Here is a 288358-nt window from a genome sequence, read left to right as displayed (position 1 = left end):
AAAGGCATGTCACTTCGCCTGATGAAATAGCTCAGCGCCCACAAGCCAAATTTATGGACAGCAACATGCGAAAGTGCTCACTCCGCACTGGGTCGATATCCACAGCTTGAGAATCTTGACTGGCACATGCTCTCGTTAACGGTGGTACATATCACAATGTAAGGAGGCCAAGGAACAGAAATAACACTTACTTTACTTTCAGCGCAGTTCCAAGGAAATGCTTTTTTATATAGAACATATAGTTGTCTTCCAAAAGCATATCTATGAGTGGAAGCCTTGTGCTTTGTGTATTTTTTTTTTCATTTTCACTCACCAGACAATGACATGTCTACAAAACATGACATGAAGCCTGGCCTGTAAATAGCCAGAGTAAATAACGTGGAAAAAGTGAAAGCCACCTGGGAAATATCTCAATACTTACAATCAGGTTTGTCTAGATCAATTGAAGGTTTATGGACAGGTAAGCCTCTCTGAACCCTCCTGATCATAGACCGATGCTGCTGTAACCTTACAGATTTCCTATAGGATTCTGGGTAGGCCCCTGCCCTTATAAAAACTGATTTAGGAAGGTGGAATTGTGCCGCAAAGACAATGGAAATAAGCTCTTAACACTGTCTCTCAATGTAAAAGCATGGATTGTGCTCCTTGTAGAGCACAGTTACAGTAAATGGCATTCTGGATGAGAGGATTTCTCATTTCAGCATGCAGACACAAGCACCCTCACACACAACCATAAGCACACACACACACACACACAAAGAGAATGTTGTGCTACATTTTTCTTGAAGCTCTTGGTGGCAGGAGAAGCAATAGTAATTCAAAGTAATCAAAAGTGTGCGTTACAGAGCCAACATCCTGGGTGAACAGACTACCAATCAGTGGATTTAATGCATTTTTGATGTATATTTAAGGCTTTGACACTGGGCCACAGATGTACATGTGTTGTGTTTTTATATTGCAAAAGATATGGCTTGTGATAACCTATTACAGCACATCATCAGCTTCAAATTCCTAACCTCAGACAGGAAAAATTCCATCACGCTCTGACTCCAAAGATATAATAATAATGTAATATAGAAACAAATTATGGCTGGAATTGAAAAGTCACAGGCTTATTCTGTCTTAATAAATCCCTGCCAAAAGGCTAAGTGTGGAAGTAGAGATACGCTCACCACACTTTTACTGTATTATCATCTCTGACATCCACAGCAGTTTGCCCTAGATTGGCTGTACTCCTTCCTGTGGCCATGTGTGTTGTCAAACACACAGCTACGAATATGGGTAGCAAGCAGAAAAGCAGGGGAAGCTGGGAGATTTTAAAAAAAAGAGGCTGGTATGCTGATGTCAACAAGCACACGAAGGGACCTAACTTTAATGTTATGCAGGAGAAACTTGATTACCTTGACTTTATTACTGTTCAATGAGTATCACATACACTAGGGATCTTTAGTGTTTTGTTTCCCTCTTTTTTACCAAATGTATTGGTTAAATGTTTTGCATTTTGAGACACAATAAAACCAGCATACGTCCACTCTACACCTCCACCAATCCCCCACCCCAGCACCCCATTCAAACAGCAACATAACTGAACAAGTTCTTGGCCATCCATCAATAAGGCAAAAGATAGAAACTGAGAATGTTCTTAAGGAACATTTATACTTTTTACTCCATTACATCCTCTCTCTGGTCAGTAGATTAGGGCTTTGTTTTGAGCTCAGTGATGAGTGCAGCATCTGGATCATGCTCATTTGTGTAGGTGCAACATAGAAACTTGTATTAACCATTTTTTTATCAAATACATTAATCACAGAGAGAAGATTTCTGCTTTGTACCAGATTTAGCTAACAGCGCATTTCCATCTGCAATCCCTGGGCAGGTAGATAGAAAAAGTGGTTAAGGTGATATAATTCAGGGCTTGTGCTGTTTTTCGATTTCCCTTCACCTGACTACCTACATCAAACTACCCACTATGACTTGCTTTTCTTTTGTTTCAGTTCTCCAATTCAAATTAAAATGCTTATGGATTCCGGTAGGCGCATGTCAAAAGTGTTGCAATGGTAAGTCAGTTTGATTTGCTTGCAGTGACATACAGTGGGCTCCAGAATTATTGGCAGCCTTAATAAAAATTGGGAAAAAAGGCTGCATGTAATAAACAACATGGATAATTATCTATATTTTACGTTCAAACATACAGAAAAACGAGATACTTTTATTTCAAAACATTTACTCTCATTTTCCAATGTTTTTTATTTTAGAATATATATTTTTAAAATTATTGGCACCCCTAAAAGTTATTGTAAATACAAGCAAACAAAGTAAAATTGGCTAAAAAAAAATACTAATTTAGTTAATCTCAGCCTAAAGGAACTCAATTGTGTCATTCCATCACTTCCTGTTTCACTACATTTCAACAAGCATGCAAAATCCCTTTGTCAACCATGGGAAAAGCCAAAGAACTCTCAATTCAGAAGACACAGATGGTAATTGACCTTTACAAGTTGGCAATGTAAAAAAAAAAGTGGTTAAATATATCACTTAGCACTATAAGGACAATAATAAAAAGGCATAAAGCACATGGAATGGTTGCAAAAGAAAGTGCATATTATTCCCACAGACAGTAAGGAAGATGGTGAGGGAGGCCATAAGTAACCCAAGGTTCGCAGTTTAAGAATTGGTTGTGTCTTGGGGTCACCAAGTCCAAAAAAATCTAAACATAAAATGACACCTCCATACCTTCTTTGGAAGGGTGGCAAAAAGACAGCCCTTACTGAGCATCAATTTGCCAAACCTCATTGGAATTATGACTGGAAGAGAGTGCTATGGTCAGACGAGACCAAAATTGAACGTGTTGGCCGTACACATGCATACAAGGAGAAGGACCCCATACCTACTGTCAAATATGGCAGTGGATCATTGATGTTTTGGAGATGTTTTGCTGCCAGTGGTCCAGGGCCAGGTCTTTAGACAATTAGTATTTAATTTCTTGAATGAAAAAGTTATCAAACACTCAAATCACTCATGTGAAAAAGTAATCCTTAATCTTAAAATCTGGTTTCACTACCTGCAAACACCTCATATAATTAGATATTAGTCCTTCACATCGTTGTGTAATTTATCCCACTTTTCATTGCAGAACTGCTTTAATTCAGACAAATTCATGAAATTACAAATCCATTTCTATGTTCCACGTGTTATGTCTAGCTCATAGGCTACTGTGCCTTTAAGATTGGCGTACCAGCAGTAAGTTTTATGGCAATGTTAAAACAGTGTTGAGTTGGTTTTGTTAGAGGAAAGCTCCAACAAAACAGGGAGTCTGGTCTGGTGTTTGTCTGAACATTTGATGAACAAGGGTGGCTGATTTTGTTTTATTGCCCCCGCCTCCTTTTCTACCTGGTCCTGGTGACCCAGCTGACCCTGCTGATAGATGGCTAACATAGTTGAACAACTATTTGTTAGCTTTGGGGAAAGCAGATTTGCCGGACACAAGAAAGTGTGCACTCCTGCGGCACTGCCTCGGTCAGGAGGGGCAACAGATTTTTGCTATACCCACAGTGGTGAAGGACATGTATCCTATGGCTACCATTGACTAATTTCAGCTTGGGACGGAGCCAAAGTATGTAACGCTGCTGTAATTGCAATAAGTTTGATCACTTTGCGCACTGGAGTCACGCTCCCCCTGCACAGTCATCTACTGCTGCTATTCCCATCAATACAGTGCAGAGCCAACAGCCCGCATTCAGCCATTGCAGCTGCCATGTGGGCGGAGCCTCCATACCTTTTTTCCTCATTGACACTGGGGCAAAAGTGTCACTCCTAAATAAGTCCACCTACAACCAGTGCTTCAGTCATATGCCCCTGGAACTGGCAGCCAGCTCCCTGTCAGGCTAGGGCCATTCTAGGAGTAGCCTGCCTTCCTGAGGAGTGTAATCACCAGGAGTATAATACCCCTGATGTCAAGTTCTACATCGTGGAACAGGGAGATAACATTATGGGCTTAGATCTGTTCCATTCCCTGAACTTTTTGCTGACTGACGATGTGGGTCACCATGTCCTGCAGGTTGCCACCTCCTGGCCCGATGGTTACCCAAAGCTGTTTTCAGGGCTTGGCTGCATGTCCATATTTGTGCATCAGCCTACTGTGGACTCATCCATTCACCTAGCTATCCAACCATTATGGCACATTCTCTTAGCTCTCCGAGATGGAGTGAAAGAGGAGCTACATCACCTAGTGAAGATATCATTGAGCCAATCAATGGCTCAGCCTGGATGTCTAACCTGGTGAAACGGGGGGCAGGCTGCCTATCTGCATTGATCGGACTGACATAATCAAGGCCATCACCCTCAACAAGTACCCCATCCCTACAGCCGAAGAGCTTTTCCATGGCTCTACCGTCTCCGGTAAGATGGATTTATGCCATGGCTATCTGCAGGTTCCCCTGGCACCGGCCGCAAATCCTATATGGCATTCCACAGGTCTGCATCTACCTGGATGATGTGGTGGTACATGCGCCCTCTACTGCATTGCACGGTGCTTAGCTGGAGCAGGTTTTCCAGCACTTCCAGCAACACAACGTCACCCTGAATGCTGAGAAGTGCATGTTTGGAGCTGAGGAGGTTAAGTTCCTGGGCTTTAGTAGTAGAAATTTATTTTGGTCCTTATTAACAATTTTACAGAATTTATGCACATTAATAACAATATTGACTAAAAAGGGTGGCACGGATGGTATAGTGGGTAGCACTGCCGCCTCACAGCAAGGAGGTCCTGGGTTCAAATCCCACTCGGCCAGGGCCTCTCTGTGTGGAGTTTGCATGTTCTACTTTGGTTTCCTCCCACCGTCCAATGACATGCAGTTTAGGCTGATTGGAGAGTCTAAATTGCCCATAGGTATGAGTGTGTGAGTGAATGGTGTGTGTGCCCTGTGATGGACTGGCGACCTGTCCAGGGTGTATTCCTGCCTTTCGCCCAATGTATGCTGGGATAGGCTCCAGCCCCCCTGCGACCCTGTTCAGGATAAGTGGGTTAGGATAATGAATGAATGAATGAATTGACTAAAAAGGTGTAGGCTGAGGGTGTTTGGGCCAGAGAGGTAGGAGAGGGTGGCAGGTGGAGGGAAGTGCAAACACTTTGCTGGTGTTGTATGGTTTAGTAAGCAAAATGCTGTATTTTACACCTCATAAAACCCGTAAAATCCTTTAGTTTCCATGTGTCCTTTTGGAGTCTCCAAATGTCCTTTTTGGAGAACTGCCTAGACATACACTCAAAGATAACTTTATTAAGAACATTTTTACTTAATTGCATGAATAAGTTGGTAGTTTGCAAAGAATGGTGCAAAAAAAAACAAAAAAAAAACAGTGAGCAGCAGTTATGCAGACAGAAATGCTTTGTTAATGAGAGAGGTCAGAGCAGAATGTCCAGACTGGTCAAAGCTAACAGGAAGGTGACAGTAACGCAAATAACCACACATTACAACAGTGGTATGCAGAAGAGTATCTCTGAACACACAATGCATCATAACTCTAAGTGGATAGGCTACAGCAGTAGAAATCTAAAAAATGACCCTAATAAATACCTAATAAAATGCTCACTGAGTCTATATTACAAATGGAAAGCAGACTGATGTTAACTTCAGGGCTGATCAATTTAATTTCTTGTCTTTTGAGGCTTTCGGCAATTGCAAACAGTTTTACTTTCTTTTGCTTTTTTCATTTTAGTTTATTGCGTTTATTGTGAAGACCTTTTGTTATTTATTTTGTATTGGTGTTGGCGCTCTCTCTCTCCGTGCGGCAAACAATCTCCGTCCACACAGCGTGCGACACAAATTTTTCACTCAGAACTGTTTTTGTGATTTCCTTCATTTTTACATGGGGAGGTTTATTAATAGGATACTTGTTTTTATTTTACATGTAACATTCACTGGAAATTATTACCATTAAATTCAAAATATTATCCTAAATCTAGTATTATATAGGTGGCACGGATGGTGCAGTGGGTAGCACTGCCGCCTCACAGCAAGGAGGTCCTGGGTTCGAATCCCCGTCGGCCGGGGCCTCTCTGTGCGGAGTTTGCATGTTCTCCCTGTGTCTGCGTGGGTTTCCTCCGGGTACTCCGGTTTCCTCCCACAGTCCAAAGACATGCACGTTAGGCTGATTGGAGAGTCTAAATTGCCCGTAGGTATGAGTGTGTGAGTGAATGGTGTGTGTGCCCTGAGATAGACTGGCGACCTGTCCAGGGTATATTCCTGCCTTTCGCCCAATGTATGCTGGGATAGGCTCCAGCTCCCCTGCGACCCTGTTCAGGATAAGCGGGTTCAGATAATGGATGGATGGATGGATAGTATTATATATAATATATTATATTTTCTATAGCACTGTATGTATTGTACATTCAGTTGGCTGCAGCACCATAACAAACATGCCTATTAGCCCGCATTCAATACAATGTGGTACAAAGTCACCATTTAACAGCCCCCAAACCCACCATGTTACTTTCCATAAGGAATCAACCGTATGTAAGGAATTTCTCATTTACAAAGTATGTTACTCACAGATCAAATATAATGGAATGTCCCATTAATAAGAAAAACTTAATTCACATGTATAATGTGTTCTGTACAGAGACATGCGACTACCTAACATAAAACATAAAGGAAAACTCACAGTAATGTAACTTCACTATCCTTTCCAGAAGAAAATAGTTGAATCCATCAAACTTGGTAAAAAAACTGACATGTTTACTATACATAACTTTGCATTGCTCATGATGAGCATACAACAGCATTAAGCAGGCTAGGCTTAGTCATTAAGACATCAAAAATATGGGCAGTTCCACAGTAATGTCAAACTGGGCATGAAAAAGATAAGCTTACTTACTTCCCAATTTTACTAATGTCCCAAACAGTCAATTGTGACCATTTTTAAACCGGATAAAATGTAGGCTAACATCAGGAAAATGCTTATAAATTGATTTATTAGTCCCATTACCATTGAAATCAATGTGATTTAGCGGTCATCTTGAAAACATTCAAAACCATTTCAGATGGTATTTTCAATGTCAAAACTGGCACTCTGAACTATTTCAGATGAAAACAAATGTGTTATGATAAAATTTGACTGGGAAGTAGATTGTCAAACAATGTGCATTTCAGACATGTCACATCCATAACGCAAAGGTGTCATATTCATAATGCTGGTATCTCTTCATAGAAATCAACATAGAACATATTTTTATGTTCAGCCAAGCCTGCTACATTATATGCATATCAAATGCTCTGCATCAGACTTTAAAATAAGAGTTTTTAGAAGGTGTATAGTCTCCCCAAAATACCTGTTTTTCCCCATCCCCTCAGCAAAGTGGGTGCAATGATAGGATTTAGCTACAGCTAACTAGAATGGCTAAGCTAGCTAATTATGGCAGCTAGCTATATACACTCTTACTCATGAAAATGAATGAGACACATTGGTATTACCGAGCTGCAAAAAGGCAGACCAATGTAACACAATTGTCACCCCCACTGTAATTACCTAATAGTTAGCTAACAGACAGCAAAGACAAGACGGTACCTAAAGTTAACACAACTGGCTAGCTACATGGTTTCGCCCAGAAAACTTTTCACTTACAGGCTGCTACTGAGACATAATCTCCTGTTGTTGTCAAATTCCTTTCGAAATTTGGAGACGTTGGAGAAGTTATCCTGATTTATAAGTCAATGTTGTGTCTCCCCATGTTAAGTCTTTGCAAAATGTTGAATTGTTAATAAAGATAAGATAAGATATACCTTATTGAACCCTGTAGGGTAATTGGCCTATCCTTGTTACCTCGTTACAATGGGCAGCCACAGTGCAGTGCCCACGGACCAACTCCAGTCCACCTAACCTAACGTGTCTTTGTCTCATTCAAATTTGATAAAGTCTACAACCAGGAAAGTATAAAAAGCATGCATGTCTCAAAATGACTGACAGAATAAGGGGCCTTGTGTTGGGATCCGTTGGATTTGAATCCAAAATGGCATTGAGGTTGGTTCTGAAACAGTGGAGATATCAAGGTTCAAGGTTCACTTTTACTTGGGAAAGCTGATCAACACAAACTTATAGTACACTGAGCACTACCACACTCAGTGTAATTAAATCTTTTTAAAATGGCAGCAATGATATCACTTGTAAAGTATAGTTTCCAATAAGACAGAGAATGTGAGATATTACTAAGAAACAATATTGTAGCAGCAATGTGGTAGTTTTAATATGTGGACTTGATGTCCAAAGGTTGCAAGATTCAATCAGCACTGGGAACAGTGGAAATACAACAAATACACAGTATTGTTCATGTACTGCTGAATCCAGTCTTTTTTTAAACATCCAAACACCAAAACAAATAGCGCCTTAAATATCCTGTCTGCATAATTTTTAAGCTATAGCAATCACTATATTTCCATATTATGAAGTCTATAATATTATAATTGAAGTTTACATTCTGATTGGATTCATTAATGTCCAGCCGTGTTTTATAGTAGGTAATACTGAACTAATTAAAGGCTTGTTCAGTGACCCATAGCAGTTAATACTGATCTTTCCTGACATCCAGGCTTTCAGCTTCTGTGTTAAAGATTTCTATCATAATTTCAAATTATTCTTTACACTCTTTAGAAATTCTAATTGGAAACATTCTGCAGCTACTCTACTTAAAATTTTTTGAAGTTGACTTTTTGGTATATGCTAAAATTGATGTAGTGTCAGGTTTTCTGACATTAAATACCTCATTGAACTTGCCTGGAATAGTCTGGAACACTGACCTCTTGGCCTGGCTGAATTCCCTGATGATAGCCTGACTGAAAGGAATATAAACGTCTTCTGCCAGAGTGCTTAGTTAAGGGAGAGAGGACGCATCAATTATTAATAACTATATAATTTAAATTTCATATGCAATGCTGGAATAAAACACCTTGAAATAATTCCTTTTGAAAAGGATTTAAAATGTGCTGCCGAGATACAGTTTGAGGCAACACTAAAGCAATTAGGGTTTTATCTAGAGTCATGCTGCATGTTGCAGCGTAACTACATTGAATCTGACAATCTTCACAATGATTTGAAAAGCCTTACTCCCGAGTGGATCACATCCGCTCTGCTACATCCGCTGCTTTCTCTTCTGCTACAGTTTTCCATCTCGGGATCTGCAGAGACAGAGAAAGAATGAGAGAGGGAGGCTGGGTAGGATCGAACAGTCTGTCTGGGTTATCGTAAGTCCCACGGCAAGAACACTGCCAAATTGAACATAACGCTAGGCCCCAAACAAACAAGCATGTAAATGATAGCATAGGTGGATAGGTGGTGCCTTGATGGTGCTTTGAGTCCCTCACCAGGGTTCCTGCTCCTGCAGGATCCGCGGAACATTACCGTGTGGGCCTGTCGGTTCACAGGAGGTCATGGCCATCAGTCACACCAAGGCCTGAGGGCAGCCATACACTCTTTCCTTTATGGGCAAATAAAGAAGCTGAAGTACTGAACCGTGCCTGATTAGGTGCTCTAATATGCTATTTGTGACTAATTTCGGAGCCACTAAGGCACAGGTGACGCCCCAGTCCAATAAATCAACCCACCCACCCGTACCCCCCCACACCTCCTGGGGCCAGATCATGGCCCAGATGTGAATATTCAGTGGTAGTTTAGGTGACAGGCCAGATATAAAAGTAATGGATGGAAGGGAAAGCAACGCAAGCCAAACTGATCGGTGAACTTGAGCAAGGACTAGTTTGTTCCCTTTGTTTTTATAATTACTGCACGCCTGCAGTGCTAATGTCATTATTTTATTCTCCAGAACACATTTTAATTTTCTCAAGTATTTCTTGGATTTCTTTCACATTTCTATGCACAGTGGTGGGTTAATATTTTGCAGAAAGTAGAAGGGGAACTGGTTAATGGCTGACCACTCCTGGCTGTTCTGGTACAGCTGGACGGTACACCCTTGATGTGGAACATTGGTTTTGCATGTCCTCTCTTCAAACAGGCATATTTCACATTTGGTGCGAAATCTGAGTTTATAAAATAATTCACATTTTAATCAAGGATAAATAGAAATAATACTTTTATTTGGGTTTACTTTTCACTGTTCACAGTTTTTGTTATTAAAGTTAAGTCAAAGGGGTTTATTAATTAAAATGTAGTGTAGTGCATACTTTATATGAATGAAAGAAGGCTGATTTCATTGGCTTGATTTACAGAATTGGAAGCTATTAGCCTTAAAACATGAAAAGTATAATTTTCTCACTATTACATATCGTAAATTGTAAAAGAACCCGAATATAAGAATCGAACAATACTGACACAAATATAACAACTCTTTATCTATTTGCATAAAATCACAATACTTTTTTTTCAGGACACTTCAGAAAAATAAAAGCCTGAGTGTTAAAGCAATGGTGCCTCAGAGAGTGGCAGGCAGTGCGTATTTTTATTCCGGTTTAAATGTGTCAAGAGTTCCCTGTTTCAACTACTTTTCTATTATCCCCCCAAATGCTGTTTTCTTGACCCTCCGTTGAGTTTTGACAGGCGGGGAGCGCAAGGTTGCCTGGTTAATGCGGACAATGCGCGGGCCTGAGTTGGGGGGAGGGGCCCATCTGGGACCGGGGCCCGGGAGTTAACAGCGAGGGCTGGAGGGGAATACTGTCAGCCTGGAGGACACACAGCCCACGCAGAGGTCGCCCGCACAGACACTGCGTGTCACAGGGGATCCGGGGGGTTTCAGCAGAGGCACTGATAACATCGCACCATTTACAGGGAGGTGGGAGAGGAGGTTGGGGCCAGGTCCAGCACTTTTAAAGCTGGAAGAATTAAACCCTGCACGCGTGTGCACACACCTCTGCGAGAGAAAAAAACGCTGGGGTGATTTTGAATCTTAATTGTATGATCAATGCCTCCCTGATAAGTAAATGGCTGCCAGGACATTTTGAGGCTTTCTCTCAGAGAATGCTTAAAAAAATAAATATGGAAAATGCAATGTCAAAAAAATAGTGCTTTTTTTCCTCTTTCTCTGTCTCTGATGAACTCAATTGTTCACAGATCATTCATGGGCAGCCTGGGAAAATAGGAAACTGTAGCTCATAAACAAACTGGTTTCACACAATTAAACACCAGAGGTTAAAGAATAGTCAAAATAATAGTATGCTGGCTCTCGGTCTAGTAAATGAGTGTAAAATGCTCTTCCCCGCAGCCAAATTCGCTGCCCTCTGTGGATCTTTTGAAATCATAGACAGTCCTTTCCCATATGGTAATGAAATGCAAAGTGGTGTGCAAATATCCTATCCTGCCTTTTTCCTTGGAGGAGACCTCAGAAATGTGGGTCATATCACGCACCACAAACAGATCCTGTCAAAACCACATTAAAACCATTAGAAATCAGGAACCCAGAGCCTGGCAATTATTATACCTCTTTTTAAGCTAGGTCTACCAGAGCAGCAAGCTACCAGTGCTCAATGTCAATTTTTCTGGGTAACAAATATATAAAGGTCAAAGTCCCTTCTCTGAGGGAATAAGAAAGACTCAGTGGTGCTAAATGATCTGTATCTCAGAGAAATCCACACCCAGTCCCTTTTGTCCTAAGTCTGTACTGCCACCTACAGGCTTGGGTATGGACCAGCTGATGGAGAGAAAGACACTGCACTGATAAAAGCACAAATGTATTTATATAAATATGATTTATGTATCATTTTAAAGATATTTTTTAGGCTTTATCTTTTTCAGCTTTATTGGACAGTATAGTCTAGAGAGACAGGAAGAATGGGAGCAAGAGAGGGAAAGACAGGCGACAAATTGTCGGACGGTCGGATTCGAACCGTCGACGTCGCGGCTCGCAATGAGCATGCGGTCAGCGCTCTACAGGCTGCGCCACTGAGACACCCTGATTTATGTATTATAATGAAACTTTAGGATCTCAAATACTTTTTTCACTCTTGAAATAGTGCTTGCATGAAAAAGTACTCATTTCTGATTTGCTAACTTTCAATCTACTTCATACAATTAAACACTATACAGTCCATATACTATATAACAGGGATATTCAATTAAAATTCAAAGAGGTCCAGAGAGAGAAATTGTCCTTAAGGAAACCTCCAGAACATCATAATTTCTAACTTGTGTTATAATACAATGCCATATATATTGAGGTAACCTAGTAGTTGTATCAATGTCTGTGTGTAGTCAATAACTGACTGTCAAATCAAATAAAGAAAGCACAATTCAATAATATTTCAACAATATATATTTTCACATTGAACTGAAGGGATTATAAATAATAAGTACTCAAATAATTAATACATTTTCTTTTCTCATTTCAAGTAAAATAAGGGCTGGATTTTAAAAATAAGATACATAAGAGAGCTTTTGAAAAATGTGCATCTTAAAATAAAGTGCTTAATTTTAGAAAAATGAAATAAAAAGTGTTGCTTGACTTTCCAATCTCAACACATCGTAGCCTGTGGCGACATTGGCTCAGTAATCGGGCAGTCGGAGAGTTGCCAGTTCGATCCCTGAGAAAGACATCTAACCCCTAAATGCTTCTGACCAGCATGGCAGGCAATTGCCGTTGGTGTATGAACAGGTGAATGAGAAGCATCAGTGGTACAGCGCTTTGAATAAAGGCACTATATAAATGCCAACAATTGAACAGCTTTAAAACCTAATTTTCTCGTTCTTTCCCCCTTATATCCCACTTCCCCACTTTCTCGTGTTCAGTGAGTCAACTCTACATTGTCCTGCCAGGATTTTAAATCTGGGCTGGAATGGTGTCAGGGCCATTCTCATACACATGTGTAGGTGCTCATTGGTGAGCCTGGAATGATATTTGGTTTTTAATGATGTCATAGTGGAGAAAGCTGTATGTGGAGCCGAACATGGTCAAGATGTACAGGGCTGTCTGTGAGACCATTTGGAGCCAGAAAGTGGTAGGGTCAGTTCCTCCAAAATACTCTTTCAGGACATCAACCTGTTGAAACTGGAGAGGCTTAGCATTTGCCCACTTGAAGTGCTGTGTGACTTCCTTTGAGAACCCCCTGACATCTGTGATGAGGAATGGGTTCTGAATGGACAAAAAAAGGCTGAACCTGCAACACGTTTTTAAAAGTTAACAATCTGCTTGTCAACAAAGTCAACAAGAGAAGATACATCTGAACCTGTTCCTTCACTGGAAGTGAATAGTCTCCCTGCAGGTCTTCCTTGAACACCTCAAGTTTCCTCTGGACGGAGCACGCAGGTGTCATCAAACTGAATTGTCCTTGCCCTATAGCTTTAAATTCAGTTCATTCAGGTGTGAAGTGATTTCAGCCAAAAAAGCCACAATATCTCTTTAAAAATAAAATGGTGTTGCCTTCTGGCTTTTCAACTGTGCCAAGAAAGCTGTGATTTCTCTTCAGATGGACAAAAAGCTATCCAACACCCTGCCTTTGCTGAGCCATCTTACATTATTGTGCAGCACAAGGTCCTCTGCATCAACTTCTCGGAGGATGCAATGCTGATTGGAAGAAGATGCCCTGAGAAAGTTAATCATTCTCATCATTGGGTTCATCACCTTAGTATACTAGTCTGACAGGGTGAAGCACAGGACCGAATTATGCAATGGTAAGAGACTGTCCTCTTGCCACAGCTCCTTTCTCTCTCCCTACCATGACAGGGGCTCCATCTGTGATTATTGAAACCATTTATTTTGTCTTTATTCCCCTCTTTGTTAACATCCCTATTATGGCCAGGTAGATGACCGTGTACTGGTCTGAAGGGGTGTAACACCTAACAGGTCTTCACAGAACTCTTTCTTCTCCTTGTTGCAGAACCTTACATAAACTAACAGCTGAGCATTGTCAGACACATCAATGGACTCATCTACAGCTAACCCTGTGTTCACACTATGAGCGATTCGGTCGACCAGTTGCTGGAAGTTCATTCATTTTCTATGAAGCGGAGCGATGGCCAGCAACATGAGCAACTGGGCAACTGAACAACGAAAGTTGGCCGAAAAAGTTGCCCATGGCTTAACTTTCCACTAGCATTGCCAGTCAACAGCCAATCTGAATCTCAGGTTTCATATCCAACCAATATGATACCATGTCGTGAATAATTGTTCCACCTAGTTTCAGTGCAGAAAAATGGAAAAACAGCTTGTGCACGCAACAGTGAAGCATGGTGGAGGTTCCTTGCAAGTTTGGGGCTTCATTTCTGCAAATAGAGTTGGGGATTTGGTCAGAATGAATGGTCTCCTCTGTTGTGGTATTGCTGTCATGCATGAGCATTGCACTTGGAAAGAGCAACAGAATGGTAACTCCATGTTAGATATTATGTGCCATCAGGAGGGCATGTACTCTGTAAGAGAAAATTGATATTATTCAGTGTACGCAAACACACACATATCTCCTTCTCCCAAATCCAAGGTCCAGAGGTTCTTATCTCCATTTCCCGAGTAAAAACTTGTGCCGTGAAATGTGTGTAACTATCACTTAGCCCCTCTAGTCACAATACCCCTCTACAGAGACCTGAAAATGTTGAATCAGATGGCAATCATCCTTTGGCAAGAAGGAACGAAGTAAACACTTTCCAATCAAGCTTGCCAATGCATTTTGTTTTCAACAGGATGCACACTTGCCAATATTCATTGTCTCCCATATACAGTGGGAACAATAATTATTTGATCCCTTGCTGATTTTGTAGGTTTGCCCACTTACAAAGAATGGAACTGTGCAGAATTTTAATCATAGGTACATTTTAACATTGAGAGACAGAATATCACAAAATAATCCACAATAACAGCATCATATAAATTTAATAAATTTAATATATTTTCACATTAAATAAGTATTTGATCCATAGAACAATAGGACTTATTACTTGGTGGTTGGCAAGCACAGAGGTCTGACGTTTGCTGTAGTTTTTCACCAGGTTTGCACAGATCTTGGGAGGGATTTTGGTCCACTCCTCTTTGCAGATCCTCTCCAAATCCTTAAGGTTCCAAGGCTGTCGCTTGGCAACTCAAAGCTTCAGCTCCCTCCACAGATTTTCGATGGGATTTAGGTCTGGAGACTGGCTAGGCCACTCCAGGACTTTAATATGCTTCTTTTTGAGCCACTCCTCTGTTGCCTTGGCCCTATGTTTTTGGTCATTGTCATGTTGGAAGACCCATCCACGACCCATTTTCAGTAATCTCACTGAGGGAAGGAGGTTGTCGCCCAAAATTTCCTGGTACATGGCTCCATTCATCCTCCCCTCGATACGGTGAAGTCGTCCTGTCCCCTTAGCTGAGAAACACCCCCAAAGCATAATGTTTCCACCTCCATGCTTCACAGTGGGGATGGTGTTCTTGGGGTTGTACTCAGCATTTCTCTTCCTCCAAACACGGCGAGTCAAGTTGATGCCAGATAGCTCTATTTTGGTCTCATCTGACCACATCACCTTCTCCCAAGCCTCCTCTGGATCATCCAGGTGTTCTTTGGCAATCTTCTGACGGGCCTGTACATGTGCCTTCTTCAGCAGAGGAACCTTGCGCGCGCAGCAGGATTTTAATCCTTCACGGTGTAGTGTGTTACTGATGGTCCTCTTCATGACTGTGGTCCCAACTGCCTTCAGGTCATTAACAAGCTCCTCCTGTGTAGTACTGGGCTGATCCCTGACCTTTCTCATGATCATTGATATCCCACGAGGCGAGATCTTGCGTGGAGCCCCAGACCGAGGGAGATTGCCGGTGACTTTGTGTTTCTTCCATTTTCTAATAATTGCTCCAACAGTTGTAAACTTCTCACCAAGCTGCTTGCTTATTTTCTTGTAGCCCATCCCCAGCCTTGTGCAGGTCTACAATTTTGTCCCTGATGTCCTTAGACAGCTCCTTTGTCTTGCCCATGGTGGAAACGTTGGAATCTGATTGATTGTGTGGACAGGTGTCTTTTATACAGCTACATAACGATGTAACGAGTTGACACATGTGTTTTGGGTAATGAGTTGAGATTAGGAGTGCTTCTTAATGGAAAACTAACTTGTCTGTGGGAGCCAAAATTATTGCTGATTGGTAGGGGATCAAATACTTATTTCATGCAAAAATACGATAATAAATTAATAAAATTTATATGATGTTGTTATTATTGTTAAAATGTACCTATGAATAAAATTCTACAAGTTCCATTCTTTGTAAGTGGGCAAACCTACAAAATCAGCAAGGGATCAAATAATTATTGCCCCCACTGTATAGTATGCTACATACTGTATGTTATGCCTTAGTTCTTGTATATGGCAGAAGCTTTCCATCTATGAATGATTATGCACACAATAAAAAAGTTGATTCATTATTTTGTGGTATAACACATTTTGTGAATGTAATTATTCATTTGTGTGTGCTAAACAGAAAACTACCACGGAGGCAATCTAAACCAAGAATTCTGCATATAATTCTGCAGTCGCCATAGGAATTGTCAAAAAAAAGCCTTATGTCTGACCTTGGTCAAAATAGAGAATATTAAAGTACCAATGCCAGTCCAATTAAAGAAATGGGATAGCAAACACAATAATGGCACAGCCCCACTGATTAAAATTAATTAAAATGGCTCTCATCCAATAGAATTTGTTTAAACAATGCCTGTTGTAAAACAATACATTTCTATTGTTGGACTTCCAGTAAGCAGTGAACTTTCAACAGACATTTGTACTGATGTGGTAAGGCTTAAAGCTAGACTTTAATTAAAGCACTCACCCCAAGAAAAAGGTGATATTCTTTGTCATATTTTGACAAGGCCCCAAGCACCAAGTAAAGCAGAAGAGTTACATTATTTGTAGCAGCAGAGAGAAGAATGGCTCAATGTTTGATTGCCCAATAGTATAAAAAATCTCTGAACTGTTTTTTATTGACAGGAACTCAGACCCTTGTGACTGATTTTTATCAGTTTTATGAATTCCTTGTTGGTAGAATGCGGTGTCACTTCATTTCTATCAATGTTTCTTATCAAATTGCAAAGCAATTATATTTTCATCTACTTAAAATGGATTCCAGAAGTGTGGCTAAGGCTAAGGCATCGGACCTTGATGCAGGCATCAGTTCGATGCAGTTGCATATAGAGGACTGGGGTTCGTGCCCCGGTCCTGCCAAGGCCGAGTACGACCTGCACACAAGGGAGTGGCATAATTGGCCTGCTGCTCCGAGGGCAGGGAGGATCGGAGCATACAAAAAAGCACCCTGATCGCCTCAGAATCACGGCCCAGGGCTCGAGGCGATGCGGCTTGAAGAAGGCGTGTCAATCTCTTTCCGGTTGCCGGGGGATGGGGTCAGAGCTGTGTTTCCTCAACTAACATGGGTGATTGAAATAAACAGGGTACAATTGGCAACAAAATTGCGAGAAAATGGGGAAAAAATGGATGCCAGGTCCCATAATTTCTTATGAGGTTTACACTTTAATCACATATTTCAATGTTTAGGGGCATATTATAACCGTATCATTGCATTATTAGTATTTGTTGCAAAAGCTGTTTGCTTCTCACTGTCCCCGATGGGGTATAATTTAAATACTATTTTAATACCTCATATATACTGTATCAGCAGAACATCTCAGCCTACAGACTATATTGAAAATAAGTAACATGAAAACAGATTCCCATATTATGTTCAAAGATAAGCCTTCAATGTTGCATCGTTATTTCAGGGGAAATAACTTTAAAAAAACATTGTATCAATTTTCAGATATGCCAAAGCACACTCAGTGATCACTTTATTAGAATTATTGGTCTTCTGCTACTGTCACCCATCCATTTCAAGGTTTGACGTGCTATGTTTTCGGAGATGCTCTTCTGTATACCTCGTGTTTCTGAGCTACTCAAACCATGTCATCTGCCGCCAATAATCATTCCACGGTCAGTCTCTTACAGTACAGTAGATCACATTTCTTCCCCATTCTGATGTTTGGTCTGAACAAAAACTCTTGACCATATATGCATGCTTTTACACACTTTGCAACTTGCTGCTAGAGGATTGCCTGGTTATATATTTGTATTAACAAGCTGATGTACAGGTCTGTCTAATAAAGTGGTCACATGTTTTTATCGGTCTGATTTAATAAAGTTTTTGTATTCTGCTTGAAGATAGGGCCTCTTTCATCTTAAGATGCCAGCTTAGACACACATTTTTTTTATTTACCATGAAAGTTGTAAAAACAAACAAAGAAATGGAAGTGTCAGTGGATTCTAATGAAACTACAATTTTAGAAATACCAGATAGCTGCTGGATCTTTGTGTTGTAGTGTCTGGACATGATATCCTCTGAATTTATTTATGCTTGTCATTGGCTGTGGTGTTGCTTCCTGTCTTGAAGTGAGGCGCCACATTTGTCTAGCTGATATGACAGGCCAGGGGCTGTCTCTGTTTTATAAACCTTCCAAAGGTCAGCAAACCAGAGGTGCTACAGCTTAAGATGTGTTTTTATATTGGTGTGTAATTGCAATAGCTGTGAGAAGAAAATTATACACCCACAGCATTACACAGGTTTAATGCAAATTCAAACATGTTATATGGGTGGTCTGCCTTACAAACATACACAACTGCCAAGGCTTAGTTTTGCAGGTTTTGTGCAATAAAGGTGGATAAAGGTTCTAGTTTATCCTGGTCCCTTTCACCTCATTGACATATGCAGCAATGTGGTCACTGTATACATGGAAATCAAACTTTCATGTGAACTCTGGACATGAAGAAAAATGTATCTCCTTTCATGAAAAACATCAGTATTGGTTACAGATATGCAAACCTTCCAAATTGCTTATAATCAAAGGAGTAAATAAGTCTACTTGATGAATTACATAATTATCATGTATAAACACAAATGTGAAGCACCGTGAAGATTGTATCATAGCGCAGTCAATTGTACGGGATACACCAAACCAATGTCAGACATGTGCAGGCAATGTCAGAGAAACATATCAGGTATGGAATATGTTGTTCTTTTTGTATATCATGGTGTTTATCTCCCAATATCTGCAGCTGTGCTGTTGGATAATGGCAACCTTTTTTTCTCATTTTCTCCTGGATTAGTTAAGTATTATTTGTTTGCTTGCTGATTCTAAATTCAGTTTAGTTGTCATTATAGTGTTCTGTTGTGTACTTGTTTGTTTGTTAGCTATTACAAGTGGTGTCTATTTAGATTCAGTGAAACTGGGTTAGGTGTTTGTTTCTCTCAGGTAAGCTAGGCTATTAAGTTAGGCTATTGTTTTACTGGCTGGCAGGCCACAGCTTTTGTTGTAGGAGGAGCCAATACTTTGCACCCTGCTCAGGGTATAATTACTGGCACACCTGAACTCACTTCAGTGTGCATTAGTGTTCTGCTGTGGGTTGGTTGCATTTTCTCCTGGATTAGTTAAGTATTATTTGTTTGCTTGCTGATTCTAAATTCAGTTTAGTTGTCATTATAGTGTTCTGTTGTGTACTTGTTTGTTTGTTAGCTATTACAAGTGGTGTCTATTTAGATTCAGTGAAACTGGGTTAGGTGTTTGTTTCTCTCAGGTAAGCTAGGCTATTAAGTTAGGCTATTGTTTTACTGGCTGGCAGGCCACAGCTTTTGTTGTAGGAGGAGCCAATACTTTGCACCCTGCTCAGGGTATAATTACTGGCACACCTGAACTCACTTCAGTGTGCATTAGTGTTCTGCTGTGGGTTGGTTGCATTTTCTCCTGGATTAGTTAAGTATTATTTGTTTGCTTGCTGATTCTAAATTCAGTTTAGTTGTCATTATAGTGTTCTGTTGTGTACTTGTTTGTTTGTTAGCTATTACAAGTGGTGTCTATTTAGATTCAGTGAAACTGGGTTAGGTGTTTGTTTCTCTCAGGTAAGCTAGGCTATTAAGTTAGGCTATTGTTTTACTGGCTGGCAGGCCACAGCTTTTGTTGTAGGAGGAGCCAATACTTTGCACCCTGCTCAGGGTATAATTACTGGCACACCTGAACTCACTTCAGTGTGCATTAGTGTTCTGCTGTGGGTTGGTTGCATTTTCTCCTGGATTAGTTAAGTATTATTTGTTTGCTTGCTGATTCTAAATTCAGTTTAGTTGTCATTATAGTGTTCTGTTGTGTACTTGTTTGTTTGTTAGCTATTACAAGTGGTGTCTATTTAGATTCAGTGAAACTGGGTTAGGTGTTTGTTTCTCTCAGGTAAGCTAGGCTATTAAGTTAGGCTATTGTTTTACTGGCTGGCAGGCCACAGCTTTTGTTGTAGGAGGAGCCAATACTTTGCACCCTGCTCAGGGTATAATTACTGGCACACCTGAACTCACTTCAGTGTGCATTAGTGTTCTGCTGTGGGTTGGTTGCATTTTCTCCTGGATTAGTTAAGTATTATTTGTTTGCTTGCTGATTCTAAATTCAGTTTAGTTGTCATTATAGTGTTCTGTTGTGTACTTGTTTGTTTGTTAGCTATTACAAGTGGTGTCTATTTAGATTCAGTGAAACTGGGTTAGGTGTTTGTTTCTCTCAGGTAAGCTAGGCTATTAAGTTAGGCTATTGTTTTACTGGCTGGCAGGCCACAGCTTTTGTTGTAGGAGGAGCCAATACTTTGCACCCTGCTCAGGGTATAATTACTGGCACACCTGAACTCACTTCAGTGTGCATTAGTGTTCTGCTGTGGGTTGGTTGCATTTTCTCCTGGATTAGTTAAGTATTATTTGTTTGCTTGCTGATTCTAAATTCAGTTTAGTTGTCATTATAGTGTTCTGTTGTGTACTTGTTTGTTTGTTAGCTATTACAAGTGGTGTCTATTTAGATTCAGTGAAACTGGGTTAGGTGTTTGTTTCTCTCAGGTAAGCTAGGCTATTAAGTTAGGCTATTGTTTTACTGGCTGGCAGGCCACAGCTTTTGTTGTAGGAGGAGCCAATACTTTGCACCCTGCTCAGGGTATAATTACTGGCACACCTGAACTCACTTCAGTGTGCATTAGTGTTCTGCTGTGGGTTGGTTGCATTTTCTCCTGGATTAGTTAAGTATTATTTGTTTGCTTGCTGATTCTAAATTCAGTTTAGTTGTCATTATAGTGTTCTGTTGTGTACTTGTTTGTTTGTTAGCTATTACAAGTGGTGTCTATTTAGATTCAGTGAAACTGGGTTAGGTGTTTGTTTCTCTCAGGTAAGCTAGGCTATTAAGTTAGGCTATTGTTTTACTGGCTGGCAGGCCACAGCTTTTGTTGTAGGAGGAGCCAATACTTTGCACCCTGCTCAGGGTATAATTACTGGCACACCTGAACTCACTTCAGTGTGCATTAGTGTTCTGCTGTGGGTTGGTTGCATTTTCTCCTGGATTAGTTAAGTATTATTTGTTTGCTTGCTGATTCTAAATTCAGTTTAGTTGTCATTATAGTGTTCTGTTGTGTACTTGTTTGTTTGTTAGCTATTACAAGTGGTGTCTATTTAGATTCAGTGAAACTGGGTTAGGTGTTTGTTTCTCTCAGGTAAGCTAGGCTATTAAGTTAGGCTATTGTTTTACTGGCTGGCAGGCCACAGCTTTTGTTGTAGGAGGAGCCAATACTTTGCACCCTGCTCAGGGTATAATTACTGGCACACCTGAACTCACTTCAGTGTGCATTAGTGTTCTGCTGTGGGTTGGTTGCATTTTCTCCTGGATTAGTTAAGTATTATTTGTTTGCTTGCTGATTCTAAATTCAGTTTAGTTGTCATTATAGTGTTCTGTTGTGTACTTGTTTGTTTGTTAGCTATTACAAGTGGTGTCTATTTAGATTCAGTGAAACTGGGTTAGGTGTTTGTTTCTCTCAGGTAAGCTAGGCTATTAAGTTAGGCTATTGTTTTACTGGCTGGCAGGCCACAGCTTTTGTTGTAGGAGGAGCCAATACTTTGCACCCTGCTCAGGGTATAATTACTGGCACACCTGAACTCACTTCAGTGTGCATTAGTGTTCTGCTGTGGGTTGGTTGCATTTTCTGTATTCAGCGTCAGTGTTATTTAAGCAGTTGTGTAGCGCACCAGCGGCAGCTGTGTGCGGCAGCCTCGGCTACTTGCCTCGGCGTACGAAGTCGCAGGTGTACAAAGTCGAGGGTGTCTATCTACAGGTGTCCATCGAGGCTGTCCGAGAGCCTGATGTTTGATTTTGTTTTTGCTGCCTGCCCTCATTCCACTGTGTAGTATTCCCCTTGTCCTCCCTAGTTCCCTCCATGTGTTTCCTTCCCATCCCTGTCCTCTCTCCTCTCCCCAGGTCCCAGTCAGGTAGGAGGTTCGCCTCCCGCCAACATGGGCAGAATATCTCTAACCTCATCTTTCCTCCCAGATCCCCTGGTATTGATCTCTGTGTGGCTGGTGGCCTCTGGAACTGCCAGTCCGCCGTCCAGAAAGCAGACTTCATATCTGCCTATGCCTCCCACCTCAACCTTGACTTTCTTGCTTTAACTGAAACGTGGCTCTCACCAGAGAACACGGCCACCCCGGCTGCCCTTTCCTCTGCCTTCTCTTTTTCCCACACACCCAGATCCTCTGGCAGAGGAGGTGGCACAGGTCTCCTAATCTCATCCTCATGGAGATCTAGTGTCTTCTCCTCATCCCTCTCCTTCTCCTCTTTTGAATTTCATGCGGTTTCTGTTACTCTGCCGTGCAAACTGTTTATCATTGTTGTTTATCGCCCCCCGGGTCCTCTGGGGAACTTTTTGGATGAGATGGACATCCTCCTCAGCTCCTCACCTGTCAATGACACCCCCCTGATCCTCCTGGGTGACTTCAACCTCAACTCAGAGTCCACCCAGTCTACCTTTCTCTCCCTCCTCTCTTCTTTCGACCTTACCCTCACTCTTTCCCCTCCCACCCACAAAGCAGGCAACCTTCTTGACCTCATCTTCACAAGGAGCTGCACAACAACCAACCTCTCTGTAACACCACTCCATATATCTGACCACTCCTTCATCTCTTTCTCTCTTCCACTCTCCTCTAACACCCATCCATCTCTCCCACCATCCACTGTCACCTGTCGACGGAACCTACGCCACCTGTCTTCCTCCACCCTCTCATCTACAATCCTCTCCTCCCTACCATCTGTGGAGTCTTTCTCTCGACTGTCTACCGATGATGCGGCTACAACTCTCATGTCCTCCCTCTCATCTTCCTTTGACTCTCTGTGTCCCCTCACCACCAAACTAGCTCGGGCCTCCCCCCCCAGTCCCTGGCTTTCTGATGCTCTACGAGCTGTCCGAACCGAACTGCGGGCGGCGGAGAGAAAATGGAAAAGGTCCTGTCTCCCCAGTGATATGGCTTCCTTCCATGCCCTCTTATCATCTTTCCATTCCTCTGTCTCTCTAGCTAAATCTTCCTTCTTTCACTCGAAAATTAACGCAGCCGCCTCTAATCCCCGCAAACTGTTTTCAACTTTCTCCTCTCTTCTGGCCCCCCCTCCCCCCCCACCCCCCTCATCACTCACACCTGATGACTTTGTCTCCTTCTTTGAAAAGAAGGTCGATGCTATTCGCAATTCCTTCTCCCAACCCTCCACCCCTGCTGACCCTCCTACCCTCCCCAACTCCCTAACCTCCTTTTCTCCCCTCTCTGATGCCGACACGCTGAAACTCCTTACTTCCCACCGCCCAACCACCTGTCCTCTTGACCCCATCCCCTCTCCCCTCCTACAATCTATATCTGAGGACATTCTCCCTTTTCTCTCCTCTCTAATCAACACCTCCCTCTCTTCCGGCACCATGCCCTCTTCCCTGAAGAGGGCCAGAGTCACTCCCCTCCTCAAAAAACCTACTCTCGATCCCTCTGCCCTGAACAACTACCGGCCTGTCTCTCTTCTTCCCTTTCTCGCTAAAACCCTGGAACGGGCGGTCTGCTCCCAACTGTCCACCTATCTTCTCCACAACAATCTCCATGACCCCAACCAGTCTGGCTTCAAGAGTGGCCACTCCACTGAAACCGCCCTGCTCGCGGTCACTGAGGCACTCCACTCTGCTAAAGCAAAATCCCTCTCCTCTGTCCTCATCTTCCTCGACCTGTCGGCCGCCTTCGATACAGTCAACCATGAGATTCTGCTCTCATCGCTGGCTGGGATGGGTGTCACGGGTTCTGCACTCGCTTGGTTTTCCTCCTACCTCTCTGGTCGCTCCTACCAGGTGACTTGGAGGGGCGCACTCTCCGACCCTCAACCCCTACGAACTGGAGTCCCGCAGGGCTCGGTTCTTGGGCCTCTCCTCTTCTCGCTATACACCATGTCTCTTGGTTCTGTTATCTCTTCCCACGGCTTCTCTTATCACTCCTACGCTGATGACACCCAACTCTTCATTTCCTTCCCCCCTGACACCCAAATCACCACACAGATCTCTGCCTGCTTGGCTGATATCTCTGCATGGATGACTTCCCATCACCTGAAGCTCAACCTTGCCAAAACTGAGCTTCTCTACATCCCTGCTAAGTCCTCTCCGTCAATCGACCTCTCACTGACTGTGGAGGACTTTGTAGTTTCCTCCTCCCGTACGGCAAAGAATCTTGGGGTGACTCTTGATAACTGCCTCTCCCTGGCTCCACAAGTATCCTCCACTGCCAGAACCTGCAGGTTCTTTCTGTTTAATATACGCCGCATCCGTCATCTCCTGACGGAGAAAGCCACCCAGCTCCTAGTCCAGGCGCTCGTCATTTCCCGCCTGGATTACTGCAACTCCCTCCTAGCCGGCCTCCCAGCGTGCGCCATCAAGCCCCTCCAGCTGGTCCAGAATGCTGCAGCCCGCTTGATCACCAGTCAGCCCAGGTCGGCTCATGTCACCCCGCTTCTCATTGGCCTCCACTGGCTTCCTATTGCCGCACGCATCCGATTCAAGGCCCTAGTGTTGGCATTTCAGGCTGCTAAGGGGACTGCCCCACATTACATACAATCCCTGATCACTCCCTACTCCCCAGCTAGACCACTCCGGTCTGCCAGCTCTGGTCGCCTTACGATTCCCTCGCTACGGGCACCTGGCGGTCGAGCTGCACGTTCACGCCTGTTTTCCGTTCTGGTTCCTCAGTGGTGGAATGACTTGCCTACCACTGTCAGGACAGCAGAATCCCTCCCCCTATTTCGACGCAGACTCAAAACACACCTGTTCAAACTCTACCTTAGTCCCCCCTCCTGATTTACCCCGCCCCCCCCCCCCCCCCCAAAAAAAAAAAAAAAAAAAAAAAAAAAAAATTGCACTTATGATGACGACTATATGTTTAGAACAGCAGTCCAGGTGTATTTTTCTAGTTCTGGATGTGATGCTTTGACTTGTGGTAGAACCTATGCACTTGTAAGTCGCTTTGGATTAAAAGCGTCTGCCAAATGACTAAAATGTAAATGTAAAATGTAAATGTTTTTTTTTTCTTCAGGTATACAGAAGTGCCAACCTAATAGAGGCTGTGAAAAGTGCTAAACTAAAGACACAAGAACAGCATTTGCAGCTTGTGGCCCCTGAGATGGCAATGATTGAAAACTATAAGACAACCTTCAAGGATTTACACTTTTCTTTGGGAGGCCATGTTCATCCAGCAAGCAGACAGATTAAGACACACTACAGTTTTGAATTTGCTCAACAGGTAACTAATTAATGTCTGATACAATGTCTTCATCTACTCTAATATTTGGATGAAGAAAGAATCAACTGAATTGTGGCTGATTACCCTCTTTCAATTCTATAGATGGTTGTGAATAGGCAGATTAACACAAAGGATTAGAAATACTTGTAGTAATGGGCACTTAACAACAATATTGATGGGCACTCATTACAACATTCTGTCTTTAACGCTATGATAAGGGAGATTTCAACATTTTACTATGGGAACATAAAGATTTATGGTGAAATGTGAAATATGCTGTTTGTGTTTACTTATATTCTCTCCATAGACTTTCCATTTGATCCCCTTCAGCCTGGACCAATGTACCTTTTGACTCCTCGCAAGTGTGAGCTGTTTTGTGTTTGCTGTGAGGGAATACCCCAATAGGTCAACTACCTGGTGGATGAGGGTATAGCAGTCAGCAAAGGAAGTAACGCTATCATAAGCTACCTGCACTACTTATTCAGAGACTATGGCCTTGGAAAGACAGAGGTGGACCTGCACTGTGACAACTGTAGTGGCCAGAATATGAACAGGTACACAATTCACAAGCGCCACCACAGTTTGGGGCTCCACTTTATCATTGCAGGTCATACTAAATTTGTGCCTGACTGGTGTTTTCATTCGGTGAAACAGCGCTTCAGGAGGACCAGAGTCAACATGTTTGAAGAGATTGCTATAGTGGTGAAATACAGCACAGTTGTTGGAGTCAACATCCCTCAGAGGTTGGGACAGAAAATGGGAGTGTAGAGCAAGAACAAGCACTTTTGGTGACTATTCTCTTTGTTATACTATTATTGGAGTAGAATTATAATAATGGAGTTGAACTTGCACATTTTATGCTCACATTTCTTTTATTCTATTGCAGATTTGATGCCAAGGAGCCTGGTGTTGTTGTGACCAAAGAGCACTTCAGTTCAGAAGAGGTTAGATTTCAGCTGCTTAGAGATGTAAGTGCTGTGCCTCACAAATGTGGACTGCCTGCTCAAGGACCACCAGGACTGTACCTACCTCTTTAACAAGATAATGGGGTTTTGTGATGATAATGCAAAATACATTACATGTCCTGTTCCCTGGAAGATTCATGCTTAACTAGGCACTCAGAATATAGTAATATTCTCGTGCCAGTCTCTGGGGAAGCTTCTACCTCATGCACTCTCATGCTTAAACACTGTTGTATTTATACCTTATTCATATTCATACACCTATTTACAGTATTATGAATAAAAGTTAGATTTTTGTAAATGTCACGATTGTCATAGTGTTATTACTTGCTGCATTAACATGGCAGGAGGCCACGCCAGTTTGGTGTTTATATTTTAAAATTATTGCAACACAATGAATGAAATACCCTCCTCCTTCCATGGCTCTTCCTAAATACATGTACTTTTAACCATTTCCTTGCCCTCTAAGGGGGCAAAACACATGCCCCCCTAGAGGGCAATTTCAACAAATGTTGTACTAGTCCCATAAAAGTGTAAATATTTTTTTAAAGATTTACTGTACACACATGGTTGGAGACCATGAAAAAAAAGAGGAGGAGGCTTGTATCATTCAGAAATTTGAGACAGAAAAAATGTGAGGGCATGTACATACATTGTACACAAAATATACATTAAAATACAAAAGAAATATAAAACAAGTTGTGTCTTTATAGATTAGCACAGAATATCTCAATTTCTAAGTCAAGGACCAACCCAAAACTACTGCCCCCTGCACAAACTTGATGTAAACTTGTATACAAAATTTGGTACAGATAAGCTTTCAAATCCAACAAGCTTTCACAAAACTGCACCCAGATGACCTCAAGTGTCCCCGAATCTCTCCAAATACAAAACAACTGCATATCTTTTTGTCCAAACACATGAATGGTCAGAAAAGCTTATTTTACTATTAAAACTTTTTTCATACAAAATGTAAAGAAAATTTACATTTACGTGTGTTTTACTAACTTTACTAGGAGGAAAATAAACATGAAACTATTTACAAAAGTACAATATCAGAATATACACAAAGTAAAAGCAATATGAAAACGGCTGTACCACCAAACTTCAAGCCAGGCAAGTGCTGTAAGGGATCGGGGTCGGAGGACCAAACGGGACCAAGTTGGGTTCTAAAAGTTACCCAAAAGAAGGAAGATAACCACAAATATTTTCTAGGGGCATTCCTAGAGACAAGGGATACATTACATGATTGGCATTTTGGCAGACACTCTTATCCAGAGCAACATACAGTTAGACTAAGCAGGAGACAATCCTCCCCTGCAGGGTTAAGGGCCTTGCTCAAGGGCCCAACGGCTGTGCAGATCTTATTGTAGCTACACCAGGATTAGAACCACCGACCTTGCTTATCCCAGTTATTTACGCTACAGGCTGCCCACATCCAGAGGAAGAAGAAACTATCCAAGGTACTCACCAATAAGAATGCTACCTCAGATAGCGGTAAATTGAGACTTAGTGTTATACGTATGATAACATACATAATCTGATGAAAACGAAAACAATGAGTTTTGAAAGTGGCAAAAAGAAAGACCTCTTTATACTAAAGCAAACATACAAACTTGGAAACCACACACTACAGGAAACAGACACACAGCTGCGCCAAGAATAATTTCCACAAACGGAGAGGGTGAACATTGTCTTCTCCCTTACTCTTGCCCCAAGTTATAAAAAGTCTTTTGAATTACAAGTGGGCCTCAGCAACCATCCACCATTCACTCAGCCTATAGCTCCTTACTTGACAAAGGTAGCGTATATATATATATTTAGTCAACTAAAATGTGCATCATAGCCTACGTCTACCACTCGGCAAGTTTTCCTCTTAAATTTGCCAAACCTCAATAGCGGTGGTTAGCATGGATGTATACACATAAATGGCTAGTCTTGAGGAATTTAATAGTGCGTGGACAGATTTGTTTGCTTTTACTGGCAACGCTGCTGGATTACCAGTATGCTTCATCTGTGGCAAGAAATTAGCAAACAACAAAAATAGTTATATTGAAGAACAAGCACACTGCGTTTGCCGAAAAGTATCTGGCTGGGGATGAGAGGAAGAGCAACTTTAGAACTGCTACGGAAAGCAGAGAAGAGCAAATGTACTTTCATAAAATCTCCAAACTCCACTACTGCTAGTTTGTGGCAGCTCAGGAGATAGTAAGGCAAGAAAAGCCATTCACTAATGGTGAATACATGAAAGAGTCGTTCAATAAAATATCAGAGCATCTTTTCTCAGACTTCAAATACAAAAGATAGATAGAAAATATGCCTCTCAATATGCCATGAAATTGGCAACAAACATCGCCAATCAGCAAATTGAGGACATCAATTGAGCTCCAGCATACTCAATTACCTGCGATGAGTCAAACAAGGTGAACTATATTGAGCAGACAGTGCTGCTATGCAGGTATGTGAACTCTGATGGGCCGCTGTAAGAAATAATTGAGTTAATATTGCTGAAAGGCAAAACAAAACATGGTATTATTGTAATGGAAACGCAAAGTTAAAGTTGTAGTCACATGTGGTAAAACATTTTAATGAATGCTCATGTACACCTATTAGTAATGTTGATAGGCTAATTTAGACTTAATAGGCTGTGTTACCTTCATTATAAGGCTCAAATATGTTTTGCGGCTTCAGACAGATTTTTTTGACCAAAAATGACTCTTTTTGATTGTAAAGCTTGCTGACCCCTGGCCTAGACAGAAGGACAAATCTGACAGGGTCTCAATTCCCAGAGGAATCCTGTCCTCCAACTATCATTTGTCTACCATTTCTGCAGAAAATTAAAGGTGAAGGTGAATGTGTGACAGACTGTCCTCACTCCCCTAAGAGTCACAAGTAACTGAGACTTGTAACTCACACACCTCACATAGTGCACAAATGAGAAATAAAAACAATGTGCTATGGGGATTGGAAAAATATAACAAACAAGCCCCGACTGAAAGAGAAGCGGGACTTAAATAGAAAGACACGCAGCTGACCTTCATCTGTAATCAGACCACACACAGCAAACATCCATCCATCCATCCATTATCTTAACCCTCTGGGGTCGGCATCGTCGCTGGCGACAAGGGCAAGATCAAATCAACTTTCTTTTCTATTTGGATGATTAACTTTGTGAGATTTTACCATACATATGCAATGAACATATTGACAGAAACCTTAGAATCTTGACTTCGTAATGAACCGATTGACACATAATATGAATTGTTTTAAAACGTTTGAAAATAGATGAATAAAACCACTGCGATTTCTTAATCTTTACTCATGAATATGCGAGTTTCGTTCGTGCGAATTCCGGCCCATTTCATTCACATTGAAATGAGGTGATAATTACACTCCGGTTGGGGAGGGGCGATGCCATGTGCGAAAACGCCTACTGTAAAGCATGATAAAATGACATACAGAAGCAGAGGCTATTTACTTCATTTGAGGTAAACATTTTTCATCACGGAACACGTTTCATTACGAAAAATGGCACGAATGACTGGACTTCAGGTTTTGCATGCCTTGTGGGAGAGCGGAGATGAAGAAGATGCGAACAACTCATCTGGTACCGACACTGAAGGGGACACTGACGAAGAGCGATGCCATTTCGAACTGCGAAAGGATCCAGCTGAGGACACTGCTGAGGATGAACTGCATGAGTAAGTGCATTTCTTACTATCATATTGGTAAATACGTGTGCTGTATTGCAACTTCTCTCTGTTCGTCTGAATATTCAGTAACGCGCATTCGTAAATTTCCACTCAAAATAATACCACTGCGTTTTTGTCTTAGACGTAGGGTACTCGGTAAGGAGGCCTCTTTGTTTGTAGGCTTTATGATGTAACTATGTTACGTTTCCAAACAATTTTGTTTTTATTTTATTTTCAGAGATGAAGATGCAGAAGAAACACAAATTAGTAGTATTACACCACCAGCTGAGGAAGAACTGCATGAGTAAGTGCATTTCTTGCGTGTGTATTTCAAATGTGCTGTATTGCAACTTCTCTGTGTTCGTCTGAATATTCAGTAATGCGGGTTTGTAAAATCCAACACTCTAACCATTGTATCTCAAAACAGTACATACGTGATGCTAATTAAATTTTAGCTAATGTGGTTTCAGTATAATTTATAGCTTGTATTATTAGCATTAGTTTTTATTAGTAAAGATAAAGTTTTTTCTTGCGTGTGTATTTCAAATGTGCTGTATTGCAACTTCTCTGTGTTCGTCTGAATATTCAGTAATGCGGGTTTGTAAAATCCACAACACTCTTACCATTGCATCTCAAAACAGTACATATGTGATGCTAATTAAATTTCAGCTAATGTGGTTTCAGCATAATTTATAGCTTGTATTATATCGTTTTTTTATTTATCTTTACAGAGATGCTGATCGGGAAACACAGCCGAGTTCACCCCCAGCGAAAAAGCCACGCAGGCGTCGCAGCGGGCCTCCACCAAGCTCACAAGCTCCACCAGTGCTGTCATGGGAAACGGAGAATGTTGCTGATGTGGCTCCACCGGTGATGCGTTTCCATCCTACGCGGCCACCTGGAGTGCAACTGAGTCCGGCACACACGCACACTCCACTGGACTTGTTCAAATTATTTTTCTCTACAGATGCTGTCAAGACACTCTGCAACAACACGAACAAACATGCTGCCAAGGCAAAAGCAAAAGGGAGCAAGTACAAGTGGACTGACATTGGAGTAGAGGAATTCTACAAGTACATTGGACTATTATTTTACATGGGCATGATAAAGTTGAACCAAATCAGAGATTACTGGCGGAAGGAAAACATTTTTTCGATCACATTCCCGGCAACCATAATGTCAAGGGACAGATACAGGTCTATTTCCTGGAATGTACACATGAGTGATCCAGACAAGGACCAAGAAAATGACAGGAAGCGGGGAACACCACAGCAGGACAAGCTCTTCCGGGTCAAACCTCTCATGGAGACAATTCAGCAAGCCTGCCAAGCTTTCTATCATCCTCGCAGGAACCTTGCAGTGGATGAAAGCATGGTAGCAACTAAAGCAAACACAGGTATGCGACAGTATATGAAAGAAAAGCCAACAAAGTGGGGTTTCAAGTTGTTTGTGCTTTGCGACTCAAGCAATGGATATACTGTGGATTTTGCAGTGTACACAGGAAAGAACCACTTTCAGACAGGACAAGGGCTATCATATAACACTGTAATGTCACTTGTGAATCGTAATTACTTGGGTTCTGGGTATAATGTGTATATGGACAATTTCTATACAAGCCCAAAGCTCTTCAGGGACTTGCACAAACAAAACTTTGGTGCTTGTGGGACATATAGGGACAACAGAAAGGACTGTCCACGCACTGCCTGTAATGCTCTGACTAAGAAGTCAAGAAGAGGAGCTCTGAGGTGGATAAGGGAGGGTCCTCTGGTGTTTGTGAAATGGATGGACACACGAGAGGTATCTGTCTGCTCCACAATCCATGCAGCCTTCACTGGGGACACAATTGAACGGAGGGTGAAGCAAGACGGTTTCTGGATTACCAAGAACTTTCCATGCCCCTCGCCTATCATCGATTATAATGCACACATGGGGGGTGTTGATCTGTCCGATCAACTGATACAGTATTACACAGCACAGCACAAAACCATGAGATGGTATCGGAAATTGTTTTTTCATTTTTTGGACATTGCTGCAACAAATGCATATATTCTGCACAGAGAACTGTCATCACTGGGACAGCAGGATGCAATGACACACAAGGCTTTTGTGGAGGAGCTCGCTGCACAGCTGTGTGGTGTCTCACAGTATGTACCAAAAAACCCTCAACCGGTCAATTGTGATCATGTGCCTGTGCCTACAGCCACACAGACTCTGGATGCCAGCAAGATGGCATCGTATGGTCGCAAGATGTGCATACTTTGCAGGATGGACACTGGGAAAAAACTGAGCACTCCTTGGAAGTGTAAAAGCTGTGATGTCCCCCTGTGCTTGCAGCTGAACAGGAACTGTTTCGAAAAATGGCACGCAAAACCTTGATGTCTTTGTGAATGGCATCTTCTTTGCACTATTTTGCACTTCTGGTTAGATGCCAAACTGTATTTCATTGTGATAGGACTTGGGCAGTGACAATAAAGTTGAATCTAATCTAATCTAATGTAGTTTGTGTGGTGATTTCAATTCAATTTCCTGAATCAGAAAATGTATTTGTTTCTGTCTTCTAAATGGCTCACTGAGTATTGCTTTGTCTTAGAGGTAGGGAGGGGTCAGGCCAGGTGTGAAAAGCCTACTTACCTGGCAGGACCACATACCTCATAAATATTCATTGAACAAAGGCCATTAGCCCTCCCATTGTCAGCTGCTGCTGAAAAATAGTAGTGACAACACTACTTTTTGTAATTTATTTTATATTTCTAATTGGATTTCCAACAATATTTTGTCATCATTTGATACCCAAGACCGAGATGAACACGTTTCAGTGATCCAAAAATTCCGTTACAATTGTTTGGTGTGTGTTTTTACTCAAGTTCTATGCGTGTTCAAAACTACTGTTTACATTTTGTGTGATTCTAGAGCAATTTGCAACCAACATATGACTCTAACCTACTTACTGTTGCCATATTATTGTAGTTGAGTTTGTGCTCAAAACAAAGACATTAAACACATTGGAATCACTGTATATAAAGTTCATTAAAATTACACAAATGTCAGAGCATGGCACAGTCACCAGTTTTCCTCATTTTGCCATTGAGACCCCAGGGGGTTAATCTGCTTATCCTAAACGGGGGGACTGGAGCCTATCCCAGCATACATTGGCGAAAGGCAGGAATACAACCCTGGACAGGTCGCCAGTCCATCGCAGGGCACACACCATTCACTCACACACTCATACCTACGAGCAATTTAGACTCTCCAATCAGCCTAACCTGCATGTCTTTGGACTGTGGGAGGAAACCGGAGTACCCAGAGGAAACCCATGCAAACACACAGAGAACATGTAAAGAGGCACCAGCTGACCGGGATTCAAACCCAGGACCTCCTTGCTGTGAGGCGGCAGTGCTACCCACTGCACTATCCGTGCTGCCAGACAGCAAACATCCATCCATCCATCCATCCATCATCACCCGCTTATCCGGAGTCGGGTCGCGGGGGCAGTAGGCAAAGCCGGGTATTCCAGGCGTCCCTCTCCCCAGCAACGCATTCTAGCTCCTCCTGGGGGATCCCGAGGCGTTCCCTGGCCAGGAGAGATATATAATCTCTCCAGCGGGCTCTGGGTCTCCCTCGGGGTCTCCGCCCAGTTGGACGAGCCCGGAAAACCTCCAAAGGGAGGCGCCCGGGAGGCATCCTGATGAGATGCCCGAACCACCTCAATTGGCTCCTTTCGACGCGAAGGAGCAGCGGCTCTACTCCGAGCTCCCTCCGGATGTCCGAGCTCCTCACCCTATCTCTAAGGCTGAGCCCGGCCACCCTACGGAGGAAGCTCATTTCGGCCGCTTGTATACGCGATCTCGTTCTTTCGGTCACTACCCAAAGCTTGTGACCATAGGTGAGGGTTGGGACGTAGATCGACCAGTAAATCGAGAGCTTCGCCTTCCGGCTCAGCTCCTTCTTCACCACGACGGTCCGGTGCAACGCCCGCATTACTGCTGACGCTGCACCGATCCGCCTGTCGATCTCACGCTCCCTTCTACCCTCACTCGTGAACAAGACCCCGAGATACTTGAACTCCTTCACTTGGGGCAAAGACTCGTTCCCAACCCGGAGGGAGCAATCCACCGTTTTCCGGCAGAGAACCATGGCCTCGGACATGGAGGTGCTGACTCTCATCCCGGCCGCTTCACACTCGGCTGCAAACCGCTCCAGTGCGTGCTGAAGGTCACGGTCCGATGAAGCCAGCAGAACCACATCATCCGCAAAAAGCAGAGATGCGATTCTGAGGTCACCAAACCGGACACTCTCCTCACCTCGGCTGCGCCTTGAGATCCTGTCCATGAATACCACAAACAGGACCGGTGACAAGGGGCAACCTTGGCGGAGTCCAACACCCACCGGAAACGTGCTTGACTTTGTGCCGAGAATGCGGACACAGCTCTCACTTTGGTTATACAGGGACCTGATGGCTCGTAACAACGGCCCCGGTACCCCATACTCCCGCAGTACACCCCACAGGGTTCCCCGGGGGACACAGTCGAAAGCCTTCTCCAAGTCCACAAAGCACATGTGGACTGGATGGGCAAACTCCCATGACCCCGCCAGCAACCCTGCCAAGGTAAAGATCTGGTCCACTGTTCCACGGCCAGGACGGAAGCCACATTGCTCCTCCTGAATCCAAGGTTCGACCGTCGGTCGGAGCCTCCTTTCCAGTACCCTAGAGTAAGCTTTCCCAGGGAGGCTGAGGAGTGTGATACCCCGGTAATTGGAGCACACCCTCCGGTCCCCCTTCTTGAAAATGGGGACCACCACCCCGGTCTGCCACTCTACAGGTACTGTCCCCGATCTCCACGCGACACCGAAGAGGCGTGTCAGCCAAGACAGCCCAACAATGTCCAGAGCCTTCAGCATCTCAGGGCGAATCTCATCTACACCCGGCGACTTGCCACTGAGGAGCTTTTTGACTACCTCAGCAACTTCCGCCAGGGATATAGGTGCAGATTCCCCCGAGTCTTCAGGCTCTGCCTCTTCCACAGAGGACGTGTTGTTCGGGTTCAGGAGCTCCTCGAAGTGCTCTTTCCACCGCCCGACAATATCCCCAGTCCGGGTCAGCAGTTCTCCTCCCCTGCTGAAAACAGCCTGAGACAAGCCCTGCTTTCCCTTTCTGAGTCGTCGGATGGTTTGCCAGAACTTCCTCGAGGCCAACCGAAAGTCCTTCTCCATAGCCTCCCCGAACTCCTCCCATACCCGGGTTTTTGCTTCAGCGACTGCCGAAGCTGCAGCCCTTCTGGCCACCCGGTACCTGTCTGCTGCTTCAGGGGACCCCCGGGCCAGCAAACAATTGGGGTTTAATATAAATTCCATAAAACACGTAGAAAGTTTGCTATTTTGCTATTGCTACTATTTTAGCCTATTAGAAGATTTGGGGCATGGCGTAGCCTACTTAGCCTACGACTAAAAGTACATATTCAAATACCAAGGCTCACAGAAGAAATAACAAACAATTACGATGAGTTCACGTTCAAACATCATGGTATAAAAGTGGCATGGCATGTGGGCACTTCATCTGTTAATGAGTTTAGTTTTTTGCCTTGCCTAATTTCCATGGTTGACGTAAACAGTTTTTCCCAATTGGAAGGTGGTAATTTGGTCATTCCAATATGATATGAAGGCAACATTAGACTCTCTTTACATTATATTTAAATGTATTGCTTTAATAGAAGATTGAAGCATGGCTCACTTCCAGAAAATGGACAGGTGCTTTCCGTCCTCAGCTTCTTGGGGACTGGCACAGGCCAGTGAAAATATATTGCTTCTTGATAATCCCAGACAGCAATGTCTCCCCTATAAGTGTATAACTTTGCCTCCAGTTTTAGATCAAACCATTTCTGTTTTACCTGTTCCACATTTTACACTGTTTTTATTCCAGTCCTATGTGGAGCATACATAGTTTATGTAGTCTATATAAACAAAATTCATTTCCGAAAATATTAATAAATGAGACCCACTTCTGAATGATATATTTAGTTTTTATATTGGAACATGATTTTTTGATGTAGAGAAATAGTATCAATGATTGTTAGAATATACCTTTTATTATCTGAGTCTGTGGCGAGATGAGGGTTGGCAACTGTGAGAGTGGCGAGGGGGAGGCTGGAGTTTTATTGGCCTGTTTTGGGAATAAGACGCTGATAAGCATCTAAACGACTGTTCTCACTAGCGGAGAGTCTTTTTAACAATCTGGCATAGCCATTTTGCTATGTTGCAGTTTATATTATAGAAATATGAAGGCAACAATAATCTGGGACATCAACGACTCAATCACAAGGCGGCAGAATTTATAGGGTTAAAATAAAATAAAAACTTGACTTACTAAAGAAATGCAACTTGTGCCATTTTCAGGAGTGAATGGATAGGCTACCCTATTCAGCAAATTAATTGCATTAATTAAGCTAATTGCATGATAATTACATTACATTTCATTTAGCAGACACTTTTATCCAAGGCGACGTACAAAACGTGCATATGAAGTTCATACAACAAACAACTGAACACGCAAGGTACAACTCATATAGGATTGGTTGTTAGGCCATGAACATATGTCCAGTACACAAGATGGATAGGCCAAGTCTGTAATTACCATACCAAGACAACTACTACTTGAGAAACTACAATACTGAAATACAGGTTAATGTCCTAGGTTAAAGTAAAAAAAACACGGGGTAAAGATAGACAGGTGAAAAACAAGTGACAATTGGTTAGGGGACTCCTGCAGGAGTTAAGGTACATTGTGTCTTCAGACTGCGGCAGAAAATGGGCAGCGAGTGAGCAGTTCTTATGGGGATGGGGAGGTTGTTCCACCACTAGGGAGCCAGGGTGGAGAAGCTCTGCAGTTGGGATGAGCAAGTCGGCCTGTGGCAGCAGAGCGGAGTGGTTGAGCTGGTGTGTAGGGCTGAATTATGTCCGGTAGGTAGGTACGGGGCATCTTGTTGGCTGCAGCATAGGCCAGAGTCAGAACTTTTAATCTCATCCCAGCAGCAACTGGTTGCCAGTGGAGTGACTATAGCAGGGGTGTGACGTGAGAATTTTGGAAGGTTGAAAAGTTGGGGTACAGATCAATAATTGTTTATTTCAACAAACCTAGGCTACTATATATGCTTAAACAAGACCAGTTATAGCCAGCACAAATCATGAACATGCGCAAAATAATGGCGAAAACAACCAACCTGGTTTAAAATGTAATCTAAAACTGATTATTGAGCATTATATCAAGTGTGTGATTCTTTCATAGTTTCTGCTCTTTTTGACTCTGCAACTTGAGCTATTGTGTTGGTGTGCGTACATTTAAAGCTGTACACAAGTCACAACATGATGACAAAAGCAGGAGTAGTTTTTACAGAAACTGCAAGATGAGAGGCTCCCTCTTCGCCTAGCCAAAAAACTTGGCTTAATAAGGGGAACGTTACGTTAATGTGATCACAAGTTTTAAATTGAGTTAATTTTGTCAGAACATCTAGACTATGATGGCAATAGGCGACAATAATGTTTGTCATCTAGTTTCTTTTGCGCTATATGCTAGGTTACACAGTTGTACGTATAAACACTACTGATGATCTCGCATACATTCACAAATGTGGGTACACATTTGCACTTTGTCCGGCACCATCAGGAGTCCAAGTAACATACATATTTGCAAATGTCATTTAACCATTTTTTTTTTACCAAATTAACTTTTACAACGGCAGTACTTATGTCCTAGATGTTAGCATGTATTTGTTTTTGTGGCCATTCACACTTGCTTAGCAGGAAAGAAACATACTAACTAGTATAAATTAACTAACTTTAGACTGCTGGCTGTCGAACTGAGCTAACTACATGCTAACAGAAAGCAGAATGTACAGTCAGGTCCATAAGTATTTGGACAGTGACAAAATGTGGCCTCTGTACACCACCACAATGGATTTGAAATGAAACGATTAAAGTGTAGACTTTCAGCTTTCATGGCCAGGGGTGGCCTGTTCCCTTGTTATTTGATAAAAGGTCTGGAATTGATTCCAAGTGTTGAATTGGCATTTGGTAGCTGCTCATGGGAACTCTCAATATGCGGTCCAAAGAGGTGTTGATGCAAGTAAAGGAGGTCATCATTAGGCTGAAAAAAACCCCAAAAAAAACATCAGACAGCTATAATAAACTTTAGGAGTGGCCAAGTCAATAATTTGGTACATTCTTAAAAAAGAAGGAATGCACTGGCATAATGTGACTCAGTAGTGTGTATGGCCCCCGCGTGCCTGAACGCAATTCCGACAACGTCTGGGCATGCTCCTGATGAGTCGGCAGTGTCCTGGGGGTTCTCCTCCTAGACCTGGATCAGGGCATCAGTGAGCTCCTGGAGAGTCTGTGGCGGTACTTGGCAGCGTCGGATATACGATACATAACGTCCCATAGGTGCTCAATTGGATTTAGGTCAGGGGAACGTGAGGGCCAGTCAATGACATCAATGCCTTCCTCATCCAGGAACTGCCTACACACTCTGGCCACATGAGGCCGGGCATTGTCCTGCACCAGGAGGAACCCAGGGCCCACTGCACAAGCATAAGGTCTGACAATCAGTCTGAGGATTAGATCCTGGTACCTAACAGCAGTCAGGGTACCATTGGCTATGACGTAGAGGTCTGTGCGACCGTCCAAGCATATGCCTCCCCAGACCATCACTGACCCACTGCCAAACCGGTCATGCTGGATGATGTTACAGGCAGCATAACGTTCACCATGGCGTCTCCAGACTCTTTCATGCCTGTCACATGTGCTCAGTGTGAACCTGCTCTCATCTGTGAAGAGAACAGGGCACCAATGGCGGACCAATTCTGGTGGTCTCTTGCGAATGCCAATCGAGCTGCACAGTGCTGGGCTATGAGCACAGGTCCCACTAGAGGAAGTGGGGCCCTCATGCCACCCTCATGGAGTCTGTTTCTGACAGTTTGGTCAGAAACATGCACACCAGTAGCCTGCTGGAGGTCATATTGTAGGGCTCTGGTAGTGCTCCTCCTGTTCCTTCTCGCACAAAGGAGCAGATACCAGTCCTGCTGCTGGGTTGATAACCTTCTACGGCCCTGTCCAGGCCTCTTTGTGTAACGGCTGGTCTCCTGGTATCTCCTCCATGCTCTTGAGACCGTGCTGGGAGACACAGGAAACCTTCTTGCGACCGCACGTATGGATTTGCCATCCAGGAGGAGCTGGACTACCTGTGCAACCTGATTGGGCTACAGGTACCACCTCATGCTACCAGCAGTGACAAGGAAACTAGCAGAACACAAAACTAGAGAAGAATCAGTCAAGAAGGATAAGGAGAGAGCAATTGTCTGTGGCCACCACATGCAAAACCATTACCTTTTTGGGGGTTGTCTTGCTTTTGCATCTCCATTGCACCTGTTGTCACTTTCATTTGTACCAAAGCAGGTGAAATTGATTCACAATCACTTGTGCTTCCTAAATGGACAGATTGATATCCTTGAAGTTTAACTGACTTGGTCTTAAACTGTGATGATTAAGTGTTCCATAAATTTTTTTGAGCAGTGTATAAACCTAGCTGATCGTTCTTAAAAATGAGCTACCAAACCAACCATGTCTATGTGAGTTCATAGGCTAGCTAGGTAGAATGCGTCTTTTACTTTAAAATGATGGGATGATTTCATATTTTTCAGGGCTGCTGGCTACACTAAATCAAACTACAATTAGCTGCTGTATAGTCATTCATGGACAACAAGCCGACAATGCAATATTGCTAAAATGCCTATGCTTATACAAATAACCCACAGCAGTCTGTCCCTTAATTAGCCTATAACAAAAGTGCTATATTTGATCAATTTGGAGCCTGAGTCTGTGCAGTAGGGAAGCTGAGTACGGCTCCTCCATGAAGCATGTGAGAGAGTTCCTGATGTGTCCACAAAGTATTACTGTATTGTTTAAATAACACCATGTTGAAACAGTAGCCACCTTAACAGTATGAAGTAGTTATAGCCAGCAAAGAAAATTTAATTTAGAATTTCATTTTTTGGCCCAAAAATATTATTGACCCCTGCTTATATTTTTATCTTTGGTAAAAGACCATGCTGTAAGCGAATAATCAATTCTGAGGTTGTTATTAATGGGTTTTTACACACTCTGCGCATGCTTCGCTTTGGGTGGTTCTTCGACCCCGCATCATGCGTTGAAACCATTTAATGACCACCTTGTTGTGGATTATTCCTTACATGTTTAAGCCATCCCATAATCTGAGAGTTGTCTGATTTGGAAGATGTATCAATCAGCTAGCTACATTAAAAGGATTTATTAATGAAAAGAAGTCTTTATAGGGATTATCCCACCTCCTGTGAGGTGCCACCTGCTCGCCAGCCATAATTGGCAAGGATGGCATTATTGCTATTGGCTTAAAGAAAGTGAGAGAGGACACAAGAGTGAGATGCTTGACCAGCAAAAGCAGTGAAAATGATGTCACTGTGCTTTTCTGTCCAAAAATGCCCTAATGACATCAAATGAGAATCAAAACTGAATGTTGCCAATCTTTAGCTCCAAGACCTTGACAGAGCTTAGCATTCCAACCTTCAGCTGCAGATGCACTGTATGCCTTCTAGAGAATGCAGCTGTTAGGAATCAGCATCATAGCTGTGTTTATTTTCATTCATAAAGCAAACTGGAGGAACCAAGCCAATTTATTAAAGATAGTTTAGTCTACAGTTCAGATATGAATAATATATACTGCACTACATTAATGCAAAGGATGAATCTACTTTCTTAATTGTCATTTTTTTGTAATCGGTGAAATTGAATTAACAGTGAAATATGCAAATGATGTGAAAACAGCAGATTAATAATTTTCCACTGGAGGACTCTCAAAAACATACTTGAATTTGACATAATCAAGAAGGCATCTTAACATCAGAGTGTCCCAGAACAACCATTTTTGTGCTGCAAGATTATTTTGTGATTATTGAGTGATGAGCTTGTAACCCTCTGGTCTTGAAAGTCATTACATCCTATGTGCCAAAGCTTGAGTATGTTGGCATGCTGAGCCTGTCACTCATTTGGTGGGGTACCATGCTGCAGCATGCCTAACTGTACACAGAGGACAGCCTGCATGAGTTTACAGGCTGTCTGACCACTGTACCAGTTATATACCAGGGCCATTCCGTGTCAACTGAAATTAAGTGCATCGCAGAAATTTCTTAACTTTTTTTGTGAGGTGGTAGGCAATGGTGAGTGATAGAAATCCTGAGAATTTGAGCTTCATATGCATTTTTTGTTTTTGTGCTGGTGCCTTCTCAAATGTAGGGGGCCATCATCAAATGCATGAAATATGAATGAATACCCATAATTCAAGAAGCAAAAAAAACAAATAATTTGATATTTGGTATCTTTGGAATACTTAGCATGTAGAATTAAAATCGTACTCATTACTCAGCCCCCGAATGGCTTCCTTAACTGTCATTGGCACAACTCACAACATTGGTGCTCATGTTGAACAGATGGCAATAACAGACTCCAAAGACAATCAAAAGCCTAGAATCAAGACTAAATACTGATACCTCTCTTATACCTGCAATAAGGAAGCAATTGAATATACCTGAGTAATCAAAAACAGCCGAGAAGCCAACAGTCCAATTACTTTTGGTCCCCTCAAATGTGATCACCGGGTGTGGATGTACAGTTGTGTTCAAATAAATAGCAGTGCGTTAAAAAGTGCAAATATTTTTTAATAGCTTTTAGTTCAATATTTCAAATATAGTGGAAACATTACACATTCAATTCCAAATCAAAGCATTAGCAAATTTTATCAAGTCTGCGTTATTCTTTTATAGGAAGCAAAGAAAAGGAATATTAATCTGTAAAAAAAAATGTCAGTTTCTCTTCAAACTCTCTTCACACAATAGAAACTGAAGCCTTTTTTCAAGATTTAAATTCACTTTAAATTACTGAACTAATATTTAGTTGCATAACCAGGTATTTCAGCCCAGGATGAACAAACTACATTCCACAGTTCCTGTGAGTTTTTGGGTTTGGCTTCAGAAATTGCATTTTTAATGTCACCCCACAAGTTTTCAGTGGGGTTGAGGTCGGGGGATTGAGCTGGCCACTCCATTACCTCAATCCTTTTTGTTTGGAACCAAGATGTTGCTTGCTTATTCGTGTGCTTGCGGTCGTCGTCTTGTTGAAACACCCATTTCAGGGAAATTTCCTCTTCGGCATACGGCAACATAATCTCTTCAAGTATTTTGATGTATTCAAACTGATCCATGATCCCTGGTATACGAACCCAACACCATAGTATGGAAAAACATCCCCATACCAGGATTTTTACACCACCATGCTCCACTGTCAAGTGTGAAGCTTTACTGTGGCTTGAATTCAATACCCAGGGGTCGTCTTACCTACTGTCGATGACCACTAGACCCGAAAAGAACAATTTTACTCTTATCAGTCCACAGAATGTTACGCCATTTCTCTTTGAGCCAATCGCTGTGTTCTTGCAAATTTTAACCAATTCTGCACATGCCATTTTTTCAACAATGGTGCTTTACGGGGGCTTCTTGCTGACAGCTTAGCTTTGATCAAACGTCTTCTGACTGTAACAGCACTTACAGGTAATTGTAGATCATCTTTGATCTTTCTGGAGCTGATGAATTGCTGAATCTTTGCCATTCTGACTCTTCTTCAATCCGTTTTAACAGTAGTTGCTCGTTTTCTTCTGCGTGTTCTGGGTTTTTGTTGCTATTTTAAAGCATTTGAGATAATTTTAGCTGAGCATCCTATAATTTGCTGCACTTCTTTATACGTTTTCCCCTCTTCAATCAACTTTCTAATCAAATGACGTTGTTCCTTCGAACAATGTTTGGAATGGCTCATTTTACTTAGCAATTCAGATGGAAATATCTATGTGTGAAACATTTGTTTCCCTTCTTCCTTAATTAATGACAATTGTTTTTTCACAGAATGAATTAATTCTCTAATTAAATTCCACACTGCTATTGTTTTGAACATGCCCCTTTCAATGAATGAGTCAATAACTCAGAACAAGCAGCGTGCATGTCACAGTTAGGTCTGTTGTTTTTCTATTAGACTACTACATCTACAATTAAAGTATTTGCCATGCAGAAATATCACTACTATTAATAACAGTGGTTCATCAGGTTACTGATGTTGTACTGCTATTTTCTTGAACACAACAGTAAATACCCTCAAATTAATTATGAAGTCTGCACTTAAACATTATATTCTTGTTTCATTTCAAATCAAATGTGCTGAAGTACAGCACTACAGAAAGAAAAATTGAGCTGCAATACAGAAACAGAAATTACCACTGTACCAGTATCCATAGCTCTACCTTCAGAAAGTGCTCAAATCACTGCACACAACCAGCGAGGACACATGTGTGTTCAGTGGGGGGATATGCTATTGGGAGAGTACAATGTAAAAATATCTCAACATGGAAATCTGTATTCTCGATTTTGCAATGGCTAGCCCACAGTATTTTGAGTTTTAGGTGTGCATGGTTTTGTCATAAGAGCTACCCAGAATGCAATTAAACAGCTAACTTAGTTTGTATGTATGTTTCGGGCAAAATATTTTTTCTTGATTTGCCTCTACACCACAGTTTTTGAATTGTAATCAAGCAATCCACATGTCATTAAAGCTTTTATGTCTATTAAAGGGTTTCTTTTAATACATTTTGGCTTGCAAAACTGAGTGTACGGATTAGGATTCAACCGAGAGGCTACGATTTTAAATGTTTTTCACCTCCCTTCACAGCGTTTGGGCAATTGTGTTCTGAAGCCTATTTAGTGAGTCTGGTGAGCCTAGATCTACGTATACTCATGGCACTTGTTTTGTTTATTTGTTTTCAAGTGGCAGATATCCATTTTCAATGTGTATCCAATGACAAAATGGCAGTGTTTGCGCGATAGTGTTCGAGTGTGGCTTGAGGTGTGGCCATGGGTTGCTTGTTGTAGTAACACAGGCATGTATTTATTGTAATAATCATACTATTTGCAGCTCACAAGCTTTTAATTAACGCACAACTTCCAGGCATTCAGAAACGAGTATGCACCCAGGCCACAGCATAACATTATAGTTTTATTTGTGCAGGCATTCAAGGGTTATTGTTGCTTAAATCTAGATTTTGACTCTGCACTTTGTGTCCCTTTCTTCAGAAACAGCCTTTTTTTTTATTGTGCCTCATTCTTTTCCAATTTTAGTGCTTGCTTCACTGGTGTGTCAGTTAGAATTGAGGTTTTGCGTGGCTTCCTCTGTTAGTTGGTTATCGGGACCAGCTTTTAGATATGGCCGGAGGTCCTCTGGAGCTGGTAGTCCGTTGAGCAGGTCTGCGTCTGTGCTTCTGCCTGGCAGGGCAGGGTTGCTACTGGGGCCTGGCAGGGCAGGGTTGGTGCTGGGGCCTGGCAGGGCAGGGTTGGTGCTGGGGCCTGGCAGGGCAGGGTAGGTGCTGGGGCTTATTATTATATTTATTTATCATTATGTGCACTCAGTGACCATTTTATACCAATTTGTTTGAGTTTCTGAGGTGGTTAAACCAAGATTTCTTCCATGGTCAAAGTCATTTGGATCACCATTCTGATGTTTGGTCAACTGAACCTCTTGACCATGTGTGCATGCAATGAGTTGCTGCCACGTGATTGGCTTATTAGATATTTGCATTAATTAGGCGGTGTACCTAATAAGGTTGTCACAGAGTGTCTGCACAATTTGAATGCCAATAAACTTGATCAATAAGCTTATTAAATTATTTAGAAATTGTTAAAAAAAAAAAAAAAACTTGAAAGTTATGAACCAAAATATGAAAAACTACAATGACTCAATTTCAACACTATATGCTTGGCAAAGAAAATTGAAACTAAAGTCTTAAAGCAAAAAGCTAAACATACAATAATGTTTGCTTAAATGCACTTTGATGATGATGTCATGCATGGGGTCCATCGCCTGACACCTACGTTTCTTAGAGCTTGCAGAATTAACATTTCAAAATGTGGGATTTTGGATCAGTTAGCTCAATGACGATTACATCTTATGTAATATGAAACTTCTAACAGCAAAGCTACAGAAATCTAATGTTTTGATCTGTGAGTGCATCTCGTGCATTGGTAGGAGATGTAATTCTCTTGTGTAGCACTTAGGCTAATCCCAGTATATGCAGCATTGCCCCAGGCCCTGAATTCTTTCACCTTTTTTCTTTTTTGTGTTGTATAAAAGTCAAAGACTCCTGCCAACTATAAAAGCCCAAAGGACCCCATCATGCAAAATCCTGGATTCCTGAGAGGACTAAAATGTATGTGCGAGATAGTGGGGCAGTGCAAGAGCGAGGAGATGAATTGGGAATAGCCTTTACCACAAGCAACCACAACACATTTTTTACAAAAATAATGAATGTGAACAGGCTTTGGCCACAGCTGGGTATCCTACCACATCACAACAACCCCCCTTAACACCACCATCAGTGCCCAGTGCCAGATGTACCTGCAAATTATTGACTAATTAGCTAATAAATATGTTAGCTCATGTCTAAAGAACAACTTATTTAATTGCAAGTGCTATTTCCATTTACTTCCAAGGGGGAGCTTCGCTGAGGGGTTTACCTCAAATAGCTCATTATATTAATGCCAGTAATTATGTGTTTTGCTTACTTTTGATGTGCTTCTGTTCTAATAGTAAGAGGACAAATATGTCAGAAGACCTTTACAGTGTTTTTTTTTCATGTTGGAAATCCAGGGCATGCACGCATAGCATTACACAAAGGTTACAAGAGCTTAGGCTCAAATTTTCTCTTCTTTTCCTGTATTATTCATTTGTGTTCCCTCTTGCCCTCATCCCCCAGGCCCATGGATCAGACAAGGGTGGGCCGTTCAGAGATATTGAGCTTTTTTTTTGTTTCAAATCACAGCAAAGTTACTCCTGGTAAGAAGAGCCGCAGTGGCACCATCCCCAAGGAGCACTCTGACAGAGAAAGGATTCCAAGCTAAATAAATGTACTCCTCAATGGCAGAAAAAAACAGCAACCAATTGCATTAGTGTGGACAATTTTAGGTTCACACAGTTAGATAGTAACTTGTGATGTACCGTTCAGAGGACCTAAGTACAGACCAGGGAGTATGAAAAAATGTTGTCTGTATTCAGTCCAAAGTCAAACCAGGTAACCAGAAGAAACAATGCCAAATCAAGTTGCAAAAGAATAATCGAAAAACAAAAGCAGGGGTCAAAAATTCAGGAAAGCAAAAGCTGAGGTACAAAAGGGCTAGGCAAAAACAAAGTCAACGAAAGCAGAAAAAGAAGATCAAAACGAAATAATCAGATGTGCAAACAAATCAAAGGGGCAAGGCAAACTCGAAACTCAGGTGAAGGGGTGTCTTCAGGAATCTCAATTAATAAGGCAATTAATCTCCCTGTGTCCAGTTTGTCTGTCCAGTGGTGTGATATTACAGTGCCGAAACCCGGGAGAGACAAGTCTCTGAAGATGGAAACCTCTCAGCTGCTGCAGATGGCTGGTGCAACTCCCAAGATCAGTTCCAAAATTCAGCTCTCCACAGCCTGCAGGAAAACCAACACCAGGCGATGCAGGCTATAGCAGCGTTGCAGGCTGCAGATCGAGCTCTCCTGAAGGAGCTACTGAAGGAGTGAACATCTGGTCCCAACCAACCCCCCTCCTGGACCACGTCCTGTTACAAAAGATGGGGCCAGAGGACGACCAGGAGGCATTCATTGAAATGTTTGGAAGGACGGCCATGACGTGGAACTGGCCGGTGTGCATTAGCAAAGAGTGGGCATTAGCAAAACAAAATATACTGGCCAGTGTACTGGCAGAGTACGCCACACGCTACCATCTGGGAAAGGGTGGGACTGAAGGTGGTCACTGATGACAGAGGTACAGGGGAGGGGCTGTCTGGTGAACATTTCCCAGTTCAGAAATGTCTGACACGGATTTGGGGGTGGAGGGTCGTGTTTAAATAATCAGTGCTGCGCAATGGGGGGTTCATTCATCCTTTCCATCTCCTTAATTCGCTACAGGATAACACATATGTCTTTGATGCACATTGCTCATTTCACATATTTTTGTAAAATAATAATATGTTTCTATTTCTCTTTTCAACGCCTTTTTGCGGCAGTGGTGTGTTTTCTTCCCAGCCCAAAAAACCACACCCCGCGACTGGAGTGTTACAATGTGATCACATGTTCCATCCATCCGACACAGTAACGTTAAGCGTCTATTCAAAACGGGTAAAAGCTAGCTAATCATTCTCACAGATAAGCTACAGAACCAGCTGTATCCGTGTGAAGTAATAGGCTAGCTATGTCTTTTACTTTCAAATGACAGGATGATTTCATATTTTACAGGACTGATGGCAACACTAAATCAAACTACGATTAGCTGCTGTACAGTCATTCATGGACAACAAGCTGACAATGCAATATTGCGAAAATGTGTATGCTTATACAAATAATCCAGAGCACCCCCGCAAATTCCACTCTGTCCCTTAATTAGCCTTTAACAAAAATGTAATACTTTAGAAATGTGAATGTAGCATAAGATTTCATAATCTTTGTGATACGTCATTATGGGTGCAGCAACCAGAAAGCTGCACCCATAATGAAATCTTAGTGCTGAATTGTATGTATGAAATATGTATATTTTTTCCATTGAGTTCAACAGGAAGATTTGCCATTGTAGCGTGGTTAGCTCAGCTAGTTTGCTAGTAAGCATGCTGTGAAAGTCAAAGGCTTATAGCAGGTTACCTCGACAACACTCCCTGATGACGTAATCTGGCAGCAGCGTGATGGTTTGAGGCTCATTTGCTACCTTGGACCCTTGATGACTTAAAGCCGTTTAGCCAACAAATGTGTTCAGCATACACCCCCACCCCCAAATTCCCATTGAAATGCAAAGAGTTTTAGTATCGCTTGTAGGACAACCTAAAAATAAGATATCCAGACTCTGATGATGTTGATCAGACATCAGGAAGTCATGGCATACAAAGGATATGCAACCAAATACAAAACATGACTCTTTTATTTTACATTGTGTAATTGTGTAATCTGTAATTACTACATGGTGAAACCAAAATGTATAAAAATAATAAAAGCCTTTAAAAAAAAGCTCTGAGTCTACGCTTTGACTACATATGATTTAGATTTTTTTTTATTACAAACAGAGAAAATAACATTTAAATCATAAAAATCAGAAGATGATGTCAGTAACTAATCTAATATTAACTTGGCAATGTGGGAAGCTTAGAAAGAAGGAAAGGGAAAAACATAAAAAAACATGATGACAGGTGTATCATACTAGTGCTGCAGACGATTGTGGTGTCCTTTCAATCAGCAGCTATTTAAGACCTTTTTCACCATTTAGCCACTAAACAATTTTATTTAATCACCCCTACTGAAAACCTGGAGACACTGTGGCACTCCGGGAGTTTGACACTGTGCTACATTAATAACTGACACTCCAGGCCTGGCCAACAGCATCCCTATAATAACCAATTTAACTTGACACATTCACAGGAAATATAAATGTTCAATATATTTTTGTAAATAATGGAAAAAATCAATAATGGTAAAATGGAAAAACATCATGAGCTAGCTTGTTTATAGGTGCTAGGATACTAAAAGCTTTTGTTGTTGTTGTGGCCGATACTATGCAAAATAAATCGAATTTAAACATTATTTTGCGGAAGATTAATTTATTTAGCATGGTAGGCTGAAATATTTGACTCTTTGCTTGCTGTACATGTCAATTGCACATTGACTTCATAATTAAAGGAAAAATATATAGATATTTGTTTAGTATTCTGTTAGAATGTCAAGGTTTTTGTAGCAGTCATCTAAACCTAAACAATTTGAGCATAATTATGAATAATTTGTCTTCAGCCAATTAATCTGAGGAGAATACAAAGCGCAATCTTCACTATGACTCCCCTAACCTCAAGTATTGAAATGTTTTTTTTCCATGGTGTTAGCTGCAACAGGAACTCTAAAATAACACTTGAAAACTTGAGTGCTGAAGTGAGAGAGAGAATAATCATATTGGGATCAGATTTATTCCAAAGAGGGCAGAGTGATTTCTTTTTGCTCTGCCCGTCTGATTGTGAAAGGATACATGCAGTGAGGTCGGGGGTCAAGCCAAGAGGAGACAGCATTGTGTAGAAACTGTCACGCTTCGCCACCTATTTTGACATGCATGGGGCCGTTTGTTGTCTGTCGAACATGCAAATTGTAGCCCTGCTGTCATAAGACAGCAGATAGCTGTGAGGGGAAAATGAGACCACCTGTAACCACTGAATAGAGTGATGGACAAGCATTCAAGGCTTGTCATTTCTAAAACGCCATTCACAGCAGTTCCTGGTCCACATATAACATGTAAAATTCTATTCTTAATATTCACAAGCAGGAAATGTGGGGAATTATGGAAGAGACCACAGCCTGCTGCTTCTAATGGGTTTCTCAGTGCAGACAGCTGTGGGTCACCTCTTGTAACGAGATGTCTAGAAATACACCCGTATGTGTTTCACCAGAGATGTTATTTCACATTTATTTCATATTTGTGTGTGTGTGTGTGTGTGTGTGTGTGTGTGTGTGTGTGTGTGTGTGTGTGCGCGCGCGCGCGCAAAGTATGAGTCTGCATGCATGTGTGTTTATTCTCTGCATTTCATATGCTGTCAGTTTTGTAATGTCAATAATTGATTTCACTGGCTGTGGCAGTGGCAGTGATTTAATTGATACCAAGACTGTCTGTTCCAAACAATAAAGATATAATTATCTGAGCAATCCAATTTTTAATTCTGTATTCTTGAGTATCCATGAAAGGTTAATCAAATTAAATTCTTTGTTTTAGTGTTTTGACCAAGTAAGCATCAAGGCTATAGGGACACTTAAAATGGCAAGCAAATTCATCATTAAAAAGTGTAATGAATGACTGCTCTAGTCTCATCTTGGTATCAATCTCAATGCACAAACACATTTTTTCAGAATTATGGACATATTTGTTTAACCTTAAAGACTAGGAGAGTCTGTTACAGGTGGGCTCATTTAATTAGCAAATGTATCAGTAGCATTTACAATGTGGTATGAATAAACTATGTTACTAACTATGTTATGCAGGTGGTGTAGAACTTTCCAGTAATTTTCCAACCACCTCATGCCCATTAATCCATCTAAGATATTTTATTATTATGGTGAGAACTCAAAGTAAAAATATTCACCTGACTTCACTGCAAGTAAGAAGGCTTACATTCAAAAGTGGAGGGATTAAGAAAAGAACTGCAGATATATCCTAGCATTCTCCTGCTTAATTAACCCATTGACAGATTGGGAGGTTTAAATTGAAATGATAAATGTATTTAAATCTGATTCATATTTTAGTATATGTAAGACATTTGGGAGGTTATCATTCATAGACATGACCAATTACAGTATACGGTACAATGTCTTGTAGACTGTAGCTGGATTCAGAGCAGAGTATCCTAAAGTATGTCACTATTTATAATATTTATAATAGTTACAGCTGTAATTTGAGCTGTAATCAGTTTGATCATGTGTGTATATGTGCATCGACTGCAAAATACTTCATCAATCAATTGACAATAACTGTAGTTACACACATGATCAGATACCCCTCCCTCAGTCTACACAGTGCACCCCCCCACCCCCAGCAGAAGATTCCAGATAATAAGAATATTAATAGCTGTGGATAGAGGGGTGTGAGACTTCTATAGAACTCCATACACACTGAAATCTCCAGCATTAAGTGCCAAGGTCCCTTACATTATGTTGTGAAAACTGTAAGGAGGGGGTGGGGCAAAACAGGGCAATACGTAAAGGAACAATGGGTAAGATTTTTTGTGTTAAAACATTGTGACATGACCATCTCCTAATTAAGCAGGAGAATCCCTTTCTGTCGATGAAAAAGGCTCACTGACATATTGACTCACCCTCTGCCTGTGTTTATAGTCATAGTATTTTTCAAAATATACAGTTGACGTACCAACACTATGCCATTGGTGCACCAATACACAACACTGTACCAAAACATTGTACAGCTGTACAATAATTCAAGCTCATTGGTTGAAATGTGGTTCTAATTACCACAGCCAATGGCGTTTCAACATCAGTGTGTTCACAGAGAAGGGGGAGGGATAAACAGTGTTATGGTTTGAGGGTGTTTGTTGCTGCAATTCCTCTCTTGGCCGTTATAGTCCGAAATGACCTATTGTATCATTAACCCTGTTCATTTAATATTTTAGGGTTATCGGGAAAGGCTGTGTCAGTGAGACAGTTTGTGGTGAAATAACATGAATGTGAAAATATGGTGGAATTTGAAATAATCCAATACAGAAGGAGAGAACTGTGATAAAAAACATACTAGTCAGACCCGTTCTTGCAGCCCTCCCCATCAGTGGGTCGATGACTCCACTAAATGCCTTGCTTTCAGTCTGACTTCTGTGTACATCTGGTTGAGAAAGTCAGCATAAACACTAAAGAAAAACTATGGCATACAAACCACTAGATGCCTACACTCATGCTGTTTGCAGTCATGTCCAGGATATCAAATAGGCAATTTAGAATTTGGTGTGCACAGGACTGGGTGCATCATATTCAGTGACAAGGACACAAGCCTGGGTTGTACAAGACTTGGACTTATTATAAGAAGTTTTAATAGTTGAATGCTTGTCTTGTAAATGTGAGAAGCATTAGCTAGCTATCTAGCGATCATCTCTATCACAGTTTAATCCATTAATCCTAAACTACTGTCCTTAAATGGCGCTTTCCATTATGAATGAGTTATATTGCATAGTGACAGCGTTTGAAGCTCTGATTTAATTTCTGTGCTTACTGTGTTACGTATTAGTTTCATATCTATAGCTATAAGTGTAACTATAGATATTAAAGAGTTTTCATATCTATTTGTACAAATAAAACTTCACGAGTGGTCTCAGCTGTTCGTATTGTGTGTGGAAATGAAATCGCACAGTTGTAAAGTCTGTTTTGTTCTTTTATTATTCCATTCATTCATATTTTATTTTGATTTAGAGTGGAAAAATTGTATGGATCTTACAATAATATGGGTGATGCTTAATTCATGCTTAATTGGAGAAGAATATAAATTAGAGCAGAAAACATTCCAGGAGTGCTCTAAACTGTTAGTACCATGTGCTTTTATTATTATTTATTAGCAATTACTTTTTAATTTAGTATTTTTAATTTCTGAGTAATCAAAAGTAGTTTTCCGTCCTCAGCCGGGCAACTTCTGGGTGTATCTCAAACAAAATAGTGCCAATTCATGAGAACTAATGATATATTTATTAGCTATTTCCACATGGGGAGTACAAATATATTTTATTTTCACGTGGGAATTAAACAGACCATTCGCCATATTGCTTCATCAGATACTCGTGCCGTAGGGCGAAGCATCTGTGTGTAATTCCGAACTGAAAATAAACTTTGTTTGTAATGTCGAAATAAAATATGTAAACATTTAAAACAAACTTTATGCTGCATTTTTGTTGTGCAAAATCTTCTTCATTAAAAATGAGTGCCAAAATAATTAAAATAAATTATCAAAATTAAATGTTAAAATTGTTATATAAAATTACAATTGGTTTCAAATTAAAACAGGTGATACGTCATGTGAAATACTGATTAATCAAACTAATTAAACAAATTCCATAAACATGTGAAGGATGTTTGCTATAAATAAGGAGCAGAACCATTGCAATTCATTGCCAAGGCTGACCTTACTTTATTAGAAGATTTAGTGCATTTGGTGCATCTTCAAAGACCGGCCAATCCATTTTCAGAAAAAGATGACTGGCTCATGAGTTCATTCCCAGAGTCTCTGCAACAGATTAGAGCCTAAACAGATTGGAGCTACAAACCGGTCACATCGAATTCCAGCACAAGTTAAAGCACTTTCCATCCTCAGATTCTTGCCGACTGGTACCTTCCAATGGGAGATTTGCGACCGGTCGGGAATATCCCAGCCCTCCATGAGCCGCATACTGCCTGATGTACTAAATGGCCTCATTAAAATGACGCAGGAGTATATTCAGTTCCCATACAGCACGCAAAAGCAAGTGGAAGTCAAACAGGGGTTCTTCGATCTTGCTGTCCTACCCAACACGATTGGAGCCGTGGACTGCACGCATCAACTTGCGTTCTCTTTCAATTTTCCAGACCGCCAGAGGCCCTATTGGATGACTCATACCAAGAGATCAAGAGATAAGGCAGGCAGAATTGCAGCCCCCACAGTATATGGAGCTGAAGTGTTGACCTTATAGCATCTGGGGGACATACACGCTGATGGCCAGGTTGCCGCAGCACATGACACCCAGTGGGGCCTCTTTGGAGATAGCCCATGATGTGGAAATACTCCTATGGAGTGGTTCTTCACACCTAAGGCTTATACACTGAGATCACACATCCACTATTCAGTGGGAAAGTCTCTGTTTGGGGGCCCTTTCTATCCACTATAGCAGAGGAAGAGCTGGTCAGCTTTCCGGAGGCCAAAAGTTATATTGATTGAGTCCTTTAATGGTATGATAAGCCATTTCATTCTCTGTGTTATATATTACATTACATTACATTATTGGCATTTGGCAGACGCTCTTATCCAGAGAGATGTACAGTTGATTAGACTAAGCAGGAGACAATCCTCCCCTGGAGCAATGCAGGGTTAAGGGCCTTGCTCAAGGGCCCAACGGCTGTGCGGATCTTATTGTGGCTACACCGGGATTCGAACCACCGACCTTGCGTGTCCCAGTCATTTAGCTTAACCGCTACGCTACAGGCCGCCTCATATATAGAAAAGGAGGGTAGTGAGTTGCGATCTCAATAGCCTGATTGACATGGTTAGCTGATAAAACCTACAGAAGGAATGCCGAGTCGGGCCAGGGTGTCACTCCTAAACCATTTGGAAACCACCTCAATCACCTTAGGTTTCCTGGAAAGGCATGGGGTTTGCCGACACACTTAGCAGCGATAATAGCAGGGGGAAAATCATCTTGGGTGAGATCCATCCTCGACAGGGACTCAAATGGGGTAGACAGAAATTAATTACCATAGGTAAATCCCCATGTTGCCACGCATGCAACATATGGTGGTCACATTCACTGGGCACCTTTTAGAAATTGGTTGGGGGATCATGGTCATGTAAGGCTATCGACCTTAATGAGCCAGTTCGAAATGGCAGCTACGTATCTTCAGAAGCTGACCGCACCCTGTCCAGCATGGTCTGGAGGAAGCGCAGCAACACTGGAACTGAGTAGTGAAATGGGTCCTCATTCTGATGAAGCACCATTCAGAGAACTTCTATTGCACAGTCCAATTTGGGGGCGCAGACTAACCAATCATCCAAATCTATGAGGACTTCCACACCTTGTGATTGTAATGAGGGCAGAGCTGTTCCCATGCAACTTGTGGACACCCAGGGAGCTAAGGAGAGCCTGAATGGCAACACCCCGAACCAAGAGGTGAGGCCCTGAGGGGCAAATGTAGGAACAGCCAGTGCGCTCTCATCACTGAGATGTGAAATCTGTGTCCATTATGTTCATGTACATAGATTCCTCTTCTGCAACAGCCTGGAGAAAGCTTGCTGTAGGGAGAATTTCTAAGCAAATTCAGGTGTTAAATTACGACGCCCCTGTAACCAGTATATTGTTTGTGGAGGAACACAATTAAATGTGCAAAAGGCCAAAGGTAAGCCATGTAATGGCTCTGCAGACTGGTTGGTGAGATGACATGACATGCTGGGATTTATCCAAATCACTGTACAATTGATGCTTCACATTCTCCCATTCATACACACACTCACGGCGATTGGCTGCCATGCAAGGGACCAACCAGCTGGAGCATTTGGGGGTTAGGTGTCTTGCTCAGGACACTTCGACACACCCAGGGCCGGATCGAACCGGCAACCCTCCAACTGCCAAGAGTACTGCTCTTACTACCTGAGCCAATGTCGTACCTATTGAGATTGAACTTGCTTTGAAGTATCACTTGATCCTTCAAAAAATCCATGAAAAGCAGCTGTCCCTGTCTGCTAGATAATACTAAGTGAAATAAAATCAACAAAGTGGGACCTTGATGCTTTTGCTGTCCACCTCTCTATCAAGCAACTCAATAGTGAATTAATTGTACACTTAGGTTATTTAACAGTATGTTGCATGGAGTAATATTTAATTAATTAACGTACACAGAAGTCAAAGAACAATTTAATTATACCTTATACATTTAAAACTTTCCATTGCATGTGCATTTAAGCCATATATCCATGTAGACACAAGCTCAGTGTCTTAAGTTGTTAGTTCAAGGCATTAATTTTATGGAATGATCTATTAAAATGAGGGATTAGGCTAACTTCTCTAATGATACGGGTAGAAACCCTCATTATGTAATTTGGTTGAGTCCTATTTATATTAAAATGCTACCTTGATTACCCTCAAGGTCCTTTGCATACATTTAATAAATCTACCACATATTCAAATTAATCAGAATCAAACATTCAAACATATCAAAGGTTTCCAGTCTTTGATGTGTGGTATGCTTTAATTCTAAAACAGATTTCCATGATAAATAAATGCATTATTTATGAATAGCAAGAAAAATGGACATGAAACACTTCAAGCTTCCAACAGAGGAAAACATCCTTTACATTTCCTCAAACCTACAACCATTTCACAATATTTTGGCAAATGTAAAAAAATGTACAAGGCAGGCATGGTGGCACTGAAATAAATTGTTATTTTGGCTCACACTTAAGAAACTGTCTACAGAATTTTAGGGCAGGTATGATGCAGAGATGATGAAATGGGGATGGGGATCATCCCAACTCAGAAAAAAGCATGGGATGGTCTCCTCCAATCAAGGAGTATGTTGTTAACAACCAATAATGGCAATGGCATTTGTGATAGATACTTTCTAACATACAAATAAGTACTGAATGACAAGAGATTCAATCACATGCAGTAAATGGCCATCCATATCTCTGCTATGGGCAGTATGAATCACAGGAAGTGTTTTTGGTAAATGGTTGGCATTTATATAGCGCCTTTATCCAAAGCGCTGTACAATTGATGCTTCTCATTCACCCATTCATACACACACTCACACACCAACAATGCTGCCATGCAAGGCGCCAACCAGCTCGTCAGGAGCATTTGGGGGTTAGGTGTCTTGCTCAGGGACACTTCGACACAGCCCAGGCGGGGGATCGAACCAGCAACCCTCCGACTGCCAGACGACTCTTACTGCCTGAGCCATGTCACCCGTTTTTGATGGCACTGGTTATGTGATGGCCACTACACAAATTATTGGAGTACAATAACACTCTATTACAAGTGACTGTGAAATATTTTAACGAAAATACACCTTGCTGGTTTTTTTTTTGCTTACTTTTAGCAGAAGCATTTGATACGGTTGAGAAACTTCTCTCAGTTGAGAATTTTGGCTTATTGTTACACTGAATTTTTATAATTGAAGCTCAGGGTTTCTGAAGCCAGAATTGCGTATTATTTCGAGTTACTGACTTACCTAGTTAAATCAGGCATGCTCAAGATGGCTTAGACAGAAAGTACGAAGATACAGAAAGGTGTTACCAAATGGCAGAGCAAACAGCTATGCCAAGTCGGCTTACATGTCAAGTCCATGCTAGATAGGAGAAAGCAAACAATTCATACAACAGTAAAGAATGCAGTAAAAACATAATGTCTTAGTTACAATTACACCGTTTTAATTTGAACACTGCAAGTAGTGTACAATGCCTCTCTGGCAAAAAAAGCTGGCAATTTCCCTTTAATTATCCTCTTCACTCTTATCTTTTATATATGTGTAGTGAGGTGCGTGTATTAACGATCACGCAAATATTTATATTCTCCTCCAGTGCGCATAATAATGATCACGCAAATATTTATAATCGCTAGTGCACAAGGCGTACTTGAGTGTCATCTCCTTTCTCTCTCCCGTTGTCTATCTAGTCAAATATTTACCTGTTCGCCAGGAAGTGATTGACATCCATCAGCGCCACCAGATAGAGTTAGGGTGGGTGCGCTGTCTAACAGGTGTGTAGAGCACTGAATATAGGACAGGTACACCTGCCTCTTTCTTGTCTCTTTTTTTGCATCCTCGTGGCTGGACTGTAGGAGATTGTTTGGCGTGAGTGATCCTCTAAAAGATTTAAATCGGTATGCTAAATTAATTCACGTACTTCTATATTTTAAATTATACGCTGTTTTAATCTGAAGACTTTATGTCCCAGTGTGTGTTTATTGTCGGGCCGAAGTTAAGACGCAACTATCGGCAATAATCAAGTTCCGCTGCTGAATCAGGAAAGGGTACGTTTTACAATAGATTCTCTATTGTGTTTTGTAAACGTAGTTTTGTTAGTCTTCTACTAAGGTTTTCTCCAGTGCCTGGGTGTTAGTTCTGCATAATGACTGTATGATTAACTTATTGATGTATATTTGTAATGTTTGGTATTTATTGTCCTTCTTTGTATACGGACAGTACCATTCATGTAATGACGACGTACTTCTAAATTGTTTGCCATTAATTGTTATTTTGATCTGTAGGCCAATTCGCTTGGAGTGCTGTATGGCCACTGTTTCTTTTACCTCCAATAGTAGTTTAGAAATGAGTCGAGCCACCATAGTGGTTGTTTATTGATTTCTCACCTTTTGCTGGCCTTGGTTTACATTTGGTGTATTGTGATTTAAGTGTGTATTTTCTTTATTTGGTTCATTGTCCTTTTAGGTGTATGCCCATATCAGACATCTACTGCTGTGCCCGGGTTTTTGGGCCCTGGAGAACTTAGACCATTCTGGCTGGTAGATTGGGCTACTAATTCCACCCCTATTATTTCAGAGTAGCTTTTGGGTGCGGTGCAGTGACTATTGTTTGCTGTTGAAATTGTGTATTTCTTTGTGAACAGTGTGTAGTAATCACGGATTGTGCTGTGCATCACATGGGTTAAGGCCTATTGTATCCTACGCTGAACTGTTTGGTGTGACTCAACCCCTAAGAGCCTAGCCACATGGTTAAAGTATGTACTGGGACATAGCATCAAGGGGTGCCTATATCTCTGCATTGTTGTATTTTTATTTTGTGTATTTATTAATTTAACTAACTGTTTGGTGGGAAGACTACTTGTAACACCAAGGGCCAGTAGCGTAGTCGATGTGCTGGAGTGTGATGGCCAAACCAGCTACTTTTTTTATGGATAAATGAAAATAAAAGCTTTATCTTTTATATTAAGTGTTGCTTCTTATGCTGTATCTAGCTGGGCACCCTTACCCATTATAATCAGGGGTGGCGTAGTCACGTTTAGCCTAGTGACGTTTTACTCCCCTACCATTTGGTCACATATGGAATCAATCTGGTTGCCCTTCCCTGAACCTTTTCCAGTGCCATGATGTCTTTCTCATAGTGCGGTCCCCAGAACTGCACACAGTACTCCAAGTGTGGTCTAACAAGAGTATTGTATAAGATGAGTAAAACGTCCTTGGATTTATGTTCAATACTCCTGGCTATGTATCCTAGTATCCTATTGCCTTTTTTACTGCTACCGCACATCGGGCCTCATTTATCAAACGTGAGCCGAACGAAATTCGAATCAGAAATTTCCACAAATAATGTGGGATTTATCAACGTTTTTGGATGTCATTTTCTTCATAGGAGCCGAACGCACTTCAAGAGTGGTCTCAGCTGTTCGCATTGTGCGCTAAAATGAAAGCACATGGTTGTAAAGCATGTTTTGTTAAAATATTAATTCATGGAATAATAAAATATTTAGATTTAGTGGCAAAATTATTTTAATATGGATATTATAATTATTCATATCATATAAAAATGCAACAGGATTCAACATTAAAATGGGTGATGTTTCATTCCAGTAATCCTGATTAATTAATGCTTAATAAATTCCATGGGGCATGGTGTAGCTTACTTCGCAAAGAGCACATATTCAAAGACCAAGCCGATTTATTTGGTCATGCACACAAAAGAAACGACAAACAATAACAGTGAGTTAAAGTTCAAACATCATGGTATGGAAGTGGCATGACACGTGGCTGAGTCATTTAATTTGTTTTGGAGTTTTGTTTTTTGCCTTGCGTTTAATGTCAGCAGTTGACGTGAACTGTTTTTCCCAGTAGGATGGTAGTAATTCGGTCATTCTGATATGACGTTAACGCAGCATTAGACTCTATCTACATTACATTTACATGTACAGTACTGTGCAAAAGTTTTAGGCAGGTGTGAAAAATGCTGTAAAATAAGAATGAAATGTTAATAGTTTATTTTGATCAATTAACAAAATGCATGAACAGACGAAATGAGTGAACAGAAGAAAAATCTAAATCAAATCAATATTTGATGTGGCCACCCTTTGCCTTCAAAACAGCATCAATTCTTCTAGGTATACTTGCAGTTTTTGAAGGAACTCGGCTGGTAGGTTGGTCCAAACATCTTGGAGAACTAGCCACAGTTCTTCTGTGGATTTAGGCAGCCTCAAATGCTTCTGTCTCTTCATGTAATCCCAGACAGACTTGATGATGTTGAGATCAGGGCTCTGTGGTGGCCTTACGATCACTTCCAGGGCTCCTTGTTCTTCTTTACGCTGAAGATAGTTCTTAATGACACTGGCTGTATGTTTGGGGTCGTTGTCCTGTAAATTTGGGCCCAATCAGATGCCTCCCTGATGGTATTGCATGATGGATAAGTATCTGCCTGTACTTCTCAGCATTGAGGAGACCATGAATTCTGACCAAATCCTCAACTCGATTTGCAGAAATGGAGCCCCAAACTTGCAATGAACCTCCACCATGCTTCACTGTTGCCTGCAGACACTCTTGTACCGCTCTCCAGCCCTTCAGCAAACAAACTGCCTTCTGCTACAGCCAAATATTTCAACTTTTTTGACTCATCAGTCCAGAAAACCTGCTGCCATTTTTCTGCACCCCCAGTTCCTGTGTTTTCTTGCATAGTTGAGGCGCTTGGCCTTGTTTCCACATCGGAGGTATGGCTTTTTGGCCACAATTCTTCCATGAGGACCACTTCTGACCAGACTTCTGCGCACAGTAGATGGGTGTACCTAGGTCCCACTGGTTTCTGCCAATTCTGAGCTGCACTGCTGGACATCTTCTGATTGCAACGGGAAGTAAGCATGATGTGTCTCATCTGCTGAACTAAGTTTCCTTGGCCGACCACCCGTTTCTTTGTGCTTCTTCAACAGAGCTTGGACAGCACATCTGGAAACCCCTGTCTGCCTTGAAATTTCTGCCTGGGAGAGACCTTGCTGATGCAGTATGACCTTGTGTCTTGTTGCTGTGCTCAGTCTTACCATGGTGTATGACTTCTGACATTAAACTGTTCTCAGCAACCTCACCTTGGAAGCAGTTTGGCTGTTCCTCACCCAGTTTTAATCCTCCTACACGGTTGTTTCTGTTTCAGTTAATGATTGTGTTTCAACCTACATATTAAATTGCTGATCATTAGGTCCTGTTTGGTATAATTGGTTAATCACACACCTGACTATATGCCTATAAAATCCTTGACTTTGTGCAAGTGTACCTAAAAGAATTGATGCTGGTTTGAAGGCAAAGGGTGGTCACACCAACTATTGATTTGATTTAGATTTTTCTTCTGTTCACTCACTTTGCATTTTGTTAATTGATAAAAAATAAACTATTAACATTTCTATTTTTGAAAGCATTCTTTCTTCAGAGCATTTTTTCACACCTGCCTAAAACTTTTGCACAGTACTATATTTCTATAATAGAAGATTCATATTTATATTCAAAGACCGAGCAAATTTCTCAAGTCGATTCTGACTGCCCAGAGACCTCCTTCTCAGTTTGTGCAACACACTGGAGCCACTGCGTGACAGAGTAGGATGTTGGTGAGGGCATGAACGCAGCACCACACAGAGGTCTTGCTCAGCCCATACCCATCTCCAACTATGGGAGATGGGTATGAGGAGGAGGGGGTGACTACGGCGAGTTGGTCTGGAAAGAGCCGGGCCCACAACAGCTAAAAGGTGTCAAATTTGCTGCCGTGGTAGGCAAAACATTTTCAGCAGCACTGCTTCAGACATGGTGTCAAGCAGATTTTGCCAAATTAATTTATGAACATAGACTAAATGGCTCCGTGGACGGCGCCTTCTCTGATTGAGCACTACAAGTTGAATCGCTGCCATAGTTTGGCCTGACTCATCACCATAAGTCCTATATATTAACTCCTACCCATTTAGCCCCTAATTGCTTGCCAGCTGATATAAGTTTGGGAAATATAATTTAAAAGGCAATTAGGCTTCATGTTCAATAAAGTGCAACATGCATCCATCGTAATTTACAATTGTATTCTTTGCATGAAAACGTACGTACTATTTTAGTAACATTATGAGCAAACAATAACTGTATAATTATTATTGTATATATTGCTTAACAGATTGAGAAGTAACTAGGTTCAATGGCTGATTTAAGAGGCTTGCAGGTTGAACAGTGGTGGCCACTAGCGTAGTGAGCTGACAACATCAATGAAGTATAACTAAGAGTGGTCCAGACCGACCTTATGAAAGTACCACATGCAGAAAGCATACTTAACTAAGAAAATTTCGGGAAACACGCTGAAACATTAAGGTTGAGCTTAAGGTTTAACTTACAAAGTTAGAAGGCTTCAGAAAATGCAGCCCAAATGCTTTCACTTTTATAAACATTTCACGTGGCTTGCTCAGCGGCTTTATAAATTGAAACGCAATTGTTGATAGCCTACAAGATAGCGGCATGTAAAAATAATAATGAGGTAACGTCATCTCTGCAGGCCAAATAAAAACTCCACACAAATCGACTTGAAGAACACATTTTCTTCATTTGTAGAAACAATTTTATAAGGAACACTTTTGGCTGAGCTTGCCCGGTTCGTGGTCTCTTGTTAGCAACAGCTTCCCCACCACACTCAGATGGGGGGGGGCACCATTATCATCGCGTATGTGACTTGTACCAGGTTTTTATGATAACAGAAGAAATTAGACTTTACACACACAAAAACCAAAGCTGATTTCAAAGTAATTAATAATTTATTCATCATGAATTCTGACTGTTCAGAATATTGTGAGCTAAATTGGTGTTCGGAACACGGTGAGTCTACATTAGGCTATTAAGTAGCAAAATGTACCTTTTGAAATTATACAGGACCGGTGATGATAGGAACATACAACACTGCAGTAAAATTCTTTTTACAAAAGTTGAAAGTCTTGGCTTTACAATGCACTTTACCACAAATCGCTATGCAAGACATTTAATAAATTAACATACAAACGTTGGCAAGGCTTCACCCGCTTCCGGTTTTAAACCAAGGCCACGTACAAGTACGGATACAAATAATATAGTTGGTTGAACAGATACAGGCAATGTCGTATCAAAATCTGCAAGTGGTTTATGTTATCTGGGTGGATGGCCAATTAAATATACTGGAAAGCAATATATTAACATATTCACTGCACCAGCTTCCAAATATGCAGACTGATATTCAGTACACCAGTGGTAAGTCATCTTTTTTCCTCCAAATATACAGTATGTAGCACATCTGATTCAAGGAAATAGACACAATGCATTGTGATTGTTTAATTACACAAAACCAACCTAGTAAAAATGTTTTTCATTACAGTATGGTTGCTCTGGTCTGAAAGCAATCTAGAAATGGAAAGGAATAAAAACCATCCAAATGATGCAGGGTAAACATAATGCAGTGATTTAGAATTGGACCTGCCCCATATAAATAATGGGGTTGCACCCCTGTGAGTGTTCTCTTAACCTATGAACCACAAGGTTATTTCTGTTGCTGTGCTGCATCCTACCCAACACAAGATGATTTATGAGGGAGAATCCGTCTTCATCATCTCAGCTCTCACCTTTGTCTCCATCAACATTAATTAAAGGAAGGTCATTGTCACCCTTGTGCTCTATTTTACATAATAAATCACCTCTTTTCACAAAGGGAGCTTGTTGATGCAAAAAGAATGAGACAAAGACAGTGGCAAATACCACCACACACCTTTTGATATTTTTATACCAAACAAGTACACTGAAGTACTAGTTCATAGAAAGCCCAGAGAGCCCATCAAACAATGTGCAATTTTAAATTGATGAGGGTCTTTGAATAACCGTATGAAAGTTTATCATACCATAAAAGTGCACACTTTTCTTAGAATTTTGCCTTTATTTTGCAGAGAAGAACTGTATGTAGTCAGAAAGCACTTTATTAGGTATTACTAGACTTCCACTTTTAGGTTTGACGCATTGTGTGTTCAGAGATGGTCTTCTGCATACCACTGTTGTAATGCGTGGTTATTTGCATTACTGTCACCTTCCTGTCAGCTTCGACCAGGCTGATTTAAATATTTTCATTAAGAAGCTGGTGTACCAGTCTACCTAATAAATTGCTCACTGAGTGTATATATTGAACCAAGAATGAGGTGACAATTTACTAAAATTGTAAAGTGCATCAAGCACATCTGTTATTAATAGGTGAGACTGCATCCCACTCACAGTAGTAGACTCATCCCAGATAGCAAGCGACTCAAAACCAGATCTGCGCCAGTTCTAGCTGACTTCAGACCAGAATTGGCGCACATCATTTTTGTGATATGACCAATAAGGTAAATTGTGGTACCATTTTACCAATTTGCAGCCTATTTTTATACATTCAAAATAGCCAATAATAGACATCCAGAAAACATCCTAAAGCTTTATAGGTTTTTTAAGCCATTTATTATCTACAACTGACTATTTCTAAGGAAGCATTGTCGGTTAAATAAACATATGTGCTTTAATAAACGTACATAAACTGTAACTTTTTTAAAGTGCTTTAAAATTTGCCAACAAGTTGCCTTATTGAAACTACAGCAAACTGTTGGTATTCTGCCAGTGTCACATCACCACCATTCAAGTTTCATACTAGTCCACCTGTTGGAGACTTTCCTGATGCACCGTTGGCATACTTCGGTAGAAGTAGTTCTCAATGAATTGGGGCACAAATTGAGCTCTGTGGATGTCCACGAGTAAACGTGGCATTATAATTGAACATTTCAGTTGTACATTTTTGGCACGTTGAGCTCCACAAAACAGTGGTCAATAGAGGTCCATTGTATCACAGTGAACTGAATTGAGAAAACTCACTAAACCTAGAAAACTCATGAAATCCTAACAAGACTAAACTAACTGAATGGACACATTGTACTTTGCATAGAAGCTCAAGTCTGCAACAGAGACAAATTCCACTTCTATTGCAAAGTTTAGCGTGTGGTACACTAAAATAAGTGCTATTAATACCCATCTACGATAAAACATTTGGTGCACATAAACAAAGTTGCAATATTCTCATTTTCATCCATTTGTAGATCAGAAACAAAGAGCTATGACCTCACCTGCCCTCATCAACTTCAGCTGGGGTTGTGTAACATATTTCAGTGCACCTCTTTAAATGTAGTATTCTTTTATGATGCAAGCATCTACAGGGATCTGTGGATCAGCCTTAGACTGGATGACATCCTACCTCTCTGACCGGTCCTCCCAGGTGACCTGGGCTGGAAGAGTGTCAACCCCTCACCCCCTTGTTACAGGAATCCTCAGTCCCCTCCTCTTCTCCATTTACACCAGATCCCTTGGCCCTGTTATCGCTGCTCATGGCATATCATATCATTGTTATGCCAATGACACCAAACTTCACCCTCATCCAACACACAGGTCTCTACCCATATCTCTCTTGAGAGACATCCAGATGTAGGATCCACAACTCCCACAATCCCACAGGACCATTCCGCAACGTCCACCCCGCATGACGTCTAGCTCGGTTCAACGCCCATTGCAACACCCCTTCGGTCAGCTGCAGCGAGTCAAACATGGACCACAGTCCTTTGGTGGCCTTGGAGAGGGGCGCCACCTCCTCCCACGGGGGATGCCGCCGGGCCTCCACCCACTGCAGGACAGTCTGTAGGTCTGGGTCCTTCCTCTGCTCGAACCTCCATTCGGCATCCCCCACGGTCTGCAGCTCCCTGCAGGCGATCTCCTCTACTCTTCCGATGGCCGGACACTCCTCCCCTTCTCCACGCAGCTCCAGCTCTCGCCCTTTTTTATTTTTTATTTGACCTTTATTTATACAGGGAAGTCCCTTGAGAGCAAGCTCTCATTTTCAAGGGTGCCCTGTTTACAAAAAACATATATAAAAGATACAGGTTGCAACAGACAAGATAAGAGCAGACAAAAAACAAGTTATAAAAAACAGATAATAAGTGATAAGACACTAAAAATCTGGTAAAACACGAGCAGTTCTCAGTCATGGTACCCACGAGGAGCACTCTAAAAGAATCTAGAGAAACATTTCCTGGTTTGAAGAGAAAAACAGGATTTATTCCTGTAAAGAAAGCCAATTTTAACCCTCAGCTTCTTTATGAGATGTTCAATATGTGTGCAAAAAGAGAGCTTGGTATCCAGCCAAATACCCAGATATTTAAATGAGTCGACACAATCAATTAGTTCTCCCTGCAGAGAGTGAAGAGAAAGGCTATTGTTAACAATTGCCGATCGAGAGAAAAACATCCATTTAGTTTTGTTTGAGTTTAAGACTAATTTGAGATCAAGCAGAGATCGTTGGAATGTGTCGAAGGCTGACTGCAGGCTTGCAGCTGCCTGAGCTGGGGTGGGACCAAAGCAGTAAATTATTGTATCGTCCACATAATAATGAACATTAGTGTGTACAGAAGGGAAAAGAATATTATTTATATAAAGAGTGAATAAAATTGGACCAGTAATGGACCCTTAACAACAGATAAAGAGCTGGATCTAAGATTGCCAGCAACAACTGACTGCTTTCTCCCAGACAAGTAGTTAGAGAACCAACTAAGAGAAAGGTCATCCAGGCCAATGGAAGCTAACATACTTAACAAAATACCATGATCAACAGTGTCGAAGGCCTTAGAGAGGTCGACAAAGACGGCAGCACAATGTCGGCGATTATCAAGACCATTCACAATATCATTAATGACGAGGGAAGTGGCAGTAACAGTGCCCGGGTCTGAATCCTGATTGGTGTGAGTGTAGGATATTGTATGCGTCTAAAAAAGCCTGCAGCTGTTCAATTGCCAGGGTTTCTAAAACCTTAGCTAGGCAGCACAGTCTAGAGATGGGACGATAATTGTTTAGGTCACTGGTGTCACCCCCTTTGAACAGGGGCACGACCTGTGCGGACTTCCAGACCGTTGGGATTTCACCGGAGATAAAAGTTAGGTTAAAAATGTGAGCAAGCGGGGAGGCGACCAGGTGAGCACTGAGACGCAAAAAATATGGGGCTATGTCATCCTCACCCTTAGACTTTTTAATATTCAGATGGGAGAGTGCCATGAAGACTTCATAGTCACTAACCGGTCTAAAAGAGAATCTATTAGCAAGAGGGGAGGGAATCGAAAGGTTTTCGGACAAAGACGGGTCATGGACGTGTCCCGGCGAGACCGTATTGGCTGATAGCCTATCAAATAGAAGGCCAGAAGCTACAAAATGTTGGTTAAATGCGTCGCACATTTTTGATTTGTCTGAAATGACATTATTCTCATAGCTAATTTGAGGTGGGAGAGTAGAGGTGGATCCAGATTTAAGTGATTTTACAGTTTTCCAAAAACTAGCTGAGTTTCCTTGGGCATTTGCAAATGAAGATAAATAGAAATCAGATTTGGCTTTCCTGACTATACTAGTACTTTTATTCCGCATTTTCCTGAAATGTAACCAGTCTGTCGGATTCCCTTCCCTCCGCTCGTAGTAGCGGCACCCGTCTGGCGCACACAGCCGCCGTGAGAGGGCGTCCGCATTGGAGTAGCGAGCCCCGGGCCGGTGTTCGATGTTAAAGTCATACGACTGGAGCTCCTCCAGCCACCGAGCAACCTGTCCCTCTGGCTCCCGGAAGGTCATCAGCCACTGGAGAGCCGAATGTTCCGTCCTGACAGTGAAGCGGAGGCCGCACAGGTAGTACTTAAAATGCCTGACAGCCAGCACCACCGCCAGGAGTTCTCGGCGGGTGACACAATAGTTCCTCTCATGCTTGTGGAACAGTACACCACAAGTACACCACCACTCTCTCTCCCTCAGGCCGAGACTGTGAGAGAACGCCCCCCCACCCCCGCACTGCTGGCGTCCGTGTCCAGTATGAAGGGCAGGGTGGGGTCGGGCGGGGTGAGCACCGGGGCCTCGCACAGGGCTCACTTCAGACAACGGAATGCCTCCTGGCACTCCTCAGACCATACATAGTCCACGCCCTTTTCCAGCAGTCGGTATAGGGGCGCCGCAAGAGTGGCGAACCCCCATACAAAGCGCCGGTAGTACGACGCTAGCCCGACAAAACTTTTGAGTTGGCCCTGGTCGCAGGGGGTGGGCCAGTCCTTCACAGCCCTCATCTTCTCATCCATGGGGCGGATGCCCTCCACACCCAGCTCGTGCCCTAGGAAGGTCACCCTCCTCCGCATGAGGTAGCACTTCTCGGGGTGCAATGTCAGGCCCGCTGCCCTCACCCTCTCCAGGACCCACCGCAGGGACCCCAGGGCAGCCTCGAAGGAGCGACCATGGACCAGGATGTCGTCCAGGTATACCAGGCACTCCTGGCGGGGGATATCGGCCAGCAACCTGTCCATCAGCCAGGCGAAAGTCGCGGGGGCGTTGCAAAGTCCGAAACTAAGGACCTTAAACTGCCACAGGCCACGGCCAGTAGAGAAAGCTGATTTGGGGCGGGACTCAGGGGAGAGGGGCACCTGATAGTAGCTGCTTTTGAGGTCTAACGTGGTGAACCACGAGGACCCCGAGACTCGTTGATGCGAGGGAGAGGGTATGAGTCCTTTGTGGTCACCTTGTTCAGCCGGCGGTAGTCCACACAAAACCATTGGCCCCCATCCTTCTTGGCAACTATGACCACCGGGGCTGCCCAGGGGCTGTCGGAGGGCTCAATGAAGTCTGACTGCAACAGTTCATCCACAGCCTTGTCACATGCCTGTTGGCGAGCAAGAGGAAGGCGGCGTGGACGGCACTTGATTGGACTTGCGTTTCCAGTGTCTATTGCGTGTTGTGCCAGGTGGGTCCTCCCCACTTCACTCTCACTCACCGCAAAACTGTCCTGGAACTCCACTAGCAGCTGCCTCAGCTGCTCTTGCTGCAGGTTGTCAAGATCTCCATACTCCTCCTTCCACACCCCTCCCCCCAGGGGCAGTTCTCCCCTCCCTTCTCCCCCCCACAACTGCTCGGCAGGGGCTGGGACTAGTGCATGGTCAGCACCGGGGGAGGGGACAGGGGTGACAACAAACTGGGGCTGGGGAATGTTGGGGGGGTGAGACAGCTGTCGTCAGGCACCGGGGGTCCCCGGCGACCAATGGCAACGCCTCCTCCCCCACCTGGGGGGGCCACGCAGGGTCAGTGGAGTAATCGGGGGCTGCGGGGGCAGGATACAGGGTGGACTCATGGGGACCACCTGTTGGACGAGGGACAGGGGCTGCCGGGGGCCGACCCACCCCGGCAGAAAGCATCATGCCCCCCCCCCCACCCAGGGAGGGGGTACAGGGAAGGGGGAGAAACGAGGCCATACGAGGGGGGGCGTGGGGCCAGGGGGGGTCAGGGGAATGCAAGGGGCTGGGGCGTGCAGCTAGGGGGCCCATGGCAACGGTAGGACCCCCCGGAAAGCTAAGCATACCCCTTCCCATGTCAAGCAGGCACCCCATGTCCTGGAGGAAGTCCAACCCCAATATGCAGGGGTCTTGCACGTCTGCCACCCACACCAGGTGGCGAACACTCCTGCCCCCCACGCACAACCACAGCAGCCCCTTCCCCACCATAGGAGCCAGCTTGCCTGTCACTGTGCGGAGCTGTACGGGTGTGGGCTGCAGTTGTGTCCAGCTGGGCAGAATGTCCGGCCTCATCAGCGTCACCGAGGACCTGGTGTCCACCAGGCCTGCAGTGGGCACCCCCTGGACAGAAACAGGCACACGGCAGGAGCCCCCACTGCAATGGCTGCACGCTGCCCGTGGCTACAGCAGTATGTCTGCACTGGCGGTCATCGTCCGGCCCCGTAAATAACTGTAACTGTGGCATGGCACTCTCATCCACAGGGATGTCTTCCGTCTCGCCCCGTGGCTCTAATTTTAGCTTCTGTACAACGCCGTTGTCCATTGTGCTCGCCTACGCTATCTAATTAACACTGAAGCAAAACTAACTAGCTAACGTTATCATCTGACCAAAACCCTGTCTCCTTACCGCAATAGTTTCTTCTGACACCAGTGTAACAGTCCGGTTCAAACGGAGGCAGAGACGTGAGCTTGTGGTTATCTTTAAGAACTTTATTGTGTCGAAAAGCCACACAAATATGCACACTCTGAAGAATTCCCCAGAACAACAACAACTGGACTTACGCCGACCTGGAAACACATCCCCTCACCCACGCACGCGCTCTCTCTCCCCCAGCCCACACGACCTACGTCACTCCCCTTGGCTGGCAGCGCTTATGCTGCAATAACAAGTCCCAAACAGGGATGCTACAATATGTACGTGAGTTGATTCGCCGTCTTTTGCGCATATATAGAGTAAACTACACAAGTAGTCTTCTCACAGCTAACAATAACTAACACACCCACTTTTACTTTCCTTTGTTCAAGGGACACACACACCCTACTCACTTACCCAGTAAGTGAGTAATTTTATGAGACTGATTACTTTTTACTGCTACATAACATTAATTGGCACCCCGGTTTCGTAGCGAGTAAAATCCCTACGTTATTTGGTGGCCCGTGCGAGGACCCTACACAGAGCTGGATGGGCAACCACCATCTAAAGCTCAATCCAGGTAAGTCTAGGTAATCTTCATCCCTGCTCTAACCTCTCCCTTCTCCGATTTTTCCATCTCACTAGGGGATACCACAGTGACCTCATCCCCTAGTGCAAGAAACGTCGGAGTGGTGATGGACAACAGGCTGTCCTTCCGCGAGAACATCGTTACGTTGACCCAGGCATGCAGGTTCTTCCTGTACAACATCCAGAGAATCCTTCACTTCCTCACCACCTACTCCACTCAGCTCCTTGTGGTGCTGTCCTGGTCCTGTCCCCACTTGGAATATTGCAATTCCCTGCTGGCTGGCCTTCCAGCATCCACCATCAGACCCCTAAACTGATCCAGAACACCGCAGCCTGTCTGGTATGCAATGTTCCCAGATATTCACATGTCACCCCCTTGCTCAGCAACCTCCACTGGCTGCCTGTTATGGCTTGCATCAAATTTAAAACTTTGGTGCTCACATACCAGGCAGTTAAGGGATCAGCCCCTGTATATATTCAATCACTTATCAAGACATATACACCAGCAAGACCCCTCCGTTCCGCTACTTCGGGACGCCTGGCACCTCCCCCTCGCCGCACTTGTCGGTCATGACTACCGTCTGCTCTGGCCCCACAGTGGTGGAATGGCCTTCCTGTGGATGTGAGAACAGCAGAGTCTCTGACCACTTTCAAACACAGACTGAAGACTCATCTCTTCAGGCTGCACCTTCCCCCCCTTACCTCACCACCGTGATTAGCTTCGTATATTTATATATAGTTACACATAGATATTGTCGTGTTGTATTGTATTAGATATTGTATTGTTGTACTCAGGGTATTCTAGCTGCCAACTGTGGTATGCTATTTTGTAACTTGATATATTCTTCAAGGGTTCCGATTGTATCTGTTTGGCCATGCTAGGACTCGGAACCGTACTGTCCTCTAGGGTCCTCTTCACACTTGTTCCTGTGTTTAAACTGCACTTCATTGTACTTCACTCTGGATAAGAGTGTCTGCTAAATGCTTTATAATGTAATGTAATGTAAAAGTAGAAATGTGAAATGATAGTGGAATGAACAAAGGAAACATTTGTATTTTACACAAAAACGTAATGTGTTACAGTAAACAGCTTCAAACACACAACATACAGTACCCTTAAAGATGGTCAATACTAATGTTCAGGAAGGAGCTGAAGAATTCTGAAAGTATTCATTCATATGTTAAGGCCTACCAATCTTTTTTCTGGCTGAGTATATATCATTTTTATTCAATACGTATACCTGTGCTTTAGTCAGTCTCACTACTATTTCCAATATTTAAAGAATTCTAACAGGTCATGTAGTCAGATTCTTAAAGGAGGCAATTACATTAAAATTACTCAGTGGGTACATGCATACTTAATTCTGCTCTTTCAGTGACCTGCTCCCTTAGTCCCTTTTCACCGGATAGCATATGTGTTCCCATCGGGCTGACAGAGTAATTGGGCCATTGATATAATTGAACAAGGCCTAAGCCGTCAGGCACTGCAGCAACTCAGCAGCTCAATAGCATATGCTCTGAGCACTCAAGACAGGAGAGTATAGCGCACTGTTACCATGTCAATACATTTCAATTTGACTAATTGTGCAGAATTCATTACTTTTACTTTAAAGATAACAAAACCCCACCAAAGAAAAGATCTCTAAAAACATTATTTAACTTTGCAAAACCCAGCCTTGATTTTGTATTTATTTGTTTATCTGTATTTTAACCGAAATATAAAGGAAATCCCTTTTTTGTGAAGGGCACTTTCTGAATACACTAAGAATTCCATTCCATTAAGAAATAAGAAACATTACTAAACTAATACTTAAAATAAAAACTAAATTTGGGACTGCTTGTAGGATCACACCCTTCATTATTTGTTTTATATTTTGTTTGCTTTATATTATTTCCTACTCATATAAATGTTGCAATATGTCGTGAAAAAAAATCTGTCCATATCATATACAGTCCACACAGACACAAGACAAAAAACTGAATCCAAAGACCAGACCGGACCGGACCAAATGCAGGGGTGAAGGCACAGGGTTACAGGAGGCCACAAACGGGGACAGGAAAATACAGAGACAGACTCAGGATACAGGGTATGACAGACTAGCGTTGAGCAAACAAAACAGACTGGTATATATGCCATAGATAACAAGAAGAAACAAGAATCAGGTGTGTGAACTGGATAACAGATCAATGAACAGGTGAAATTAATGACAAGAGAAAGGAAGGAAGTACATATAAGGAGTTGGAGGCGGAGACAACAAATGGAGCACAGGTGAAACAAATTAATGAGAGTGAATGGAGCAGAAAACAGATATGTGGTCATAGAGGGAAACAAGAGGCGAAAACGCTAGGGACTTAGACAGAAAATCAGGAAACAGAAAACACAGAAGCTGACACTGATGAGACCAAAATTATACTCAACTAAAGTGATGGAAAGGCCAAATTGTGGAGAGAGAAGAGATCTGCTTATGATCCAAAACATAGAAAGCTCTTCTGTGAAGCACGGTGGAGGAAGTGTTATGGCTTGGGCTTGCATGGCTGCTTCTGGAGTGGGTTCACTCATCTTTATTAATGATAACTCATGATGGTAGCAGCAGGATGAATTCTGAAGTCTACAAAAACATTCTGTCTGCCAACTTACGGAGAAAGTCCAAACTAATTGGGAGGAACTTCATCAGCGTGCAGCAAAACAATGACCCAAAACACACTGCCAACACAACAAAGGACTTCATTAGGGAGAAAAACTGGAAGGTTTTAGACTGGCCAAGTCCAGATCTTGTGGTACAGCCTCTATATTGCTGTTCTCTAAGTATTCTTTGAATGTTGCTCAGTACGGCAGCATTTCTTTTCTTTTTTAGGAGTCAACATTTATTGTTTAACCAATCAATCTACAGGACACATCTGGGCAACAAGAAACACCTGTCAGTCACATGTTCCAATACTTTTGCTCACCTGAAGAGTGGGTGGCCTGATACAAAAGCTGGTGATATGTTCTAAGTTGTTTAACAAATCTAGATAAAAAGCTGAAAATAAAATAAAAGCTGAAATTCAGATCTGTCATCTCATGTACATCTTTTGAACTCAAGCTCAATTGTCTTCGGTGTATAGCAAAAACAAAGGAATTGACCTTGCTGTTCTAATACTTTTGGAGGGGACTGTACATCAGTGACAATTAAAGCCATACGTTTTCAGAACAATGTGTATGAAGTAGTTGTTATCTCAGGACATCTGTAATATAAATTACCAATTCGGACAGGATAAGAGATCTCTGTAATTGGTTCGTCGGCCTGGCTGGCATTTTCATCACCATGTAGCTCCCGCAACTCGTGTACATGCTTGACCAGCAAAACAAACAAACATGGCTTCCAGAGTGAAGAAAATTGGCAATTGGAGTAGGGAGACCTTGGGTATTCTTGGGGTGAGCAGGTCCGTACGGACATTCTCTGGTAATGAGGTACATTACTTTGCCTCCCCCTGTAAAACCCATCCGAATAGTGCTTCAGACTACAAGACGACTGTAGCCTACATTATTCTCCGATTCTCAGTCGATGCCACCATGTGATGTTAAACCAAGGTAAAGTGAGTGAGTTTGAGCTATCTATTCTGCGTATTGTAGTAACGTGTTTGTTTTATATTTTTTATTTCATGCTATTATAGCTTTGTTGATGTTTAATAAACAAAGATATTGGGGAAACCATTCAATGATAATTTATTAGGCTTAAAGAGCACAAGGCGAATTAATTTAACCGTGTGAAAAAGTTTTCAGATATGCAAAATAAGCCTTTCTACATCATCTGATGCAGGCTCACATTCAGTAATTGCTCCTATGGCTATTTATTTATGACCCCACTTTCATTTGAGTAGCCTTAAGAAATGAAATTTTTTATTACACTTACGCCTGCTGTCATTCATGTCATTGATGGTATAAGTAGCATCGCATCACATTGCCACTGTTAGGCTACATTCTATCACTGGCAACAATCCCAGCAATCAAGCATGCTATATCAAAACTATGGAATGTCCTAGTCAGTAAAAGACTGTTTACGATTACATACATTTGAATTGGGTGGCATACACGCAATGCAGTATGCACACTTCCGGCAAAAAAATCACTTGCAGGTAGCCAGAACAGACTTTTGGCAATATCTCCCAAAATATGTATCAAAATCTTCTGTCATTCATTAGAGACAAAGATGATAATTCTACGTTTAACCCCATCCATGTATCAGTGTCTTATTTGCAAAGCAAAGCAATAACCAGCAGGCTCCCCCAAGCCACACTAATAATTTACAACCCTGACCTAGTCAAAGACGGATTTTTTAAATTTTATTAGCTCACGGTCAACATATTTCAGGTTTGGTATAAATATGTTTGTTTTGCAAATTATTTGATGCAGACTTATTTATGGAAACAAATATCCCACCTGGTTATGAAGCTACGACAACGTTTTCTGACAAACGTTGAAGTTTATTTTGTAATCCTGTTTTCCTGAGACTATACCTAAAGTCTTGAATGACTTGTTGTTGTGCAAATGTATTGCTCTGTCATTTCAGTACCATACTAATGTAAAACATAGTAAGCTTCTTGTACAGGGTTTTCTACCCTTTCCAACGAAGGTATAATGTGTCATATCAGTGACGGACAGTTTAAGAATATTGCTACATTTGCATAACAGAATGAATATTCAGATATGCATAGGACATCAAGTGAGCATTTGTATTGGGTATAGATAACCCTGTAATTTTACTGGCTAACGGGGCTCTGGTTAACCTAATTTTGAAATAAAGTTCCATTTTAAATGTGATGCAGGTTCATTAGAAAGCATTCGGTGAGTTATCCTTTTTGGACACCATGGGCATGCTTCATAAAAACGCATTCTGATATATGTGAATAAAACGCATGTGAAGGTTACTTTTCTTTCAGTTGTGTTTAAATAAAATCAGGTTGAATAGAAAAGTAAGCTTTTCTGATCATTCATGTGTCTGGAAAAAACATATGCAGATTGTTTTTGGAGAGATTTGGGGACATTTTGGAAAAATTAATGTGGGATTTGAATGCCTGTAGATATCTTTACCAAATTTTGTCCACACATTGAGTTTAGGTTAGTTCAGAAATACAAAGTAGGTCTGGGTTGGTCCTTGATTTAGACTTGACTTGACTTGAGATATTCAGTGGTAAACTATAAAAACATAAGGTGCTTTGTCATTTTTTGTATCTTTATGTAACTTTTGTATACACTGCATATACATGCTCTGGCATAAATTTGTTTGGTCTGAAATTTATAAATGAATTTAAGTCTTCAACCATGTGTGTGCAATATATAGTTTTTGAGATATTGACACTTTTATTGGACTAGTACAAAATTACAAAATAGGCTGAAATTAACTTCTAGAGGGCCAAAGTGGATAGGGTTAAGCTGAAATCTCAAGTCCAACCACCCAAAAAGTCTATCACATTTTGCTCCATGTTCGACATGGCCATGCTCTCCTCAACAGTTCACAAATAATCAGTTGTTTAAGATCCTAAAGATTTTCAGGGCTTAAAGCAAGAAAAAATTATGTGCTGAAATGCATTGTTCAGCTGGTGTGCTTTTTTTGTTGAATTTACATGCTCTAAATAGCCACTAGTCTACTTATAAATATGGACAAACAGACATGCAAGTCATGGTTTCGCAATACCATAACAAAACAATTTGGTTCATAATTAGCAAAATATTTGAAGTTATGATTAGTTACTTTCCACTTTGATAACGATTCAATGACAAGCTCTGCAATGTTATTTTAAACCGCCAAATGCTGCTGTTCGATGTTGGATTTCTTATTTCGTATTTTTCTTTTTAATCGATTTTCTTTTTTTTAATCAAACGTTAGGTAAGGCGGTGCTGTTTTTTGTTGAGGTGGCCCGCCTTAACTATAGACCACTGCGGGAAACACTAGAGGCTAGAGGCTGTGTTATATATTTGCCAAGATCATCATCAGAATAGCTAACTAGGAGATTAAGAATTCTATCCATGTTCAGGCTTGTAGGCTCATCAGAGTTATTTTTTTCAACTTGTCAGATAAACATTGCTACGGTCATGTATAATTTTCCTGTCACACACCGTGCAGAACCAGCTTCACAGAGTTTCTTGCACCAAGTTTCTTGCAGTTGCCCATCCCCACCATTTTCTTCAACCCAAGCCCATCTTTATTCATTTTCCCCTCTCAATTAGGCTTGTGTCTTCCTGAGTTTGAATGAACTTTGCTTCCATGTTTCAGAGGATACTTTAAATTTCATGCATGTCAGGACCACATGGCTCAAGTAGAGCTGACATAAACGGGGAGACCACACTGATCGTAAATTATACCAAATCATTTATTAAATAACTATTTACAAAACATAAGTCAGTAGATGGAAAGTCAAACCAAATGTGTAGTGCATATCAGCAGGTGTCGTGTAAAAAGGTAAGGGAAAATGAGCGGTGCTGCAGCCAGCCTTCCAGCATCAGGCCGAGCAGCAAAGTGAGAGAGAGTGAGCTGACTGGAAGGGCTGGATTAAACCACCCTCCAATCAGCCCACCAATTAGCCCGGCACGGCCCAACTCCCCCTGGAGGCGAGACAAAATACAGCAGGCAAACAGGATATCCCACGTAAGGCCACGCGAAGGAGAGAGCACACCCAGCACGGCAAAGCCGGGCGTGATATCACTCCCCCCCCAAAAGACAGAGGCCCATATTAATGGGACTCTGGACTCATTAGTATAAACAACCACTCCCAATCACCAAAATATAACAAATAAATTCAAACAAAATATTAAACTAAACCCAATCACACTCGAAGACTCATACATACACTCACTCTAGCGTGCACATTCACCCATTTAACCGTGTGGACACAACTGTTACAACCCATCATCAACACTGGCCACTCTCACCCCCACATTCTCAGCACCACGGATGTGTCTAATGGACAGTCGGTAAGGTTGTAAGAAAAGCGCCCAACGTATGAGACGCTGATTTGCGTTTTTGCAATGTCTGGAGGAATGTGAAGGGGTTGTGGTCAGAATAAACCACAACGGGATGGATACCACCCCCCACATACAGCTCAAAATGTTGGAGTGCCCAGATCAAAGCTAGCGCCTCCTTCTCGATCGTTGAATAATTTAGCTGGTGACGATTAAATTTTCGTGAAAAATAACAGGTCGCTCAATGTCCTGTGCATCTTTTTGTATGAGAACTGCGCCAGCCCCCACATGACTTATGTCCACTTGCAGCTGAAAAGGCTGATATAACTTTGGGGCAGCCAAAATAGGCCAGAACTCAATAGAAGTTTCGCATTTTCGAATGCTCGCTGACAAACAGCAGACCACACAAACTTCACTGAACTCTTTAACAGATTGGTAAGAGGGGCAACAACCACCTTGCCTAGATAGACCACGGTGGCCTGGGCAAACTCGCACTTCGCGAGGTTCACTGTGAGCGTCGCTGCCACCAACCTCTCAAACAGCAAATGTATGCAAGCCAAATGTACATCCCATGTGTCTGCATAACAAACTACATCATCTATGTAGACCGCACAACCTTCTAACCCAGCAACGACTCGGTTCACGAGGCGTTGAAATGTCGATGGGGCATTACGCAGGCCAAAGCTCATGCGGGTGAAGGAATACAAACCCGAAGGTGTTATGAATGCAGAAATCTCCTGCGCCCTAGGCATGAGCGGTACCTGGTAATACCCTTTTAATAAATCAAAAGTACTAACATAATGAGCACTGCCAACTTGGCCCACACAATCCTCGATACACGGTAACGGAAAGGAGTCTGCCTTGGTCACCGCATTCACCTTTCTATAATCTGTACAAAACCTAAATGTGTTGTCCGGTTTCTTAACAAGTAAGCCTGGCGATGCCCAGCTGGAATACGATGGCTTTGCTAAACCATTATCAAGAAGATATTGTACACTGGCATCCAAGCTTTTTCGTTGGTCCAGAGGAACACGGTAGAAACCGCTGGCGAATAGGTTTTGCATCCCCCACGTCGATGTCGTGTTCTATAAGAGTGGTACAGTTTGGAGTGTCAGAAAACAAAGATGAAAACTCAGAAATTAAAGACTTTTAACTCAATACATTGACCCTCATCCAAATGTCCCCAAAGGCTGTCCAACTCAGCCAATGTCTCTGTAATTTAGCCGAGCCTGCAGGACCGCATCATCTGGACCACGCACCCCATCCTCAGCTGCCACCTGAGGGTTGGGTACGCCCTCCCCAATAGCCAGCCCCACAGGTCTATGCGCAATCTTATCACCCACCACTTGCAATGGTGAGGAATAATACGCTTTTAGTAGATTAACATGGCAGCATTGTTTTTCTCCTGCGCTCAGGAGTAGACACCACATAATTGCTCTCTGATATTTTGTGCAGAACAGTAAAAGGACCAGTGTATTTAGCCCCAAATGGCGAACCCGGAATGGGCAGCAATGCAACCACTTGGTCACCAGGGCAGAATACTCTAGCCTCTGCCTTACGATCGTACAATGCTTTCATTTTTGTTTGAGCTTCACACAAATTTTCAGTAGCCAATTTCCAGGTGTGGCGAGGTGGTGATAGAAACAAAGAAAATACCATTCATCCGACTACGCCACCTAGGGAATTTCACCCCAGGAAGTATATAGGGGGGGGCTTGGAGTAATACCTTGATGATACACAGGCTACACAAGTTCGATAACTGAAGAAAGACAGAGACGTGATTCCAAAAGAAATGCAAATTTATTTAATTATTAATAACTAAAAGGGTCTGTGGAAAGAATGGGAAATAAACCAAACCTAGGTGAAAGGAAGTAACAAAGGTTTATTACAAATTGAATCAATATATAAAATACAATATTTTCTTAAACTTCCCCTTCCTAAGGCTCTAAGGGGAAAGTGGACTGAGGCCAGCAATGGGGAGGCAGGCTAAATAAAAATACCAGACAACTGGCTAGATAAAACACATACACATTGAATATAAAATCTATCTAGGCAAAACAGCAGCTGATGGAGACCTACCATCAAAAAGGCACATTAGTACATAAATTACTTCAGGTACTGCTCAAACTGCACCGAAGGGCAGGCCGGGACTTAAATCACCAATCGGTTAGCAGCAGACCAGGTAAACAGGACACTATCAAATAAATTAAAACTCAGTCATTGAGTATGTAAAAAGAATCTTAAAAAAAACCCAAAAGCATGCCTGCATCACCTACCCCAGTCACAGAGAGGAGCCAATATTAGCAACCGGAGAACAGCCAGAGAAAAGCAGAAGCAGCCTTGCTGCCACAGCTGCCTTAAATGCCCTAACGAGCTACTTAGAGGGCGGGACCAGGAAGGCTGTGTGGGTGTGTCAAGACTACTACATAGATCTGGAAACCAGTGTTCCTACCACACAGGCTAAGAACAATCTTCGGCAAAAACCATACATATAGTCGGCCAAATTTCCAGGTGGCTCCGCACCACCATCCAAATCACTGCTCAACACTGACAAAAATGTGTGCACTTTGTGCAAATCGTTGGGGCTAAACCCATGCTGTCCTGTATGACCGCACGTGCCGCCAGTAACAGCCACAGTGAGCCATCCTCCCAATCTTGTTTTATTCAACACAATAAGGCGCAACAACGCCTTCAAAGTGCCATGGAAACGTTCCAGAACCCCCTGGCTCTGAGCATGATAGGCGCTGCTCAGATTGTGCTTTATTCGCAGTTGTTTTAATGCCGCTGCAAATGTCTTGGAAGTAAAGTTTGAACCTCGATCACTTTGAATTATTTTGGGTAGGCCGAAAATGGATATAAACTGAGATAGACTTAACAACTAATCTCATCGTTATCGTCCTTAAAGCATAGGCCGCAGGGTAACGCGTGGCTTGGCACATCACCATGAAAAGATAGACATTTCCAGACTTAGACGGTGGCAAAGGAACCACACAATCGATGACCAGGTGTTCAAACGGCGTGCCCACTGACTGAATGGGTTGTAGCGGCGCAGGTTTAATCAAAGCATTTTGTTTACCTGCCGTCTGACAAGCATGACACACTTTAACAAACCTCGCTACATCCCTTTTTATACGTGGCCAATAGAAATGCTGTAACACATCATTGTAGGTTTTCCTCACCCCAAAATGTCCAGACGCGTCTCTGTGCGCAGTTTAACACTAGCTCCCGGTACTCTACAGGCACCACCACCTGCAACACCTGATCTGCCACATCAGTGTCTACATGAGGTGACCACCTGCGCACCAACAAACCATTTTGGATCAAATAACCATGATTGACTTTATCATTGCCAGAAGTCAATGCAAAATACTTCTCAAGACTACCGTCATTCTTTTGAGCATCAATGATCTCATAAATCGGGGGCCGACACTTTAGCTGCGCTAGTCTTAGCTACATCAGATGGTTTCTGTCTGCGCACGAGCCATCACTCGCGTCACAGCGCAGGCAATGAACACCTTCTGGGAAATGTACAAGACACTAGTCCGGTTCAGCCGACGCTGTAGCTACTGTCTTAACCACAGGAGGCGGAGATGACCTCTCAGGCCACACACAATCCCCTCCCAAATTATTTCCGATAATCAAGTCAATATTGTCTACAGGCAGAGTCGGACGTACAGCAAGAGTGACTTCGCCATTCAGGAACCCAGACTGCAACTGGACTCTGTGTAACGGCACTGAAAGCGGTTGAAGCCCAATTCCCCGAATCAGAACAAAACTCCCCGTGTCAGATAAAGCGGACAAAGGCAAAGCCGATTGACATACGAAACTCTGATGCTCCTGTATCACTCAGTATTTTAACTGGTACCCTACGAGCATCTCCGACCATGGACACGAACCCCTCCGTTATAAAAGGAGCATACTTAGACATGGTTGTAGCCTTAGGTTCATCATCCGATCTTTTCATCACATTTCCGCGTTCATGCGATACCTTAGAATGCTCAAAATCAGTCTTTGAACCATTTAACTGAACCACATTAGACTTCAAATGCGAGGCATGAATCGAAGACGCACAGCCAACATCCTTGACTTCGCTAGTAACAGCTACAGGGCTATTCTTCTTACGAGCACTCAAGGTTGGACATTCCCTTTCCCAATGGCCCACTTCAAAACAATAATTGCATTTATTGTTAGCATCACTTTAGTTGTCAGTTTTGTTACGAGGCACCGGATCGGACCTCCCAGGAGGACCCGTATTTCCACATACAGAGCGGTATTCTCTGCGATTGTCATACCGTGGAGAAAAGTCTCTTACGCCAATATGATTTTTATGCGTCAACACATAACCATCAGCGAGGACAGCAGCCTCGGCAGCTGTCTTCACATTATGTTCGTCCAGATACATAGTAATGCGTTCAGGCAATATGTTTTTAAACTGTTCCAGAATCATTCATTCGCACAAGTCATCAAACACCTCAACACCCTCCGCAGTGAGCCAGCGTTGGAAATAATTAGTGAGCTCTCTGGCCACCTCAGGGTGGGTTTGCTTTTCCGACTTCTTCCAATTGCGAAAACGTTGTCGATAAGCTTCGGGAACCAGTTCATAACATTTCAACACAGCCTCTTTAACTTTTTCATAACTCTTTCTATCCGCAAAAGACAATTCCACAAACGCCTTTTGTGCGCGGCCAATTAGTACAGTCTGTAAAAGCAGAGTCTTATCCTCATTACTCCAATTTTGATCGGCAGCAACATTTTCAAATAAAGAGAAAAAAACTTCTGGATCACGTTCCTTAAACTTTGGAAGAAACTTAATCATAACGCCTAAACCTGATCGCTGAGCGGAATCGCCACTGGCTCTACCCTCAGCTACCAGCTTAAGCCTGGTGCGTTCAAGCTCTCGAGCCTGTTCTTGCTCACACTCCACTTGTCTAAGTCGTTCCATTTCAAGCATTCAATCTTTTTCTCTATTGTCCTTTGTTCCAACTCCCATTTCTTTTGTTCCCCCTCTTTTTCCATCTCTAATAACTTTTGCCCCATTTCCATTGGTCTAATTGCATTTGCAAAAGTTGTTTCTGTTGATCAAAAGTTAATTCATTCATTTTTGGCGATGGTTCAATTGGAACAGGAAGGTCTCGCAATGGCGTTGGTGGTGTAGGCTCTACAGGAGTAGCCCCAGGCAACACCTGCTTTTCCTTCAAATGATCACGAATGAAGTCTACTAACTGGTCTTTCTTAGCACCTTTTAGAAGCGTCAATTTAATCAGATAATGAATAACATAATGCAGTATTTATTTCCTCGCTTCACTCTTTTGTTTACACACACAAAAAAAATCCCCATTCTCAACCCTGCCTGCCTACACCCCCAGATTATGGCCATGTGATAGCAATGAGCTAAGTGAAGAACATTTTAGGAATATTCTCATTGCTTTAGAGTATTATTCCAAAAGTACAGTACTGTGCAAAAGTCTTAGGCAACATTCTGAACAGATAATAAAATAATTAAATAAACGGACTATACATTTTAGTCATTTGGCAGAATAGTTAAAAACTGAATCAAATCAATATTTTTTTGTGACCACCCTTCGGCGTTAAAACTGCATCACGTCTCTGAGACGCTGTCCTGCAGTTCTATAAGGCAATCAGCAGGGAGGTTGTTCCAAGCATGTTGGAGAACTTGCCACAGTTCTTCTGCAGACTTTGGTTGGCTCCTTACTTCTGATCTCAGACAGCCTTGATCAAGGTTTTTAAGTAAAAAGTAGTCATTTGCTTCCAGTAATATGTTACTTTTTTAATGAAATACAAAAATGTCTCGGTGAAATTAAATATTTTGGAAAATGAATATTTGGAAATCTCAAATGTGTTCTTTTATACTAACACACACAAAAAAATAAACATATATATAATAAAGTCTAGGGTACCTAAGACTTCTGCATAGTACTGTATATGTATGAATGTTTAGTAAATAACTTGGCTGTTTTTCATGGAAAGTGTTACACATTTGGCTATTATGAGAAATGAAAAGATTTTGAAAAGTTTTTTTCAGAAAACTGTGCTGATTGTATTTTAAATAACAATTGAGAAGAATTCATATCTGAAGTAGTGCAGGTAGGAAAAACAAGGTGAAGGAGATATGGAATAATAAGAAAGGTAAGAAAGAAATCTGGGGTTTTATTGTGCGACTTTGTGAAGTTGTACCAGATTAAGTTAATGCTTGCAAGTGAGAGGCAGTGGTCATTGTAGTTATTCCTGTGGGAGTAAAAAGTGGTAAACAGGTCAGTACTGTATATCTATGGCACAAATGCAATCTGCGAATGGCATACCTGCTATATATGTAAATGAGAACCACAATGCCTGTAGTGGTCTACACACATCACTTCCTTATATACTGTGAGCTCCAGAATTATTGGCACCCTTGATAAAAATTTTGAAAAATAAGCTAAAGAAATGTTATGTTCAAGCATAAAGGAAAACTGTATACTTTTATTTCAATACATTTATCCTCGTGTTTCAATATTTTTTATTGAGTCACCTCATTTTATTCTGAAAACCATGGCGAAATTAAAGTATTTGTGCAAACACCCGAAGATGACCGGCATGAGTCTTAAACTTTGTGATGAGGTTAGAGAACAGACCTTTCAGTTCCGACCACAGGTTTTTGATGGGATTTAAGTCTATAGACATTCCAGAACACTTAACCATTTCTGTGTGGATTTTTAGGTATGTTTGGAGTCACTGGCCCGGCAGGATAATCAACCTATAACTAAGTCACAGCTTCCCAGCTTCTTAGTCTCTGAGAGGATCAGATTTTCTGCCAAAATTTCCTGGTACGTTGCTGAATTCATTATGCCATTGATCTTAACCCCTGCCAGCAAATTATTTCCAAAACATCAATTCCACATTCCATATTTAACAGTAGGTATGAGGCCCTTTTCCTTAATAAATTTGCTTTAGAACCATTATAAAACATTAAGCTCCATTGTTATCAGGAAACAGGGTTCAGTCAAAGTTCATTCTCAACCATGAACAGGTGTCTAGTTCATGTGTCATGGAACTGGTAGGTTGGAGGTTGGGGAAACATAATGCAAGGAATTGAATTATATAATTATATACAGTAATTGGCCACAGTATAAAAGTTCCAAAACAGATCTTATTCGCCATACCTTCAGCAATGTTCAGAAAATGCTTTGGTTTTCTTGAATATGCACATGGACACTTCCTAGAAGGACAGAAATTAAGTTCACCAAGCCAGTAATTTGGAGTACAAAAGCTATCATCATTTTCCTTCTAGTGCAATTGAATTCTTTCTGATGATTGGAAAAATCAGATTTGTGGTAATTACAAGATCAAATATACAAAGCATAAAAATGAAGCCTTTACAGTACAAGCAAAATATTCCATATTTCCACATTTTATACAAAATGTATTCATAGATTTCACATTTTTGGTTTTAAAAAATGTTTTACTTCAAAAAAAACTTTTTTTCAGAGCATATCTTCGTATCCCTGTGCTTTGTTATATAGGGAACAAACACACCACCCGACATTGGAAAAAAACGACACTTTCAATGTAAACAAGTAGTTAAGGTTCATGGTTCTGCACGTTCATGTCCAATCAGACCCAACCCGTGGTGTCAAAATGGTGTCATTGGTTTGCAAAAGCATCATTGCCTTCAAATGTTTTGTTTCCTCTTCTGTATTTGGTCGAGCATGGAAAAAGTCAGTTTACAGTGATGTGCTGTCAGATTAATCCAAGAAAGTTTAGGATTGATTGAATAACATTTTTGTTTTTCTTTATGTAGGCTAGTTTTGACAGTTTTGACAGAATTGTATTTAGAAGGGTCATTCTAGGTTAATAAGAAATATTAGCAAATCATTGATCACAGAATTTAGAATAGGTATGCGTCATCAAAAGTTAAATATAATCTAACTGCATCAATAACTTTTCTGCTTTTGATATGTTTTTATTTATTTATTTATTTAATTTGGGGGTGGGGGGGGGGGGGGCGCTATACTTGTTTAAGTTCAGTGATTTAAGTTTTGAATGTCATGGTGCCTCTTATTTGGAGGACTGGCTTTCCATTATGTTTGATGTCAGTCGAACCATATGCTCTTTTCTCCACTAGGGCTGTCTGCCTTTGTCTGCCTCACAGCCATTTGGCCCAGTGCCAGATACAAGCCCATGGCATTGTGGGAAACTGAGAATTATGGGTGTGGTAGTCAATTGCAGATTAGCTGCATAAGTAAATCTGTCAACAAAAAAGCATCAAAACAATAAATAAATGTAGCAGACCTCTTCCACTCTGGATTTTGGAAATTAATATGAATGTCTAATTGTAAGATTTAGAGTGAGGAAATATGATCTTATGGACAGGCCACATACAGGATATACAATCCTTTGTCTCTTATAGAAGGCTTCCTTCCCAAGAAAGAAAATTACATTTAAGTATAAATTGCCCACTCAATATGTCTCCACCCCTCCTTCACACAGTGCAGTATTTAACATTTCAGTGTCACCTTATTTCAATCACTGAGATTGGATTAGATTATTATTCGATTTTGCTGTCCACCTTTGTGGAAATTTTGTTTTTGGCCTAACCACCAGCATAATCAACGGATGATCATATTCACTGTAGATCTATCCATTTTTGCCCTAAATTATAAATTAATTGTGATATAAACTAAAAACATGCCAGAAGATGACCTCCTCAAAAAGAATGCTGTATGACCCTATTATGGTTCGCCATGCAAAATGAATAGGGAAACACTGCCCTCATCTGGACAAATCAATTCATTACAGTTCCTCAGACGCAACTCCTCCAGGACAAATTGGGTAATTAAGACCCAGCCAGGAAGACACACTGAATTCTTTCATTTCCCCAATTTACAATGATAACTGTGAAATTCACCCAGCTCACAAAAGAAATAAATAATTTCAGTAATAGCCTTAATGGGTTTAAGTGTCTTTGGACTGCAGCCAAGTGAGACTAAGACATGGCTGTGTGGGCAGGGTGAATAAAGGCAGCCTACTGTGTAGCTTCACTGTTGGGGGAGCGGGGGGTGGGGGGGGGGGCACATTTAACGGAACTCCTCTACAAAGATAATGCTGCTGATAGTGACTTTTTTGTTTTACGCAGTGGACATTTGCATGCTTTTCTTTTTCTTCTGTGGGGGGGGTGGGGGGGGGGGCGTCTGGGGAGAGGAGCAATTACCATACAGTGGTATTAACAATGGGATACAGAGCTGGCAGATACAATTATAAACTATTTATGCACGGTCTGGGCGCTCGTTATTTAAAAGCTTCCCTTATATTAATGTTGTCTAACATGTTACAGTGCATTTAACGGAACTGCCGGCTTTATACCCTCGCTTTCCCCGTGAGTCAGGTGTGAAGACAGTCTGTCCAATCAGTAGCACTAATTGCTCAGTTAATTTCCTGGAAAAAAGAATACCTGTGTTAGTTTTGATGACTACTTGTAGAGTATAGGCTGCATAACAAAAACATAATGATAACAATGTGATTTCTATTTTACCTTCTTCCTCCTGAGTACCTGAAGGAATCAGAGTAGAGACTTTCCAAATGTATACACACATTACAGGCACAAGCAAACACGTCCACGCATATGCACACACACACACACACACACACACACACACACGATGTTCACACATTATCCACACACAAACACACACACACATGCTCACACGGACATACATACATTCACATATACTCATGCCACACAAAAACACATGCATGCACATGCTCTCACATAAACACAAACACCTGCTAAACTGCTTATGGAAATATATGCTCAAATAAATTAATATACAGTCGGCTCCAGAATTATAGGCACCCGTGATAAAAGTGCGCAAAATATAATGTCAACAAAAAAATATTACTGTTATTTTCTTACATTTTGGGGAAATAAAACATGTATTTCCACAAAAAACACCATTATTGGCACCACTGGTTCAATATATTGTGCAAATACCCCTGTCAGAAAATGACTTTTACAATAATTTGGGGCAAGGTTAGAGAACACATTTTGAAGAGTTTTTTTCCATTCAGAGCTTTTCAGAATCATTTATATCCTTGGGGTTGCACTTACGGGCACCCTTTTCAGTTCAGACCACAGGTTTTTGATGGGATTTAAGTCTGGAGACTGAGATGGCCATTGCAGAACATGGATGTTATTTTCACTTAACCATTTCTGTGTAGATGTATGTTAGGTAGATTGTCCTGCCGGACAATGACTCCAATCTTGACTTCATAGCAGGCAACCAGATTTTCTGCCAAAATGGTACCTTGCTGAATTCATCTGGCAGCAAAATATCTCCAAATCATCAATGACCCACCTCCATATTTGACAGTAGTTATGAGGTCCTTCTCTGGTATGCATTCCTCTTTTGCTACCAAGAATTTTGATGGTGTGTATGGCCAAAATTTTCAATTCTGGTCTCATCTGACCATAACACTCTCTTCCAGTCATAATTCTAATGAGGTTTGGCAAACTCCCGATGTTTAGTTTTGTTTATTGTAAGGGCTGTCTTTATGCCACCCTTCCAAACAGTTTTCTGGTAAGGATCTTTTTTATCATGGGGTCAACCTGTAGTTGCCCACTGTATACCTACTAAAAGCAAATTATAATCATATCCATTAAATTCTATTTACAAAAAAAATATTTTAAAGGTATATTTTACATTAAATATTTGTCTGTCAGGTATGTTACATTCCATTAATGTCAATTGGTGGAACTCTTCATCAACGATACTTGTTTAAATTTGCTAATTTAGATAAACACAGTTTTTAAATTGCGTATTATATTCTGCAACAATAACATATGAATAATTAAGAAAGCTTTGGGACTTTGATTATTATCATTTAAATGAAGAAATGTATTTCCAAAATACTCTCACTGGTAAACTGTTTAATAAGGAGTATGAGCTTTACAAAAAACATTTTTACATTTGGTTACACCCATGTTTTAAGTACACATTTACACATTTTTTAAACCCTTAGCACAGTTGTCTATGCCAACATGTCTCTAAATCAATGCCTTCTACCATAACACTGGTTAAGGTGTCACCCAACAAGATACAGTTCTTAACTCATAACAGAATCACCTAAAAAAGTAACAACAGGTGGCATTACAAGGCACATCATTTTGTCTTTGAAGCATCCTTTTTTACATAAATCCATGACGATTCCAATCCAAAATAAGAATGGCACTTTGTTACTGTAATGTAATAAATCATATTTTAAAGGAATTAATCAATAATGCAGCAATATTCCTCAATATGTTTTATTTTTGCAATATTTTTGCATATGCATTAGTTCTGTAATTCCAAAATGCCAACACAAAATGGAAACACAAAATTAAATAAATTCCAATACCATATTAGGAAAAAATGCACATACTGTACATATATAATGTGTACTCATTGATAAATATGTGCATCAATGCTAGTCAGCGCAGTCCTCTGGGCCACAAGTTCTCATCTACTTCACACGTGTAGGGACAATAGGACTACAAGTTGCTGCATTCCACGACAATACAACTACAATGCACATGAAGTAGGACAATCACCTGGCTACAAATTCCTATTTTACTGTAATCCAATACTGTGCTAACTGGGTTAGGCATAGCTGACAATACGAGTATAAAACAGTGAAACATTCACTAATCTTTCTCTTCAAACCCTCTTCCTCGAAAACATCTTCCACAAACTCTCTCTCAGGAATTTCTCTGGACCTGCAACTTGGTTGCCCCACCCCCGTCTCCCGTTTGAGTGCAGCACTGGGAAGGCCGCAAGACCGGCCTATTCCTTGTAACCAGCCACGAAGAACCACAGACCAGACAGGCCAGTGGTCCAAGAAGTCTGAGAAGAGCCACGCACACAAGCGACAGATCCTGAACAGGAACCTCTGCAAGTCCTATGAGGCATGCGACCTGTGACAAGGACAACGCTGCGTGTTTGGAACTGGAGAAAGGGCAAGTGCTTCATTTTCCACACCACAACTTCTCAGATTTCGCTCTGGAAACCAAAACGTACCCGGCAGGGAAATCAAACAAAAGGACTCAAGGAAGGCTGTAACTCAAGGAAGGCATATACAGTAGCTAGCTTAAACTCGCAACCATAACTCCTATGACTGGATGTACATAACTGTTTTAAAGCTCAATGTGTTCAATGGTTGCTGTACACTGTTTTAAAAATTGTTTTGGTTGGCTCCAAGCCATCCGCCACGCTGCGTTAGATTTAATTTACATCACGCATAGACAGGATCTTGCATGCGCTCTATTTTAATTACTAACTGGTAATAACACAGCATTACTGATCTCGGCACACACTGATAACCGTAAGGTTATTATTGATCTGTTTGGAACACTTTATGTGCCATCGTTTCCTCACTAGCTCCAGCAAGTTTCAAACCTCCCTCTATCGTAGCTTCTTTGTTCTCACTGAAGACGTGTCCATGGTGCGCAGTAACGCCAGCATAACAGCATAAGCAAGAGAAAATACAACCTCCCCACATGCCTGCATGGACGCATGTCCAATGCTAACACACACACATATATGCACACGCACTCACACAGTTTGTTGTACTGTAGTGAATTGTGCTTTGCCCTCTTTGGTACTTTGTGTATAATAAACTTTGTTTTATTTTCCAAGGTTGTTTGTATTACTATTACTCCTGGATAGAATTAAGTCAGCCTCACAAAATTCCAAATACCAAATCATTTATATTCGGTATCAAGATGAAGTAATGCAAAATTATAATTATTTTTTTTAATTGAAATAGCTCATTTATAGTTAGTATAAAATATTTTATATTTATAGAAGGATGGTATAACCATGTATCCTACATTATTTGGCCCCACATGTGTGGAACATGAGGATTATTAAGACGGATACGTTTTAATTACCAATCCTCACAATTCAATATGTAGGATAGAGGCATATCCCATACACCTTATATCCTCTCTTGCCATGCACCTGGGAAAAAACCTCTTTGAATGCCTGATCCATCCTTGGCAATCTTCTGCAAATATGTCCTGGCATGCAGCATTCATTGCATTCAGGAGGGACATCTGATCATGTTCATGGTTTGCTTGAATATTCTCACAATAGATGCCACTGTTGAGCGTGGCACATTTGGGTGCACCCTCAGTCCAGCCTCCCTCATTGAAATATCATGATTTATGACATGGCCAATCACTGTAGCCCTAATCTCATCTGAGACTACTGTCGGTCGGAGACTACGGTCTTCCTCTCTGCTGTATTCCATCACCCATACACCCACCTCCCTCTCTTGACCGCTCGACCGCTCGTTTGGATGAAAAATCATCTTCTTCTTCTTTGGTTTTTATTGGCGGGTTATGTTTCTCCAATAATACCACCACCCACTGGATTGTGTACACATAATTAAAATATATATATACAGTACTGTGCAGAAGTCTTAGGCACCCTAGACTTTATTATATAAATGTTTATTTTTTAGTATAAAAGAACACATTTGCAATTCAGATTTCGAAATATTCATTTTCCAAAAGATGTAATTTTACAGAGACATTTTTGTATTTAATTTTAAAAAGTAACATATTACTGTAAGAAATTGACAACTTTTTACATAAAAACTTAATCAAGGCTGTCTGAGATCAGAAGCAAGGAGCCAACCAAAGTCTGCAGAAGAACTGTGGCAAGTTCTCCAACATGCTTGGAACAACCTCCCTGCTGATTGTCTTATAGAACCGCAGGACAGCGTTGGCTATCTCAGAGAAGTGATGCAGTTTTAACGCTGAAGGGTGGTCACAAAAAATATTTATTTGATTCAGTTTTTAACTATTCTGTCAAATGACTAAAATGTAATGTAAAATGTATTGTACGTTTATTTAGGACCTTTCATTGAATTATTTTTGAAAGAATCGTATCTGTACAGAATGTTATACAGGTGCCTAATTCTTTTGCACAGTACTGTATATGTAATAATAAAATTTAAAAAATTTAAATTAAAAATCCTCCAATAACTTTTGGCAAAATCCCTTGTATATCGTCCCCCTTCACATCAGTTATACCCAAAAGTCTTCTTCAAATGTTTGATTGAGATACCTTCACCCATGCCCTGTGGAGATTTGTTTGTGATGTCACTGACAGATTTTTGGGACTCCTACCTCCACTTCATACTCCATGTCTCAAAATCATGCCTTTCTTGCCCGCAACCCATCCCCTCCTCTATTCATAAAAAAAGATCTTGCCTTTTGTATATATGGTAATGATGGTCAAGACAAAACACCTGGGTAGGTCCTGAGATAAAATTGGGAACAGCTCAGTTGTGGTGGTCTAATTATGGGTTTGAGTGAGAAAAATGCATTAGTTTTGAAAGATGTTGCCATTGAATGCATTTTGTGTCAACGCAATGAAATATTGGCCAGTGGACAGTTTAGTCCACATAGACTGCTGTTGTGCTAATCATGTTAAGAGTTTTTAAAAAGCGTACTCAGTATTGGGAAATGGATCTATGCCATACAGAATTACATAACTAATTGTGAACGGATAAGGAGAAAAGGCAAAGCTCATGCCACACCATTTGAAAAATAAATATGAATGTGATATTCCCTCTGGCATTTTTAAGGGTAGTATTGAATTCATAAACACTTAAGGGTAGCTCTCGGCTAATTCTCTGAAGGTTATCTTTAGTAGTCTCAAGAGAGGTTCTCCGTGCAAATGTGAATCCTATTCCGGGTCTATCCGTCGGGATTGCATAATCACTCATAAAAACCTAATGACGTTGCTCAGAAACCCATAAAAGGCTTGATAGGCCTCTTGATACTGGCTTGATGCTGGTTATCCTTGGGGTTATTTTGAATGAAATGCTACTGTAACATCTATTCAACATATGGTTTGAAGAATATTGAACCTGCTGACTGTTGAGGGTGAAACCTAAACAAGATCACACAGCTTGCTGCCATGTTGTGTGTTAACGACCAAGCTACGTGCCATTTTTGTGAGAATACTGAACATTAGCAGTGAAAATTAAACTGAAGGAATTCCCCCAAGGTTTGTCATTAAGATGTAAATCACTCTTTCGTCTATAGTCTACAATAAATAATACTAAAAATTGTATAAAGATACCATGCCTTTTTGAGTAGAACTAGACACTCAGAACAGTGGACTAATACAATATATAATTACTTCAAATAAAACAATTAAATAAAATATTATATGAATGCATATTAGCAAAGTTAAACTATTTTATATTAGTATTGTCAGTACAGTAAATATAATCCATATGCATCTACTGTGTCTCATAGAACGGTCAACACAAACTTTATTTCAGACACATGAACTCTACATTTGTATTATTGGTGTGGTAGTATTTTGAAACGCTGTATGTTACATCTTGAATAATTAAAATACTTTGGAGAATTTAACATTAATCGCACACATCTTTATAAATTATAGCATGGGATTTCAAATTCATGATAGTTCCTGCTATTTCTCATGCTTGAGAGGAATTTATTACTTCACAATGAATTATTAAGATGTGCCAGATAATGGAGTGTGTGTCCCTATTGCACAGATAGTCTGGGTTGACAAAATAGCTGGTACATCTGTGCATTGTGTGGGTACAAGGCTTGCAGCAAAACTATGGAGACTATTGAAAATAAATTGTATAAGCACAGAAAAAACTTTAAAAAGGTAAAATAATTTTTTTTTTTTACTTCAATCATTGTGCATCCTAATGAAAGAAACATGGTTTAATACTAGTTTATACTAGGAAATATCCAGTTATAACAGCATTAATAACTGTATTAGCATATGAAGATGTACACGAAAGCAATGCATTGTCCAAATGTCCAAAAAGTCTTGCCTGGTTATTAGTTCTCAGGAATACCAAAGTGTGATATCACCAAGAAGGCACAGAAAGCCCATTTATAATCAGATTATAGCATTTTAAAGTAGTGACATTTCAAGTGGTTTAAATAAATGTATGTGACCTTTGTATTTCAATCTGTTACAGGTAAGCCACGTTTTTCTGTCCATAATATTTTTTTAAGTGAATCACAATAGGTATCTATCTGCTGTCAACACACTTTATGTTATAAAGGAACTTACTGTAGTTTTTTTTCTTTCAGACAGGCATGGATTTGTCAGTGACAACTGTTCACAGAACACTTCAAACAAAACAGGCTGTACTGCAAGATACACACCACTGCAAAAAAACAGGATGCCACGTTACAGTACCAATACAAGTAAAGGTATCCTAGATTTTTATTTAATATAAATTTTGTCTTAGATGGGTTTTTTTGTTGTTGTTAGTGTGTCAGGACAAAAGTGCAAATTTGAGATTTCCAAACAAAAATGTAGTGTTACAGAAAATGTGTTGTATTTAAGTAATGCATTACATTTCCAGATAAAAAAAAACTTGATTAAGGCTGTCTGGGATTACCGGGAGAGCCAGAAGCAAGTGAGATGGCCAAAGTCTGCAGAAGAAGTGTGGCAAAATTTGGGCACTGCTGGTTTAAATGTCTGTTACAATGAATCTGTATTCGAAAAGCAAACCTGTAAAACAGTAAATGGTACATGAGACCTTTCTGCTCATTTTAAAGCACGATTGCTTTTATTTTAATTTTTTACAGTTCATAAATTATAAAAAAGGAAAAGGGCCCTGTACAAAAGTTTGAACCCTTTTGGGTTATTCTTTGTTACTTTTAAAAAAGATAATTACTAAGGCCCAGACCACGGTGGGCTTATTAGGGCTTTAATGAGTCAGGTGAGTATAATTCTAGGAGTGAACTTTTTATTCTGAAGTAACTCCATGCCTTCTAAAGTATCAAACTACAGTGGCCGTTCTGTCTGGTAGTTGTTAACACCTTAACCGTTTTCTAAGGATTTCAGAATGAAGATGGTTAATTTCTACCAAGAAGGAGAAGGGTACAAAAACTCTCTCAATGTTTCAAACTACCTATTTCCACTGTCAAACATATTATTGGAAGATGGAAGATAAATGGAACAGTTGCAAAAGAGCTGCAGAAAAGAATAGCAAACACAGTTCTACCTGTTCGCAGGACAACAATACAACATACTTTAAATAAAGACCTACATGGCAGAGTTGCCAGAAAGAACAACCTCAACACAAAATTAAGCATCTGAAGTATGCAAAAGAAAACACTGAGAAGCCTGAAGCCTTTTGGAACAATGTGCTTTGGACTGACAAAACCAAAATTGAGTTTTGCCCACGACCAAAGAATGTTGAGAAAAAAGGGTGAAGCCTTTGTAGAGAAGAACACCTTGCCAACTATGAAGCATGGAGGTGGATCCATTATGCTTTGTGGTCGTGTGGCAGGAAATATTGTGTGAGTGGAAGGAAGAATGGATTCCACCGAATATCAAGACATTGAGGCTAATATTCAAAGGTCAGTCCAGACATTGAAGCTAAGGAGAGGCTGGGTATTCCGGTAAGACAATGATCCAAAGCATACCTCAAAATCAACCATCGAGTACCATCTCCAGGAAAGATGGATGAAGGTTTTGGAATGGCCACCACAGTCCCGAGAGTTTAATATTATCGAAAATCTATGGACAGATCTCAAACATGCCATACATGCAAGGAGGCCGGAGAATATTTCTGAGCTAGAGGTGTTGGGGGGAAATCCAAAAAGAGAGAATTGAATTGAAGTTTTATTTGGCGCTTCTGCCCTGAGATTTTTAGTTTTTTCCACAGTAATTACTTGTTTGAAATTAAATAAAAGATGAGAGCACCCACACTCACTATCTTGGACAGAAAATATAAAATGAACTGATACAGATAATTGGTGATACAACCACCACCAGGTGGCATACAGTATGTTAGCGCACAGCAGTCTGACTTACTTTTTTTTTAACAGGGTCAATGCTGAAATTTGTGAGCAAAGGAGACTCAGCAGGCAGCATCAGCAGACAGAGGCAGCACCCAGAACTTCATCAGGGCCATCAACCAGTAGCTCTACAGGTACAGAGGCAGCAGGGCTGTCAATCAGTGAGGCTGAGGGGGCATCAAGTACTATCACTACTACAAGTATTTCTCCATGAAAATCATTTGCAAGAACTGTATCCAAATCTCTGGATTGTCCTCCATATTGAAATAACTCTCCCAGTTACTGTTACCTCTGCTGAGTGAAGCTTCTCAAAACTGAAGCTCATGAGGACATACCTCCGCTCATTAATGGCACAAGAATGCTTAAGTGGCCTGGCTATCATAAGCATCAACTCAGAATTGGTTCAGCAGCTGTCATATGATGACCTCATTGATGACTTTGCATCCAGAAAATGCAGACGTGAGCATGTGTAAAAGGCACGGGCATAGAACAGTGAATGTCCCATACTGACTGATTCCATTGTTGAGAGACACAAGGGTCTGGCTAGTAGGCTTGTTTTTTTGTTTTTTTTCAGGTAGAAGTGACTTTTATTTTAGTTATACTAGTTTTATACAGTACTGTGCAAAGGTTTTAGGCAGGTGTGAAAAAATTCAGTAAAGTAAGAATTATTTCAAAAATGGAAATGTTAATAGTTTATTTTAATCAATTAACAAAATGCAAAGTGAGTGAACAGAAGAAAAATCTAAATCAAATCAATATTACACCTGCCTAAAACATTTGCGCAGCACTGTATATATATATATATATATATATATATATATATATAGTATAACTCTGAACACACAATGCATCACATACACGTCTAAAAAATAAGTCATAAATACCAAATAAAGTACTCAGTGAGTGTAGAATAGTGGCATATCCCCTAAAGTAGCGTGTATAACTGGAGCAAAGCTATAGACTGAGCCCGCAGAAGCTCTGGAGATAGGACTTGGGGTGACCCGGGGAGCAGAGTGCAAGAGGGTGCTGGGAAAAAAGTCTGGGGTGGAGCTGGAACTGGTGCAGTGCAGGAAACTGGGTCTGAGACTATCCTGGAAACTGGACCGGCGCTGCGGACTGGACCTGAGGTTGTGCTGGAAGCTGTGCCTAAAGCAGCACTGGGGACCTGGTCTGAGGTGAAGCAAAGGACTGGACCTGGGACAGAACAGGAAGCTGTACCAGGTGCAGTTCAGGCTGCTGGGTATGGAACGAAGCAAGAGGCTGGACCTGGGATAGAAGTGGAAGCTGGACACGGAACTCGGGCGGTCCTGAATACCGGGCTTGGCGCCTCACTGGACATGGTCTGAAGTGGCACTGGGAACCGGGCCTGGGGCAGTGCTGGAAATTGGCCAGTTTGTTCTGTCAGGGTGAGGGACAGAGGAATCATGCACACACTAAAGGAACAGGAGAATAAGGCAGGCTTTATTGACAACAGGCAAAACAACAAAAAATCCAAAAAGTCCAAAAAACGGGTTGTCAGGCCAAAGCAGAGCAAAAGTACAAAATACAGAATCCAAGAATACAGAATCCAAGGAACCAGGCAGGGATCGACATAAAGAAGTCTAAAAACAAAACAGAACAGAATACTCACAGGTACCAGGACAGAAAAAAGAGGCTAGAACAGATGATGAACTATCAAAGCTAAACATGCAGGCTTAAATACATTACAAACAAGCACACAAAGAGAAACAGGTGAAAGTGGAGTGCAAGCACAAAGAAAGGAAGAAACAAGTAGATATATAAAAACAAATTTCTCCAACATCTCCCTGAGAACATCATGAACGGCATCACAAAAATAATCATAGTGGCCACTATGAGTATTGAAGGTGGTCTTCCACTTGTTTTCCTGACTGTGCACCAAATTGTATGCATTACGAAGATCAAGCTTAGTAAAAACCAACGCATCCAAGAGACGTTCAAAAGCAGAGTTCATGAGGGGTAGAGGGTAATGATTCTCTCCTACATGACTTCCGTGTTCACGGCTTGGCCCTGGAGGTGACTACAGACTGTGGCCCTCAATTCTAAAGTCGCTTTTGGAAGGTGTTCTGTACGTTTCTCAGCGTCAAGGCCCAGCTTTCATTTGGACCAATGGACAGACAGAGAGGATGAACCAGTAGCTTGAAAAGACTGTTTCACCATCCTCCCGGGTCAACTCACTCCCCTGGGTGGAATACGCATATAACTCACAGCCAGTCTCCTCCACCTGTCTGCCACCTTTCACCTGTTGCCTGGGTTATGATCCGAGGAGGAGAGGGACACCGCGCCCAAAGAGCCTGGAAAAGGGCCCATGCCACTCCGCTATGCCACTTTTTACGGAGCGTCGCCCTGCTATTATCTGTTATCAGTCTTGTCTCAGCGTTTTCACCTTTTGTTACCCTCTGTGCTTTTTGTAGCCTGTCTGTCTCCCCATTCATTCACCTGTGTTCCACTTCCTGATTGCTGTACTCACCTGATTCTTGTTTCCTCTCATTATCTCCATTTATATACCTGTCTGTTATGTTTAGTCTTTGTCAGATTGTCATGTGCTTTAGCCTTACTTTCCAGCGGGGTTTCCCGTCTGATTTGTATCGACCCATTTTGTTTTAGACTTTGTTTGACTTACGGGTTTGTGTTTTTGGGTTATGGTTCTGCTTTTCTGACTGTTTGGACTGCCTTATTGTTATCAACCTTCTGCCTGGGACCACGGCTACGTTTCGGATTTCCTTAGTTGTATCTGTCTGCTTCATTACTGAACCAGGACTTTTGATTATGAACTGTGTAATCTTCAACATCCCTGTTTGCCAACTTCTGATCCTCGCCTGTTTAACCTGCCCGTTTACCAATAAAGACTCTTATTGGAAACACTTCAAGTTCGCTACTGGTTCTATTGTTGTGAAGCCTGACAGAGTGTGCAAATTGCTAACACTACAATGAAAGGCCACTGTATTTTAGAGGGTGTGCCACAGTTGCTAAAAATGAACAGCACATATTTTGAAGTAAATAGAATATGAGCTTATTCCATTCAATAACAATGGCTTATTATATAAAGTGTTCTGAAAGTTAGGATACCACCTTCTTCTAATTTCTCATTTAGGGTTTACTGAACATGTGCATAAATGCGTGGAAAGCACGGCATCATATTGACCTACATTTGTTGACATCTATGTGGCCTTATTCAACAATCAACTTCCTAAACTGGGGAAAATGGGGGCCCACAGCAATTTTCTTTCAGGGGGCCTAGAATTCCTAGTTACACCCCTGGGCATGCATTCTAACAAATCAGTGTTATCATGCCTAATCAAAAAGAAATGGACTTCAGTGGTGTATTAGTTTTGATGTTTTACAGTAATGTATTTCTCTGATTAACGCAGATACTTTTGTCATGCATTCTGAAAAATCAGTGTTTCTGATGTCTGACAGGAAAGGAATGAACTTTTATTCTATTTATCTCAACTTGTCCCAAAATACCTATTAAATGTCTGATGGCTCGGGGTGCTGTGTTTTCTTTTTATTTGTTTTTCTGTGATCAATCCATCTTTTTCTTAAAAATCTAAAAGTAAGAAGCCCTACCCACAATGGCAATCTGTGTACCTCAGATAACAGGAAAAATGTTGGAGGCAATCCACTCTACCTCTGAAAGTCCTTTCCGATTCCCACACTTCATTAGAAGGTCTCTAATCTCTTCACTTGTGGAGCCTGATAAGCTCCTTCACAAATGCAGGGGAGTCAAAGTTCAAACTACATTCAATGTGTTGATGCTTAACTTACCAAAGTTCCTGTCTGTTCATTAGGCACTTGATCAGCAATTTCTTCTCTTACATTCTGCAATACCCATCAAGACGGAGAAGCTAAAGAGCACTGGTTGGGTGCTGATAACGGTTTACTCTCTTGTCAGAACAGACTTGACCATCTCCTCCTGCCCTCTAAAGCTTATTTCTATTAAAGATTGACCCCTGACTAGAGTGCGCAAAACCCCCTGTTTTAAGTCCCTCAACAACCCCCCCCACCCCCACACAGCTGTGGTGACTTGCCTTCATGTCGTTGCACGGATGCACCTCCATTTGCCTCACAACATCGGGCCCTGTAGTCATCAATTTTGCATTGCTATTTGCTATTTAAAAAGCCTGTCAGAACTTTCACAGATTCAATTGGCCCATGGCACACATTTACAGGAACAATTTATACAAATCCCTTTCCCAAAAATTTTTTTCAAAGGGAGGCTATTATTTTGTATCCTTCTGGTATCAAGGGGTTGAGCTCACCAGAGGAACACTCATTCTTATTGAAATAACATATTGGACTTGAAGACAAGTCTGGGGTGATCTCCTTTCCATTGTCTGATGATAAACCAGAATATAATCCAAACACAACAAAAGAAAAACCTGATTGTACTAATTAGCAGCTCAATTAGTTCTCTAGCAGTTGAATGAGGTGTGCTTTGTTAGAGTTTGTTGGACTGAAAACCTACAGGATGCTAGATCTCTAGGGACAGGGTTGGGCAGGCTAGCTGTAGAGTGCAAATGTATTATTTTTATAATTTAAATAGTATATAAAATGTATGTTCAAAAAGCATTCCCCAGGTAAAATGACATAAGTATGAATATGCAATTTGGCATTCCCAAAGATCAGTGTTTAAATTATATGCACTTTTTAAACTAATGTGTTCTGATAAATGTTTATTGTATACAGCCCCAGTCTGCTCTGCTTGGGGGGGTAGAGTATGAGTAAACCGATTAAATGATCTGAATCCGATACTCGTACTCAGAAGTGGGCGTGACGTACCCCGGAAGTGGTGTCGGTTAAACAGTCCCCCATTCTCCATTGCGATTTGCAGTACATTGAAACCAAGACTTTCACCTGAAGCACAACTACTACAGTTATGTAGGTAAATCTTAACATTAAATAAAAACCGAAACAGTCTATATAAAACGATGTGTGTACACGTGTGGACAATTTTACCACCTTCCTGTTCATATCAGAACCACTAGACCAGCGACCACGCACAGAGGCAATGGAGGCAATACACTTCATTCAATACACTGGGCTCGCATGGATTATTGGTATGTTTCAAAATAAGTAACTTCAGAATAAATCTGTCCCATACCTTGCTATCAGGTGACATCTATTCATCACCCACCCTACTGTAGTCAGCCTAAACTAGCTGGCTAAGCTACCAACCACTAAGGTTACAATACACAGGCTTATTTCAATTCAGGAGCTAAATAATTAATTGCCATGATAATTAAAACACTGTACTTACAAGTACGACTGATTTCTTTAACAACCCCAACCTGAGAATGCAGCATGTTTGGGGTGTTATGGGTTTATTCAGAGCAGTAATCCTGCTTTGTGAAATACCACCAGTTCAGATTGCTTGCTAGCTAGTTAGCTACATTAGATACTGTAACTAAAATGCTATAGTATACATGCATGTAGCAACAACCAAGATACGTGTTTAATGTGAGAGTAGACCAACTGTTGGATTAACTAACATGAAGGACCAGAAACAGAGGTGTTGTGTAGTTAAACGTACAGGAAGAATAGCTAGACAAGGATTTTCAACCGTCCTCTCACATTAATGTGTGTTCAGACCACTTCAGTTCACAGGTAATCTGACCAGAAAAATCGGAAGGACATAACAAACAAGCTCACTAGCTAGTTACATTAACATTACAAATTGAACAAACAAATCAAGCCAATGGAAATCGGCCACACATTCAGTATCCCAGTACCTAGTTCGCTGGCTAGTAAAAACATTTTTAAGTGAATAACTAAATACTAAAAATCACCAGAAAAAACCTAAATTGGGAAAATGTACTACCTTATCTCTTGCTAAAATAATGTCCTTGTCCACAAAATCATGACCACATCCCCCATCCTTACTATTAACTTTGCCATTTTAAATCATTTATGTCTAGAGTTAGCTCTCTACCTACCGTAGCTAACAATGACATTTCTTTTAGCAGTGCACTACCCTTTCAAATTATAACAAAAAACATTATTTAATATGTTTGCTAATGTTTGCGATCTTGAATGCACCCCTGATCACAAGTTCATACAACAGTCTCTTGACATGCACACGAGAGAACTGGAAAATACAGCAGGCAGTAGTTTTTACTAAGGGGGAGGAACCAGGGAGAAACTCCCTATGATGAAACAGTGTTAGCTTCATGTTACGCATTCCTCACTGATGTACAGCTACTGCAGCCAGTGTAAAAAAAATTTAAATAAAGCTAGCCAATTCTCCAATCTCGGATAATGAATCCACATTTGTATTTGGAAACAATATATACTCGTTACGAGTATTTGTTGCAGACGATTATTAAGTCTTCTGCTTCTGTAGCCTATCCACTTTGAGGTTTGATGTGTTCAGAGATGCTCTTCTGCATACCATTGTTGTAATGTATGGTTATTTGCGTTACTGTCACCTTCCTGTCAGCAAGGTGTTTCTGCCTGCAGAACTGCTGCTCACTGGATGTATTTTGGTATAGCTTGGAAAAATTAAATCAACCCAACCAAGTTTGGTATGTTTATAGAAGTATATACATCGAAAAGAAACAGAAAAACTAAAAAATAATTATTTTTTAATTACAATTTATTTATGCATGGCAATATCCACTCATTTGTTCTGTAAGAAAATGTAGCATTTTCTGAAAATAAATAAATAAATTGGGGGGAAATAAAACCTATGCCAATTCTGTTCTCATTTAATAAAATACAATAAAAAAAGGATCACTAAGAGAATGAATAAAGAATCAAATCAATGAGCAGAATCAATAATAGAATCAAATCAATAAAATCTTTATGATCCCCATCTCTACAAGTAAGTGTGAGTCAAATATCGCATTTTGAAACAGGATGACACCATATGTCTCAGATCATTATAATACAGGTTGGAATAGGTAGAGACAGGTTAGTTACGCATCCCAGGAACTTTATTTTATAGGAATATCATTACATCTTTGAATAAAATGCTAATTGATGGTATCCAAATTTGTTCACTGGGTAGGATTCAGATAAAATTCTGGTAATATTGTTTCCAACATCCAATGTGTATTAAACTTTTCCCAGGTCATCTTTCTTGGGACAATGCAATGATCTTGCAGGGTACTGTGGATGCATACATTGTATTTTTGCACTGTGAACAGCTAGACCTGTGTTTGCTACTTTTTTTTGTAGTAGTTTTTTTAGCACTGATGTGTGGATCCTTCTGATAATTCATAATTCTCACCTGGTCTCAAGCCATCCTCTCTCAGATCTTTCTTGGTCTTCCTTGGAAATCTTGATTTGACTTCAACTGTTCCATTTCTCTTACATGTTCTAATAATGTTTCTGACAGTGGAAATAGGTCGTTTGAAACATTGAGAGAGTTTTTGTGGTCTTCTCCTTCTTGGTGGAAACGAACCATCTTCATTCTGAAATCCTGTGCAACTGTTTAGAGGAACCCCTGGTTGTTAACACCAGGCAGAACAGCCACCTGGGTCTGGGCCTTAGTAATAATCTTTTTAAAAGGTAACAAAGAATAAACCAAAAGGGTTCCAAAACAGGGACAGGGACCTTTATTTGGATTGTTTGGTGAGTGGAGCATCACATCTGCTTCTACATTCATACAGTACAAAATTTGAAAGTACAAAAATTAAAATAAAAAATAAATAAATGCGCCAATTAACTCTCATAAGACCTGATAATATAATCTTCTATGGCTTCTATGGAGAACTGTCAAATATTATATGTGATGACTTACCGTACATCAGACGGCATTTTGCATCTGTCAATGCTTAGCCTTATACATGACAAACCAAATAGAGTCTGAAGTCTGAAGTAGCCTGACCTTCAACTTTTATGGACAGATTTAGTAAGGCGATAAATGTAAAGCAAAAACCAGCAGCTCAATACAGTCATTGTGATGTCAAGCAGGTAATTTCACAGATATAAAAAACTATTTTGATGCAGTTAGTTACACACATCCCTGAACACAATGGGTGAATTGTTCCTTGGAATAAGTCATGAATTATAGCACATGAAAACAAGATTGTCAGTTCAGTATTATATTGTGAAAAACTATGAGAACAGAAATTGGAATCTTACTGTGAATAAATTACAGAATTACAAATGATTCCTGCATAATAATAACTAAGTAATGAACAGTGCACAAATAGAAAAATGTATGCAGTCATTTACAGTTTATGCTTTTGGAAACTCCAATTAGCAATCACACATAGGCAATATTTAAAGGATCAACATGGTTTAATGTGACACTTGCCAGTTGTCTTTCGGCAACAACAAAACAGATATGCATAATATTTGTATTATTCAGTCATTTAAGTGTATTTTAAAACTTTTTTTTTTCATTAAAGCCTAAATTTCCCACTATAAAAGTTCACTCAAAATATCTGGGCATGGTAATGAGAACTGTCAATTAGCTATGATTGACAGACCGTGCCCCCACTTTCCACACATATCTCCATGATACGTGCTCATCTTCTTCACAAGCTAGCTGTCAGGTTCTGTGTTTTTGTAACTTTATTATTTTTCATATTCATGTCTGGTTTCCATTTACTTTCATTATTCACTGCACTCATCTTCCCCTGTGATGTCTGTGTCTTTATGTAGTTCTGAGCCCGAGTCACTACCCTGTCTGCGTGATTCACTATTCGGGTGTTTTCAGAATTTTCCAGTTTCCCACAATTCCTTCTCAGTCTCGCTTTACTTGCTTCCTGCTTTCTCTCCTTTCATGTTTGTAGGTAGCACTAATCCACTAATCCCGACTAGCATAACATTTTTACAGGACTAATTATATTAACACACTAATATGTTTGTCTAACTAAATAACATTCACTTGTTTTGGGTATTTAATCACGTAACTAACATTAACATTCTCCCTATTTCTGCACTGCTCTGTAGCTCCACCTCTATCTCTGATTGCCTGCCTTAATTCTGCGAAGTGGTCGCACCTGTTCTCTCTCTATCACTGCATTTCTGTGCAATTTTCTACTCCCTAATCCACAGCCGTTTGTATTACATGTGTGTCTATGTGAATCCAGTCCCGCGTCTTCGTTCCTCCCTCATTATTGTATGATTGCCGTTTCATGTGCCTCACCTGATGTTTATTTGTTAGACCGCCCTCACTCCGTCCTTTTCAGTTTCTCTTTGCTTTCTGTGATTCCGTTCTCTACCCGGTTCTAGCTTCCCCTTACCTGTGCCCTGTTGTTTGTTTAATTTTGCTTCATTCCGCTCCGCTCCGCTCTGGATTTTCTGGTCTTGATCTCTGCCTGTTTTTTTTCAACTCTGCTTTGTATTATTTGGATTTGTACCTTTGCTCGTCTGTCTCCTCGGTTTTTGAACTCAATTGCCCATTTTCCAGACTACGCTCTGTCTGCCCCACATTACCTGTCTGCCTGGAGCCATAGCCTCTTTGTGGATTACGTTTTGGATCTGCCCTTCTGTCATTAAAGCCTGCCTGATTATGTTATCCCTGAGTCTGCGTTTGGTTTCTCTGTCCCACAATCCTGACACTAGCTAACTTAGTATAACTATGAAGTACGTTATAAATTACTCCACTTTATGTAAGCAAACTAGCTAGCTAGCTAACAAATTTTAAGCCAGCTAAATTAATATAACCAGAAATAGTCTAATAGTCCTAATTTAAGTGAACATTAGTCAAAATTTTGTTTTGTCTTGCCTGTAGGCCTTGGATAGGGGAGTGGTTATCCCTTGTCATATTTTTTTAGTTTGAAAGTAATGCAGGAACTTCCTTTAGCTTAGGGAAAGAATTACGGTTTAAAGATTTTGTTCACCCTTTCTGTTTCTTTTCTCATCCTCTGCTGTGTTACTGTCTCCATGGCGTGCTGCCCTAAATTCTAGCAGCTGCTTTTGTTTACCCTTTTTCCCTCTCGCCTCTTTCTAGTGCTCTTTTGTTTATTGAGGAGCGAGAGGCTAAGTTTTTCATTTGTCATCTCCTCTGTTGAGACTTGTCACCCTGATTTCCGGGTTGTTTTGTGTTGGCAGTGTCACCAGAGAGCTTTCCCTTCTCTGTTGCTATGGAGACACCCATAACACAATTTCTGGTGGGTGGAGTCTGTGGGAGGACCCCTCCCACCATCATGTAGGGTCTTATTTTATATTATCGTTTCCTTTATTATTTCAGTACATAGGTTGCGATTTGTGGTCTGTGGTTATCCTACAAACCGTGGGCAACTTATTGGTCCCCTCACGGTCAATATGCCTTTTTTCACTAATCAACAACAATATGTCAACAGTTTGTAGTCTGCTTGGAAAATTCAATTTGGAGCAGCTGCCAAGAGATGAAATGGAGGTGTCTTTTTATCAAGTTCATCTTTTTCATCTCCAATTTTTAATTACAAAATGAGCCTCTTGAGCCACCACTGTCCCACAGCAAGCCTGAAGCGTGCTAACAGAAATGGTCCACTCACCTGTGAACAAGTGATTCTTTTCCATACTACAGGCTACACAGCACCAATGAGACATGGAACTCTCATTGATAACAGTGGGTCACCTGTAGATGCAGTTTGATTATAGAACAGTGTCCTGAAGAACCATGGCCTGCCCCAGTGGGACAGTACAACTCTGCCCTACCAGTACAAACTGCTGGTCTTACTTAGTTAATGGCAAAGTGTTGTGCTAGCATTGCCATAGAGCTTAGCTCAGAGGGTCTGCATTTACAGGCGGATTCACTCAGAGCAGAGTTGCTCAACACATTTAATTTCCTAATGATATGCGACAGTGGTGTTTGACCCTCTTAGTGTGAGATGAGCTTTGCATACTGAATACCCTTTGAACCACAGGAGTGTTTACTTTCACCTAGTCTTGTGGAATCCTCCGGGAGCCTTCATTATGTATCATTAGACTTCATAAGGCTTTCATGAGGCACTGTGCATCTGGTCCCAATGTCCATGCAAATTGCAGGCTGCTTATCCAACTCAAGACACACAGTGTAATCATCTCTTTAACTGAAACCCCCATGTGTTTATCCCCAGAATGTGCACTTATCCCCAGAATGAGCACTCTTCGTCCTACAGAAATGAAAGGAAAATACTTCAGATGCATGTTTTCTGTTGAGGACTGCGGTTTCCACAGCTGGTAAAAATGCCTAAATGTATGTGAACAGAACATCTTGATACAGGTCCATAAATATTGGGACATCGACACAATTCTCATCCTTTTGGCTCTATACACCACCACAGTGGATTTGAAATGAAACAAACAAGATGAGCTTTAACTGCAGCTTTCATTTGAGGGTATTTACATCCAAATCAGGTGAACGGTGTAGGAATTACAACAGTTTGTATATGTGCCTCCCACTTTTTAAGGGACCAAAAGTAATGGGACAAACTAACAGTCATAAATCAAACTTTCACTTTTTAATACTTGGTTGCAAATCCTTTGCAGTCAATTACAGCCTGAAGCCTGGAACGCATTGACATCACCAGACGCTGGGTTTCATCCCTGGTGATGCTCTGCCAGGCCTCTACTGCAACTGTCTTCAGTTCCTGCTTGTTCTTGGGGCATTTTCCCTTCACCTTTGTCTTCAGCAAGTGTAATGCATGTTCAATCGGATTCAGGTCAGGTGATTGACTTGGCCATTGCATAACATTCCACTTCTTTGCCTTAAAAAACTCTTTGGTTGCTTTCGCAGTATGCTTCGGGTCATTGTCCATCTGCACTGTGAAGGGCCGTCCAATGAGTTCTGAAGCATTTGGCTGAATATGAGCAGATAATATTGCCTGAAACACTTCAGAATTCATCCTGCTGCTTTTGTCAGCAGTCACATCATCAATAAATACAAGGGAACCAGTTCCATTGGCAGCCATACATGCCCACGCCATGACACTACCACCACCATGCTTCACTGATGAGGTGGTATGTTTTGGATCATGAGCAGTTCCTTTCCATTTCCATACTCTTCTCTTCCCATCATTCTGGTACAAGTTGATCTTTGTCTCATCTGTCCATAGGATGTTGTTCCAGAACTGTAAAGGCTTTTTTAGATGTTGTTTGGCAAACTCTAATCTGGTCTTCCTGTTTTTGAGGCTTACCAATGGTTTACATCTTGTGGTGAACCCTCTGTATTCACTCTGGTGAAGTCTTCTCTTGATTGTTGACTTTGACACACATATACCTACCTCCTGGAGAGTGTTCTTGATCTGGCCAACTGTTGTGATGGGGTTTTTCTTCACCATGGAAATAATTATTCTGTCATCCACCACAGTTGTTTTCCGTGGTCTTCCGGGTCTTTTGGTGTTGCTCAGCTCACCGGTGCATTCTTTCTTTTTAAGAATGTTCCAAACAGTTGATTTGGCCACACTTAATGTTTTTGCTATCTCTCTGATGGGTTTGTTTTGACTTTTCAGCCTAATGATGGCTTGCTTCACTGATAGTGACAGCTCTTTGGATCTCATATTGAGAGTTGACAGCAACAGATTCCAAATGCAAATAGCACACTTGAAATGAACTCTAGACCTTTCATCTGCTCCTTGTAAATGAGATAATGAGGGAATAACACACACCTGGCCATCGAACAGCTGAGCAGCCAATTGTCCCATTACTTTTGGTCCCTTAAAAAGTGGGAGGCACATATACAAACTGTTGTAATTCCTACACCGTTCACCTGATTTGGATGTAAATACCCTCAAATTAAAGCTGCAGTTAAAGCATATCTTGTTCGTTTCATGTCAAATCCATTGTGGTGGTGTATAGAGCCAAAAAGAAGAGAATTGTGTCGATGTCCCAATATTTATGGACCTGACTGTATGTAATTAGAAATTAAGCATCATGTTTTTTCCTTGTGGTAGGAGGGCTAATTTCTGAATTATAGTATTTTTTAACTGATTATTCACTGTGAACATCACTGTAAATCTATTTTGGAGCATTGCATTGGATGCCTTTAAAACCATGATCAGTTATCTGAGTTATCTAATAGCTTAAATCTTATTTAATAGCTTTAATCCACTACCATAGTTATTTTTCAATCTCAATGGGATTGTGACAGTGCTATTCCCAGGGTGTAGCGAGGATTTGGAGTTTTGGGAGGCTCAGCCCCCAAGAGGAAAACATGTTTTTTGTTTTTGTAATTTTGCTATTGTTTAGTGGATAGCAATTGTGGTTAATACACCCCAATATATGACACCAAAATGACTTAACAACTATAATGTGGGTGTAACCTGGTATTAGGAAAACCTAAATTCAACTGCCAGAAAATTAATCTACAGGGATCACAGAGATGTACAGATGCAGCATCCTGGTTCAAAGAGTAAACAGCATAATTACCTAAGCACATTATTAGGTATTTATTAGATTTTTTCTGTAGCCTATCTACTTAAAGTTATGATGCGTTATGTGTTCAGAGATGCTCTTCTGCATACAACTGTAATGTGTGGTTATTTGTGTTACTCTAACCTTCCTGTCGGCTTTTACCAGTTTGGCCATTCTCCTCTGACGTCTCTGATTAACAAGGCGTTTCTGTCTGCAGAACTGCTGCTCATTTGATTTTCTTTTTGTTTTTTGCTCCATTCTTTGCAAACTCTAGAGAATATTGTCCGTGAAAATCCCAGTAGATCGGCAGTTTCTGAGATACTCAAACCACCCTTCTGCCGCCAACAATCATTCCACGGAAAGTCACTTAGATTACTTTTTTTTTCCTATTCTGATGGTTGATGTGAACATTAACTGAAGCTCCTGACCTGTATCTACATGATTGTATGCATTGCACTGCTGCCACACAATGGCTGATTAGATAAAGACATGATTAAGTTCCTGTAATAAAGTAAAAATGTTCCTAATAAACTGCTCAGTGAGTGTATGTATGTGAAATACTGAATTATTACCTTCTTAAGGACTGTGGACAAACATCACACCAGAAACCATGTGCTTAAGAAAATTGATTGATTGACTATGATTTGAATGTTTTCTTTCTTTTGCATCAAATAGAAATTAGTTAACAGTGGATCATAGTAATTCACAAATTCTAAATCACACAATTTCTTTTCACATAAAATAATATAAAACACAAAAAATGCAAAAAATTTGGAGCATCATAATCAAGCAAGCTGAGTGTGAGCTCAGAAATGACAAACAACCTGGTAGACCAGTGTAGTGGATTACAGAAGAATCCTTCAAATGGTGAAGAAAAACACTTTTTTAACTGTTCAACAGACTCTCCATGATGTAGGTGTAGATGTGTCAAAGCCGACCATTGAGACAAGACTGTACCAGCATAACTTCAGATGGTTCATCACAAGATGCAAACCCCTGGCAAGCCTCAAGAATAGAATGGCCAGGTTACAGTTTGCAAAAATGTACATTAAAAAACCTGTAGAGTTCTGGAGCAAAGTGCCATGGACAGATGAGATGAAGATCAACCTGTACCAGAGTGATGGAAAGAGGAAAGTGTGGAGGAAAAAAGGAACAGCTCATGATCAAACACGTTGGAGGTTGTGCTATGGCTTGGGCATGTATGGCTGCCACCGGAACTGGCTCACTTGTGTACATTGATGATGTCACTGCTGCAGGCAGCAGCAGATATGAATGACCAGTTGAAGTACACAGAAACATCTTGTCTGCTCAGATTCAAGCAAATGCATCAAAACAGATTGGATAACGCTTCATCATGCAGCAGGGCAATGATCGAAAACAAACAAAGGAGTTTTCTCTGGTGAAAAAGTGGAATGTTCTTGACTGACCAAGTCAATGACCTGACCTCAATCCAATTGAGAATGCATTTCACTTGCTGAAGACCAGACTGAGGGCAAAGACCAGACTGCCCCCAAAACAAGCAGGAGCTGAAAAGGGCTGCAGTACAGGCCTGGCAGAGCATCACCAGAGAAGATACCCAGCATCTGATGATTTCTATAGGTCATAGACTTCAGGCAATCATTGATTGGAAAGGATTTACAACTAAATATTGAACATGATGACTTAATTTTAGTTTGTGTTAATTTGTACAATTTTGGTCCCAAAATATTTGGGCGCGCGCAAGCGTGCGTGTTGCTTGAACAAAGGAAAGGTAAAAGTCGGAGTAGCTAGCTTGGGTAAGCTAGAGTTCTGGGTGTGTTAGTTATTGTTGCTGGAGAGATGCGCAGGCTGGGGCGTCTTAGCCGCGCATTATCGTCTGGTCCACTCGGTTGCTGGAAGGATGTTCGCTTGTCCTTTTTCCGGGTGGAAAAGTTTGTTGCTGTTGTTCTTTGGTGAGCTTTGCAGGGGTAAACTGATGTAGCATTCCGCGTACACCAGTTTCCACTCGCTATAGGCCATGCATTTACCACGAGGTAACTGGGTGTGTCCATAGGCCTGGTAGTGTGCTGTGCAGCATTCAGCCTCTGTCCGAGTCTCGGAGCAGATGAGCCGAAGCGAATGGCCAAAAAGGGTGTGTCGAAGAAGTGAATGAAGAAAGGGAAGGGAAGAGAAGAGAAGAAGCAGAAGAAGCAGAAGAGAGATCCCAAGAACGTGTCTTGCTCTTATACGGGAAAGTTTATTGCTCCCGCCATTACGGGATTGGCTGAACCAAGTTAGACGTCATTCGTGGAGGACGTCGCGGAATTTTCCTGTGGGAATGTGGAAGTTGTAGTTCCTACAACTGTTCACCCAATATGGATGCACTTTACTGTTTTATTTACTGTTTGTTTGTTGGAGTACAATGAAAATGACAAAAATGGTGTCAATGTCCAAATACTTACACTCCACTGTGGTTCAAACTGCGTGACGGGTGATTGTTCAACTTTTAGTCCATGCTGTATGGCAGTGGGGTTTGGGACTCTTTCAAAAATGAATGCATTAATATTACTTTAATTGCTTTCTTTTTTAGGGACATTGACATGTACTGAATTTGGTGTAATTCAGCCTTTATTATGTTATAAAATTGGGAATGTGTGTTAACAATGAAGTAACTAAGTTCATTATTATTTTTACTTTGCAGTGGAACCCTAAAAGCCCAACTTTTCCGCAAAATGATTGAAAGGAGAAACAATGCTATTTGAGCATTGGAGTACAATCATCAAATACTATTTCACACTGTCTTTTAAAAAGAGATTTATTTGATGCTAAAGGGATTATTGTTCCTTATATGAAGCAATGTCAGGGTCACCTACATTTCCTGTGTGTCAGAGAAGGCAGGTTAATTCTCACCAAAACAAGACAGAAGGGGAAAGCAGCTGATGCAGGTGGCCATTGTCCTGACAGAAGCCAATGGTCATAAGGCAAGGGGGTGACACATTCCTGGGAAGGTCAGATCATTGCCAGGATCAGAGGACCCCAGGCATGAGGAGAGATTTTATGACACACTACCAAGGCTTTCAGAGGACATACATGGACACACTGAGGAAACTCTCCAGGCTGTCGTCAACAAAGGAGCACAACTCCTGTTGTACCTGACACATCACTGTCCCTAAGCAGCAAGTGAGAGAGCAATCACAACATCTACAGGGTGTCTGAAACTTTTCAGCACAGGGATTGGACACAAACTGTGGAAAACTAAATGTGCATTTGACTGTTTGATTTTAATAGTGCCTGGGTTTTTAATCAAAAGAATACATTTTGAAATAGAAATGAAATACCACAGAAAATAAATGTATCTGATATGAAGTTATTTTTTAGATGTTTTTAATCCTGAAAGCAAAATGATTAGAGCACTGCTAGAAGACTTGTTCATTGAAGTTCTTGTTTCTGAAGTCATTAACAAAATATATGTAATGAGTGTTGTTTCTCCAGAGTGTTGTTTCCCATATACAGGAGTTCTCACTGTTTTGTGAGGTATCTAATTATTAGGGCCTTCTCAAATCCATTTTTTTTTTCTGCATTCTGTTTTTACAGTTTTAAACATTTTTATCATGTAATGAAATGAATGTGTACAAATGTGTTAGCCTATCACTGTTGGTGTGTGTGTGTGTGTGTGTGTGTGTGTGTGTGTGTGTGTGTGTGTGTGTGTGTGTGTGTGTGTGTGTGTGAATGAGAGGCATTTATTGTAAAGTGCTTTGGATAAAAGTGCTATATAAATGCAGTCACTTTACCATTTACCTTACAGTAATCAGCAAGCTCCATAGAAGGTGAGAAGGCCTCCCTCGGAACAGTGCTGATAGGCAGCCCACTCTTAGCTGAGCTTTGCAGATGGGTTTGCTGGGGGTTTCAGTTGTGTGTCTTCTTCAATCTGCTTTTCCATGCCTGGTGCCAGCCTTGGATCAAACACACCTGTAGACAGCTTTGGCAGGTTGGACATCCCAGTGCTCCAAAACATCTGTAAAGGCCAGGTGGAATGCATCATGCAGGTGGTCAAACACCTCCTTTCTCTGTTGCATCCACATCCGTCTCAGAAGCTAATACCAGTTTGGTGCAGTCCTCAGAGATGAAGGGCAGAGGAATTCTCCACCAAAAATAACATTGTGTAGAGAGTGCTAACTAAATTTTTTGTATTTGTAGGTACTTCAAGACATTCTTACCTTACTTTACATGCTTAGGGTAACTCAACCCTGGTTTGCCAGAAGCCATCGGCAAGGAAGTTGACCACAGCTCCCCGTTCGATGACTGATAGTGTGGATTTTCTCATATTTAAAGAACCATTATTCACAAGCTTTTAACTCACAGTGCAGCCTATATAACTTCTCAACGGTGAATTTACTAGTCAGGAGTTTTAAGTTAAGCTCAAGCCAGTTCCACAAGCACAAGATATCCAAACTTCTGAGTTCTGAGGGAAACATTTTTGATGCAACCTCTCCACCCCCTTTCCCAAGAAGGATTGTGCCCTGGGCAAATGCTCTTGTCTCCTATGCATGGAATGAGATTTGGGGTAATGTACTAGGGGGTCCAAAGTGGCACATCCCTTTGAACCACATAGTGCAGCAATGTAATATACAGTACAGCATGGATTAAATCTGCAGCATGCCAATACTAATCATCTTTCATGATCCAGCAGGGTGATACATAATTAGCCTTTATTTTGCCCTGGGAGGGGTGGTTATATCAGCAGCATATTCCCCAATGCAAACTATATGAATTAAACATTTCTGATGAAAATTCAATAAAGTATAATCCCTTACATCCAATCCTGTTTGGACCGAAGGTGTGTAAAATATGTAAAAAGTTGGACAACTGAACACAATGAAAAATAAGCACAGCAGCCAAAGTCGATTTAAAAAATCCTTGGTAAATGTTCATTGCTGGGTGAAATTTTTGGCTATCATGGTTACCAGCGTTCAAATGAGTGTCAGTCATGTCAGCACTGTACCTCCCATCAAAAGCTGTTTTTTGAGAATGATCAACTAAACATTGCAGTATATTCCTTTGCTTTTTACAACAGCTAGGACATTTTATCACAGATATTGTCCTATTACATAGGGTGTGTAAGAGTGTGAACTACAGGCATTTCATTGTCTCTGCCATTTAAGCTGCTATTCTATAGTTCCAAGAAGATATTGACATTCAAATGTTGTTGGAATGCCCAGGTGACAGATATGAAGCAGTATACTGCAGCATCATTGCTTTATAGAGAGGTTCAAGGAACATGCTAATCTTCTAAATGTTCATAATGCTGCCTTTTTACTGCTGATTCATCAAATCGTTATCTAACCAATCACTGGATGACTGATTATTGATAATTTACTTTGAATTGACACAAAATTGGTACTTTGTGTGTCCCCTTTTCCCAAATGGCTAGCATTCATGTTATTTCATGTTTACTGTTTAATCCCACCAAATTAGAAAATTAAAAAAATTATACAGTATCAACATTAAAAAAGGTTTTTAAGAGATGTCTAACACTGAATGGGGTCAAATAGACCCCCCAAACATAATATGAAGGTTAACATCAATGCATAAGCCAAGTAATGCAGAAATAAATATCTCCACTCCTATGGCACCTGGTAATGACTGCTGCCCATCCAGTCCCACTATTTGTCTGTGAGTGCACTCTACATGGAAAAGCTGTAAAATCCACTGACATCACACGTCAAAGGTTCAGAGGTGGACCATGAAACCTGTTTACAGTGTTGGTGACCTTCAAAATGGGTCAGCAGAGAAGGAGAGAACAACTTGCACACACTCCTACTACATGTTCATATCCCCCCAATCATAGCCCTGTCTAACCTTCAGAAGTTCTCTTAATCAAAGTGCAGTACTCTGGCTAATCAAAGAACCTAAATAACTCAAGCTCCTAACATAGGCCACAAGAGGATTAAAAATCCACTGCGAAAACCAGGTTCTTCGATCCGAGCTTCAGCTCCTAATGAGTAATCCCTAAAGCCTGAGATCACAGCAAAGTCCTGGCCTACCAGCAAGCATGGTGGAAGCCCTCTCTAATTCCTTTGGAGATCCTATCTGGCCAAAGGAAAATAGGTATTGGTCTGTGTGTTGGATGATTAAAAGAATGGCTAAGGATTAGGGGAGATGGAACTAAGAGCTTCGAAGTGTCTCATTTACATGGTATTAGCTGTATGACAGATAACAGAATAACCTGAAGGCAGTGTTATATGTGAATTAGCCATTTTTTACCTGACTGCACCATGTTTACTCTGCAAATAATACACATGCTGATCAAGTCTGTGATAGCATAACTCCAATTATTACTCCATAATTACCAATGTGGATATTCAAACAAGTGGTTCCTGACAGGTAATTAATTCACATTTTGTTGTATATAGTAACTTGTAAAACTACAATTCATATGTACCCAAGCAAGGAAAATATACATACTTTAAGTCACGGATTACTAAAAACACCCTAACTAGCGAATAGGCTATGTTAATGTGCATTCCGGTATCTGGTTTAATCATTTCTGGGGGCCTATAAATAGGCTGCAAGAACTAGGTACAAGGAAATGCCTTACATGTTGGAGTTCTTGTTCTTCCCTGCTTGTGTGCAGGTTCCTGTCTGGCTTCAATGTATATTGCAGTTTGCTCTGTTACTTGCAGCCACTTAATGTTCCATGTAAACCTGATGAAAATTGTTATTGTAGGTCACCATAGACGAAGTGGTGGAGCTTGAGGCTCTGCACGTGCATAGCCTTTTGAGGTATTTCTTTAAATCTTTAAATCATTTAGCTTCCGAGGTATTGTCATGGTTAAAATGCGCTACAATATTGCTTTTAAAAGAACGCTACACTGCATGTGCACTAACAAATACTTTCTGCCATTATAGGACATTGCTAGCTGCTGTTTTGCCGACATTAGTAATTTGCGTTTATCGCGTAGGCTCATTAAAGATCTAAGGAACGTGGATAGCGGGGCCACCTTTTCCCTGGGCTTTCGTATTTATTTGTATTTTTAATATATCTTTACTACTGACAAACCAACTGTTGATTGAGTTGGGGCTTTGGGACGGCTTACTGTTTACGTTGCAGTGCGTGGTTTAGGATCTGGTTTGGCGTGGAGGTCGCTACGGCGCCGTCGGAAGTGGTGCCGTTCTTTTAACTGCATGTTATAGCGTGTGTAGAAGTAGAATATTTTATTCACCGTGTCCGTATCTCACCGATTTACAGTGCGTGTGTGTGTATGTCTGCTGGCACCTTCACCAGTGAGTGACCTTTTGGTTCCACTTCCAGTAAGTCCTCCACCCTCCACAGACCCGTACCCGCACGCACCCAGTAGCGCCCCTAGCGGCGGGGAAGACCCATTGGCTAATTTTATACGTTTGGGGATCCTGTGGGTTTTTGTGAGCTTTTTTTCTACTGTGTTTTCAGGATTGTAACGAATAAACTCAATAATAAACTTTTTATTATTGAATCCACATCTCTGCTTGTTCATTTAGTTGAACATACCTATGTGGGGATTGATCACCAATCCTCAAGTCTTACAAACTATTTCCTTGGGCATAATTTCAAAGGTGGTGTAATCGAGTGGTGTTATGCCAGGCCACATATGCTTTTAAAAAATGTCAGTATACTTTTAGTATGTATGCATTCATTGTCCCCCCACCCAATGAAATTAGGGACTATGGATCCATCAGTTTGTTTGTCACACTGTTGTATTATGTGTACAAAGCCATTGGTTTGACCTACTCCACACAGCCTCATTGACAGGTCTAGCATGTAATAAATCATTTATTTCATGTTTTAAATATACATTTTCTTAGTTTAGCCATCATGAAAAGGCTGGACTATGCGCTAGTCCAGAAGAGGTCTACACCGTTTTGCTTGCCTATTAAAGCATAATTGTTGTAACTTAATGGGTTACATAGTTAAAGTTAATTGCTAGATGTTTGAATTATTATTATTTACAGTTAAAAAGAACAAGCAGAAAAGATGCATTTAATTTTCATTATGATTTATTGATAATTGACATGCATGTGTTTGTATCGGTTAATCAAGGGTTAACCAAAAATACCGATAATGCCTTGCGTCGAAAACAGGAAATAAGAAGTTTGTTTTTGAGAGATGATAACACATGTTAAGTGAAGCTCAAGTAGCTAGCCTAGTCCATTGTTCATTCTTTTTGTAATGTTTATCTCCCGAAATTTGAGATAAAGAAGTTTAATTTCATATCCGTCGTCCTGCCATTATTTGAAGGTAGTTATTCTACATTTCTTGGTGCCGAAACCCGGGATTATGAGCCTGTTGGATCAGAATGAAGACGCAGCTGTGGCTGCTAGAATGGTTGAAGATGAAAGTCGGATTGGAGTGGTAAGAATGAGACGAAAGCGGAGTACCATCAGAGCTGCTACTACACGAGCTCTGAATCAGATTGACTTGGAAATAGGCAATACAAGTCCGGATATCGATAACTTGAGCGCATTATTGGAAATGCTACGCGCTAAGGAGGACAGTTTGTGTGAACTCGATCGTGGAATAGAATGGCTGACTACGTTGGATGACTTGGAAAGCGAGATTGAAATCGCGGAGGAATACATGGAGCACATCATCATGATGAGGAGTCCTGTACAGCGCATGATGAAGAACAAAGAGCCAGCGCCGCGGAGGGTGAGTGATGCTAACTCAGCTGTCTCATCAGCACAGAGACAATCAGTAAAGCTACCAAGGTTGACTATTGACAAATATAATGGAGATGTCAGTATGTGGCAGGAATTTTGGAGCCAGTATGAGACAGCTATTCACAAGAATGAGGCCCTGTGCAACCGAGAGAAGTTCACTTAACTGAAAACCTATCTTACCGGACCAGCTGCAAAGGCAGTAGCAGGACTGATAACAGATCACAATTATGGAAGTGCAATCACTTTACTACAAAGTAGATTTGGAAGGAAAGATCTAGTGATCAGTGCTCACATGTCAAAGCTACTGAACCTAACTCCTGTGAAGAGATCCTCTGATGTGAATGCATTGAGGCAACTATATGATGAATGTGAGATTCAGATTAGGAGCTTGGAGTCACTGGGTGTAGTGTCAGAAACCTATGGAAGCCTACTATGCCCAATCTTACTACAGATGATTCCAGATGACATTGCTCTTGAATATAGTCGTCAGAGGGGAGTAGATGATGAGTGGAAGGTTTCTGAGATAATTGGATTCCTACAGAAGGAGGTTCAGAGCAGGGAAAGAGCATTGCAGATGACAAAATCACCTAACCAACAGAAGGCTGAGAGCAAGCCATGGAAGCAGTCATGCTCATTCAATGAAGTGAAAACAAAAAGACCCAGCATGCAATCTGCTGCTGCACTGCACATAACCAGCCAGAAGACACACAACTGTTTATTCTGTGACAGTACAGACCATAAACCAGAACATTGCCCAGACTACAACGTTGCTGAACGCAAAGACAAACTAATGAAAATGGGGAGATGCTTTGTGTGTTTAGGACGGAAACATATTGCAAGGTTCTGTAAAGTGAAGGATGTGTCATGTGCAACATGTGGAAGGAGACATCACATTGCTGTGTGCACCGGCAAGAGAAGTGAGGAGCAGCCTCACACTGTTTCTGAAGATGCTGTTGTTTCCTCAGTCATTCCATACTCAGCGAAGATGAAACCGGATGGACAGAACACTGTGCTGCTACAAACTGCTAAAGCATGGGTGAAAGGCCCATCGGGCAGGAAGATAGCTCGCTGCTTACTAGATGGAGGCAGTCAGAGGAGCTTCATCCATGAAAACCTTGTGAAGAGCCTGAAGTTACCATTAATCAGACAAGAGGCACTTACCCTTCACACGTTTGGTTCCTCTGTCCCTACAGTGTCACGACGCAACACAGTGAAACTCATCTTGGAGAATGTCTGGGACCCCCAGCAGAGAATTGAAATAGAGGCTATAGAAACCCCGCAGGTGTGCTCAGCGGTGATGAAGGTTCCTGGTGACCACATTCAACATGAGCTCAAGAGAAAGGGACTGCAGCTAGCAGACTTCCCAGGAAATGATGATGATCCTGAGGAGCTCTCTGTCCTGATAGGAGCAGACTACTACTGGAAAACAGTATCAGGCAGAGTGGAGCGACTGACAGAGACTTTGGCTGCTTTGGAGAGCACCTTTGGATGGTCTGTTCAGGGACCAGTGTCCATGTCTAGTGTCGCCGAGGCAACATGTATGTTCATCCCACTTGATGAAGACACACTTGTCTCCAAACAACTGAATGCATTCTGGGAAATTGAGTCTCTGGGTATCACAAGTGAGAAAGAACAGAACCCAGCAGAAGAGGCTCTACAGATGTTCGAGAGAACAACAACCTTCAAAGATGGACGATACCATGTGGAGTTGCCATGGAAACCAGAAGGAGCAGAACTCAAAGACAACTACAGAATCGCCAAGAAAAGGTTTGAAGGTCTGAAGAGAAGACTGAGGAAAGATGTTACATTCTACAGCAGATACAATGAAGTAGTGGAGGACTACTTACAGCAGGATATAGCAGAGGATGTGCCAAAGGACAACAAAGGTGCAGACAACGTGAAATAACAACAACAAAATTGAGAGTGGTGTTTGACGCTTCGTCCCATGAAGATGGCTGTCCATCCCTCAACGACTGTTTACTCACAGGACCGAACCTGAATCCAGATATCCTCAACGTCCTGATTAAGTTCAGACAACATGAGATCGCCTTCATGGCAGACATCCAGAAGGCTTTCCTGCAGATAGCCCTAGTAGATAGGGACAGAGACGCCGTGAGATTCCTGTGGCTCACAGGCCCACCAAAGGGAGAAAGAGATGAAGAGCCGCGAGTGCTGAGGATGACAAGAGTGGTGTTTGGAGCGTCCCCAAGTCCATTCTTGCTCGCTGCTACAATCAGGAAACACCTGAAACTATATGAATTGGAACAACCACAAGTTGTAGAGATGCTGAGAGAGTCACTCTATGTAGATGATTTCATTGCAAGTTCACGCAATGTTGAAGAGGCTTACCATGTGACAACCACTGCTAAGCAAATGCTGTCGACCGCAGGCATGGACCTCTGTAAGTGGATGACTAACTCTCCTGAGCTGAAGAAGAAATGGGAGGAGAGCACAACCGACCACAAGTTGGCGCCAGAGACACACGGAGCAGTGCTGAAGGTGTTAGGCTTAGTATGGAGACCAGAGACGGATGACTTCACGTTTGACCTCAGGCCGCTAGTGAGCATCCTAAAGCAGAAGGAGAACACAAAGAGAAGCGTTCTGCAATCCTCTGCAGGCATCTATGACCCTCTGGGTTTCCTGACTCCCTTCACTGTCAGGATCAAGTGCCTGTTTCAAGTAATGTGGGAGAAAGGACTCTCCTGGGATGAGGAGCTACCACCCGATCTGACTCAAGAATGGCAACAGTGGTGTTTAGAACTAAACCAGCTACACCAGCTCGCCATACCAAGGTGGTATCGAACAGACATGCAGCCACGGAACAGCCACGCCCTGAAACTACATGTGTTCTGTGACGCCAGTGAAAAGGCTTACAGTGCTGTAGCTTACCTGCAAGGTGAAACACAAGACGGAGAACCCACAACAAGCTTAGTCGCGTCCAAGTCCAGGGTAGCCCCTCTAAAAAAGATGACGCTGCCACGCCTGGAGCTAATGGGAGCTGTGATTGGAGCGAGACTAGCAAACAACCTGATGACCACTCTGAAAATAGAAAAGAAACAGATAAGAATGTGGACAGACTATGATTACGCTGCAGTGGATTTGCAGTTCAGCTAAAAAATGGAAACAGTTTGTCGCAAACAGAGTGACCGAGATCCAGTCATTGACCAACCCAGAGTCATGGTCACACATCGCAGGGAAAGAAAATCCAGCTGACCTCCCTACCAGAGGACTGACGGTTGAAAAACTGACACAGAGCCAGCTATGGTGGAACGGACCCAGTGTTTTGATATTGCCCGATCAATCAGAGGAGACTGATGAAGACTATGTTCCAGAAGAGGTGAATACCGAACTCAAGTCCAGTCAACAGGTCACTGTACAACTCACTACAAATGATACATACCTCACTGCACCAGTGCTGGAGCTAACAAGATACAGCAAATTGAGAAGAGTCTTTAGAGTGACTGCCTGGATAAAGAGATTCATAACAAATGCTCTAACAAAAACAAAGACACAAGGAGAACTGACTGCGGATGAGCTCTTCGAGGCAGAAAGGTACTGGGTCAAAGTAACACAACAAGATAGCTTCAGTCAGGAGATCAAGCTACTGAAGGCAGGAAAGAACCTAAATAATGACTGTAAGATCAAGGAACTCAAACCGTTCTTGGATGAACATGAACTGATCAGTGTGGGAGGAAGACTGCAACAGTCCAACTTCACATTCAGAGAACAGCACCCATGGGTTCTGCCTAGCAAACATAGATACTCAGAAATGCTGATACAGTCCTGTCATGAGAAGGTGATGCATTCAGGAGTAAGAGACACTCTAGTATAAGTCAGAGAGAGATACTGGATTATGCGTGCTAGGCAGCAAGTCAAGAGTGTTGTGGCAAAATGCACAGTCTGCAAGAGATTCAAGGCAAAGGCTGGACGGCAGACCACTGCACCTTTACCAAGAGACCGAATCACTGAATCTCCACCATTCGAAGTCACAGGCGTGGATTTTGCAGGACCACTTTATGTGAAAGCAGATGGTTCTGTAAGGAAGTCATACATTGCACTCTTCACCTGTGCTGTAACCAGAGCAGTGCATTTGGAGCTGGTCTCAGATCAGTCAACAGAGACATTCCTGTTAGCTCTGAAAAGATTCATCGCTAGAAGAGGATTTTGCAAGGTAATCTACTCAGACAATGCAAGAACCTTCAAGAGAGCTGATCGGGACTTGAAGGAGCTGTGGAAAGCCATAAAGCAAGGGTCTCCAATCTTATCCAGAAAGGGCCGGTGTGTGTGCAGGTTGTTGTTTTAGCACAGGACTAAGACAGCTGATTCTACTCATCTAGGTCTTGATTAAAGACCACGATTAGTTCATTAGTATAATCAGGTGTGTTACTGCTGGGTTAAAACAAAAACCTGCACCCACGCCGGCCCTTTTAGGATAAGATTGGAGACCCCTGCCATAAAGGATCCCCAACTCTTGGAGTTCTTCTCGGAAAGGGGCATCACCTGGAGGTTCATCGCAGAGCGAGCAGCCTGGTGTGGCGGATTCTGGGAGAGGCTTGTCAGATCAGTAAAAACATGCCTGAAGAAAGTTCTTGGAAGAGCTTCACTCAACTTTGAAGAGATGTGCACAGTCCTGACAGAGGTTGAGGCTATCCTAAACTCTAGGCCTCTGACATTCGTGCACAATGAAGTAGACGAGCCACAGCCACTGACCCCAGCACACTTCCTGGTGGGCAAACGACTCACATCGCTACCACCCAAGCCATTTCCGGCTGACACACAGCATCCAACTTCCAAAAGGGAAGAGATCACCCGTAGATGGAAGTACAGACAGAGACTAACAACCAGCTTCTGGAATAGCTGGCGTAAGGATTACCTACTGGACTTGAAATCAGCACATCGCTGTGACACACCGCCATCCACCCCACTGAAAGTGGGTGACGTTGTACTCATTGGAGAAGACACACCCAGACAAACCTGGAAACTGGGAAGAATCAAATAACTGTTTCCAGGCCGAGATGGTCTTGTTAGATCGTGCTCAGTTCGCACTACCTCAGGGACTTTGTTGAGGAGGCCTATTCAGTTACTGCACTGTTTGGAGATTTAGATGAACAAAGTAGTTCATCGGGGGGGAGAATGTTGTAACTTAATGGGTTACATAGTTAAAGTTAATTGCTAGATGTTTGAATTATTATTATTTACAGTTAAAAAGAACAAGCAGAAAAGATGCATTTAATTTTTCATTATGATTTATTGATAATTGACATGCATGTGTTTGTATCGGTTAATCAAGGGTTAACCAAAAATACCGATAATACCTTGCTTCGAAAACAGGAAATAAGAAGTTTGTTTTTGAGAGTTGATAACACATGTTAAGTGAAGCTCAAGTAGCTAGCCTAGTCCATTGTTCATTCTTTTTGTAATGTTTATCTCCCGAAATTTGAGATAAAGAAGTTTCATTTCATATCCGTCGTCCTGCCATTATTTGAAGGTAGTTATTCTACAATAATGTCTGTATAGCTAACTAATCATCTTACTTTTTGTATTCATTCAATCGCTACCAATGTAGTGATATCATAAATACACTGGTTTAATAAAGGTCCAATAGGTAAGGTTTTTGCATTAAAACATTGTCACAAGACCATTGTAAATCCCTTCCTATCCTGCTTGTCTTTATAGTCCTTAAATTCGGGTTTCAAACTATACAGTTGACGGGCCGTCACTCTGTACCAAAACATTGCACAGCTGTACAATAATTCAAGCTCATTGGTTGAAAATTGTTTCTAATTGCCATAGCCAATGGCATGGAGGCTTATTCTAATTGTTTGCATGTAGCTACCAAAATTGCACTCCAGACAAGTGATAACAGAAACTCTGTATACTATTGCTTATTATCCCAGCAAAGACTACATATCTAGTTATGAAACAATACCAGTTTGCAATCGGTAGCAACAAGCAAATTAGCCATAGTTAGCTCAGTAAATTTACAAATATCCAAACAATACAAACATAGTAGTGAGCATTGCGAGCATAGTTGCACAAGCGTTGTGCCTCAGGTGGATATTTTTAATAAGCTAACTAATTGCTAATAACAAACTGGTATCATTTTATAACTAGTTATGTATTATTCGTTTGGATAATAAGCAATAGTATACAGAGTTTCAGTGATCGCTTGTCTGGAGTGCAATTTCAGCAGCTACACATTCCCTTTAATTTGTTATGTGTTCAATCATGCGTGTTTAGCTAAACCTTGATTTGTCTCAAACTGTAAGTTACAATTGCATTGTTTGTGGTGGACTTTCATATCTTAGTTACATAGCCAGCTAGTTACATAGCCAAATAAGTTGCTTGCTCATAATATAGTTGGTTAGCTAACGTGAAAACTAAAAAAAAAAAAAAAAAATAGTGTTGTGTAGCACACTAATTTTTTTTTTAACTAGAACACAACTGTCGCACTTGTCATTGTCAGCTTTCCGAAACAGTGTATGAGAACACGGAATTGTATAATAACGCTTTATATTATGCTATTATTAGACTGTGGTAAGGATAAGTGTTGTGGTTTGAGGGTGTTTCTTTTGTTGCAATTCCTCTCTTGACTGTTAGGAGTCCGAAATTACCTATTGTAACTTTAAAGTAAGATGTAGGCTACTCTGTGCTGCCAAAATCTAACCAGGTCACTTATAAATTAACGCATCAGTTCCTGAATTAACAAGTTTGCGCGCTCCATAACAAAGACAAAGCCAACCAGTTTATTCTGAGATTGGATTATTGTTCTTTGCAACATAAACTCGTGCAGCATTTTCCTATCCACATTTATGATTTCATAAATTGTGAATATACCATTAGAAATTTGATTTTCTTTTTTTTTAAGAACAAAATTGTAGATTTAAAAAAATGTGATTGTTAGCCTGAATGAAATCTGTTTTGCGCCTGAAATCAGTTTGAGTAAACCAAGTGTCACCATTAGCTTACATTCTGTAACGTGATGTTAAACAATTTCACGTTGTTATGCCTTTGTCAGGATAATTTCTCAATCATTACAGGCTATATTGGTCTTGATTATTCAGCAAATGTATTTGATTGTTAATCCACCTAAATAAACTGAAATGGGTTGAGTAGGGTGGGCTACTGCTCTAGATAATGCTTTAGCCTACATCCCCCTTTTTTCAGCACACCTGGCATCACTACATCGACTATGCCTATACATTAAATGTTACACAATTGTATGACACAAAAAAAACTGATAGCCTAGTAGGCTACACACACTTGCTATATTTATTATTTGTTATTCAGTCATTTAGGCATCATTTTCCAAAAAGGCATTGGAAACATGTTGGGAGTAATCGCGTAACCAATTGTGGGAGACGTTGTAGAATGTGTGGCTCCAAGGTTAGGCAGGGTTCACAGACAGCGATTGAGCCCAGTCCGAGACCAAGTTAAATTTTTAATGAACATTCTCCATACAAAACTCATATTAGTCCAGGACTAAACTTAATCAGTGTCTGTGAACGTGTACAAAACACAATAAAGTTGTATTACGATTCCCGTATCACTTTGTGTACTGTCGCCTATTCAGATTCCTTTACTGTGTTTCATATTGTGACATTGATCAAGTTTTGGATTGCCTTGTTATACCTTCCCCGTTACTAGACGATTGCCTGTGATTACAAACTGTTTTGTCTGCCATAACATTCTGCCTGAGTTTGACCATTGCCTGCCTGACCTGCCATTTCTTGAATAAAGACATTCAGTTAATTACTGGGTTGCAATTGGTTCCTCATTCCTGCCGCCTGACACTAATCATAATACATAATAATACAAAATGTGAACTCTGTTGTGTGCTAAAACGGCTATGTAAAAATACATGCATGGCTGAAAATGGTATCAGTATTAATAACAACAAAAGTTGTAACATGAAAATTTGTTTCCTTTCCCCAAAGGTAGGGTAGGAAGAAAGGGGTTTAAATAGATTCTAATGGATATCTGACAAACAAGATTTCTGTCAAGTTGTAACGATGTAACTTTAACATTTTCACATCTACTTTGGCAGCTTATTAAAATAAATGAGGGGGGTTTGGACTGCTATGGCACTACAGTCTAATGGGAGATGAAGGATCTGCAAGCCAATTCCGGTAAACTGTCTGGTGGTGAGGCTGAAAGGAGCTGGTTAAAGCGTACAATTAGGGTGAATATTCTTGCACAGCTGAATATTCCTTGTTATTTTAATAATGCAGGAGCCAGTTAATTTCCACAGCCTGATTTCATCAAGGCAATGTGCCTCTTCCATGTCCCTATGTCAGTCAAGCACTGCCATTCCTATGGCAACCTAGATTACAGTGAATAATTCCCAACAGGGATGAGAAGGGAAAAAGTTGTTTTCTCTTTCTTTTGGTATTTACATGGATGAAAGACAAATAAGAGAGAGTCATTCTACTAATGGGCTGTTCCAGTAAGATTTCAGGAACTAATCTTGTAAGTATATACAGTGCTGTGAAGGGGGAAAAAGTATTTCCCCCTTCCTGATTTCCTCTATTACTGCATATTTGTCACACTTGAATGGTTTCAGATCTTTAGACAAAATGAAATATTTGACAAAGGGGAAAACCCCACATTTCTTTAAATAATTATTTCATTTATTTCATGAAAAAGTTCAAACACACATATCACCTACAGTAGGCTCCAGTAGGCTGACAGAGTTGCCAGAAAGAACGACCTCAACACAAAATTAAGCATCTGAAGTAAGCAAAAGAAAACATAGAAAAGCCTGAAGCCTTTTGGAGCAATGTGCTTTGGACTCACAAAACCAAAATTGAACTTTTTGGCCACCACCAAAATGGTATGTTTGGGGGTGGAGCCTTTGTGGAGAAAAACACCGCACCAAGTGTGAAGCATGGAGGTGAATCCATTATGCCTTTGGGTGGGGGCACAGGAAATATTGTGTGAATGGAAGGAAGAATGGATTCCACCAAATATCAAGACATTCTAGAGGCTAATGTTCAAACGTCAGTCCAGACATTGAAGTTAAAGAGAGGTTGGGTATTACAGTAAGAGAATGATCCAAAGCATACCTCAACCATCAAGTACCATCTCCAGGAAAGATGGATGAAGGTTTTGGAATGGCCACCACAGTCCCCAGACTTGAATATTATTGAAAATCTGGGGAGAGATCTCAAACATGCTGTACATGCAAGGAGGCCGAAGAATATTAATTAATTAAGAATTAATATAGTCAGAGGTGTTCTGCCAGGAAGAATGTGGGAAAATTCCAAAAGCGAGAATTGAAAGACTTAGCTGGTTACAGGAAGCATTTACAAGCTGGTATAGTTAGTATAGCCTTACTGGTACTAACTGGCAGGATTCTCAAACTTTTGCACAGGGCCTTTTTCCTTTTTTTGTTATTTTTAAACTGTTTGAAATTTTAAATAAAAAGTAATATTGCTTTAAAATTGTCAGGTTTAATGGTGTACCATTTAGAGGTCAGGTTCGCTTCTGTTCACTTCCGGTTCGCAGCTATTCAATGTAAAAGGTTTTTTGACCAGCGGTGCCTACATTTTTTTGCACGCTATTGTAGTCCCCCATTTTATTAGAGCAAAAGTAATTGGATAAATGGCTGGTCAATTGTTTCTCGGCCAGCTTTATGTTGTCACATCATTCGTAAATGCACCAGAAAGCTAAAAACATGTCTAGAGTTTGTTGTGTCAGTGAAGCAGGCAATCGTGAAGCTGAAAAATCTGAATAATGTGTAAAGCGAAAAATGTGTACAGAGCATTGTCACATTAGTGTGTGGGCTTCCTTCTCTTCATTTATGGGCTTTTGAGCCCAGCATGAATACTTTCCATTCTGAAGTATACAGAAACATGTTACAGTCAGGTCCATAAATATTGGGACATCGACCCAATTCTCCTCTTTTTGGCTCTATACACCACCACAATGGATTTGAAATGAAACAAACAAGATATGCTTTAACTGCAGACTTTCAGCTTTAATTTGAGGGTATTTACATCCAAATCAGGTGAACGGTGTAGGAATTACAACAGTTTCTATATGTGCCTCCCACTTTTTAAGGGACCAAAAGTAATGGGACAATTTGCTGCTCAGCTGTTCCATGGCCAGGTGTGTGTTATTCCCTCATTATTTCATTTACAAGGAGGAGATAAAAGGTCTAGAGTTCATTTCAAGTGTGCTATTTGCATTTGGAATCTGTTGCTGTCAACTCTCAATATGAGATCCAAAGAGCTGTCACTATCAGTGAAGCAAGCCATGATTAGGCTGAAAAATCAAAACAAACCCATCAGAGAGATAGCAAAAACATTAGGTGTGGCCAAATCAACTGTTTGGAACATTCTTAAAATGAAAGAACGCAGCTCAGCAACACCAAAAGACCCGGAAGACCACGGAAAACAACTGTGGTGGATGACAGAATAATTCTTTCCCTGGTGAAGAAAAACCCCTTCACAACAGTTGGCCAGATCAAGAACACTCTCCAGGAGGTAGGCGTATGTGTGTCAAAGTCAACAATCAAGAGAAGACTTCACCAGAGTGAATACAGAGGGTTCACCACAAGATGTAAACCATTGGTGAGCCTCAAAAACAGGAAGACCAGATTAGAGTTTGCATCTAAAAAAGCCTTTACAGTTCTGGAACAACATCCTATGGACAGATGAGACAAAGATCAACTTGTACCAGAATGGTGGGAAGAGAAGAGTATGGAGAAGGAAAGGAACTGCTCGTGATCCAAAACATACCACCTCATCAGTGAAGCATGGTGGTGGTAGTGTCATGGCGTGGGCATGTATGGCTGCCAATGGAACTGGTTCCCTTGTATTTATTGATGATGTGACTGCTGACAAAGGCAGCAAGATGAATTCTGAAGTGTTTCGGGCAATATTATTATTATTGTATATGCTCTCATCCAACCAAATGCCTCAAAACGTATTAGATGCCACTTCTAGCAGGACAATGACACTGAACATACTGCTGAAGCAACTTTTTTTGAGTTTTCCAAGGCCAAAAAGGGTGAATTTTCTATGCTGATTAAATCAGCCACCTGACCTGAATCCAAATGAAAGTATGTTTCACTTGCTGAAGTCAAAACTGAGGGCCCAAATCCCCTGAAACAACCTGAAAATGGCTGCAGTACAGTCCTGACAGAGCATCACTAAGGAACATACCCAGTGTCTGGTGATGTCTATGGGTCACAGACTTCAGGCAGTCATCAAATTCAAAAGAATATGCAATCAAGTACTAAATACGACTTCATTTCAGATTGCTTCATTACATTCGCTCCTTTATCATGGGGGATAGTATTCGAAAATGTAGTGCCTCATTTTTACACTTTCAGCTTAAAGCTTGTTATATAATGGCCAAGGTATCCATAACTGAGTGTTTGACAAACCAAGGCACATTTATTTTTGACCTGCTCTACCATAATTATTTGTTCTAACTGTGGTAATCCCTGTCCATCCTGCATGGTAATGTCATAACAGCATTCGGATAAAGTGATTATATCTACCAGACAGCACAGCGACAGTACAGCTGATGTTGAGTATCATTATTGATATTATATCTCCTCCCGCAGCCCGGCACTCACTCAAGAACACAACAAAGCATTTCTGCATTGTGAAACATTGTCAGCCAGAGAGAGGGGGCGTCACCTCCTGAGCACGCATTTGAGATAATGACCACCATTTCCTCTTACCAGTCAGTGATGACAGCTTGAGCTAACCAATAATGGCATGCCAGCAGTGGAGAGGGCCACTTATGTTATTTTTTCCTGACAAGACTCGGGGGAAGGCTTCATTTTTTTGACATTTGACCATGCAAATTTGGTTCTGCTATAGTATTCCACATTTACATCCTCTTAGACTCGCCAAGCCACCAGGAGCCCCACTAATAACAGCCTGCTGTAAAAGGCAAAGTTAAATATGAATGTAAAAGGTGATCTAAATGAAGGGGCCTGTGCTCATTTCTCTCATGGCTAAGCTTTTCAGAAGGAATAAACTGGTCAAATGGAAATATGTTAATGGACAGGATGAGGTAAATATGAGGTGGAAACCACGAAATAATTAATCACCGGGAAATATTTTTTCTATGTCCATTAATATCAAATGCTCACAAATGCTTGTAGACAACAGGGCTTTCAGGGGAAGATCACTCAAGACTGATTAATAGATGTAGAGAGCAGGTAGGATGTGTTTTGTGGCAGCGGAGAGTGCATAAAGTGAGGTGTGACGTGTGCTGCTGCAAGGAGCTGCAATATCCTACAACGGAAAATTCAGAGTCTTTTGCTTGTGACAGTTTCACTTTTCTGTGCTAATAAGGTAACTCCTTACGTCTGGTATTTATTTATTAATCAAGTGTGTTAGCAGCATGTTCATTTATTAATGCTGTGTCTTCATTGCTTGTTTGGGAGAGCAGCTGTCTAGGGGGCTGATAGGTGGAGACGTGAAGCTGTCTAGCTCCTAATTGGATAGGTCTTGGTGGGTCAGCACACCTGCTGAGTGTACAAGCAATCTTGAATCACTAATGTTCCCAGGGTTGACAGGACTCCAGCTTTATGTCTCTTCCAAAAAATATTGCCCTTGTAACTGCTAATAATGTGCCACACCGGGTATTAATAAGAGAGACGGTGATAGGTTGCTAAGCTCACCCCACTACCTGTCTCCAGTTTTACCACATAACCATGGCTGTGGGGGAGAAGGGGAGCAATCTATCTCACATTTAGCTACAAATACGAATGCAAAGTGTAGTGTTATTGCGCAAACATTTACTCTTAAACAATGCTAAACCATTCAGGAAGAAAAAAATACATATACTGTGTAACTGTGTGTGTGTACAGTACAACTGCAGAAACCTCAGCCTATTTATTTATCTATTTAATAATAATAGTTGTTATTTAGCTGGTGCTTTTATCCATAGCAACTGACAGTTGCTTAGACTAAGCAGGGGACAATTGCCCCTGGAGCAATGCAGGGTTAAGGGCCTTGTTCAAGACCCAACAGCTGTGCGGATGTTATTGTGGTTAAACCTGGGCTAGAGCCACTAAGCTTCTGGGTCCTAGTCATTTACTTTAGCCACTAGGCTTCAGGCTGCCCCAACTTTGCTTATTTAGTTATTTGTGCCGTAATACATATATACAAAGATCAAAAACAAGATTAACAAATAAGAAATGCATATGCAAAGGTAAAACATTCAAAAAAATCTAAAGAATGTTGTGATGAAAGTAAAATGCAATTAAAAGAAAATAAATTATAAAAAAGAACAAGTATTAAATTGAATCATTTCTGCTATGCCCCAAGTTCCCATAGTTCATTGCAAAGCTTTAAAAATAATATGGTGAAATGTTTGATAGAAAATACATTACAATGCCAAAGGAGAAGGCCAGTTCTGGGTGACAGAATTATAAAAGTTATATTTTATCATTAATGAAAACGAATCAAGCTGTATATTGCTAACATTGCTACCATAATTAGCATAAATAACCTATGAATATAATTACATTTTCAATTCCTTATTATGACTCAGACAAGCTAGCAAGAACAGCTGTTTAGATGCTCATCAGCCTCTTATTTGCAAAGCAGGGCACTAAAACTCCAGCCTCCCCCTTGCAAAGCTTACAGTTTACAACCCTCACCTCACCACAAACTCAGACAATAAAAGGCATATTCTAACAATCCTTGATACCATTGCTCAAGGTCAAAAATATGTCCCAATATAAGAACAAAAATATGTCATTCAGAAGTTGCATGAATAAACATGTTTTTTCATAGCCCATCCAACATTTTTCCGGTTTAGTAGAAATATGTTTGTTTTGCAAATTATTCAATACAGACATATTTATGAAACCAAATATCCCACCTGGTTATGAAGCTATGACTGTTTTCTGACTAATGGTGAAGTTTATTTTGTAAAGCCATTGCCGAGAAAACGATACATTTGCAGGGAATATACCGAAGCAGATGTCATGTGAAATGGATAATTTCAGCTTTTTATTCTATTTTGCTATAGATATTTTTCTGATCATTCATGTGTTTGGACAAAAAAAAATATGCAGATGTTTTGTATTTGGACACTTGCGGACATCTTGATGCAGCTTTGGGAAAACTCATGTGGAATTTGAATGCCTGTCGATATGTTTACCAAATTATGTACACAAGTTGACATTGTTTGTGCACATATATAAGGTAGTACATGCTCTGACATAATTCTGTTTGGTCTCAAATTTCTGAATTCCTCTTTTTTCATTTAAGTCTTCAGCCATGTGTGTACAGTAAATAATTATGTACTTTAGTACAAAATAGGTGGAAATTTTCCCCTAGCGGGGCAAAGTGGAAAGGGTTCAACACGCTATTCTATAAGTAAGAAATACTGACATGTTTTTTCAAGTATTTCAAGTTTTATGAAACAAAATAAAACCTGGGAAGATAATAACACAGGCTACCAAGCTGTTCACATTGTTTTCCTTTGTTGATCAAACAAAAGAAAACAATTATAACATTTGATTAAATCATTAATTAACATAAATTATATTACTTACTGTACTGAACTGATCACATTTGGGGTTTGCAGATGTTGCCTATGCGACTTTCTCCATGGTTATTTGCATGACCCAAAATGTGAACTTGATTGTCAGGCTACTTATCAGCATAGCCAAAAAATAATAACACATGTTGTTGTTTATCGGTCTCTTTGATACTGAGCACAACCAGATGATATTAGCGAGGAAAATATGCTAGGAGATAACTAATTCACTAAATGTAGCTTGCATATACAGTACTGGCATAAAGTAATGGAAACACCATCCAGTTTAGTTCTCTTAAAAGCAAGATACATAAGACTGCTCAGTGATGTTGGTAGTAATCAGTACATCATGCTAGGTTGTAAACAATCACTGCTTGTTTAAAACAAATAGACCAGGGAACAATCTGACACTTTTCGATTTTGCCTTAAATTTAAAAAAAAGATTAATTTAATGTTCACATCAACCATCAGAATGGGGAAAAAATGTGATCAAAGTGACTTTGACCATCGAATGATTGTTGGTGGCAGACAGGGTGGTTTGAGTATCTCAAAAACTGCTGATCTCCTGGGATATTCACGCGCACTAGTCTCTAGAGTTTGCAAAGAATGGTGCAAAAAACAGTAGCAGTTCTGCAGACAGAAACGCCTTGTTAACGAGAGACGTCAGAGGAGAATGACTAGACTGGTCAAAGCTGACAGGAAGGTGACAGGAACGCAAATAACCACACATATATATATATTATTTATTTATATATTACACTCTCAGAAATAAAGTGACAGTGGAGGTAAAAAAAAATCTAAAATGTACCCTGAAAGTATACTGACGTTCTCTTAGGGTACAAATGAGTATGCTTTCCAAGTAAAAAAGGTACAAATGTGTTATATATTGCTAGCTAGTTTTATGCACTTATAGGCACCACCCCAGCAACAAGCATTTGCACCTTTTTAGGCACTTTTTGTACCTTTATTTCTGAGAGTGTAGAGCAAATATGTGGAATTCAGAAAGAAGGTACATGTTCGCTCTGACTATAGACCACCAGCACAGTTCAATAACAATCCTTGGGATTACAGTTCAGTCGAAAGTAGCAGGAGTGAAGTTGAAATGGCTCTGGGGCAAGTTTAAACAGCGTCAGAAACGGACTGGAAAAATGCCTTGTCAAAGGTTGATGAATCCAACATTTCTTACTGTTTACATTTTTCATCTGATACCTGTCCTGTAAAAATGGTATATATGTATTTTGCCTATACTAAATGCATTTTACAACATTAATATGTAATGAATATCTCAGAAGAAATGGAACAAATCCATAATTCTTGCACAAACGCAACTACACAAATTCAACATGCCCTGTGTTAGTTTGTGCCCTGTTCCCTAATTATGTTTTCACATATATATGTAAAGTACATTTATTGCATATGACTTATTATGCCAAGAGATAAATTGTTGCAAAATATCACATCAATCGCCAAACAGAGTTTACAAATCTGTATCCGTAATTTGTGCCAGTAATGAAAGCCCTACAGTAGCTATCATGTTAACCACTGTCACGTAATTAAAATGCCTCGCTATGGGCATTCTGCATAACCTTGTTGAAGTAAGGATAATGCACCTCGTGGTTCCTGTCTCTTTAAAGTAATCCAGAATTAGATTGTAAAGGTTGTGTCATGTATACTAGTGTTAGGGCCAGTATTCCTGCTGTGGTGTATGTCTTTCATTATCATGTTACCATTCCGGTCCTAGGTGGGCTATAACGCTGTTGGGAGCCTGGGTAGGCGTCTCCCTTACATAATAGACATACCTAGGTCTTACCTAGGTCGACTACTGTTGATAGGTCGTTTTTGGTTGGCTAATTTCCAGGGAGTTATTTAATCCTTTTCTTGTTTACCCCATTCTCCTCTGGGGTGTACCCTTGTGTCTAGTTCATCAGTGGTTATCTCATGTCTTGTGGAGTATGCACAGTGACTCATTGTTGATAGATTTTTTTCATTTTAAGCAGCAGAAAATGCCCCTTAGTTCATGAAGTTACAAATAACACAAATATAATGTAACAGTATTTTCTAATATGACGTTCATCTCGCATTTCGCCTCCCTGTTCCTTAGGTGGAACATCTATGACACTGTATTACCGACACTGAGCTTGAGGCACCACTTCTTCAGATATGCAGATGTTCAGATCTTTTCGCTGATGTGTAGCCAGAAAGTGTGCTTTCTCAGCATCACCATTATGAAACTCACCATGTGCAGGTCTGGGATGTGTCGTATACAGCCTTGAGGTCCAGAAAAAAAAAACGTCAGCCTTCTCACCTGCCTGAAAGCTGTCCTCGATGTCTTGACATAGGAGTGTGACCTGGTCTGCTGTGGACTTTCCGCTGTGAAAACCAGCTTGCTATTTGGCTTGGCGCTATATCTTCAGCAGCTTTGAGCGACGGACACTTGGAGAGGAACATTGGTGTTTTATGTATTCCTGGTGTATGCCATCTATGCCTGGTGCCTTCCCTGTCTTAATTTTCTAAATAGCCAGTTCGATCTCCTGTGCTGTGAAGTCAATGGAAAGATCCACATTGCAGCCTTGGGCTCTGCGGAGGTTGTGAACTGTGGCCGATGTTAACTTGGTGAAGACCTTGTTGGCATCCATGAAGTGGCCGTTGCTCAGCAGTTGTGATGCAATGGACACTTTGTTGCTGTAGCAGTCTTACCTATCAACTTCTTGATGGTCATCTATGCCCGGCAACTGGAGTGTGTGAAGTCGATTGACTCCACTGTTTCCGTCCATCTTTGCCTGCACTTCTCATTGAGCCTGCAAGTTAAGTCATTTGTTGCCTTGTCCAGGTCTTCATTAGATTGTACTTCTGCATGGGCGCAAAGTAGGTATTCACATTCATCATCCCAGCAGGGGACATAGGCCTTGCATACGCCTCGTGGGATGTTCTTCTTGGTGGCAGCCAGCAGCATCTTACAGTAGGCCACCACAGCAAAAATGCTGGATAAATCCATCTCAAATTTGATGACAATATCATCAAAAATTAACATTCTGCATTGCTAAGCTATGTCTAGGTAGGTTTTCAAAAAGGACATTTGGAGACGCCAAAAGGACAAATGTAAAGTAAATTATATTATGGGTTGTGTATGAGGTGTAAAATTCTGTAGATTGCATATCAAATGATAAATGTGTTGTCACTTCCCCCTGCCAGTCACCGTTCCCCAACCTATCCCTCTCAACATCTGGCAACAGCAGGTCCAGAAGATAAGTACAATAATTACAATAATAACAACTTGTAGACTAATATATTGATTGAGGTCCACTGATTGAAGTTCAAATACCAAACCCCTAACAACAAGTCACAAAATCAGGCCTGCTCCTTATTTATAAGCATACAGAATAATAATAAACCATTTTGAAAATGTATTTAAATGCTCGCCAGTGTAAAATGAAGTCAAGTCACTGGAAATGCCCTGGAAATACACTGGTGGAAATGTAATTTCATTCGATAAAATGGTACTCAGTTGTCACTCCATAGCCTACTTCTAATTGACAGTACGATTAGCAAATGTTATACTGACGGTGATTGCTCATGGAGAGGGACATTGTCTATACCATGCGACTGTGTTACTGGGACTGGTCAGAGAACCTCGTAGTTACACTGATTAGGAGGGGTAATACAAAATGTAGACAATTGCATGTACAATCCTATGTACAAGTACTTTTCTACTTCAAAGTAAACTCTGGGCATTCTACCGATGCTATTCCGAGTTAGTACTCTCTTATGCCTGTATTAAGGAGGCAATTAAACACACCTGAGCAATTACAGACACCTGTGAAGCCATGTGTCCCAAACATTATGGTGCCCTGAAATGGGGGGACTATGTATAAACACATGGTGCAACCAAAATGTAAAAAAATACAAAAATACAAAATACAAAATTGTCCATCCATCCGTCCATCCATTATCTTAACCCATTTATCCTGAACAGGGTCGCAGGGGGGCTGGAGCCTATCCCAGCATACATTGGGCGAAAGGCAGGAATACACCCTGGACAGGTCGCCAGTCCATCGCAGGGCACACACACCATTCACTCACACTCACTACGGGCAATTTAGACTCTCCAATCAGCCCAACCTGCATGTCTTTGGACTGTGGGAGGAAACCGGAGTACCCGGAGGAGACCCATGCAAACACGGGGAAACTGGACACAGAGAGGCCCCGGCTGATGGGGATTTGAACCCAGGACCTCCTTGCTGTGAGGCAACATATTAATTGTGTGATTCCAAATTTAAAATTGTGTGAAATCAGAGGCAAATCAAGACATAATGGGTCTTTGTCCCAACCATTATGGAGGGCACTGTATACCTCGAATAGTGTGGAACCTTGTGGGTTAAATGAGTCTCTCAGTCTCTTGTGTTTTTTGTAACTTTTTAGTTTTATAGTCTTAGCTGTACATTAAACAATGCATTTCCCTGACCCCAGTGTGCTCCACCATCTCTTATTTCAGGCTCGTCCCTGTGAAGTCCGGGTAAGGAGTCTCATACTTTTTTATATTTAAAAAAATATGGTTTAAAGAAATGTGGGCTGCATTTCTGCCATATTTAAGGCTACGCTATCTGTAACCACTGTATTAATTAAGGAAACAAGAATAATTCGACACTTACAAAATGAGAAAAAGGGTCTGAATACAGTGAAAATCTACTTTACCTTTTCCTCATTGTTTTCATGCTTTTCTGCAATTCATGAACTGGGCACCACATGCCCTCTTGTGGTCAAAGTAAGAAATTAATTAATGCACATTCTGTTTGGGTGGTTCAAACATTCCTCTCTTACCTGCTGCAGTAGGCATAAACAATCTGGTGATGATAACTATGCTTTACACTGTATGCGATTGAATACACCTGACTATTCAGAAGCATCTGAAAAGCCAAATATCCAATAACACTATTAAGAAGAAAAAGAGCACTGGTGAGCACAGTATTTGAAAAGAAGCTGGAAGGCCAAAGAAGACCTCTACAGTTTATGAACTGCCTTCCGAGGCTTCTGCTCTGAATACCACAAAAGCAGTCCAATGAAGCACGTCCTTTGTGGGGCTTGGCAACCATCTAATCACAGGAGCCTGTAATTAGTAATCAGCAAAACAAAGTGGCATCTCAATCATCTAAATCTCAAAAGGTTTCCCTCAATTGGTTCAAAATGACTATTTAGTCTGTTCGCTGTAACATACTTATGGGCTCCACTGTAAGTCTCTTACTTTTTTCTTATTTGTCAGACTCATAATGGCTTCCTTGACTTTCATTGGCACAACTCCGGTCTTCATGTTGACAAACACCAATAACAGACTTCAAAGGTAATCAAAAGCCTATAATCAAGTCTGTACTTCTTAGCAAGCTGAAACCAGGCCATCCTGTTTTTGCAACTTACTAGTGGTTTGCTTCTTGCAGTGTAGCCTCTGTAAATCTGTTCTGTGGAGAGTAGTCAGAGAGCGGACAGGGGCACCATCACAAGGTGTAAATATAGGCATTACATAGTTTTAAAAGAACAACAAAATATTTTTGTTGTATAGCAAAAGACAGCCACTGTTAATTACTTGTTTAAATGTGGTATGAACAGTTCATTAGTAACTACCCCAATAACCACTGCAGATTAATGTGTGCAGTTGTTGGCTCAATTATTTGTCATACATTTTGAAAAGATGCGTGGGAGACATGGATCAAGAGAGGAAGGGGGCCCACAGAGACTGCTTATGTATAGGGCCCAGACTTTTGTGCTACACCCCTGTTTATTGATGCAAAGCCATAGTATTTCTAGTTGTACATGGACCTATGTGAAGCCAGGTTGCACTGTAGCAGCAGCAGAAGTTGGTGCTGGTTTCCCATTAATCGGTCTTGAATTCTTAGCTACAAAGTTGCCATTAGAAGTATTTACTGCAGAGATTGCGGTTAAACCCAGCAATTATAACTTAAAGCAGCATAGAGTTTACCTGCAATCAACCAGATATGCATGCCTACAGTATAAAATACCCAGCAATCCACCTGATGCTTTTTTTTTTTTTCATTATCAGAGTTTCCCTTTTTAATCAAAATGGTGAGTGATTCTGCAACTCCATATAAGCCACAATACATAATATCAAGCAGCAAGGCTACATATATTGCAGAAAGCTTATGAAGCATCAAATATGAGCCTTTGAGCATGCAATACTTTCTATTGTTAAACAGATTATTAGACTTGCATAGGGAGGCAAGGATATAATCTTAATTGGACAAATTCCAAAAATTCTTTCCCTTTCCCCCAAAATCAGCTAATAATATCTTTGAAACAGTGATTCCCAAACTTTGATCCAATGTCTAGGTAAGTATGTTTGCTTCTGTCAATGAAAAACCACACAGCATATAATGTCAAACTACAAGTTAATTACTGTTGTCATTTATAATGCTCAAGACAAACTTTTGGTGCAGAATTGGAAGGTTAGAATGCTAAAACTATGCATGTATGCTTTAGCCAACATGTGAATTTTAGCCTACCACATACAGTTCTGTGAAATATACTAACCGATATCTCACAGATTCGTGCCACATTCATGCCACAACACAGTTGGCTTCTGATAAACTCAAAGCACCTCAGACTTAAGTAAAATGACTTGAGGATCAATTCTAAGGAGTGGTTCTTTGAACAGCTGGGACTCTCAGCCAGAGACACCAAGAATGTGATGAGAACAAGGATTAAACTTTCTGTAACGCATGATTTCAGGAATAAGCAGGATAATTCAAGCAAATGCAGCAGCTCAGTTAGCATGCAATGTGGCAACAGCATGCAATATGAGTAACAGCAGAATAGGAGTGACAGCAAGCAATGGCCGCTGCATGCAGAATGAGCCAGACAGCAGGGCAGCTTTCTGTCAGACCCTGCACACATTGAACACCAGGCCCAGATGCAAGTGTACTCTCTTGGAGGAAAACCTCAAAACTGTTGTTGAGATGGTCAATAGACCCGGTAAAATATTGTAAACATTGCCCATGTGATCCTGGTTGTATTGCATTATGCCCATTGTTGTAATAACAGGAATTACATGTAAAATGGATACACAGGAGGGAGGTTTCATGATAACTGCACCATAACAAAACATTAGGATAATCTGTTTGGTATGGATGTGATCCAGTAAAATCAAGGAATGAGATGAGATACATTTCATACCAAATGGATTTTAATAAACCATAGTTTCAATAACTCAAGGGAAAACCTACACGTCCTCTCTTGGTAATCATCTCATTTTCCCTACGCAACAACCCCCAACGGTGGGGGTCTAAATTCCAGATTTGACAACCCCACCAGGCTAATTTATGGCACTGCCGCCTGGATCAAACACATGATTTGGCATAAAAGTCAGGGAGACAAGCCTATCAGGGAAGATCGCACTCGACTTCCCACACTGTGCATACTTTGTATATGTGTGTAGCGAAAGCAGGCTGGGTAAGACTATTTCACTCTATTCTTTTTATTTTCAATTTGTCTATTCGTAATTGACTGTGTTATTCTACGCTAACTGCCTACCCGTCTGCAAATAAATTATTTTGTTTGTAACTTGCGTGATCTCCATGACTCTAATTCATCTTGTACCTTTTCAGCCTAAATTACAACTGAATATTGAGGGGGACAATGGGGACCAAAGACTGACCGATCGGCAGTCCCTTGGTACACGTGTGATAGTTCTAAGCTGTGAGGCCAGCAAGTTTCTGCCTACGTAAAGGGTCGGCTAGGCACGGCTCTTGTGGTTTGACGCGAAGGGAACCCCTGGGCGTTACGGCGCTGGTTCCTGTCAAATTAGCTCTAAGGAGCCCAGTTAATGCTACGCCGACCTGGGCTCGCAACTATCATGGCAGTTTTGCATGTATTGTGTTGACTGGACCCTCAGCCTCTGAGTTCTACACCGAACTGAGATATTCAACAATAATGTTAATCGCGAGAACATATATTGAGTAATAGTGGCGCAGGTACGAGTCGAGTGTAATCACTCCCGAGGTTCGCGTAAATTTCAAACCCAAATTTCTAAATTATATATCTTAAATGGAGTCAGATAAACCAGTGGAACGATAGTAACCACTAAGCTTTCAATACGGCCCCGTTTACGAACTGAGAATATTAGGAATTTTACTGATCTGTTTCAGGCCAGTTGTAAGCGGGATATGGGGCAGGTCAATCCATATCCGACCCGTGGCAACAGACCCAGTATATTCCTAAACATAATTGTGCTCTGTCCGTGTGCGGAGGATGATAATTAAAATCTCTCATTCACTTCCAAACAGCCAGGAAAAAACACGTCGTCTCTTCACCTCCAGCTATTCCCTCATTGGTCTAGCTGTGCAGGTTCTACACAAGGATGTCAACAACAGATATCAACTCCCAATGTCCACATACATATCTTATCCAGTACTTAACTGGCTGCTGTTAAGCCATCAAGTAAAAGGAAGGTCCACATTATGTATTTGAAAGAGGGGGGGTGGAGGACTGATGTAGTGACCAGCTCCCCAGGAACAGACTCAGGAACCCCAAGACATGAAACGGCCACCGCAGATCCAATCAATGACAATTTATTTACCAATGTACACAGAGAGAGCTTCTCAAGGGTATCAGTCTTTATTGACAATCTTTAGTCACTCCCATTAGGATGAATCCATCAATTACTACCCTCAATGCTGGCAAGCATAGAGTCCCACTGATTACTCCCAGGCTGCCCACCCTCTCTCTTCCCCATGCCCACGGCCTTGACGTCCCAGCACCTGCCTGCACATTTCATTATTGATTATAATTGAAAGACAGAGAGAGATCCTGACCTCATCGACCAGTGATCGTTGATTTAGTTTAAGAGACTGAAAAGGGCCTGACCCGTCTGACCAGATCGGTCAATCTAAGGCTACAAAAGAGTATACACCCAGTGAGCACTTTATTAGGTATTTATTACTTACTTTTTAGATTTACTAAGTCTTCTACTGCTGTAGCCTATCCACTTGGAGCTTAGAGTTTGATGCGTTGTGTGTTTAGAGTTGCTGTTCTGCATACCACTGTTGTAATGTGTGGTTATTTGCGTTACTGTCACCTTTTTGTCAGCTTTGACCAGTCTGGCCCTTCTCATCTGACCTCTCTCATTAACAGTGCATTTCGGCTTTCAGAACTGCTGTTCACTGGATGTTTTTTGTTTTTTTGCACCATTCTCTGCTAACTCTAGAGACTGTTGTGCAAGACCCCCTCTTCTGATGCTTACATATTAAATAAATGATTCCGGGAGGACTGTTGTGCTGACTGGGTGAGGTGTGGGGGTGTGTAACAGGGGCCAGACAAGGATTAGCTTAATTGAAAGCTGATTAATTTACTTATTCATGTTGGAATGTTGTCTTATAATATTCGACACATGGCTAAGCACCATACTATTATCAAACAATTTATTGTTTAAGCCCCTTTCAAATGAGACCGTACATGAATACAGTATGTTAGGAGGTATCAGTTCAACTATTGAAAACCTCTACAAAAATTGAAGAACAGACGTGATATTTGTTGACAAATAAGTGTTAAAGATACAATAGGTATTGCAGCAACAAACACCCTCAAACCACAACACTGTTTATCCCTCCCCCTTCTCTGTAAACGCGCTGACGTTGAAACCCCCTGCTCATTCCAGGTTTTCATGCACTGCTTTGGAAAGCTAACAGTGACAAATGGCGACAGAGCCTGTTCTAGTAAGAAAATGTTTGCTGAACAGGTGATTTGATGCTGAATTGTTATTGACTTTATTGCGCTACACAACACTATTTATATTTTTGTCTTTTTTAAGTTTTTTAAACTTTAGCTAATCAACTATTGTTGAGCTGAATCTCAGGAGTGGGTCTGAAAAACTACACTTCCCAGAGTGCACCAGTAGCAGCAAACAGGCTGCTTGTCACCTGAGCAGTCATCAGCACTGATTTAGAGCACCTGAGAAGGACTGGGGGAAGCTCAGTCATTCAACCAAACAATTTGCAGAGAGAAGAAGCTCCAAGTCCACTGATAAATTCAGTCCAAAGACGCCAATGGTCGGTGAAATGTTTTATTTGCTTTCATGATGTTTGAACTGTTGTTTAACATGGTCAAGTTTATGTTTAACTGCTGTGTGATTAATGAAAGCACTGCAGCATTTATTTAATTGATTTTGTGCTTAATGAGTTTGCACTAAGATATTTCATTTTGAGTTTGAAAAGAACCCTGAAAGTATAGAATCCAAAAGGATAATACAAAGGTAAAAATGTTACATTTCTGTTAAATGTTAAAACCTTACTAAAAATGAGGATTTATCTTTATTCCATTTAAAATGTGGACACCTCATGAAATTATATTATTCTTTATGCCATTTAAAAGACTTAAGATTGATTAATTTAAAATGTTTAAGATGTTAACTTGTTTCTCTGTCTTTAAAGGTTTACAACCTATTGTGTTGAAAAGACCAACCAACCAAAAGAAAATTAAAAGTTTGAGTTGGAGAGAAATTGAGTTGTCCTTGCGTCCTTTGGAGGGAAAAAGAGGTGGACTTGACAGCTATATTATGAGCAATTAGCTGGCTGTATAACTAAGATATGATACCTCAAACAATGCAGCTGTATCTTACAGTTTGAGACAAATATAAGTTTAGCCAAACAAGCCCTGATATTTGTTGCTACGCACATGACACATAGGTCTCATTTTCTTTTGTTTAACCAAAGAAGATGTAGGATGTAAGGATTGCTTGCCGGTAGGCTCTGCCATTGTCGATGGCCAAGGTGTCGTGAGCCACGGACCCCTTGCCGAGCTCAGACCTCACGTTCCCACGAGCAGTACCTCACAATGAGGTGTCTCGGGGACGAACTCAAGTACTCCGAACGTCCTGGAGCCCTGGTAAGTTCTACTGAACTTCCAGCCCAGTCTCGAAGTGAAGGGTGTGATGCAAATCTGGTAATCGATGTCCTGTATTCAATGTATTCCTCTAAAGACTCTTTATCACATATGATTATAGTAAGATATACTTTATTATAATCAATCAAAAGAATAGAGTTATACAGATTACAGTGTACATATCATCTTTTGCAGTTTGCTAATCACATGCAAGTTACATATACCCCTCTTAGCTCTTTCTAAATTACCTTTCCACCACGATGTTTAAAAATCAAGGTACACCCCTCCAATATCCATCCTCCTCTTTGGCCTTTACCTTATCTTATGGCTCCCCCTTCACGGAGATAAAAGCTACTGAACTTCCATTAATACAATGGGTACGAACACCCCTAAAGTCTACTACGTATTTATATCGTATATAGTATCTTTCTAAAAAATAAAAGACATAAAAATAAAAGGAAACTTATAATGTATTACTTCTATGTATTACTTTTCCTACTTCTACAAGTAATATAGATTATAATTACCACTCATGCCCTAAATATAGCCATCTCGTTTTCTGCGGGATTTGATCCCTCCTCCTTGCTGTTGATGAGCTCTTTGAACAGCTGCATTGGTTTGGGAATCTGGGGCAGGATCAGGACCCAGACTTTCGAAAGACGTGACTTTGCACTTCGTACTTCTCCTGCCTGTTGTCTGGGATGTGCACTGGTATTTCTTCGAACACGTCGGGGGTTTTGCAGTGCAGCCGCAGCATATGCCTCTCCTCACTGACACTGAGGTTAGGGGGGGAGGCTTCAGGTTCTTGCGTGGGTCCAGCAGGAAGGTGTTCTGTAGCGTGGAGGAACCCCGCGTTCCGTCTGTTGGCCTCCAGGTGCAGTTCACGGCTCCAAGCATGTTGTAAAAGCCCTTTAACTCTTTCACCAGCTTTTCTGTATGATGAGGGATGCGCGTGAACACCTCTTCGACATCAGTCCTGCTGTCACAACTCTTGGGCTGAGTCCGCACCGCGTACGTCACTCCTCTCTCCATATCCATATCCTGGAGTGGCGCGCAGAGGGAGCGCGCCACTCCAGCTTGACTACAGCTGTCTTGTGTTGCTCTCTCTTCACCAGCTCGTAGATATCTTCTGAAGCCAAATTCTGGGATCCTGCTCTAAGGTCTAAAAGCTTATTCCTTATATATCTTTTTTGCAAACAAAAGTGTACCTTTTTTGATAAGAAATGCCCCCATTATGTCAAGCGGGCAGACATTTATCTTTTATATAACCTGTTTTTTAATGATCATATTAATTATTTCTGTTTTTCCAATTGTCATTTTCTCATACCTCAAAAGAACTGTCCCCAATATTTTATTTCATGGGCCCCTCTGGTTTGGGAATTTCCACCATCTTAATATATGAGTGGAAAAACACTTATGTTGTTTTTAATGAACCTATTCATCACTGGTGTCTGTGTCAGTTTCATAATCTCTCCTTGACTTCCTCCAAACTTTGATCTCATGCAAGCCAGACGTTAAAGCCTGCCACCATCTCAACACCCTCTTCAGGTGCCCCTCTCCGCGGCGCCTTAAGGGATCTACAAAGGACATCCAGCCAATAGCTGAGTGTAAATCATCCGCCATTAATCATTAATTTTCTTTCGGTATTGACATCCCTTCCGTTTTCCTTATTTTTGTTTTTCTTTAGCCAGGCATTGTGCCCCTCCCCTGTAGGGTTGGGGTATTCTCAGTCAGAACTTTAACCTTGCTCCTTAAAACCCTAAATCTAAGTCTCCCGACTTCAGACTCCTCTACTGACAAGTATGGCTGCTCATTCTCTGAACCACATGTTTTTCTTCTTACGGGCGTTCTTACTACCACCTCGATGGCGTGTGTGAGGGGTTAACAATGCATTCCTTTCTAACCCATCCTCCGTCAATCTCTCATCAGGGGGGCCTAGGGCCGGGTCCTCGACAAAGGTTTATGCTCAAGTTTCAGAATAAGCTCCCTGCACACCATCGGCTGTGGCAGGTAGAACCAATTTTCAACCAATGAGCTTGAATTATTATTATTGTACAACTGTAAAATGTTTTGGTACAGAGTGTCAGTCCGTCAACAGTCATTTTGAAACCCGAATTTAAGGACTATAAACACAGACAGAGGGTGAGTCAACATGTCAGTGAGTCTTTTTCAATGATAGGAAGGGATTTACATTGGACTTGTAACAATTTTTTAACACAAAAATCTTACCTATTGTACCTTTAAAGTAAGACTTTACTAATCTCCACCTTCGGGAAAAAATTTATTTGATCTAAGAAAACCAAATCGCACCACATTCATTTCCACTTAAAGCTGGAACTGCTTATAAAAATGTACATTCTATCTCTCACGATCTAGTATTTCTGAGACAATAGAACACTTAGTGCAGGGGCACTGATGATTCTGCCTGCCTACAAGTCCTGACTGTCTGTTCATGAGTTATAGCAACACCTTTGGACAGGACAGCTGTCTCTTTTCAATCGTCCTGTGTTACTGTTGCATGACGGTGCAGGAGCACATGAAGCGGAAGAGCCACTAGAGGGTGCCATTGGCCCTGAGAACAAAATCTGTTAAAATACTGAGTACAAATGTAACCAGCAGTTCAAATACATCCACTGCTGGTAATAAAGGCAGAAGCAGACAGGCCATGGCTTCAGAGAAGAAACATGTTGTTCATATGGAAGAGGTCCAACTAAGCCCAAGGAGAGAAAAGCTAACATTGGAAGCTGATCTGTAGATAAAGTCAAAGTCTTAAAGACTTTGGCATGCCATTTCAAGTGCAAGAGAAGAAATCAGAGAGGACAGTGGATCTGACTGGAATTGACGATAGTGCTTAGATGCATGTGGATGCAGGCATTAAGGTATGGTATGCAGGCCAAACACATAGTTCTGAGGGGAGGAATTCCAAAGCTTCCCAAACGCAATGGGCCCCACATCAGCAAAGGTGTAAATATGCAGAGACCTATATTTTACCAAGACAGCAGCTATGTTTGCATTGGCCTAGGCCTGAGGTTAGAAAAGACAATGGTGAACAGACAAGAATGAAATCAGATAATGGAAACTCTTCTCAGGATGGGACAACCGAGCGGGGGCAAAGATTTTGGAAGTTTAATGAAATGTTTTAGCTTTTCCAAGGATGAAAGAAACACAGCATGCAACAGATGCATGTTTGAAAATGACATGTATCAATTAAATTAAATTTTATTTAGCGCTTTTTACAACACAAAGTAGCTATACAAAGAACCCAGGCCTGAGACCCCCTCAGAGCAAGCTTTTAGAGCTTAAGTGGCAAGGAAAAACTCCCTGACTAGCAGAAAGAAACCATGAGGGCAAACAGTGAGTTTAACAGCAGCATTATACACTCACAAAGCACTTTATTAGGAATATTTTTACGTTATTACACATACATATTCATGCGATTATCTTATCAGCCAATTGTGTGGCAGCAGTGCAATGCATACAATCATGCAGATACGGGTCAGGAACTTCAGTTAATGTCCACATCAGCCATCAGAATGGGGAAGAAAAGTGATCTCAGTGACTTTGACCATGGAATGATTATTGGTGGCAGACAGGGTCGTTTGAGTATCTCAGAATCTGCTGATCTCCTGGGATTTTCACATACACTAGTCTCTAGGGTTTGCAAAGAATGGTATGAGCAGCAGATCTGCAGACAGAAAAGGCCTTGTTAATGAGATGTCAGAAGAGAATAGCCAGACTAGTCAAAGCTGACAGGAAGGTGACAGTAATGCAAATAACCACACATAACAACAGTGGTATGCAGAAGTGCATCTCTGAACACACAACAAATCATAATTCTAAGTGGATAGGCTACAGCAGTAGAATAGAACATAATAGTAGAAAAATAACTAATAAATACCTAATATTTCTGTTTCTCCGCCTCCGAAATAAAATTTATTATGGATTTGGTTCTGAAAAGAATATCAATTTTAGGCTTATTCATGTTGTCAGTGAAGGTATAAAATGCATAGAAGTTGAGGTCCCCCCCCAAGCTTGTTTTGTCACAAAACAAGGTACCACTAAGGTACCTGACAGCCTGCTGCTAAAAACAATAGTATATTTAAATGGCTTATACAAATTGAACTGTTAGTTGTATTGCTTTCACTGTTAAAAATGATTGAATGGAAATAAATCCACTCTGGCCACGTGGCTTAAACGTGGGTTAAACAGGATTACGTGTTTTCCATTCAATAATTATAATGCTGCAACTTGGTATTGGGTTCTAAAAGTTACCCACAAGATGTGAGAACCACTAATGTTTTCTGGGGGCATCCCTAGAGACAAGGGATACACCCCAGGAGAGGAAGGAGTAAACAAGAAAGGGATTAAATACCTCCCTCCATTAGCCAACCAATAAAACAACCTATCAAAACAGTCGAGAAGGAAACAAATGATAGGCAAACTCAACCTTACGTCCTACAGATTATGGTGGTCATAAAACTAGGCGAGTAGAATTTAGGTACACCTATAGTGCAAGGGAGACCCAAGCTCCCAACTGCGTTATAGCCTACCTAGGACTGGAATGGTAACCTGACAACATAAGACATACAAGACATCCCGTCTCTGATTCCACAGCAGGAATACTGGCCCCAAAACTAGAATACACAAAAAAACCTTTACAATCTAATTCCCTGACAAAGCAGGATTAAACTAAACAACATTGCATTAACCCTACTCCAACAACCGAAGCAGAACGCCTATACCAAGACTAAAATACACAAAACAGCATTACACCTTGAATGTCCCTGACAAAACAGGATTATTTATACATTAGCAGAAAGTGCAAAAGAACAGCTACACGGGTATCAAACACAGAAACCCCTGGCCACCAAGAGTTGCAGAGCTCTCCAACCGAGTGGCATGACCTCTAAACACTGTGCATTCAGACTTAATGAAAAGCCACACTAATAGCAAACATAAATTAATATTGGCACAGCTACAAATTGCTTCAAGGCTCCACCGCCAGTGCGGGAGACCTAAGAGGAAGTGAGATACAATGGTGTGAAAAAGTGTTTGCCCCCTTCCTGATTTCTTATTTTTTTTGCATGTTTGTCACACTTAAATGTTTCAGATCAAACAAATTTTAATATTAGTCAAAGACAACACAAGTAAACACAAAATGCTTTTTTAATAATAAAGGTTTTTATTATTAAGGGAGAAAAAAAAAATCCAAACCTACATGGCCCTGTGTGAAAAAGTGATTGCCCCCCCTGTTAAAACATAACTTAACTGTGGTTTATCAAACCTGAGTTCAATCTCTCTAGCCACACCCAGGCCTGATTACTGCCACACCTGTTCTCAATCAAGAAATCACTGGAATATGACCTGCCTGACAAAGTGAAGTAGACCAAATGATCCTCAAAAGCTAGACAAGCCGAGATCTAAAGAAATTCAGGAACAAATGAGAAAGAAAGTAATTGAGATCTATCAGTCTGGAAAAGGTTATAAAGCCATTTCTAAAGCTTTGGGACACAGTGAGAGCCATTATCCACAAAAGACCCCACAACAACATCCAAAGAACTGCAGGCCTCACTTGCCTCAGTTAAGGTCAGTGTTCATGACTCCACCATAAGAAAGAGACTGGGCATAAATGGCCTGCATGGCAGAGTTCCAAGACGAAAACCACTGCTGAGCAAAAAGAACATTAAGGCTCGTCTCAATTTTGCCATAAAACATCTTGATGATCCCCAAGACTTTTGGGAAAATACTCTGTGGTCTGACGAGACAAAAGTTGAACTTTTTGGAAGGTGTGCGTCCCATTACATCTGGCGTAAAAGTAACACCGCATTTCAGAAAAAGAACATCATACCAACAGTAAAATATGGCGGTAGTGTGATGGTCTGGGGCTGTTTTGCTGCTTCAGGACCTGGAAGACTTGCTGTGATAAATGGAACCATGAATTCTGCTGTCTACCAAAAAATCCTGAAGGAGAATGTCCGGCCATCTGTTCGTGACCTCAAGCTGAAACGAACTTGGGTTCTGCAGCAGGACAATGATCCAAAACACACCAGCAAGTCCACCTCTGAATGGCTGAAGAAAAACAAAATGAAGACTTTGGAGTGGCCTAGTCAAAGTCCTGACCTGAATCCTATTGAGATGCTGTGGCATGACCTTAAAAAGGCGGTTCATGCTCGAAAACCCTCCAATGTGGCTGAATTACAACAATTCTGCAAAGATGAGTGGGCCAAAATTCCTCCACAGCGCTGTAAGAGACTCATTGCAAGTTATCGCAAACACTTGATTGCAATTGTTGCTGCTAAGGGTGGCCCAACCAGTTATTAGGTTTAGGGGGCAATCACTTTTTCACACAGGGCCATGTAGGTTTGGATTTTTTTTCTCCCTTAACAATAAAAACCTTCATTTAAAAACTGCATTTTGTGTTTACTTGTGTTGTCTTTGACTAATATTTTAATTTGTTTGATGATGTGAAACATTTAAGTGTGACAACATGCAAAAAAATAAAAAAAATCAGGAAGGGGGCAAACTCTTTTTCACACCACTGTACATATGCGAACAACCACAACTCCGGGCTATTGGAGATTCGCAACGCTCCTATGGGGATGAGCGACACTCCAAACTTGCATATTTAACCTAGTGTTACAAATAAAACAGACCTGCACCAAGAAGGAAATGAAACGAATGAACATCCCGCCCGGGAAAACCATGCAGAAGTAAGCAAACTACACAACCCACCACAAAGACTTCCTTCCTCCTCAAATCCCCGGGTACCGAAGGTGCAAAATGCTCTCTCATAGGGATGTTACCTTCGACAGTGGTGTATAGCCTCAGTGCAACCCATACAATAACTGACACTAAACTATGACGAGAATGAAAACATTTTGAATAAAAAAAGTAACACCTCGCTGTAAAGAAACAAATGTAAAGCGGCTGTCAGCTTTGTCATCTTAATTACAAGCGGGCCTCAGCACTTCCACCATCCACTTTAAACTCAGCCTACCCTACTTAACAAAGGTAGCAGGTAACACAAGGTGATAACCTTGGTGGACGAACAGTATCGGAGAGTAAGCATGCAGCACAGGGTGAAACTCCCACCCCAACACTTGGCCTAGACAGAAGGAAGATTCTGACTGGGTCTCCATTCCCAAAGGAATCCCGTCCTTCAACGCACAAAAAAAAAGGTGAAGAAAAAAATAAGATCACAGACCGCTGCATGTTCAGCAACCCCATGGGTAAATGCTCCTGGTCCATCCACACCTCACATTAGTGCACAAACAAATTAAGTCAGGACTTAAATAGAAAGGCACACAGCTGACACTCCTCGGCAATCAGACCGCACGTGACGACAATTGGAATCAGTAGTCAGTACGAGGGGATTGATTACCTGATAGCCAAAGTGAACTTTGAACAGGGCGTTATTATGTCAATTTAATGTGCGACCACCATATTCTATTACTGGAAAAGCGTTTAAAGTAATCTTAAATTGCTACAAAGTTATAGCAATACAGGCACCAATTTGCTACAAAATGTCATGGAAAAGGGGCTTATGTTAGGCATTAGGCATGAATGTAATTAAATGTGCAGTTGAAATAGCAGATGCAACATATCCAATATCCTGGAATGTGCACTATCAATGTTTCATTAACAGAGGTTTAAAAAAAGGACAATGTTTAAATAAAAGATTTATCCCGGAAATATATCAAAATCTTGGCTGTGGATACTTCTTTCAATTAAGCAGAATAAGTTGGTAAGTGATCAAAGTTATTATTGGCAGTGATGCAAAAATGTTCGGTTGTCGGTGGGTCAATAGCCATAACAATTAATAACAGCGCATCCACTGTAGCCATCGTGTCACGTTTGATGGCTGCATCAAAGTTAGAGAATCGCCGAGGTTAATTTCTCGAAGGTTGATGCGCACATTCATTCCCATATAGTAAATTGATTTTAATGAGAAATGTATTTGTTCTGCTTGTTTTTTCTTATTTAACTCCATACAAATTATAAAGTGGGCAGCTAATCACGTTGGCTATGTCATCACAGTCTGTAATAATAATTCTTATAATTCTATAATTCTTTTGAGAGTCCGGGGCTAGCAAGCTAGCTAAATTACCTGGTTACAACTGAACCAGAGCATCGTTGCTTTATCTAATGAGTGAAAACATCATAGCTGTCGACATCCAATGTAAAGTCAGCTAGCAAAACACAACAGTAGGCGGTCAGATTTATTCATGGCTGTAATGGAGCCGATAGAATATCAAAATGATAATCATACAGTCACTATGCAGAACTAACACCCAGGCACTGGAGAAAACCTTAATAGAAGTTTAACAAAACTACATTTACAAAACACAATAGAGAATCTATTGTAAAACGTACCCTTTACTGATTCAGCAGTGGAACTTGATTATTGCCGATAGTTGCGTCTTAACTTCGGCCCGACAATAAACACACACTGGGACATAAAGTGTTCAGATTAAAACAGCGTATAATTTAAAATATAGAAGTACGTGAATTAATTTAGCATCCTTTAGAGGATCACTCACGCCAAACAATCTCCTACAGCCCAGCCACGAGGGTGCAAAGAAAGAGACAAGAAAGAGGCGGGTGTACCTGTCCTATATTCAATGCTCTACGCACCTGTTAGACAGCGCACCCTCCCTAACTCTATCAGTGGCGCTGATGGATGTCAATCACTTCCTGGCGAACAGGTAAATATTTGACTAGATAGACAACGGGAGAGAGAAAGGAGATGACACCCAAGTACGCCTTGTGCACTAGAGATTATAAATATTTGCGTGATCATTATTATGCGCACTGGAGGAGAATATAAATATTTGCGTGATCGTTAATACACGCATCTCACTACACATAGGTCAAGATAATGTTCTCGGTGCTTCTGCGAATTTCCTGTCTTTTTTGGCTTTTGCCAATCATTGTCTCTTCTTTAAAACATAGTTTTTTGGTTGAATGTCCTGTCTTTTTTGGCTTTTGCCAACCATTATGACATTATTTGTCACTTCAAACTTAGTTTTTGTGTTGAGTTTGATAAAAAATGTGATCTGTGCTTACTCAGGTTCCCTGTATCTAATAATAGATCTGAAAACATTCAGTGTAACAAATATGCAATAATGTAGGAAATCAGGAAGGGGGCACGATATTCCCTTATTTCCCTCATCTTTCACATTCCCTGTAAACTGAATGTGGCTTCCCCGCTGCCCATCAAACTGCTGAATCCCCTCTATCCACTCCCCTTCCGCTCTGACAATTTCCATTTTGTTTTTAATTTCCATTTTTCTTCTTTTGTTTGATGCTAGTGTCTCTCTTGTTGTGCTGCTGCTGGTGTGATAACCTGCTGTCAGATCAGTTTAATTCATTGCAGACTGCACTTCACACTATGGTAACATAATCAATAATAGCTTGTCAGATTCTGTAGCATACCAGCCATTCATGACAGGCTCAGTATGGTGATCTAACATTCTAACACTTCTGTCTTTACAGAAGAGATGGGAAATAATATTATCTTTGGTTCATATAACAACAACAACAACAAGAACAACAACGACAATAACAATAATAATAATAATAATAATAATAATAATAATAATAATCATGGTCTTTTTAAATAAAATGTTTTTTGGTGGTTTAGAATCTCTACATTTCAACTGGAATCTCCACTAGATGGAGATATTACCCTGAATTACAGTGATTGTAGGTTGGTGTTACTGTGCAATGCTGTAACTTGCAAGCACCCTCAATAAATTATTAGTATTCATTTAAGTGCTTTATTGGACACAATTATAATATCGTACAACTCAGCTTTTGATTACAAACTGAGGATTTACAATTTGAATGCTCACTGAGTACATTGCAAATATAATTATTGTGAAGATATTGGCAGTGGGTTCCAGTATTTTTGATAAATATGCACAAAAAAGACTTGATGAATATGCACTAAAAATACTGTAAAGAAGTATGGTTCTTGACATAAGGTTTTTCACAGCATGTGTAAAGTAATGTGCTTCATTAATGATTAAATGGAATCAAAAAAAATATATATTTCTTTAAAAAACAGTTTTCACAATTATTGGCAGCCCTGGTGTAATACTTTGTGCTAACACCCCTGGCAAAGATGACAGCCATTAGTCTTTTCCTGTGATTTTTGGTAGAACTTTTCAGAATCATTGGTATCATTGGGTATGCAGCCCCCTCTTCAGTTCAGACCACAGGTTTTTGACGGGATTTAAGTCTGGAGACTGAGATGGCCATTGCAGAACATGGATGCTGTTTTCACTTTACCATTTCAGTGTGTATTTTGATGATTTGATGATTTTGTATGTGTTGGAGTCAAGTCCATCAAGGCAATACCCCGAAATCCACGGGGAAATGGGTCTGTGACAACAAAATCAATATTGTGCAATGGCCATATCAGGGGTCAGACCTCAATCCAATCTCAATCCAAATCACAAACCCAAGAATGTGAGGGATCTTGAAAGGATCTGCATAGAACAATTGTCTGACAAGGGTAAGGAACACTGCCCTCCAAATGTGTTCCTTAACCTTGTCATGCATTACAGAAAAAGACTCCATGCTGTACTAAACCAGTGGTGCCAATAATTATGAAACTTTGACTTTGGTGAAATTTTTTTTATATAAAAAGGAATATATGATTTTGGTTGGTTCCATTGAAAGTTTCCAGTGTTTTATTTTAGGTCCTGATATCCATAAGAAGGCATTGATCGACAAACCTCTGATCTGATTGACTGGCTAGCTCCAACTAACTGAACACCGTCTGTGCCAAGTGCTGTGCAAAGTGCTTCACGGAATTCCAAATGGCGTGTTTAAATGAACATTTTCTTCATACGGATTGCGTGGATTTATTTGGGGACTCCACGTCCAGTGTTTTTATAACAACTTCAATTCCTTTATAATTCACATAGCACGGGAAATGTGTCATGGGTGACAAATTAAACCCTGATTAAATGAGTGGAGAAATATAACAAATACAGATGCTTTCATTCAGGTGTACTGCATGATACAATTAAGCAATTAACATCCTACCATGCTCTCTGGCATGTAAACAAAATGCTGAAAAGGCCCAGTTGACCTCGAATTTGGACCAAGATTGCAAGAGGGAAATATCAAAGTCACTTTGAAAGAGGGTTGATTATTGGGGCACGAATGGTCTGAATTTCAATCACAAAGAATGCTCTACTGGCTAGTGTTTTAATCGGAACCGTGATGAAAGTGACATCTGCATTTAGATCTATGGGAACAGTAGGGTCAGAAATTGTGGTCAAAGGTACACATTTAATGACTGTGATGCTCATGCATTAGTGTGATATATAAGAAAAATAGAAGAGCAACTCTTCCTTAGCTGACTGAGAATGTCAATGCAGGATGTGATCAGACTGTCCGCAAGAACAGTCCATCAGAGACTACATACAGAGGGACATTATAGTAGGGTTGCAGTGCATAAATGCCGTATTACAAAGATGAAGGCACATTAGAATGTTCAGTGGTGCAAAAACCATATGGACTGGTCTACAGAGATGTGGAAAAAAAGGGATATGGTCAGATGAATAATCCTTCACCTTTTTCTTGACAAGTGGGCTAATACAGTAGTGGTTACTGGCATAGGCGACTTAGGCAGTTGCCTTGGGTGACAAGTGCTGAGAGGTGCATGCATGCACAATTTTGCACAAGGGATGTGACAAATAATCAGTTTTTGTAAATGGTTACCATCCCAATTTCAAAACGGTTAACCATGTAACTGATACTGCTTATGACCACTGGTCCTAGTATCTTATTTATGAAAAAATAAATAAATGGAGTACCCTGCTGAAAATAATGTAATTGCATTTTAATTTGGGCCATCTTAATTTAAATGAAAGCTACCTTCAGTTTGCTGGCAGCTTGAATTCACGCGCCAATTCTTTGGAGATGTTAGTTCTTGACTCGCAATCTTTCTCATGCCACCATTACAAACAACTCAACATCCGTGTGCACTTTGATGTAAGTAAAGTTGTTTATTCACTTACAAAAAATTAAAAGCCATACACGAGAAGACCAGATTAGTGTACGTTACTTTTACATGTTTCCTTTCATTAGACCTTACTAAATTTCAGTAGTTCAGGAACAAATTTCACCTGTGCACGTTCAGAAAATTGTTGCTCCACCATCTGCTTCCATATATCCTTAAACCAAACCTGATCGGAAATCCAATAAAAGGATTAGGTAAAACTAGTGGAGCACAGATTATTATTATACCTTCAACAATATCCACAAATTACCAAATCCCACAAAATATCCAAAGAACAACTGATTCTAAACATGAATTAGACTTTAAACAAAAATTTTGATCAAACAAATAAATCCATCATTATTCAATTTGACTAATCTACCAGCAGATCATTGTCTCTGTTGGCCACAAAACAATTACTTTACCATGTAATACAAAGAAACATAAACCAAATGTTCATACATAATACACAGAAAAGCACCTTTGTTCCATCAATGCAATATGTGTACATAAGCAGGAACTCCTTTAGTTACAGTTCACATAATGCAAAGTAATTGAGTAAAAAGGAGGGGTGGAGTCAGAAGTTCAAGCACATAACTCAGATGGAGAACAGCCTTTACCTCTGTCTCATTAGTGACATGTAGATCTACATCTCACTTTCAAGCAATAAGCAAAGTTTGGAGATGGGTCTCAGAAGAACATTCGTGCTGGTCTTGACCTGAGCTTGTCGGACATGGCCTCCGCTGTCGTCAAAGGTCTGGATTACTTTTCCCATTGAAAATGTACTTTGCAGAGCGGAGTCATCCACTATGAGAACAATTTCACCCACACAGATATTTCTTGTTGGGCAGGACCACTTTTGTCTCACCTGTAAGCCTGTTAAATACTCCTTCACCCAGTGCTTCCAGAAAAGGTCTGCTAAATATTGAAACTGGTTCAATCATCATCTGGCATAGATGTCACTCTGTTCAAGTAAAGCTGGTGGGAGTGAAACAGGCCAACCTCAGATTCAGATCCAATTCCACTTTCATCCATTTTGGCTGCTACAGTTGCAGCAGCAAGTTCAAGACATTGAATAGTGATTAGCTTTACCAGTGTGACCCTTGCCTTACCCGAAAGGAATGAACTGTAAACTTGTGCCTGGTGGTTTTTGATACACAAGTAGGTGACAACACCTTAACCCCTTTCACTGGCGTCTGAGAAATTATGAAGTTCAGCTGAAGCTACTTCACCAAAGTCTGCTGACTTCACACATCTGTCTACCTTAAAATCAAGCAAATTCGTCACCCACAGTTACCACTACTGCAATAGTATGTCTGGCATGCTTTCATCCCATGTATATTTTATTCTGCATAATTCCTGCAAAATTAGCTTCACTGGAAGGATGAGTGGGGCTAAAAAACCCAAGGGATCATATTGATCCCATAGAAAGGACTCTTCTTTTAGCCAGTGGTGTATCCTGAATGCTGACCTTGATGCTGAAACATCAAACTATCAGACTCCACACACCACTGAATGCCTGAAAGCTCTCCCAACTGGGATCTAAGTTTTTTACCTCCTTGGCCCAATCAGCCTCTGGAATAGAAGCCAACACCATGCGCCTGTGAGCTAACCATTTAGTCAGCTTGAAACATCCAGTGGCACATAAAGCCTTCAGATCCTGTATCACCGCAACTGCCTGCCTCTCAGATATAACAGACTGGAGGCCATCTTTGTCAAGGTTTCATAGCACTGTGTATGTTGCATCTGGAGTGACTTCAGCTTGGTTGGCCTGTACATACCTTCGTAGCGCATAACTCGCACAGCTTGGTGAAGATGTTGCGCTGAACAAAGGAACTACCATTCTGTATTCCTTCAGTTCCAATTTAATGTCACCCAGTGGCCACCACATAAATTTAAGCAGATCGGAGTCTTCAGCAGGGACCCTAACCTGATGAAACATGCCTTCAACATCATACATGAAAGCCTGAATCTCATCAGAACCCCAAATAGAGAGCTAGTTAGGTCTGGCCCCTGAGGAAGATGTGAATTCAGGGAGATTCCTTGATAAGTCGCAGCACAATCAGACACAACTCTTATCTTATGCTTAGCTGGTAGACCCGAGCTGGTGTGAAATATACCATTTCCTGCCACTGTCTTTATGAACTTCATCAATGAGAATCTCTTCCGCATAGCTCTTTTCTAACATTTCTATCATGAATTTGGTATAATCTCTATGAAATTCCTCATTAGTGTGATTGCGAAGGAACACATTACTGTTATTTGAAAGTCAACTATATTATATTTAGTGTGATTGCAAAGCACCACACTACTCCTATTCATAAGTCAACTTTATTAGTGTGATTGCAAAGCAACACACTACTGTTATTCGAAAGTCAACTTTATTAGTGGGCTACCTGTAAACTAGCACACTTATGTTATCTCCACTCTTTATTCTTTATTAGTGGGCTGGCTCTAAGCCTGCTAGTTCATGCTTGACATTTTTTTTAAACTGCCATTACTCTCTCAATTCCTACACAACATACATACTGTATATTATACATCAAAATGTTCAGCATTTCCATATATCCTTAAACCAAACCTGACTGCAAATCCAAAATGAGGATTAGGTAAAACTAGTGGGGCACAGATTAAAGTATTATACCTTCAACCATTCTACGAACGACCAAACCCCGCAAAACATCCAGTAATTTTGTCCAAATAACAACTGATTCTTTATACATCATACTGATTCTCGCTATGTTAACCTTTGGGTTGTATTTTTTGAATTATAAGCATTTGTTTGAGAACAGCTTTCTTCACACTCTGGTTCTCTAACACACATAATGCAGTTCAGCCAATCCACATTTGATATGCAATTTAGCCTGATGGAACCCTGGAATGTCACATCAGCCACTGCCCTCAAACTGAGTTGATCTAGAGCTCATAACTGACTGCATACATAAAGTGCTTTATATGCTGCCATGAAACCAATTTCTTGGCATTATGCAGTATCATCTTATTGGCTGGTATAAATGCCAAGCAAACGTCTAGCAACTGACAAGCAACATATGAAGTCTTCAGATGAAAAAATATTTAAGTCTACCGGACATCTTTTGTTTTAAATTAGCTGAACAATTTCTATGTTCAGGTTCAGTCATTTTAAAAAGGTTATTGATCACTGAATAAAATGTCATATTTTCCAAAAATGTAACTTTATTCAATTAATTGAATAACAACAGCATAGCAACACCCTAGCAACCACCAACCACCTGGCAACCACCTAGCAACACCATAGCAACCACTTAGCAACACCTTAGTAACCACCTAACAACACCCTAGCAATGACCTTAGCACCCACTCAGCAACAACCTACCGACACCTAGAAACACCCTAGCAACCACCTGGCAACACATTAGCAACCACATAACAGCACCTTAGCAACCACCTAGTAACCACTTAACAACACCTTAGCAACCACCTAGCAACACCATTACAACCACTGAGCAACACCATAGCAACACCCTAGCAACAACCTACACACCCTAGCAACCACCTGGCAACACTATAGCTACCTCCTAGCAACCCCTTAGCAATAACCTAGCAACACCAAAGCAACCATCTGGCAACACACTAGCTACCACATAGGAATACCTTAGCATCTGCCTTGTAACCACCTAGTAACACCCTAGCAACCACCTGGAAACACTATAGCTACCTCCTAGCAACCCCTTAGCAATAACCTAGCAACACCAAAGCAACCATCTGGCAACACACTAGCTACCACATAGGAATACCTTAGCATCTGCCTTGTAACCACCTAGTAACACCATAGCAACCACCTAGCAACTACTCTGCTAGTTCGCAACACCTTAGTAACCACTTAGGAACACCCTAGCAACCACATAGTAACACCTTAGTGACCACCTAGCAACTATCTCATAACACCTTAGTAACCATGTAGCAACCACATGGGAACACATAAGCAACCACCTATTAACACCTTACCAATACCCTAGCAACCACCTAGTAACACCACAGCAACCACATAGCAACCACCTAGCAACAGTCTAGCAACCACCTAGCAACACCTTAGCAACCAAGGGGCAGTTAAGGGGCAGTTAACCAAAAAATTCAATCAAAGTACAAGCCCAATTCCAAAAAAGTTGGGATGCTTTGTAAAATGTAAATAAAAACAGAATACAATGATTTGCAACCCATATTTCATTCAGAATAGATCAAAGAAAACATATCAAATATTTAAATTGAGAAAATGTACCATTTTAAGGAACAAATAAAGTAATTTTGAATTTGATGGCAGCAACACGTCTCAAAAAAGTTGGGATGGGGGCAATAAAAGGCTGGAAAAGCAAGTAGTACTAAAAAGAAAGGAACATTTTGCAATTAGGTTCATTGGCAACAGGCCAGTAACATGATTGGGTATCAAAAGGGCATCTTAGAGAGGCATAGTCTCTCAGAAGTAAAGATGGGCAGAGGATCACCAATCTGTGAAAGACTGCGTCTACTAATTGTGGAAAAATTTCAGAATAATATTCCTCAACGTAAAATTGCAAAGACTTTGAAAATCTCATCATCTACAGTACATAATATAATCAAAAGATTAAGAGAATCTGGAGAAATCTCTGCGCGCAAGGGACAAGGCCGAAAACCAATACTGGATGCCCGTGATCTTCGGGCCCTCAGACGGCACTGCATTAAAAACAGGCATGATTCTGTAACAGAAATCACTGCATGGGCTCAGGATCACTTCCGGAAATCATTGTCTGTGAACACAGTTCGCCGAGCCATCCACAAACGTAAGTTAAAGCTCTATCATACAAAGAAGAAGCCATATGTGAACACGATCCAGAAACGCCGTCGTCTTCTCTGGGCCAAAGCTCATTTAAAATGGACTGAGGCAAAGTGGAAAACTGTTCTGTGGTCAGACAAATCAAAATTTTAGATTGTTTTTGGAAACCATGGACGCCACGTCCTCCGGACTAAAGATGAGGGATCATCCGGATCATCAGCGCTCAGTACAAAAGCCTGCATCTCTGATGGTATGGGGGTGCATTAGTGCCTTTGGAATGGGCAGCTTGCACATCTGGAAAGGAACCATCAATTCTGAAAGGTATATAGGTTTTAGAGCAACACATGCTCCCATCTAGACGACGTCTTTTTCAGGTAAGGTCTTGCATATTCCAGCAAGACAATGCTAAACCACATACTGCATCTATTACAACAGCATGGCTTCGGAGAAGAAGAGTCATTTGGTCTGAACAACAACTGAACCTCTTGGCCATGCCTGCATGCTTTTATATGCATGTAGTTGCTGCCACATGATCGGCTGATTAAATATTTGCATTAACAAGCTGGTGTACAGGTCTACCTAATAAAGTGATCATGAGACGGGTGCGTGGGGGTTGGACCCAAAATGCACGACTCAGAAACAATAGTTATATAAAGACCCCTCAGGGCTTTATTCGGGACGAATCCCAGGAGCGTAGTCAGAACAAGCAAAGTCCGTACACGTAGATCCAGCCAAACAAATAGTAAACAAACAAAAAGCACGGTGTCGAGGGAAGAGGCAAACTCGTAGTCGGTAGACGTGCAGGGAGGTCCGGTAGCAGGAGAGCTGTCAGCGGGGCAGATGAACAGGCGGACGGCAGGCAGAGGCGTAGTCGTGGGCGAAGCGGGAGTCGAAACCATGAAACAATCAGCGAAGCAAAAGTACAAAACGGTAGGCGAGGACGAGGTCAAAAACAAACAGTGGTCAACAAAACAGAAATCAATAAACAATGGTCGGTAAACAGGCTTGGATCGTAACGTGTAATCAATAATAGTAATGCTCAAGAGTTGCGTGGTAAACAGAGGCAGACAATTTCGCGAAGAACAGTTGCGCGACTGGGCTATAAATGCGGGTGTAGACAGGTGTAGACAATTAGTTAGAGCGTAGCAAGGAAATGGAAAACAGGTGCGATGGATGACAAGTTTAACAAGGTGATTAGTAATCGTTAGTAATAAACCTATCCTGCCCTAGCATTAGTAAATTAGTAAATGACATGCACGAGAAACGTAAGGTAACATGAACACATTATTAGTTTGTTAGTTTCTACCCAATCCTGATCTAGCGTTAGTAGTTTTAGTAAATAGACAAATGGAAACAATTAGGGAGTGAATGACAGAAAGAGAGAGAGAGAAAAGGCGGAACGCAAGGTTTGCGGAAAGACATGTAAAAGTGTATGCATAAACAACGACCAGTTAACGTAACAATAAACATAAATCAAAACATAACACAAAGCGAAACTAAGACGATAACCACTCACATAACAAGGTAATATAATCGTACGAAACATAACTAGACATGACAAGAAAATAAATCGTAACGAAACATAACTAAACAACATGACGAACCTAGACTAACATAATACATGATAAGACACTACGTGACTAAGACAACATGAATAAACATAAAACATGGCAAGACAGACCTGAAACGTGACAGATCAGTGAGTATAAATATAGGCCTAATGTGCCTACTTCATTACAGCAACAGGAAAGACAATGCATAGGCTAACTTGAATATAAAAGAAAGAAAACATTATTTTCACTTGCTAAAAAATATGTTCCCTTGAGTATATCTCCAAAATCAAAATGTCAGTTCAGGTATATCATCCTACAATACAAGGATAGGTTGTATGGAGTCAAATTAGGAAAATATAGGCATGATTTTGAAATACAACCCTGCTTTTACTGTTCATCAGTTTGACACATTTGAGAGTCACAAGTCTCCCCTACATAACACAAAAAACGAAATGATATTACGTTCAAAAATAAGAAAGTTATTTGACAGAGATTTATGGGAGTGATTTTTCTATTTTTCTAGAGACTTTAGAAAATTGAGAAATACTGGAATACTGGACTGAAAACAAGGCAACGTAATAGCAATATATAAGAAAGGGGACTGTACTGATCCAGAGAAAAAAATATTAAATATTAAATAATAATAATAATAATAATAATAATAATAATAATAATAATAGTAATAATAAAGATAATAGCATCCTAAGGGATAGGCAATATGGTTTTCACATGGGATGGTCATGACACATTTTGGCATTCTTTTGGCCAGCAGAATCGTCAAAAACTCTAAACCTGTCAGGCTTCAGGACAAAAGGACCAAACGTAGACTCAGGGATAAAGTGACAAAACAGCACAGGTTTTGACAGGAACAACTCAGGCAGCAGGAATGTTATGGAAACTCAGGTAACCCCGGAGAGGAACGGGGTACTGGGAAGCTAGGATGGCTCGGAAAGGCTGGAGAGACTAAGGTGGTTGAGGGACGCTGGAGACCTTCGCAACACAACACAACCTTTGCTTGTGATCACAACAACATTTACACTCTGTTTGACACCAACAACAAGCCATCTGGTCCAGGTGGTATCTCGGGGCAGGTCCTCATGTGCTTTGCCTTGGAACTTGCTCTGATCCTGTTCGAGGAATCCATACCATCCATGTTGGGGCAACATTGGCTCAGGTGGTAAGAGCAGTCGTCTGGCAGTCGGAGGGTTGCCGATTCGATTCTGACCTGGGTGTGTCAAAGTGTCCCTGAGCAAGACACCTAACCCCCAAATGCTCCTGATAAGCTAGTTGGGCATGGCATGGCGGCCAATCACTGTTGGTGTGTGAGTGTGTGTATGAATGGGTGAATCAGAAGCATCGATTGTACAGCGCTTTGGATAAAGGCACTATATGAATGCTAACCATACCGCCACCATTCCAGTACTATGGAAGACATCAACCGTTATTCCCGTCCCAAGGAAACCCAGCCCATTTTGTGCTCTGTGGACAAAAAATATCTGTCCTTTAAGGGCACTACCAAGTGTGGTAGTGGGGGCTATGATATTATATGTTTTGATTTCCAAATGCATTTGGTCCCATATGACAGATGCATTATCACAATGAAGATGGTAGGAATTACTGGAGGCATTTCAGATTGGTTTTAGAACTGGTTATAGGATAGAACACACAGAATGGTAATAGGAGGGATCTTATCTGAACAGGGTAGTCTGGAAAGTGGAGTCCCTCAACGATTGGTACCACTGGGACCACTTCTCTTCTTCATTGACATGAATGGCCTTGAGAAGGACATTGAAAGTACATTTGCTAAATTTGCAGATGATACAAGACTGGGAGGTTTAGCTAAGTTTGGAATCTATTAAAGTAATCCAACAGAATCCAGAATTGGGTGGAACCTGACAAATTAAATTCAGTATAATTAAATGTAAAGGTGAATGTAGGTAGTAATATAAGTCACTGGAGACTGCACACTGCGGGGAAAAAACATGTGGGCGTAATAATTGATCAAAGCCTTTCTAGTCACTGTGCTGTAGCTGTAAAAAATGTTTACAATGCCATTATCTGACCATAAAGTATTGTGTGCAGGTCTGGGGACGGTGTTACAAGATAGGTGCTGGAAAAAGGGCAAACAAGGGCAAGCAACATGATTCCAGGTTATCCAAGATAAAAGTTCTGAGGAAAGACTTACGATGCTTCATCTCTTCAAGCATAGTAAATTCAGAATTTCATTGAGGCTTTCAAAACGTGCTTCAAAGAGCAAATTGCAGTAACATCATGGTCCAGAAAATTCCTTTAGTATAACATCAGGGGGATTTAACTATACCTGACCACGTGCTCTATCCAGCTACCCCTCCAGGATTTGGTAATCTCCTGACTAGATTACTGCAACTCCCTACTACTCCTACGCCATCTATCTGCTACAACTCATCCAGAATGTGGTGGCCTGACTTGTTTTCAACCACTCTAAATTCTCACATGTCACATCCCTGCTAAAGTCACTCCACTGGCTAGCTAATGTGCCAGGTTCAGATTAAAAATTGCAGCCAACAGGACAGCACCACCCTACTGACAGGACATTCAACCCTACGCACCAGCTTGACCACTCCGCTCTGCTGCCACAGGCTGACTTGCACATCTTGCCAGCCATATGAATGGCTCTCGCTCGTGCCAACTGCGGAGCTTCTCCACTCTAGCTCCCCAGTGGTGGAATGACCTCCTCATTCCCATGAGAACTGCTCGCTTGTTTCCCATTTTCCGCAGCAACCTTACTTTGACTTGGTGGGAATCCCTAAAATCTATTGTCACTTGTTTTCACATGTCTCTATCTTTAGCCCCTTGTTATATTTTGTACTTTCATCTAGGACTTTTGAATTTGTATTTGTCTCGGAACTGTAGTTCCTGACCGTATTACTTAAATTCATAAAAGTGATTAACAAACTGAACTACAGCAGGATTACTGAGTTAACTACATAACTGTGTTGATTAAAACCAGAAAAGCTGTTACTTCAGTCCATGTTCCAGATTTGGGAGGGTTCCAGGTTTTACTCAGTGCAATTATTCAGAGAGCTCAGATAGGCCTATTCCACAAAGCATGATTAGTGAGTCAGCCAGATTACTGCATTGAGTTAACCTTAGAACCTGGCAAAATCTGGAACATGGGCTGAAGTAAAAAGAGCTGTCCTGGGTTTTATTTATGTGGTATGGACTTATGCGGCTAACTCAGTAATTCTGCATAGTGGAACAGGGCCCTGCATCGTGAAATACCCCCCAGGACCAGGCTTGTATTGGCAATTTCACTTTGTTTGATTTTATCTACAATAATTGTTAGGGATGCCAATAATTTTGGCACCTGTCGTTATCAGAAGAAATGAGATTACTAAATAAAATGACATTACATTGAAACAGTGTAAATGTTTTGAAATAAAGGTTTGAATATAGAATAAAATCATTATACATTGTTTATTATATGCAGCCTTTTCTCTCTTTTTTTATTAAGGGTGCTAATAATTCTGGAGCCCAAACAAACACAAGCATGATCCATCATAGGCTTAGTTCCAGCTAAACCAGCTACTGTCTTTGTAAGGGTATTTATTTCATTTGTTGCATGACAGTAGTGATTGACAATTCAAAGGAAAGTGAAAGGAATTTTAAGATTTTTCATAAAGTAGTTTAAATTGTATATTGAAAATGTTCTAGTTCCTTATCAAATACCATCAAACCTATTCATCTTCATGTGTGATTTCTAAAATTAATAAAACAATTCAAGGGAGCTTTATTACTGAGAATTATCACTGATGGTGATCCCTGTTCAACATCAATACATGGTAAATTTTAATTTAACCTCCTAAGACCCGCACTCTTTTTGGTATGCATTTTTAATTTCTCTTTGCTATTTGGGCTTATTGGCACCTGATAAGTATAAAAACTAAGCATCATCTTTTGACATGATGTAGTTTCTGAGAAAAATGATGTCCACATATGTGGACTCTCGGTCTTAAGAATGAAGTATTATGGTTGTACAGCCCAAAATGTGGAGTCCACGCATGTGTACGCCAGGTCTTAGGAGGTTAAATAAAAAGGCTTGTGAAAATGTCAACTTTTCTGCAAGTCAAGGGTTTTTTTATTTATACTTCATCGTGCTTTGCTTGCGATGTCTGCGTATGTGTGCTCAACGGATGAGCAGTACAATCCATATATAATAATTGATAAAGACAAAATTAAGAAGGAAAAATCAGTTGTTCCTTTGTGTTTAATTTTCACAAGATGAAACCGATTTTCTACCCGTAGTCTAATTACAATTTATGAGTTGTGTCGTACACCGTTTTTTACTACACCATTAGATTTTTCCAACCAAGGACCAGCTGTCTCTGACATCAACGAATTCACTACAATGTATGACATCCAGAGTCCCGCCTCCACAATGTGAAGACCAATGAGAACCTATTAAAAAACAACACCATCGCGGTTATTGCTTCCCTACAGTGGGACTTGACAATGTAGCCTGGTCTTCTGCCGAGTACCGATGGTTCTATAGTACGGGTGAGGATTTTAATCTCTGGCCGCCAGGACTGTTAATTTGGGGTTTAGGGTAAATAGGAAATAGGGGATAGAGGGGTAACGAGCGTGCAGCGGTATTTACTTTCCCTTTTTTTAATTGTAAGACTTTGACTAGTTGTCCGAAGTGACAAATTAACAATGGAAAATAAAAAAGTGGATGCGCCAGGCCTGCTGTAGTAGCTATAATAATAGGAAACTAGCAGCTAACGTTAGCAGCAGGACAGGAACAGCACGAAACATCTGCAGCCGATTCCAACGCTTGAGGGACACGGACCTGAGGGTGACAGAGCCTCTTGCGAGGTCCGGTTGATAGCATTAGCTCGCTAACGTTAACCATCATAACAGATTGAGTGACTGGCAACAAGATAAGAATATGAAAGTCTAGCTCGCTAGGTCCCACGATTATGAATGTGCAATAAAGTGTTTAACGTTACTGTCTGTTAGTTTTCCGTCTTGTGGAAGAAAAAAGGAAGTTGGAAACGCGTTGGCTAGCTAGCCTGCTAGCTACTTCAGGACCAGTATCGAAATAGCTAGCTAACGAACGAACACTGCGCTCCTCTTCGAAGTTAAAATAAGACTGAAAAGCAAGAGTTCTTACTCAAGACAATCCGAAATTAACTTTGGTGGATTTAATGCGATTCTTTGTTCTGATTTGCTGGAAAGACTTAACTTCGCTAATAAGGCAAATCTACGGAATACACAGAACCAACAATGGGGGAAAATGACAACATGGACTATTTTTACCAGCAAGTACTACAGAAGGACGTGACTCGGCGGCTGCAGGTTGGCCAGGATCTGATTGACTACCTCAACGATCCGCATAGGTCGTCTGATGTCGACCAGGAAAAACCTCGTTTGGATAAAACTATTGATGAGCTAACGGGATGGGTAAATGCAAGCAATTATAAGGTAATTACAAGTTGTAACTGTGGGGTTTTCGGTTTCCGGATCGAATTCCTCTTTTGATCATCGTAATAAAATGTGTGGGTTATGAGATGTGCTCTGCAGACGCGACGAGTCTGCATTCCTTGCGAGGGCTTCAAATTGCGCGAGGCCAGTGACATGTCAGCATTGTTGTGTCGGGACGGCCATAGCAGGGCCTCCTCGTCAAAACCAGGTTGAAAATACTGCTTTTAAATAACAACGCTCTGTTATCTGCAAGCTTAAACCTTACATTATCTAAGTTACCTGTCTGGTTTCCTACTGATTGCAGTCCTATAGTTGAGTGTTATAGCTATAACGTTATATTATAGCAGTTGAGAAGCAGGCTGTCAGGTGTTCTTGTTTAAAATATTTTAAGTATAAAAACACACGTCAAAATGTGTCGTACGACACCGAGACCCCCGAGTCGTATTGCCACAACGACTGTCATGTAAATGTTATGCTTTCTGCCGGTGTGGTAATGATGGAAAAAATGTCCTCCATGACCGGAGGATGGGGGTGGTGGGCAACTCGCTGTTTCGGTGTGGTCCATGCTCTTTCCCTGGAAGAATAAGCCAATGATCACAGCGTGAGCGAACCAATAGGAAGACTGGTGGAAACTGTCAGCCTGACCTCAGCCATGTAATTCTTTATCCGAATTTTCAGATGCGTTTCGCGAGACAATTTATATGCTCCTGACGCTGCCATGTTTGCTGCCATTTTTTGTTTTTTTTTACCATTACTTTTATATTGCTCTCTATTTTGTTATGAATTCACTTTTGCGATGTTACAAATGGGAGGGTACGAATGCATTTCTTTTGATTTGACAAAAATCCATTGTATGTCCTTTCTGTATGCAAAAGTAGGCTTGCTTCTTTGTTTAACTGTTGCCTTTCGTTGACTCTTTTGGAAGATCTCTTGTACTTTTATCAACTGATTACATCTGCAGCTTTTTAGGTCGGGTCTGCTCATGTTACTGTATTTCACGCAAATATTGGAATTTTGAGTGCACAACCCTGTTTGCAACAAGGTTCTCATTAGCAGCTGATTGGGCACATTTCAGGATGAACACACGAAGAATTATCATTTTAACAGATTCATGCGATTGACCAGCATGTCTGGACGTAGCTTTAACTAATGACTGCTGGAAATCCAAATGTAAATGAAAGCCTAATAGCCAAATTAAGGATTATCCGACTTACAATGTTGACATTTAAATGGAACTGTTTTTAGATGCCCCAAAATAAAGTTTGAAAACGCAATTTTTTTTGTCAGTAGGCTACTACAGTTTACAAAAACTGATGATTTGAGACATCCCTTGTCTTAAGACATCAGTGAGGGAACACTGAATGGGGAGTGGCAGTCTGTGGAAGGCACAAACAGCTTCTGACTACCAACTGCTTCTAGCACTATTATTGAATAAATTAATTTCAGTCAGGACCATTCTGGTCTGGTACAGTAGCGATTTATTAGAAACTTAAGAGGTAGGTTACTTAACAATTCTCTTTGGTGGAATGGCTTAGTTCGGGGGCTACGTCTTGACATACTGGTAGTATGAGTATATCAAACAGGCCAGCAGCTGACATAACATTTTTTCACAGCAATGACATGGTAGCAAATTAGATATAAAATGCATATAGATTTGTATGCAAAACATAAGACACATTAAATACTATAAAATATACTATATGATATGATACTATAATGTATCACAATCAAAGACTAAATAAAAGGTGGAGCTGGGGAGGTGGTGGGTGTTTTAAAGTGAGCTCAGCAGCGAAAAGTAATGGCAGGGGAACTGCTTAAAAGAACCATTTTAATTCAGTGAGCAATGTGGTTGGTGTTGATGAATCAGCTGGGTGTCAGCTGATGGCTGAGAAGTAGGCGGACTACCATGGCCTGCTTGAACTAACGCTACGCTTAATATGTTGAGAAGTGCATTGGCAAGCATGATTTATTGTATGGTACAGCTGTTATTATGCCTTCTTGCAAACCGGCTCCCTCCAATTTCCTCATCTTTTGAGGCTTAGTTTCACTTAGTTACTTCGTCAAGTAAACGGTAACTTAAAACATGGAGATATTTTCACTTGTATGGCAGCCTTTTTTGCAGTGGCACTGTATGTAACCCTGTTACATAAGCATAGTCCTGTGAAGTAATTTTTTGTTGTTGGCTTTCTCTGCAGGGAAGCTAGGCTAAGTGAAGTTGTAGGTTGAGAAAAGTTATAAGAGTTCAAATTTTGTTCAATAATGATAATAATATTGAGAATGTTTATCACTGCAGAAATTTCTGCTTTTGTTTTTCCACTCAACCTTATTTAATAGCCTCCCTTTTATGAAGTCATCACACTGCTTTTGTTAGTTCAGTTTCATCAACAGTGATGGGTGGGTAACACAATGTGTTCAGTTCCCCATTTTCATTTGTATTTCAATGGGCAGGGAGCAGGGGACAACCTGAACTAAAAAACCAGGGCTGGATTCAAATTTGAATTTTATGCTTTGTTCCAGCGGTTCCCTTCCACTTATTCAGGAGGGAATCCCCAAAATGCCAAGATGACATATTGCAGCCACGTCAAGTAGGGTTCAGTTCCAAATTATGAAAGGGGAGAGGGAAATTATATTCCCTTACGCTCTTGTTTTTGCTCCTCCTGTTTTTGCGCCTCCCTCCCACCAAGGGTATAAAAGCAAGCTTCCAGCAATAAGTGAAATCCCATAATGCAATGCTCTACACGTGAAGAATGGAGCAAATCAGTGCAGTGTCACAGAGAAGGCATTTTTTTGTGGGATGAGTTTGGGAGGTTCATGAATAATTCCTGAGCGCATGATGAGGGAGGAATAAGAATGTGAGTAACGCATGTAACCACGGTTCTGTGAATTACAGATGACCATCAGAGGTCATAAAGCACTGAATCTTCTTCATCTCACAAATGCGCAGTTTAAGACCTTGTAACAAGCAGTATATATGAATATCATCAACACACCTGTTCCCACAGATCTTCCCGCAAGTGAGTCAATTTTATTAAATTCCTCCTGACCGTCAGACGATGGTGCTTTAAAGGTCCCTGGTCTTTACCATGTACTGTTTTCTATCGGGTCACCATAGCTGCTCACCATGTGACGCCATGGCCGTTTTACCAACATCTTTGCAGTCATAAACTGGATAGGTTTCCTTGTGACTATTTTGGAAAATGACATTTCCCTTGCTGGGGCGGCCTGTAGCATAGTGGTTAAGGTACATGATTGGGACCCGCAAGGTTGATGGTTCGATCCCCGGTGTAGCCACAATAAGCAAGGCCGTTAACCCTGCATTGCTCCAGGGGAGGATTGTCTCCCTTGCTTAGTCTAATCAACTGTACGTTGCTCTGGATAAGAGCGTCTGCCAAATGCCATTAATGTAATGTAATGTAATGGATTATAAAGGAGTTGAATGTGTTTGAAGTTATGCCATCATAATGATATGCAGGTTTGCTTCAGCATGGCCCACCTTGTAGCTGGAACAAATCCAAGCACTCCGCACAGACAGCATTCAGTTCACAGCCTGTCCTTGGTACAGTGCATGAGCAGAACAATGCAGAGAGAAAAAGTTGCTGTGCACATCCAACCAAAGTATGCTCTGGATAATGGACATGTGAACCTGGATAGAGATGTTTTTTGGTACATAAAGCCACACAGAAGTAATCTCAGGACCTAAAATAAAACATTAGAAAGGTCCCACAATATGGGACTTTTAAAACAAACTTATCTGTATCCGCCAATATGCTAAGTGGCCAATGTGATGCCACAACAACATTTGATGGATGTAAATTAAGAGAAAATGTTTGATTAAAGTTTTTGCTGAAAATGTCATGCTCAAAAATGGCTAGGCTAAATTAGTCAGTTTCTTTTTCTTTTAATTAGGATTTAATTTGTCATTTTTTCAGGCCAATCAATCTCTTAAGCAAAGCTATATACACTCAGTGAGCACTTCATTAGGTATTTATTAGACTTATGTTTTAGACTTCTACTGCTGTAGCCTATCCACTTAGAGTTATGATGCGTTGTGTGTTCAGAGATGCTCTTCGGCATACCACTGTTGTAATGTGCGGTTATTTGCATTACTGTCACCTTCCTGTCAACTTTGACCAGTCTGGCTATTCTCCTCTCTCATTAACAAGGTGTTTCTGTCTGCAGAACTGCTGCTCACTGAATTTTTTTTATTTATTATTTGTTTATTTATTTAATTTTATTGTTTTGCACCATTCTTGCAAACTCTAGAGACTAGTGTGTGTGAAAAGCAGTTTCTGAGATACTCAAATCACCCTGTCTACCACCATTCCACAGTCAAAGTCATTAAGATCACAGATTCTTCATTCTGATGGTTGATGTGAACATTAACTGAAGCTCCTGACCCGGTCCCACCAGGTTCACTTTTCCCTGAAACAGCAGGTCTCTTATCATAAATCCTTGATTCACCATCACTTCATCCCCTGTTTTGAGGTAATCAAGAATCCCAGAGTCACTGGTGATAGATTTATCACTACAGCATCCCCCTTATACTGCTGAGATGAACATTATAACATAAAGGTGAAATGGCAACTAAATACTTAATTGTATTCCAAGCATAGTAGCTGCTATTCAGACCTTGAGTCCAGGTGCTTTGGCTTCTGGATTTCACTTTCCCTGCAGTTTAGGATGCAGGTAATTTTGGGGTAGTTGCACCTGAATGTCTCTGAGGGTGCCAAGGTATCAAATTCCCTCAGCACTTCAGCCATTGTGTCAATCCAAAAAGATAAGATGTTCCTCACTTGACCGACTGACATGCTGAAGCGCATGGCTAGGTCTTTCAGCAGCAGATTTAATTTCAGCTTCATTAATGTGAATGATTTCATGTTCAATTTCTGTCTTTAAGGAATCATTAGCATAGGGCCGAAGGGCTGTTACAAGAGTGCGAAATGTGTGGAGTGGGATCGAAATGTATAGATTTGAATGTGAATCATTTGCCAAGATGAGATTATTTAAATCACATTGGGTTGACTGCTCTGTTGTAACCTTGTTGTGAGTTTTTGTGGTGTAGTTATGCTCCTGAAAAATTTAGTCTTCCCATTGCGTTCCTACAGAGGTGAGCTCTTTAGAGGGTGATTGACTGATCAGCTGCAGAGTTGTTTCCTTCATCAATGTCTGTAGAGGTTCCTGAAGTGATGTTTGTTTATTTTCTTCTTCTTTTTCATTGGCATTAGGTAAAACAATAACTTTTTAAATATTGGGTAATAATATTATTCAGGGTTTGTACAGATTTTGAGCAATAGATTGACTTTTACTTGATATCTCAATGACTAAACCAAATTTTCATGATCAAACATTCTGTGATATCTGTGTACACTCACCAAGCACTTTATTAGGAACATTTTCACTTTATTCCACCTACTTCATACGATTATCTTATCAGCCAATTGTGTGGCAGCAGTGCAATGCATACAATCATGTAGACACGGGTCAGGAACTTCAGTTAATGTTCACATCAACCATCAGAATGGGGGAAAATGTTTTACTTGGAATGTTTGTTGGTGCAAGACAGGGTGGTTTGAATACCTCAGAAACTGCTGATCTCCTGGGATTTTCACCCACACTAGTCACTAGAGTTTGCAAGAATGGTGCAAAAAAAAATAAAAAATTTAGTGAGCAGCAGTTATGCAGACAGAAACGCCTTGTTAATGAGAAACATCAGAAGAGAATGGCCAGACTGGTCAAAGCTGACAAGAAGGTGACAGTAACACAAATAACCACTCATTATAACAGTGGTATGCCGAAGAGCATCTCTGAACACACAACCTATCATAACTAATTAAGTTTAATAAATACCTAATAAAGTGCTCACTGAATGGCAAATTGAATGGCATTTCTGGTATACTGCTATGTGCTATGCTAGTGGATTTCATCATAGATGGCAAAAACAACAACTTCATATAAGGAAATGAAGGATTAAATTGTTCTACAAACACAAAATTACAAGGCTAATTATCGCTATGCAGCCTTTCATTGCTTTTTTAAAATGTTCATAGTTAGAGCGTATGGTCAGATTTGTAAACCAAATGCAACAACAAAGATGATGTTATCTATCCTGGGATGGCCAGTCTCACAGGCACTCATGGTTTTTTTGGGGGTTTTCTTTTGGTTTTTTTTTTTTTTCAAATTGCGCTTGACATTGCAGGTTGCCATTGATAGGCCACAGATTACACAAATGTATTCTATTTGTAATCAAGGTTATTAGTTAGAATCATGGCAGTTAAGTCCGATTTTTTAAAATAGCAGGTGTCGGGACAATAAATGAATAGCTTATCTCGGCGATCTAAAAATGCAGAATATGACTAAGAACTGAAATCTCATTGTATTCAGTTCATAGCTATGTATTTAAACAATGAAAAACATACTTTGAATCCAGACTTCAACACTATGTATGCTAGTTTGCTTATATTTAGCTTTCACCATTCCATTTAATAGGGAGCAGTATACTGGAAGCATCCTTTGCACTTTACCTCCCTATAGCCTAGTGTATATAATATGGAAAATTTAACAGGAAATCAGCAATCTGCACCACAGACAGAAGTGAAATTTCACAAATTGATGCACAGTCGCAAAATGAGAGTGAATCTCCCCTGTGGAATGTGCAAGGGGGACCCTCCCTCCAGTTAGCTGGTCTCCTGGAAATAATGGGGTATCTGTTGTTGTTCAGTGACATAATCTAGTAGAAGCGAGGGCAAAGGCATTTTGGTACTTCTGCAGTTATTTTCATGGGGAAAAATCCACTGAGCTGTAATTCCATGCCACAGCTGAATTGCCACCTTTCACCACCTTTTTGTGTAAGCTAAGGCTGTGTGGATAGAGCTGTACAAAAAGCATATTTCATGCCAGGGAGTGAGCAAACATACACTTTTAGCTGACGTTACAGTTCCTGTCCAAAACAGGAACTAGCTTCACCCTGCGTTGACATGTGGCAGTCTGGCCAATTCCAACAGAGAGGACTGAGGAGCTGCTGAACCATAGCAGCATCCAAACTAATAGTGTTGCCAGCAGTATTATTATTTAGCTTACCCACTCACTATATCATTGTTGTATCATGTGAGTTTGAGCTTTTGAGTATCATCTGTGTTGTGAATCCATTACTTTTTGGATGATAGCTAGTAACTAGCGAGCAGTCATGTTTTTACAGACAACGCATTTCTACTGGCAACTACACAAACCCAAAATCCATCCATCCATCCATTATCTGAACCCGCTTATCCTGATCAGGGTCGCAGGGGGGCTGGAGCCTATCCCAGCATACATTGGGCGAAAGGCAGGAATACACCCTGGATAGGTCGCCAGTCCATCGCAGGGCACACACACCATTCACTCACACACTCATACCTACGGGCAATTTAGACTCTCCAATCAGCCTAACGTGCATGTCTTTGGACTGTGGGAGGAAACCGGAGTACCCGGAGGAAACCCACGCAGACACGGGGAGAACATGCAAACTCCGCACAGAGAGGCCCCAGCCGACGGGGATTTGAACCCAGGACCTCCTTGCTGTGAGGCGGCAGCGCTACCCACTGCACCATCCGTGCCGCCTAACAAACCCAAAATGAGTCCCCAAAATAAACAAAATTTTCACTACCTAATTTCTGCCATGAATAAGGTGGATATCCAATCTTCAATAGGAGACTGTTGTGGGAGGGCTTCATGAACAGTCTGCCATAAAATCTGCTGTAGGGAAGTTGTTCATTTCACATTCACGGGAAACTTAGTGTTCATATACCTACAAAGTGATGTTTTTTTATTTTTTTGTTCCTTTTTTCACTTCAGTTGGATTATGTTTCAGTTATGAGTGTACTCTTTGCATAAATTATAAAGTCTTTGCTTATGTTTGTTTTGTGAAGTACATAAATATTTTTTCAAGAATCTCCAAAGTTTCCCTGTAACAATAAGATTTGGCCTCATTCGGGGAGCCGGATCTTCCCTTCCTGTCCTGATAGTATGTTCTGTCTGTGTGCCCCCACCCCCTCATGGGTTGGCATCTCCCATTATGGTGACTGCTTGAGGGCCATTCCACAATAAAGCAGAAATGGCCAAATGTCAAACACGAAAGAGCAACGTATTGGCCTTCACTTTAAAAATAGAAGATAACGGAAGTTCCAGTCATGCTGAATTTCATGACACTGCCTTTTGATTCAATGCAGATCACTCTTCCAGTACCCTTTACTTACACATTGTTTTGTTAGTTTTCTGGCATAACACAGTGGCCTTACATATGGGCATATGTTTTTGCCCTTACCAAGGCTCTATGTTTTGGTGTGGCTTAATTTGCCTTCTCGTAACTTTGCAGATCCTGTTGACTGTAACTGCAGCAGCTTTTTAGCAGTAGGCATCAGTTCTTCCTATGGGAATCTTTAGAGACGTGCATATAGCGGAACTGAATCATAGGCCTGAATATGGCCTCTAATCATTTTCCCTGTCTCTCTGACCAAGGAGGTCTGTGCAGGGTAGGAAATGGATACTGTGACATCTCAGTTTCCAAGTGAAATCATGAGCCAGGCAATGGGAAATGCACCGCACATTAAGTGCATCATTAGGCCCCACACAGCATCAGGGATGAGCTCTGTACATCTCTAAAAATCTGATGCTGTGTAACCACTTATAAAGCAAATGTTTGCTCTTTCTCCAGTTGCAGTTGAAAACAGTGATGGCTTGTTAAGTGAACTGAGATTTAAACATGATGATGAGTTACATTAGTATCCATAAGATGCATTGTGGAGTGGAAAATTAGTTTTTGTGTTATAAAATATCTTGGTAAATAATGACTATAGTAAGGGCTAAAGCTACTTTTAAATGCAATGTGCACAAAAAAAAAAGAGAAAAGAACCATAAGTAAGTTAGCTCACCTATGTGTTCACCTATGAACACATTAACCAATGAAGCATAAAAGATAAGTTGACTCCAGGACCTTTTGTGGTACTGGGTATTTTACACCATCAGCTAGGTATCCTTTCTTATTGTCTATGCATGTCTTTCCTGCGTGGTAGAGAGAACAGTACTGAGAACAGTAGAGCACGTCAGTGACTTTGTTTGCCACTTATCTATGTGGGGTGATGGCCACTCAATCAGCAGATTCATTTCAGCATTCAGTCAGCAAGAAAAAGAATGATACTTTCCTGCACTGTAATATTTGCGAAATGTAGTGAGATTACTAGCTATTTTTGATTGATCCTGCGACATATTTAATCTGAATAGATTATTATTGCCGTGTTCTTCTTGCCAGGTTTCATCACTGCAGTGCCATTCTGCTCTGTTGGGTCTGTCATGTTCTTATGTGTAATGTCTGGATCAATTTCATGCTTCAGCCAGCATGCACTGTGATTCACTGGAACTAGATGTCTGCAGTTGTAGGATTCTACCAACAGAGCCCAACAATAAAGGGATCTACCAACAGAACCCAACAGTGAAGTGATCTACCAGAGCCCAACTATGAAGGCAGTTACCAGGTCTACTTAGGAAGGGATTTACTGACAGAGCCCAACTGCAAGCATATTTACCAACAGAACTAAACAGGGAAGGGATTTCTACAGAGTTTAACAGTGAAGGGATTTCCTGACCAAGCTGAATATGGACTAACCACAGCTATTGAGGCATTTTTCACTGTAACTGCTGCTTTTTCATGACTGTTTGCTTTGACCTTTCATTCACATGAATGCATCTTGCTGTAGATGGGATTGTGAAAGTCCTGTTAAATATCCTGGGTCTTTTGTTTTACAGGTGGCGTTGCTGGGCCTGGACATTGTCAGTGCATTCATAGACCGCCTGGCAGAACGCTTCAAAGGATATGTGGCAACAGGTTTGTGCTTTTCCATCTCTCTCTTGACCTCCACCTGAAACTCTCCAACAAACTGCTAAACCATTCAGGCCTGCACAGGTAATCAGGCTCCAGATTGTGTCCCATTTTGGTGCAGATCCCACCAGAATATTTTTCAGTATGGCCAAAAAAAATGTTGTTTTTTATTATGTTTTCCAGCGCAACTGTTACAGCCATAACAGGGTCAGGCCATAACAGGGTACAGTATAGGGATGTGGGTGTGTGTACTGATCGCCTTCATAAACAATAAAGGAAAAATAATAAAGTGAAATGACAGTGTCCTGATGGAAGTATGCAGTCCAGTTGGAGGACTCTAAATAACCAGAGTCACTACACACCGAGCAGAGGGGCAATTCAGGGTGGGCGAACAGGGTCAAGCACGAGTAAGTCAATGGGTCAAACAAACCAAACAGCAGGGCAGGAATCAGAGTTGTAAAGGATGCAGCAAGGGTCAAAACTAATCAAAAGGGGCTAGGCAAGAGTCAGAGTTGAATAAGATGAAGCAGTTATCATACACAAAATCCAAACGGTAAACAAATCAAAAGGGCTGAGTGAGAAATGTAAGTCAAACAAAAATGGGGTAATACACAAGTCAACGAAGCAATCACAAATCCTCAAGTCACACACAAAGCAGTTCGCAGAGCTTGTCTACCTAGAACAATACAATTGATGGCCTTTTCAAAGAAAATAACAGGATGCGGAAATTGCCCATCTCTGGCAAACCAGAAGTGAACTAAGATAGTCGTGCATTCCGCAAAGAGCCTTAAGAGAAAACCTTAGAGACTAGGTTTTAAGACAGGTATAGCATGGCAGTATCAGAGTTAACAAAATCCTTACCAACCACCGTTGAGGCATAGGATCATCGGGCAACATAACATCCAGGAATTTGTGCATGCAACACCACACCGTGGCAGGGAAGTCTTAAATCGGATTCTCTGGTTTTTCAACAACATCATCAGAAAAAGGTGATGCACTGTCGAGAATGAACGATTGTGCAGCTCCTTTATCCCTCAGAATGCGAATAGGCTTTCACACAGAGTCTGTTTCTCCCAAGGACAAAGTGGAACACACCTCCTGCGCTATACCGAATACGTTGCATTGCAGCAACAACGACCACAAATGTTTTGGCCATTGCAAGGTGGTAGCAATTCATTAAAAAACCAGAAAATATTAATTGACTTCACTTTCTCTGAACTTAGGGACTAATCAAATTTGCCGACATTCAGTTGTTTTGCCTCCAAGAATTCCACCTCCCGGAAAGAAATACTTGCAGTGTTCCGATAGTAGGGGGCAGCTGTGTTGCATTTAAGCCTGTAACAGGTGGAGCAGTCATTTGTAGCAAGATTACCCATTATCCACAGTGGTTTAGGGTTTGTTTTTTGCACAACCATCACCAGGTGGTAAATGTAAGCACTGTACTCCTGAATGGACTTCATTTGCCTAGGCCTACCAATTCTACCCCTTTTCTTGAAATATCTTGGTTTGCGTGACGTTATCATCAATTTCTACACGGTAGCACAGTAGCTGACCTACAATGTGGCAAGAGTCTTAACCATGTGTTTTACACACAGATGTGCAAAATTATTAAACTACACAACAGAGCTGCGTTCCATTCGGAACTATGTCAGAATTTCCCAGTTGAAAATTCCGCTTCCGACCAAAGCTAGGTATCCACTTGAACTGTCTGCATTCTGCACTAACCCAACTACAGAAATATACCAGTAACATTACTTGTTAACTCTGCTCCTGTCTAGCTCTTAACGGTATATATAGGTCTAGCCAAGTCAGTAGCAAATCTACAAAAGTTAGTAACTGATTGGCTATATTTCTGAATGTTTTCACATGTATTTTTTGGGTATTTTTAAAATTAAAGAGATGATAAATAAAAATGTGACAAACCTGCATTGTGTTAATAAGTTTGTCTGTCAAGTTCATGTTCTTTTCCTGGCTAAATTGCTTCATCGTAGGCTATTGTTCTCGCTGAAAATGAACTTGGTAAGCAAGAAAAACGTGTGGTTTTGTTCCTGTGCAAGAACTTGAAATATCAGTGGAAAGAATGGATGGGTAGTGGAAACCTTCAGTGTTTTTAGTAGGCTAGTGTCCTAAAATTAATTTCAGGCTCACTGTTCAAAATAAACCTGTGAACTAACAGGTAAGGAACGTAGCTAAATTTCCATATTAATCTACAATGAAGATTGCTTTGCAGATTGGCCAATTGTATTTATTATTATAATATTATTATTGTTATTAGTAAAACAGAAGCTTTTAGTCACTCTTTGCCACAGGAGGCTACTGTAAGTGCCAAACAGTAGTTTTCAGAACTTAGCACTGTTCAAATCTGAACAGCTGTGCCATTGCGCTGTATTTGAAAGACATGGAAAAAACTTGTGAATGGTAAAACACAGGCTTTTTAGCTGGAGAGCAATACTATTCATGTATTGAATTGACCTTAAAATTCACCACACTTCTGGTAACAAAAAGAACTAAAAATAAAAAAAAAGTAAAACATCAATTAATTAAAATGGATACTTCAACTTCTAGGGCTCCATTTTGATAAGCGCAATATGCCTGGGTACAAGTGGAATTGCTGGTGTTTGCTCTTGTACATGGAATATTTGTCACCTGCAGCAGTTTTGATAGTTTTGTGGTCTGCAGTAAACCCATTTGTGCCCAGAACACACTGACTATTTTCTTTTATTTGTGCATTTGAGCAGAACTCAAAGACAATAATTGCGAGAATTCTTGGAATGTAAAAAATGCATTTCAGACGTTCCACCCGAGCAGTACAAACATTACAATGAAGCCCTCAACAAGTGCATTTTTTGTTGCGTGCTGTATTCTAAAAGATATTGCTGCAGGAGTGTAGTATCATGGCTAAAGAACTGGGATTGTAACCCAGGTTCAATTCCCAGCTAGAGCACTGCCATTGAGCAAGGTACTGAATCTGAATTTCTTGTATTTCTTGTATCCAGGTGTATAAATGGATTTTTAAAAATGCTAAAACTGAAGCAATATATGGCTGACTATCCAGAGCTCTTGACAATTTTAATTTGAACATATTTATTTTTTTATTATTATTATTATTTTCTCTGGCTCAACAACAGGCTCTGATACTGTCACTTTTTTCTCTGCAAGTTCTTTTACTTAGTCTTATGAGCTCACAAGTGACTTACTGATGTTCAAAGAAGAATATAGAAATATAGAATGTAGAGGACCAATTGGCCCTCCTGATTACGACACCAGTGGCTTGGTAGCATGTTAATTAGCCCTTTTAGGCTAATTACATACATGTTTGTGATTAAAGATCTGGCTCCGAGAAGACTGACATCATCCAATATCAGCTACTAAAGGTGTCATGCTTTATCATTATACCCTATCATTAGCCTATCATTGTTCTATTTTATTTCAACAAAAGGGATTATTCCTGTAATTAAGTGTGCCAAATAGTACTTAAGACTTTTTTTTTTGTTTGATTTATCGTGTTAAATTTGGTTGCACATGACCACCTTCCCCCCTAGTTTATACTGGAGATACCATGAAGGAGCAAGTGTAGATTAGTCCACAAGCTAGTGTGTTGATTTAGTGTGAAGTGCTAATGCTACAGCATGTACTTTAAATATCAGGTTCTTGGACCACAGTGCCTTCTTTACTAAAGTTGAATGGCAGACATTTAACAAACATTACATTTCTCATTTCTCACTGGGTAGGTGAAACCAGTTAAACAAGATCATGAACCGCAAGTGACCGCAATATATTTGGGGAAATATTTTGTAAAAAATAAAAACACTTTTTTGATCCTTGTAAAATTAGGATGGGGCTCTTCTGGATGCCTTCAGTCCAGGGTGGGGGTCCATGGATGAGGAAAGGTTGAAAACCCCTGACCTAAAATAATATTTGCATCTGAATAAATGCATCTGTTTGTTCCAGAGAGAACAATAAGAGAAGACTAGCTCTCTTGCCTCCCTGTGCTATCATTCTACAGCTCCACGCTGTTCAGGGCTCATCTACAAGCACGCCCACCCCTAGGCCCACCACTGGAGCAGGAGATGATGTCACAGGCGAACACTACGCCTCTCTTAGCCGGGAATGTTTTCACTGGGAGCTGCTGATGACATGGTGTCATGCCTTCCTAACAATGGGACAATTGTGCGTGGCCCCTTTACCTAGAGAAGTGCCTATCCCCCTGACCCCTTCCTGTCGCCCTGTCTGTTTGTGGACGTTCAACCCCCTGTCCATGTGGTTATAAATGCACATTGTGCCAGTTTCCTAGGGAACAGAATGTTGTGATTGAGGGTTGAGGCTGAACATATGTTCAGTGTTCCTCCCCTCTCATTCCTCCGGGAGAATCTTATTTAAAAAGGCTGCAGCAGGGCAACAAACCAGAATGAGCACCAAACCCCCCCTCCCCCCCAAAGCGATGTTCGGCTTCCTGCAGCAGTGTGAATGAATGGATAATTCTTGGCATATTTTCTTTAATTCAGGAATATCAATAGATAATCAGATTTCATAAGATGTTTACTTTTAATGCAATTTTCACAGACTCAATTATGCTGTCATATTAAATTGTGGTAAAACTGTACTTTAACGATATGCCCTGAAGCCGGCATAATTCTGCCAGAGATTTTTCATAACACCTGCCATGACATTGTACTGCAGCTTATGACTGGGTACACCAGTATATCAAGGGCACACAAGCCAAAATTATGTCAACTTGCTTTACCATCCAAATCCCTGTGGAGCCGCTGTAGGCAATGCACTGTCACAATCACCTGACTAATTATATGTTTATGTATGAATTATAGTCCTTATAAAAACAATTAGTGAATGTAATGGGCTACCCCAGCTCACAGAAAGGAGTGTGACAGAATGTATTTGAGTGACTGGGTGCCAACAGTACACTCCAGGTACACTGTACGCCGACAGAGTCTGTTTACTGTGCATAGTTTACAACTAATCGATATAGACACAAAAACAACAACAGACTGGCATTTACAGACAAATAACATTAATCGTGGACTGAAATAAAGAACAAGCAAGGATCCTCAGTCAGTGGGGAATAAAGATGTTGAACAGCAGATGTTGATGCATTATCGAGTGCAAACATGCTATTTAGAAATTTTTTTTTTTTTATTTTTTTTTTATTTTATGAATTAATGTCCTACATTAATATTTATTCATCTAGGAAATGGTGGGGATATTCCCAGCAAACAGCTTTGGCAGAAGCATGTGCTTCAGGCTACTGACTGAGTGATAGTAAAGAAAAGAATCAAAATGGCACTTATATGTATGTGCATTAATTAATTATGTTAAATGGGAATATCTGTTTCCAATTTTTGATTGTGCATTTTCATGTACAATGTTATATTGTAGACTGCATATACAGTACACCGATGAGCCATTATGGCCACTCGCTGATTAAGCAAATGATGCTGATTATCTCATGACAACAGCGCATGCCAAGGTCTGGTATATATAGACAGTAAGCAAACTGTTGGTTCTCGTAGTCAATGTGTTGGATGCAGGAGAAATGGGCTGGAGTAAAGACCTAAACGACTTTGACAAGGGCCAAATAGTTATATCCAGATGACTGGAGCTTCTTTTAAACAGCAAGGCTTGTGGGGTGCTCCCAGTCAGCAGTGGTGAGTGCCTACCGATAGTAGTCCAAGGAGGGACAAACCATGAACCGGCAACAGGGTGTTGGGCACCCAAGGTTCATTGATGCGCGAGGGCAATCCCGTCTGATCCGAACCGACAGAAGGGCTACTGTGGGACAAGTCGCAGGAAATTTGAATGATGGTTATGGGAGGAATCTGTCACAACACACAGTGCATCGCACGCTGCAGCGTATGGGGCTGCATAGCCGCAGACCCTGTCCACTGTTGAAAGTGCCTACAATGGACACCAAGTGTCAGAACTGGACCTTGGAGCAATGGAATGAGGTCGCTTGGTCCGATTAGTCCCATTTTCTTTTACATCGCATGGATGGCTGGATACGTGTTCACTGTTTATCTGGGGAAGAATACGGCACCAGGATGTTCTGCAGGGAAACCCTTCATGTGGACATCAGTTTGATATGTGCCACTTACCTCAACATCATTTCAGACCAGGTACACCCCTTCATGGCAACGGTATTCCCAGATGGCAATGGCCTCTTTCAGCAGGATATTATGCCCTGCCACACTGCGCAAATTGTTTGGGAATGGTTTGAGGAACATGACGAAGAGTTCATGGTGTTGTCAAAATTCCCCACATCTCAATCCGATCAAGCATCTGTGGGATATGCTGGAACAACAGGTCTGATCCATGGTGGCTCCACCTAGCAACTTACAGGACTTAAAGGGTCTGCTACTAACATCTTGGTGTCAGATACCACAGGGCACCTTCAGAGGTCTTGTAGAGTCCATGCCAGAGTCCAACCAATGGTATATCAGGCAGGTCGTCATAATGTTTTCGGTGTATACGCAGAGAGAGTTTCAGTTTATACACGGAGTGTGATCTTTTTTTATTGGTTATCCAAAAGCTACCTTGTAAAAATCATTACCTATTGTATTTTCTGGGGATGATGTACTGCAGTTACTAGGATGGGACAAAATACCCCAAGGCTTCAATAAAGTATGTCTTATTCAATTTTGTGCATTCAGCCGACAGTACGTTAACCTCTGTGCCCATGTCCCACAGTGGTCCCAGCCCTTGTTGACCGACTGGGCGACTCCAAAGACCAGGTCCGGGAGCAGGCTCAAGCGGTCATTCTCAAGCTCATGGAGCAGACTGCACCAGTCATGGTGAGTACTGGTCAGATTAAGCATCCTCATTGTATTCACAGAGCCCTGTGTCCTCAGCACAACACAACCTGGTCAGAGCCCAGTGTCCTCACCACAACACAACCTGGTCAGAGCCCAGTGTCCTCACCACAACACAACCTGGTCAGAGCCCAGTGTCCTCACCACAACACAACCTGGTCAGAGCCCAGTGTCCTCACCACAACACAACCTGGTCAGAGCCCAGTGTCCTCACCACAACACAACCTGGTCAGAGCCCAGTGTCCTCACCACAACGCAACCTGGTCATAGTCCAGTGTCCTCACCACAACGCAACCTGGTCATAGTCCAGTGTCCTCACCACAACGCAACCTGGTCATAGTCCAGTGTCCTCACCACAACGCAACCTGGTCATAGTCCAGTGTACTCACCACAACGCAACCTGGTCAGAGCCCAGTGTCCTCACCACAACACAACCTGGTCATAGTCCAGTGTCCTCACCACAACACAACCTGGTCATAGTCCAGTGTCCTCACCACAACGCAACCTGGTCATAGTCCAGTGTCCTCAGTACTACGCAACCTGGTCAGAGCCCAGTGCTGCTACCAGTGCTAGGAGAGTGTTGCTCACAGAAATTATTTTTTTGTTTTCCAGTCCTTTGCCTCTTTATTTGTCAACATGCTGTTGCTCTGACATTGAGGCAGAATTGACTAAAACTTTATCAATCTATATTTTAATATTGCAGTAAAACACAGGCCAGGCTCCCCCACAGCAGTGGTATGAGGGTGTTTTAGTTTTTTGCTGCGTTTTTTACCCAAGCTGGTTCCCCAGACTCCGAGAGGGATTACGGTAAACCCTGGTGGCTGCTTCTCTAGTGGATGCTTCTGGTAGTGCTTTCACACAAAATTGTTCTCAGCAATGAGCATGAAACTTAACAAATTCATTTGATTAAATTTGCGTAAGTTACATCAAATCAAAAGGCAAGCTACCACTGCCAAATCCTCGAGAGTTCTGCAAATAATGACATAGTTCATTTGAGTTTCTGTAATTGAGGTGAAGGTGTGATGGTGGCCTGAGGTGACAGCCATTTTGTTTTTTCTTTTCCCCCAGTACGTGTGGGAGCGGCTCATTCCCGGCTTCAAACACAAGAACTTCCGCAGCCGTGAAGGAGTGTGCCTTTGCCTCACTGCCACGCTTAACACGTGAGTGTGATCCTCTGGGAAATGTGTGGTTTGAAGTACCAAAAACAATATCTATCCAGTTTTACATGTCCATTATCCAGCTCCTCTAATGTGCTTTACCCAGAACTGGCTGTTTCAGTGATGATTTGTAAGACTCGCTGACATCAACAAACACCTGTTCTGATTGGCTGACTAGCTTCAAACGAACTGAACACCGTCTTTGCCGTCTCCAGCTACAAAGTGGACCATGCTGATGCAAATGAGCATATCCTTGTGATGTCACTTCATGGAATTCCAATGCACATTTTTCAAAAATGTTTTCATAACACCTTCAACTTCAATCTTATAATCCAAATAGCTAGAGAAGTGTCATTTTCCACATTGTGGGACCTTTAACTATTGGTAATTACTCAGTTCTGCACCTGTCCAGTATGGATTTCAGATGTGTGCATTACCACCTTTGCTTCACTGTTATGCAAACCTGCCCGCTGTTCATCGCTGGGTCTTGGCTCTTCAAGAATGTAATCCTCTTACCTGACTTACTGCGCCCCGCCGAGAGGTCAGCTTGAGTGGCAACCTCGCTTTGGAGGAGTGTGGAGCCTTTTCTGTTTCATTCTATCGCAGTGCGTTTCTTTCTTGCATGCGGGCCTTGGCCATTAGTCCTTCTTGTAACCCCAGAGTCTCAGGCCTTGTACTCTCTCCCCGCCTCTCTCCCTCAGGTATGGGCCACAGCCTTTGTCCCTCAGCAAAATTGTTCCATTTCTCTGCACGTTGACTGGTGACTCCAACGGTCAGGTGAGTATCCCTGAGCTGGAGTGGAGAATTGTCCATACATCTGTTTCAATTGTCAGTTGTCGCTGGTGACCGCTTTACTATTCAGAATAAATACTCTAAACACCTGTCAAGAGTGTAGAAGCTGAATTAAAACTATGTATTTGATTCAAACGACAACTTTATTATCAGTTGTGAGTATTAGTTTAGTTCTTCACAGGCATGATTTGGTGAGTTGAGCATGGCCCCCAAAATTAACTTGCTATTTGCTTATGCTATGTTTATGAGGGAAATGGCATAAGAAAGGATTTTTGATTGAGCCCAGACCTTTCAGGCCTTAGACATTCAGCTCACCTCAAGTTTGCCTTGTCCTGAATAGTCTCGTGTCATACGAGACTACAATGTGAGTGTGCTGTACCTGCTACACAGTGCATGCTAGATGAGACACTTTGATATTCAGGGTTTGGATCATTTTTTCTGTTATATCTAATAGCAGCTGACCGTATTGTAATGTGAGCGCTGCCAGTAGGCGATTAAAAAATTAAGGGAGGATGGACTGCTGCCTGCACAACATTAAGGGATTATTTGTAGTAGCTACTATGCATATGAATGTGTCCATGCAATGCGCCCAACTGGCCAATCACATCACCCCATAACCTGGTCATTACCCTCACTTGTGCACCAGGCAAAAATCAGTGATATGCCTGCACTGCCCAGCCACTTATGACAGCCCTGCCTGAAAGTAGCACCCCTCATTTGGAAAGGTGCTAAGCACAGACAGCTGTGTTTGCACATATGCTATGGGGAATAATATGCAGTGATTGTTCCTAGCTTATTAAACCTAGAAAGAGGTCCTATATAGTAATTACTCCCTCTGTGGTAAATGTGTTTGGGGGTCAATTACGTTATTGTTTTGGATTCAACTATATTTCTACACTTTAATGAGCTTGTCTGGTGTATTGGAACCTATGAAATACTCTCAAGAAGGACAAGCCCTGCCTTCTGGTCCTAAAACAATTATGTATTTGACCCAAGTCTGGTATGGTGTTGGATATCATTCGCTCTTCAGTGGTTAACTCGTAAATTATAATAAATGCATGCGGTCTTGGATATCATTGCTCCTGTGGTGGTTAAACCTTGTGAAGCTTTTGATAATATTGATCCATCCATAGTGAATGATGTTTGATATCTTTGGATCCTTGGTGATTAACCCCTTAAGTATCGCCTCTTTTCTTGACCCAAGTTAAAAATGACATAGCCAAAATAAAGTACACTTAAAAACACCATGGAGCCTCAAAGTCACAACACTGGACAAATCCCCTTTCGAATTTGAGGACAATATCATCAAAAATGAGCATTGTTTTTTTCTAATCTATGTCTAGGCAGTTTTCTAAAAAGGACATTTGGAGACTAAATGATATTATGGGTCTTATGAGGTGTAAAATGCTGCATTTTGCTTACTAAACTAAACAACCCTTTTTATCCTGTCACCGTCCTCTACATCTATGTCCCGAACCCCCTCTCCTTGTAGCTATCCTCAGACAGCAGCAAGTGAAGAAGATCATAAAACATAAGTACAATAATCACAGTAATAGCATATTGTATACTAATATATTCATTTAGCATGTTTTTGTCAAATGCCCAACCCCCATCAACAAGTCAAACACATTCCATAATGCTTTTTATTTTTCAAAAGCAGGCTGGCTCCTTATTTATAAGCATACTTACTAATAATAAAATATTTTGAGAATCTATTTAGATGCTCACTGATATATAATGGGGAAAATACCCATGATATATAATGAGGAAAATGCCTTAGAAATATTCATAAAATCTCAAGAACCATATTTGCCAAAGTACAAGAGACTCCACATGTGTACTGAAAATAGTGAAAAAAAAGGAAGTTTTTTTTTTTAAATGCAAGCCTAACAAATTATACACCGTTGGAAACGTAATGTCATTAGCTAAAATGCTTTTAGTTGTCACTTCACTAACATGCCCGTAGTAGGTTCTTTGATGAGCTGAAGTTATACTGAATTTTCTTACACACGGATAAGGGTACAGTATTTTCTCTACAACTGAATTACAAATACTGGTCAGAGACTGTTAGACCGAGTTAGCACATTTTTAGAATGACAAACTATTATGAATTTGGTCTGCTTGACACTAGGAAACTGACATTATCTTATTTGTTGTAGTATTTGTATTTCCAAAATGCAGAGAAGGTGACACACTTGTTTTACCACCCACATACGAAATAAGGAACTGTTCTTGCTAAAGCAATGGCTTGTTAAAATTGATTATACAGATAGAACTGTAAGTCTTAACGCTTTCAAACGGTACATCTTGTTAACATAGTAATTGAAAATTGCACGCTGAAAAAAGGAATGAATGCCAAAAAACCATCACGGGCCCAGCCTGGTGAGACTTAAGGGGACTTTTTTTATGGTCTTGCATGTCATTAGTCCCTCTGGAAATCTCCTGTCTGGTTGGATATCATTGGTTCATCTCTGCGATTAGTTCTGTGTGTGAATGAGGTGTGTGTGCAAGCCTCTGCACGCTCTTCCTGGATTCAGTCTTTTGCCTCCTCGTCTCCCTCAGCTTAAATTCCAGGAAGTGCATGCGAGATGTGAGCCAGCTTGTAATCCCCCCCTGGAACCTATGAAATACTTTTAAAAAATGCTAACTCTGCCTTCCGGTCCTCTTGGTCCACCAGGCAAGATCACTTGAGCAAAGAAAACTATTCAAATCCAAAAACAATTAAGTAATTGACCAATGGTCTGGCCGAAACCTCAAACACACCCACACCTAGAGCTCCTTGGTGCAGTCCTCCTTCCTCACACCCACTCCTGTACCTGAAACTTCACACTGCTGAAGCTGCGTGCTTGGCCAGCATCTCATCATCAATGGCTAGGCATCACCTGAAGCTGAACTCCAACAAGACGGAGCTGCTCTTCATCCCTCACAAAGCCTCCCTACAACAAGAACTCTGTCACCAATGATGGTACTACAGTTACTATTTCCTGCTCTGCTAGGAACCTGGGGGTGGTCCTGAATGACCAGCTAGACTTGAAAGAGCAAGTTGCAGCAACATCACGGTCCTGCATGTTTCTTCTGTATAACATCAGGAGGATTCGACCGTACCTGACCACATACATACAGCTACTCGTCCAGTCTATGGTAATCTCGGGACTAGATTACAGCAACTCACTACTTCCAAGTCTGGGAGCCTACGCCATCCGGCCACTACAGCTCATCCAGGATGCTGCTACCCGACTCATCTTCAACCTTCCTTCTTTAAGTTTTCAAATGTCACGCCCCTGCTAAAGTCGCTCCACTGGCTAATTGTTGCTGCTAGGATCAGAATCAAATTTCTTTATACCTTAATTCAAGACTTTTGTATTTGTATTTGTCTCGGTACTGTAGTTCCTCAAGTTTTAGTTGTCTTGGTATGGTAGTTACAGACTTGGCCTATCCACCTTGTGTACTGGACATTTGACATATGTCCATGGCCTTACAATCAATCATATGAATTGTACCTTATCTGACCTGTTCGGTTGTTGGTTGTATGACCGTGATTGCACTGTTTTGTACATTGCTTTGAATAAAAGAGTCTGCTATACATTTTATTATGTAATGTAATACCTGACTCTGGGGTCCTTCTGGTGAGTGATATTTGTTAAACACATTTTTTTGTTTGTTTACTGCTCATCACAGGTTCGAGAAACTGCTACAACAACTCTTGTGGATGTGTATCGGTATGTAGGGGAGAGGGTGAGAGCTGACCTGGGAAAAAGGGACCTGCCGAGCGCACGGTGAGTCAGTGACCCATCCCTGTCCCAATCCCCAGCCCATCCATTATATTACATTCCAGTTATTTAGCTGACGCTTTTATCAGAAGTGACTAAGACAGAGACTAAGCAGGGGACAAATCCCCCTTGGAGCAATGCCGAGTTAAGGGCCTTGCTCAAGAGCAGATGTTATTTTGGCTACGCTGAGGCTTGAACCAGCAACCTTCCCCGTCATGTACATTAGCCACTAGGCTACATGCTGCAATAATGGCATCCCCCCTTCCATCTCCACCTCCTCATCCCCATAATGGTCTGGTAGTAATTTAAATAATTATTAAATATTTAAATTCAAATGTATTTTATTTGTATAGTGCTTTTTGCAGAAGACTTACAAAGACACTTTACAGAGTAGCAGAAGAACAAACACCAGACTTGAACCCCAAAAGAGAAACCAAGGTGTAATGGTAGATGGATAGAAGAGAAAGATATCTACAACCACCAAAAGAGCCACCCATTATGTGGGGGAGGGGGGACCAATTTCTGTGTTAATGGACTCCTTGAATTGAGCGGTAACTACTCTTCCTTTTTATGTTTGCATAAAAAACATAAGGTGATCAGTATACCTAAAGATTAGGTTAAGACCTGATTTAATTCCAGAAGTCAGTTTCGGTATTTTTTAGTAATTGGAGCATAAGCAGTATTCGCTGGTCTGCCAATACTCAGTGGTTGGAGCCAAGAAGCTCCCCTGATTAGATTTCAGTCTAAAAAACCTATACCCGCCTTGTGACGAGTCGGGAGTTCCTCTGATATGGGCAGGAGCCAGGCTTTTGGGTCTGCTGTTCAATACTGCTGACTGAAGCACTTGGGTGACTCCTCGTTGGTGTGTAACATTCTGAATGTGGCCAGAAACCTGGGGCTCGTCTTCTCAACTGTTGGTTTAATATGCATACTGGTCTGATATGGACCTTCATGCAATTGTGAGTGGGGAATTGAGGAGATTTTTTATTTTCTGCAAAGTTCTCCTGTGAGCCTGCAGTGTGGATCCACATTGGTTTTATGTTCCGTAGTCTCCCGTGGATTGCCCTTGCTGGCAGATTATGCTGCCATTATGCAACCTAATTACAAGTAAACACAAACAGACTCTGAGTGCGTGCACACCACATACACATGCACTCAGAGCAAGGGCAACAGTCGAGCTGTCATTTTTCAGAATGCAGAGAGAGACTGAGGGCGAGAGAATGGGGGGGGGGGGGGGGGCGTTTTTTCTTCTCCACAGAACAGCCGACTGCCCTCTAGCTCCCCTCTTCCTGAATGAGATTTGCTGCAGCTGGTGCACGCGCACTTGCGCGTGCCCACACAACCGCGCGCGCACTTCAGTCGGGAGGTTACATAAAGGGGAATAAAGCCCTGCTCTGTCATGCACAGCCGAGCCGCAGAAGCTGACATCGCACACACACAGACGCGAGCACGCGCACACGCACGTTGCAGACATTAACCCTTTTCTGCGCGGCGGACGGGGAGTGAGGAAGGGAGCGCACGTCTGCCAGCCGTTTCTCCGCTGCACCGCTACGTGTGGGGAAATGGCCACCGGAGCACCCCAATCCATGCCAACCGTGGAGGGAGTGACCGTGCGTGCCGACTGATTGTCGCAGGCGCTTTTGAGGATCGCGGTATTCAGCCTGCTTTACAGAGGGGGGCTGGGAAGGTGTGTTGCTTTTATTCCCTCTCTAGGTTTCAGTCGTGTCTTTAAACAGGGGGAGGGCTTCAGTTGGGGGATTGTGTATTCCAGGCGCTGATTCTCATAGCGTTTGAGCGAGGATGGCGCTTTTCCAGAGAGAACTTTATGTGCTGGGGGTGTGTGCGGCAGTGGCGTTCTGGCTCCACATTCTAAGCAAATGCGACGTCGCTGACGGACTGCTTGATATCGCAGGAGGGGGTGAATTAAAATATTCGCCCTCTCCAGTCCTTCCCACTGCCATAGTGACAATTTGCAGGTTGCTTAGGTACAGGACACATATACTTTAATGTAATCATTCTTTTCTCTGTTTTTTATGAATGTGGGTACAGGATTGAGAATTTTACCCATAAGCAGTTTCGAAAAGGTTGTCTTTCATCCTTCCTGTAGTATGAATACAATGGTGTATATGCATACTAAGGCTGCACCACCAGTCTTAGCCGATTCCAATGTCCAGCATTCTCTTGTCAGTGTGTGCCAATGCTGGTGCAAGCTCTTAAACAGTAATAATATAAAAGGGGAACGCCACTATGTTGATTAATTACAGGCTATAAATGGCATGCCAAATAATCTATAATTTCTCTTTTGGAAGAGAGTGACCAGAGATGAGACACCTCTGTATTTTCATCATTAATTTGGAAAGACTACCTCGTCATTAATAATGAATCAACAGAGACAAAACCTTTTTTTTACCAGAAAAGGTAAAAAAAGGTGCAAAAACTGCCCGATACTGAAACCAAGGATAAATTAATGCACTCCTGAAATTCATTGTTATCATAAGCCAAATGTTGTCATTAACCAAGAGTTAATCTCAGGGAGTTGCATTGAATTTAGTTAATTTTGATATTATCTATGTTTGATGACATGGCCTTTTCAGAATATTTCAAAATGTGTGCCCACAATCATGCAAAACCAAAAATTAGCCATCTATTAAAATTACAGATCACCGTGCATCCTGTAAAATTGTCCTATATTGATAGCTCTATTGATGTGATTTACATTGCCTAATATGTCAGGACAACAGCATATGAATGCCATGAGACCCAAATTACACTTTGTTTTTTGGAACTGGCTGTTGAGAAGGTGGCTGTTAAAATCCATATGTCTTTGCTGGTGTGAAGGGTGCTTGAATGGCATACTGAATTATAAAATATTGTGGGTTGATGAAAATGTGAGTTTTTGATAGATCATGCTATTCTGGACTCTTCACCATTTGGCTACCTAAGAAATAAATGCTCAACTGGATCTGTACTCAGGGACGGAAAGAACTAATAAATATACACTTAGGGCAAGATTTTCTAAAGGACTGCGAGTGTTTTTCAGACGTAAAAACAGCTGCAAAGGTCTCAATATCGAAGTGTTTGCTAAACGGTCGCAATGGGTCAAAGTTGCTGTTCGGCTGTAATTTGCAGGGACAGGGTCACTGTGACTTTCCTATTGATGATAAATAAATATGTAAATATGTTGATGCATATGTTTACCTGGAGCGAAGGTGCTAAAACAGGTTGGATATTATTTGAATTAGACAAATTAAGTGTTTCGTCTGATTTAGTAAAGCACGCATTAAATGTTACTTCCTGCTTTGCTCTGTTTTAGAACTCATGAAAGCTGGCGGTATTTTTTTATGCGCCAATATAGCCTGCAGCCCAGATGAATGATGTCAGGTGTAGGGTCCTCAGCTGTAGGCTACGTGCATCCACTGCAGCCTGAGGTAGTGGGGATGAGCGGAAAGGAGACATGATTTCTACTAATCTTTTCTAATGTATTTTCAGATGAAATAGTGTATGAAATTGTCTTCTGAACGATGCAAGACTTCTATTAAAGTCAGCTAGCAGTCAGTATAAAAATGCAGTTCTGAACTGTTCTGCATATGCGTTCATTAGGATAATGAATTGTGAATAATTTTACCTTCTCCTGTCCATTAGTGTTTTTCACACACCCTCCACTTTCTTTGCAGGGATTTTTCCACCTGTTCTATCAGTGTTAATATTATTTCCTTAGTTCGACCACCACATGCGTTTTTACATTCGTAAAACATTGTGTTATCTTATCTTCACATCCTCTAGTGTCCATACAAGAATGCATTTTGTATGCGATGTCACGCCAAAGTTTTCCCTCTTTGTTGCCATTGTAATCCTATGCTGTAAAATGGCATGACGCATTATTACATTACATTACAAAGCATGTAGCAGACGCTCTTATCCAGAGCGACGTACAACGAAGTGCAGATCGAGCACAGGAACAAGTGTGAAGGGGATCCTAGAGGACAGTACGGTTCTGAGTCCTAGCGTGACCATACAAATACAATCGGAACCCTTGAAGAATACATCAATTTACGAACTAGCAGACCATGGTTTGCAGCTAGAATACCCTGAGTACAACAATATAATATCCAATACAATACAAAGCAGCTACATCCCATGACCATTGACCATTTGGCTACCTACCTACAGCACATTTCCTAATCTGGAAAGATTCATTTTCTTGTGGTAGCTCCATACCCATTTCTCAGCGCCTTGTAATCTGGACGTGTAAGCATACCATATTTCTGATGTTTTATGGGTGGTCCCTATCACAAAATTGCGAATCAGGGCGTTTCATTTATTTGACTGCGTAATTAGTAACGGTCCTAGTAAATCAGTCGTTAATTTGTTGGTATCAGCGACCGCAAATGACTTGCAATAGAGCAAACGTTTTTGTGTTTCCTTTGTAAATCAACCTTTGCTTGAAATTAGTCATCATTTCATATGACCTAATGGAATGAATATTGCATACTTATTGTAAAGGTGTGTTAGTATCATGTAGCCTGAGATAGCCTAGATGGCCTCAGCTGGCTAACCCAATAAACTGCCTGATCAGTGATGCGTTTCCCAGTCCCAAAAAAACCAGAGCTGAACAGTCTCCTTTCGGCTTTACTGTATCTGACTTTGTTGTTGCAACACCATTACTTGAATAGTCCTGAAATGCAAGTCTCTTTACAGTTTTCTAAACCAAAGAAAAGGCATATTTACTCCACCAGTGGGGAAGGTGTTCTGTGTTCTGTGTACTGTATATGATAATATGCTTTATCTGGATGTGACAATGTCTTTTTCCGTATTATATGTTCTTTAGAGTGCTCTGGCTGAATGACTTGTTGCATTTTAAAGTGTGTATATTAATTTTGTCTTCTCTGGTTGCTCTCTTTTAGGCTGCAGACAATATACAGCAAGTTTGATGAGGCGCTGAACTCGGGAAACATGGCCCTTAGCCTCAATCCAGGTAAGCCTGCTTCAGATTTACATTTTCATGAGCCACCCAGTTCTGCAGCTTTTCTGGGAGGCTCTGGTGCAGAAGGGAATTGTTTTATGAGTCTTCTGTTGGCCGTATTCTCCAGGCGGGAATGATGCTGCCTTGTCTGGGATGCCATTGTGATTTACTGTATGGGAGATACTATCGTTCAAACGTTCAGAATCACTGCTAAAAATATCTTTCTTTCAGTTGCTACACTATCTAGTACAGGGTAATTCCATGTCAATTCGATTTTGACCACATCATCACAGATTTAATGAGATTTAGCATGCTGATTTAGCCTTATAAGAAACCCCTGGAATTGAAAGTACACTTTTCTCAGATTGCTAATCTAGGAGATATGGGCTAACAAGGTTTGCACTCATTTTTGTGAATCCATGCCTTAAAATCTCTTAAACCGGGTCAGAAAGATAAAGCACCAAGATTATGTTCACAGTGTTTCTATAAATTCCCCGAAAATCATATTTGGCGTGATGAAATCTCACTTCATAATTTCTCCAGATAAGATAGCAGAACCGATAACTTCAGACCTTATTGATACTCTGGGTTTTCCCATTTTTATAATCGGTTCCCATGTGGAACATGGTCCTCAGTTGGCACCTTCATTGAACAGTACCCGCCAGACATCACTTTCATCTGCAACAGTGAAGAGACGTCTCCGGAATGCTGTTCAAAGCAACTGCCAGAGGACCTTTGAGGCATCTGTTTCTCAAACTAGAGACTCTGATGTACTTGTCCGTTTGTGCAGTTCCACATCAAGGCTTTCCACTTCTTTCTGCCCTGATTAGATCCAGTTTGCTCAATGTCTTGGTTGTATTCTTGATCAACTTAATGCTACCTTAGTTAATAACAGCACCAATTTATTTCAAAAGCATAAAATATTCTCAGTGATTCGAAACTTTCGAACAGTAGTGTGTGTGAAAAGTAGCTGTCCCAGGTATCTGTAATGTGTCAAGATGCTATTCTTGGTGAAGGTTATGTGGAGAGTAATCATTCAAGGTGTGGGTTACATCTCCCAGATGTGGGTGTGGGTTATGTAGGGCTTGTTCATTGAGGCTTTGTCATTGGTGGATATGGAAGGTGGAGAAGTGCTGTCTAAGGGCTCCAGTGATGTCACCTTCCCGAGCTTCAGGCCCAGTTCTACCATATGGGCAGGAGTACACCTAGCAGGGCCAAAAATGAGTTATTCTATTCCCAGAGTGGCACTGGAACAAATTTTTTTTAAAGATTTGTCCCTGTTCTATATTTGAGGGTTACGCTCAGAACATAGAAAACTGTGGAAAACCCATCATCAGGCATGGGAATATTTGCATGCGGCATCATGCTGGTTGATGTTATTTTGGGAAAATTAATGGATCATTTAGAGAGATTCTTATTTCTCTCTCTGTTGTGGTATATACATTGCATTGTTAGCTGTTTAGTCTTTGTTTGTGAGAGATGAGAGAAAGGGAAAGTCACGTGACCCATGCGTCTGGTGCAGGTGACCATACAGAGCTATCTAACAGACATCCTCTGGAATTACACCAGTGGGAATCGTGGGCTATTGAGTCCAATGCTGCCCCAGGCCCACTTGGCACTGGGACTCCTAGTGAAAATGTCCCTCAGACAGATCCATGACCTGAATAGAGGATCGTGTACAGCCCACTGCTTGTACGGCCGCTACTGAAGCCAACTCACAAGACAATGAGCAAATCTGAATATGAGCAGGGGGAAGCCAAATGGAATAATTATGCAATTAGTTAATCCCCTCCTACCCTTAGTCCAGTGCAGATCACAGTGCTCTGTCATGTCTGTCTCCTTGGGACCACTGTTATTGAGTGTTTGGAAGTTGAGTGTTGCTGCGAAAATTTTGTTGGAAAAAAAGAAAATGACCAAAATGTCGCTCTTCCTTTTTTCCTTTTGCCCTTTGTATTTGTACATTACTTTTGTACAGGTTTCTTTGTAGTTGCTTTTGTCTTGAATACGTTGCATGGACCTGCCTCCTGTTGTGGTGTCATATCTTCCCCATTAGCCATTTAATGGCTTACAAAAGCCTATTCCTATGAACTTCAGTCCCCTGTCCAGTGCTACCAAAGGAAAGTATTAAGTTATTATGTTGTCATACCTCTATGTGCATTGTAGGGCAATTATACCTGTGCATGTATAATGTGGGTACGTTATACCTTTGTAAGTAGAATGTGGGCAGATGATATGTATATGCATGTCCAATTTGAGTGAATTATACATGTATTAACTGAAACCAAAATAATGTACTCTTCTAAATACAGTATGTTGCTAAAATACAGTATAGGGCTTAAGGAACTGAGAAATATTGTTCAAAATATACAACTGATGTTTGTGACTTGTTATCACTTGTAAGTCACACTGGTCAATTTCACATAAATTGATGTAAAAATGTTTGTTTTGTGCTGTTTTAGGCTTTCATCTTGATTTTATAGAACAATATCTTGGCTTTCATAATTTGCATCTTCATGCCAAATTCAGAGTAAAATGTTTTTTAGGGGCGGCACGGATGGTGCAGTGGGTAGCACTGCCGCCTCACAGCAAGGAGGTCCTGGGTTCGAATCCCCGTCGGCCGGGGCCTCTCTGTGCGGAGTTTGCATGTTCTCCCCGTGTCTGCGTGGGTTTCCTCCGGGTACTCCGGTTTCCTCCCACAGTCCAAAGACATGCACGTTAGGCTGATTGGAGAGTCTAAATTGCCCGTAGGTATGAGTGTGTGAGTGAATGGTGTGTGTGCCCTGCGATGGACTGGCGACCTGTCCAGGGTGTATTCCTGCCTTTCGCCCAATGTATGCTGGGATAGGCTCCAGCCCCCCTGCGACCCTGATCAGGATAAGTGGGTTCAGATAATGGATGGATGGATGGATGTTTTTTAGGTTTAAGGTTTTATACACAAGATGGCGAAGTAAAAGTAAGAGTGGCATTGTTTGGAGGCTAGCCAGCTTGTCGCCATTCACCAATCATAAACAATTATCAGCTTTATTCTTGTTAATAATACATGTTAATATACTTGCTTTCATGGGGCCATGATCTGTGTTTTCTGTATAAGTGCCCAGCGTTTGCCTTTTGTTACCCTTCATGCTTTCCGTAGTCTGTTTTCTGTTCCTTCATTGTCAGTCATTAGTTTTACATGTCTTCACTTCCTTGTTATTGTGCTCACCTGATTATTATTTCCCCCTCATTATCTGTCTATTATTATCTGTCTGTCTTGTTTTGTAAATTCTTTGCCAGATTGTAATGTGCTCCCACCATTCTTTCCAGTTTTTTTGTCCTGTCTGATCTGTCTGTGTATTGACCTGGCTGCATATTTTTGCCTGGCTGTGTGTTTTTGCCCTCCTTCTGGTTGTGTTTGACCCAATGTTTTTGGATTGCCAGTTTATGTCTTTAGATTTTGTTTCTGTTTGTCTGCCTGTTTGGATTGCCTTATTATCTTCTTTCTGTGACCGCGATTACGTTTCGGATCTCCTTGGTTGTATCTGTCTGCATTGTTACCGAACTCTTGCCCGGACTTTTGACTTTGAACTGTGTAATCTTCAACATTTACCCTGTTTGCCAACTTCTGATCCTTGCCTGCTTGTTTACCAATAAAGACTTTTATTGGAAACACTTAGAGTTTGCTACTCGTTCTATTGTTCTGAAGCCTGACACATGGTCTGTAAGTCTTAATGTCAAGAGTAAATGTAGTGGAAAAATAGTTTTAGTGGTTAGTGGTAGTGATTAAGGTAAATGACTGGGACACCCAAGGTCGGTGGTTCTAATCCCGGTGTAGCCACAATAAGATCCGCACAGCCGTTGGGCCCTTGAGCAAGTCCCTTAACCCTGCATCAATCCAGGGGAGGATTGTCTCCTGCTTAGTCTAATCAACTGTACGTCGCTCTGGATAAGAGCGTCTGCCAAATGCCAATAATGTAAATGTAATACTGTACATGAGATGGCAAGTTATAGCCCCGGAGTCTGCCAGCCTACCGATTGCCAGTGTAACTCTCGCAATGAAACTTTGAAGCCATTTTTGTCAAAAACATGGTGTGGTGGCACTCAAAATAAAATAGGACACAACTCCCTTGATATCTGGAGTAGAGGGAACTTTCTGCTTTGATTAGTTTCTAAAACCCAAAATACGTTTGGGTTCAATATGACTGAGAGCAGGTGACATTTGGCAAACATTCTGTCTCTAAAGTGCCTGAAAATAAATGTAGCATTTTTGCAATACCGGGTCTCACAGGTTATCATTCACTCTCTCTTCCTTGATTGGGCTTGGGCTTGTCCCCTCCCCGCCCCCACAGTTCTGTTCTGGCTAATGGCCCAGTCTTCTGACCCAGTGAACAAAGGGCTCTTTTCCTTAGCGTGTCTGACTCTGCCTGATGCCGAAGGCAGACCCTGATGGGGAGCATAGCACCGGCCAGTGTACCAAGTGTCACCATATCCCCACAACCCCGGCATAAACCCACCTAAGAATATGTGTGAGATTTTCAACACCTCAGAATGTTGTGCATTCGAATGTGTGTGCACTTGTGTTTGTGGGTCAGGGTGTGTGCATGCGACGCACGTGTCTATTTATAAAGCATGGCCCAGCATTAACGAAAAGTGAAGGAACGTTCTCCATTCATTTTTCAATTAAACCCGTTCGAGAAACGAGTAGAAGGAGGCAGAGATTGCATGTTTATTTATTCTGAAGGGTTTGTGCCGTGGGGCGCCTTCCGCTTTTAGTGGGGCTTTTATTTTGAAGTCGCCATTGCCAATTGCTGTGCAGAGACCAGAGAGAGGGGGAGAGGGGGAGAGCGAGAGAGCGCTGCCTCTGCGGGGGGGAGAGGAGAAGAGAGGGACAGAGCGAGAAGCAGAGACGTACGCGTTTGTTGTCTCAGCCAGCCTGCCTAAAGATCCTGCCTCTGTGACGGGCTAAAGTCATGTCTGTGGGGAGTGACGGAGAGGGTGAGTGCTTTTAGCATATCTTTTTGCTATTGCAGAAAGCCTTTATGCTTGAAGATTTTTATTACATGATCCCATCTTAAGGACATTAGTCCTCAGTCTTCTGCGCTGCATTGTGGACTTCTGCAGAACCTGCACTGTGGTATTGTGAACGTTCGTCTGTGTGAGCATCTTTGAACGCGTGCGTGCGTGCGTGTGTGTGTTCATACATGCCTGGGAGCAGGAGTGTATTACAGGCTTAATGGGGCATCGCAGTGTTTTTGGGAATGGCTGGCTACAGAGGAATAATGACGTATGGTGTGGAGTCAGAGTGCTTCAGGAGTGTGAACACTCAGCAGCATGTGAATTATATTCATAGCTCCTAATTAGAGACTCTGAGAATGCCTCCACATTCCAGCAGGCTTTGGGGAGAGTGGGAACAGACAGGGGTACAGACAGGAGAACAGGTTTTGAGTGTAGGGGAACAAATACGGGAACAGGTTCTGAGTGCAGGGGGGCAGATGGGGGAACAGATTCTGAGTGTAGGGGAACAGATACCAGAACAGGTTCTGGGTATTGGGGAATAAATGGGAACAGGTTCTGAGTGTAGGGGAACAGATACGGGAACAGGTTCTGAGTGTAGGGGAACAGACAGGGGAACAGGTTCTGAGTGTAAGGGAACAGATATGGGAACAGGTCCTGAGTGTAGGGGAAGGGATACGGGAACAGGTTCTGAGTGTAGGGGAACAGACCAGGGAACAGGTTCTGAGTGGAGGGGAACAGACCGGGGAACAGGTTCTGAGTGTAGGGGAACAGACAAGGGAATAGGTTCTGAGTGTTGAGGAACAGATACGGGAACAGGTTCTGGGTATTGGGGAATAAATGGGAACAGGTTCTCAGTGTTTAATGCAGGGGTGCAGAATTGCGGTCCTGGAGGTCCGTTCTGCGTGCTGGTTTTTGTTCCAACCAATTACATTTTAGTTTTATGACAGTTTTATATAGTACTCTGGTGCTGGATCACAGTAAAATCTTTAATAATACATTTACATTTACATTTTAGTCATTTGGCAGACGCTTTTAATCCAAAGCGACTTACAAGTGCATAGGTTCTACCATAAGTCAAAGCATCACATCCAGAAACTAGCAAAATACACATGAAATGCTGTTCTAAACATAGTTGTCATCATAAGTGCATTTTTTTTGGGGGGGGGTTAGACAAGGATAGGGATATCAGAAAGGAGGGGCAGGGGAAATCAGGAGGAAGGACTAAGGTAGAGTTTGAAAAGGTGGGTTTTGAGTCTGCGTCGAAATAGGGGGAGGGATTCTGCTGTTCTGACAATGGTAGGCAAGTCATTCCACCACTGAGGAACCAGAACGGAAAACAGGCGTGAACGTGCAGCTCGACCGCCAGGTGCACGTGGAGAGAGAACCGTAAGGCGACCAGAGCTGGCAGACCGGAGTGGTCTAGCTGGGGAGTAGGGAGTGATCAGGGATTGTATGTAAGGTGGGGCACTCCCCTTAGCAGCCTGAAATGCCAACTCTAGGGCGTTGAAACGGATGCGTGCGGCAATAGGAAGCCAGTGGAGGCCAATGAGAATAATAATAATATATAAAATGTATTACATCCTGTGCACCCCTGGTTTAATGGCATTCCGTGTGAAGCTCACCCATGTCTGAGCTGAGCTATAATGTGAAATATCAGAAACATTTCATACACAGTGTTGTGGCACTGTGAGATGTAAGTTTGGGATGGCGCTTGGCAGGGTTTGTATTGGACCCGTCTCAGTAACACAGGCAGGGCAGCCTTTATGGAAGCTGAAATGAGCGGCACTGTGATGACAGAAAAGGCTTTTCATTCTTTCCGACTGTTTGCACTGGAGGGATTTGGGTTAATGGCTTTCTGTGCCATCTCTTAGGAAACAGGGGCTCCGTGTTAGACAGGAGGTTCTGGTGAAGTAACTTAAGCTGTAAGAGGTGCAGATCTGTGTCATTATAGGTTCTGCCTCATTGCTTTTGGCTCTATAACCATACAGGAGCCAAGTGAGAGTTTACTAGGACAATTCAGAGGAAAGGCGGGGAGAGATGGAGAAAGTGAATATTGACTAGGACTGCTCAGTAGAAAGACTGGGAGAGATGGAGAAAGTGAATATTGACTAGGACTGCTCAGTAGAAAGACTGGGAGAGATGGAGAAAGGGAATATTTACTAGGACAGTTCAGTAGAAAGATTGGACTGAGGGAATATTTGGACAGCAGCTTGCTTGGCAGTGTTTTTCCTGGGTATGGGGGAAGCTGACTGGAGTTTCTGTTGAACAGCGTTGTCCTTGCCAACAGCTAGTAGACCCGCTCTGACGACGGATGTCTTTGTTGTCCTTCACTGCTCCCACTGCCCCCCCTCCCCTGTGAAACTGGGGGGAGAGGATTGCAAAAGCACAGTGCAATAATGATGATATACCTGCGACCCATACACAAAGCTCCACCCCCTTGCACATCCCTGATGTAACACATTGCAATTCTTTGCCGTCACTCTTTATTGACTTGTTCTGGAATGGGACAAATGGGAATAAAAAAGGGGGAGTCAGGATGACAAAATCAGCTCCATTTTGTGGCCATGGCGATAGTGAGCTGTCGCAGGATTCTGCAGTGAGGGCAGAGGTCAGATTGGGAAGTCACATGACACAGAGGCCTGGGGCTGCAGTCTGATGCTCTGCAGGAAGCGTTCAGTAGGAGAGAGCCTGTCAGCACTGACTAACATCTAGAAAGGGCAGTTTGTGCAGCTTGGATACATTTCTGTGTCATTCAGAGTAGTACTCCAGTATACTGGGCGCAGTGCTTAGGGCGTAGGGCACATGGCTCAGCAAGGCCACAGTGCATAGGATACAATGCACAAGACACAGGGCACAGTACATAGCGCTCAGTGCATAGGGCACCAGGCTCAGGGAATAGTGCACAGGGCATAATGCATAAGACACAGTGCATAGGGCATATGGCACTGGGCCTGCTTGGTGACAATATCTGCAGTACCATTATACCCAGAGTCATACCACTGAGCTCACAGAGCAGGAACCTGGCCCGGCCTGATCTTCAGAACACCCAGCTTTGATCAGACTGGGAGATTTTGTTTGATGTTGATATTATCTATGATCCACCTCAGGAAATTGTGACTGGGGAAAAATAACGAAAATGAAAAGGTGGCTGTGGATATTTGGCTATCCTTAGGGCATGTTACCTATCTGCAGATTATCTATAACTCAGTAATTGTGCTATAGATATACCAGTTGCCATTTCAGTCTCCGTATTGTACAGCCTAATTTTTGTACATTTTTGCTAGTGCACAGGTTTTTCCTCTCGTTGGGTTCATGGCTCCTTCTGCCTGTTTTCTGAGCGCAGGCTGTTGGTCTGAGAGCAGGCTGAGGTAGCCTACAGTGTGGCTTCATTCAAATGACCTCAATTGAGTGTTCTGTTTGGCTGGAGTGCTTTCCTGGCTCTCCAACCTTCAGTTTAGGATTTCAGAGTGGGAGATTTAAACTCGCGTGACTCCCCACTAATTTATGTCACGTTATGTCCAGCCATTACTCTCTGTCTCTCTGTCCTTTCTACTTCTCTCTCTGTCCCCCTCTTTTCACAGGAGAGCATGGTTCCCTCAAAATGCACGTACGCACGCACGCACGCACACACACACACACACACACACACACACACACACACACACACACGGACCTGCCATCTCTGCTGATAGATTAGCCCTCCCCCTGGTGGAATGTGTGCAGCATGAGGATAAGCTGATGCTGCTCCTTTGCTCCGGTTTCATTGCCTCCCTTCCACGCGGGTGGATGACAAAAACATCTTTCACAGGATTTGTTTTATGAGCTACGGGAGATTCACAGGCTACTCCCAGTAATGGACAGAGCACGTGATGTGGGTGCAGAATTTTTAATGATTGCATTTCACAATGTGGTTATGAGTGGGGTTTAACATGGTCACCAAAATCTGTGCTGGCTTTTTGACCTGTCCGTACTTATACAGTACCCAACAGCAGCTGCTTCATAAAGCGCCAGCTTCATGCAGCTTCCTTCAGCCCCCTGAGCCCAGCTTCATACCGCTCCCTACAGCTCCCTACAGCTCCCTACAGCTCCCTACAGCTGCTGAGCCCAGCTTCATACCGCTCCCTACAGCTCCCTACAGCTCCCGAGCCCAGCTTCATACCGCTCCCTACAGCTCCCTACAGCTCCCGAGCCCAGCTTCATACCGCTCCCTACAGCTCCCTACAGCTCCCGAGCCCAGCTTCATACCGCTCCCTACAGCTCCCTACAGCTCCCGAGCCCAGCTTCATACCGCTCCCTACAGCTCCCTACTGCTCCCAAGCCCAGCTTCATACTGCTTCCTGCAGAACCTGAGCCCAGTTCAATTACAGTAACTGCAGTAACTGTACTGATGCTGCCTAGACATTGGTCACCAGGATTGTTCTGTTACAGAATGCAATTTGAATGACATGCTAATGAATGGCCAATGTTAGTATGTTACATGAAATGCTTTCACATGCAGACTAATATATTGTGATAGATGTTGCCCCTCCAGTTCAACAGTCAAAACAGTGGGAAAAAAAAAACAAGCATGTATCCGGTTTCCTTGCATTGATCAGCTCCACATTTCCTCTCACCCACTATACATATGACCAGATAGTCAGCAGTAGCTGAGCTCAGCCAAAGATGTGTTTAGGAAATCGATGTGAGCTGAAATCCCAGGTATGCTGGCAGTTTCAGCCCCAAGTCTAGGAAAATCAGGTAGAAGAAAGTATGTTTAAGACTGTATTTGTAAAATACCACTGCCAGACAACCATTCAGTATATCAGTAAATTGTTATTTTCATATTGGCATTGTAAATGGGTCGCAGCACTTCACAATGGAAAATTATTTTTTCATGACTGAAATACAGGAAATCCCTAATTGAGTCAATTTAGGGAAAATTACTGTAAATTATTCCTGGAACCCTTCAGGCAATCAGGCTGAACCCCTGAAAAATATGGATTAGTATAACACAAGTGAAGTGTGTACATTTAAAGCAGAATTGGGCTCAATTACTGTTGTTCTGATCTGAAATGTTTGCCAAAATAACAGAATCTATCGGCCAAGTTCAACTCGGTCTGTCGATGCTTTTTCTAGCTCTGACTGGAAGATAAGGATTTTCAGCCCACAAGTCTGACTTCCTGTCTCTCTGCACAGTAAATGACTCATGAATCATAATCCAAGTTCAGAGTCCTGAAGGACAACTGAACATCCCTTTGGATGAGTACTACCTCCTTCACTTAACCTTATATGCAACCATTGTTTGGCTCCGAGGCTGCCTGCTCTTCCCCTCACTCACGAATGCAACTTAAAAGCATTATTACTTGGCTTTCTAGCTTAAACACTAGAATTGCTTGCTGCTAGTTAGCCTGCTAGTTAGCTAATGATGTAGTGCACCTTGTAGACATTTGACAAAAGGCTATGTTGCTGTTATGGAAAACACTGTAGATTGGATTATTATATGACCTGTTTGTATCCCACTGTTATAAAGAAAAATGTTACATCAGATCACTGTAGACCAATAATCAGTTAAAAAATTTGAACATAGATATCAGACTTCTGTTGTCCAGGTAGGGTTTGACACAGTAGCATGGTCAGTAGCATGGTCAGAAAATGAAGCAGACCCCCTAATGCCTTGCGCAGTTGGCCAGAGATTTCCTACTTCATGTTTTTAGTCTTATTGTTCACCTTTTATTGGGTGTGCTTTTTCATTCTTTGTCTTATAAGTGTCTGTAGCTGTACACAATGATTAGAACTTTTTTTTTTTTTCATTGATGCATTATTATGCTCAGTCTCATGCTGTATAATGAACAAATACTGGTGGCATTTCCTTTGTACTTCCCCTGTAGATCCCAAGTTAAAGAGAGTTTTAATGGACTTTTATCAAATTACACTGGTGCCATATAATGTGTTAAAATGCCATGAAACACAAGCTGGCAGCATTAACAACTGATCAACTCCAATGTTGTCATTATTGGAGCTCAATTACACAGATACACATTGACACCAGTGCTATAAAATATCCTGTTGTGGGTGTGCTACTTGGCAGAGCTTACTCACTCGTATTCCATGGTACTTCAAACGTATTTGGCAGAACCTGTATGAAACTGTCACTTGAAACCTGGATAATTGTATGAAGGGCTTGAAGCGTAAAGGCTGCATAGAGTGGTTTGTAATGTAAAGTGATAACCCAGGGTGATTATCACCTTCAGGAAAAGGGACTGCTGTTTTCTGTCATCTTAGCACCTGCAGAATTCTGCTTTATGTAGCATGACCTGCTTTCAAGACCAGCTGGTCTGTTTCCGGCCCGTTATGATTTCATTATGACATATTTATTTTTGCAGTTTTGTTAGTTGCGAAATGTATGATCCATACACATGACATGCCATATTTGTGTGATAAATGTGTTTTGTTACGCTTTTTCTCCCCAAATTGGAATGTCCAGACGTATTTATCAGCACTCATTGTTGCAATAGTCGAGCATGGGCCCACCTCCGAAGCTCATTCAGTCAGCCACCACTTCTTATCACACCGCACATTTGCGAGGCAACAGCTGCATATGAAAGGATTCCTCCAAATCCATTCTATGCAAGCTTAGCTGTAGTCTGTGATTTGTAAAGAAACCGCTCAGGAACACCATGTTATTCGGAGGAAAACAGTCGATTTCTGAATTTAAAAATAGCAAGGAGTTGTATATGGTCAACCAGTAATATGACATGAAAGTATTGTGTCTTCATGACCTTTGGACACATGAAGAATGTACTGTGAGGTCCATGAATATTTGGACATTGACAAAGTTATTGTTATTTTAGCTGTCTACCTCAGGATGTTGGAGTTGGAAGTAAATCATTGTTCTACTGAACCCAATGGAAAAATAATTCCCAAGAAACAACCCAAGTGACATTACATTACAAACATTATTTACTTCCAACTCCAATATCCTGTGCTAGGCAGCTAAAATAACGATAACTTTGTCAGTGTCCAAATATTTATGGACCTGACTGTATAAAGCTTTACACGTCTTATTTTTTGTGCTTATATTCCCAATGGTTATCACTTTTACACCACAAAGATTTTAATAACAAGTTGCATGCCCATAGGCTGGGCGGTTTACCATGCCGTAGATATACCAGACTGACTTTGCTGTCAGTTATCCAGAATGACTTGCAGTGCAAACATTATTGCAAAGATCAGGGATCAAAGTAAAAGTATGTTCCAAAAAGAGACCAGATGTTCAGGTTCAACTTGTAAACTATCCTATTGAGCCAGGTGACGCAAACCAGAATTGCCTTTATGAACATAAAACATTAAACATTAAGTCCTGGGGTAAAAAGTAATAAGAAGAAGTAAGTAATAGGTTTTGGACTATGTATAAGTGCCAGAGGAGGTTGAGGTGGTGGAGCTCAGGAGGACTCTGGTTGAGTGAGGTAGTCTCTATCCATATCTTGCATAGACAAATGGACATTGGTTCACTTATTGGGGCCATATTTTTAAGGAAAACTCAAGATTCTTTTCATTTATAAGATGAGAATACTGAGAATGCATCAACGAAATGCTCCATGTTAGTTGACTTTGAGAAATTGTCTCAATGGACTCATTATCATATGTGTTTTACGCAAAAAAATCCAACATGTAGGAAAAACCAATTCTGCAGATATCATACAATCTGAAAAAATGTTTGGCATGAGGTGGTACATATGCATGGCAGTTTTCGTGCCTCTGCAGCATACCAAATGGTTCTTGTCAGATTTATATCTAAAAACAATAAACACTCCTATACTGCCACCATGAGGACAAATCAATGTCATGTGTGGCTGAGCTCTTCATAGTACGACTAATTTTCAGGAGTAAAAGAAAAAATAAGAAACTGAACAATAATGCACCTAATAATTTAAAGAAAACAACCTATGATTCTGGATTGCTTCTACCAATATTATCTAATGTGCTATAACGGTGTATTCAGTCAACACTGTTATTTGTCTGTTATTGACTCTGTGATTGATTTCTGTGTATGTAATCACGGCCGGTTAAGTTACAGTATTTATTTGACTACAGCTTTTACAGTACAGCCTGCAGAAAAAACTGGGCCTTGATTGTGATGGAATGGAAATTGCAGTACAATTAAGATGAATGAGAAGCGGGCGCCTCCATTTTGTGGCCATGAGAAAATGCGTCTAGGATCTGTGTATGGAAGATTAAATGGCATTGCAGGTTTTTTGTTTTGTAAGTATTCCAATATCTGGGTCAATGTGCATCTGCAACATTAAAAATAGTTAAACCTTCAATGCTTAATAAATGTCAGCATACCAACTTGAATCTCTAACTGTGTACAAGGTACTATATGTAAGAGACCCTACACTTTCTATATTGAAGGCTATTGACAAACGCATCACTTAAACCAACAGTTTTTCCACTGCAAACCATTGAGACTTAATTACAATGGCCTCTGTGTCCTTGCCCATTGATACAATTGTTACTGTTTACTAATTGCAGGCTCATCTTTGTCTCTTCCAGTTCCTGTTCCTTAGTAAGGAATGCTGAATTTTTTCAAATTACTGTGAACAATAAACATGTATAAACAAATGTGTTTCTTGTTATGTTTCTAAGCCCTCGCCTCTCAGTTGATGTGAAGGTTTAAAGGCGTGGTTTCATAGCTCAGAAATCTCACCTCAGTGGTATAGCTGACACAATCCAGCACTCCTCTCTAAAAGCAAGATTGGATTTCTAACTCCCTGAAGGAGGTCTAAAAAGAGGTCTTCCATTCTGATCTCCACACAAGTCTTCCAAACTGCCCCGAACTACATTATACATTTAACATCTCTGTAATTCAAATTATCCGGGCCTCAGCTGGGAAATCTGGCTCAGTGACCATATTACTTTTAGCCAATATGTTAATAATGTTGAAAGCCGTTTCTGTGTATCTTGTTCAGGTGTGTCCTTCAGGTCGTGCAGCTGGAGCGGCAGTGTGCGAGTGCCTTTGATGTGTAAATGAAAATGTTATGGCAGACACGGCAGCCATGTTGCATGTGGCAGGTATGAACAGTGTGGGGAAAATCATTGATTCACTGTGCTCTGTTTAATTGCAGTTGCTTTGGTGATGATGTGACCTGACAGCAGTTATGCAATGGGGATTGTAATGCAATTGTATTGTTGTACTGTTCATGTTTTGCATAGGCATGTGACCTTTTGATCACGTTTGGGATACTTGGGCTACTGCAGCAAGGCCAGATTAAACATGGTGAATCCATACAGTACACTGCCCATTTACAGTGTTTGAGCAGTGGTACAATTCCTGTCTTTTTGCTGTGTATTCCAGCACATTGGTTTTGAAATGAAACAGTGAATATGAGGTTACAGTGGAGACTCTCAGTTTTAATTTGAGGGTATTTACATCCATATTGGGTGATCCGTGTAGGCATTGCATCCCTTTTTACACATTGTCCCCCCACTTTAGGGGACCAAATGTAAGTGGGCAGTTGGCTTCTCAAGTGTTTCTAATCATTCAATCACATTCTTAGTGTACAGTACAGAGACAGGTAGTGTATAAGAATGCTTTCAGTATCATGTCGTGTTTAAAAAATATATATATTTCTTTTTATTTTTATTGCCATTTGTTATTGCCATTTGTCAACATGAGGACCATAGATCATTGTACCAAAGAAAGTCAACGAGACCATTATGAGGCTGAGAAATAAGAAGAATAGGCCAAACGAAGGGCTTACCGGAACACTTTTCTCATATTTAGTCCCGTACGTCCTGTCATACACAAATCATGTAAACAACGTGTTCCATTCATTTTCTATGGAGAGGCTTGAAGTGCTGTCAGCACAGCTCGCCTGTCTCACAGAACCCAGATGCACATTTTCAAACTAAGCCTTGCCTATCAAGTATGAATCAGGATTCAGCAACTGCATCGCTTATTTCTTGCCTCAAACGTTTTCAGAAACATCTTGCCATTACTCAGAAACAATCTTGTTGACCAGACCCTTTTCCAGAACTCTGCCGACTCTTTTAGATACTTCTTCGCAAACTATAACCTAACCATCCTGGTTTTGCAGCTAAATAGTGCATCTCGCAATGTAATCTCTGTAGTGTAGTTTGTGATTTCACTTCTGTGAAGTAGTCACATCCATGTAGAAAAATGTCTTTGTCCAAAACGTTCTAGAGTTCACTGTATGTAATGTCATTTATAGTGGCTTCAGAAGGTAGGCTTCAGACCCCTTCACTTTTTGCACACTTTATTGTGTTGTACATTTCTTTTTATATGGACACAATTGCCATTTTTCAATCTACACTCAATGACCCATAATGACAAAGTGAGAACATAGTTTTAGAATGTTTTGCTAATTTATTATTCAGACCTTTAATCCAGTACTTTAGAGAAGCCCCTTTGTCAGGAGTCGAGTCTTCTTGGGTAAGACCTACAATTTTGAGTCTTTTTGGGATTTCTTCTTGGGTTATCCCATTCTTCCTGGCAGATCCTCTCAAGCTCCGTCAGATTGGATCGGAAGCTTCTGTGAACTGCCATCTTCACGTCTCTGTACAGATGCTCTATGGGGTTTAAGGCTTGGCTTTTGTTGGCCACTCAGTCAGTGACTTGTCTCGAAGCTACTCCAGCATTGTCTTAGCTGTAACCTTCTCCCCAGAGGTTACGTGCACTCTGGATCAGGTTTTCCTCAAGGACCTCTCTGTATTTGGCTGTATTCATCCTTCCCTCAATTCTGACAAGTCTCTTTGTCCCTGCCACTGAGAAGCACCCCCATAGCATGATGCTGCCTCCACCATGCTTCACTGTAAGGATGGCAGTAGCCAGGTGATGAGCAGTGCCTGGTGGTCGCCAGACAGTGCTTGGAGTTCTAAACGAATCATTACAATTTTTGTCTCATCATATCTGATCTGATCTTTTCCTGAGTTCTTTAAATGCTTTTCCGATGCCTTTTAGTGAAGAGTGGCTTCCATCTAGCCACTCTGCCATAAAGACCTGATTGATGGAGTGCTGCTGAGATGGTTGTCCTTCTGGCAGGTTCTCCGATTCCTGTGGAGGACTTCCAAAGCTGTGTTAGAGTGACCGTTGGGTTCTTGGTGCACCTGACCAAAATTTGGAGTACCACAGCAAAGGGTCTGAATACTTTCAGAAAGAATTAAGTATTTGATTTTTAATAAAATTGCTAAAATATCTAAAAACATGTTTTCACTTTGTCATTATGGGTTATTGAGTGTAGATTGTATGGGCAAAAATATATGTAAATGCGTGCTGTTGCTAAATTAAGTTGCTGTATTTGAAGACGAAAGCTCCCGTCTCACTGTTGCTGTGCTGTGAGGTTTCACAGGCTGTGTTTAAAAATGAAAGGTGACTGACTCTGTCTTACTGTGCTTTATGGGTGTAACAGGCTGTATTTAAAGTGACAGTTTGTGTTGCTGTCCTGCTTCCTCTCCTGTCCTGTTCTGCCTGATCATGTTTCTAGCAGCTTTAACCTTCGTCCTGTGGAGAATTTGGATGCTATGCACTCCTCATAGTGGGTCCCTGAAATGAATATCTTCACCCCCCTCTATGCAGAGCACCGTGCTGCAGTCTGCCTTCTCAACATGTAGTTTAACTCCCGGAATCTTCTTCTGACCGCTGCAGATTATCCCAGTCTGAATCCTCTATGCAGTTTAACCCATTCTGAATCCCCTATGCAGTTTAACCCTGTCTGAATCCCCTATGCAGTTTAACCCTGTCTGAATCCCCTATGCAGTTTAACCCAGTCTGAATCCCCTATGCAGTTTAACCCAGTGTGAATCCTCTATGCAGTTTAACCCAGTGTGAATCCTCTATGCAGTTTAACCCAGTTTGAATGCTCTATGCAGTTTAAACCATTGTGGATCCTCTATCTAGAGTTCAGAGCACTGCATTTTAGGTCAGTGTTAATTAGGCTTTTCACTCATACCCACAATGTGATTTGTATCCTCTTATCATGATACAATACTCCCAGCATATGACGTCACGAGAATACATTTCTTAAATGAAAGAAAAAACAAACCTTAACACAAGTGTTCCCTATTTATTGAACATGATAAAATACAATATGAATTCAATTGACTGCCATATATCAAAGATTTTATCTATGAATTATATTTTACAGTGACAATGCAAATAATTTGATTTATACAAAAACAAAAGTCCTGAATTGACACCAAAGTTTAACAACCATCAGTGTGTAATATGCATAGCTTTATAGAGTAAGCTACAAAATGAAGTTTTTTTACAGGCTAATTTATTGGTCTCGGTCACGTGCTGCATAAAACTTGCATAACCGACCTCGGGGGACCGGGGGGATGGCGGATAAGCGAAAAGGTTGGATAAACTGGTGAAAATTAAAATAGGCGAAAATTAAAATAGGAATGGCAACTGATGCAAATTCAATGTGTGAATGTGCAGAGATGAATTAATTCAATAAACTGTTTCCTGTTTTCGCAGTGTGGGGAACATTTATATAATCGATCGTGTGTCGGGGAGGTCAGCAGCCCTAGCTTGCAGCTAGAGCGCGAGTATGTATATACTGTTATACGAGGTGTAAATTGGCATTTCAAAGGGCCGTTTATCACAATGAAAGATGTACATTAACTTTTAAATGCGGGCGTCTTATATTTCAGTAGATTGCTTATGCAGGAGGTGGTTGTGCAGGTTATTTCGTTTCACTGTTGCCTACATGGGGCTTTGTTTCAATGTTGACACTTTACAGAGACTCATTTCCTATTGCCATTGTTTTGGATCACAAAATGAAATACCGTAGCAGGACACACGCACCCACACATACATTTCATTACATTACATTATTGGCATTTTGGCAGACGCTCTTATCCGTACAGTTGATTAGACTAAGCAGGAGACAATCCTCCCCTGGAGCAGTGCAGGGTTAAGGGCCTTGCTCAAGGGCCCAACGGCTGTGCGGATCTTATTGTGGCTACACTGGGATTAGAACCACCGACCTTGTGTGTCCCAGTCATTTATCCTAACCACTATGCTACAGGCGGCCCCTGTATACATACATATGCATGTATACAGAGCACATACATATGCGCACACACAAACCCATTAGGAGGATGGTTACAATGTTGAGATCTGCAATTAAATAGCTGAAGGTATGTGTGTGCGCGCTCTTGCATCTGCAGTGTGCACCTGCTGCAGTCATTAGAGTAGCACAGCTGAGGTATTACTGTTACAAGGCCAGCTCCATCCTCTGGCGTTAAAGCCGTAAATGTACCAGAAAGCTTTTTGGTGCTCATATTTTGCTAAAATAAAATTAAAATGGTAAGATAAAATAACAAAAATGGTAAGATATTATTTAGCCCTCACATACTCTCTGGATAAGCGTATTCCTTATGTACCAAAATCTATTCCCTAGTCATTGTGTCATCAGTGTTAAGTGAGTAACTGTCTTCTGTGCAAAGTAAATTGAGTGTTGTTCATTCATGCCTGACTGTAGAGATTGTGGAAAGGCTAAAACAGCAGTGTGTTCCAGAGCTGTCATGATATAAGGCATAATCTTGCTTTAATGTTGTTGCAACAGACAGTATCACAGATAGCCAACCTCTCAGACACACTTCACCCACCCCGTACATGGGCATGGGCCTGGGCCTGGGCCTGTGGCCATGGGCAGTGCTCCCTGGTGGATCAAACTAGGTCATCCGTACACACAGAAACAAACAGTCTCTCACTCTCTCTCACCCTCTCTCTATCTCTCCTCTTTTAGTGAATAGCTTTGATTAGTTACTGTATCATAGGTGTATGAATTACACAGTCCAAAACTATTTTTCTCATGGCAATATTAGTTTTATTTAGCGTCTCATTTAATTATATATTTGTAAAATAGTAAGTGATTCTACCTAGGTGTTTGTCCATCTTGGATATTTTGTAATTTTTCTGTTTCTGTGGTTCACATACAGCCCAAGTATCTGCTAGACGTCTCGCGACACGTGCCGTCTTTTTTCCGAGTGGATTTGACATCAATTACGATTACGTTTGTGTATTTGAAACGAGTCAGCTTAAATGATATTTAAACCCCTGCCCTTCGTTGAAACACGTCAGCTGAAATGATATTAATCCCCTGCCCTTCGCTTTTTTACCATAAATATATGAAGTGGCAGAAAATGGTGAATATCAGCCCCCTCATTTGGTGCTCTTTGTTTATCTTTGGGTGCAGACCTGTGGTTTGTGAGGGGGTTGCATTTCCAGGCTGAGTGCAGACATGGCTGCAGCTCTCTGCTCAGAGCCTTTGTGTCTCCTGACAGACCTGTGGATGCCATCCTGTGGAGACATGTGGTAGTGCAGTGTGGGAGGGTCGTAATGAGGTGCTTTGAGGTTTTCACATTCAAAATTAATGTCAAGTGGTTTGTGCTATATGGAAATTCCTTTGGGGATGTAGAACTGATTTTGGTTCATGGATTCATTCCTGCTGTTTTAATTTTTCTGGAAATGCTTCCATCACCATGTTGACATAATTCATTGGAAATTGGATATTGAGTCACTGTGACTTTCCTGCTCATATTTTCATGCATATGTATACGTGGAGCGAGGGGAGCTAAAACAGGGTGGATATTATTTAAATTAGGCAAATTAAGTATTCCGTCTGATTGACTAAAGCGCGCATTAATTGCGACTCCCTTATTTGCATGGGAATTTTTAACAGTTACCTTCTCCAGTTACAAGTATATTTGTGCCTATTCTTTCCACACCCCAAACTTTCTTATTTTGCAGGGATTTCTCTACCTGTTGTTCTATCGGTGTTAATATTATTTTCTTAGTTTGACCACCACCTGCGTGTTTCTGTTGTAAATATTTGGCTAAATATTTGGGTTGTAATGAGAAAAAGAAAAAGGTCAACATTTAATGTTGTTTACATTGTAGGTCACACCAATGACAAAGAAACCGCACATGAATTCTTTAATGAAATGTTAAAAAAAATAATAAACTTAGCTTAAGCTCTACTTGTTGTGGATTCATAAAGTTTAGAAGTTATTGCTGGACAGACAGGGATGTAAACTGCAACTTGACTGGTTGGCAGAGACATACAACCGTGAGGCGGTTATTTCGCTCTAGTTTTTCATGTGGTAGCTCCATTCCCATTTCTCAGCGCCTTGTAATCTGGACGTGTAAGCATACCATATTTTCTTTATGGGTATTTACTACTGCAAAATTGTGAATGAGGCTGTTTCATTTAGTCTACTGCGTAATTAGTATAACAGTCTTAGCAAATCAGTCATTCATTTGTTGGTGTCAGCGAATGCAAACGAGTCGCATAGTGCCAATGTTTTTGCGTTTCCTTAGTAAATCTGGCCCTCAGTGTGTTTATGTGATTCTGTTACGTGCGTTTTTATGTTGAAGGCTTTTCTCCTCAGTAAAGAAGCCTTGTCACTTACAGCCATGCTCATGCCGCAATCTCCGCTGCCGATGGACGAGCGAACGCTCTCCTCTGAAGCACACAATGCGGCAAGCAGCTTCTTTTCTCACTACAGCCCACAAGCCAAGCTCACCTAGACATGAGCCTGAGGAAGGCGCTTCATGTGCAGCTTTAGCAAGCGGGCCACAGGGGCTCGAGTGACCAGTGGGCTTCATGGGACATAGAGAAGGATGAGCCTTGGATCCTGGCCATCAGAATCTTAAACAATCAATAACAACCCACCCACCCTCTTTTAGATGGCCATTGTTCTATTTATTGATTGATTGATTGATTGCAGTTTTGATTGATTGCTGTTTTGTGTCAGTTTGTCTGTTTTTTTTTGTCTCTGATTGTTGAGCCACACTGGAGATGATTTTCTGTCATGTCAGACAATAAAGTTTTCTCTGGGTGATGCTACTGCCTCCTGAGCTCTGAGGTTAGCTGTGAGCAACGAGATGGTGTAATCCCAGCCGACGGAAACTCTCCCATCCCCTGCAGGTCAAGCAGGCTGCACTAGCTTGGTCACGATTCAGTTTCAATTTTTTATTTCAAGAACAGTGGTCATCAGTGTGTCATCTGTTGTTTTGTTAGTTTGCATCTTTTCACTGAACTGCATTGATGTCATCTACAGTATATCTGCATTTTAAATCATGTCCTTACAGGTATTGTGTGTTATTAAATGGCTGTATCCCTTACTTGCCAATTGAGATTGTGCTCACCATTTCGTTTTGCCACTTTCTGTCCATATCATAGTGTTTTGAGTTCAAATCTCACTGTGCCTATAGTGAATTACAAATACTCAGTCAAAATCTATTTCTCCTCCAAGCTGTAAATGTTGCCCGACAGTATGGAATATGCTTTGTTCAAACTTTTAAGATACACTTCCAAGTTTGAATAATTACTTACCTGGAAATTAAGTGATTATTTTTATTGCTGACTTTGTAAGGACACTGAGTATCAGTGTTTTATTCATATTTGTAGAAGGTTTTTGTAATAACAAATCACAAATAGTTCAATCATTAGAGTTAACTTACACTGTACAAATAATTAGTAGTTTTGCATGTATCATACACAGACAGCTGCTATTAGTTGGAGTGCGTAGAATGAATCTGCTTGTCATGGCAGTGACCAGGTAAGGATAAACGGCACAGAAAGTGAAAGTAGTTAGCATGTGGTTCATCCAGGTCTCTTGTTGCTTCTCTTGGGACCTCACAAATAGATCTTCTCTAGTGGCTAACTAGAGGCTCCTCGCAGACCAGGCAGTCGATCCTGGCGAAGGTTGCTTGCATTTACTGGATAGGCGTCATCATTGTGCAATACCCATTAGTAGGACACATGATAGGTCGGATGAATTGGCATGGATTGTCAGTTCCTTATGACACAGCAACAAAGAAAAACACAGTTTTGAATCAGTTTAAGAATACCAAAGGATGCGTTTCAGTTCCTGGTATTAAAATACGAAATGAAATAAGCAAGAGTCTGGTGTCTGCATTGCTGTTTTTACCAGAGTTGTCTTGTGTCTAAACCACCGCGATAGCGCCTGTTCTCCACATGTTGTCATGGCAACTGAGCCACTCGTCCTACGTTGCATGACCCAGCTCTCCTGCAGATCGATCTCTGGATTAAAAACAAAACCTCATTGGCTGGGCTGTCGTCCTTGTGCTGTATACATGAAATACATTACTTTTCACACCTTGCAGGAAGCCATATTAATTGAATCATAATCTAGTGTCTAACAAAATGATATGCACAATTTTACTCCACTTATAAAGACATTGATGACAAGTAAAAATGTGTACTACAATGAATCTCCTCAGGAACAACTAGCACTTTTCTTTGTCACAATGACTGGGACAAAATGTCAGTTTTCTCTCTGAATTGTGTTTGCCGTGCAACCCTGATGCTCCCAGTGCAACACTAATGTGCTCACCTTTTGCTACTCATGCTAATTAAAGAACACTAGGGCTTGATACTGCATTAACATCCCTAGCTTGTAATATTTGTTGCAGTCGGGCAGATAACAGACATGTGAATGTCACCCTAGTTGCACTTGTGGTCAGTGACCCATTTTTTCTGCATGTCTTCACCTTAAAGAAACATGCAACATTGCCCAGACAAGCCCCTGCTATATTTACAAACATTGTCTGATAACTGACATACTTCAGATGCAGCTGTGTACATCTTTGTGTTACATTGGTCAAAGGTTGCTCCCTGTGTTTGCGGGCATGCCTATAGTAACTGTAGACATAAACATCCATCTGTTATGTCTGCATTCATTTGTTTACAAGCTTGAGTTTGTGATAATTTTCTCTTGTGTATTTTCGAGTGGCAGTTTCTGTTTGCTTGTTTAAGTGTTTGGGTTTTGCACAGTTGGTAGCCTTTCATTGATTCTTTAAATGAATATCTTCTAGTGGTGGCAATTGGTAAACACTATTGATTAGTAGTACTCCAGGCTATTGCTGAAGGTTTGGATTTTGTTTCACTTGGTTTTTAATATCAATCTAATGACAGAAATGCAGATTTATCTGCAGTAGACTGGTGATGATTGTTAGCTCGCTAACATTGTACCCATTTAATGAATAGAAATATGTTACACAGTGACTGCACATTTGTGAGTAGTGCAGTTGTTTCGATGTCTGCATGTCTTTGACCCTATATTGTATTGTATCTAAACATAGTGGAATGCTGATGGCCTAAGTGTGTGGCTTAGGTATATGTGATTTACGGCCCTTCCATTGGACAGGCAAATTTGTGTCCGTTTTTCTTTCTTTAGGCTAAATCTGTGTTTTAAGTTCATATTTCTGTGAACTCAAAAAACATGGGTTGTCCAAGCCCGTTTCCTGTTAATGTAATTAAATAAATTAGTTACATTTTTAGAATTTAATGAGTATTACATTCAATTTATTGTAGTTTTTTAATGTAGTCTTCCCAAGTGTCTACCAGATATCTCACACTAACATGCTGGCTAAATGTGGAGAATATATTGTTTTAATTGCCTTCTTGCCTTGTCCCTGATAATTCAGCCCTTTTTATAACAAAATTTATGCCGTGATTGTGATTCACAAAAAAATCTCATGTAATCATGCAGTAATGAGGTTAATGATTCCATGTGTATAAATATTTGATTTCTGAATGGCCATAGTTTTATCATTATAGTAAGTGTTTTGGAGAGCGTGTGCTTTCACATGGCTGTGTGTATGTGAGAGAGAGTGTTTGTGTGTGTGTGTGTGTGTGTGTGTGAGAGAGAGAGAGAGTGCTTTTGTGTGTGTGTGTGTGTGTGTGTGTGTGTGTGTGTGTGTGTGTGAGAGAGAGAGATAGAGAGTGAGTGAGTATGCGTGTGTGTTTCTGTGTTTGTATCTGCATGTGTGCATCTGTGTGTGTGTGTGTGTGTGTATGTTTGTGTCTGTGTCTGTATTTGTGTGGTTGTGCATCTGTATATGTTGCGTGTGTTTGTGTGTTTCTATTTGTTTGTGGGTGTCTGTGTGTTTGTGTGCTTTTGCATTTGTGCATGCGCATCTGTGTGTGTTTGTATTTGTGGGTGCGTGTGTCTGTGTTAATGTGAATTTCTGTGTGCATCTGTGTATCTGCGTTTGTATGTTTCAGTTTGTGTGTGTGTGTGTGTGTCTGTATATGTTTCTATGTGTGTGTTGCGTGTTGCAGCTCTCCAGTGCCTCGCCCACACAGGGCTGAGAGTGAGGCTGTGCACAAAGGAGCAGCTGGGCGTGTCTGGCAGCCCTGAGAGGAGGAGGCAACGCTCTGCCTTTGTTTTTATTTCTCCTTATGTGATGCCATCAGGGCAGTGTGCTCCAGAGGCAGGGAAATTCATCCCAAACTGGCTGCTCCCAGCCACGTTCGCGTAGGGCTTCTCCATTTCGGGCGATGGGCACATTAGTATTCGGGAGGGATACGCTTTGCTGGGCCAGCACTCGCTGCAGAGTGATGTCACCCATCAGCTGATTGGCTGTGCAGCCATGGAGGGAGGGCCATGAGAGAGGAAGGAGTGAGAGATAGAGAAAGGAGAGGGAGAACGAGAGCCGTTGATAGGAGGGGGGAGGAAAAATGCCGGCAGAATCCAGGGCGGAGGGTTTGACAGGCAAGGATCTGTGGGATTGTCTCTGCCAAACGGCCGTGCGGCGGGCCATGTAAAGTGCATTTTGAGGGGACGGCTTCACTGACAGGGGGTCCCCTGGAACCCTTTTTCCTTCTGAAGGCATGCGCCGCCTTATCTGCAAGAAGATCTGCGACTGTGAGTAGGGAGGGTCCTCTGTGTATGCACATATATCTACGTGTCTGTGTATTCACAGGGGTGTGCAAGGGATTTTTTTATTTGGGTCGCAAATCTGTTTGAGGTTGCCTGCTGGATGGGAGCGAGTTGTCACGGCGACAGGAGTGTGTGCGTTCCCCCTAGCTGTGTGATGGATGGTGTGTGTGCAGTCATTGTTTCTCTGGCAGGTGGGGATGGTTATCGCTGCAATGCTATTGCGTGGATAGCGGTACAGGGCTCTGTTCAGGCCCATTCTGATTCTGTTACTACGTTCATCCGTCCTGAACTCACCCTGATGCGTTACTGGAAAGATTGAGCCCGCTGTCATGTGTACATTCAGGAAGAAGGCCGTTCCTTTTCCCAGTTCCCCAGTAATAAAATTTAGTCGTGAGACATATCGTTAACCCTTTAAAGTGGAAGAACACAAACATGTAATTTGAATGTTCTTGAATGTGCAGTCCCAGTGTAACAGTAATTAAAAGTAATGGAGTTTTATAAAAGACTTTTGAACAAACATTCTGAAAAACCTACTCTTCAAAGGGTTAATTTTTTTTATTTTTTTATTTTTTCTCCCTTGTGGTCACCAAGCAACTAGTTTTCACCACCCATGCGTGTGCGTTTCTTCTCCCCAGACAAAAGCTTTGAGGATGACGAGTCCGTGGATGGAAGCCGACCCTCTTCCTCGCAGTCCGCTTTTAAGGTTCCCACCACCAAGAAGCCGAGCAACCCTGGCAACAGCAGCCGACGGCCGAGCGCAACGGGGGCCTCCAAAATCGGAGGTACCACGTCCTAACACAGCACCAATTCATCCTCCAGTGCCTTTAGATTAATAGCAGTTTGTTCCTGTAGAGTAACACACATATATTTGCAAATATACTGTGCAGTCCGTAAGTATTTGGACAGTGGTACAATTTTAGTTATTTTGGCTCTGTAGTCCAGCACATCAGATTTTAAATTAAATGATGAATATGAGGTTAAAGTTCTGACTGTCACCTTTAATTTGAGATTATTTGCCATCCATATTTGGTGATCCATGTAGAAATTGGATCCCTTTTCATACAAACTCCTCCATTTTAGGGGATCAAAACTAATTGGACAAATGGATTTTCAGCTCTTTCTGAATAGTCAGGTGCATTCAATTGCAGGTATAAGAAAGCTTTCAGTACCTAGTCTTGATTTGAGGCTTTTGATTGCCTTTGGAGTCTGTTATTGCTTTAGTCAACATGAAGAGCTGTACCAATGACAGTCAAGGAAACCATTAGGAGGCTGAGAAAAAAAACTCCAATGAGTTTGGAGGCATGTATGGAACTTGAGCTGATTAGATATGTCTGTACCCTTACATGTATGTATTCTGTTCTGTTGCTGCTATCAGCAGTTACATTATCAATGAAGGCAACTAGCACATGTGGCAGCCATACATGCCAAAACTATAACATCATCCATATTTGTACACAAAACATTGAGAGAATTTGTTCCTTTGACCGCATTCTCATCAAGTCCTTTAAAATACTCTTTTGTGTTTGATTCTCATAATAGAGAGTGTAGATCTAGAATAAGTGTGCTTAAACTTTCCAAATTGCCACATATTCGCGTTGGCGTCATCACACATGTAGCGGCCGCAGCACAGAGATGGCACACCGAAGTGTCATTGTGACCCTTGTCTGTTTACACACATACATGTCTGTTAAATAATGTCATATATTGGCATCTTTTTCTTACTGCTGTTCATCCCTTATTCCCCTCTGCACCAGTTGAGAACAGCAGATAAAATAAAACGAGCCATTTCATTTTCTCAGAAGCCGTCTTTCTCAATATTTATAACAATGGATTGTAGAATGTGCACATTGTCTTTATGGAGATTATACCATTTCACTAAATCGGATTACGTTCACTTGAGAGACTGTCAAAAAATGTTGTACATAATACAATGGTCTTTGATGACAAAAACAGTGAAAATATTTTTCTAAATATATCTTTTTACTTCTTTTTAATTTTATTGTCCCTTGTTTTAGGAGAAATACTGTATAGAGCTCAGGGGAGCCAACGTTTAATATCCTCGCTTGAGGACGCTGGGTCTCAGGAGGTTAACTTATTTGATGTGACATAGTGAATGCTACCGTCTGAGATAAAGTGTGTTCCAGCAATGTGTCCTACCACTACCATCTCATGAGCTGCCACAGGCACCAGGTGAGCTGGGACAGAACAAATCAAGTTTTTGTCTATGACATAATGTGTATTCTATTAAGTGCATTCATTTTTTTATAGAATATTTGAGAATGATTATTCCCCAAAGAGCTTCAGTGCTGTGAAAGTATTTCTCCCCTTCTTGATTTCCTCACTCATTGCATATTTATCACACTGAGCAGTTGCACATTTTTAGACAATATGTAATATTAGACAAATGGAATTTAATTAAAAAAGTTATCAAACACCCAAATCACCCTGTGAAAATGTAATTGCTCCCTTAAACTTAATAACAGGTTTCACCATTTTAGCCTACTCTTCTATGCAGAACTGCTTTAATTCAGATAAATCTGTAAGTTTTCTAGCCTGAACTGCTTTGTTCTGGTCCTACCACTTCATCTCTATTAGCTTCAAATAAAGACATTGACTAGGCCACTCCAAAGTAATTTTTAAAGCTCTGAGCCGAAACAGGGCGAGAGCCATCAGCTCCAAATAAAGATCACTTGGAAGAGTTGTGAAACTTCTCAGGAATGGCCTGCCAGAATTTCTCCCAAATGTGCTGCAACAACTCATCCAGGAAGAACCAGAAAAACATTTAAACATTTAAAGAACTGCCAGACTCTCTAGCCTCAGCCTAGATCATGACTCCACAATAAGAAAGAGACTGGGCAAAAATGGGATTCATGGGTGGAAACCACTGCTAACCAAGAGAAACATAATTTCACTGTAAGAACACAGTCAAGCATGGTGGTAGTGTGATAGGCTGGGGCTTTGCTGTCTCTAGAGCTGGACAACTTACCATGATTGAAGGAACCATGAATTCTGCTTTGTCTGCTTTTGAACATTCTTAAGTCTCTCAGTGAGATGAAGCCGAAGTGTAATTGGATTATGCAGCAAGACAATGATCCAAATCTGAATGGGTGGAAAGAAAGAAAATGATTGAAGTTTTGGAGTGGCCCAGTCAAACACCTGGCTTGTACCCAATCAAAATGCTGTGGCAGCACCTGAAACAAGGAATTGATGTTCGGAAACCTATCAATTTGCCTGAATTAAATGGGTTCTGCAAGGAAGAGTGAGATATAATTCCTCCACAGCGTTGTGAAAGCCTGATATCGAATTATGGCACATGTTTTGTTGCAATTATTGCTCCTAAAGTTATTCCAGTTATTCAGTTTAACTTTTTTATAGGGGTGATTAGGGCATTTGATAACTTTTTTCATTAAATAAATCAAGTAGGAATTTCAAAAATCTGTATGCAATACTGGAGGAAATTAGAAAGGGTACAACTACTTTTTTATGGTACGGTAACTTACCCAGAGAAAGGAGAGGGAGGAGTGGCTCAGAAAATATCTACCTAACCGCTACCGTCACACAAGATTATTAAATGGAGAGAGGAAGAGATATAGAAGGAGCTGGACAATGCATTAAATCATTTTAATTTGGAACATCCTTTTAATAATTGTGTAATCAAATCTAAATATAATAGCCCGTGACAAAACTGAGTTTTTATTTATTTATGTTTATTTTTCACAAAGCCCACTAGAGTAAAACGATGTGAAGCAGACTGTACTGGGGTAGACCTGTACGTGCCTCTACTGTGGCCTGCAGTGTAGCTGAGGCTAAATTGAGGACAGTGGTACTGGTGCATGCTGGGAGTGACTACTCTCTGCGAAAAGAAATGCTCCCTAATATCTGTGACGAGTTTATCCTTCCCCCCCCCCCCCCCATTCTGCTAAGCGAACTCACCCTATAGTTCACTTTGTTAATCCCTTTAATGAATTTAAAGCCTCAATCAAATTCCCCTAAGTCTCCAAGCTTTTACCAAGCTTAAAGATAGTCAGCATCTTGATTATTCGTCATAAATTTTATACATGGAATCAATCTGGTTGACCCTCTCTGAACCTTTTCCTGTACTTCTATGTCTTCCTTATTGTGCAGTCCCCAGAACTGCACACAGTACTTAAGTGTGGTCAAACTAGGGTATTGTATACGGTGACTATAACCTCCTTAGATTTATACTCAATACTCTTCGCTATGTATCCTAGTATCCCGTTGGGGTTTTTTTATTTATTTATTTATTTATTTATTTATTATTTTTTTTACTGCTACCGCATATTGACTAGTACCTGAAAGGCTTTGATCCACTATTACCCCCAAATCTTTGTCAACTTGAGCACCTTCCAATTACCCATAGAGTAATGCCTTATGTTTTTGTTTTTATTACATTTAGTGTACATTTAACCTTACATTTAGTTATTGAATTTTATTTGTCGGGTTTCCGCCCTCGATTCTGTTTAAATCTTCATGGATTACTGTAGTAGATTCCAAACTGTTAGCTAAACCTGCTAGCTTTGTATCCCCAATTTGGTAGCCAATTGGACCCCGTCTGATTCAATTAGAGCTAGTATTAGATACACCGCCCACACCCCATCCCTCGGTGGTCGGCAGGTGAGCGACATGCCTTCTTCAAGCCGTCTCGTCTCACCAGTCGTGACCGTGATTCCGAGGCGCTCGAGGTGCTTGTTTTTGTGCGGCGATCTACTAACCCTGCCAAGTCCCTCCCTCTGGAGCAGCATGCCAATTATTGCTGCTCCACGTGAGCCGGCCAAACTTGGCTTTTAGCAGGACCGAGAATCGAACCCCGGTCCCCAGTGTTCAACTGCAGCAAACTGCAACCGCAAGTCTGCTGCGTCTTAGCCTGTTGCGCTCCACATAATTTGTTTTATTTATTTGTTTTTTGGGAACACATTTTAATTTTATAGGATTGTCTGCGATTGGTTCCCCGGTCAGCAATTGCTTCTGCCGCATCCCCTCTGTCTTCACAATTCGCACCCTGAGTATTCACCCTCAAATTTTCTTGTTTAGAGCTGCCAAAATTGCTGAGCCAGCTCCACTCCTAATTCTGAAGATCATCGAGGTAGCTTTCATGTCTTAATTCGGTTAGTGCAATGTGACTTGACTGATATCAGTTTGAATATTAACAGATTTCTGAAGTAGTGGCAGATGGAGTGAAGGAACTGACTGAAGCAAATTTTTCCATAGTAGTGATTGTTCAGGCCCTTGAGTAGATTACATTGGTCAGTTCCAGTGAGTGGTATGTTATAGCCCCTGCTGAAAAATAATGTCCCTCTGCTATGGACCAGCTTGAGGTCACCAGTTTCCAAGTGCACATTAAGAATGAAATGCTATCTCGTCAGCCCCAGACTGAGCTAAGTTAGCATACATTGCCCAGAAGCTAATTGAGGAAAGAAATCTGAGAACTGATCTTAGCAATGACTGCCACCTTGGTGGAATCACTTTATAATGAGAAATTTCCTTATGAAGGTGCTCTCTGTATTGAGAATTTGAGTTTGGAGAGGCTGAGACCAGTAATCATCCTTTCTTTTGTCTAGTTTTCAGTGAATGACTCCTGGCTTAGAACAGGAAATTCTGCTGGTGTTGCAATATTCTTCACCTTTGACATCTTATCTTTCAGATTTGATTAAAAAGAAAAAGGTCTCTGGTGTATTGTGCAAATGCCAGCTAGTTTCAGCCGGTTTGCTTCTTCAGACTGATGTAAAACAGCATTTTAATTTTATGGTTCTCCATTGTGGTCCTCTGTGCATCTTAACACAGCAGTGTGGGGGCTAATGTTTGCTGCTCATATGGTTGTGTAATTGGTATTTCTTAGGCTTTTCCAAATTGCTGTTCACCTCAGAGCATCACGGAATGAGCCTGCTCTGCCAATCCTGAATGCTCTGAATAGGCTTCTGCTTCTGATTGCTTCATAGTCTTCAGCGACCTGGCCTAATCATTCCGTTTCTCTCATGTCTGCCCTTTTCAATGGCATCCTTTTAAATGCCAGGTTGATCTCTGCAAACTCAAAGTCCTGCTCAATCGGCCCTGATTTCTTTGTGAGAAGTTTGAACTACTGAATGTGCTGATCTCCTGTAGTAATGTATGCTGTGCAGGGATGTCTGGATGGGAATACAATTTTAGTAAAGGGTAGAATTTCTCCCCAACAAAGGAGTGGATATCAAAGTATTTTGGGCTGGGGGTGGGAGGGGGCAGGTTGTTCAGGAAATAGTCATTTTAAAGCTGTAACATAACTTTTAAATTGACTCTCTGCTTTTCTTCAACACATTACTTTTTTCTCTGTACAGGTTGATAGTAAAAAATCATCAATATACATGTCGTGGTGCTGGGGCACCATGGGTGGCCAGTATGGCCTCTATGTACCACCATACTGTCTACCAATGTCTGTAACAGAAGAAATACAACACCACACTTCCACAAGAAAATCAATCAACTACAATCGGTCGATGGAAGTCGAAAATGCTGTCTCAGGCATCATTCCAGAATGTCCCATAAATGCTCAGCTGTGTTCAGATCTGGTAACAGAAAATCAGTTTGCGTGGGTAATATCTGTGTCATTTTCCCCAAACCATGGGGATGTTAAAAGGTCCACCCCTTTCTGAAAGAAATGCAATGATTGACAACCTTGGCTTCTATGAGTGTACCAAAGCAATGCAAGTAAAATGTGCTTCCTGCCATTGCAGAGCCATTGCAATCCTTCACTGTTGGAACTGTTTCCATTTTGTTTTGTTACCATTTTGTTCACTACCTATAGTATATGTTGCGAAATTCATAAGACTTTTGCCACACTTATAGCTGTTGGCCATATCACAGGGCTGGCTTTCGCTGATGCTTCTCAGAACTGTGTCGCACATCTTCTATACCTAGACTATTTATTCCTATTATACGAGCCACTGCTGTGTACCTTACTTACTTTAATTAAAGTGCTGCTCAAATGGGCATTGCATTTGCTTAAAGAAATGCATAAAATGAATATGAAATGAGTGTGAAATCTAGCATGTTTACACACCACCTAATTAGTGTCACTTTTTTGCTGTTGTTTTTTAAATGTACTGTACTTTAATGCTTGCTCAGGCAGCATTGTTGTATGTATAACATTTATAATATGGTACCTCTTGCACTTGCTGTATCTCTTGGGACTATGCTTTCCTGTGTGCACTTGTTTTTGATTTGATTTGATTTGAATTGATCTGGATGAAATCATCTAAATGCCGGGAAAGTAAGACGCATAACATGCTAGACATTTTTATGAGCATTATTAACTGCTCATTGTTATGGGATTTTGCCACTACCAGTGCTTTTTGACATGGCATCATGCAGGAGTTCAGCTTGGTGCTTCAGGTAAATCAGCAGCAGAGGTAGCATAACTTGACTGCTGGGATAAGGGGGAGCTTTTGAAGCGTCAACTGCATGCGATTAGCACTTCGAGCTGAGTACCTCACCATTGATGCCTAGCAATGGGTTCAGTTTTAGCCATTTTAACTGCAGATTTCTTACTACTGAATACATTTCTCTTTTTGCTTAAGATGAATATATGGGATTGAGTGAAATACCCTGGATTCTTGCAATCCTGTACTGAAATTCCTGCCTTGAACGTTTTAGATCTGAGAGACTGTTTGGAATCATTGTGTTCATCTCTCAGTGTGTTGGAGAGCTTTGTGCTGGTCTCTAAAGGAGTGTTGGGGAGCATTGTGCTGGTCTCAAAAGGAGTGTTGGGGAGCATTGTGTTGGTCTCTGAGGGAGTATTGGGGAACATTGTGCTAGTCTCTTAGGGGGTGTTGGGGAGCATTGTGCTGGTCTCCAAGGGACTGTTGGGGAGTATTGTTCTGGTCTCTAAGAGACTGTTGGTGGGTTGTTGCAGTTTGCTAAATGTGTGTTGCTTCTTTCTCGTCATTAAAACTGTTGTTTTGGTTTATATATCCTGGCATTAGCAGAATGTAGCCTCTCTCTGCACATTTTTGAACACCCTCAACCTACTGAACAAGGTTGAGGGGTATTGAACATGCTTATTTTGATCTGATAAATCATCCGTCCATAAATTAATGGCATGTGAAAAAAATACATTTATTTTTTAAAAGACCCAGAATTCCCTAAGATGGTGAAGATTACTTCCCTCAGGATCTGGTCAGAGTGCTCAGTCCAAGCAGAGGCAGAGGCAGAGATATTGGCAACTACAGTCAGTCAGCCTCAACCTGCATTTCTTCCAAACTGAGTGTTTTTGACCAAATAAGCTGCACCAGGGCACATTTGCACTCTTCCCCTGATGGGATAATGCCTGTTGTGTTTGGCCGCTTTCGACTCGAGTTAAGCCCTAATAACGTGGTCAAGGATGGATTCTTTAATGTTTCAGCCATGGGCCCTCTTTGCATTCATGGCGAGAGAATTTCCAGACTCGCCATGCAGCCTTTATCCCTCACTGGTAAATGTAATGTGCTTATGTTAGTGGGGATAAGACTCTCCTCAGGTCTCCCATCTCCTTTACCATAACTGGAATGATGTTTGCCCAGTTCCTATTCTCCCCCTCTATAAGTACAACTTGGATGTGATCCGAAAAGCTCACTCATTGTCAAAAGTCTCATCACCTTTCCCAGTCCACTGATACAGTATTGCTGGATTACAATTTGAAATGTACTTTTGTAAATTGCTGGTTTTAGCTGGAATTTTCACTAGGGCAAATCATGGATCATGTAATGTACCAGATCAATGTGTGATATTTCTGTTGGTGTAGAGGCTGTGAGTATGGATGGAGGTGACTTTGTGAAGGGCGAGTGGTGGTTGCAGATCCGGAGTTTCTGGGTTCTTTGGTTTCTTCTCTTCCTCCCGCCGCTCTGCTGTGTGCTCTGTCCCCATCTACGTCTATTAATGCTCCACAGGAAATGCACACTGTGCTAATGCAGCGCCTGTCAATACCAGAGCCTATGGCTGTATTAATCGCAGAGAAGCTCTAGCAGAAAGAATATTGTGCATACTGCATGTACTGCACACACACTTATAAATTATGTATTTATATTAGTATATTAGTATATATTAGTAAGTATTTTGTCACATTACCTAATCTTTCTAAAAGCAAAAAAAAGAATATCTGGTACTAATTTCTTCCCTGCTACTTGAATGAGTATAATTAATAATAATGCAGCAATTACTAATTGGCTCACATGCAGTGTACCATGAAATGAAGAGTATAACCAGGCGTGAATGATATGCATTGTATTGTGGTTTAGCTTTTAAAACAATATGTACTATTAGGTTTTTTCTTTATAAAATTCAGGTTGGTAGCAAAGTATGTACAGGCATGTACAGTCGGTACAACTGTGTATTGGATATGAAACATTTAGTACTGCTATGTATTGGGTATGACATGGCTGCCTCCAGTCTGCCCAGTCATTATTGCTGTGGCAGCCTCCATTCGACACAGTTAGTACTGCTATGTATTGGGTATGACATGGCAGCCTCCAGTCAGTACTGCTGGTGTGGCACACTATGGTGCTGGAGCACCACTACATGGCTAGGAAGTGGCTCCACCCCAAAGCCGCTTAGACCAGGAGGAGACCCACCATAAGCAGCATATACTTTAAAAAAAAACGTTTATGTACCCTACATTTTTTAAGGGGACACTTGAAACAAGATAAGGTCATGCTCCTGTTAGTGACTGATTCTAAAATTTCTATCATGAAGGTTGCATAAACATATTTCATGCCCCAATTTATAATAATGCATCGATCCAAAATCCTGTAGTTAATTTTGCGGGACCCTGAAAGAGTGGTAAATGGACTGCTTTTATATAGCCATTTTTCCAGCAAATACAGCTTCACAGAGCCTTTTACAACAGGTCCAACCATACAATTAATTCACCTCATTCTCACACACACTTACACACACAAACACACCAATATCAACAGGGAGCCATACCCACCAGCTCATCAGCAGCAATTATGCTCAATGACACTTTGACTGACACTTTTCGTCCCGAGGGCTGGGGATTGAACTCTGATTGCCAGACGAGTGCCCGACCTCCTGAGCTAATGCTGCCTTTCACTGCTTGATGCTGAGTTAACTAGGAGAGGAGAAATTACCGTGCCGTTATAGAGCCTTCATTAGGCATTAAATGGTATAATATATGTGCTCTGAATATTTGTCCTGGTGATAATTACACAGTAGCCATGGGATATCTTTGGGGACTTTACCCTTTTCTTTTACTGATCACCCAGGTCAGCCTAAAGAAGGAGCTGGGGGTATCGATGAGGAAGATTTCATCAAAGCCTTTACAGATGTCCCCACTGTCCAGGTACAGTATGTTCCTTCACATCAGCTAGAGTTACCATAAGATACAGGGACACGATCACATCAGCTAGAGTTACCATAAGATACAGGGACACTATCACATCAGCTAGAGTTACCATAAGATACAGGGACACGATCACATCAGCTAGAGTTACCATAAGATACAGGGACACGATCACATCAGCTAGAGTTACCATAAGATACAGGGACACTATCACATCAGCTAGAGTTACCATAAGATACAGGGACACTATCACATCAGCTAGAGTTACCATAAGATACAGGGACACTATCACATCAGCTAGAGTTACCATAAGATACAGGGACACTATCACATCAGCTAGAGTTACCATAAGATACAGGGACACGATCACATCAGCTAGAGTTACCATAAGATACAGGGACACTATCACATCAGCTAGAGTTACCATAAGATACAGGGACACTATCATATCAACTAGAGTTACCATAAGATACAGGGACACTATCATATCAACTAGAGTTACCATAAGATACAGGGACACTATCACATCAGCTAGAGTTACCATAAGATACAGGGACACTATCACATCAGCTAGAGTTACCATAAGATACAGGGACACTATCACATCAGCTAGAGTTACCATAAGATACAGGGACACGATCACATCAGCTAGAGTTACCATAAGATACAGGGACACGATCACATCAGCTAGAGTTACCATAAGATACAGGGACACTATCACATCAGCTAGAGTTACCATAAGATACAGGGACACGATCACATCAGCTAGAGTTACCATAAGATACAGGGACACGATCACATCAGCTAGAGTTACCATAAGATACAGGGACACTATCACATCAGCTAGAGTTACCATAAGATACAGGGACACTATCATATCAACTAGAGTTACCATAAGATACAGGGACACTATCATATCAACTAGAGTTACCATAAGATACAGGGACACTATCACATCAGCTAGAGTTACCATAAGATACAGGGACACTATCACATCAGCTAGAGTTACCATAAGATACAGGGACACTATCACATCAGCTAGAGTTACCATAAGATACAGGGACACGATCACATCAGCTAGAGTTACCATAAGATACAGGGACACGATCACATCAGCTAGAGTTACCATAAGATACAGGGACACTATCACATCAGCTAGAGTTACCATAAGATACAGGGACACGATCACATCAGCTAGAGTTACCATAAGATACAGGGACACGATCACATCAGCTAGAGTTACCATAAGATACAGGGACACTATCACATCAGCTAGAGTTACCATAAGATACAGGGACACTATCATATCAACTAGAGTTACCATAAGATACAGGGACACTATCATATCAGCTAGAGTTACCATAAGATACAGGGACACTATCACATCAGCTAGAGTTACCATAAGATACAGGGACACTATCACATCAGCTAGAGTTACCATAAGATACAGGGACACTATCACATCAGCTAGAGTTACCATGAGATACAGGGACACGATCACATCAGCTAGAGTTACCATGAGATACAGGGAGCAGTCACTCTGCTCCTAAGGCGGGTTTACTCAGTTTGCATGGGCTCCGCAGATCTATTCTACTCGAGACCTAGAGGACAACCTGAACAAGATCCGTGAGGTGCTGTCTGATGACAAACATGACTGGGATCAGAGGGCCATTGCGGTGAGTATCTCAGGCCCATGATGACTAATTACAGTCTTTAGCTTGATCCCCTGACCAGTGATCTAGCTTGGTCATATGATAGAATGTTGGATTTATAAGGTCTCTCTATATATGGGCAATCTTGAGTGATCTGTAGACCAACTGATAGAAGGAAGGTTGGCCATTTTCACTGGATACTCATTGAATTTAGCATTACTTTTCTCAGAAAAGTACTTATTCCAGGTTTGCTTAAGCCCTCAGCATCGAAAAGAGTGACTGGTTTTAGCTGAAGCTGGAAGGCAGAGTGGCTAGACTGCTGTCTGGGCAGCACTCTGTAACACCACCAGTTGCACACATGCGGTGAAGGATAGTGAAGCTGAGGTCATACAGCAGCAGTGAAAGATGGTGAAGCTTCCCTAATTAATTGTTGTATGTAACCCTCTCTGGCAGCTGAAGAAAGTGCGGTCACTGCTGATAGCCGGAGCAGCAGACTATGACTGCTTCTATCAACACCTGCGTTTGCTGGACGGGGCCTTCAAGCTGTCAGCCAAGGACCTGCGCTCCCAAGTTGTGCGGGAGGCCTGCATCACTGTGGCGTGAGTATGACAGAGCCAGGCAGAGAGTGCAATGTAATGTGTAATTTTATATTTTTACTCTAGCACAGCTAAAACGCAGAACACTCTCTGCATGAAATAGCTCAAGCTAGGTTTTTAAACTGCTGGTACCTAGTTGACCAGTTCAGACTAGCTACCAGCTTGGCATGCTTTGACCAGCTACCAGCTCAGACAAGCTACCAGCACTAGCTGGTTGACCAGCTCATACTCAGCTAGACCAGCTCATGACCAGCTCGACCAGTCGACTGCAGTTGTATTGTAGTATGCCGCATTGTGGAAATGCTGTGCATAACTGAACTGCGCATGTAGTTGCATTTTCAAATAATGATACCGATTATTTATCTTTGCTGATTGCACCCTTAAGATCCTAGGATGTCTTACTGTGCTTTTAATGCTGCATGCTGGTCTCAGATGGATGAAGCAGATCTGGGTTCTGTGTATAATTCCACTTTTTTGTCTGTGCTCTTGTAGCCACCTCTCCACCGTCCTGGGCAACAAGTTTGATCACGGTGCAGAAGCCATTGTGCCTATCCTGTTCAACCTGATTCCCAACTGTGCCAAGGTGATGGCCACTTCGGGAGTGTCGGCCATCCGTTTCATTATCCGGGTGAGTGGCCCCACCCTACCGGCTCATCTCCAGTATGTTTATGGATCAGGAGATTGGATTATGCGCACTTGTCCCTGGTTATGGTTGTGCTCATTGTTATATGTCGCTCTGGATAAGAGCATCTGCCAAATGCCTATGTAATGTAATGTAATGAGGTTAAGTTAAACCTTACTAACCGACAGATAACATTTCATTAATGTTGAGAACTGTACATATTAACTGGGTGTACATACAGTATATGACTTTCTCACAGGTTACGATATTAGTAGCTCGGATGCCCTCTCTCATTTTGCGAGGTCAGATTGTGAAAACCGATTGGATAATAGCATCGACTATACGGGCTCCCAACCAGATCAGACAAAGGTGGTACACGGGACCACCTCCTGATTGGTCAATTGGAGTCGAAACAGAATCTCGCAAGACCGCTCACACCTGACACATTCAAGCAGACAGTGCCAAAATGTGTATATGCCGGCAATCCGGAACCCATAAACCAGTCTAATCGAGTCAGAAACGGTGACGTTGAGACCTAACATTTTTCCTACGATTTGGTCCCAATTTAAAAAAAGCAATCCGGTGCCTGCAATCTGTAAAATGTATGCCCTTGTGCAACCACTTGATCGTGATCTTGTGATATGAATGCTGTGAGCTCAAACATTAGCAGTCGCATTTTCCTCTTAGCGGAAGATTGAATTGCTATGAGCTGGAAGATTAGCAATAGTATTGCACACAAACAAGCAGGAGTAATTGGTTGTTTTCCTCCTCAGCATACCCACGTTCCCCGGCTGATTCCCCTCATCACCAGCAACTGCACCTCTAAATCTGTGGCAGTGAGGAGGTGAGTCATCCTTCTCACGCCTCTGTTTGGAACACTCAAAAACGTTTTTGTGCCTGTACAGTGCAGTGCAGTAGATATTCTTGTAGGTAATCAAGTTAATTCCATTCCAACCTATCACTACACCAGTTGATTTCAGTAATTGGTTCGCTCCTCTCTGGTTAAAGGTAGGTTAATGAGTGAAATCAGCTTGTGTAGTGATGGGTTGGAATGAAAACCTGCATACTCTCGGCTCTCCATGGCACATGATTGGGCATCCCTGGTCCAATGCTTGTCTGAGTGACACCATGCTGGCTTATGTGCATTGTTCGTTTTGCTTCAGGTGGTCAATTTGATAGTAGGTAACACTTCTGAATTAAATACTTTATGGTGTTTTGCATTGATACCAATTTTGTTTGTAAATAATTATTGTTAATGTGTACATTCACCATTGTAAAAATGTGTAAAATAGATTTTTGGCTGAGGAATACAGGCGCATTGTAATGCACCTTTCTTGAAGAGTAACACAATGCAAAAAAACTGCAGTGCACCTGCCCTGCTGCCCTGGACAGTTCATTGGTTAATTGGCCCAATTGGTAAAAACACCTACAGTACAGTGACAGTGTATTCAGAGTGAATTCATTAAAAGCAAGTCCCTTGGCCTTGTTTGGTCTTGCTAGACTTTGCTTGCTAATGACCTGTGCATCTTCATGTTCCCTGATGTAAAGGCGTTGTTACGACTTCCTGGACCTTCTGCTTCAGGAATGGCAGACCCATTCCCTAGAACGGTAAGTCAGCAAAGCAAAAACTAAACTGAGGTTTGATAGATGTCCTCCCATTGGTGGATCTAAGTCCATTGAACCAACATACAGTAAATCCACATTCATTTTGCGAGGCTAACACCAGTTGTGTTTCGCCCTGTGTTACACAAATACAGTGGTGTGAAGTGTTTGCCCCCTTCCTGATTTCTTATTTTTTTGCATGTTTGTCACACTTAAATGTTTCAGATCATCAAACAAATTTAAATATTAGTCAAAGACAACACAAGTAAACACAAAATGCAGTTTTTAAATGAAGGTTTTTATTATTAAGGGAGAAAAAAAATCCAAACCTACATGGCCCTGTGTGAAAAAGTGATTCCCCCCCCTGTTAAAACATAACTTAACTGTGGTTTATCAAACCTGAGTTCAATTTCTCTAGCCACACCCAGGCCTGATTACTGCCATACCTGTTCTCAATAAAGAAATCACTTAAATAGGACCTGCCTGACAAAGTGAAGTAGAGCAAATGATCCTCAAAACTAGACATCATGCCGAGATCTAAAGAAATTCAGGAACAAATGAGAAAGAAAGTAATTGAGATCTATCAGTCTGGAAAAGGTTATAAAGCCATTTCTAAAGCTTTCGGACTCCAGCGAACCACAGTGAGAGCCATTATCCACAAATGGCGAAAACATGGAACAGTGGTGAACCTTCCCAGGAGTGGCCGGCCGACCGACCAAAATTACCCCATGAGCGCAGCGATGACTCATCCAAGAGCTCACAAAAGACCGCACAACAACATCCAAAGAACTGCAGGCCTCACTTGCCTCAGTTAAGTGTGAGAAACATGCAAAAAAATTAGAAATCAGGAAGGGGGCAAACACTTTTTCACACCACTGTAGATGGGATTCCAGTACAAAACCTCCCATGGTGGGGTATTGCATAAACACAGGGATTTGTACAGAATATAGGATGAGAAGTGACTGGCCTATGAACTCTCCTCTTAATACATAACTTTAGCTTATTGCTGAATATCTTCAGAATAAGTAAGTATTTAAATACATAAACCTACAACATGAAGTTAAGTACCGTAGTAGGTGCAAGTTGGGGGCTGAGAATGTAGCACTTCAAGGATATAGTTTTACGTCATAACAGTAAAGCATGCTAATTGTTTAGTTAATACCTGCTTTTTCAGTACACCTTCTATTTTATTTTAACACATAAGCATAATTCTGCAGTGTATAACCCCTCTGAAATGTTTATAAAAAACTGGCCCTCCACTGGAATATATTATGAACTGAAAAAAGTCATGCTTGCTGTACATGCTTTATACTTGCTTTATTTACATTTACATATTACTTTTGTGAATATGATGCGGTTATGCTTCTTCAAATTTTACCTGCTGATACAAAAAGTGTCCTCACTTTTTGTTTCCATCTCCCTCCTCTCTTCCTATTCCTCCTTCTCTCTCTCCCTGCCAGACACATTGCTGTTTTGGTGGAGAGTATAAAGAAGGGAATTCGAGATGCGGATGCTGAAGCCAGAGTGGAAGCCCGCAAGTAAGTTTGTGTTCTGTTTGTGGTTTGTGGAAAACAGGCATTATAATTCTACCTGCAGGGTATCTCACTTGGTACTAGCGTGAGTGAGCGCCACAGTCTTGGACAGAATCCGACCCATGCTTGTGCCGCTTGTGCCGTCGTTTGTGTTGCCAAAGGAATATATGGGAGGGATTAAGTAAGCAATTCCTATTGGCTGTCCTATAGCATGCCCTCTGTATGATGTATGATTGGGTCTCCTCCGCCCCAGCTCTGCGCATGTACAGCTTGTGTCTCAGTGTGAAAAGAAGCAGCTGGCTTTTGGAGGAGGACCATGCACTCTTCCAAGCCTGGAGCACAGGATGTATATGAGCACGCTTGTACATAGCTTGCAAATTTGACAATCCAAATATGGGTGGCATTGGAGAACTTACCTACAGGTTTGGATTGGTCTTGTCCCTTGCTTTCTCATAAAAAGCCTGGTGTAAAAAGGTTGATGTTGTACGCTCACTTTCAGGAAATCAAAAAAGGCTCTGGAAAATCTCTCTGTCACCAAAACCCTAATGCCCAGCAAGCAAATGAACTTAAGAAACATGCAAGGAAAATGTCATGCTTCAGGGTCAGCAGAAGAAAAGGCAGTGTGCCATTACTTAAGAATCTCTGAGGATGGCTGCCAGAGACAACACTGTCTACCGACCAGTCAGCCTCGCAAAGTGGCTTAGTCTCATCACTTACCGACCCCTCAGAGTGACTTGCTGGTGTCGGTGTACATACTGGACATGGATGTTTGAATAATTTGATTAGCTCAGATGTGTTGTGTAGGAATCTTACTTAATTATTGGAACCATACATTTATGAATTGATATTGTCTGTTCAGTAACGGGTCACAGAGCCATCGGGATATATTCACTTTCTTTGGGACACAGCCAGGGTCCTACCTGCTTCACTTGTTTGCAACATGTGTGGTAAATAGTTAGTAGATATTATCTTGTCATGTACACAACCAATCTGACCATCACCAACCAATCAGAGGCTCAGTTTGTCCACTGACAATTACTGGAGGTGGCTAAGTCTACTTACTGACCAACCCCTCAAATTGGCCCCATCTAGTGGAGGAAGTCCTTTCCTTTCCAGCTCTCAACAACCGATGACTGTTTTCCTTTCACGGTTGAGAGACGGATGATTTCCAGGATATATTTTGTGGAATTCAGTGACGCAATCGATTAAGAGCCCCTTGACTGAAGAATCCTTCAGGACTTTGTATATCCTCTCAGACTCAATAGAGGCTCCTCGGTAGGGCTCTTTTCCTCAGAGGCATCTTCAGTTTGTTTCATGAAGCAGAGCAGACTGTGTAAGAGGAACAGGCCCATTAAAATGACTGGCCGTTTGGTAGAGTGCCATTTATAGATTTAGAGATGAGAGCTTCCTGTCATCCGCAAACAGTCTGCTAAAGTCTCCTGCAAGCCCCTGATGAACCCTGATACCCTCCCTATTAACTCCCTGACTAGAATACTCAGCACTAATATCTATTCCTCTTGCCTTTTTTTTTGCCTTCTCAGATGGAAATTTTAAATGTGGAGAAAATGTAGGAGTTACATTCAGCCTAGCAAGGCTTTGCTAGCATCAGGCAGGAATGTTTGTAGGAAGTCATGTGGGTAAAGAATATTTGTATGCCATTTGAGGTGTAGTAACCGTACAATATGCTTTGACAGCAGAATAATGTGCATTTTAGGGATGAGCATGATTAATCGATTCAACCAACCGAAATGGGAAATGGACACTTGACCAAAACAGCCAACATCTTAACCGGTTAACTTTGGCAAAAACAAATTATTATTCCTGTATTATAGCAGTAGCTATAATTATTTATTTATTGATTTATTTATTTAAACCTTTATAAAAATGTTTTTAAGACCAATCAAGATTTTGGGTAGAGAATTGTAGAATTGCAGAGTTACCAAATTAACATGATTGCGGCTCCACCGACTGGAAAGCGCAGCGCCGGTAGGCTCTATGGCAAGCAACATTTTTATGAGGATAATCTGTTGATAAACTATGTGATATAATGCGCAACAAAAGCGCCATGACAAAACTCTAGATGAAGGAAAAAGATAGTGATCCTAAAAATGCAAGTTAAACGCGAGTGTGATTCAACCAGAAAAAAAACAGATTGCACTGCATGTCACTTGCACAGCACGTATGATTACTAAGGACATGTTGCCTCTTACTTTTGTTAAGCTATATAAAGGCTTTCTTGATTCTATGGAATTATTAAGAGCCAGAATATACCAACCAGTGTGCAAGATCATTACAGGGCAGGTTGAGAAGGAACAGACAACAGTGAAGATAAATACAGTGGAGGATAAAATCCGGCCTTCATGCTGTCTGTAACGTTACTCCACCGATGGCTGACCTCCCTTACGGCGGGATAGGCTACCTGACTGTAACATGTTGTCAGGGAACGAACTCCTCATTCACCATTTGGCCATGGGAAACTTCAAATGGCCAGCTCACAGTGGGCTGTAGATAAGGAGCAGGAACTGGGAGGTCTTAGTGTGGGTGTGCGCATGTGCGTGTGCATGTGTGTGACTGTGTGTGTCTGTTTCAATGGGGGGGGGTGGCCTAGCAAAATTCATACTGGCAATTCCAGATCTTAAAAATGGTTAATTCACCTACAACCACTATTTTAGGGATTGTAGATCCAGCCCATACCAGAATAGAGCAGAAGCCATAGTGTCACTGCTGTTTTCATAACTTCAAAGTCTCTCCACATAGTTGTCACACACATTTATGTAATAGCCATATCTGTCACTTCCAAAAGTCGTCCTTAATATTCAATGTCACCATAATGCTCATGAGGAGAGGGTTACTTTCCCTAAAAGCTTGTAACCAATATATAAAGAAAGATAGCCTTGATACTTCTAGGATCGTCAGAAACTTCACTTGTATTTTTATTACGTTTGAATCTAAATGAAACAAAAAACAGCATGAGATGGGTTTTAAGGGGCAATGAGAAATTACACTTCAAGTGTTTGACAATGGGTATTGACAGCTTTCTCAAGACAAATAAGGGACCTTGCTGTCAAAAGAAGCCCAAACAACTGGCTACTGCGTGGCTGGGAGTTGAATCCCTAAATCAGTTGTAAAATTAAAACACAAGCTAGTGTCCTTGAACAATAGTAGACTAGCCTTAAATGTGGAAAACTAGTTGCTTGTTCCATTACGATCTACAACTAGTTTTCTTAAAACCAGCCAAAAACTGCAAACCCATGACTTCCTTTTTTTTACTTTGGAATAAACAAGTCATATGTTAGTGTCTACAGGTAGCCCTTGTTTTTGCGTGCCATTCCTCAGTTAGTGTCCTATAGTTACAATATCTGTTGTTCAGCGAGTAGCTTATTGCTGAATATCTTGGTATTGATGCTTAGAGTTACAATTTTCATGCAATCACCCTTCAGTGTCATGCCTCCCTATTGTGAGTTTGGAAATATTACCTGATATAGACAACATATATCAGTCATATATTTTTCCCTGGAATTATGCTCCTGTTGTGCAGTAACATGGCTAATGAATGTGCTTATACTGACTTTTTTTGTTTTGGCTGTTGTTCAGCCTATTGCAGCATGCGTGTACAGCCTATTTAGCTAACTGAACCATTAAAATGCTGAAAATACAGCCTTGGTTTGAGCACAGACTGTGCCAGTGTGGACTCTGCTCAGTGAAAGATTAAGTATATTCTGCAGTGTGAAAGGAAGCAGCTGGTGATACCACGTGTTTTGGAGAAGAACTCTTAATGTCAGCACTCCCCCAAATCAGGGTTCACAGAATGAACAAGGCTTCAGTTGCAGACAATTGGCCATTCCAAATTGGGGTGGGAATTGGAGCATGTTTGGCACCAAATTTATGAAGAAGAAAAAAGTGTCACAGTCAGAACCTGGACTTAGTGGAGAATAGGCTTATTATATAGACAAAATTGCGCTAAATTAATTTTAGAGCAATTCAAATCATAGACCTAAGCATATTTTGGCTGATTCACCCCCCTCTCCTCTTAGTTTTTAACTCATAACTTCTGTCTGCCTTTACCTTCGCCATCAAGCCATTGTTCATTTTTTTTCAGAACAGGCTCACCTACATGTACAAACCATGAAACAGTAATTTCATTATATTATCTATATTACACCCACTGATAATATAGTGAGCATAATCCAGCCCGTTTTCCACCTACGCCATCTGATCTTTGATCTGTGCACCCCTCATTTGACTTTTGGAAAATGCCAAGATTCTGTAGCCACGCTCAGTATACCACACACCTTCAGGTGACTGCACCAATGCACCATGCAAAGTTGATTTCCGGAAAATTTGGCCCCTAGCCTTAATGGTAATGGTGTTAGAAACTTGTAACATTATCCCAGGGTGAGCACCCACGCTAAATGATAATAGGATTTGCATCTAAACCTAATTTACAAAGTCTAAGCACCTAAATCAGCATAGTGTCCCCTTTTACAAGTTTGAGCCATCGTTTCAATTGAATGAAATGTTGTATTCGTTGTGTGGTGCTAAGTTTGGGTTGCTCGCGGGTGTCTCGGTGGTGCAGCCTGTAGAGCACTGATCGCATGCTCATTGCGAGCCGCGACGTCGGTGGTTCGAATCCGACCGTGTGACATTTGTCGCATGTCTTTCCCTCTCTCTCGCTTTGGGTTGCTTCTCTCTTTCTTCACAGAGCGTACTGGGGTCTGCGGAACCACTTCCCTGGTGAGGCTGATGCCCTTTACAACTCTCTGGAGACCTCGTACCAGCGCAACCTGCAGTCCTGTCTGCGCAGCTCGGGCAGCGTGGCGTCATTACCCCAATCCGACCGCTCCTCCTCCAGCTCCCAAGAGAGCCTGAAGTAAGAGCTCCAGCAGCATGCGCTACCAGCACATACTGTGGCAATACAGGACATACTGTAGATCTGAACTGTTTATTAGGATGGCAGTTTTACATTATGCAGTAATGCACAAGAAGGTGACTAACTGTTTCATAATAAGGGTTAGGGACCTGGCCTTCCCAGAGGTTTGGAGATCAGTTTTCAGCTGTGGTACTGCTGTTGTACCCTTGAGCAATATATGTAACCTGATTTGTTTCATTAGAATATCCTGCTGAATGAACTATGTAAAAATATAATGTGTAAGTCACTCTGTATAGGAGTGTCTGCTACATACCAAATGTTAAAGTGAATGTAATGTCCTATTAGATACAGTACCCTCTATCTCTATAGTACTATGCATACACACTGTTCTGTTGGTATTCTGTGCTGACACGGCTAGTGTTTTTCTGTCTGTCGCAGCCGCCCTCTCTCTTCCAAGTGGTCTGCCGCACCAGGGAGAGGTAAGTTTGGAAGCATTCTGTGACAAAACCCTCTTTACCTTACTGCATTTCTTATATGTTTTTGAAACAAAAGTGAACTAAATGTTTCATTCATATGCATGTAGCCCATTTTCATACTTGTGATCAATCCTAAGTAAGCAATCTGTTCACATCATTGGAGCCAATATCCACTTTTAAAAAAGGTCTTATGAAAGTGGCTTATGCATGTATCTGTACCAGTACAGATGTGGCACTGAAAAAGCTTGGTTGGCAAAGTAGATTCCACCTATTGGATGAGTGTGGGCCTCTTTAGACAACTGGCAAATATTTATTTCAACAGCCTGTAATGCTCGATTGCCTTTTTCTGTTAAAAACAAGGCAGTTAAGACAGAGAAATTTACCATTCGGTTAAGGCTCTACATTGTGGTGCATGATGCTTGAATGATCAAATCCGGGCCGTGCCAGTGTCGACAGTGGCCGGTAGCTCCAGTGGTCCAAGTTTTATCACTCTCTAGAGGCACCCGCGGTACAACTGCATGCCAATGCTGCACATGAATGGTCTTCCTCTGACTCCACTTTATGCAAGCTTGGCAGTGGGCTGCAGTGTGATTAGAAACAGGTTCTGGAAACTTCTGAATCGGCAGTGGGGATCACGTATGAACACTGCTGCAATTATAATGGGTAATTAAACATTTGCTATTAAATTGGAAGTGGACATGTTCACATTGGGCAGCAAATGATTCCGCCCGTGGGGGGCTCCACAATAAATAAATAAAAAAGAAAGAAGAAAAGACTGTATATAATGAACAACACTGATGATAATATATTGTTATGTTCAAACATATGGGAATACCTTATACAATATACCTTTATTTAAATACATCTACTCTCATGTTCCAATGTTTTTTATTCAGAAAATCCATTTTTTCCTGAAAACCATTGAAGCAAATTTAAGTATTGCAAATAAAATCAAACAAAGTGAAATTGGCAATACCATTTTACTAATTTAGTTAATCTCAGTCTAAAGGAACTATGTTGTGTCATTCTATCACTTGAGTATAAAAATAAGGTAACAAGCATTCTAAATCACTTTTTTGTCCGTCAGCTGAAGAATGTCAATTCAGAAGAGACAGAAGGTTATTGACTGTCACTAGTCTGGTAATTTAAAAAAAAGATATAAACATAAACATACTACTTAGCACTGTAAGGGCAATAATAAAAAGGTGTAAAACATATGGAATGGTTGCAAATTTGCCTGGAAGAGGACACAACTGCATGTTTTCCTCGGATGGTACGGAAGATGATGAGGAAGGCCATAGATTACCCAAGGATCACAGTTTAAGAATTTCAGAGATTGGTTTAGGGCTGCAACGATTAGTTGACATCTTCGATGACGTCAACCATGTAATTTTGCATATTCATAACCGACGCGTCGTATTATTTAGAACATGGTGACATGGTGACCCAGCTGAGAGTGCTGGAGAAAGTTCATCCAAAGTGGGAATTCTTTAAGCAAAACAAAATAATTGTCAGTTGCAGCCTTAGATTGGTTGCATCTTGGGGTCACCGAGTCTAAAAAAGAACCATAAAATGGCACCTCCATGCCAACAAACTCTTTGGAAGCACAATGAACAAAACTAGTCATCTGGAGCCTAACCTCATTGGAATTATGTTTGGAAGAGAGTCCTTTGTCAGACGAGACCAAATTTGATCTTAAGTAATGTGTTGTCTCTTATGACATTGTGTTTATTTTGTTATTTTTCACTGCTAGTGCAATACAAATACAAATGCAGTTATTATTAAGCCAGGAGTGCCAGTCATTTTGGCACGTATGATTTTCAGAAAAGATTAATTACTAATGAATAAAAATGAATTTAAAAAATCATGAGACTAAATGTATTGAAATAAAATGATATAGTGTTCCTATATTTGTGAACACAACATATAGAGTATTATCTGTGTTGCTTACAAAATACAGGCATTTTTTCTTCATTTTACGGTGGACAGGAATGGAATTCAATAACAAAAATTAGTAAATGGACACCAGTGTGCATTGATAAATGAGCTCTTTCACTGCCACATATGTAGTTGTTCACCTTCCCCTTCCTCCTCTGAAATATTTGAATTCGAAGTGAATGAAAAGCCTGTGGAACCAAACGATACTGGTGCATTAGATGGTGATGGGTGCCATCTTTGAAAGGCCAAACAGCAGGCTAGTACACATGATCTGAGGGTCTCTCCTCTCCCCCCCTCCCCTCCCCCAGTTCCTGCCAGTGCTAAACCCGTAGGTTCCTCTGGGTCTCTGCAGCGTTCCCGCAGTGACATTGATGTTAATGCAGCCGCTGGCGCCAAGGCGCGTCATGGCGGGAAGACAGGGGGCACTGGCCGGCTGGCCCCGTCAAACCGCCCCACGGGCTCCTACAGTTCTTTGGGTAAGAGTCAGGGGCCCCGTAGGCTCCGATAGACTTCTGGGTAAAGGACAGGTCCCTATAGATCTCTGGGTGAGATTCAGGGGCCCTATAGGTTCCTATAGATCTCTGGTACCCCTTTTCCACCAAGGCAGTTTGTGAGCCGGTTCAGAGCCAGTGACAAATCTTGAACTAGTTCTGCACGTTTCGACAGCAAAAGAACCCGCTCTTGGCCAGGAAAAATGGCCCCGCAGCGGCACCAACAGTTGGCTGGTCCATAACTGCGAACTACTTGCTTCTGTGGTTGGGGGCGGGATTATCATGACTAACCAAAACGTTGTGACCGCCATTAAAAAAAAATACATCTATATTATTCATTTGTTAGATTTGTTTAACTGCAATGTGATAGATACCAGTGTAGTCGATGATAGTTAGGTTGTTAGCTTAACGTAACGTAAGTTGCCTGCAATATACATGAAATGTGAAGCACCTTTGTACTCACTTGCAAGTTTGAAACCCGATGAGAGTAGCAACCATCTCAAGCTTGTGCAACAATTTGCGTCGGGGTTTCACAGTGTAAACATAGCTAGTTAGCTAGCTGAAGGCTAACATTAACATGTTACATACAGTGTTAATAAGAATCAAAACATGTTGGGACGTTAACTTCTTGAACGTAATTGCCGTCCATAGCAATTGCGACAAGTAGTACAAATGCTTTGTATTAGTCGTGTTTAGATGCCAAACTAGACTTACAAAGCCACGAGCAACACTTGTAAAGTGTTATATATGCCATTGTTGTTGTTGTGCTTGAAGTGGGTGTTGCTAGGAAACCAGAGGCGTATACAGTGATGTAATGACTTCTAGCTTCTCTTCTGCTCTCTAGCTTGTGGAAAAGCAAGCCGGTTCTTAAAAGGTTGTGGAAATAGCATATGGATGAGAGTCAGACTTGCACACCCAGACTTATGAAAATGTTTCCGCAGCCATTTTAAAGTTGCAGAGTCGAGTGGGTGACTGAGCAATCCTACCCCTGATCCCACCACCCACCTGTCACCTTTCAGACCATTGTCCAAAGCATTGTCTGTCCTGTTCTGAGTACATGTATGCATGTTTGTCCAGATCATTTAATCTCTCTCTTTCTCTCTCTCTTTCTCTGTCTCTCTCTAACATGTTTACTCTGCCTTTCTCTTCTTCCTCTGCTTCTAAAGATGAAGGGTCTGATAAGGCAGATGGTAAGAATGTCTCACTCTGTCCACTGTCCTGTTGGCAACACAAGATGCAATTCTGTAACTCTTGTCTGTAATTGCATGCTGTATATTGGAACAAGACCCCTCTGTGTGGTGTAAGATTAGCAACAGCGCTGTCTCGCCTCATTGCTCTCAGCCTGTGACTCCGTAGTCCTGCTCCATCAGAGGTCCCGCTGCAGCCTGATCGCTAATGTGTCTGCAACAAGCCGCTTTTGAGGCTTACATATTGAAAGTTAGCTTGTGACTTAGTATTTTCATTTTCAGTAATACCGTTGAATTGATGAAACAAAAGCCCTTCCATGTTGGTGTTTTTTGGTTGTGTTGTGTTGTGTGTGTGTGTGTGTGTGTGTGTGTGTGTGTTTCTCTCCTGTTAATTGGTGCAGAACTTGTAGTAGCTGTACTACTGTCTGAATGCATTTTACACTCAAGACTCTTTCTGTTTAGGGTCCATGTCAGACGATGGTAAGACTGGTGTTTTGCTAGCATAACCATTAAGCCCTGCCTTTAGCCCTTTAATGTTTTTTAACCAAATTGGCATTTCATAATTTATAACAAATCAGGGAGTTCCATTAACCTTAATGTATGAGAAGCTCCATGTAGGCTCCTGCCCTAAAGGGGCCATTTTGTCTAATTTATGTTTGCTTTAGAAGCATTATCATCTGCTCTCATATGTAGGACACTTAACTACATCTGGCCTGCCTCTTAACCTGTTCTGGCAGACCTAGTGCCTCCAGTTCCCAATCAGCCTCTGATCTTACAGGGATGCTTAATTTAATCTGTGCTCTAATTGTATGCTCAAGCTAACTTGCATATATGGATCCACACAACATCGTGTCTGACATGACAGGTGTTTGGATGCAGGTGGTGTTGGGGTGTGGGAGGTTTGGGAGGTGTTGGAGATTGGGTGGTGTTGAGATGTGGGAGATGTGGTAGGTATTTGGATGTGTTGAAATTCGGGAGGTGTAGGAGGTTCTGGAGGTGTGGGAGGTTTGGGTGGTGTTAGAGATTTGGGGGGTGTTGGGATGTGGGAGTTGTTGGGGTAGAGCAGGTTTGCCAGTTGGGGTACAGGAGGTTTGGGAGTTGTTAGGGTATGGGAGGTTTTGGAGTTATTGGGGTACGGGATGTTTGGGGGGGTGTTGGGGTATGGGAGGTCTGGGAGGTGTTGGGGTGCAGGAGGTTTGGGGGGTGTTGGAAGGTGTTGGGTCAGGTGTTGGGTCAGCAGAACACAGAAGCAGTTGTGGATGGTAAGTGGCACCCCCTGCATTAGCCCGTGGGACTTACCACATATCTTCAACGTCTGCAGGCCGACTGCGGACCAAGCAGGCCCTCAGCACGGTGCCTGGAGGTGCGGGCAGCAGCCAAGTGGACTCTCGCGGACGGAGCCGGTCCAAGATGGTCTCCCAATCACAGCGTACGTACCGTACCACCTCTCTCTGATATCTGATTCTAGTAACCTTTTCTCCCTGTTGTATATGCTGGGCTTTGGTTGTCCAATTTGTATCTCAGCAAAATCCCTAACGATGAGCTTGCACTGGTTTTGTGCCTCTAGGTTCTGAAGATTCCGATTGCACGCCAGGTACTTCCCGTCACTGTGTACTCGTTCATTTGTCAGTTCGTGGCACGGGGACCCGCGTGCCGGTGTGTGTTTGTCAGTTGAACCGCAGGGGACTTGTGTGCTGTTGCTTTTGATGTTGTGGATTACAATTTTCTTTTGCATGCCTTTTTTTCCAGCCAGTGGGGTGTTGAACATGCAAGAGTTAATTTTTTGCCTGTGGCTGAGATGATAATGTGTTGTGATGTGATGTAGAAGTAACTGCTGTCAGCATACATTTAGTGTCGAGATGCAGCTGGTCACTGTGTAATCAAATTGAGGCAGGCAATCTGTAAAGCCAGGTTCTTTCCTTTAGCTCATCCATAGTTAAGTGGAAGTCGTCTCTGAGATGTCCGTAATGAACTGTTGAACAGGGCTTTTTGGGTGTTGTTGCAGCAATACAAATGGAGAGTCAGCTCGTAGAAGGTTTAGACCAGTGGTCTTGGAGAGCGGCAGGGTGTGCAGGCTTTAACGTAATTGATCAATTAAAGCAGTTAATGAGACAGATAACTCACCTCACCTGGTTTCTTGGGTCTGAATTGGTTGCTGAGGGAAAAAACAAAAACCAGGACACCCTGCAGCTCTACAAAGTCCAGGAGTGGGGACCACCGGTTTAAATAATGGACAAGTGGCCTCTGGGTGGCTCATGCTTTAAAGACACTTATATCTAGAAAAACAAGACTGGGTGTTCGAGTGCCAGTTGTGTGATTGGCGGCTGCAACTATTGACTCACCGAGGAATGATAGGGGGTAAGCTGGAAATTCCGTTAGTCTTATCGTTCTAGCGGCCTCTCCTGGTCAGACCAGGCAGGCGCACAAACCAAGAATATGACCGTGTTCTCCAATGACATTGGCAGTTTATGATGCATCTGAAGTGTGGAAAATGGCGAGAATAGGCAACACGTGAAGTGGAGGAGTCACGTGACTGCCATCTCCTGACTTCGGCAGGAGGGGTTGCTGACAGGAGATCCACAATTTCAGTTGAGATTTTGGTTTGGAAAAATCAAAGATAAAATTTCAATGAGAAAAAAATGGCCACTTGTCAAACTTGAACATTTGCTGTAAATTTGATTTGGGGTTTATCAGATGGTGAAGTTTTTATGGTGTTTTTATAGCGCTTTCAATTATGATTTTCTATATGTTTATTATTAGCTTGTTGGAAAATCACTCAGGCATTGGATTAATATTAGGTAGCCTATTCGAGTGATTTACATGCACTTTGTTAGGAACATTTTTACTTTATTACACCTCCTTATTAATGCGATTATCTAATCAGCCAATTGTCAGCAGTGCAATGCATACAATCATGTAGATACGGGTCAGGAGCTTCAATTCATGTTCAGATCAACCATCTGACTTTCACCATGGAATGATTGTTGGTGGCAGACAGGGTGGTTTGAGTATCTCAGAAACTGCTGATCTTCTGGGATTTTCACGCGCACTAGTCTCTAAAGTTTGCAAATAATGGGGAAAAAAGAAAAAATTAATCCAGTGAGCAACAGTTATGCAGACAGAAATGCCTTGTTGATGAGAGATGTCAGAGGAGAATGGCTAGACGCAAATAACCACACATTACAACAGTGGTATGCAGAAGAGCATCTCTGAATACACAACGCATCATAACTCTTTAAGTGGATAGGCTACAGCAGTGGAAGTCTAATAAATACCTAATGAAGTTCTCACTCAGTGTATATTCTGACAGAAATTTCATCCAAGGGAACTGGTGTAAATTAGTTTGATAACTTTGTAATTGCACCAAGTTACTGTAGCTGGAATAGCCATTTAGCTTCTCTGCATGTCTGTATGTATGTGTGTACACTATAACATTTTAATGTTATAAATGTTTGCATTACACTGCAAATATTTCAAACGAAAAGAACAGATCTAAATATATGTCTACAATTTTGGAAACCGGAGAAGCTGATTTTAGATGGATTGCTGTTTGTCTTCAACTCTGGTCTTGTGGCCAATTGTCGACCCAGGATTCTGTCCTGAAAAAAAGATTTGAAAGCCGTTGCAGTTGGTTGTTATTTGCATGTCAGGGAAGGGTGCTCTGAGTGGTCCATTCCCAGCTGCTTCCCGTACCCCTCTGCAACACTGACAACCAACCACCGATCAGGAAATACAGCATGTGTGCTTAGCACTGACCTCAGATCAGCTTCTGGATGAAGCTGTGGGTGAGAGGACTGTTTGAAGCACAGGCATTGCTTCTGTAAAGTGGTGTGCCCTCTCTGGGAGTGCAAAGCGCACCATTATGGAGACCTGAGCATACGTGCCTGTGATTCACACAGTTGTTGCTACGCAGGATTTTGCTGTGTATTGTCGCCATTGTGCTGTGTATTTCTCCATGTTCTGGCGATGACTGTGAGGCTGACCCAGCATTCTCAAAGTGAGCGACTTTGTTGACTGGTCGCTTAAGCTTATGCTGTCTCTCTCTTGGTTGCTAGCTACCTAGATCTCTATCTCTCTCACTAGTCTAACTAACTAGCAATATATATGTCTCTCAATATTTATCTCTCACTAGCCAGCCAGCTAGGTAGTTATCTCTCTCACACTAGTTAGCTACCTAGCTAGCTAGCCTGGTGCTCTGTTTATCTATCTCTCTATTGCTGGCATGACTAAAGCATTACAGTCGTTCAAACGAAGAATTATTGAGCTGAATAGATTGTTAGCCATAGCCAGCTCTCCAGAGCTGTAAAAAAACTCAACATGTGTTGGTGTATATGTTGGTGGCATAAGAGAACTTTCCGTTTGTAGTCCCGATTCTTGGCTTTTGATTCTGAGCAACCCACTCCCTGCCTCAAATGCTACTGGCGCATTTGAGAAACGCCCCGAAATCAGAAAGATCCATTCATGTGCAGCAGCCAAGTTTTTCAAACTCTGCAGCACATGGATAAAATGTACTGAAAAGGCTCAGTGTCCATTTTATGCAAGCTGTTATGTTTCCACTTCGAAATGAAGTCATTGCAGCTTCATTAATCGCTTCTTTCCGTGGTCCCCTTCAGGACTGTTTGTTTTGTAATACGTCCTGACCCTGTCTCTTACTCTCTCCCCCCCCCCCCCCCCCCCCAGCGGGCAGCAGGTCTGGTTCTCCGGGCAGGGTTCTGACCAGCACGGCTCTAAGCACACTGAACTCGGCCGCCCAGCGGGGTCTGGCAGGGCCCGGGTCATCCTACCGGCGGAGCCGAATCCCCCGGAGCCAGGGCTGCAGCCGGGACTCCAGCCCCACCCGACTCTCCGTAGGTAAGTGCAGCCCCTCCCCCAGCTCCATCCACAAGCCGATAAGGTACATGAATTGGCATTAACTGATGTAGTTAACATTAACAACTTCAGGTACAAATGCATTAATTTACTTCATAAGTTAATGTATTTCTTAACTACTAAGTAATGTATTTGTTGCATGAATATTTAAACATTAGCAACCCATAGGATAAATGTAGAAATTGAACCATTAACAAATACATTAACTGTTTTTTCACATTCCAATATGAACTGGCATTAACTAATGCAGTTGTTAGCATGAATGAATGGTGCACAAATACATCAACAAAGCTGAAGAGCTTAACTTTTCTGTAGTTATTTAGCTAACAACTACAATAGTTCTTGCCAATTCATGTAAAAAAAAAACTAAAAAAAAAACAATAAAGTTTTGATTTTGCAGTACAGTATTGTACTTGGCCGTGTACTGTTATTTGTAGCATAGCCAACTTAGCATATGCAGATCTTTCAATGTTAGATCTTTAGTTAGTCTGTAGGATCTGTGTTAATGTTATGAAGTACATAACTACTTGTCTTTGTGAATGTTTGTAATCCTTCAGTGAAATCTTAGATTACTTGTGTAAACCCTGAGGCTCTGTAACTCACTTATTGCAGGTTTTTATATTCTGTCATGTTTTATATTCATGTTATATTTATTATATTTGTTGACTGACTTTTTCAGTCACCTATGTGCTTTGGATTCTTGTGGATCTGTTTCCTAACCTGGCCTATATTTGCTTTCTTGTGTTAAGCACCATCAAGCCACAGTCAAATCTACAATGGTGGGAGCAGAGGAGGTAAGAACCTTCCAAACTCTCCTTAGTGTCACTCTTCCTATACCTGGAAGTCATATTCTATATTTATAGGTTATATTTATATATCACTAGATCTCATTGACAAATATTAGTGATTATTGGTTATTGACTTTTTTACATATGCTACATGCGAAAGTTTCCACTGGAGCATACAAGTATTCTGGGGTTTAGTCAGTTGTCAGCTGTTTGCATATCAAAATATCAAAGGTTGCGTGTTAGCCAGCTGTGAACTAAAGGAACTCCTTTAGCTCACAATATCTAACAATGAACACATGGACACTGTGCCCAAGAATACTGGTGTGCTTCAGCTGAAACTTCTGCTTGCATGAAGTTGTTATGTTCCCCCAGTAGAAGAAATCGTTCTCAATTAAAATGTGCATTTGTGAGCTCTGTTGATGGTCACAAGTAACAAACCATTATATTTGGAGTTTTTAGAATTGTAAATTCATTACCAGAAATAAAAAGGTCCCTAGAAGTCCCATTATATCATGGCTAACTGCGTCCAAGGAAATATAGAAAAAATCTCAGCTATCTGGATGGATAATTTCATTTTTGGGTGAACTGCACCTTGAACAAATTGTTTCATGACAAATAATTCCTCACAGAATTGTTTTCTAAGGATTAGAAGAAGGAAGTGTGTACTGAGAACTGCCTATCTTTATCACCGCAGAGTGTCATAAGCATTGATTGCATATGCTGAATGCACATTACTGTACAGCATCATAAGGCTCTCTTGTGTATGTTGAATGGCCAATACTGTGAAATTTCCGAACGCTTTATTGGGTATTTGGAATATACTGTACATCACTGTTTTATACAATTGTATTACATGTATAAAGTGGGCATCAATGCTCACTGCCATAAGCCCCATTACATGTCTGCAATAGGCATCACTACGCAGTACCATAAATCCCAGTTACATATGAGGAGTAGGCACCACTGTGTACAGTATCTTAAGCTCCATTCCATGGGGAATAGGCATCACTGCATAATATTGTAAGCCTCACTATATGTCGGGAATTGGCATCACCGCATAGTATAAAAATTCTTCTGCAGCACTGCGTAGTATTGGAAGCCCTATTACATCTGTGGAATGGCTCTTTTATACAAGGGAATCTCTTTAGAATCAAACCTCATATACAGTTCTGAAGCCTCAGACGCATAGAACCGGCTTACATTTCTGTTCCTGATATTTCAATCTGCTTTATATGTTTGATTTTGTGTTCATGTGCGTCATCTTCTTTCGGTGTCTTCCACCTTTGACAATTATGTACATAAAAATAAAGATGCAAGTTGCTATTAAGTGGTCCAAGAATGCAACAATCACAATAGTACTGTGCAAAAGTCAGAGACCACCCTTTGACTTATTCAATTTCCAGTCAAATCAGCCATTCAGTGCAATTTTTTTCACTGTCAGACAATAATGCTGGAAACATATATTTCACAGAAGAGAACTGCCACTACATATATCATATATCATCAGTATCCACTCTTACTTTTGTGCACCCTGCTTAACCAATCAACAAACAACTTATAGCTGTGTCCTAACAGAAAAGTGTCAATGGCATTATGGTAGAACAGTTTAACCTTCAAACAAATAACTACCCAAACAGACCTGGGATACTCAAGCCACCCCTGCCACCAACAATCATTCTGCGGTCAAAAATCACATTTTTTCCCGATTCTGATTAACTGAAGCTCCTGACCCGTATCTTTGTGATTGTATGAAATTGCACTGCTGCCACACAGTTGGCTGATTAGATAAATGCATGAATAAGTAGGTGTAATAAAGTAAAAATGTTCTTAATAAAGAGCTCGGTGAGTGTATGCATTGAGTGTAAATTTTGAGAGAGTAATGGCAGTTTAAGAAAACATGGAATTTTTTTATTCCAACTGTCACCACTCAAGTAACCAAACATTCCGCTATTCATTCCTATGGGAATTTGTTTTCCCTGGAAAACCTTAAATATCTCAGAAAACTGTGGGAAGAGATTGGCATCGAAAAACGGCGGAATAATATTAAATAAAGATAATAAAAAATAAAGTTAAAGAATAACAGTAGTGTGTTGCTTCACAATCACACTAATAAAACCTTTCGTCATGTGTTATACAAATTATCACACTAATTTGTTGAATCCATTGAAAGTAATTCAGACGTTTTGTTTTTAAGCATCTCCTATTATAGTATTACCTTCCTTTAGGTCTGTGGCAAGGGCACGGTTTGCGGGAAGGAAGCAGGGCAATCTGAGGCCTACTGGTTAACTGGATTACGTTTCAAATTAGTCCAGGCTATTCAGTGTGTGCTCTTTCCTGCAGTAGGCGTCTGAGACCGGGGAACTACGGACTAGAGAGATGATGTGTGAGAGAGACGGGGCTGACAGCAACAGATCTGACAAACAACAGAGCTGAAGCTGCAGAGCGAAAGCTACAGTTCGGTTTTGTTTGTTATTATTTTAGTTTGTTGTTTTGGCCCCGATCCTGGGAGGGTGATGGGTGAAGACCTTTTTGTTTGTTTATAATACGCTCTCGCTGTCTCTCCCCTCCCCGCTCTCCTGAGACTTAGGAAACCGCCGGTGCAATCCATTCTTTCAATATCTCCCTGTGTCAGCTCGTGTATCCTCTCAGGGGTGTCACCGCATGCGGCAATGTCTGATTAGAGAACATGAAGTGAAGTCTTAAATGTATTTGATTTCACATGACAAATGATAAAATTAACATAGAACGATAAACGCACAAAAAAGACCATTGAACAAACACACAGTGAAGGTGCTTTCAGATGCGTCTGCTCTTTTTTTCCCTCACCCCAGCAGTTGTATTCCTCCTTGTAAAAGCAAGATGCTTTTCCTGTCCTTCCCCACTGTGGCTCTGTTACAGGAACATAGCACCCTTTCATTGGAAGAGAGGATAATGACCTCTTGGGGTGGAATTCATGTTTCCTTTGCTGTCCACTGAGTCAACCTTATAACTGTTCTGTTTCTCTCTCTGTGTCTTTGCGCACTCTCCTGCCTCTCTCCACCTCTCTGTCGCTCGCATCAACGTAGCACGGGGAAGCCGGATTCCCCGGCCTAGTATGAGTCAGGGCTGCAGCCGAGAAGCCAGCCGAGAGAGCAGCAGGGACACGAGCCCTGTGCGCTCCTTCCAGCCGCTCGGTGAGTACCGCGAGCCCCGCCTGGAATACCCACGAGCTCCCTGCCTGGAATTTCACAAACTCCACCCATATTATTGCAGTCCACGCACATAACATGGCAGGTCCAGCCCAGAGGGCTGCAAGCCCCACCCACAGAAGTGCAAGCCCCTCCCTGATGGCCCCAAGCCTCGGATTCATTGAATTACCGACACGGATATTGATCGGTGAACGCTCCTATCTTGAGCAAGGTGTTCACAATTAGTTTTGCTAACATTTCCGATCATAATATCTCAAAAAATATCTCTTAAAATTAATAAAATTCTGTGAATTTACTTCAACCTACATAAGTATATCAATATATTCATATACTTCATGTATTGATATACTTTTAAGTATTATCGATCAATCAAATGCACTCAGAAAAAAAGGAAAAGCATTGGTGATAATAGTGCAGCACTTCCATGACTGGTTCCTGGATCAGAATTATGTTATTTTAAAATTGGATTGGTTATTTAACAGACTGTAGTTCACCCTTTCATAAATGGTTATCTGGGATGTAGCCATAGCCACGTCCTCAAAGGGGGGCAGTGCCCCAATTTCTGAGACTGAAAAAATCACACTTCCAGCACTTTCATCAAATGATAATTTCATTTTACATCAATTTTAGTTGTGAAGTGCCACCTGCCAACTGTGTATAATCTTAGCCTGTTACACAGCTCTGTAATATTTAATTCCAAATTCCATTCCTCTGATGTGGTATTAGTGGTTTGGCCTTTACATTTAAATATTGTGCTCAATTTACAGTGAGCAAAATTAATATGGTGTTGGACCAATAATAATAATATTTGTTATTCAGACTGAAGGCCAGTCTTAAAAAAATAAGGACTCAAAACTTTTTTTTTGTTTTGGAACATTTCTCAATTCCCAGATATCCATCCATCCATCCATTATCTGAACCCGCTTATCCTGAACAGGGTCGCAGGGGGGCTGGAGCCTATCCCAGCATACATTGGGCGAAAGGCAGGAATACACCCTGGACAGGTCGCCAGTCCATCGCAGGGCACACACACCATTCACTCACACACTCATACCTATGGGCAATTTTAGACTCTCCAATCAGCCTAACCTGCATGTCTTTGGACTGTGGGAGGAAACCGGAGTACCCGGAGGAAACCCACGCAGACACGGGGAGAACATGCAAACTCCGCACAGATAGGCCCCGGCCGACGGGGATTCGAACCCAGGACCTCCTTGCTGTGAGGCGGCAGTGCTACCCACTGCGCCATCCGTGCCGCCCTCCCAGATATCCCTTAACCTAAATTGCAGTTAGTGTCTCATTACCACTCTACCTGCGATTTAGCAATCAAATTAAGATGCCTGTAAAAGCACCCCCTTGGCTGATTTCTCTCCAAAGAGGAGATCACACATTCCTTTCCATTGCTCCGCCTCTTAGTGGGTGTCACTGTCAGCCTATAATTTTCCTCTGTGCACAGTAATTTAAGTGCAATCCACTGATGTGTTGAAAGCTCTGTAATTTACAGCCATTTTCTTGTCCTTCTGTCTAAATTATCTTTGCTTTACTTATCACACCCATGTCAAATTTGTCTGAATATTTTAGCTTTTACTAAAAAAACTTCAGCACTAGTACCACTCTGATGTTACCAGGATAGGTAGTGGCCAGCACACATTCTTTATTTGCAATTTCAGAGTTCATGACTCATTTCTGTCATATATGGTCACCCGAGGAATGAAGAACACCACAGTTCAGATGACAGAGTCGAAGTAAATAGAGGACACCAGATCAGTGCGGTTCTTTGCCAATTAATTTCTCTCAAAGCAGGGATATGACTTTACAGTATTTGGGTTGCAAAAAAACAGGAAGTAACTGAAATTCAGAGCAGCTCAACTAAAATTGGCTTTTCAGCAGTGTGCATTGCAGCTATTTGTCTTTCAGGTGAGCTAAAATGAATGTTTTAGCAGTGGGCATTTGCCCTCAAATCTCTGTGTGTGTGGCATTGGCTCACTGTTCTGAGGCCTCTTACTGGCTTGGGCCCTGTATGGTTCCACGTGCCGGGTTCTTACAGGTGGCGGTCTTACTGGACCAGGCTCAGGGTGCTTCTTGGGCTCTTCCCGGGCTGTGTTCCCCAGGCCTCTTGCTGGCCCAGGTTTTGTGTGGATCTCCAGCCTCTTCACTGGGCTCTCTTCTGTGGGCTTATTGCCTCTTATCTTACGGGCTCTGTGTGATTCTTTGGGCTCTTATTGGCGGGGCTCTGTGCGGTTCTCCATTCCAGCTACGCGCCACCACTCCAGGTCCACTGGGACCCTCCACACCCCCGATGCCTTCGGGGCGGCAGGTGAAGGCTGAGTAGCACCCCCACGATCTGCGTCACGCTTCCCATAGCCCCCTGCAGCCCCTCCCCTCCGCTCCCCACCCTCACTCTGATTTAACCTCCCCTCCCACAGTCAGCAAAGCATGCTGAGTCAAGCCACCCCTTTACTGTTTAGAGCCGCTAGATGGTGCATTTTTTCAAATTTTCTTCTTTTCATAATCACCCATTGATTTCTGCATGCTTCTTCATCTCCATGCCAAAGGGTTTAAAAGTGCTGGCAGGCCGCGAGTCTGCAGCTCTCTGACCCTCTCCCACTGCAAGTCATCATCGCTGTGCTGATTTATGTTGTGTTTCTATTTTACTAGCCAAGATCTTATTTTGGTCCTTTGCATATTTTATTTTTATTTTTATTTTTCTCTCTTTTGAATGGATTGATGTGTCTACATGGGAAAACAGCACATGGGCTCTATTCCTGCTGTGTCTACATACCAGGCCAGTTGAACAGCAATGAAATGTAACAGAAATTTTACCTCGGGATTCTGTCACGTTCACATCTGACTGTTCAGGCCTGCCATTTTGAAATTGGACCCATGTAATGGTTTGTCATACAATCATATGATGTGGCCTGAATCGTTCCCGATGTGGATGCATTACCGAGCTACTTACCATGGAGGCTGGGGTGGAGATTTTGGAGTCCTGCTGAGTTTGTTGGGGTGTGTGTGTGTGTCTAGTGTGATGTCTGTACATGCATTCATGTGTATGATTTGTGTGTGTGAGATGTGCAGATGAGCAGTCCTGTGTGTGTGTAAATGTACGTTTGTGTGCAATTAAATGTGTGTGTTAGTGTTAGCAACATTTCCTGTGTGAGGTGTGATCTGCAAAATTGTGTGTGTAAGTATGAGCTCAGGTGAGTAGACACCAGTGTGTGTGCGTGTTTGTGCGTGTGAGTGCAGGTGGGCAGGCAGTACACTCTGTGTTTTTGTGACCTGTGTGATGATCTGTTCTTCTCAGGGTACGGCATCAGCCAGTCCAGCAGGCTCTCGTCTTCAGTCAGCGCCATGCGGGTCCTCAACACTGGCTCCGATGTGGAGGAGGCCCTAGCCGACGCCCTGGTATGTACCTCTGCCCCACCCATGATCCTGTAATAGCCTCGCACATCATGCACTATGCTCACTAACTTGCACGCCCAATTACACATTGGTCTCCATTCTCAATGAGCTGCATCTACTTGGACTTGACGATTTGTAATCAGTGCTAGAGAGGCAAGCTAAGCAGCTTGGTACAGTTGTAGGAGAAGGCGAGCATTGCTGGGCTGAATGGCCTGTTCATGTCATTATGTTATGTTATGTTATGTAATAATAATAATTGTAATAATAAGTTGTCCCTCTGCTCTTGCTGTCCTTCCTACTTTGCCCTTTCACATGGTAATACTGAACTTCCCGGCTCACAGCCTTCAATCTTCTAATGCATCTTCACTCACGTCCAAGGCAGTTATTACAATCCTACGTGTTCCAGAGCACAGTGTTATTGGAATTATACAAGCGTATGTTGATTGAAAAGTCAATTTTCACATTGTGAATGTTCCAGTACCTAATACGTGACTAACTCTTTCCACTGATTGGTTGTGTTTCTTAATGCTGTCAGCTGTTAGGAGACATGAGGAGCAAGGTACTGCATTATCCTGCTTTCCTGCTTGCATGAGGATTCTATAATGTGCTGTCTGAACCAGACCCATTCTGATGTTGAATAGCTGGATTATGTTGCATACTTTCATGTTGTAAAGTAGCATTTCTTTTTTTAAAAGCCCTCTCAATTAAATTAAATAACGCTTGGACCAGACTTGTCATTTTAGGTCAATAAAATGACAAGGATAGCCTGTTATACAGTATTTAAAATGGTAAAAAGTCCCCATTTTAAATACTGCATAAGATGCTATCCTGTAAATTGTCCTAAAATGACAAATCTGCTCCAAACATTATCCCCTTTTCCCCTGTGCCCAATGGGTTTTGGGCTGTGACTCCTCCCCCTTCATCTAGCACCAGTGGCTTATTGGTTGCGAACCCTGTTCATTTGCAGAAAAAGCCAGCGAGGAGGCGGTACGAGACTTACGGGATGTACTCGGATGACGACGCCAACAGCGATGCGTCGAGCGCCTGCTCTGAGCGCTCGTACAGCTCGCGCAACGGCAGCATCCCCACCTACATGCGCCAGACCGAGGACGTGGCCGAGGTGCTCAACCGCTGCGCCAGCTCCAACTGGTCCGAGAGGAAGGAGGGCCTGATCGGGCTGCAGAGCCTGCTGAAGAACCAGAGGACTCTCAGGTGCTCTGCCGTTGCCCTCTGTGCTGCTTCCTGGAATTCGTCATTGAGTAATGATGTTCTTTTGCTGATTGCTCCAGTAAAATTTTACTGCCAGCATGCCTTGGTGAATTGATGGTTTTTCAATAGCCCAAACCTATGCACGAGCGGTATTTTACACTGACACAGAATTTATAGAAGAAAAATGTATACTTTATTGAACCACGTGGGGTACTTAGACCCATCCTCAACCCATGGATGAGTTTCAGATTGGTTTCAGATCGAATCCAGACCAGACCAGTGTCAGTGCCGATTGCTTGGGAGCTCCATTGGTGCACAATACGGGAGGGTTCAAGTCATTGAGCGGTCTGCATTTCGTCACTCTCTGGCGACCCCCAGTGGTCGAACAGGCACCTGTGGACTGCTTGACAGAGCTGTGTATGTGATGTCTTCCTCTGACACCACTCTGTGTTTACTTGACTGTGGACTGCAGTGTGAAAGGGAGCAGGCCATGAGGCCACGTTCATTCAGAGGAGAAATGTGGATGTCTTCACTCTCCTGAAATTGGCAGTGGCGATTGCGTAGGAACACAGCTACAAATAGCCAATTAGATTTTTTTTTTTAATATCAGATCTCAGAGGAAGATTCTGATTGAAATGTTGTCCTTGTACTAGTGTGTGTATCACTAATTAAAGGTGTGTTGTAAAGTGTGCAGGCTTTCTTTTTTATTGAAGAAAGCTTAAGTTCAACTTGTTAGGTGAGGTTGGGCCTATGAGGGTTAAGACATATCCTAAGATATGTCAGGCTAATGGTGGCAGCAGCTGTATTTTGTCTTGGAAGTGGTCATTCTTACGTTTGAGTGTTTCTTCTGTTACAGTCGTGTGGAGTTGAAGAGGCTCTGCGAGATCTTCACCAGGATGTTTGCAGACCCACACAGCAAGGTATAGCCCTTCTCGGTACTGTCCAATCACTCACCCCGAGGCTTGCCAATCACCCTACTGGAAACTGTTCAATAACCCCACCCAAAGACTTTCCATTAACCCCACCCAAAGTCTTTCCAATAACCCCACCCCAAGATTGTCCAATATCCCTACCTTAAGGCCGCCCAATAACCCCACCACAAGACCATCCAATAACCCAACCTCAAGAATGTTCAATATCCCTTCCCTGAGGCATATAAACAATCTATGAAGTATCCCTGCGCCTGACATTTTTACTTTTAACATTTGTTGAGGAACTTATTTTAATTGTACAGTAATTCATGTCAGGCCATCGATCACCTGATCGACAATCATTTCAGCAACCCCCCCTCCATCTACGATTGCTTCCTCCACCACCCCCTCTCCCACATGTTTCCGACAATAATGACCGGCTCTGAGACTGCCCAGTCACGCATCCCAAGACCGTCTGGTCAGCTGCCCCCCATCCAGTCACGCATTTGTCTATATACCGGATTCTGCCGAAGTAGCGTGATTTAGGCGATACCAACGCCCCCACATTAACGGTTATGCACTATAAACTCTAATGGCATGCCTGATTGGAATGAACAGGGACGCCACCATTCAGTGGCTCCATCAAACGTACACACCTTTTGCATCACACGCTGTTCTGCCGGAAAGCATGAATAATGTGCAGAGGAAACTACTAACAAATAATATGCTGACCGGTCACTGACTGACAAGCTGCATGGCACGATAGTGTAGATGTGTGAGTGGCTCTGGACAGCCGCAAATGAAAATAAAAAATTTGAATTCCAGCTAGAAGTTGTGAAGGGGCATCTCACGGGCCGGGTGTTTGGCTCGGCAGAATCCGGTATAAGCTCAGCCACGTTTAAGGTACAATTCATTTTACTGTCGTCTCTGTCTACTGTCTGTCATTCTCTTTCAGGTACACTGTTTCATTGCAGTAGCCGAACAATCATATTTCTCTCAAATACTGTTTGAATTTTTCAGGTTAAATGCTTTTCTGTTAATGTGGCAATCATTCCACTGACACTGTATCCCTGTGTTTATCTTGTATTTGTCACCACCTTTAATTTCTCGCAAAATATGTGTTCCTCCCTTGAATGATATTGGCACTGTTTTAAACTGAGACTGGAACAAAGCTCAAGGTTTGCATGATACTGAAGGCCACTGTAGTCTGGTTGATTAAACAGAAACGAGGTAATTCTGTGAAAAATCTACCTGAGGTGTAGGGGGAACCACTCCCAATTTTACTCAAAAGTTGTGTTCTTTATATATCCAATAGAGAATGTGAGAAAATGACCTATATAGTTATATAGCTTTTGGCAGCAATTACACTTCTAATTACACTTCTAAGGGTAAGTCTCTATAAGCTTTGCACACCTGGATTTCAGTTTATCCTGGCAGATCATTCATGGCAGATCCTCTCAAACTCTGTCAGATTGGATGGGAAGAATCTGTGAACTGCCATCTTCAGGTCTCTCCACAGATGCGGGGTTTCTATGGGGTTTAAGTCTGGGCTTTGGTTGTGCTACTCAAGAACAGTCAGAGACTTGTCCTGAGGTGAACCGTCAGCCCAGCCTGAGGTCGCGTGCACTCCGGACACATTTTCTTCAAGGGCCTCTCTGCATTTGGCTGCATTCATCTTTTCTGTCAATTCAGACCGTTCTCCCATTCCCTGCTGCTGAAAAGCACCCCCATAGCATGATGCTCCCACCACCATGCTTCACCTTAGTGATAGTATTGGCCATGAGCAGTGCCTGGTGTTTCCCAGACATAGTGCTTAGAGTCCTGCCCAAGGAGTTCCTTTTTTGTCTCATCAGACCAGATAATCTTTTTCCTCATGCTCTTGGAGTCTTAAATGCTGTTTGGCAAACTGTACGTGGGGTCTCATATGCCTTTTTCTGAAGAGTGGCTTCCATCTAGCCACTCTACCATGAAGACCGGATTGATGGAGTGCTGCTGAGATTGTTGTCCTTGTGAAAGTTTCTCCCATCTCTGCATAGCACATCCAAAACAAAGGTATAAAACCAAAATAATGGTTTTATACCCTTGCCCTGATGTACAGTATGCCTCTCCACAATTGTATTGTGGAGGTCTACAGAGAGTTCCTTCATAGTTTGTTTTTTGTCCTGATGTGCAGTGTGTGCCTTTCTAAACTATGTACAATCGATTCAATTTGCCATAGGCGGACTCCAATCAAGTTCTAGACGCATCTGAATGATAATTAAAGCGAATAGGATGCAACTGACCACAATTTGGCCACAGCAAAGGGTCTGAATACTTATGTAAAAGAGATTGTGCAGTTTTTTCAAAAATTTCTTCACTTTTTTCATTATGGGTTATTGAGTGTAGATTGATTGCCAAAAATGGTATCCATTGGGGGTCTGAATACTTTCGGAAGCCACTTTATGTTTTGAAGAACGTAAAAGATTTTGAGCAGAATTCTGAAAGTAGCCAGTAAATTGTGCCAGCATCCACATCTTCAGGTTTTTCCCTGCTTTTTAACTTTAACTTGTAGACTCAATTAATATATGAGGCTCCAAACTTGACACAAACCCAAATTTCCACACCCAAGTGAATTTTTTGGTGCCACCCCCCCTATTTTAAGAGCCAATATCTCTAGAACAACAAATCCAATGAGGTTGATTTTCCACGGAATGACCCAAAGGCAAATTCTACCTATACCTTAATATTCTTTCAGGTCATTCACCTGATAATACAATCACTGAGCACTTTATTAGGATCACTATACTAATACTGGTTTGTGCCTCCCTTTGCTCTTGAAACAGCGTCAATTCAATAGATGTTGAAAAGATTCCTTTGAGATTCTGTTCCAAGGTCAGCAACAATACTCAAATAGGCTGTGGCATGTGTGTGAAAATACCAGGAGATCAGCAGTTACATAAATAATAATCAAATGGAGCCCGTCTGACGCCAATAATCATGTCACGGTCGAAATCACTGAGATCACATTTTTCCCCAATTCTGATGGTTGATGTGAACATTAACTGAAGCTCCTGACCCATTAACTGAAGCATTGCACTGCTGCCACACGATTGGCTGATTAGATAATTGCATGAATAAGTAGGTTTACAGGTGTTCCTAATAAAGTGTACATTAGTGAAGATGGGTGTCCTGTCACATTGCAGTCTCTTTGGAAATAAAGAATTTTGATCTGTCCTGTATCCTGGTTACGTATATGATATGATTGAAAGCTGGACATTTTTAGACGGATGAATGCATTTTACACTGGGCTTTGTTCCATTGTATGTTTAAAGCGTGTCCCTTCTCACTTGTCACTTCTTTCTATGATGAAACTGAAAGAACTCCCACACACTTTTGTATCTTTTGCACAGATTTTATTTCACAGTTCATGTCATTGTGTCTCACTGCCAGAAATTAATGCATTTGAAGAAAACTTGGACTATTATTTTATTACTTTATTTTTGTCATAGATTTGTACAGCCAGAACTAATTAGTGTATTTATCTCTTTTTTGCATGCTCTCCCCCTGTTGTGGAACTCTCTGTAGAGAGTAAGTTTGTTATATATTCATCCCCTTGCATGGTTGTGCTATTAACTCTGTTAATCTGGTTGCATCTGAAAAGCCTTGTGTGGCTTATGAAATGCTGTGTGCTTCAAAATGAATTGGAACTGCTTACTAATACACTGACATTTCATTGCTGAGCAGCCACTTGTGGTCAATGATGTTTGGTGCGATAAACTAGTGCCACCAGATAACTATAATAACACTGTGGTATGTATTTGTTTAACTACAGTTGAAAAGACAAGGTCTCAATTTTAACAGAATACTTTTTATGTTAAATTATTGAGAATTCACATAAGAGAACCATTCTTGACTTTTGATACCCAACAGACACAGCTGTACTTATTGTACCACACCAACTCTTGCAATGTAAGATATCATACATTGTCCTTTAACTTCTCCCAAAATATAACTGCAGCCTGAGTACAAGTATCTAGTGTCATGTAAGAAGGTTTTGTATGGCGATAAGTGCTGAAGAAGCAACACGCCAAATAAAATACAATTTCTTTAATTTTACAAAACTTTTGTTGCCATTTATTTAGCTAGCTATGGAAACCTCTGAGCACTGAAATACCATCATATACCTGAAATATTTATTATACTAATTTATCTCCCCCCATTTGCTGAACTCAGATGGTGTCTGGAGCCATGAAATCTTATCACTCAAGTTTTTTCTTTTTTTTTATCTTCCGACATAAAAAAGAACATTTCTGATATTTCAACCTGACTTCTTTTTTGGCTTGTTTATCACATGTGACCTTTTAATTAAAAATATGAGCTGCCTCTTCTTAACCTTCTTAACCTCCACACTGCAGCACACCTAGTTTTGTATACACTGATTTTGCTTCCTTATCACTGTCACAGATAACACCGATACGCATTACATATGTTTCTCCGCCTTTGCTAGTTGCTTTCTGTGCAGCATATTCTCAAAAGTTGAAAATGTTTAATGAATATACTTTTAATCTAACTGGTTGTTTATATACTTAGTTATAGTTTTTTATTGTTGTTTTTTTAAAGCCTTTTCCATATATTGTGATATTTATGGGACCGGTCACTGTATATTTATTTATTGAAGTAACAGCCTTCTTGTGCTGCCTTGGCACTCAAATTACCACCAAACATCATGTATTTTTATATGCATTTTTGTATTGACTTGGGAATGGCCTTTCCTGCATGTACCACTGATTTAATGGCTGGCTGTCTCTGCAGGTGACTAATGCTAGTAAGTGGGATGTGGGATGGGACGGACAAACGGGTCCTGAGGTTTCTCCAATTTTCGCTTCGCTGCACCACATCACCTTTTCTCTATTTGGCTGCCTCTCTGTGAGCATGTGTAGGCTTCCAGGCCTGCTCTGCGTTTTGGTCATGGTGTGTACCTGCTGCACCGCCCGCAGGTGTTCAGCATGTTCCTGGAGACGTTGGTGGACTTCATCGTGGTACACAAGGATGACCTGCAGGACTGGCTGTTTGTTCTGCTCACCCAGCTGTTGAAGAAGATGGGCGCTGACCTGCTAGGCTCTGTACAGGCCAAGGTCCAAAAGGCCCTCGATGTCACCAGGTTAGCACTAACAGTAGTGATGCTTCACAGTACCGTGTACAGTACACAAAGCATTACACCAACAGGTTGGCACTTCAAGAGTGGCTCGTGTCACCAGGTTAACACTACCCAAATTGCACCTGGAACTAGGCGAGCACTACGCAAATGTTACTTGGTTAAAACTAGACAATTTTCAGTATGTGGCTAGGTTAGCACTACACAAGCGCTAACCTGGTCATATGTCCGCAGTACTATTGGCTGTAGATTACCACTACAAGTAGAAATACTACAGGTAGAAATGGCTTAATGAAAAAAATGCAGGTAGATAGGGAAGCAGGTGTCTGTCACTGTTGTTGTCTCACCGTTTCTAAACTACACTGGCAAACAGCCTGTTCTTCTAACTGAAATCCTGAAAAAAATGGCCCTGTACGGGTCAGGGGAGGGCTAGGGCAGGGGTAGGTCATGTTTTTCAGGTGTGGAAATGTGGGTGTAAATGTGATCCTGTGATTTTATTATATTGTATTGTGTACTTTATTTTGTATTGTATACTTTAATTTGTATTTGTATTATTTTATATCAACCTGCCCTGGGACTCCTGATGGAAATGAGCTTGGAGTTAAAATCTAATGCAAAAGCATCTCCTCTCATTAATTGAGATAAATGTTTTTGTACATTGTCCCTGGCAAATAAATAAATAATAAAAGAAATGTCTGCATGTTGCCACTGTAACAGTTGTGCCAGCTTGTAGACATGTTTTGGCTGCGTTAACCTACGTGCGTACCCTCAGTGAGCACTTTATTAGGTATTTATTAGACTTATTGGTCTGTAGCTGAAGCCTATCCACTTAAAAGGTTTGACACGTTGTGTGTTCAGATGATCTTCTGCATACCACTGTTGTAACATGGTTATTTGTGTTACTGTCACCTTCCTGTCAGCTTTGACAAGTCTGGCTCTTCTCCACTGACCTCTCTCATTAACAGGGTGTTTTTGCCTTGCTGCTCACTGGATGTTTTTTGTTTTTCACACCATCTCTGCAAACTCTAGAGACTGTTGTGCGTGAAAATCCCAGGAGTTCAGCAGTTTCTGAGATATTGCCCTGTCAGGCACCAACAATCATTCCATGGTCAAAGCCACGTAGATCACATTTCTTCCCCATTCTGACATTTGGTCTGAAAAACAGCTGAACCTCTTCATGATTCCTGCGGGAAGGAAATGACGTTGTTGACGTCCTGGCCAAACTTGCAAACAATTTAATCTATTAGTCTCTGACCTCTCCCTTCCTCCACAGGGAGTCCTTCCCCAATGACCTACAGTTCACCATCCTCATGAGATTCACTGTGGACCAGACACAGACACCCAGTCTCAAGGTGCGTACATTCAAAGACGTGGCCCAGAAGTCGGTGCCACCCTGCTTTGACAGTGTCTGTTTTGGGCAGGGTCTAAGTGAAGGATGCATTGACAGGTGCCTGTGTGCAGCGGAGTTTAAGTGAAAGATGCATAAATGGATGTCTTTTTGAGGCAGAGTCTGGGACAGAAGATGCATAGACATACGACTATTTTGGGCAAGGTCAGTTCAACTAGTCACCCTGGAGGCCTTTGGAGCTGACTGGTCCAGCTTAGTGGAAGGTCAAGGTTCAGACTTGGCTAAAGTCTCACTTCAAGATTTGGGTTGGTCAGGACCCATATGTGACTGTAAAGATTTTCACTTACACCCTGGAGAGTGGTCTTCAAATCCGTTCATACCTAAATGTGTATAATGTATGTTATAACATCGGTAAAAATAAGATACGCTGAAGAATTGGCTAAAGCTGTCCACATGTGACTTATGTTGTAAATAGGAAAGCTGTGTTATCGTCACACATACTGACATTTGTGACAAATGTGGTTGTTGTTCACCTAATTCTTTATTTTCTATAATGTAAAATAATGCCGAGCTGACACGGTGAGTGTACTTATTCTTTATTTCAGTTCTGCACATCTACGCACTAACCGGATATGTATGCGACTGATTCTTACTCTTAGTGCAAGGTTATGATTCAATAAATGCTTTACATTTATTAATACATGCTATTTTCAATCTTAAGCCAAGTCTGTATGAAGGGACTTTCTTTGTGTGTGATATACCACAAAATCACTGGTAAGTGAGTCACGAGTACCACAGGTACCATGTTTGAAAATGACGTGTGACTCTCTGACTGTCCAGTTGGTCAATATAGCATTAACAAAAGAACATGCGACTTTGCAGTACTGTAAGAAAAGATTTGAAAGGGGGTGGAAGTTTGGTGATGGTAGGGCTGGAACCTTGAAAGGGATGGTAATCGGTCAGGAGCTTTGGTGCTGGCTGCCCTATTTTCTTAATTAAATGGAATTGTACATGGATGCGTATGGAATACCCATCTATTAGTTTGGCTTGGTGTGTCTCGTTGCTGTGGGTGTTAAGATATAGTATAGAATGCTGCAGATAGTCTTAAGGTCAGTCCTGTGGATTGTCCTCACTCTGGTTTCATTCTTAATGCTACATATTGGTGGAACTCTGCAGTCCGCATTTACTGTGGGATATTGCACATATACCAATCAAAATATTGTCATATGACATACATACGTCTGTAGGTAAGTCAGTTGTGTCTGGAGTTGAAGGCATTTCTGTCCATGATGTTTACATAATATTTTTATGTAATGTTCAAAGATAATTTTCAGTCTTTCATCAATATCCTTTTGTTTTGGCTGTAAAAAAGGATACACATGATATTTATCTAGACATCTAGTGGTGAGATCAGGCACTAAGATCATTGAAGCACTTTTGCTGTTCAACTGCATTTCTGGGCCAATGCGGCAATTGTCAGTAAGCACCGGCAGTGAAAAACATCTATGAGGAGAAATATTTGTATGCTTGGCACTGAAGTGGTTCCATCGCTTTTTTTCCTAGAACCTAGCATGCCGTTTAATTCTGTCCCTTGACATGACTAAACAAAGACAATGCAAGAAGCAGTGGGAGGAATTTTGCAAAAAATCCATACCCACATTCACAGCGGAAGAAAACTGTGTTCACATCCTTTCCTGCAATCTGTCTGTTTCTGCCAGTTATGGTAACATGCAGAGTACTGTGGCCCCTTGAGGAAGCCCCTCCTCCCCGAAACCCAGGCCCATCCACACCGAGGAAAATAACTATAAATATGTCGTTTAAAAATGAGTTTCAACAACAATGACAATGACAAACTATATAGTTGGGAACACTTTCAGAGAAATGTTTTCCAACTACATAAACGATAAAACACTGACAGCCAATAAAAATCCATTTACAGGTCATCACATGCAAAATGGCAGATGACCTAGCTGAGAGACTATTTATAGAATGTTATCGTGCATCCGTGTGGATGCTCACCTTGTTATGGTTATGGTTCTAGTTCTCGGTGTGGATGGGCCTTTACCCTCTCCCGCTATTCTTCTCTTCCACGCCGCTCTTTCTGTCTCTTCTGGCTGGCTCGCCACGGTCCTCCTTTCATCCCTCCCTCCCTATTCTGTCTGCTCTTGTGTCTCTGCTGGTAATTGATGGACCTCTCCTCTCTCTTTCTGAAGCCTGCGCGGAGGTCTTGTTGCAGGCATGGGGCCGGTATAAAATTGCTTCCCCACAGAAACCCCAGACGCCATGCTTGCACACTGCAGGAGCAAATCCAAGTGTGGAACCAAGCGGCACAGGTCAGTGGCGCTGCGGGGAAGCAATTTTATAACACGCTCTCTTAATGGAACAGTGCTGGAGGAGACCCTACTTATAGAGCACCAAAAATACATGGAAAAAAAAGGCTTCTGTTCTGTGTCAGGGCGGAGGATTTCTTTGGATGGAGGTGGGATGGGTTTTCCTTCCCTGCTTGTTTGCTTGATTGGCTCGCTTCATATTCTTTTGTCTTCCATTTAGAAATTCTTCTGACCTATTTCTCCAAACCAGAACTCTTGTCTAAAGCCGTTCCCATCATACATGTGACATTAGCCAGTCATAAGCTTGCCTATAATTACCAGGTAAATAGAATGCAGCTTTGTTCTGAAGTTTGTTCTACGTGAGTGTTTCGTTGCTCCCTTGGTCATGTCTTGCTTTTTTCCAGCATGAAACTATTGCTTACTTTGAATGATAACTATATCATTCAAATATTATTTTGCTTTCTATTTTATTTTAACATTTCAGTTTTTTTGTATTTTTAGAGTCACAACTTGCAATCTCTATCAGGCAGAAAGTGAAAAAAGTGCTGAATCTGCGCTTTATTTGGTAGATGAACCTGTTCTCATGAGTCTGTTTTCAGATCTTGTGAGATATATTAATATAAGTATAGAGGATTATAGATTGTTGCCTGTTGAGTGCTCTGTGTGGTGTGGAGTGTAGTTCCCATCAGGGCGTTGCCTTTTCTGCTTGATAAACATTGCTTTGCATGTTGGTTTGAATTATTATTCCTTATTTTGCCCAACAAATGACACACAAATGTTACAATCATAGAAAAAACATTGTTGAATAAAATTTCAAAAAAGGATTTACTGTGTTCTACATCGTGCATCACGTTTTTGAGTTTTTTCGTTCCAGCGAAGTAAATTTGGTGTTTCAGATCCATAACCGCTTCTTATTCCTATAAAACCATAACATTTCGTAGTAATCAACAGATAGTTGTTATTGTAACTCATCAGAGTGTCTATACAGTAAATGCATTGGGAATTTTATGCATTTACTATATACTGACTGTGACCATCTTGCTGGCAAAAGTGAACCCCAGCCAAAATGTTATTACATTGTTGTATCAAGCAATTGTTAACAGATCCCCTACAGTCTGTGAACTCTGTAGTTCATTTCTACCATTAATTCATTCCAGTTTGGAGGTATCTGTAGGTGGAATGCATTGTAATGAGGGTGTCAGCAGAAGAAATATTAGGCAGGTGCTGTGTACGGATTGTAGTGCTGTTGGTTGGGACCTCTTGCAACCAGAAGGTAGTGGGCTTGAGTCCTAGAAGGGGCCCTGCTGTTGTACCCTTTCCTAGATTTGTACCCTCACCTGTTTTATGAACTCATTTGTAAAAATGTCTTCTGTCTTCCTGATTAATAGTGCAATAATATAATGTAATAAGTATGTTGTAATTTATTTTAATTTTTTTTTTGCATGTCTTCACAGGTGAAGATGGCCACCGTACAGTAACATAATGTAATAAGTGCATAGTGATAATATGTTTGTGTGTTATTGCAGGTGAAAGTGGCCATACTCAAGTACATTGAGACTTTGGCCATGCAGATGGATGCTCCGGACTTTGTCAACTCTAGTGAAACCCGCCTGGCCGTCTCACGCATCATCACGTGGACCACTGAGCCCAAAAGCGCTGATGTCCGGAAGGTACATTTCTTCTTTTCCTGTTTCTTTTGTTTTTATTCAAACTTTTTTATTCATTGGCTTGCAATACCTCTGACCTCTCCCAGCAGAAAAGACATAGACACGCACACACATACAATACAGTACACGCATTTCTCTCATCTATTATGACATTATGGTTCATCAAAATGACATAAATTTACTACAGAATGAGAATAGTAACAATCCCATTTCCGACCTCACAAATCCAAGTTGCTTTATCTTAGTACAGAATTGTCTATTTCCTCTTTGACTGTCACCTCAATGCCCCTCCGATAGCAAAGTCAATCCACTGAGCCATCGTTCATGTGTGCAGTTTGGCCTTAATTCTCTTCAGCCCTCTCTGTGTGGGCTGTACTGACAGCAGGCATTGAAAATATGTCAAGACGTTCCAGATCGCTTCGAACAAATTCTTCATTGTAGCGTTGTGGATGTGACATTTAGTCAGAAAATTACAAACAAAACCTCTCAGAAAAATATAATTTTTTTAATTATTATTATTATATTTTCATAGCACCCACTTGGCTGAGTGGAAGGGCCAAAAGAATAGATTAAAAGGAGCCCCCGGAAACACGGTGATAGGCTTCTTATGGTTTAGGCATGTACTGCTGCCACAGTTACTGGCTCATTCATTGATGATGTAATTGCTGATAGCAGCAGCAGACTGAATTCTGAAGCCTCTTATCTGCTAGAATTCTACCAAATGCCGCCAAACTAGACGTCGCTTCATCCTGTTGAAGCAACAAAGCAGTTTTCCAAAGCCAAATCTGGAAAATGTATTAATCCGAACTGAATCCAATTGCACATGCATTTCGTATGCTGAACAGAACTTAAGGCAACTAACTAGCTGAAGATGCAGTACAGACCTGGAGAACATAGGTGATGGTAGTAGACATGACTACTTTATTTTACATAACCTTATTATGTTCCAAAGTATGGTGTCCTGAAATGGGAGACAGCCCATTGGATTTGAAATTATACAATGACTATGAAACATTTTTATACATTGTCCCTCCCATTTTAGGGACCAAAATTGTCCCTCCATTTTAGGGACAATTGGCTACTCCACTGTTTCTTATTGGTCAGGGGTATTCAAATTGCAGGTATAAGAAAGCTTTCAGTGTCTAGTCTTGAGTCTAGGCTTTTGATTGCCTTTGGAGTCTGTTACGGGGTTGTGCCTATGACCGTCAAGGAAGCCATTATAAACAGAGCCAAACAATATGCTTACCAAATAAATAGTTTGGAACTCAAACAAGGGCAAGTGTTAATGTAGTTTAGTTGAGAAGTAGGTTTATTTTTGTATGCTCTGGTTGACACTACTATGGAATTTATTTGTTTGTGGAACAAGACAAAAAATGGTGAACATACCTTTTTTTATCATTATAAATGATGTATAGATCACATATCACTTTGGTGAAAGTTAGCTTTGCATATACATTTTTAATACAATCCTATTTCAAACAACCGTTACAGACATGTCCTCAAAAACATTACATTAATGGCATTTGGCAGACACTCTTATCCAGAGCAACATACAACAAAGTGCATACCCATAACCAGGGATAAGTGCACTGAAAGACCCGAGAGGGAAGTACAATTTCAACTGCTACCTGCACAACAAAGATAAGGACCAGGGCCTAAGATAAGGACCACGGCCAACGTGACGGACGTTACATTAGCGGTTGCAGTCAGCCTCTCACCTTTACAAGATTCTAGAATTATAAATTAAGACTTAATGCTATGAAATGAGATTTATTTAGCCTTATCTACCTCTCAGTTTTGTTAAAAAAAAACTAAAAAAACACTGGGGTCAGTGAGCTCTTTCAAAAAGCCATTAAATGTAGTTGTCACTCACCATGGTGGACAGAAGAGATTGACACAGGGAGGTAGATTGAATGTCAGCCTTTCACCAGTGTTTTATCCTCGTCAGGAGAGGGGAGAGAGTGCAAGAGCAACTCTTAACACAACAAAAGTCCTTAACAAATGAAAAATAATAAAGACAATCGTAAACCAACTGTGGTTTTCCAGCTCTCCTGCTTTTCAGCTCCGTCTCGCTCAAACACAGCTCACTCGCAGTTCCCCATTCTCAGACGCCTACTGCAGAAGAGTGCACTCATTTAAAAGCCTGGACTAATTCCTCATATAGCACAGGTGTTTGTCTATTTAACCAGTAGGCTTGGTCCTCAGATTGTCCCGCAAACCGAGCCCCACCTGCCACAGTAGTTGATTGAAAATACCTATTTTTGTGACATTGCATCCTGCACGCTAATGGTAATCACATGCAGTTTCAATAAAATGGCCAAATTAAAGGTACAATTGGTAATTTTGAACCTTCTAACGGTCAAGAGAGGAATTGCAGCAACAAACACCTTCAAACCATAACACTATTTATCCCATCCCTTCTCTGTGAGCGTGAAATATTGTACAGCTATACAACTTGTTGATACAGTGAGTGTCGGTCCATCAACTGTATATTTTTAAATTCGAGTTTAAGGGCTATAAACACAGGCAGAGGGTGAGTCAACATGTCAGTGAGCCCTTTTCACTGATAGGAAGGGATTTACAATGGTCTTGTAACAATTTTTTTATGCAAACATCTTACCTATTGTACCTTTAAGTATGTACTCCACCCGTACCTGTTACAAGGGTAAATGTGAATGAAGATTAATTGGGAAGTAAGTTTATTTTTTCATGCTGAGGCTGAAATATTGCCCAGCTCTCTGATTGGTTGTGATTCATTTCCTGTGGTTAGTGTCAGAAATTCAATGTTTATAACTGTATTTATCCATATTTTTATGCTGGTTGCCATTGAATCATTTCCTGCTGCAATTGGCTAATACAGATTATTTCTGACTTCTGATTGCTTGCAGGCTGCCCAGGCGGTACTGATTGCCCTCTTTCAGCTCAACACCCCAGAGTTCACAATGTTACTCGGGGCGCTACCAAAAACCTTCCAGGATGGAGCCACCAAACTTTTACAGAATCACCTGCGTCACAGCAGCAACCCTTCACTGGTAGCTTCACGTCTGACATCATCTGTAGATAACATCTCCTCTCCACCTTTACTATTCTAAGGATGTGTCTCCGGTTGAACACTAGAATCACCCCTATATGACTTAAATTATTATTTTTTTATTTTTTTATGAAGAAACGGATCATTACGGTCGATTTTGTTTTGATTTCCCCTAAAGTTGTTCATTAGGTCAGAACATGGCATGATTGATGATAAATAAGTTACATAGTTATATAAATATGTAAACTATAAAATATCAACATTCAAATTTGAATTCCAATGATGGAATTAGACATCTTTAGATAATGATTTATTCTCTTAGTGTGAACTGCGATTCAGAGCTGAAACCTTGGGCGCTACCTTTGTGACATCTAGAATTGTGCCTGATATGCTGTGTGTCTGTGTGGCAAGCTGTGCAGTGCTATGGTTGTGGTTGTTGTTGTAGTTGATGGTTAATGTGGTTACATTTGGTTGCTGGTGGTTGATGTGATAATTTTCTCTCTTGGTGTGGTTAATGCCATTGCACTGGTTGGCGGTTGAGGGGTTCTATAACATTAGTGTGATCGTTTTCTCTCCTGGTGTGGTTAATGCCATTGCACTGTGGTTGGTAGTTCATGGGATTGTATAACATTAGTGTGGTCACTTTCTCTCTTGGTGTGGTTAATTCCCATTGCACTGTGGTTGATGTGGTTGAGGGGTTGTATAACATTAATGTGATCATTTTCTCTCCTGGTGTGGTTACTGTCTTTGCACTGTGGTTGATGTGGTTGAGGGGTTGTATAACATTAATGTGATCATTTTCTGTCCTGGTGTGGTTACTGCCTTTGCACTGTGGTTGATGTGGTTAAGGGGTTGTATAACATTAATGTGATCATTTTCTCTCCTGGTGTGGTTACTGCCTTTGCACTGTGGTTGATGTGGTTGAGGGGTTGTATAACATTAATGTGATCATTTCCTGTCCTGGTGTGGTTACTGCCTTTGCACTGTGGTTGATGTGGTTGAGGGGTTGTATAACATTAATGTCATCATGTTCTGTCCTGGTGTGGTTACTGCCTTTGCACTGTGGTTGATGTGGTTGAGGGGTTGTATAACATTAATGTGAACATTGTCTGTCCTGGTGTGGTTACTGCCTTTGCACTGTGGTTGATGTGGTTGATGTGGTTGAGGGGTTGTATAACATTAATGTGAACATTTTCTGTCCTGGTGTGGTTACTGCCTTTGCACTGTGGTTGATGTGGCTGCGGTTCTCTCCTGGCAGACTCCCACAGGCAGCCCTCTCACTCGTCACACACCCCGCTCTCCCGCCAGCTGGTCCAGTCCCCTCACCTCCCCCACCAACACCTCGCAAAACACCCCCTCACCAAGGTAAGCCTGGGTGCACCCATATCTTTAGCATTTGTGCAAACTTCAGAGTAACATGTTTGAACAGTGCTTGAAGTGAAGACCGCATGCTCTCTCTATCTGTGGTGTCTGGTTCCATACAGTGTGTTTTACTATGTGTAGTTCTTGCTTCATACAGTGTGTTTAACTACGTGTGGTTCTTGCTCCCTACTGTGTTTTTGACTAGGTGGGGTTCCTGCTCCATACTGTATGTTTGGCTATGTGTGGTTCTTGCTCCATATGGTGTGTTTGAGTAAGTCTGGTTCTTGCTCCCTGCAGTGCGTTTGACTACGACACAGAGAACATGAATTCTGAGGACATCTACAGCTCACTGCGGGGGATGACAGAGGCCATCCAGAGCTTCAGCGTGCGCAGCCAGGAGGACATGAACGAGCCTGTGTCTCGCGATGCCAAGAAGGACGGGGATAGTGAGGCGGTATGTACCATGAAACTTCTCAAAATGGCGCAGCCCAAGTTGCTTCCAGAGCACGGAAATCTGGAGTTTCCAGTTAAATATCTCTGGGTTAGATCACAGTGCTGGCGGTTTCTAGATGTTTCTCAGGGGAAAAAAGACCTGGAGCCAGATTTACTAAGGAAACCATTGCAGCACAAACGCATTGACTGTATAGCAGCGCTTTTGCCGTCGCAGATACCGACACATTGACAACCGATTTACAAGGCTTTCTATTTACACAGTGAAATGAAATAAGTGCCCTCATTCACAATTTTGCATAGGAAACATGCATAAAATATGGTATGCTTACACCTACAGACAAGGCAGGGAGAAATGGATATGGAGCTACCACAAGAAAAAGAAAGCTTTAATCAGGAAATGTACTATAGGTAGCATAATGGTCAACAGGGTATAGCTCCAGCTTCATGCCGTATTGCAGCATAGGAATACAATGCCTACGGAGAGGAAAAACTCTGTTACACCACATTCAAAATTAATTATTGTAGGTAGGTCTATCATAAAACAAACAGGCTAGAGGATATAAAGAAAAGATGTGCAGTATAAAATAAAAAAAACTTGGTGGTGGTCCAACTAGTCAAATAATATTAACACTGACAGGTTGAATAATCCCTGTACACACTAATGCCTCTAATGTGTGTGTGTGCAAGGATGCCTCCTGTGTGTGTGTATGCACTAACGCCTCCTGTGTGTGTGTGTGTATGTGTGTACGCACTAACGCCTCCTGTGTGTGTGTGTGTGTCTACGCACTAACGCCTCCTGTGTGTGTGTGTGTGTGTGTGTGTGTGTGTGTGTGTGTGTGTGTGTGTGTACGCACTAACGCCTCCTGTGTGTGTGTGTGTGTCTACGCACTAACGCCTCCTGTGTGTGTGTGTACGCACTAACGCCTCCTGTGTGTGTGTGTACGCACTAACGCCTCCTGTGTGTGTGTGTGTGTGTGTGTGTCTACGCACTAACGCCTCCTGTGTGTGTGTGTGTGTCTACGCACTAACGCCTCCTGTGTGTGTGTGTTTGTGTGTGTGTGTGTGTGTACACACTAACGCCTCCTGTGTGTGCTCCAGGGTGGAGTAGGTAGCAGTAGTGTGGACACCCTGGATGCTGGACGCACGGCACTGGACAATAAGACATCACTCCTCAACACCATGCCCCTGCTACACTCCAGCCCTCGAGGCTCCCGTGACTACAACCCTCTCAACTACTCCGACTCCTTCAATAAGTCTGCCCTGAAAGAGGCCATCTTTGATGACGACACAGAGCAGTTCCCTGAAGGTACACTGCTAATGTGTACACTGCCCCTCTGTTTTAGAAGACTCTACCCAAGCTTTACATTAATATTTTGCAGACTGCTGTGATTGATGAGTGCAGACTGGAGTGAGTGAGTGTGAGAGTGAGAGAGAGAGAGTGAGTGGGTGAGAAAGTGAGAGAGAGAGAGAGAGAGACAGTGAGTGATGACTGCTGTGAGTGAGTGGTAAGTGCAGATTGGTGAGAGTGAGTGAGAGTGTGAGAGAGAGAGAGTGAGAGAGAGAGAGTGAGTGATGACTGCTGTGAGTGAGTGGTAAGTGCAGATTGGAGTGAGTGATGACTGCCAACTGCTGAGTGATGAGCAATGACAATGTCAATGAAGAGTGCACAGTTTACCCTGCTGTGAGTGATAGTGAGTGATGAGAGCACTGCAGGCTATATGTGACTGATGGGTTCATCCAGTACATGTGATTACCACTCCAATTATCCTCGCTAACAGGCAGTAACCAGTCGGAGTTGGTGGCAGAACTTCTGAAGGAGCTGTCCAATCACAATGAGCGGGTGGAGGAAAGGAAGGCAGCCCTGTCTGAGCTGCAGAAATTGATCCGGGAAAACCAGCTGGTGGTGTGGGATGAGCACTTCAAAACCATCCTGCTGCTTCTGCTGGAGACACTGGGCGACCGTGAAGTAGGAACATGTCATCAACGCCAGTTCGGCACCGCTTCTGCATCACCAGCCATATTATGTACATCGCATCGACACACACCAACCCAAAGACACCATTCACCACTGACCCAAAGTAGCTGCATTTCCACCAAGAAAACTCCCTATAAGTACATATTCACAGTCTCTTCCCTCCTCCCAGAAACACTATGCTGTCTCACCATTTCACTCCAGCCAGAAGTTCCACCTCTGCTGTCATGCATGTAAGGCGGGCGTGCATTATACGACTTGCGGGCTCCCAAATATATATATATATTTTTTACCAAATCATAAGAAAAATATTAGGTCTTAACATCGCTACTCATTCAGTATAAGATAAGACTGGTTTAAAAAAATTCAGGCACTGTCAGCTTCAGTTCATCGTGTGAGGTCACAAGGAGATTCTGCGTTTCGATTTCCAATTCCTACTCCAATTCTAAGGGGCGGCAGTGTCTGCAGGTTTCTGTGGTTTCCTTTTCATCAGTAGCTTAAATAAGGCATTGATCAGAAGGTTCAGCCAATTCTTCAGTTAAACAACAACTTAAATAAATCAGTGGTGTTGGAAGCCAGCCTCAGCCCTTCAAGACTGGATTCTGGATTTGATGAAACCAAATGGGTTTCATCAAAGTTACCAGATTTTTTTGGGAGCAGTTTTTGTCTATACATTTTTAGTGGTAATGCAGTTTTATATAAATACCAATAAGCTGCTAATGCAGTTTTGTAATGTCTCTCTCAGCATGTGATCAGAGCCATGGCTTTGCGAGTGCTGAAGGAGATCCTGAATCGGCAGCCTGGGCGCTTCAAGAACTATGCTGAGCTGACCATAATGAAGGCCCTGGAGGCACACAAAGACCCCCACAAGGAGGTGAGGCTTCCTCCTCTTCCCTTTGAGGAATGGTCTTGGGCTTCACCATCTCTGACCTTGCCTCACTATCCGTGTTCTGTATGCAGGTGGTGCGAGCAGCAGAAGAAGCGGCGGCCATGCTCGCCACGTCCATCAGCCCAGACCAGTGCATCAAAGTGCTTTGCCCCATCATCCAGACGGCCGACTACCCCATCAACCTGGCCGCCATAAAGATGCAGACCAGGGTCATTGACCGCGTTCCCAAGGACGGCTTGAACCAGCTTTTGCCAGAGATTGTTCCCGGACTCATACAGGTGGGCTTCCTCACAAGGACGAAGGTGGTGCTGCCGTCCCTGTTCTGAGCCTGCCTTTTGATGTTTACTTGTTTTGTGACACAGGGGTATGATAACTCGGAGAGCAGCGTGAGGAAGGCTTGTGTGTTCTGCCTGGTGGCCATTTACGCAGTCATAGGGGAGGACCTGAAACCTCACCTCAGCCAGTTGTCCGGCAGCAAGGTGAGTCTGTCACCACCAAGGGTGTCCAATGTTATCGGAAAGGATAAGGCGGGTCCCAGCCATGTACTTTAACCACTAGGCTACAGGCTGCCCCAAGAAGAAGATAAGATTGGACACCCCAGCCTCCTCTCATCTTTTCCTCCCTCATTCAAACCTCCAATCTCCAGGTGGCTCTATTATGAATATCTTTTGAAGACCTCTCAGCACTTCTGCACAGCACGTGTCGAATGACTGCTCTTATTCTCTCGCTCTTCTCCCTGCAGTTGAAGTTACTGAATCTGTACATCAAGCGGGCGCAGTCAGGCTCAGGAGGCAGTGATCCCACGGCAGACATCTCAGGCCAGGGCTTGTAAAGCAGGAACAAGAGGAGACTCCTCCCCACCGACCACCATGCATGCTACCCGCAGTGCCACTCTATTGGGACTTTGGAGGGGTCCGTAGGGCTAGCCCCGCTATAACATGGAGAATATCGCTAATGGCCTCACTCACCCATCCACCATCAGTGTTACAGATCAAATGTTCTTTTGTTTTGGTTAAATGAAAACTAATTTATGCTTAACTTTACACTACCACAAAAATGAGATTCAGATGCAACACAGCAAAACAATACTTTTGTTTTCTCTTAACTGTACTGCAACATGTAAACTTAGAATAATTGAAGTAAATACTAAGCACCAATTGTCAGTGACGTACTGGTTGGGACGATGTGGTCACTGACTGTTATTTTCGTGCTACTAGTATGGTAACATGTATCAACCATTGTTGTTGATGACCATTTACAATGTTAATGGAACAAATGTGCTACCATAGCAAGTTTTTTGCCACCATGACTACTCCAGGCATTAAATGTGGTGGTTAAGCCTGTATATATGGATTGCAAAGCTTTTAATTCCAAAGTGGAGTTGTTTTTATTCATGGATACAGCACACCTTCAACAAATGAGTTTATTAAAGACTGAAATATTTTTTCTTTCTCAAAAAGAGGTTCACACAATGTGTTATGGAAAATTAGTTGTTTTCTGTCATTTTGGAATGTTGATGTCCCTGATGGTTTTGTCTTTAATTTGTCTTTTAAAAACTTTCTGGATTTTACATCAATCAATGTCATCTTCTGATTCCTGAATACACAACACTTGAAGTAGTCCAGGATCTTCCATGGCAGTGTGGGTTAGACCACAAAGAGCCAGGCTGTTCCTCTGCTGGGCCAAAAAAGTGTGATATTTTATTGTGTAAAGTCTTCATTACTCATCATTCACCAGTTCACCTCACTTGTGGCCTATTTGCTGTGCAGTAGACTGCATTTAATGTGTACCCAGCTTTCACATCTCACAGGTCCTTTGGTTGATAAAATGATGGAACAACATAGTGAAACACACTATATTGGATGCATGCACCTCAACTATGTTTGCCCATGTTGAAGTCATCCTACCCACAGAAACCAATGTATTCAGTGTGCATCTCGGAATTTATAGAAGTTATTGACAGATATTACTAATGTTGTTTTGGGCTTTTTACCCCTTATACGTGCTTGGGGAAATACATAATATGTTTTTGAAGGAAAATTGTGGGCATGTTGTCTTCACTGTCCCATTAAAATTGTAATTTGGTCAAGGTGTGCCAGATTTTTATTTAGCCTGCAATTCCCTGTCTCATAGGAGTGAAAGGATCTCAAAACTGTAACTCTTCATTATTTTTGCATGGGCAGAGGTTGGGGCCAGAGGCAGCAAGGCAGTGTCCATTTCTGTCGATGGTGAGCAGTCTCCATGGTTCTGCATGTGTGTGTGTCACTTGGGTGACTATGAGCAACTGCCCTGGATCTGTGGCCCAACTGCACTCCCACCCCCAGGTTTGGAAGTTAAAAAAGGCTCCAGCCTGTTCCATGTCATGGTGGTACAACTAGGAATTTGTACTGGTCTGACCATTTGTTTGCTGTAACCAGATTTAAGTGGAAGTGGATAGACGCTGTTAAAGCCACAGAGGTATCAAGGTCCATAAATTCAAATGTCTGGGTGGGGGAATGGGGGTGGGGTGGAGAAGGTCTGTGTGCACAACTCCCGTTAAGTGGACATGATCTTCCAGCTTGATCCGATTGGCCGTTGTGTGACATGACCTGCTGGCTGAGGTGTCCTGCAGCTCCATGTCACGACAACTGCAGGTTAGATTGGTGAGGCCTCTACGTGCTGTCATTTATGCATATGACATTAATTAAAAGGTCAGTGTGGGGAATTTCACCTGTCCTGGAAGTGAAAGGGACTGCATTGATCTTGTTTCCAGCATTGATCTTTCATTGCAAAACTAGATTAATTTTTCTTCATTGGAAAATTTGTAGAAATGTATTTACAGACTTGAATGGCGAAGCACTGTCAGTGTCACCATTTCCCCTGTAATAGTGTCCAATCTTTCCCCTTGTGAGCGTAACATTCAAGTTCTCACTGTTCTGTTACTCTGTCTATTTATAGAGCTGTGCTTACAGTTGTGCATATACCTGCAATAAAATGTACAGAACATTATATGAAGTTGTCTTTATTTAAAGAAGATTGTTCTTGTTTTATTTATTATTATTCTGCCAGTTTTTTGTGTGAAAACTACTCCCAAATTTTTTTTGATATCAGCACCAACTGGAAAATATCCACCACATTCCCGTATGGTGTGCTTGTTCGCAAGTTTTGACAGTTGGAATTTGTTTTTAGTTTTTTTTTTTTATGCCATTACAGTGTAAACAACATTTTGGTAGTTCTCCAAACTATCACACCTGACATTCTCCCATTTGTCACCTCCCTTGTCAACTCCTCCCTGTCTTCCGGCTGTTTTCCGGCATCCTCCAAGAGGGCCCACATCACTCCGCTGCTAAAAAAGCCTACCCTGGATCCCTCCATCATCCAGAACTACCGCCCGGTATCTCTTCTTCCTTTCCTTTCTAAAACTATAGAACGAGCCGCTTCTTCTCAACTTTCTTCCTTTTTTTCTAACAACAACCTGCTAGACCCCCATCAGTCTGGCTTCAGATCGGGCCACTCGACAGAGACTGCGCTCCTCTCCGTCAGTGAGTCACTTCATGCCGCACGAGCAGCCTCCCTCTCCTCTGTCCTCATTCTTCTAGATCTCTCTGCTGCCTTCGACACTGTGGATCACTCCATCCTCCTGTCTGCCCTGTCAGCAACGGGCATCTGTGGCACAGCCCTGGACTGGATTGAGTCCTACCTCTCTGGTCGCTCCTTCCAGGTTGCCTGGGCTGGTTCGGTATCGACACCTCGGCCCCTCGCCACAGGAGTTCCCCAGGGCTCAGTCCTTGGCCCGCTTCTCTTTTCTCTCTACACTCGCTCCCTTGGCCCTGTGATCACTGCACATGGGCTATCCTACCACTGCTATGCGGACGATACCCAACTCTTCGTCTCGTTCCCGCCGTCTGATACGCAGGTTTCAGCCCGTATCTCTGCTTGCCTGAGGGACATCCAGAGCTGGATGGACAACCACCATCTAAAGCTCAACCCAGGTAAAACTGAAATGATATTCATCCCTGCTAATACCTCTCCCCATCTGGATCTCTCCATTTCCCTCGGGGATACCACACTCACGCCGTCACCCAGTGCAAGGAACCTCGGCGTGGTGATGGACAGCAGACTGTCCCTTTCCGAGAACATTGCGGCGGTGACCCGGTCTTGCAGGTTCTTCCTATACAACATACGGAGAATCCGCCCCTTTCTCACCCCCTACTCGACCCAGCTCCTGGTCCAAGCGATGGTTCTGTCCCGCCTGGACTACTGCAATTCCCTCTTGGCTGGCCTCCCAGCGTCTGCCATCAGACCCCTCCAACTCATCCAGAATGCAGCAGCTCGTCTGGTCTTCAACCTTCCCAAATACTCACACGTCACCCCCCTGCTTACTTCCCTCCACTGGCTGCCTGTCATGGCTCGCATCAAATTCAAAACATTGGTGCTAGCCTTCCAAGCAGTTAAAGGGTCTTCCCCAGCTTATCTGCAAAAAATCATCAGACCCTACACCCCTGCCAGACCTCTTCGTTCAGCCTCCACAGGCCGCTTGGCACCTCCCCCTCTCAGAACCTCCACCTCACGCTCACGACTACTGTCTGTTCTGGCTCCACGGTGGTGGAACGAACTCCCCGTTGAGGTCAGAACTATAGAATCCCTCCCCACCTTCAAGCGCAAGCTGAAGACACACCTCTTCAAACAGCACCTCTCCCCATCCCTCCCTACCTCCCTGTGAACCTTAATTGTTGTCTCTGTGACTTGTGTATCAGTATTTTAGTTGGCTAGGTAAGCAGTGTTTGGATAGTTAACTTTGGTGACTTTTGCTCTGTTTGTTTGTTTGTTCAAAAAAAAAAAAAAAAAAAAAAAAAAATTGGCCCTTGTCCTTATCTTTGTTGTACAGGTAGCAGTTGAAATTGTACTTACCTCTAGGGTCTTTCAGCGAACTTATCCCTGGTTATGGGTATGCACTTTGTTGTACGTCGCTCTGGATAAGAGCGTCTGCCAAATGCCAATAATGTAAATGTAAATGTACTTATATGTTTTCAATTATTAGCATTTGTATGAGAACAACTTTATTCTCATTCAAGTCACTACATTCTGCAGTTCAGCCAATCTGTTATTTACAGTGGGGTCCAAAAGTCAGACCACTAGTGAAAATGCTTCTATTTTGCATTCTTTTCTAATTTAATACAAACTTTCCCATTACTAATTATATTATGAGCATAACAATTTGAGTGAGAAGTTGAATCTTAAAAAAATAAAATAAAATAAAAAAGTCCCCTCCAAAACTATTGGAACAGCAAGGACAATTTCTTTGTTTTTGCTATACAATATCAATTGAGTTTGAGGTCCAAAGATGCATGAGATGACTTTATTTATTTATTTATTTATTTTAATCTAGATTAGTTAAATAACTACGAACATATCACCTTTTGTATCAGACCACCCAATTTCTAGGTGAGCAAAAGTATTGGAGCATGTGACTGATGAGTGTTTCTTATTGCCCAGAGGTGTCGTTAGATTGATTGGTTAAAAAATTAATTAATGTCGACTCTTGGTTTTAGCCTTGGGCTTTGCCTGTGAAGACAGCATTTGTGAAAAGATGAACCAACATGAAGACCAGAGAGCTGTCTTTGGGAGAAAAGCAAGCCATTTTGAAGCTACGAAAAAAGGGAAATCCATAGCACAAGAATTGGGGATAGCTTGCACAACAACTTGGAAGGTCCTGAAAAAGGCCGAAACTGCTGGTGTACTGAACATCAAACAACAGCAAGGAAAACAACACAGGTGATGACAGAAACATTGTGAGAGCTGTGAAATAGATCGCCATAACATCAGTCGGTGACATCACAATCTCCACAGGGCAGGGGTGAAGGTATCTCAATCAACAATTAAAAGAAGACTTTGAGAGCAGCAATATAGAGGCTATACCACAAGATGCAAACCACTAATCAGTACTTAGAATTGGAAGGCGAGATTACAATTTACAGAGATGAGCCACAAAAGTTCTGGAACAAAGTTGTATTGAGTGATGAGACCTAAATTAACCTCTACCAAAGTGATGGAAATGCCAAAGTGTGGAGAAAGAAGGGATGTGCTCGTGATCCAAAACATACGAGCTCATCTGTGAAGCACGGTGGAGGAAGTGTCATGCCTTGGGCTTGCATGGCTGCTTCTGGAGTGGGCTCACATCTTTATTGATGTAACTCATGATGGTAGCAGCAGAATTAATTCAGAAGTGTACAAAAACATTCTGTCTGCCAAGAAATGCGTCCAAACTAATTGGGAGGAACTTCATCATGCAGCAAGACAATGACCCAAAACACACTGCCAACACAATAACAGACTTCATTAGGGAGAAAAAGTTGAAGGTTTTAGACTGGCCAAGTCAATCTCCAGAATTTAACCCAATTGAGCATGCATTTCACCAAACAATAACTGAAAGAGGCTGCAGTAAAAACCTAGAAAAGGGAAGAATGCAACACTTTGGTGATGTCAATAGGTTGCAGGCTTGATGCAGTTATTGCAAGCAAGGGATATGCTAGATGTTAAAGGGACAATAGGTAAGATTTTTGTGTTAAAACATTGTTACACGTCCATTGTAAATCCTTTATATCATTGAAAAAGGCTCACTGACATGTTGACTCACCCTCTGCCTGTGTTTATAGTCCTTAAATTCTGGTTTCAAAACATACAGTTGACATGCCATCACTCTACTGAAACATTGCACAGCTGTACAATAATTGGTTGAAAAATGGTTCTAATTGCCACAGCCAATGTTGTGGCGGCTTATTCAGATTGTTTGCATGTAGCTGCCCAAATTGCACTCCAGACAAGCTATCACTGAAACTCTGTATACTATTACTTATTATCCAAGTGTACTACTACATATCTAGTTGTAAAACAATACCAGTTCGCTATTGATAGCAACAAGCAAATTAGCCATAGTTAGCTCGTCGAATTTACAAATATCCACCTGAGGAAATACGAACATAGTAGCGAGCGTTGCAAGCTTTGTTGCATACGCATTGTGTCTCAGGTGGATATTTGTAAATTCGGCAAGCTAACTAAAAGCTAATTTGTTTTATAACTAGATATGTATTCTTCGCTTGGATAATAAGCAATAGTATACAGTTTCGGTGATTGCTTGTCTGGGGTGTAAGATTTTTGTGTTATGTTGACTCAGCCTCTGCCTGTGTTTATGGTCCTTAAATTTGGGTTTCAAAATCTTCTGTGTGGTTCAGAAAATAAATTGGTCACTGGAGAGAAATTAGTTCAGTGTGAGTTCAAAAATACGGTTCAAAATAGTATATTTTGGCCAGGGTAATTTCATAGTTTTAAATGGCACCAGAGGCACCAGAGGCTTACACAACTGCAGTATCTTCAGTAACCACTGGTAGCCCCCTATGCTGATATTTATAATTCAGCTCAAAAAGCCGATTTCCCCATTTAATCCATTTATTTTTGACAGCAAAATACTTACACTCATACATACACTCACCAAGCACTATAATAGGTATTTATTAGACTTATTTTTAGACTTCTACTGCTGCAGCATATCCACTTAGAGTTACGATGCATTGTGTGTTCAGAGATGCTCTTCTGCATACCACTGTTGTAATGTGTGGTTATTTGCGTTACTCTCAACTTCCTGTCAGCTTTGACCAGTCTGGCCATTCTCCTCTGATGACTCTCATTAACAAGGCGTTTCTGTTTGGGACCAATATATGTGAAAAATGTTTTGGTAAGGCAAATTCCAATTAATCCTGAAAATCTCATAAAAATCATTTTTTATAAAAAAGCTGAGTGAAAATTTTTGTAAGAGGTTTTTTTTTTGCGCTCTTCTACAAACTTTTAAAAGCGTTGTACAGTTTCTCCCCCAATTAGAACACGTCCTACTTTTAAACGGACTAGTGCCATTTCCTAAAAGCGGGTTTTCATGTGCGTTGTTATTAAAATTGATATTTTCAGAACACGGCCCGTTGACAATTAATGGTGAAAAGTTAGCTCATCTGTTAGCCAGTGACTCTATAATACAAAGGCTTGGCTGAACTGCAAGCCACGCGCCTCACAGAACATATGATTATACGATATGCTGTAGCCATATTGAGCTAAAGTGACGTCCTCCAGCAAAGAATTTAACTAGTAACTATCTTCGATCATGCTGTAATGTTAGCTAGTTTGAACAGTAGAGTTAGCCAAAATGGTCACGTGGCTAGCTAGCAAACATATGGGTCAGTGACGAATAAGGGTTTAAAAATGGGAAAAAATTTAAATGAGTTAAAAATGCTAATTGAAGCTCTTTCTATCTTCATTAGAATGTTGTGTATATATTTCAACAAGTTTTGTTCTCTAAGAATGTAATTTATGCATTATAATTATTAACAATTAGATTTTTCCCATCAAAAATGTCATTCTGGATAACAGTAATGGATTTTCTAATAATTTGATTATTTATTTTTATCAGCATACAATAGTTTATAGATATCCATAGTTTGATATCAACAAGCATGTTCTGCTCAGGATATCAAAATTCTATCACAATTAATATCAGAAATGTAGGCTTTTTACTGACACAGGCTCATTTGTCGATGTTTATCACCCAAAACTTAATGCTGAAAAGTGAAAAAAGCTGGAAAATGTCTAAAAAATGCAATCCAATAAAGGGGTTAAGATTATTGTTGTATTCTCAACTAAAGAAAACTGAATTATGTAATATTTCAAGAGAAATCTGTGTTATCCTGCCTGACGGGCATCGTTATGCCGAATGACATACTGTGAGATTTTGCATGGGATGATCACTAAAGGTAGTTTCAGCAACAACGGTGTATTTAAATGGGCTACTCATTCTATATTTAATACAAAGTAAGAGGCAACTTGTCAAATTTAAATAATCAGTAGTGAGTAGACACATTCATTACACTTAACATTTAACTTTATTTGATATGTTTAAGCATTACACTTACATTTAACTTTTTTTATATGTTGCCTTAGTAAAACATGTTAAGATTTAAAAACACTAATCTTAGCATTTTGAACACATTAACCATTTCATATACAGTAAACATCTGCCATTGTAAAAGGTATCAACATGTAGGCAACAGTAGTAGTGTAAGTCATTCATGACAAGTCAATATCAAGTCACTAAACATTTTCATATCAATTAACATTTTCATCAACACTGAAAAGTAGAACTTTTTGATTGAATAAAATTGTCAACATACTGTAGCTATCATCTGGGATGTTGCTTTAAAAATTAGCTTGATATTTTCTTTTGAATTAGGCTACATGGCCTTGTAACTAAAACTTTCATTTAAAATACCTCATTTTGGGTGAGATCTCCCTATCTATTCTCTAATCCATGTATTCTTCATTAACATTTTCATCATCAACACTGAAAAGTAGAACTTTTTGATAGAATAAAATTGTCAACATACTGTAGCTATATAATCTGGGATGTTGCTTTAAAAATTGGCTTGATATTTTCTTTTGAATTAGGCTACATGGCCTTGTAACTAAAACTTTCATTTAAAATACCTCATTTTGGGTGAGATCTCCCCATCTATTCTCTAATCCATGTATTCTTCATTAATATTTTCATCATCAACACTGAAAAGTATAACTTTTTGATTGAATAAAATTGTCAACATACTGTAGCTATCATCTGGGATGTTGCTTTAAAAATTAGCTTGATATTTTCTTTTGAATTAGGCTACATGGCCTTGTAACTAAAACTTTCATTTAAAATACCTCATTTTGGGTGAGATCTCCCCATCTAATCTCTAATCCAAGTATTCTCTGTGGGTGGAACTGCACATTTACATCATCTCTTTGAATTTTTCCCAGTCTGGGCTGCATAGTTTTGAGCTGCGATTGGTGGATGGCTCTGGCTCTGAGATGACTGCTTGCACATCAGACATGTAGTAAAAGATGACATCACATGTTTCTGGCCACATAAATGAGTTATTTCCGGCAGTTTGTCTCATGCAGCTCACCTCAATTTCATTCTCCACCAGATGAAGAACTTGTCCGACAAAAAGTTGGTCATCGTATTTCACAACAACAAATTTACCGACTAAATCTGGTGTGTTGTTTTGTGTGGGCTGCAGTGTTGAGTTTGAGCTTGTGGATGCAGTCTCTTCAGATCCTTCTTGGTTGAACCGTGTTGAGTTTGAGCTTGTGGAGGCAGTCTCTTCAGATCCTTCTTGATTGAAGTCCACATCAACTGGACCATAGCAGTTACAATGGCTCCCTCCTCGGCTGCAAAAGCAGGACAGCTCTCTGTGACTGATCTTCCCCGGGGTTTGTGAGGCAACCTGATGTAGTTTCATGGTGCCTTTAACAACTGGCAACTGACTTGGCACTGCATCATCATGTCTGGACACGTCATCTTCAGATATCCAGAAGTACCTTATAGTTGAGCTTGTGTTCTCCTGTAGTGTGCAGTAGAGATCCTTTGGTGTCTGGATATCTGTTCCCATTTTCACAATGTCATCGGCACAACGTTTGATTTCTCCACCGACTCCATCGGGAGCGCCTTTACCATGGGCCTTTTCTGAGTAGTTCCAGGTAATTTCTTTGAATCCCCAAAGGAATGGAAGTGTGCTGAGCAGGTAGAAGTTCCTCTTATTCCTGTACTGCGTCACAGGACCGTCACTCATGAAGTGGAGAGTGGTGACAGAGGGATTTTGCTCCTTCACCTCCTTCAGAATAGGCTCAAGGTGTGCCCACACAGCTCTTTCATCATGGCGGAGGCTATCAGATATGGTAGCATACAACTGGCACCCCTGAGATGTGTACACCACACAAGTATGTATCGTGGCCTGCTTTCTGCTTGCTCCAAAATGGAAGGCCTGCACCTCTGTGTGTAACTTGCAGGCATAGTTTTCTGAGAAGTCCATGTGAACAACTACCTCAGTGTCACTGATGCTATCCTTGAGTTTACGGCACTCCTCCACTTGATGGATCCAGTTGAAATGGTGCTTCGCGAGGAGATCAAGCTTTTGGTTTTGGGTGTTGCTCAGATCCTGCCAGGTTCCCCTCTCTGTTTTTTTCACAAAGTTTGTGAACGCCTTTTCTCCATTGCTGGTCTTCTCTCTTTCCCATTGCTGCCAGGTGGTGCATGTGTTCTCTTCAGGCAGAGCAAGTTCTATTTCACTGTAACAGCATTTTGGACAGACACGATACATACAGTCTTTGCTTTTAGGATCAAACACTATGGAGGCTATCAGCTCGGAGATGCTAGATGATTTCAGCAATCCACTTTGGTGGAGTTTGTCAGCGAGCAGCTTGACATTCTCGTGATCTATACACGCACAAGTGTTGCGATCACATGCTTTTGGTTCAGTTATAAAAAAGGGACGCAGGCGCACAAACTGTCTATATGACAGTGAGAGTTCCCTTTCTGCCTCTATATTGTACAGTGAATGGAGCTCTTTCAGAGGTTTGAGAAGGACTCGTCTTTGAACTTTTTCTTTATGCTTTGTTATGGTATCTTTTTTTCCAGGTAGAAGTCTGCTGTTCTCATCCCTACACAGGAATTAAATGACCCGCTCTTTCTTCACTGCTGCAAGTTTCTTGGCCCCCCTTGGCTTGTATTTCTCACTCACTCAATTCCCTTCTTTGACTCTTCCTCACTTTTTCACATTTTCTTTTTGACTTTGCAAGTTGCATTTTAAGTCTGGCCATTTGTTGCTTCAGTTGTGCCTTTTCTTTTTTCAGTTGAGTGCATCGCCTTGATATCTTCTTCACATTATCTCTTTCTGGGGTTGATGAGGCAAGTAGTCCCTTTTGTGTTGGTGTGTTCTGATGTGGGTGCTGCTGAGGTAACTGGTTTTGCTGTGGAGGTGAGGGCTGTGGTGGGTGCTGTTGTTGGGGCTCTTGTCGATGTTGTACAGGGTGCTCCTCAAGATTGTCACCATCTACGGACTCTGGAGTGAGGTTAATCAAAGCATGCATCTGTCTCAATCTTTCCCTGTGGCTCCTCTGGTTTCTCCTCCACTGTTCTCTCTTCTTCTCAGCTGCAGAGGTGTTCAACACCCTGACTGATGGATGCTTTATTTTCCCAGCCTCCTTACGTCTCTGGTAGCTAGACACAAGAAGAATACAATAGAAATAAAGTGCAGGGCAGGCTATAATCAAAATGACTTCCATTACATGAATATTTTACTAATGCTACTGTAAACAACCATTGCTCCATACATAAGGGCCAACAGCTTAGTCTGACATTTATCGTATTTGGTAACTAAAATATCTGCAAAATATCTCAAATATCTCTGCAAATTAGTGTAAATCTAACTGTACTTGTCACTTGTAACTGCTCCATCACTATGATACCTTGCTCTCTTTCTCGCAAGAAACTCCTCCCTATCTAGTGGATCTTCATTCTTCTTGGCCCTGAACCTTGCAGCCCTCTCTTTGTTGGACATGGGCATCTAGAACAGAATTTCCCTTA

The 288358-nt window shown here is 41.5% G+C and overlaps 1 protein-coding gene across 25 annotated transcripts; it reads left to right on the top strand.

The window, feature by feature from the left end:
• The first annotated feature begins 165085 nt into the window (after positions 1–165085).
• LOC133127692 (CLIP-associating protein 2-like) lies at positions 165086–278925 on the top strand. Of its 25 annotated transcripts, XM_061240924.1 has the most exons (44): positions 165086–166042; positions 175820–175898; positions 182595–182698; positions 183785–183876; positions 184575–184650; positions 188344–188441; positions 193340–193410; positions 218727–218873; positions 228342–228418; positions 230002–230094; positions 230524–230669; positions 231159–231294; positions 232062–232132; positions 232837–232896; positions 234351–234428; positions 239125–239292; positions 239731–239771; positions 242015–242182; positions 243364–243387; positions 243847–243864; positions 244706–244813; positions 244952–244978; positions 248065–248235; positions 249003–249047; positions 252107–252214; positions 254484–254546; positions 255534–255634; positions 256167–256190; positions 256599–256843; positions 257697–257760; positions 258577–258654; positions 259886–259888; positions 262728–262891; positions 264159–264237; positions 268090–268233; positions 271119–271262; positions 272520–272626; positions 272921–273077; positions 274175–274382; positions 274855–275042; positions 275794–275922; positions 276009–276215; positions 276300–276416; positions 276680–278925. In XM_061240924.1, the coding sequence occupies exons 1-44, from the start codon at positions 165845–165847 to the stop codon at positions 276767–276769; spliced, it is 4716 nt and encodes a 1571-aa protein (XP_061096908.1). In that variant the 5' UTR covers positions 165086–165844; the 3' UTR covers positions 276770–278925. The 25 variants fall into 25 exon arrangements, with proteins under 25 accessions (XP_061096908.1, XP_061096757.1, XP_061096839.1 ...); XM_061240773.1 differs by lacking the exons at positions 258577–258654; positions 259886–259888; XM_061240855.1 differs by lacking the exons at positions 242015–242182; positions 258577–258654; positions 259886–259888.
• Positions 278926–288358: the final 9433 nt, after the last annotated feature.

This window comes from Conger conger, chromosome 1 (assembly GCF_963514075.1).
Source record: "Conger conger chromosome 1, fConCon1.1, whole genome shotgun sequence".
NCBI lineage: Eukaryota > Metazoa > Chordata > Actinopteri > Anguilliformes > Congridae > Conger > Conger conger.
Note: the sequence above shows the minus strand (reverse complement) of the source record. Positions and strands in the feature narration are given on the sequence as shown.

Bases quoted from the DNA above. Each gene is read 5' to 3' on its own strand.
- LOC133127692 (XM_061240924.1), top strand. From the start codon at position 165,845: ATGGGGGAAAATGACAACATGGACTATTTTTACCAGCAAGTACTACAG. The intron at 244,814-244,951 runs GTACGTACCGTA...TTGTGCCTCTAG, and splicing joins GATGGTCTCCCAATCACAGC to GTTCTGAAGATTCCGATTGC. The intron at 256,191-256,598 runs GTACTGCATTAT...GTTCATTTGCAG, and splicing joins TAGGAGACATGAGGAGCAAG to AAAAAGCCAGCGAGGAGGCG.